Source organism: Takifugu rubripes, chromosome 5 (assembly GCF_901000725.2).
Source record: "Takifugu rubripes chromosome 5, fTakRub1.2, whole genome shotgun sequence".
Taxonomy (NCBI): Eukaryota; Metazoa; Chordata; class Actinopteri; order Tetraodontiformes; family Tetraodontidae; genus Takifugu; species Takifugu rubripes.
The window spans coordinates 5,568,854-5,790,991 of record NC_042289.1 but is presented as its reverse complement, the minus strand read 5'-3'; the positions used below and the strand labels follow the sequence as shown (position 1 = coordinate 5,790,991).

The window sequence follows — 222,138 nt, the reverse complement described above, 5'->3', positions numbered from 1 at the left end:
TTTTTTTTTTTTTTTTTTTTTTACAATTATTTTTTTGTTGATATCATATTATAGCTGTATGGCAACAATAACAGACCGAGTCTCAAAGAGCGCCCTGTGCTCTCTTGGAGTAAACATCATTACACATGTCACAGGCGTCTGGGCCGACTCGCCTCATATGGCGTTTCAAAGGTATTCTGGAGAGACTAGAGCTCGGGTTGCTGTTTGAGACTCCATTAGAGATACAGATGGATATGGCATGCATGGTTGGAAAGGTTAATGCTGACATGGCTTATGGAAGCTGTTTTGAACTCTGACCCTCGCACAGACCCTCAGGATCCTAGGGGCCTCTGATGTGCTGAGCTACATGGCTACTTCTGCTGATTCAGTATACTGCAAAGAATCCTACAGCAAAACGGAGCAGTAATTCTACGATCTAAAGCTAACCTGGAGGCCTTAATATACAGGAAACATTTTTGAGTAATATTTGGCACCAAGTATGTTTGCTAGTATATGTTTGATCCTTAAGATAACTCACGTAAATCTTTAATAATCCTACCTCTGCTTAAGGCAATAATAGTCTGCTCTACATATAAGGTCACCGCTCTAACCTTAAGTTGGTAAATAAAAATAAATAAATAAAGGCTAACCTGTAGTAACATGAGTAGAGGAGTACAGTCTTTGCTCTTTTTTTGGCTTTTCCTTTTGCAAGAAGCTTGTTATATCATTAGTTAGCTATTCAGCTGGTTTTGCTGTGCAAACGCACTTTCCTTCCAATACAACACCCTTAAACCGCGGCAGCGCTGAGCGTGAAAAGCCCTTGTGTGCTCCTGTCCTTTAAAAATTAAACAGCCCTTGCTTCGAGAAAAGTGTTTTCCCTTTCACAGCCCATGACAACTGCTTATGTTGTAGTTAACTTGCAAAATTAATATTTACATGTGGAGGACAGCAGGAGTGAGTCCTCGCTGATGCATGCTTGTCCCTTTTTAGCTCCCTTTGCGGCGAAAAACCCGCGGCGGATGAAGCAGCAGCGTCATAAATTAAACAGCGTGACTGAGGTTTAAAACGTTTTTATTATCAGGGTTTATTAATAAATCGCTAAGTGGCGGCGTGACTGCTATCAGCTCGGCGATGCTTCATATTTAGCTGGGATGGAACAGTGCATCGGTGGCTTACAGAGGTAAAGACGAATAGAAATGTCGCCACCATTTACGGTGTATTTGTTGCCCTTATGGCTCTTTTGCCTCCATTCAAACTCTGAACTTCAATGGATGTGTGTAATCGGGTGTTTTACAGCAACGCGCTGACGGTGTGAACACAAATCTTCTGCGCTATTTGAGCTGAAAGTACGCGAGTGAGACAAGAGTCGACTTTCCTCGTTGCCCGTCTTTACATTGGACAGAGGTAGCAAAGGATCACTGACTGATCTTGAGGATAAAACATTGAGTTTAACAGTTTCAGATGTTTAGCATTTAATGCATAACTGCTTTTAGATTTGTCATAAACAGTCACGGACGCCTCGTAACGCCCTGATCCTTCCAGTTTACGCATAGATACGCTGTGTAAACGAGCCCTTTCTGCATCTCCTGGTGTCGTCCTGGCCACAGCCGAGACGCAACCTCACACCGTAAATGGAGCACACCTCGCGGTCGAGTATGGCGGAGGATGGAGAGTGCACCAAAGCTTTCGGAAAAATACAGAATCGTGAGCGCATCTCAGCTCACACCTGCCGAGCACACACGTGGCATCGCTCTGATTAGTTGTTCTCAACGAGTGGGAGTTTCGAAGGGACAGGAGTGATATGTCAAAGCCACGAAGCCACGGTTCCACTGAGCACTTGTTCGTGATAGTTGTGTGGGATTAGATAAGATGCAGCTAAAGCCGAAAGATGCCGGTAAAAATGGTCTCAGTGTTTATTTTCTGCAGGTTTTCACAATTTGGCAAGAAAAGACAAACTTCATGTTGTGTCATAGAGGTAGTGGGCAAATAAAAAATGACGTCTGTCTGCCTGGCTGTTCTGCTGGGCCCGGCCTCACAGCTCGGCGGTCTTCTCCCCGTCCCTCTTTCTAATCTACATGAGAGTTACCGGCGGAAGACAGGACATCAAAAAGAGAGAGAGGAGGAGTGCAAAAGGTGGCAGTGACGTGAGTTATGGCGCTACATAGAAAAAGTGTGGAAGGCGAATGTCGATGAGCTGATGTGGACACCAAATTACAAACATCTGATCGTCTCTACTAAGGTTTAGGTGAAAACGTAAAACGTGAAATGCTTTGTGAGCGTGAACACGATTAACAGGAAGCACCAGTGATCATCTAATGTCGTCATTTAAAACCAACGGATCAGTTCCGTCGATTCACTTTCAATCCAGTCAATGATGAAGGCAGCTGGTCCATGATTGGGTCAGTGAGTATATGTACAATATGTTGGGAGAACTATAAAGAGGGTTAGAAATGTGCTGCCTGAACTCAAAGTGAATCGATTCTGAGGCGTTAATTTATGCACTTTTGATTAGGAAGGCGGCTCGATGGCCGCTCCTGGAACTAATCCTACTCTGCTACTGCTCGAAAAGGTCGGCAGGACCTTTTTCGCCTCTCATCCCCCAGAAAAAAAAAATTCCTTAGGAGGAGTTGCCATGGCAAACCAACTATCGTAGGCTTTCAAATCTGATTCCCCCACCCTTAAAAAAAGCCAGGAAGTCAATTCAGGAACATAAATTGAAAGCGCCTTCGTGTGTAAGGATTTATGGGTGCAACTACAGTGATATGCGGTACAGTTGGGAACAACTTTTTTCCGTCTAACCCGACCCTGCTACGCCGCTGAAACCGTCCCAGGGCTCAGGATTCACAGTTCAAAGGCTATAAGTTCACAGTCAGAGTTTATCAAATGCCCTGTTCCCACCCATTCACCCTGTGAGCCCCCCTGTATTCTCAGCATCCTTTTTGGATGCTGTGATTGGGCGATATCAGCCGGCACCTCTCAGACAGGCGTGGTTCTGCGGTTGGGGTCTTTGTTGTAGTCTTTAGTGAGGGTGCTGCTCTGCAGAAAATCCCTCTCGGAGTTGAGCAGCCCACCCATGCCCATGCCAGGTTTGGTGGCGTTGCCTGGCTCACGAGGGTTCAGGGTGTACAATGGCATCTCGGAGGCGGCGGGTCCTGTGTAGCCGCCTTTCCCCAGTGGTGAGGCGTCTCGGCTGGGAGCCTCGGAGGATCGCACGCTGGAGCGACGGCGGAAGCGGTAGCGATAAGAGGGTATGCGGCTGAAGGCGGATTTCTTAATCAGCTCGGTGCGGGACTTGGCGCGTAACTTGCGGTGCTTCTCGATGAACATGTGAACGGCCAGTACACCCACCATTTCTGCCATGATGAAGGAGAGAGCGCCGAAGTAGAAGGACCAGCCGTAGGAGTAGGACTTTTTGCTGTCACTTTGGCCCGGGTCACCGGAGTTGGCTGAGATGTAGACAATAATTCCTATGATGTTACTGAGCCCTGAAAGATCAAGACAGAAAGATAATAGATAAAAGCGATGGGGAATTATAATAGCCATTATAATAATAGTGGTGGAGTGAACAACAACTAAAACCCAGAACCATCAAGGAAAGCCGTGGCACACATCAGTCCAATATACAGTTCTCCTGCAGACTGGAGGAACATGTAGAGTGGGGACAATTAGCCGGCTGTAATTAAGCAGAAGGAGCCCTATACTATTGCAGTAAATAATTACCAATTTGGCTCCGTGAATTGACTACAAAACCCAAAGAGACCCTACACATCACACTAAACAGCAATTACAAGCCTTTTGTGTTTAAGAGGCAAGAGTGCCAGTGTGTGTTTACGAGGGACTGTCAGCGTTTATGTGAATGTGAATTTGTTTACGTTCTTACACCCCCAAAATGAATCGATCTTTTCACTTTGTAGGCATGTGGACACGTCTCTGTGCATGATGATCACCATCATGGAACTGGAGGCTCGTAGACCTGATTAAATCAGCATCAAAGTTCAAGCTGATTTTTATTTCTAATTGATACCACAATCAGCTTAAACCCAAATACAGCAGATCAAATTCTCCAGAGCTGCAGCAAAACCTCTGAAGCTCATGTTCTGAGCCGTTCTTTCCCTTTGACACTGAAACTCTGCTTGCAGTTCTCCATCTCGAGCCGATGATGACAAATAACGCCGAAGAAGGAGCAACAACTATCCAGGGACAACGAATGTCCTGCGGCTGCTCTCTCCTTAAAATGGAGATCTGACGTTCATTACTTCTAATAAGAAGACAGTGAACAAACCTGCCGAGACGAAGAAGATTCCCGCACTGAGGATGACGTTGTGTCTGCTCCGGTAAAACTCACTGGCAGCTACACAGAGCCCCCCCAGGAAAAGCAGCCCCACACTCATGATGGGGAAGATACTGGAGGCACGAACAGCACCTGCACACAAGCACAGGCAGAGCTTCATTTAGCTACGGTCATCCATTAATATATCTGTCAATATGGGCTTATACAGCAGAGTTGGTTCTGTAATTCCTAGAATTACTCAAATATAAAGATGAAAGAAATCATTTGGGAGACAGAGTGACACTGATGCACACACACAGCAGCGATAGTAAATGGAACGTAAATCAAAATGGCTGAACCTTTGTTGGAAATTCATATGATGTAATACCAGGATGAAGTCTGTAAAGTCTGTGCTCCTTGTGCTGTTTCTGATTTATTCTATGGCCAAACATTTGCAGTGTGACTGACAGCTGCACTGACCACTCACATGGCAGGATTGAGCCCGCAAGCTCCGCCCCTCTGACCCATACCTTTGGGCTACATGAAATGCCGGTCACTAGGTCCCTGCTCTCCATTGGATGGCCATTTCTGAGACCTCTAATCTGATTGGCTGCCTGTGGGGCTGGTCCTCCGTGTTCGATGAAGCAATGAAAAAGGACATTTCCATGTTTCTGGTTTTGTTGCTGTTTTTGTTCTCCACCCATCTTTACTCTGTGTTTATGGCTGGAGAAAAGTACACACACCCTCTTTTCTCTGTGTTTCTGTATCCGTCCCCTCTCTTATCCAAGGATCTGTGACCTTCATGTGAACAACATCCTGGAGCATACATTCATTTAAATGGGAAAAAAACCCTGAAATGGGCAATTTTGTGATTCTTCGTAGATGATAATTAGACTAAAAAGTTTAAATCTTAAAGCAAGTTTATTTTGGTTTTAAATGATGCAAATGTTGATGCCCGTGTAGCTGGTTTGGGGCGTCTTGGCTATTTACACCAGGACGTCCTCAAAATGCAGTTAGGCACCAGTGATCGCAACAGCTTTTGTGAACATGTCTAACTAATTGTGTGCATGAGCACGTGCGTCACGCTTGTGCATGCAACAGACTTACGGAGAAGATATTCTGCAGCATCTGCCTCATAGTCAGCATCTTCTGGGAAGTGGTCAATCTTCTTACATACACCTCTAAATGTCCCTGCAGCAGAAGAGAAACAGGGTTGAGGACAGAAAGTTCGCTGTTATATATTATAGACGAAACAAACACATTTCACATCTATATTTTAGTCGTCTCTGCCTTTCACATTCTTGTCGAGGATTGTGTGTCGATATTTGATAAGTAAGTCTTCCCACAAGAGAGAGAGAGAGAGCGAGAGAGAGAGAGAGAGAGAGAGAGAGAGAGAGAGAGAGAGAGATGGCTAATGTGATAGGAGACAGCCATATCCCTTAGGGTGCAGAAAGTGTGACAAACGCTACTGAAACACTACATCTTACATTCCCCACACACCACCTGACGCACTGGTAGAAAGGCTTTTACTTACATGCATGATTTTTGCATGTAGCCATTTAAAATGCTGTTTGAAATGTGTCTTAATTTGATTTATTCCACTATATGGTTTTGCATTCAAAACGGTATATACCTTGTGTGTTTGTGTGTGGGCGTGTGTGTGCGTGTGTGTGCGTTTGTGTGTTTTGTATTCAGGAGGATGAGTCACTCTCAGCCTGACACACGATGCTCTTGTAGGAGACTGCAGCCTTGTCAATACACACAGATTGTCGATACACTTGCTGATGCACAGAGCATCCGTGTGTGTATTAATGTGTGTAATGTGTGTGTGCGTTTATTATGTGAAGCTGAATTCCCACTCTTCATTTCATCCCACTTGCACATGGCACATGGTTGTCACCACAGGGGATGTGGAGGGTGGGGGTGTGGGGGATGATAGAAGAAAGTCAGATGGAGGATGAGGGGAAACTGTGCTTGAAAGGAGATTTCATGGTAAAAACAAGGAGGAAATTTGAAGACAAGTGGAAGGATGGAGGCATTGATGAACAACAAATGGTGCGACCTAATTGCCGCTGTGCACAGGAAGGGCCTCTTTCCAGCAAACACAGTGCAAAACTCTTTTCTGAATAGATTAATCAAGCGATTGTGGTCAGCTGGACCTCTGAGGGAACCACCATGAAAAATAAAGGCGAGGAATGGAAATCTGCTCTGCACTCATTTCCAAGTTCACATTTCCACGAGTCTGTTCGCGCTGATTGAGGCAATTACAAAGGAGTGATTTAGCACAAGCCTCGGTGGGATTTCAATTTGGACCCAGAAGCTGCCATTGTTTACACTAAATATTTCTGTTGTCTGCTGCTCCTCTCTAGCTGGAGAGTTTATGTGTTTGACCAAAACCAAATCAAGTAAAACCAGTCAAGGATAATGGATTCGTTATTGCTGGAGTGCTGTGCATGCGGCTTGTTCCTGCTACTGCAGATTAAGACGGGGTTGCTGCATTATCCTCTGGCATCTTCTCCACAACCATCAATCATCACAAACAACACATTCTCTCCCAGCCACATGTCAGTGAGGTATGTTTAAAAACACGGTAGGACAAACAGCTCGTGGGCCTTAAAGTTTGATTCAAGCTAATTACTTGGAGAATAACCTAATCACACACACACACACCCACACACACACACACACCCCTCCTGGGAAGCTGCACTGCTTGCACTTATCTGCACCTCTGTCTCTGGTTTCCCTCCTTTTGTCAGTCTCCTCTTTGCAGTCTGCTCTGCTTCTGCCTCTTCCTTCTTCTGCTCTCTCGGTTTCCCACCCAGTGCATCGTGGGAAAGAACCTTAATCAGATTGATTTTTACTAAGAACCTCAACTTCAATGATACTGGTCCTCCAGGTTGGGTGCATTTGGAATATAATTGAGCTTTTCCTGGGTCTACGAGGGAGGTAGAGGTGCTACGACAGACACTAAAACAGAGTTTTGTTATTGTGGCATGGGAGGTTGAATCCCTTCTACTCACAACTGTCGTCCAGAAACAATGAGCAGGACAGTTTATTCTTTGATTGGAGCGTTCATCTGGACAGGAGATGCTTCAGATGTTTCAGTCCAGTTTCATATCTGAATCTGAATGCAGTGTGAATACTTCAAAAAGTCCAGAGTGCCTGCGTCTGCTTTTTGGATTAGATTCTTGGGTTGTTTCTGTAACTAGGTGCAACTTCAAGGTCACACAAGCTGATTAATTAATTCAATTTGATTAACAGCAAAACAAAATAATGAACACATACCAAACACAGAATTGGAACATCTCTTAGGAGACATTTGCCTCACAAAGGCCTGTTTTGCCCGAGGGAAGCTGCAGCCACAGCTGTAGAGTGGCATTATGGGATGGAGGAAATTGGGATGAAGGCATGTGAAGTATGTATGTTCATGAGTTGCCTCTATGAATCATGTGATTTAGCTTTTCCAATTCTCTCTAGTATACTCATGGTAACACACACACACACACGCGCACGCACACACCCATCCACACACATCCACACACTGGGTTGTGCGCTATCATCTTGGTATTTGGCATGAAATCACAAATGTGACATGATGAAAGACCGCAGTGAAAACGCACAGAGAGGAAAATGGCTGCTCGTGTTTGAACACAGGCAAAACGTTTCTGCGATGAAGACCTCCGTCTCCCTGAAGCCATCCCTAATAGACATAAGAAGTCAGCACAGTCACAGCTTCCATAGCTGAAAGGACTCGCTTAAACATTATGATATTTAAATTAGCATTCAGCAAATCCAAGGGCTAAAAGAGGGGGGATAAAAGCACTTTTTCATATCACCGTTGTGATTCAGCGGTAAGGGACATGTTATTTGCTGCATTGTTCATGTCCACCTCTACAAGAACTATATTATATTACAAAGGTTATCCATTTTTAAGATATATAAATGCATGGAAGGCACAAAGCTTAAACAAGTGAAAACATCCCCGTAGTGCCTGGACTCAAGGTTAAAAAAACAGAAAAAACACTGTGTACAGATTCCCCCACAACTGTATCAGGGTGGCAGTGAGCTGCCAGATCTTTGCCCTTGTTTTAACTCTCAACACATAAACAGCTTTCAGCAGACCAACTGTGACAGATGTCGACATAAAAATAAAAAGTCCATGTATTGTAGTACAGTTTCCTTTGGTGACGCACCACAGAAGCTGGAGAAAAGCCTAGAGAGATCCCCGGCTGGGTCTGCAGCTTTTTAAACCACCAGTCCAGTATTTGATTTAACAATCCCAAATAAAGAGGAGGCAACTATGCTGTTATTTTCATGGATGTGAGAATAACTAACTGTGACATCAGGCTAGAGGCTAGCCTAATGTTAGCATGGGTCAAGCCTGATCCACTGCACAAAGAATCCCCGTAACACAAAAACATATTCCTTATATAATGGTAATGAGCTGTATAGAGCTGCGAGGGGGTCACTGGTTCGACTCCCGGGGAGTTTTTCTCTGTGGAGTCTGCATGCTGTCTCCCTGTCTGCACGGGTTCTCTGCGGGGACTCCGGCGTCCTCCCACCATCCAAAGACATGCATTTGGGGGATAAGTGACTCACCACTGAACTTGGTGGTGATTATGAGTGTTTGTCTATATGTTAGACCTGTGATGAGCTGACGACTTGTCCTTGGTATACCCGCCTCTTGCCTGAAGGCAGCCAGGCATCTCTGTGGTGCTGAAAACAATTTGGTGCTTTGTCCTTAATCTTGCACATTCTTGTATCATTATTCTTCTCCAGACAGGAACTGGAATCTGAAGGAATTTGGGAGGTCTGATTTACATTCAGGATAATCAATGTCATGACATAATATTGTTGCGTTGCCAAATGCTTTGTCCAGCCTCGATAAGCCATCAGTCGCCATATGTCCCAGCATCAAACATCAGCATAAATGAAGAGCGTTCCTCAGCAGCGCAGTGCTGTAACGACAGATGAGTGCAGTTACTGCAGGCACAGCGTCACTCCCAGGGGAGTTGTCCCTGATCACTTAGCAGTGTGACTGTCTCAGCAACGGCACACACTCGGATTATAAAGTGTTTTGTCAACTAGCAGAGGGAGAGGAAGAGGAGGGCGCGAGGAAGAGCATGGAAAGGAAGCTGAAAAGCAGAGCAAATTGCGGTGCTTGTTCCCTCAGTATGCCTTTGACAGCTCAGTGTAGTTGACTGTGCCCCTCTCTCTCTCTTTCTCTCTGTCCTTACCTCTCTCGCTCGCTCTGATTGCCTCTTTCTAAGTGGAGAAGAGAGAAGATGAGAGAGGGGGAAACAAAGAAGTGGAAGAGGCTAGTTTTCACAGTGATGGCTGATGAAAGAGAACCCGACAGGTTCTGCTTGGTTGTGCACCTCTCTTCTTTCTCCCCAGTCTCTGGGTTTTTCAGAGATGCCCCCATTTTCGTTCTCTCTTTTTCTGGACACAACCCTCCGTTTCTAAATCTGCACTTGATTGCTCCTCACCTGCACTTGATTCCCACAACATCTGTTGGAGGCTTTCCAGTCCTCCTCTCTGAATTTTTGTTAATTATACACTGGTTTGCCTCACACGTTTAGTAAGAAAAGTACATGGACACCCCGTTCAAGGAGGAGAAACAAATGGACAAAAGCAAAACTGGTAAACAGCAGCAGACATCACCGTCCACTCTGGTCTTTTTTCCCTCCAAATTGGCCCTAGTGCCCTTCTCTCTATCTCTGATCCCCCCACTCCCTTACCCGCCTCCCACATTCTCCACTCTGCCCCACTCCCACAGCCACCTGGGTGATCATTTTTCCTCCCCATCCCTCTTTAAAACCCTGTTCCCCCTCTCTATTACCTGGCGATCGTTTAGATCCGTGGCGTGGTCAAACGCTCCCCAGAGATCCACCTGAAACAGAGGCCATGCACAGCTCATCCATCACTTTCCACCCACCAACTCCTCCCCGCTCCCCCAATCCCACCCCCACTGTAGTTCATTCATGCACGCTCCGGTCTCTTTCCATTCATGCTCTGTCTCTCTCCTCTATCGCTCCCCCTCTACCACTCCTTCCTCATTTCCTGGCTTTCTTGCGCTCATTTATCACAGAGGGAATCTACACCCCCCCCACCACCACCACCACCACCTTTCCTCCCCCTGCTCCACCTGCAGCCTCACAACACAATCGGTGCTACAAAACACCACCTGACCACGCACACATATAAATTATGCAACTGCAATAAACGTCTTCTGAGCATCCGTTTCCAAAACAGGCATGGCTGACATGGATGAATGTTAGTTTTGAAACAATTACAAGTGGATTATTATTATTTTATCATGCTCAACCTTCATTTTTAATACGCTGGTCTTTGGCGCGCCGCTGAAGTTTTTCGGTCATGCATGACCGCTCTACACACCCATGATGTTATTTAGCTCTCACTTCCGGCTGCTGGTTTGTCTGGTGTCAGGCAGAGTGCAAGCCAGTCAGAAACATCAGTTTCATATGAAGCAAATGCAGTGACCTGCGATGAGTGTGTGTGTGTGTGTGTGTGTGTGGGGGGGGGGGGGTTAGTCGTTATGATGTATTTAGATGCATGTGCTGAAATTGTAGTGACATTATATTAACAAATCTGCTCCATAGGTGTGCTATAAGGTGACTTGGGTATGGTGGGGGCGACTGACATTCTAAAATTTGGCAATTTATTCATTTACTTGCATGTGTGTGTGTGTGTGTGTGATTTATATTCACGCCATCTGGCTCAGTAATATATTTGAATGAGATGGTTGTGTTTGGCTGCAACATATGCATGCACGCGCGTGCGCACACACACACACACCAGAGGGAATGTACAGCATGCATCCAATGACAACCGAAGTTTCTCTGCAGTGATTTTTCCCCCAGATGATCAAAGTCAAATCATTGTGTAACACAGGTGTGAAGCGGTCATGATGAATGCAAAGCTAAATATACCTACAGTTAGTAAACTCCCGCTTTATACGAAATATATTTATCTTGAAAGGATAACACTGCATGTTCAGCCAACAGAGCCAAAACGAGGAGTTTAAAATAAACAGCAGGAAATAATTGACTTTTCTTCCAACACCAAGATGGCTACATGTTAATAAACAATGAGCTCAGTCATGTTTCCACATTTGTGATGAATGATTTGATAATCTTGTGCATGGCTGCAGGGAAAGAAGAAGAAAAAAAAGGCTAATACTTGAATGACATGATTACACTGTACAGCTGATTAGTAGAAATAAGCAGCGAGTTGGCAGCTGCTGATCTTGTGCAGCTACACTTCCACCCCTGTCTGGATAAAATGACTGTGTGGGTCTTAAGTCCAATCCGCTAAGGTGGCAGGGACATGCAACAATCAAGGCACCTGATGAATATGGGAGTGCCTGGAGATGAGGACCTGGGCTCCAGGAATTACAAGATTGAAAAAAAGTCTCTGTGAGTGCAGTTTGAAACGCGGAAACACGCGTTAAAACATACCAAGATGGCTTCAAATATATATATTCTGCTCAAGTCCTGATGCACGAGGTCCAGGTATGTTGCTGAGTCGCTGTCATGAACTGTACATGTATGGAAACAACACACACACACGCACACACAGGCACGCACGCACGCACGCAGCTGAGACAGCTAGTCAGTCAGACTGATCACGTACCTTCCAGACAGCAGGTTCGCCAGAGGCCGGAGTGCGTCATCACCTCCTCGTTCTTGCGGCTCGTGTCGTTGTCGCCGCTGCTCTTCACGCGGCAGACCCCGCGCGAGTACAGCCAGTAGTCCGTGCCCACGGCGATTGTCATGAGGCTAAAGGCGGCGAACGCGCCCACCGTCGTCACGAGCATCTGGATGCCGCGGTCACACATCAGCATCTTCATAAAGGCGGCTCCTGTTTGTCTTAATCTCCCCCCCCCCTTCTCGCCCTTTTATTTCGGATTAACCCTCTTATTTCCCGTGAGACTCAAAGAGTCAACGCCAGGGAAATTCACCCAGGCACTCGAAAGGAGCCGAATTATCTGTAAAAACGAAGTTAAATAAAGTACATGGCTCTCTTGTCCGTTGAGTTGAAAAAGGGGGCTCGAGGCAAAGGGCGGCACGTCACTTTCTCGCGCATCAAAAACCGGTTTTCACCACCACCGCTCGCGCACACAGGCGCGCGCCCAGGCTTACTTACACCGAGGGCTTTAACAGCCACCGGCTGTCTCCTGTCCGACTCTGCCTTTACAGCAACAACCCCCCACAAAACACCCCCGTATCGGTCTGTTAACAGCTGAGGTCTGCGTGCGGCGCCTCCATCTTTAAAATAACAAAAAAGGGAGGATTGTATTCTTCATCAGTGATGTCACTGACACGGCAATAAGTCATTGGGATAATTTCTAATCACCGAAACAGCAGCGGTGGTTTGCCTTCACTCACCGCGGGATTCCTTGACTTGCTCCCCGGATAGCACCAAAAGAACCGGCCGTGCGGTGTTTAGGGTGCACTTTTCGCTTTCCGGTTGAGTTAATGGGTGAATGGACGAAGGAGTAAAGCCCAGACGTCTGCTACCAAGAGGGAGTGCACCCACATCCGTTGTGTGTTTTCCACCAGCTGTTGACTCTCTGGCATGTTTTCCTTCCTCCTCCGTGTCCGCGGTGTGGGCTAAGGAAACACGACCAAATGCGCAATTTCTATCAAAAATAACATTTTTGCGAAGCCTATATAAGTTACATAATGGAAGGACGCCTACAAAATGCGTATAAAAGTATATGAGGAACGGACATTACATAGAGGCACCAAAACTGGATGGAAATATAAAATTCTTCTCCTACACCGCTGTCTCCGCTTTCCCTCACCGAAGTTCAGACACATCCGGGACGGACCGTCCGCCCTCCGATGGAGACTGAAGTACAGTTACACCCGCCTGGGTTTGCTCTGGAGAAACGTGCCCGTCAGTACGAATGAAAAAAAATGACAACCTCCCCTCCTGCTCCTCCTCTTCGTCGTCCTCCTCCTCTTCGTCCAACCAACACAAACTAAAACTAACCGCGCGTCTCCTCAAACCGCGCCAGAGGCCGCACCGCTTGGCTCCGATTGGTTTTGTCAGCGGCAGCGCCCGACAGGAGCCAATCACGTTCGGTCGCTGCTGTAAGCCCCGCCCACCGCTGCCAGTATATAACCAGGAGGCTAAGGGGAGAGGCGGTTTGAATGCCACGTTAAAAAAAAAAAGGAATTTATAAAAAATGACATTGAAGGCAGCAGGGGTGGACCACGGCACTGGTGGGATGTGTGAGGGTTATTTTAGACAAATATAACGTAATCAACAGCAGGTTTGGTACACGAGGAGCTCCCGATGAGCTGTCCCTGGTGCTGGACAGCCGCTCCGGGCCGCTGTCCGAGGTTCTGAATTTATTCATTTCACCGAATGCTTCCCTCCGCCCGCAGCAGTGATTATAGGAGGGAGTAAAGACGAACAGGACCGTATAAAGAGCCAGAGAGAGAGAGGGAGATTGGCAAGCGATGCATGAAGAATCGCGCCCGGGAGAGAAGCAAAGATGCAACTTAAAGAGCCACCGACCGTTTTTAATGATTCCACTCCAGCGAGGCTTCCACACAAGGCGGTCTAAGCATTATAGTTCACTTAACACACTGGAGGGCGCAGGGTGTGCGTGTTCACGTGGATGAACGTGTGTGTATGCATGCCTGTGCGCCTATACGTGCCTATAGGATGAGTCGTATATGCTTGTCATGTCTGTTTTCACGTGAAGAGGTTGGGCCTGGCTACATGAGCGTGCATGTGTGTTTCTGCAAATTCTGTTTTTGACCATGACCACACAGGCTGACGTTCATTAATCAGCAGCTGAGGAATCGATGGGTCTCTGCTTGTGTGTGAAAAAGCAGAGCTGCACTCGCATTTTTCTTCCTCCCGTTACTGTCAGTCCAATGAATGAACCATAATAGTTAAACCATCCGGTTCAATGTTAAACGACCTATTCAGTTAATGAAGGTGCGGGTACTTTGACGGTGAGCTGCAGTTTTTTATGGCGGAAAAGAAACTAAATACCATTAAATATGGCCACCCTTACCAATGAAAAGACTGTAGAAAATAAAACAATGTGAGGTGGTGTGTGTGTGTGTGTGTGTGTGTGTGTGGGAGGGAGGGGGTTCGTGCGTTATCTCAAAAGGAGACTCATTACCATAGAAATGACTTGAGTAAGAGAAGTACAGCATTTCACCTCCGCTGAGAGACAGGAGGGAGCTGGAACGGAAGAGTGGCAGCAAGAAGAAGATGAAAAAAGGAGAAGAAAGAGACAAGACAAGACAATCAGAGTCCAGTTTGAACATCAGGTATCTGATCCAAACTCTATAATTTTATTTAGCAGTCACACAGCTGACACTAAAATACCCAGAATGCACTGCATTGTTTTGACACGAGTGAACTTGTTTTGGGGAAATGAAGGCAAAAGTACATGTAGTTTTCTCTGAAGGCTGATCTGCAACAATGGACTCGCAAATTTGGAGTCAAATTCTGTGCGAGTGCTTGATTGACTCTCACGTTCTGGCTGTGAATATTTAATTGATCTTCTTGTGTTTTTGGCCATTTTTACCTCAGGAAATTGTATCCTTCTGTGCAAACATTTCATTTCCACTCTTTCAGTGGATGTGCCTCATCATCAAAAAAAAAATTGTTTTTTTTTTTTCCTGTCGCTGAAAGATGAGCCAAAACTTTCATGAAAAAAACTGTAAGCCGTACTATATTGCTACAAACTCGGGTTTGTCAAATAGTTTCTCCCCTTATTACCGCTCTCCTCTCCTCTCCTCTCCTCTCCTTCTTTGTCCCCGAGTTCTTGGCTTTGCCACAGCAGCACGATGAGACGAAGACAGGGTGTTTCTTGGAGAGAGGAGGGGGAAGAGAAGGAGGAGGAGGAGGACTGCAGGGTTTGTGCTCAGTGAGCCGGAACCTTCTCACGCCTTTGGCCAGTGCTGAGAGTCTGAGAGGAGGAGGAGGTGAGGAAGAGTGCAGACAAGAGGAAGATGAAGAGGAGCACAGTGAAGGAAAGCAAAAAGCCCCAGCGAAATTGGGAGCGAAAGGATGGGGGGGCTGTCAGCAGGCTGATACATTGGGAGGGTTTTACAGTAAAATGAGTTCACATTCACTTTTAGGTGGGGTGTTCGTTCTTTATGTGCTGTAACACAGTTCAATCCATGTGTGTTTAACAGTCTTTTCCTAGGCTCGCTCTGCATCTGTATCCAAGGATTGTTTAGGCGACCATGTTGAGCTTTCCAATAAGACTTTAAGTGTTGGCATCATACATATAAATGTTTGGAGCAAATTCCTGGAGTGTGAAAATTAATATATTCATACAGCTCTTCCTTAATGTTCAAAGACAAATCCATATATTTTTCCCACATCATCACCATGTCGGGGGGTATTATAAATTCTGTCTCTGTTTGGGGGCATCCCTGTTTGTATTTACGCATGTTTTACCAGATGGGCGTGACTCCAGGGCAGAGAGATGACATATGGTGATTATGGCATGAATCTGGCATCATACTAAGATGTCAAAACTATGATTTATGGCTTAGATATCTGCACACACACACACACACACACACACACACACACACGTCCCGGGGCATTTGCTAAAACACAGAACGCTAATGGTGCCTCATCTGTGAGGAGAGATGTTATGTTCTGAGAGCTTCAAACATTAGATTTTTTTGTTTATTTGTTTTGGTGGGTTTCTTTAATAAACAGCTTCCGCAGTGGGCTGTTAATGAGAGTGTAATGCAAAGGAAAGGACACTTTGGAAAGCATGAGGTCAACCATCACGTTGGAGCGTTTCTAATTTGCGTGCGTGATGGAAATGTGTGTGTTTGTGTGTGTGGGCTGAGGGAGAGAAGGATTGATCGGGAGGGGAAGTAGAGTGAATAAAAGGGCGACGGAGAGAAATAAATGTAACTTAATTGTAAAGGCACATGTCTGAGGGTGCAAACATGGCTCTAATATGGAAAATGAAAAATGTGTGCACGGCCAGGCGTGAGAGAGGGAGAACAGAGGAGAGGGAAGAGTGAGAAAGAGAGATAGTGTGAAATAAATCCAATAAGCTCCTCAGTCATGCTGCTCTCTTGAGCGTTTTTAAGATCCACTGAATGAAATAAATAAGAGATTTTTTTTTTTTGCTTTTGTCACTTTCCCCTTTTCATCTCACCCTCCAGTGTGCTGCAGTGCTGTCCTGTTGTCCTTCAGTTTAGCCCTCATCTGCCCGTTACCTCCTCCATCCCCGACAACATCTGGCTGCTACATTTGCATGCTAGTTAGGAGAAATACTTCAGTGACCTCCACCCTGCTTCCGATTGCGGTTTAGTAGCCAAATGTCCCAAACCTGTTCAACTCTGGATTTTAAAGAAGCAGATTAAGAACAAACCTGACGAAAAAAGAGGGAAAAGGACAGAAATTTGAGAGAAAAATGTGTAATTTTTGTTGTCTGACACAGAAAGCTGAACAGACTGGGCTCCTGACTGCATTAAAAAGGTCAGTGCTTTGCAGAACACGCCACAGCACTGCTGCGTCTCTGTCTGTCCTCCACATTTTTTATCCACAGTGTCTGTTTTTCATCCTCATTTCAGATTTCACTTCACTTCCAGTACCCTGATGCCCTCTGAATGAGGAGATCACACTGCGGCTAAGGAAGGTCGGTGTGTGTGTTAGTACAAGATACATAGTGAGCACCATGCAAGGAATGAGGGCACCTGGTCCTCACGTCTTCAGCGGTCTGTTAGGAGGGTTGAAACCCAAGTTAAAGATAAACGGTACCGTTGGGGTTAAGATAGATTTGGGATAAGGGTCAGGGTGGGGGAGTTGAGATTGTTATATGAAAGTCCTTATAAAGATAGAAGTTCAAGGGTGCTTAGCGATGGACAACTTCCCATTAAAATGCATTCATAATAATTAATATTTACTCTATTTCCCTCCCACAAGAGCATAATTCAACATTAGTCTCTGGAAATGTACCACATGCCAGATTAACCGTGAAACTGTGAAATGAGCTGAATATGGAAGGTGAATTTGTCTGCTGTTGGAGGAAGATTTACTCATTTGTGCAAAATAATCTCCAAAGTGAACCAGGATATGACCTGTTACCACCAGCTATTGAAGACACCTTAATTAGAAAAACTAAACCAAGCCCATGTTTGAATTTTAAGCATAGTTTATTTGGCTCATTATTACAGTAGGTAGTCTACTTATTTAACATGATTTAATTAGTTATATCAAAAACATCACAATACACATTTTCTAACAAATATCACGTGACACATTCTTATTGTTTCTTTTTTAAGCATCTTCACCTTTTTACACATGTAAAAACTGCAGATTACCGCTTCGGTTTTGATCAGTTATTCAAGGATCAACCATCAAATTTCACCAACGGCCCGACGAATTTCATCTTTAACGTCGACTCGCCTCGGCGGGACTGAGACAGCAAAATGGCCAGGTGCAAACAGAGGCACCCCGAATGTAGAGGGGGGAGGATTAGAGAGTGGGGGGGGGGGGGGGGGTGAAACGGAGAGGAGAAGAAAGGAAGACAACCCTCTGCGGAGGGGTAAAGGTCGAGAGGAAGGAAAATGAGGTAGGAGGGGAGACAATGAGAAGGAAGAGAAAAAAGGTCGGGGGGGAGAAAATGACAGACGTGATGGAGGGAAAGGTCGGAAGGATTGAAGAAAGGTGAGCGATGTTTAAGAGTTGGTGCTGCTCCGATACGCAGGGCAGGCAGGTAAAATCTAAATGGGTAACATTTTGGTCGTTTTGGGGAATTCTAGATCCATTTACAAATTAACGTGTGTTGACAAATGAAGTCAAGGAAATGGAAGACTCTTAAAAATATTTATATATGTACAAATCAAACCAAACACTTGTATATCTCATCGATAAGCATTTGACACACATTTATCATAAATTACCATAAACCCTACTCATATTCAATAAATTAATATCAACCATCACTCCATCACCACTTAACAGTTAACGGACTATATCATCATTATATGGAATAAGATAACGCACGTGCATGCATAGTATCAGTCCTTAGCCGTGGTTTCTGATCAAGTGGCTGCGACACGGGTGGGGGGGGGGGCACTACAGCACTGGCGAATATTCAAGGGCCCCTCCCGACTTAACAAAAGATGAGAGTTACGCCACAGTAATTACAGCTCCTTCTTCAACAAGAGCAAACACGCATGTTTAATTTTACAATAAAACCTGGTGTTAACATTATTATCGCGTATGTGTTTCTGCATGTCTAAAGCGATGCAGTAAATATAGGTACAATATATGCACATGGGGGGGGGGGGGGGGGGGGGGGGGGGGGGGGTAAAATCTACATGCAATGCTGCTTGTGCTGATTGACGAAAGGGGGGGCGGGGGCACACCACCCAGGCCTGCGTAATGGAGCTACAGTATATGTCTTGTGTGCCTCCAGGAGCGAACATTTCACAGTCATTGTCCGCCTTGTTACGCTTCAGCTAATAATTTCAACCCTTAGTCATGGATTGGACTGTATGGCTGTGGCGTGTGTGCGTACGTGCATGCCTGTGTGTGAATGCAGACGCGGAGCTCAAAGTGCTAGCTGGCGTTAAAGCCGCCGTGATGGAGTGATGGAGCCGAAGCTGAAAGGCAGTGTCACCAAATTTGAGACAAATTTGATATAATAGGCTTCTGAGCACACACACACACACGCACGCACACACACTTGTGCGCATACACACGCACACACACTTGTGCGCATACATCCATAATAACACATGTATTGAAGCATATGGGCATTTGCTAACAAATAACACTGTATACGCGTCCAGATTAATATGACAGATGGGTTGGGTGGAATTATGGAGAAAAGCAGCAACATTCGCTTGTTGTTCTCAGAGTGTCTGTGTTTGTGTCTTCCTCTCTGTTGGCAACATGTCACATGGGCTCCCCGTTAGGTCTCATCACAAAAGTGCATAATGTGGGAGAAGATGGAGGGAAAAAAAGGATCAAAAGGCTGTGAAGTTCTTATTAAGCAAATTCCTCTTGGATGACCTTGTCTGAGGATGTCAGCACTTCCACAGTGCAACAGAAGGCAGTGTATAGCTGGCTAAAACAGGCAACAATGGTTATCACGTGCAACTCAGACAGGTACCCAGCGCTCCGCACAAACTACGAACATCATGGAGATCCGATCTGCTGCGTTAAATCTTTTTTCCTGCAGCCGTCGTATGTTTATGTAAGATCAGACCTCCATGTATAAGCTGGCTTGAGTTGCAGTGTGATTTTGTGCTTTCATGAAACGTCAGCTGGAATAGAGTTCCGATTGCACGTATGCACACACGAAATCATCGGGAGCAAGTCCGAAATTCCCTTTTTCAGAAAGGAGAGTGACTGGCCGGCGAGACCGGGGCACGGGCATCTCCAAACCTTCTTTTACTGAGATTCCTAAATAAATCCATCATGACATGCACGTTGTCGCTCCTCAGAAAAACAGATTTTGTTGCTTGAGTTCTTTGGTCTCCAGTCTGCTGCGCACATTTGCTGATGACACGTTTCTTTTCATGAAATATTGGACAGATGGTGTCAAACAATGGCGGATATTTACTGAACAAACGCAAAAGAAGTTTCGCTCTAAGTTCCTTCCTGTCTGCTCTGCAGCTGGAATTTTCCAACAGTCCGCCAGTCTGGGTCGGGCGGACGTTAATTTGCAGGAGCAGCGTATTCAGGGTTGGTGTAGGAGAAGCCGAGGAAGTCGTCCTGGTCCAGGTTCATGATGACCAGCTTGTCGGTCGGAGTCAGGTCCACTGGCATCTTGGTGAACTCCTTGTCAAAGTTACAAGTGTCACGACGGCTCCGCTGCAGGTTTGGAGGGTGATGTAGGTGGGAGAGACAGGATGACAAAGATCGGAGGAGAGTGGAATGAACCGGATGGGAAAAGAAGAGAACACAGCAGGTAAGCAAAATGGTTGGAAGGAAAACTGTTTCCATTCAACAGGAATACACTGTTCACAGCCTTAAAACCCATCAGAACCACCAGAAGGCAGCAGTCGTCGTGCCGCCTGATGACACAGGCCGCTAAACAGAGGTGGAATGTAAAGAAGAATAAATTTCTGGATACTCAAAGTACCACCTGAAGGAATTATGTCTCTGATAAATCTATAGTAACAGAGGGACGATGGATCTTCTGAAGTCCCGGACGTAGGTGAGAAAGTGATTAAATCAATATCTCAAAATAGAGGAATTAAGCTCAGAGCAAGAGCAAGTTTGACTTTGTGTAGGCGTTGAGGGAAACCTCTCCTGACTCACTGCCGCACAGAGACCGGGGGCTACGCAGACAGACTCTCAGGCTGGGGCTTTTTATTGGGGCTCCCCGTTTGCTCGCGGCTTTGCGAGCGTCTGCATGTTTCAGCGAGATCACGTGACGCCTGTAAGCTGGGTTAGAGTGCGTCCGCTGTCGTGTGATTTGTGGCGAATCAATTTCCTACGTGTCAAGGCAACAAACAAACATATTTTATCCGGAGTGGATTCTGCTGAGGCTTCAAATCTTCCCATCAGTTTAGCATAGCAAGCGGTATTTAAGTGTCTCTGGCACGTAGCTTCTTTAACGGCACGGTCAACACGGAGTTCTTGTAAAAATGACCTTGAAGATCACGTTCAAATCCTAATTAGGACTGGGAACAGTGGGACGCCAGTACAGCCAGTCAGACATAGCAAATCTGACTAAAAGTTAATGGTCGACTAAAAGATGCTGTTTTTGATGTTCCTCTGTCGTGTCACTGTCTCGAGATGTCTGATTAGATGGGGTGAGGTTCTGCGAAAAGGTGGAAATTAAAATTCCTTTGCATTAGTTATTCAAAATGAAATGTTTTAGCAATATATAAGTAGAATTCGGAGAAAATCGACAACAATAAATGGATCGAAATGAATCCTAAACGGTATTTGTACATAAATGCAGAAACATTAGCAATAATTGGTTTTAATTTGTGCTTCTGAAACTTAGAGAGGAAACTTGAGGTCACAAAGATGGGATGTTTCATTTTCTAACAAGTCCAGTCCTGCTCACCTCTCTGGCAACAGAAAAGAGATTAAACGGGACACTTGTCTTACATGAATATACATAAACAGAGACATGAACTGCACCATCATTTAATTATTTGTGTTCCATGTTCCGTCTCCAGCATGCAACTGTTACTGTATGCACAACTGTAGTGAATATATACTGTCCAAAATTTGACCCTGGAGAGTATTCAAGCTTAACGTCTCCACTGTTTTCAGCTATGACGTTGGTGTATTTTCAGAGAGAAGGAAAAATAAAGACAAGATGAAGACAAAAGTTGACTCCACACACATTTCTAACATGTACGACAAGCAAGAGACACATATTGACAGAGATCACAATCCAGTGTTGTGTCTCCTACCTTTGTCTTCAACCATCCCATCACCTCAGAGGAACTGCCTCCGTCCACCAGGACATCCCTGTCCCTGCCGGCCCAGCTCCACCTCAAGCATCTGGGCTTGATGTCCACGGGAGCACAGCGACGACCGCGAATCCAAGTGGAACTCAAACATTCGGATTGCTGAACATTACTATTCACCCTATGGCTGAATCCAACCAAAGGATGGAAGAAACGAATGATTTTGCTCCTTGGTCCGACCAAATCAGATCAGCCCAGGCAGAGGCGTCAGCTGGAGACGAAGGAGCACAACTCCAGCTACGTCAACATCAATGTCAGCCTTGTTTATTTCACACCAGAACCAGAAGTTTGACAGAAGCTAACCGAGGTTAGCATTGTCGCTAACAGGCTGAAACCTCTGACTCCCTGACCCTGCTATGGATTATGACACAGATGGAAGGGGCAGATTGAAACATCTCATAATAAGCTTTAATTTTAAGCACTGCATAAAAGGCACACTAAAATTATATCTGATTCGTGTTGCTCTCAGGTCTCTTTCATTGAATCAAATGGAGCAGTTCATGAAAAGATCTGCACAGTAACAGATTAAAATGGCTGACAAATCCTTCCAACCGCTTTCGGGGTTGTAATTCCTGCTTCGCAAACGTGGGCGCCCACACGCGGCGTCTGCACCAGCAGGACAACCAGCCACAGGACGAGTGGTCAACAAGGATGATGAAGCAAGGAGGTGACAGGGACATGTGCTGAGGAGCCAGCTCCAGGATGACCTGCTTACAGTGGCCACTGAGGAGGGCCTCCTGCAGAAACCTTTTCATGGGACGTAGCATCAGGTTCGCTGAAGCAGGCAAGCTGACAGCAAAGGCGAGCGAGTCAAGAAGTAGAGCAGAATACACTGAAACACATGATTAAGTTGCTCTGGTTATGTTCCCAGAGTGCAGCTGGGTTTAGCTTAGACGTCCCTGCTGCCCACTGCTGAAAACAGTTAAGAATACACAGTGTTAATACACTGTAGGACTGGCAAACCAACCAGACAGACAAACCCCAGCACTGGTTACTATGGTAAAACTGGCATCCCAGAGGTCACAGGAGCACACAGAGGTGAGTGCAACTGGGAAATAGGCAGATTTCAGGGACACAAACCATCACCAAAGATCAGAGGGTAAACGCGTGTAATATGTGCTCTCGCTCATTCCCCCATCTCTCTCTCTCTTTCACACATACGCTCATGAACACACACACACACACACACACACACACACACACACACACACACACACACACACACACAGCTGCCAGCTTGTAATGTGTTCCATCTCAACTGCAGCCAACGCTGTGAGGCAGAGCGAAGACATCTGAGAGAGATTGAGATGCGGCAAAGGACAGAGAGTGAGATAAATATCAGGGGCCCTTCAGATGTATAGATAGGAATCTTGGAGGGGGCAGAAACATCAGGGCAAACGCACATTTGTTTTCCGACTCACTGCGTTCCGGAGGCAGTGGTTTTAATAGAGAAACATGTCTTTAATTTAGACCTGCCCTCTCTGCAGACCCCCCTCCCTTCACCTCTCATTCCTCTTCTGCTTTTCTGCCTCGCCACCTTCCGCCCCTCCGCCTTCCCACCTCGCTCCTTCCCTTCTCAGTAACGAGAGGATTAGCGGGAGACGAACCGATGTCAGCCGAGGATGAGGAAAAGAGTGGGAGGCACGGAGGAAAGGGGCGGCGACGGCGGAAGGGGGGGGGGTGAATGAAAAGCGGTATCGAACGCTGACCTGTTTTGGGCTGATAAGCGCAGAATGCTTTGTGCTGAAGCCACTGGCTTTAATTTATAGGCTGCAACATTTGGAATTAATTATCAGACATACTCCAGCAGCGCTGCAGCCTGCCCTGTACACGGCTATTACATCCACTCCAATTCAAACTTTATACAGCTTATGTGCCGGAACTTACACAGGAGTTCTCCCTGCTGCTGATTAAAAGTCCGGCTGTCAATGAAATTTCATGGAATGTGGGCCGATTAAGTAGCAGCTGTACTGAACCGTTTAGGTGATCCACCGTGAGATACAAAATAACACACTATTTACTCATTCATTTACAGTTCCGTTCCTCGACCAAAACGAGCTCTGCGGCTCAACAGTTGTAGGCTCGGCGTTGAGCCGTTACAGGTCATTCTGAACTACAGGTGGCGACGAGGAGCTCGTAATCCGCTTCCCTGCCACCGTTAAAGACAGGAAAAGCACCGGGCCCAATGCCACCTGATGCTGAGTTCCCTTTACAATGATATCATGGCCGACCTTTTAGCGTTCCAGATATGGTGTCGGAACACAAGATGGCGACCTCCACGGAAGCGATGTTCGACTACAAACAACCCCTGGGAAAACAGGCGGAGATTCTGCCGCTTTCAAACAATGTGGTCGAAGAGGAAGCACAAAACGCAGGGCGTAGCCTATTTTTACCTCTCGGCCAGCGCTTTGTTTACCGTTTACATTTGGGTTAACATCTTTGAACGCCAACTTTCCAACTTTCCGAGTAGGAAATCTGACATCGGGAGCGTGTTCCAGCTGAAACTTCCGACTTGGAAATGGGAAAATCTGACTTCACGTGCAACGGAATGCTGCATGTGTGCTGCTGGAACACATCATTACTGCGTTCCTGCAAATGAGCCTGTCAAGCTAACGCAGGTAAATGAATACCTTGGTTAGTTTTATTTCCGATACCTGCAACTGTGGCACGTGGCCAACAGGAGATACCCGTTGGGGAAAAGCAAGAGGAACTTAGCAGAGGTTGGACATTTAAGGATCTCCTTAATCCTACTAGAAAAGGTTGTTCTTCTGTCTATGACCTGCAGAACCCACATGTAGCAGAGCTCTCCTGTACACACAAAGCGCTGTTTTACAACACAGAGAAGGTGTTGCCCGTGTACAACACGATGCTGGATTGTGGAGGGGGACGGCAACCGTGTGCAGAAGCTCAGTGGCAGTGGACGGCGAGCAGCTTTAGAGGAATGAGCGAAGCGGCTGAGTGGCTCAGCAGGGCTGTGTGTATGTAGGCCGCGTTCTGCATGTTATTTCCTTGAAGTCATCAGACCTACTCTCCCCCATCAGGGAAAGGCTCTTATGATAAGTGGCAGCCATGAAATATGCACAGCCCGTCGCAGCCTCGCTTCGCGGAGCCTCGATTCTGCTCCCTCGTCCCCTCCCTTCGCTCCTCTCCGCTGTCCTTTCTCGCTACCTCATCAGCTCTTTCCTCGCCTCTTTTCATTGTGGAATTGCTTTCCTTGCCCATTTCCCAGAAACCCCCACCATGTCTGTCACCTTCCATTGGCCTAAATCTCTTTGTCCTCACACACTTTAGCTGTCCTTTTAAAAAAAAAAAAATCTATTTTGGGCACGACATAAACGTGACAATCACCCCTGAGGCATTTTGGATCTGTTATTCCAGTCTGGCTTTCCTGAAAAGTGAAACAGCGACAATAATGTCGCCAAAGTGCAGTGAACACATTGAGTTTAGCATGTGTGAAAATGTTTGGATCAGGGGAATAGAAGAAATCTACAGTGCTGTGCTTCCCTGTGTGAAATGTTGGTATTCCCATTGGGGTCAGGCCTTCACGCTTCCTCATCTGTCCGCTAACGCATCACCATCTGTTCCACTGGTCAGAGACGAGCACAGAACTGACTTTCTTAGGCTGCTACCTGGAATTTTATGGCTCTGTTTCAGGAATGTCGATCCATTCCCTCCTTTTAACACACAGAGCAGATATTCCAGACTTGTAGTCCTCGTGATGCCCACCATGTCGCAGATCACCCGAAAATGCAAATCAGAACCGTTCTGTTTCCGTTCAGAACACTCTTAAATCTAGTCATCCAGGTCTCGCAGTCATTACCTTTGGCTACATTTACAGATGCTCTGTGGGGATCGATCATATTCAGGGCGTGTCCAGAGTGTTCTGGATATCAAATAAGACGGCAGCAAGACTCCCACCCCGGCTCACGGAGGAGACTATAAAATGGAGTTCAAAGTTTTCCAGAAGAGCCCTGCTGCTGCTTCCATAACCAGCGAAGGTGTAGCCCACAGGAGATGGGAGGTGAGATGCTGTTGTGAAGCTCCATGCAGCTGTGTGGAGCGCTCTTGTTCGCAGCGCATTGAGAGTAATTTAATCTTGTAGTTTGCGTTATCCATATTGCTTCCGGAAGCTCCAGTTAACTCTGGACTGATGTCGGAGGCTGCACAGACACGGTGTAACGTCATTTCAACGTTAAAGGGAAACACGGGGGAGAACAGGGACGGGGCTTGGATGCTTTGCGAGGATTTCTCAAACCATCACATATTTGGCAGAAAACACCTTAAATAAAAGGTGTCTCCAGACCCGGATCGGATCGGCGGATCATCCTTTTCCTTAAAATCAACCTGCTCGGGGAAGAGACGTGCCATGGTAACGAGTAATCCAGCCACACCCGCTCAATTTTAGTGGCACTCAAATGTATTAGGTGCATCCTCCTCGTTGGCCGTGATAAATATACCTCTCAAGAAGCCTTGTCGTATTCATATTTAAATTAATCACGCGGCTAACGGTGGCTTCTGAAGGTCGGCTCACCAGCAGCACCGCCTTTCTGTCACAACATTATTGCTAGCTAGGGAAAACAAAAGAGAAATCAAGCCGTCTCCCAGTTTCGGGAAACCGGAATTCACCCTGCGCTTTGCTGTTAATTGTGCGAGAATTTCTTTTTTGGTTTCAAGCGTGGCTAGTTTTGAAAAACAATACAATACAGCTTCCGTCGGGACGCCGAGTAAGCAGTAATTTGCTGCAACGTCATGTCATTTTTCTTATTGCTTTAATTTCAACATCATGCATTCCTACAGGAGAGCAGCGAGTAGGAAGGAGGAACAAATGAATACTGCTTGATATTGTACGCGGCAAAAACACCACACAAACGGGAAACAAGGTCAAGGCCAGGCCGGGCGGGTGAGGACGCCGTCGCAAAATACAAACGGGCGCGTGCATTTTCGCACACTAACATACTCACGTGCACACAAACATATGCTGTAAACACTCAGATATCTGAATCATGCTTCTGTAAAACACAAAGGACGGAACCGCTAGTCTCATCTATTGCTTAAATATTCCATAAAAGAGAAATCGGAGCATTAAAAAGTACTTTTGTCTATTAAAACTACATTTCCCAGCAGCATTTTAACCTCACGCTCTGAGCGCCGAGCAAGACAAATCGACCACATTTAATGTTCTCCGTCAACTCTGATAGTCCGTAAAGGCGATATTGGATTTTTTTTAGGGGCGGATGACTTTTTTTTTTTTAGAATAATCACAGGATGGCAGCAGATGTGTGCAGAGGAATGATGTTAAAACGCTGCTGGGAGACAAAGTCAGAGGATATTATGATTAAAAACTCATGCACAAGTATGAGAAGCATTCCAGTTTTAGATAGAGAGAAGGAGAAACATGGAGACACTGTCATTATACACTCAACCAAAAAGCACACCAGTACTGCATCGGCTGGAATTGGCTGGAAATGAGTAAAAGGAGAGTTAACTTGAAATTTCTACTGATCGTGCTGGAGTCTGGTTGTAGATTTATCCTTTTTCTATCAGTTTATTATCAAGGATACAAAGCTATGAGCAAGGGAAGGTGTGGATTTGTGAAGGTTTTAGTCCTCTCTGCTAATTAATCCCCCTAATTTGATGATGTGCGATTAAATGAACACGTCGTTTCTTCACACTGTGCAACATGAGTTGAATGGGTTTTCTTCTATAATGAGAAGTGGCGTGCCTCTTTCTTGAAAATCTCAGTTAATGCACAGCTTTTATTTTGAAAATCAACCAGATTCAGGGCATCGCTTGAACAGGAAGTTCCAGTATGCCAACCAGCTCCAGACTGGCTGCCCGCATCTTCCTGGGACACTCCCACTGTACGATTCCCAGAGTTTTGTGCTTCTCAAACACAAAAAACTGGGGGGCAGACGTGTCACGGTGATAAAAAAGGAATTTGAATTTGGAGTTGCGCTAAAAAGCTACGTGAAGTTTTCCGCTCCAAAGATGTTGCAACAGTGTGAACAAACGTTGTGTATTCATGTCAGTTTAAAGCAGGATTCACCCAGGATACGTCAGCCCACATGAGTGGTGTGTAGAAAATGCATGGGGGGTGGGGTGGGGGGGGGGGGGGGGGCATCTGTGTGTCTGTGCTTGAGCTGGAGTCAAGCCTGCTCTGTGGCAGCGCTGGAGGCCTCATTCCCGGGGTACTGTGGGTTGATAAAGGAGAATCCCTGGAACTCGTCCTGGTCCAGGTTCTGAATCACTTCCTCGTCAGGAGGGGTCAGCACCGGCGGGTGGCGTGTGAAAAAACGGTCAAAGTTCTCCGCATCCCGTCCACACTGTTGAGGAGGGTGGGGAGGGATGAAATACAGGGGTGGGGGGAGGGGAGGAGTGGGGATGGACAGAAGTGGATGGAGTGCAGGGGGTGGGACAAGGGGAGGAAAACAAAAAGAGGGGGAGTGGTGGGGTGAACCAGGGTGTGAGATGACATCACTTGAACATGGCTTCAAATACCAGAAAAAGGTGCCGATACGCAGTCCGCGAGCATCGCTCCCCTTTTCCCGATATTCGAAACATATTCAACAATTTACTCAACAAGGTCAGCGGAGTCTCGAGCGGCCTGTGGCGGTGCACGACGGTCACGTGACCAGAGGAAATACGGCGATTTTTAAGAGTAGTGGTGAAGAAAACCAGAGTTTTTGCTTTGGCGCGATGTAAGTGGAATTCCTAAAAGATCGGACACAAACAACTCAAAAGCCGTGAGATAATTATGGAATAATTGTGGGTTAATTGAGGGTTAATTACTTGCTGCTGCAGTGGAGACCTGCTGAGATCTGATAAACCAAATTAGACAAACAGATTGTGCGGTTAAGTCTAACGGGAATAAGGCCGTTTGATGCCTGTTAGAGATACGCTAGCTAGGATGCCCAACCGAAGTCACACCTGCTTTATTAAATACAGGTGTGATGACTCCTGTCCTACGTCACGATTCTTGTCAGTTGCTCTTATCGAACACCGACTGCCAGATTATATCGTGGTCGTGTATGTGTCGACATTCTGGGTCTGGCGGCTGCTAGCATAATTGCATGGGGACGTAGCAGTTGACAAAAATGACTAAAATCTGGATTTGATAAGATAAGGTGGATAAAAACAATTCAAAGCTTCCCGCGCAGCCTAAAACTGCATCTGTGTCAACCAGTAGGGGGCAGTAATATAAGAAAACTTCTCTTCTGGCGACCTATTTGCTGGCATCGGTTTGAGGTCTTTTCAGCAATAAAATTGCCAAAACACGTCAAATTCAAGGATTCCGATGGCTGTAACTTGATAAATCCCCTAAACAACTTATCACATCCTGAGAGAACCAAATCCTCGTACCTGCTTCTTTCTGCTTTTGTTTACTAAGAGAGCGCACAAAAATCTATGCCATGAAAATCTCCCGCTCCGTCTTGTGAGCTTAAAAAAAGCCACCTGAATGAATTTTGTCTTATCTTAAAGAGTATTTTGTGTAGCTTGTATGGGCTTAAGACAGGAAATTTTTTTTGGTTCATTTAAGTCTGCTTCATTCCCTCATTCTGACCGCCAGGAAGCTCCAGAAGAGCTGAGATACCCGTGAGATATGCGTCCACCTAAGTACATAAAACAAGTTATTAACTTGAAAAGTATATTTTTCCCTACAGTGTGCCTGGTGGGGACTTTGAGACGAGCCATTCCATTTTATTTCCATCCCTGCCGCTGCACCGAGCTTTAATTAACACAACAAGGATTCACCGTCCTCTGACAACATCACCCGGAGGAAAACCACAAACTCATTAAGTCTCCGTAAGTCAGAGGAAACACGTGAAATTAAGCCTGACTCTTTATAGTTTGCGGAAATGTGAAAGCGAGGAATACAGCAGGTTCAAAACCCTGTTCGCAGATAATTACTCGCATTTGATTTAACCTGTTTTTGGAGCCAGATGGGAAGATTTTGCAACAATTGCGGGGATTAATTAATAAATTTGGAAGTCTCCCCATGCAACAAATGACAGCTAGCGCCTTAAGTACCTCTAATTACTCGCCCAGGGTTTAATGTAAAATCATTTCCTGATAGCAGGTGGCTAACGGGGTTTGCGTGAAAGGCCTCTTTTACGCTGCAGTTGTTCAAATTCCAGGTGAAATGTATCCATTGATCCATCAAAATCCTATTTTCTTTCAAGAAATGCGCCGACGCTGTGAGGAAAGTGTCGTGCACCCCGCGACAGGCCGCCACTGAGACCGAGCCTCGGAGCATGCAAATAAACAGAAAACAGACATGAGAGAACCCAACACAGAAAACTGGACAAATAAAAATACATGAGGACAGATGAGCCGGTGCATGAACAGCTGACCCACGTGTGCACGGAGGAGTCGGCTGACGGACACGAGAACATAAATAAATAAAGGCGGAGATGAGGTTCGGATGTGCTGACGCGGCCATTTTTCACACGTCAGAAACCAGTCAGTCAGTCGGGTCAGTTGGTTGTTCTTAAACAGCCTCCTCAGTGTGAGACCTGAAGCAACAGGGGCGGGACGAAGGGCAACTACACAGGTGCTCCTTTAATGTACACCGACTCTGGTTTACATGAGTATTTCTGTCCTCTGCTGCGTCCAAATTTAAGCTAAATATTGTATTTTATCAGCATTATATTAAAGTATTTTTAGCTGTACAAATATAAATAATAGAGGGAATACAGAATTAGAGCTGCACATGGAAAACAGCCTCAAACATGAACAGAAATTTGGGAAATATGGCAATTTAACTGACTGTATTACTGATAACAATTCTCTTGCTTTTTTTTAAAAGCTAACACAGGTTAGCTTAATCAAGGCAGAACTTTCAAAGCCCATGCTCACTTTAACTACCGTAATCTGATGAAATGAGTTTTTCACCAGTTAAAGGTGAGTTTGGGGTAATTTCTTTTCACGGCACTGCAACTGGTCCTGCAATCAAAGGTATTGATTTTGGGACTCCAACATGATTTATGGGCAGTCATCAGGAAAGAAACGGTCGTGACACATGAGCCCCATGGCAACGTGGAGATGTTGAGATACAGTTCAGCACCAGAACAGCTCGGAGCACCAGTGTTCTCACGATGGACATGAACGACGTGTATTTGAAAATTCCAAACCTTCGGTTCCAGTGGGAAATACAGAGACAGAGGGAGGAAGAGAAGAGGTGAAAGACGAGAGACAGAGACAAGATCAGACAGAAAGAACAGGCTGACAGAGAGAAGAAGGGATCAGAAAACACGTTAGCGTTTGAACTGTCAGAAACAGACGTTGCACGTCCTCGCCACGCGTGTGTGCGTGTGTGTGTGTGTGGTGACATCATTCAAGGTGGAGCTGAGTCCAAACTGCAGCCCTGCTGGAGACAAATGTAACCAACCAACCAACCGAACTCCCAATATAAATTTAATCACAAGCAAACGTCTTCAGGGTCTGAAAGTCATCACACATTTTTTCTGTGCATAACCAACTTTTTCTTCTCCAGTTTGCCCCGTTTCTCATAACATCCCCAGCAGTTCTTATTTCCTGACTTACCTCTGTGTGCTGTCCCATACTGGAGGGTGTGGACTTGTGGGGGCGGGGGGTTGGAAAGTGAGGAAGATAACAGAAACAGTGGACAGACACACAGGTCTCCAGTGACCACGAGGACGGACGCTTCAGCGCGGCTTCACCGAGAGTTTAACCACGAGCAGAATCTGCTGCTCTCTGCCGCGCTGCAATGCTAATTAGCCCCCCGAGTTTTCCTCCTGTGGGGTGAAGTCGAGTTAAGTGGGATCAGACTTACAGCTCGCGGTTTGAACGGTGGCTGCATCTCCTTGCTTTCCAGTTTCTCCCAGTCGATGTAGCGGAAGAAGCTGTGGTCTCTGATGTCTCTCTCCCCCTCCGGACCGCAGCCCAGCCGCTTCGCAGGATGCTTTGTCATCAGCTGCACAGAGAGCAGGAAGATCACGGAGGTGGCCAGGTAAATGAAACCCTGGTTGTTCCCTTTCAAAAACACTATTTCTGTCACTTTGTGTCCCTTCCCTCCATTTCAACACAAGTTCAAGGCAACTAAGAAACCTTCCGTGGACACTGCTGGCATCCACGGCAACAGTAAACAGTAGTTTATTGCGCTAAAGGCTAAAATCAACATATCGCTTGTTCGACTCGTGTAGAAACTGGTGTCGTCACGTAACATGAGACAGAACATCTTAGGTTAGCGCAGCGTGATGGTCCAACAGTCAACAGATCGACTTTATTAAAAGGTAAGTTGCTCTGGTCAAACCTTTGGGCCTCTGGATCAACTGAGATCCTCAGAAAACCCTCAGAACTTCTTTACATGCGCGGCTACATTATATCGTATAGCGTCGTTTTCCCCTTAGCATTGTGCTGAAAATGAGTCTGGAATAAAGGGGTGTGTGATGATGCCCCCAACCCGACTTGTGAGTGAGACTTTGAGTCTTGTCATAATAAGAATAAACTTCCTCCGATCCGCAATCGAAGGCATTGCTGCCGCAAGGCCCCCAAAATCCCCCCCCGGCATCATTAAAGCTTCATCTCATTTATTCCTGTCCCTCTCGCTCACCGTTGAGTTTAAATCTTCCATCCATTCATCTCCGCTTATAAATAAATGTCAACTATTATAATGATTTCCCCACTTCTTCGCCATTTCACCCTTCCTTCCAACCATCTATCACGGCGTACGCGTCCCCCCCGGGGACCCAAATATACCGCCAGTCACCGAACCACTGTCTGAAGATAAATGGAAATCCTGCTCGTTGTTGTTATTGTTGTTTTTCCCGCTGCCATTTTTCTTCGGGCATAATTAAGGAGCCTTTACAATGAGTGTCCGCGTAAGAACCTTCAGAGCAGCATCGGGACCGGTGACGTCAGTCAGAGCGAGTGTGGAGGCGGCGTGAGCGCCTTCCCCTGGAGCACAAGTCAGAACTCGTTACAATAGAACCAGGCCCAAAGTAGGTGGGACCAGAGTTTATGGCATCACCTTAATAGTCCCGTGTCACTGAGGCCCATAGGAGAAGCTTGCTAGTCTATTATCCAACACCCTTCGGACGTGTACTGTAGAATGTAGAGGATCAAACAAACTAGCTTCACTCCGCAAAGACATCTTTCTAAATTACAATCACAGGGGACGCTGTCCCTGAGGAGGACAGGGGCAGTAAAGCACCCTGGATAGGTCACCAGCAACACACACGCACCTTGAACTCCACACAAACCTGCCCAGAAATGGCCATTAAACCTGGAACTGGTGACAAACCGCTGCACCGAGTGTGCACGTATTAACTGAAGCAAAAGAGTAGAAATGCCTCGGATTACTTTGTCTCCACAGCTCCTCTCTCTCTCTCTCTCTCACACACACAGTACTTCTATCTTTGCAAGGACTTTTACTGGCTTGATATACCTCCCAACTCCATACCATAACTCTGACCTTCAGCCTAACCCTGAATCCTTTGAAATTATGAGCCAACACATCCTCACTGTGTGAAATATGTATTCCAGCGCTCATTATGTAGCATATAAGAGAACACACACACAACTGTGATACTAACATTACACTGCAGCAAAAAAAGGGGGACGCCATTCTGATCAGCAACCCCCCCCCCCCCCCCCACACACACACACACAGTCAAACACAGCCTCATCACATCCTGCCGACGGGATTTACACACAGCCGTGACAACAACTCCATCAGATTACCAAACTCATCTGCGACAACTTTGAATTCGTGGGACTTAATAAGAACGAGCGGCGTCGATTCAAATGGACGAGCGTCTGTCTGCAGGACAAGTCGCTATCATTTAAATGTCCCAGGCAGGAAAAACACAGAAATGAACTTTTCACATTTTATTAAATGGAAATGTCTTGTAACAATGACATGAAAAATGCTCTCTCTCTCCCTCTCACACACACACACACACACACACACACACACACACACACACACACACAAAACACGCACGCACGCATGTGGCGAGTTAACCCAGAGCTGGCAGGGAGCACTGGGAGCTGTGGGGGTGGACCAAGGCGAGCTTTCATGCTCCACTGAAGATACACTGTTACAACCCGGTAATCATCACTAATACATAACACAGCGTGTGCACACGTGTGTGCGTGTGTGCGTGTGTGTGTCTCACATACTGTACGTGTCATCAATTTATCATTAAATTTAGAAGGACGTTTCACAATGTCACAGAAACCATGTCGACATATCTGGAGACGTATATTCAGCTACACTGCAAACGAGCGAAAGCCTTTTTTATAAGTCTGTCTAAAATGACTAATTCATGTCTTTTCTTTCATGCTTTAGTATATGTGATATTCGGGTGGGGGGGGGGAGTGTGTGTCTACGTACAGCACATGAGGTGATGTAAAATAAAAATGAAAAATAAAGGCAAAACAGCATCCTGCCAATAAACACTGCAGAAAGAGGACAGGAAAAGAAGAACATTGTGACAGAGAGAGAGACTAAGAAAGAGAGAGAGAGAGAGAGAGAGAGAGAGAGAGAGAGAGAGAGAGAGAGAGAGAGAGAGTACCGTACTCTTACTAGAGAGAGAGTTGGAAGCAGGACAGGTAAGAGCAGATGTGGCTTCAATCTAAGTAAATGTTTGAATACTGATGATCATTGGTCTTCCTCTCCTCATCCTTTACCCCCCAAAACAACTAAAAAAAACCCCAGACATAACCTCCTCCTGCAATGTGAAAGAGAGAAACAGGTGAAAATAAGAAGGAGACAAACATTTTACTGCAAGGAACGAGCAAGGTTGAGCCTTGGACAGGACATGCTGCACTTTCTGTCCCTCTCTGTCTTTATCTCATTCCCTGTGTGCACACGCGCGAATGTGTGTGTGTGTGTGTGTGTGTGTCACTCACCCCTTTACAGATGGCTACAGCCTCCTTGGACATTGACTTTGGGTAAGAGACATGATGCTCCATGATGGACTGGAATAATTCATCCTCATCTTCCCCATCAAATGGAGGCTGTGCGGAGGAGGAGAGGATGTTTAAATTAAATCATTCAGCTCTCAGAAAGCTCCACTCTAAGTAAGATTTCAAAACGCTGCACTCCAAAAAACCTCCATCTAATTGTCTTTCATTCCGAGGTGTCAAACGTTAAAGTCGTGACGACAAATGAGTGGTTTCTAATTATTTTGATTAAAAAAATGAATGTTTCACCAAAACGCTGACACACCTGTCCGGCCAGCATCTCATACAGCAGCACTCCGAAGGCCCACCAGTCCACCGACTTCCCATACGGTTGGTAGGCAATAATCTGTATTGGAAGACCCAAAACATCTGGATTTGAGAGGTCCTTGAAAGAGACGTTGTCCTTGGTGGCTTCCAGAGCAGCAGGACGGATGGAAACTGACTAAACGCAACATCATCGGCTGTTCAGAGCTACTTAAGGGAAGCAGTTCTCATGATCTCTCCAGCTGGAGCCATCGTGTTTCCTAAACCAGCTTTCTACCTCCCAAAGAATTCCAGGTGATCTGGTTGGTTTGGATTTTCATTGTCTGAGGGAATCAAAGATCTCAGAGAGATCTTATGATCTTAAATCAAAGATCCCTCCCGGCCTACCTCGGGAGCGATGTAATCCGGGGTTCCACAGAAGGTCTTGGTGGTGATGCCGTCCAGCATGTTTTCTTTACACATGCCGAAATCCGCGATCTTAATGTGGCCCTCGCAGTCCAACATCACGTTATCCAGCTTCAGATCCCTGCAGGAGGAAAAAAAGAACAAAAAAGATCATCTAATTCATCCGTCCACCTTAAATCACTGATCAATAAACCAATAGTGCTTTGTCTGAATGCGTGCAAATGTGGTTTTATTTAGAAAACAATAAAAACGCTGCCATGAATTAATGGGAAGGGTGCCTCATCTGACTTTCTCTGGGACGCGGACGACACGTTCAGGGCCGTGTCCAGAGTTTACCTGTAGATGATGCCCTTTTGATGGAGAAAGAAGAGGCCGATGGCGATCTCGGCGGCGTAGAATCTGGATGGACACGGACGGAAACACAAGCAGTCATTACAGAGGAGCAGGGAGAAAGGAAGGGAAGGAGATGGAGGCATAATACACTCGTATGTGTGTGTGTGTGTGTAAAGGTCAGCGCTGTCTCTTCGAGGCCAGAGAGCAGCTGATAAGATCAACAGGAGGAGTCAGGACGTGCTGACCAGGCCTGCCTGCCTGCCGCGCGTTAGACTTTTAACCGATATTGCCGCGGTAACAGCGGCCGGTCCTCCCGGAGTTTGCTCCCTTTAATATCAACGAGCTGCCTGTTAGCCCAGGAGAGGAGTGTAATTTTTGTTCCGTTTCGCCTCAATCTTTGACGCTCATTTACCCACACAGGAGGAGTTGTTTTCAGAATGAAGCCCCGCCGCCTCTTGGGGCGCTCCCGTCCTCAAGCAGAGCCACCGCGATTTAGCTGTCAAGTACAGCACCCCGCGGAAATTAGCCCTCAGGCGGGAATGAGCGGGGCAGAACATACAGAAGGTGTTTCATCTGTGATCAGAATGACAAACCGGCGGGGTTCTAAGACAGCGGCTGGTGTGAATTCTTAGTATCAGATGCAAAGGAGAGTAGAATCAAAGCACCTGAACGCAGCATCCAGGCTTCCTGGCTGTGTGCGTCTGGTCCTTCAGGAGTCTAAACCCCCTGTCAGAGCGAGGAGACTGATTCCCTAGGAAGCGGATGAAGGGCAACACCTCTCGGCGGCTCTCGCTTCCCCCCACAGATCGCAAGTCAAATATGTCAGCCCGCTAGTTTGAGCTGACGCCGGTGATCTGGCCAGCCACCCCAATTATACTCTGGAGTTTTGGAGATCAACCCAAAAACTCCAGGAAAAGCAATAACACTTCCCTCCCCGAGGCTGTGCGAGAATTCAAGAGTTTAGTGTGATGATGCAGTGTTGAACATGAGGGTGTGTGTGTGTGTGTGTGTGTGTGTGTGTACTCACACAGCGTGGGGCTCTTTAAACTTGCCGACCTGCTGGATCTGGTACATGAGATCTCCGCCATTTATGTACTCCATGACGAAATACAGGCGGTCCTGTGGACAGACGCACGCACGCGGGGGAGAGGCAGGGGGGAGGTCAGCGAAAGTCAGGAGGGAGGTTACAGATAAACGCGATGGCGGCAAGATTTCAGGACAGAGCGGGGGCGGAGGGGGTGGGGGTGTGTGTGTTCAGGCGCAGGTGGGCAGTGATGGACGACGTGTGATTGGCTCTTGCCCCCCGAGTCCAATCAGCCCTCGGCGGAGGGGACACAGACGTCAATTTAAGGCCTCGCTCTTGTCCATTATCTACAAAAATTGCCAAGATGGTGCAGCATGCGGGGGGATTTAGAGAGAGAGAGGTAGAGAGAGAGAGAGAGAGGCAGAGAGAGAGAGACTATGCTTTTCCACACTGAGGATGTTCAGTGGACGTAATGTGTAATTAAAATGCACATGTGTGTGTGTGTGTGTGTGTGTGTGTGTGCTGGCCTGTGTGTTTGTATGTTTTTCTTAATTCCCATGTATATGAATCCTTTGCTCTGGGAATTGCTGCAGGGGATTAACTTATTTTTGCTTCAAGTTTGTGTGTGTGTGTGTGTGTGTGTGTGTGTGTATATGTGTGTGTGTGTGTGTGCAAGGTCAGCTCTATTTGTTCACCTTTTCACCACTTTGTCAAATAGATCCAGTTATTAATGAATGAAAAGTGGCCCAAACCCCCTCACCAGCTCGCTAACAGCGCCATCGGGATGATGTCACATCACATCTACGACCTTTGACCCATCGTTGGAACCATTTGGTTTATTGGTCAAAGGATGAGGCTGAATTCAGCGGCTGTTTAGACTACGGCACTCGGCCGCGGCGCAGCTCTGCCCTTCCGCTCGACTCGCCACGGTTACCTTCTTGTCAAAAACCAGGTTTGGAAGACTGTAGTTTTCCAGTCACGCTGTCTTTATCACGTGCTGGTTATCCAGTCTGAAGACGCTGTCACCCCAAATTTATCCAAACAGGTTAAAAAAAAACGGCACACTTCAGAACGCCCGGCGGTATGATTGTGACCCTCACCATGGTTTGGAAGGTGGAGTGAAGCTGAGTCAGGAAGGGCGGTTTCCCGGCCAGCGCCAGCACCCTCTTCTCCACCATGGTGCACTCCACGTCGTCATCCTGGATCACGACGTCCTTCTTCAGAATCTTGACGGCGTACAGCTCCTCCGTGCCTTTGCGCTCGGCGAGCATCACCTACGGGGAGACGGAAGGTAAACCTCTGCCCTCCTGAGGGAAAACAGTCGGAGATCTGACGAGGGAATCGAGCCTAAACGACTTTTAATTTGTTAAACGGTCGGTCCAAACTGGTCGGTTTCCAGACAGGGAAGAGAGGAAGAAGGGATTAGAGCGCACGTCTTTCTCTTGGGTGAATGGGTGAAAGAGGGATTTATCAAGCAGGCGGTGCAGATTGAAGGAGGTGGCAAAGGGCAGAAGGACTGAGGAAATGACAGAGAGAGAGTGGCAGCCATCAAAAACCCATAAATCCTGGAAGCACGTAGGCTCCATGATACTTAAACACACCGTGCCGATGTCAGACTCACACGCCGTCCCGCAGACTTTTAATCATCACTTCTTCCTCTATCTGTCTCAATTTCCTCTGCCTCTGCCCTTGCCCGTCATCATATTTTATTTCCAAGGAATCCGGCAGTTTCAAACAGGAGCAGACACGCAGCCGGCGAGGGGGGGGGTTCATTTCTCCAGAGTGAACCTGTCGCCGAGTGAAGAATGGACAAATGCGACTTTTGTTTAGCAAAGGATTTTCTGTTCATTCGTCCTCACGCTGCAACTCCATCGTTTAAATGGCGGAGACCCTTCTTCTCTAATGGCCACCCGGAAACTTGGTTCAGACGATAAATGGCTGTTATGTAAGAGGAGGAATTAACTCGATCCATTCTATATTTTAAGAGTAATTTTGTAGCTAAGGAACGAATGAATGGAAGGGTCATGGAGCACAAAATGTCTGCATCTCTAAACGAATGGATAAAAATGGGTAAAAGCTCGACGCCGGAAAGGTGCTAACCGTCAAGTGAGCACGCAAACTAGCGTTGGATTAAGGTCATTTCTGACTCCAGGAAATGCGAGACAACTCTCAGAAAGTTAGCAAGGTTATTTAGTTGCATGCTAGCAAGCAAAAGAAGAACACTTATTGTAGTTTCCTTGAGTCTAATTGTTCTTTTGGGATGAAGGCTGTTTCGTCCACAGCTTTTCTAAAATCCCTTAAAACAATTTCCGTAAAACACAGCGGGACTGCAAACGTTTGCAACAGCTGAAATGCTCAAGTTGCGCCGTTTGATCGAGTAATTGACGTTTAATGCGCCGTTCCTCTAGGCAAGCAGGAGAGGCCAACCCATCCCGAGGGGGGGGGGGGGCTGCTGAGGGAATAAAAAAGCCAAACCCGGCCCACCTCCTCCCGTGTTTCTGAAGATCAACATCAGCTTAATTAGGCAAAAGGAAACACATCGCACTGATTATTCCTGCCAAAAATTTCCATGAAATTAAGAAAAAGTGACCTTATGTCCACGTTATATATTCTTTTTTAGCAGTAAGCGTTTAAAAACTCAGCAGATTTGCTGTTTATGCCTTATAAATATTCACAAATGCTAATAGGGAGAGGTTATCAAGTTCGGGATACTACAGAGGATGAAGCACAGATGGGAGCAAGTTTTGGAGGTGCGTGTGTGTGTGTGCGTGTGTGTGTGTGTGTGTTTCTCTACATGCCACATAGTAGGATCAGATTATGCAATTTACCAGCAGAGCGAGGACATTTTTGTAAATGTAAAGGACTGTTTGAGGGTTCATTCTAAGACTGCATTTAGGCTAAGGTTAGCATTAACGTGGGGACTCATCACAGGCAGTGACCGCATGTACATTTAATCAGAGACGAAGGGCGCCATCTGGCCGGTCTAACGACACCACAAGGACAAACTCAGTGGACGTAAACGGTAGGGCATCAACCAAAGTCCACAGCAACAGAGGCTGTGGCGTAAAAAACAGCGTGTTGACACGAGTCAACGCTGTCCTCTGCGACTGATTCGGTTTTTACGAGGCCTGGTAACGGTGATCAGGTCGCATCGTTCACAGCGAACCGGCCGCTCTGTCGGACGCTGGGACATTCGTCATTATCAGCATCACCCCAGAAACGTTCACGGTCATTCGAGGGGATGACGTTCCTCAGGATAATAACCAAGGGGCGAATATACGGCTTTGTTTCTCATGGGTGCATACTGGCATGCTGCATATTAAATCCTCCCTTATAGTGCCACTACTCTGTAAACTGTGTGCTTAAACTGAATTATCTCGTGTACAACGAGCACAGATTACATGCAAATTGCTGTGCACGGTCACTGGGATGAGTATGTGTGTGTGCGTGGGAGCCACTCCTTATAATGTGCAGAAGAAGAACCGGGCGTCTCTGCATTAAATATTTCATTTCACCAACCCAGAATAACAATGGGAATAACTGCTGAACAAATGCAACGCCGTACGACTGTCTTCTGCTCCGTTTTGTGCTCGCACGCACGTGTGGCGTGTGCGCATGGAGTCTCGGCTTTAGAGATCAGGCTGAGGCATGCTCATTCAGCTGTGTGTGTGTGTGTGTGTGTGTGTGTGTTGGAGGCAGTATTGTGATGCAGATGTCCTCAGACAGAGAACGCAGCTCTGAAGGTCTCAGGCTGCCACACACACACAAACACACACACACACACACACAGGAAGCACTGAAATGACAACCACATCACACAAATGCCGTAATTTTGTGATTGTGTGTGTGCAGCGAGACACGTGCGCCTGCAGAGGGTGTGTACTCATGTGGATGCGTTATTTATTTATTTTTTTGGTCTTCCAGTAATGATCGACCCTCGGCTCACTCGCTCCACGTTGACGCATCAGTGTAGCTTTAAATGCCTGTTACCATGGAAACAGGCTGCCGATATAAAGGTCTGCCACACAGACAATGGTCTCTCTCCTTCCACCCCTGCTGCTATACCCGTCGTTTACCTAATTTTCCTTCCCTCCACCCCCTCCCCATCTTTCTATTCTGTTTCATCCGTCCCTGTCCTGCTCCTCCTCCTCGCTGGCGCTCCCTCTTTTCATTCAACCTGACGTTTTTACCCCTCTCATTCATCGGGTTGACCCCTCCGTCACGCTCTCACATCTCTGTCTCTGCCTCTCCCTTTCATCATTATTTCCACTTGTCACATCATTCTCCTCTTCCCTCTCTTTCGGTCGTCCACATGTCTACCTGAGTGTCCTTTAATCCCCCCATCTCTGTTATCTCGTGGCCCCCATCTGTTCTGTTCTGTTTGTAGTCTGGACACAAGCACGCAGAGATTCCTACAGGCGTTGAACACAGCACTTAATTAGAGCATCACTAAGCAGGTTTAAGTATGTGCCTGCCTCCATTTTTCTGTTGCCATGTGTGCATCCGTCAAAATTAATGCTGCTCGTCTTCCGTTAAAGCAGTAAATGGGAATAGCGGTCATCTCGGAACAAGGTGCTAGCTTCCAGGACGGCACGTGCATTCGCGGGAAAGCCACACACACACACACGCACACACACACACACACACACACACACACACACACCCAGCCTGGGAGCTCACCTTGCCAAAACTGCCCTTGCCGAGCACCATCAGGAAGTTGAAGTCAGCCAACTTCATGCGATCTTGGTTGCCGTTGGAGTCGAACCGGGACGCGGCGTTGGCCGATTTACCGTCGGCGTTCTTGCCTGGGCCGATCTTGGCCCTCTGGGTGAGGAGGAGAAAACAGGCGAGCGTGTTACAGACAAACGTCAAACACACGAACGGCTCAGGTGAAAACAGGGAAACAGTAATAAATTCAAGCGTGCCAGTGTGAACAGCAACGACAATGAAGATAAAGTTGTTGGGTCTTTTGTGACCCTCAGGGGGATTTGGGATGATCAAAGTTTGGGAAAATTGCAAAAAAGCCCAGAAAACACACCTGGAAACATCCATTTAAGCCAACTGTAGTCAGTCAGTGACTGTGACGACAGACAAACAGCAAATCTTATGTGCTTCTCCCTTATTGTGAAAGCACAAAGATCAAAGGAAAAAACAAAGAACCCTGCATTTTAAAACAAGCCCCATTAAACCAATAACACGGCGTCACCAGATGTCATTCATGCCGAGAGCTTCCACAGAGATAGAGATTCTTAAAATGTGGGGAATTGGATGAATCAAGAAAGGACACGTCCAGCTTTCTGGGCCCCTTTTATTTCATTTCCTGGCACTTTATACGTGACGCCTTCCTGTAACAAGCATGTTCTCCGCATGAACCTGTTCAATCAAGACCTTCGCTTCCTCTGCTTCTGCCCTTCAACCACTCTAACGCTCACTTTATTCGCCGCCGCCACTTCGGCTTCCCCACTGACGCCTCGCCCTTCGGTCTGCAGTCCTTTCCCAACTTTCTGGTTCAGCCCTCTCGCCTGTGCTCCGCCTCACCTCGCCGTCCCGTCCCCCCTCGTGCGAAACTAATCTCAAAATCTAATTATAATCTCACTCCGCTTTGTTCAATCGGGCTTTAATTTGAAGCTTGTTCTTAAGACGCGCCTAATGTCTGTGCTCTCCCAGAGAGGCGTCTTATCTCAAACCGCTGATCCGTGTGGCGGCTCGCTGCTCTCTCACGTCATTTCTCTGCCACCGTGTCCCCGAAATTGTCAGAATGAAACATCGGAGCGCTCCGCTGCTCACTGCATGTTCTGTCCCCCCCCCCGCAAGTGCTGCAACCTGCACTCTCCCCGGCTCATCAATGGATAAAAGGCTCTATCTGTCTCCATCTGTTGTCTCTCTCTGTCTCCATGTCTCTGACTCACACACACACACACACACACACACACACAGAGCAGAAATAGGTATTTGAGAGCAACTCTGGAGACTTCAGTAATTAATGTTGCTGTCTGCAAACCAAAATTTGACACATCAGCATAAATGCATCTTAATTGTCTAACTCCTCCTAAAAGGAACCTTTTGAGAGCGATTTGTAATTGAAAATGAGTCGTCCGATGTTCCGACGCCGCTTCTTCTGATTAGCCCGTTACTATGAGTTTGTTCATGTAAGATAAGTGGAGGTGGCGAATCGTAGATGGCGCTGGGGAGGCAGCGGCGTGAATAATGCAAAGCAGAGGGTTCCAGCAGCAGAAGCTGTGGAACGTTTCATACAAATGAATGTGTTCCCAAGCGTTAAAGGTTTGGACCCAAAGAGCTGTTTGGCCCCACCTGTGAGGACAGGTTTATCATATCAGGATTCTACTCTTATAAACCAGCCTAAAGTACACGTAAAAAGCATTTTTCAAGATGTCGTGTGTTTTCGAAAATTCCCAGTAAATGTTCCCAAGCTTTGAGCAGATGTGTGACGTGCATTATTTATTACTGGGACTTCCGACATGTATGTTTGCCTGGCGTCTGGGCTATTTCTCTTTTCCCCACGACTCTGACAGGTTCATGATTGGAGTCAGATCAAGGTGTGTGTGTGTGTGCGTGTGTGTGTGTGTGCATTCCCATACTAGCTACATATTGAGTACCAAAGTACTTATCCTAGTAGCAAAGTGAGGACATTTTTAGGAATTGAAGACATGGCTGGTCCTCACAACTACAAAGAACTGTTGGAGGGTTAATAAGTCGTTTTAAAGTTGAGGTTAGACTTGGGTGTTGGTTAGTGTCAGGGTTAGCAGGTTAGTTGGGATGGTTAGGGTTAGGTGGAGGAGCTGGGGAATATGATATGGTCATAAAAGCCCTCACAAAGCTAGCAGTGCCAAAATGTGCTGTCTGTGTGTATGTGCGTGTGTGTGTGTGTGTGTGTGTGTTTGTGTGTGTGTGTGCTCCCCCCTCGAGACAGCGTCTCAGTAATCATCTGAAGACCATGACCTTGATGAGAAGAAGAGAAGGGAAAAACAGACACAGAGGCAGGACTGAAGGTGACTGCAGGCAAAAACAGAGGGAGTGAGGGAGCAGTGAAGGAGGGGAAGTAATGAAAGAAAGAAAATATTGTTATTTAGATCATTTAGGGAGCAAGTTCACCTGGGGCAGGGATGATGGCTGATCATTAAAATAAGGACAAATGGGCAAAGTCACCATAGAGGGTTCAGGTATCAGCCGTCAGTCATGTTTTGCTGGGTTTAATGGGATGAATTAAGCTCTGAAAAACAAACTGATGTGGGGGGCTAGACTTGTGTCAGGAGGAGGAGGTTCAGTCAAGATATTTGGGACAAAAGCTGAAATCAGGAGAAAGGTTTTCATGATTGAGGAGAGGGAGGCCGTCATATTCTAGATGGTTTTAACATGTGTTTTAGGAGTTAGTAATGCTAACTTTATCCATTAGTCTGTAAAATAACTGATATAAGGGTTGCTTGTGGCCCACACAAAGGATCGGCTTTGCGTGGAAGGAATTGCAAAATGGTGCAAACTAACCAGCCAAGAAATGTAATCATCATTTTATCTCTTTCAATAGAAACTCTCTCGCTTGGAACTCATTGGAAAGCAAACATTTTCAAATATTAGCTTATACCATCGCTGACCTGAACCTCCTGGAAAACGATATGCGGCTTTTATATATGAGGGAACAAACAAAATGAAATATTGCTGAGAGTTATCGGTCCTGGGTGGTGCATTTATTGTTAATCTGCGGACCGAGCTGTGGTTTTCTCTTCCTCCACTACGGCTAAAGTAAGCTAACCCAAAACAGGGGTGGATGGGAGGTGAAAACCCAGATGCTAATCAAGTTCCCGGGTTGGTTTTATAGCTTAATGTTGGCAGCACAAAAGGAGAAGTTGGGGGGGGGGGAAAGAGGAAATGCACAAATTAGGGTTACCCTTTCTACTGCCAAATGTGCTAATGAGTGGGCCTGCTGGTCAGCCACATACACACACACACACACACACACACACACACAGGTCTGGACCTGCAGTATGCCAGAGCGGATGGTAGTATAAGTGTGCCTGCCAACAGCTAACAGCTCTCCCAGAGAGCCTCTCATTCAGGACCACACACAGACGCAGTGTGCACATTCACGAGCACGCCGACACATCTGAGAACACATGCAAGGACACACGGGCCGCGCACGAACCTCAAACTTCTGCCGTAGCTCCTCGTTGCCCTCCTCCCCCTCCGGAGGAACGGGGACGTTGAAGTACTCGCCTTCTTCCTGGGAGAGCAGTTTAAACCTGGAGACAAAGAATATTTCCAGTCAAATCAATTTCCAATTAGTTTATGCAATTTAGGGCTTTACCACGGGCCGTTAGCCGACGCCGCTTAAACTTCAGGCATCGATTTCGAGTCACCAAGAAAATAAACGGCTGATTATTTAGTAATTCGGTCTCCTTCACAGCGATCCAGCAAAGCCAGACTGAGGCGGCCAATGAAACACAGCCGAGACGCTTATCATTTAATAGAATCGATACTATATATGTTTCACATTGACCTTATTACAACTGATGCCACGACCTCATACTTCCAGCGTCGTCATTATATTCCCGATAAACAGCATTATGACGGGTGTTTATGCTTCCACGGCGCAGATCTCAGGTTTTACTTTGACACTCTTGATCCTACTTTATTATTTAGCTGTAATCTTGCCGGATTTTTGTGGCTTCTGCAGTTCAGAACGTTTATCTCAAAGGTTCTGCTAGAAAAACCCATTTTAATCGCGACAGTGTGCGCGTGCAGAGATGGGGGGGGGTCCTTCTAACTATATTTTGTTGCCGTTTCATTCTCATGGCTCTTCTAAAAGCTTGCAGCTGAGGGGGTAATGTTGCCGTAGCACCAGATTTTGACGGGCGGCGGTGTTGGCTGATTTTAAATAAGGCTAACAGGTCAATGCTGGGGTCATTGGCCCAGTCTAACAAGGCCGACAATCCAGATGGTTTCCTGTCCTTCCCAGTATTTATGAAGGAAACTGGGATCTTGGACACAGCTGGGCCGTGATGTTAAAAACTCTCCCTATCAACCATGATCCTGGAGGTTGGAGGTGGCACTGGAAGTGTGATGTCATGCTTCTGCCATTGGGGGCGCTGTGATGGCAAAACCTCACCCCTGAGAAGTATCATACGGTGGAAGAAAAGGATTTTTCATGTTGAATAAGCTGCCAACCGGATTCGTTATGACAGACACGTGCTATGCTGCCCCTACTCTGTCCAGGGTGATCAATAGTAATAAACAGAAGTTTAAAGAACACCAGGATCCTGCAGCAGTTCTGGATGTTAAGGCGGCTTATTTGGATATTAACAGGGTTCCACCTCATCGAGGAACATTTAACTTTATATCAAATTAGCAACAGAACCAAATGAGGACTTTAGGGCACCTTTTCCCACAGAGGACCATAAATGTAAGGGAAGCTTTAAACCTCCGTGCTCATGTGGCTGGTTCTCTCTGTTCCTCCCTCTGGCCGCTGCTGCCTGCAGCGCTGAAGCTGTGGAGCCGCTCACAGAAAACACACTCGTGCAGGATCGCTCGGCTTTGAACACCAGTCTTTTTTTTTTGGCATCTTTCTCTCTCTCTCTGTTTCCGTCTGTCTCTCTCTCTCTCTTGCACCTCCACCATTCCACCTCAAATGCTGGCATCTCATTAAAAACCCTGACAGAGCACCATCAGCAAAAAGAGAGGGGAAGATAGAGAGATATAAGTGCCGAACAAGAGGAACGAAGGGAGGGAGGGCGGAGAGATAAAGGAGAGACGTTTTGGCACTCGCTAAAGTATTTCTCCAGCAGTTCAGTAATGAACAAGGTCACCTTCACCGCCTCTCTTCCTCTACCTGGGCTGCCTCGCACATCACCCATCCATCCATCCACCCACCCACCCACCCATCCACCCATCCATCCATCCATCCACCCATCCATCCATCCCTCCATCCATCCACCCACCCACCCACCCATCCACCCATCCATCCATCCATCCACCCATCCATCCATCCATCCATCCATCCATCCATCCACCCATCCATCCATCCATCCACCCATCCATCCATCCATCCATCCATCCATCCATCCATCCATCCATCCATCCATCCATCCATCCATCCACCCACCCACCCACCCATCCATCCACCCATCCATCCATCCATCCATCCATCCATCCATCCATCCATCCATCCACCCACCCATCCATCCATCCATCCACCCATCCATCCATCCATCCATCCATCCATCCACCTGTCCGTCCGTCCGTCCGTCCGTCCGTCCATCCACCCGTCCGTCCATCCATCCATCCACCCACCTACCCACCCACCAACCCATCCATTCATCCATCCATCCATCATCCATCCATCCACCCACCCACCCACCCATCCATCATCCATCCATCCATCCATCCATCCACCTACCCACCCATCATCCATCCATCCATCCACCCACCCACCCATCCATCCATCCATCCGTCCATCCATCCATCCATCATCCATCCATCCACCCACCCACCCATCCATCATCCATCCATCCATCCATCCATCCATCCATCCATCCATCCACCTACCCACCCATCCATCATCCATCCATCCATCCATCCATCCATCCATCCACCTACCCACCCATCATCCATCCATCCATCCATCCATCCATCCATCCATCCATCCACCTACCCACCCATCATCCATCCATCCATCCACCCACCCACCCACCCATCATCCATCCATCCATCTCACCATCCGTCTACGCCTTGCTTCTGCAGCTCCGAGATCCCAAATGACAGCGACCCCATGAAGTCATTGCGACTGGTCAGGTCCCAGTCCCACACCTCCACAGACAGACGGCGATCCTTGTCGTACTCCTTCAGGTGGCTGACGGAGACACAAAGGTGTGTAAACACGATGCTCACCGGTATCTAAGCCTTTTGTCCTGTTTTCAAGGTATACCAGAGAGAGATCTGTGTTTTTGTGCTTTCGATTGAACGTTGGGAACGTGGCCTTATGATGCCACAGCTGCGTGCAAACTACAAAAGGGGGTCTTTTCAAAGTGAACATCTGCATCCAGATGCTTGGAAATGCAAATCTGCCTCCCTGCAAACAAACTGCGAGGAAGCTCATTAAGAATGTAATTGGAGGCGAATGCAGAAAACCACCAAAAGCAAGGTTTTATTCATCAAATGAGCCAGATGTTTTTATCGGAGCGCCAGAGGTCTGGAAAGGCAGCGGTAAATTAATTCCCCTTAAAACACAGAGTGGCAGATCAAAAACACAGATACACAGATATACCAGGAAGACCTACGGTGGGAACCCAGACTGGGAGATAAATTGATTAAATAATCGAAAAAACACTGAATTTGGTCTCACAATTTAAAGGTCTCGTTCCAGGTCGGGTTGAGGCAGCACTTGATGGTCTTTGTCTTCTGTTTGCTCTCACTCCGGGGGTCTGGGATCAGCTTCAGCTTCACATAAGGGTCAGATAGACCATTGGGGTCCATAGGAACCAGATTCCGGCCCTCTTTAACTGCAGGGAAAGACAGAGATCACGAGAGGGAAACATCAGGCAGCAGCAACATGGACTCTCTGATCCTCCGGGAGTGAAAACTTAATACGATCCCAACCTATTTTAATCATATGCATGAGGAAAAAAGATCGATTCGATTTCTGTCTGTGTGTGAGCAGATTACGTGATCCTACAGGCAACATTACAGGTGAGTCCTGACATCAACTTGGTCATGGAGCCCAAAAAACCGTCCCCACTTATTCACACAATGAGTTTAATACTCAAGCTGGGACCCCGTGTCTGCATAAACACACACACACATAAAGACAAATACCCAATACTGAGGTTGCCAGATCTGTCTATAATGGCCATTTAGACAGACGAAGGTTGCCATTTCCAACACTAATCCTTCTTTTGTAACTGCCTGTAGTCGGGGCTGTAATTGTATTCCACTGGTGTAAAGCCCCCTCTGTGTGTGTGCGTGTGTGTGTGTGTGTGCAATTACTGTTGCTGGTGAAGTTGGGAGGTCACACTCAATTACCAGAGTATGGTGCTCCCTGACACACACACAGACACACACACACAGACACACACACACAGACACACACACAGACACACACATACACACATACACACACGTACACACAAACACACACACACAGTGTCTTTGTATAGCCTAACCTACAACCTTAACCTTGACTTAAAGCTTAACAAATTTACACTCAGTCGAAACACTCTTAAATATTTGCCTCACTGTGACATTTATGGGGCTTCAAATTTGCTCAAACAATTGGATTGAATTGTCAAATCAGGACCACACACACACACACACACACACACACACACACACACAGGCGCACATGCACACCCAGCCCAGTGTGATTCATGAGCCAGTGTGGCAGTTGTTGCCCATCGGCACACACCGGTTCAGCCCTCCCTCCGCCACTGAGGTGAGATTAATTATTCATCACCTTTTAGGAACACTTAAAACCTGATCTGACCTTCCCCTCTGCACAAAAATCCACCCCCAAGCACAGAAGCCTAAAAGTGCATGAATTCATCTGAACTCAGCGGGTCAGTGACACACAGGAAATGAGCTCACTTGTAGCAGGACGAGCTTCCTAGAAAGACCCCCAAACACCAGGCTCTGCCGCGTTTTGCTAAATTATGGAAGGTCCCTGTTTTCGCCGCAGCCCATAAACGTGACACAGATGCATATGTGACACACGTAAATGCCGCTCTAAACTGCCAGAGGTTAACCACAGCGCAGGCGTGCAGCCGGCATCCAACTCTCGGCGGGGCAGGTCCATAAATATTAGATGATTCTAGTTTAGGTGAAGCTGTTGGGGGGGCTGCGAGGAGGCTTAGCTCCTTTCCCGTGTGTAAAAGATGGGCCTGCGTGTTGATGTGTGCACGTGCGTTGGGGTCGTTGCAGTGATGCCAAAGACATTTCCTTGAGATCGGCGTTCGTGCCAGAGGCGATAAACGCTGTTTTAACATGTACAGATGTTTTGACGCTGTAATGGAACCTGGCACGGTTACACCTCCAAAGGTGAAACACTGTATCTGAGGGGACCGGACCGCGTTTGTTGCTGCAGTCGGCCAACCGGTTCCTGCTGACTGGATTTTATTTCAAAACGCACCAGATGGAAACATGAAAGCGCCTCGAAGGAGCATCCGATCAATTTTCAGATCATGTATAATATAAATTTGTATTCTAATACACGGGGAGCGAAATTAATTCGAAAGAGTATCTCATTACCAATAAAGCTGTAGAGACTATTATGGCTCATTGAAATGCACCAAGCCGTTGTTTCCCTTCTTTGGGAACAAGCATTTATGAGATTTTAATGGGTCATGCAGAATTGTTTTTACATGTTTCTGCTTCTCCTTGGAGCCAAAACACAAAGAGCCAGAGTCATCTACAGTGTAACCCAAGCCTGAGGTACCTGCAATGTCTACATGGCTCATTCAAACCACCTCAGAACACAAGTGGAATTTAGAAATGTCTCCCAGGTCCTGTTGCCACTATTCAGAATGAATTATCTGCTGCAGAGTGTGACCTTCCATGAGAGTCCATCTGATGGTTAATGAGCAGTTATCCACTTATTTAAACCGCGGCCGCCAGTGCAGGACCGGTCCATTACCTCACTGCATTTTCCCTGCTGCTGCATCTCTGACTTACAGCAGATGGTGATCCTCCGCGTTCTCGGGCACCGCTCTGCCACTGACCCTGAGCACCGTTCTGTCAATGAAGGTGACCCCCTCAGAGATCAATAAGGATCCCTTTACACCCATGTCAATTGCAGTTATTAAATCCTCAGCACAGATGCACCGATTTGTTAGTGAGGCAGACATTTTCAAAAGCTCTGGCTACATTTATTCTGAGGAATATTTCCGAATGGAAACTTGCTGTATTAAATGTTGGAACCACACTGACCCCTGTGGACAACACGGAGTACTACAGCTTCCGTCCTCCATAAACTTTAATTCTCTGAAATAAATGATTGGAAGATGGAAGAAGCGCGGCCTTTTGAGAGCTATTGTGTTTGTGCAAACTGTCATCACCCACCACTATTCAAACCTGCTTTCACATTGACATAAATAACACACTCTGGCAAATGACAGAAGCCAGCATTGGTTTTACAAGTTTGTAATACGAATATGGCAACATAATATGTTCCGTACATTCTGTATGTGTTGCATTGCTATCACTTTCAATCCTAAATTTAATTACATTTCATCACAGACTGCAGAGTTAATGATGAGTAAGTTTCTGTCATTCAGCTGTTTTATTTGAATTACATGTTAATCCTGCAGTAGCACTCTTGCAGTGGTATCACTGTGGTGTAACACTGCTCACTTATTGTTTCTGGCAGTAAATCTTGTGATCAGTGTGGAATCTTGTGAACCACAGAGAAAGACCAGTCAATGGGAAATTTACCTTAACATGTAGAAATATCATCCACCAGGAATGGTCTCTGCTACCATCTAGCGACACTAACGAGAATTGCAAGTATTAACAATTTATTCGGTTAAACTAAATTTGCAGTTTCAGGAAAGAAATGTGAGCTGCAAATGTATATAATCCAGCAGTTAAGATGGTAACTAATGGTCAAGATGACTTTATTTAAGTTATAAGATATATTTGGAGAGATTAGAGAAAGGGAATGAATGAATACTCAAGAATGAATATTGTTACGAGTTGAGCTTCTAATTGAGTTCTAATTGATGTTTTTCCACTATGGTAATCTACCAATGTATATATGTATTGTAATACATATGTAATGTATGTATTGTAATAAATAAAAAAACAACATTTTTTAAAAATAGGGCTATAAAGTTAAAAAGATTTTCACAGAACTTTTCAACAAATTTTGCGATGAATTGTTAGACCATTATTCTTGCGCGTAGGTTTGTTTTTAGTGGCAATAGAGGCTGTTTTTCAATTAAAAACTTCTCCTTTACGAGTAAGCAAATATCAAAACTTAATTTTCAGGGATTTTGGAGTGACATCTTGAGTGACCAGAAAGAAAGACAACCAGAGAAGGTTAAACAAACAAACAAACAAACAAACAAACATGGCGAAATTGTATTTAAACTAATAATCCAATTACAAATGAGTCCGAAGAGTTCCACCAAGATTTTCACCAGCAGGGGGAGACATTTGACTGGTATTCTGACCCAGGAGCGTGTTTGCAGCGTTGGGCTGAAAGCTGCGTGGGTTGGATGGAGTGTTTGTGACCAAAAAAACCTCAACTTACTGGTAACAGTGAGGACGTTAGTCTTGACCTCAGCGGTGATGTACATGCGACCTCTCCTCTCTGTGTGGTCTGTCCCACACAGGCTGGGCACGTTGGCCACGCAGCGCTTATGGATGTTCATCATACAGTCTGGAGAGGCACGTAGAGAGAGAGAGAGAGAGAGAGAGAGAGAGAGAGAGAGAGAGAGAGAGAGAGAGAGAGAGAGAGAGAGAGAGAGAGAGAGAGAGAGAGAGAGAGAGAGAGAGAGAGAGAGAGAGAGAGAGAGAGAGAGAGAGAGAGATATGGTGGGTCTCATCAAACTTTCTCCGTTATATCATTCAGTGCCAGAGTGACGAGGCTCATACGTTCACATCTCATGCCCTGGTGTATGAGGCCGTAGAGCAGAGAGCCACAGTGGTCGCAGAAGGTCGGGCTGGAGTAGGTGTGAATCTTAAACTTGTGCTTCGCCCTCGGGTCCTGAAAGGAAACAAGACAAGGATTCTTGGTTGATCGTCGCCATGACTGCATGACATCACTGCACGCCTCATGTATACAGCGTTATTAACGCATTAATCCATGTGTGGATCTGGAGCAGGCGGAGACACACATCAGCATCTGGATCCTCGTTAATGGAGCCTGTATAAACCAGGAACTCTGGTTCAGCCTCATGACCTGTTATCTCATATCATGGGCGATTTATAACCTCATCTCATTAAATGAAACCACCCAAAACACACAAAAGGACGGAGGCCTGCAACATTTACCAGTCATTTTCTAAAGAGGACCCCGACCCTTTCTCTGAGCACCATTAGGAAGTCGTCTGTTTGCTTTTCACACTCCAAACGTTATTTTTCATACTCTGCCCGCTCATTTCTGACCCTCTTGTGAACCAGATGGTTCAGCGCTGTGGTGTCCTGGGAAGAACCGAACGCAGTGTGTGGCATATGTTGTGTTACTGGTCACAGATCTGCTGGTATCTGCCAAAAAGATGACTCTCCATTCCTCACCCCACACACACACACACACACACACACACACACACACATGCAGTCGTTCTGTCCTTCCATTAATTCTCCATCTTTTGTTTGACTTTAACACACTGATGTCCATTATTGTCTCTGCCAGCAGCATCACTCAGCAAACAAAGACGTCCATCATGTGCATCCGCTCATGTCGCTCTTGACGCCGCCTGATTGACAGGCTGACCGGCAGGAGTGCGCCGGTCCGCTCTGACTGTTTTGATTGGCTGTCTTTGCTCCGCGCGTGCTTTAGTGAATCTTTATGACTTATTTATCAATTATATTACTTGTTGCTCGTTGTTACAAATAACACTTTTTTTTCTCCGGCTTAACTGGCAGTAAAGTTTTTATTTAAAGTGACAGGAACAGCCCTGCTGATTAACAAATAAATACTGTACTGTTGAATCTTTGGTACCTTATCCAAAAAACAAGGATTAAAAAAATAAATACTAATGGCAAAACTGCGTCCCAGAGGTGATTTAGTGTCTTGGTCAATGACACAAACGTGCTGGTTTTCTCCTGTCGTCCCTCAGGCTCATAACGCTCTTAAACCCGTTGGGGTTTATCGGGCAAAATCCCCAACGCAAACGGGTATTAATAGTAAAGAACGAGTGATTAACGCAAAGAAAGTGAGAGAATGATGCGTGCAAATCACAACCTGTGTCACTTTGTCGATATTAATTAGTTCCCTCGAAGGAAAGTCGGAATTTTGTCAAATAGTCAAATAAATTTACAAATCTGTCACTAAAACAATTGAAGATTCCCAAACTTTTCTGGGAATCAACTGTGATCGTGTCTTACTGAGAGGTTTACATGGCTTATTTTAATTTCTTGGACTAGAAGCACACACACACACACACACACACACACAGACGATACCATTAGTGGATCGTGGGAAATGTGGGCTTCATTAGAAGATCTCATCCCTCGACCTCCCCCGCTGGGAACCCATTCTATTAACCCAGATCTATAATTGACTTCTTCTTTTAAACATATTGAGTGGACACACAGCGAGGAAGAGACGGAGGTGAGCTGGGAGCTGCGGGATGCAGACCGTGACGGCACACTATTGATGATACAGCGTCGCTCCGAATCGCAAAGGATCAGCTGCCGTGAATCGGGATCAGGTGATCCGCGGAATCATCTCAAAAGGCCCGATGTTCCTCCCTGATGTGGAGGTGTCCCAGTAGCCTTAGAAACATTCCCAACAGAGGGATAATCTGGGCGTGTGCAGCGCTTGGAACGTCCTGAGCTCACCCTTATCCTTAAGTCCCTGAGCACCATAAACGAAACATTCTGGCGTGGTGATCAGGTGACAATCATGTGACCGGGACAGGAAGCTGCAGTTGTGACACCAAAAGTAACTGGATACATATTTAAGATTTCTACAGCTCTAATAATGAACCTGTTCTGCTCATAGTTCATTAAATGAAGATAAAACTCTTGAAATTAAAAGGGAAAATTCAGGTAATCCAGGAAATTCTGGGTTAATGTGAGGTGTTCAGCACACGGGCGTCATTCATTTGCCTGTTTTATGCGGAGAATATTCCCGAAGTCACGCCTTGATCGTCAAAGCCCTGCCTCCTCCGTAATCATTCCAGCATTCAGCCTTTTCTTAGAGAAGAAGGGAAGCAAGAAAGCTTTCCATAATCCTGAGGAACAGCAGACCAGAGGGCGGCCTTATTTTCCTCTGGCAGAGGAGCGCGGCTGAATCTTAAACAGGATGCCCACACACTCGTTTGCTGTTGTGATTAAACTGTTTGACAAATGGATCCCCTGAAAGAGGCGCAGTTAAGCTCAAACCGGCTGAAAACGCCGATCTGCCCTGATTTCCCTTGAGGATCGATCGCGCGAGGCGACTAATTACGCTCGCCAAGTTACACTTGCGCCTCTGCGTAGCGTCGACTTTGGGACGGAAATACCTGGGTTCCTCCCCGCCGTGCGGGTCAGAAGAGCGTGAACCCATTAAGGAAATGACACGGCGTAGGTGGCGAGGGCCCCGTAATTAAGAGCAGGGCCCCCCCGGGTGGAGTGGCATTTAAATAGAGGATGTACAGAATAGATAAAGGAGAGAGACGGCAGCAGAAGAGTTCAGGTGAAGCCGAGTTAAACGTGTGCCAAATATAGAAACGTGCTGCTCCTGCGCAAGCTAGGACGAGGCGGAGCGACGTTGGGGTTTGTTCTAGTAAAAAGGGTCCAGATATAGAAACGATCTCGAACTGGGAACATTTCCCAGTAACCCGCGGCTCCAGCACGCATTAACGTCTCTCTGCCTCAGAACACGGAAGCTTCTGAGGCGTGAGCGCTCAACCTCAACATGCTGATTTCTGAACCGATCGGCCAATAAGACCTGGTGTATTTTTTAGGTTTACATCACGTCCGTCCACATGTTTGGAAGCAGCGGCCATGTTTACGCGACTAGGCCAGCGTTTCACAGTAGGATGAACGTCTCCTGGAGGCCGCAGCAGCCTTGAGAGCTCGAAAACCACATTTAATTAAGCAACTATTTCCAGCCAAAATGACGAGTACTGTTAAAATGAAAGGAAACCCCGTGGGCGGTTCCTGTTGCGGCAGTTTACACTCATTTCTAAAGAAAGTGCTAAACTAACCCCAAACGTACCACCGAGGTGGAGACCTGGTTACCATTAGTATGAACCGTGGCAGTAAAAAGGTCCTAACTTCCCTAAAATTCTGACAGAAGCCAGGTTGTTGTGGAAGCCGTGAGGAAAGGCTGTGGGGGGTTAAACTATAGCTAAAGCTATGGAAAGCACACCACAGGAAGTCAAGCGGCGCTTCCTCCGGAGGCGGCTCACTGAGTGCACTTTGAAATCCCACTCCAGAAGACGAGGAACCCAGAGAAACCCCTCTTTTTGAGAGGGGGAAGAAAAAGAGAACAAGAAGAGAACCGGGCTCATCGGGCCCAAGTAGAGAATCAACTTATTTCTTTGCGCCGGCTTGAGATGGGGGTGATGAGATGAGGGTAAAAGCACCCCTCCGAGGCACTTCCTGTTACGGCACACAGCTGTTCACCCGCAAAGCAGCGGTGCTGGGAGTAAGAGTGAAGAGCAGGGAGCCCTCAAACACTGAAACTCCACAAGTCATTTTTTTTCCCATAATGCTTTGCTTCATGGGAATTCAGTCACCGGGCAGAAGGATTCGGTCGTTCATCGAGCGCTCAATGTTCAAATTCTGCAGCCAGTCAAGCGCATCCGAGAGAGAAACGTCGCCGCATGACGAGGGTGGCGGCGACTCGACTGTGACCCAGATGTCGACGCCCCCTCCACCACCACCGTCTCCATGTGCGTTAACCCCTCGTGCGCACCCCTGTAGGCCTTAGCTTCTGTTACTGATGCTGCTAGTTTTACTCACGTCTGAGGCGGGTCCTTTATCGGCACCGGGACAGGAGAAGGTGACGAACTCATGGCAACGTTTGTGGACCACAAAGCAGCAGACTGGAGAGACAGAGAGAGGGGGGGGTTACTGTCATCACTCGCATCGTCGGCACATACAGGGCGTTAAACTTCCACATTAAAGCGAACCTGGGAGCAACTTTGAAAATGACTTTTACACAGGAGCTCTCACTGATGATGGAGGGACGGAGGACCAACGTATGGAAGGACGCTGCCGCCCTGCCTTTAACGCCCACGCACTCATTGCTGCTGACTCATTGTCAGCTACTCTGAATAAAGTGACTTTCTCCATCATGTACCTTCGTGCCTGTACCGCCTCGACAACGGCAACCGGGAATCGTTCGTCCTCGACATGAAGGCAGGAAACATTTGGGACTTTTCAGGTTTGTGACCATCCGCTGTGCAGAAACATGTGAACGCCGACGCGCGCCAGCGTGTCATCTCCTCCCCTATCGGTGTCAGCTCCGCCGACAGGCGAGACGCGGGGGGGAGAGGGGGCTAAATATATCCCGTAATCAAACACACGTGCACGCGCATGAGCGCGGAGTATTTACATGCAGGGGAAGGCACGCAGAAAACTAACAAGGATACAAGTGAGAGACAGGTGAAAGAGAATGAGACACAGGTAAAGGAGACACAGGTGAGAGACAGAAAAAAACACAGGTAAGAGACAGGGATACAAAAGACACAGGGGGAGAGACAAGGAGGCAGGTGACAGAGAGTGAGACACGGGTTAGAGACAGAAAAAGACGCAGTTGAGACAGAAAAAGGCAAGAGAGAGAGTGGGAGAAAAAGACAGGGTGAGACAAAAGAGGACACATGTGAGAACGAATGAGACACATGAAGACAGACCAACATACAAGACTTGGACACCGAGACAATCTAGCAGATTTGGACAAAACTAAACAAAAGCGACCGTAAAAATGTCTTCACTGAACCGGATGAGGACAAGCTGAACATTAAGACTGAGGAACCTGACAGGACACAAGCAGAGACAAGCTAACGGGGACGATCAAAACCGTCGGGGATCACCAAGAGGAAAAACTTCAAATCAGCTGCCACCAAACAGAGCAGATCCAGATCCCGGGACCGTCCCCGCGCAGGGTTTCAACTGGGCCCGTGCTGGTTGGCCTGCGGGGTGCTGCTGCCTGTTGCGTCGGCCTCACACAACAAGCAGACAGCAGAATTATTCCATCTAACACCGTCCTGCTCTCGGCCAAGACGCTCGGCTTCTTCAGGGAATCCGGCCAGCAGACTTTCTCCGTGGAGACTCATTGAGAAACAAAAGAGCAGAATGTTGGTTTAACACCCCCACCAGGCCAGCCCGGACCGGCATAAACACCGACTAGAGCTGCGATCTTTCCCCGTAAGGTGGCAGAAACCATTTTTCAAGGCTAATTTATTCCATTTGTCCTTTAAAGAAACGTGTCTCTGCCAAACGAGCGTTGCATCTGAGCCGCATTCCCACGAGTCGCTACAGTTCAGCTCAGTAATTTGGTAATTATCATTTATTTGTTCTGTTGAAGGCAGGAAAGGGCATCCAAAGGCCGCTCCCACTTTTTGGGGCATTGCTTTGGTCCAACGCTAATGAGCCTCTGCGAGAAAACCGACACAAATAGACGCCGCGCGCGCCAGAATTTGTCATCTTCTGAGTGGCGGCGTGGCCAGGCAGGATCCACTGTCTCATTTGCATGTTTGGAGACCTGCTGCTCTGACATAAATTATCTAATTCCATTGTATTGTCAAACTGGCAGTGATTAGAGGGTTTAATAATTAATACAAAGTGTCTCTCTCTACCACACACACACACACACACACATGCACACACATGCACACCAATATGCACCTCAAAGGTGCTTCACTCCCACTCAATATCCTCTTCTTGGTCACACCACCCACTCACTGAGATGATACCACACACACACACACACACAAACACACACACACCAAGCCACCCACTCTATTCCAGTGATAGTGCAGAATACAGTCAGGGTGGAGGGACGGAGGTAGAGATGGAACCAGCGGCGCTGCGTGCACATGCTGCTTTGAGGCAACTGCTCTAGTACGGCAACTGCCAAATGTCTAAACAAAACACACGTGCACGCACGCACACGCGCTGAAATAGAGGTGTATGGATTCCAATAAAAGTGACCTTTGTGCCAAAAAGGAAATGCCTCGGAACAAAAATACATCCTGCAAAAACAAAGGAGTGGGTCCTGGGTGAGAGATGCTGCTAAAAATGTATCTGAATCAACGCTACGTTCAACGGCTACGTTCCCCCGACGGCGTTTTGATCGTGTGGTAAAAATGGATGAAAATTCACCGAAATTCATCCGTCATCAGTAACTTTGACACCTCCTCGGAGCTCAGTCAAGGGCGGATATATGTTTGCGTGTTGTCGACTTTTGCATTTTCCTTTCCTTGGAATTATTCCACGAACGCGTGGGTCATGTTAGCTGCTCCTGTAATTGCCTATTTGACCTTCTAGGCTAAATTCCCTCCATGTGAAACTGCAGCGTGCCTGCAGCATTTAAACGGTCTTCATAATCTCATAATCGGAGGCATTTTGTTCGTCTTTTTCTTTTTTATTGAATTTTAAATTCACAGCCACCAAAAGTAAAGATTCAGGGGACAAAATCAAAGCAGTAAATGAAACCACCGTGCACGTGGGGATTTTTCAGTTACCCCTCCCGTTAAATATTCGGAAATAATAGTAAAAGTACGCTCAATTGTGCATTTTTGTTTCCACTTTTCTCTCTTTTTTACTGTATTCTCTCAGTTTCTACCTATTTTTCTATTTGCTGTGTGTTCTTTCTGTTCTTGTGTGTTTTGCTCATGAGATGTTGGCAGATGCTGTTTCCTCTAATGAGCTGTCAGTGTGTGTGTGTGTGTGTGTGTGTGTGTGTGTGTGTGTGTGTGTGTGTGTGTTCTACTGAATAACAGTGTTTAGATGATTAGTAATGCAACAACAATATTGACAAATCTATAGTAAAATGTCACTACAACAAATGTGTTATTGATCCATCTGATCATCCCATCAGATTCTGATCCGTGGTATCTCCGAACAAACTACTTGAGTCCTGTTTTCTGTAGTTTCTTTACCATTATGCCCAGCAGCAACAATTAGCATGCTGGGCAGGTGGTTCCTTAAGAGGAAAAAGAACCGTTCAAAGGATTCTCATCAACTTAACGGCTCCGCGTTCTCTCGGTCTCTAGGCAGCGAAAACAGAATCTGTTATTGCCAAAGCTGATTTTGACCTTTTCTGAACTTTTCTGTTTGTAAGTTTGCTAATCCCCTCGGCTGAAAGCAATTAATTCACCGCAGCCCAAATAACCGGGATGGTGTAAATAACAATAATAAAGAAAACAAATCCCGCGTCGGGGCCCGGTGATGTGGGGACTTGCATTAGTTTGCGTTTTAATGGGCCTCACGTCGATGAAGTCGTTTGTCAGTGTCTCAGCACCTCTCTGCTGCCAATTAAAACAACATGAAAGCAGGAAAATGTTCCCTTCGGTGGGCTCAGACTGGCGAGGCCCATCGCCACGGTGACGCTGTAGCTCCAGAGGCATCATTTGGTATTTGGATTTGACTCAGAGTGACAACATGCTGTCAGAAATGAGCTAATTTGCCCAGTTTAGCTTGAATACTGACACCAGCTCTCAGCGTGACCCACTTGTTGATGTTTTATTTTTTTATTTTTTTTATCACTTACAGCCAAAGAGGGATCCAGATAATGTGGGAGGCTCTTCATGACCCGCTGGTCAATCAGTACAGTGACACCCTCTCCATTCAAACTGAATTTACTGGCTTTGCTGGCTGTTGCATCCGATCGTCCTGGCGACCGCGGCCGGGCAGAACCAGCTCAAAGCTTAAGTCGTGGTGGAGACGGGCCAGTCAGGAGCCAGACGGCTGCTCCTAATTCTGTATCTTGCTCTTCCTACAGTCTCAGTCAGGAGGAAACATCCTGATCGGTGTGGGTGAACGTCTTAAAGCCGATGCAACAAGAAGAAAGAAGGGGAGAAAGAAGCCAAAATGAACAAAACACAGCGATCATGGCAGGCCCCTCCCTTTGAGTGTGTACACATGTGCGCACAAGGGCTTATATAAGGGGGCTACGCAGCCTACGCCAAAGTATAAATACCCACGATGCTACTGGTGAAGCAGGGAGAAGGGTCAGAGTGAGTCAGCGCATCACTCCTCCTCTATCCCTCCATCTCTCCCCCTTCGTCAATCCAGCATCTCTCCGTTTCTCCTCCTCCAGCTCTACATCTGTAATTGTTCCCGTAGTTACGCTGTGTCTTTTCTCCGAGAAAAAACCCAGAGGAGTTCACTTGGCAGGAAAATCTCTGACCTCAAGTTGGCGTGAGACGCGTTTCTAAAAAATGGGGAAGTGTAAACAAAACCAAGCGGCCAGTTACACCTTCACAACACGCTGCCTGGTGGTCAGGTGACTCCGAGCTGTTCTGAAGAGCCGGATAATTCAGAAGCTGGGCAATTATGTTGCCGATATTTCGGCCGTATCGTCTTAATTCACCGATCCGATTAATGACATCAATGTCGTGGGACATTTCACTGGCGATGTTCCTGTTGCAGAGATCGCTGATGTCTTGTGTTTTATTTCTTCCATTTACTTAAAAAGTTCCACTTTACCGACGTGTTCGCTAGTGATTCACGTTTCACGCTTTGTGCCTTGTGCATTTAGGCTTTGAGTTCTTATTTTAAATCTTCAAAATGGCGGATGCAAACAAACATGCCGTGGAAAGCAGAATTTGCAGTACACTTGTTTCAGAAAAGGTCATTTAATTACATTAAAGTAGGTCAATAAATTAGTCCCGGCCATTGTTATTGTCTCTAGTTGTTTTGTCCTGATCTCTGTCAGTTTGGGGCAGAAGTTGTCAACGGACTCTCTACGTGTGATTGATCGTGATCAGTTGTGGGATTATTTAAACTCACTTATCGGTAACTGGGCTCAGAAGTCCTGTTGTTTAGCTTGTACACTGCCCCACACAGACCACTAAGCTGATGAGGTTCCGCAGCTTTTTAATTGATCACCTGCCTTTCACGTGTAGATGGAGCTTTACATCCTCTTTTAGGGTCTTAAAATAGCTACTATGTAGCATCAAAAATACCCCTTTATTTTCACATTGACAGCTGATTGACCTCAGGATGACCTCAGTGATGCCTGAAATGGCCCAGGGACACGTTAGCCATCGTGCGTTGAAGTGGAGAAGATAAAAGCTGCTACCGTCTGGCTGCTCGGAACTCCATTCGATTTCAGTTTCAACTTCTGTGCCAGCGCTGTAAAAGATTTCTGGCACCAGACGGTTTGATGTGGTCCAGCTTACACCTCCATCCTTCCACCCTCTGTCTCATTCAATCCCTCTCTCATTCAACGTTTCCTTCTAGACATCTTTCATTCATTCCCTGTCTGGTGCCCACCGGCCGCAGATCTTTACCTTCTGTTCCTCTGTTGTGTGATTTCTATCACCTTCCCTTTTGTCAGCAGCTTCCAGGACATTGACTTTGTTCCTGAATCGTTGCGTGAATTCCCGTGTTCAAACAGCGAATTATTTCTTCTTCAGAGAATTTCTACCGAGCAGATGATTTAGAAGACACCCAAAGTGGGGCCACTGGTTAGATATACTGGTCCAAAAGTATACTGTATGTTGTTTGTTATTTATTTGTTATTTATCAGTTCTTATATCACAGGAAATAATGTCCATACATCTGCACAGTCTCCAATGTCTTTGACACATTATTCGGCTTTCCAGCTTCTTCAGGAAAGACTCAGTCTAATACAATGGTTTTGGACAGACTGAAGGTCGGACTGGAATTAAATCAAATTAAAAAATAAAAGTAACATTTTGGTGGTGGAACCTAGTAGGGCTCAAAGAGGAGAGGAAGTGTTGGAGAGGTAACACATTTATAATTAATGCTGCCACTAAACACATGCAGCAATTTCCTGTATTGTGCATCGACTTTTCCCTCTGCCCGCCCTCCGCCTGCACTCTCTCGCCTTTCGCTGCCACTTTTTCACTCTTAACTCCCCCGCAAACATTACCTGCTGTTTTCGTCCAGACGCCAAGAAAAAGAACTCAGAATAGGAAAGAAAACATTGAGGAGCATTTTTTAAAAATACATATTGCTTACGCACAAGACGGGGTTGATGCGGGCTTAAACCGTGCTGATGTGTCCTTTCTGACGTGCTCGGTGTGTTTGTTATAATTTACCTGTCCGATTTATTCATTCTGATGGAGGAAAAAGAGAGAAAACTCAGTGTGACGGGGACGAGAGAGAGAACGAGTGGGAGAGAGAGGATGGAGGGGTGAGATCGAAGAGCTGCAGATAGTAACAGGCAGGCTGATGAGACAAACCTGACTGAAGCCTCCCTACACTCGGGTTGTAACACCACACTAATAACATCATTTAATAACAACATCTTTAAAGTCCGCGTTGCATCTCTGAGCCCTGGATGTGTGGCAAATTTGAGCACAGCCGTGCATGTGGTGTACTGTAAGAAGTGAAACTAACATACCCGACAGCACGTTGCTGGTTTCTCTGAACCAACCCCGAGCGTTCTGCTGGTTGGTGAACTTGTGACGTCCAAAAAAAGTCCAACATGAACGTCGAGAACAAACTGGTCTGAAGTGAGCAGCGGCAGGCGAGAGTGAGGAGAAATGTCAGAACTCAAGAACTCCAGGGGTCTTTATTCAGAAGGTTTTAGTCGAAACATGACCCTCAACAAACCGGCCCAGCAGATTCTGCCTTAAAATTAATAAAATTTGGGGAGTTATTTGAATGCTTGGAAGCATTTAGAATAACTTTAACATTGAGGGAAGCGCTCTGTGGCAAATGTGGGCAGGAGTTTATACAGTCAAAGCGAATGAGAGAGGCCACACACACTTGATGGCACATGCACGTTGCCGGAGTTGGGCTGCAGCATTCCGATAGTGGCGTGCATGCCTAAGACAGCTCGCCCCTCTTATGAGCAAAAGAAAAAACAGTAATCAAAGTGCTTTCAAGAAATGCTTCTACCTGTCTTTCTACAGCAGCGGAGAAACACAGGATGAGGTTTATTAAGGGTAAAAAATCAAAGGTAATGATTGTATCCCATTAAAAGCACCATGGGTGGGCGAGATTTAAATATTACATCCGCCTACTCAGTCTCAAACTTTCATTCTTGAGTTTGGCACCATTTAAATTTCATAAATGGACAAGAAAAGGAATATAATGGGGGTGAGCGAGGTTGAGACGCGGGGATGAGTGACGGCGTAAACGGCTGGAGAAGGGAGGGATGTGGAGGGAGAGACAGAAAAAAGAGGTCTGGGATCACTGCACTTGAGTCTCTGTTGCTAGGTTACCACGGAGCAACTGGTTAAAGTATCTGAGGAGCAACAGCGATAAAGTTAGCCGATCTCAGACCATCTCACACGCAAACACATAAACACACTCAAGCTGTCCAAAATGTTTTTGTGGATTCTATAACCCGACGACGGTGAGATTTGCCAGATTGCTTTTAATTACCATTATCTAATAACTCGCGATGATATCTTAGCACACAATCGAGCGCATCCCAGCAGCTTCACTCCCCCAGCAGTTAGCGATCCAGGTGGGCCGACGCACCTACGCAACATGATTCACATTGAGGACGTTTAGCGTAGCATAGCATGGAGTCAAACTGGAGGGGTTCTATTTGAGATCAGTCACACTTTAAAGGAGGAAAGCAGCAGCGCGAGGGGTCGTGTGACGGCGCCGACGTCGGGCGACGAGAGGCCCGACAGGAAAGGTTGAAAGCAGAGAGGCACAACCGGAGTGTTTATCATGAACAACGCTGACTTGCTAAATTAATTTCTGTTGTTCCTTCATGTCTGCTGTGTAAATATAATAATTTTAATTGTTTGCTGTTTATGGCGGTTGAGACCCTTATCAGCGTGGACGGGGCGATCACATGATTGGTCTTTAATATGTTTCATATGAGTTGCAATATGTTTGTAACCAACGTCTGTTGGGAAGCGTTTAGAAAAATCCATTAAAATGCAAAAGTATTCTTTTAAGAACATAAATTTAAGAGCTAAATTTCAAAATCAGCTAGAAGAGCGTGTGGCGACAGCCGATGCCTCCTCTGCATGTTTGCCCCAAGCAAACAAACCAAACAGCTCCGAGCGATGAGGCAGTGATTGGAGGGGAATTTGGAAACGCTTTTATGATATTTAACGTCCACAAGAAAGAGCTCGTTTGAGGCGCCGATTGCTGCCGCAGATCCTCCTCCTGCCGGGGGTCAGCGGGTCACGCGCTCTGATGTTCTGCTCTGAGAGGATTTAACGCCCGCTTGCTGGTCAGCGCAGCAACTGGAGCAGGAACCCGACACATTTACCATCCGCAGCTACTGACACAGTTGAGTCGAGAAACTGTTGCTCGCTGGGACTGACACACATTCACAGTGAACAAGCAACTACACATGCGGTCCAACCTTGGGAAATGTCAACAGCCTCTTTTTGTCCTTCCCTACTGGCTCTCTTTTCTCCTCCTCTGTTACCCAGCCAGCCATCAGCAGGAGGGTCTGTGGCCGTGCTAAAAGGTTTCATCCTGTTAAAAGGGAGCGTTTTTTTGCCACCGTTGCTGTGTTTAATTGAGAACAAAGGTAAATTTAATTAATATTTATTAATTGGCTGTAATGTCTGCACTGGGGCTGGTTATACTCGAGAATACAGTTGTGGGGGGAAAGCATTTTGTTCCCTGACAGCCACCGTAGGTTCCCTGACACTCTTGAAGTGGGAGGGGCTTGATGACAGGCTGGACAGTCCAGTTTAGTCTCCGCTCGACCTTCAGCAAATGACGATAATGACTGAAGTTTTGTATTGGTTATTCATTATTTAGCGAGTGTGTACGCATCTATAATTGCAACTCCAGGGAATTCTGTGGCCCCATTTGGTCACCTCCGTGTGTGAATGACCCACATTGGAAGTCTGAGCCGTCTTTAGACGTAACCAAGGTGTCACCCTGGCAACCGTTCTACTACTGCCACACATGTTGGTAGGGAGAACAACAGAGCCCTGAAGGAGATAGGCTGCCAATCTGTAACTGAGAGAACCAGTGTGCACACACACACACACACACACACAAACACACACTCAGAGAGAGAGGGAGAGAGAGAGGGGGCTTCAAAACTGCAAAAGTAGATCAGAGCAAAAGAAAGTGGCCCTCAGTGACGGGTAAAATTAGAATCACTCTCACACACACACACACACACACACACACACACACACACACACACACACACACACACACACACACACACACACAAACGTTGAATCACTATGACAGTGAGGCGCATCAGGAAGCGAAACCGCAGGTAAAGCGCAACCTTCTTTACCCGCGTCCATTTACGCTGTGATCCTACGGTATGCAAAATCCAACTTCAACAGCAGAGCACAGCTGTTTCACACAGCGAGAAGAGGAAGCAGAAATGGGAAGAAACGTACCGAGTGTCACTGTTGAGTGAGTTCTGAGTGAGTGAGCTTTATTAAACAAAGTCAGCATTAGCATTTTAAAAAGCTGAAGTAGGGCAACATTCGCAGCTCCTCCTCCAGCAACATAAAACTCATGATTCATATTCTGTGTGCATGTGTGTGTGTGTGTGTGTCTTTGTGTGATGAGCGCAGGCTATTTAGGAGGCGAGTTTGTTGTGTCTGAAGAGCGCCGAGGGAATGGAGGAAAATCAATACACTATACTGCTGCTATATTTTGGGCCCTATCAATAAGCTGACGGCTGGAAGACAGCGGCGCTCTTACACAACGGCTTCCTGACAATCCCCAAAATAGCGCTCTTGGATGAGGTCGGTGCTCGTCTGATGGCAGGGGGAGCGCTTAAAGACTTCCCCTCTCACCCTCGGCTGCAACAGCGGGTTGCCTTAATGGCCATTAATGTTATTTCTGGAGATCGGGAATTCTGTCTCGTGCCATCCTGATGAATTCTCGATTTCCTAACTCCCCGATTCCAACAGACGCGGCCTGAGGTTTAAGGACCAGACGCTTAGCATACAGGAGAATCTGACAGGGGAAGTGTCTTCATCGTCATGGATACAAATGAGGCAACGCGGGTAGTTTGTGCTCAAAGTTAAAAACAGAAGCAGGAAAAAGGGTTTCTAAGGACCAAATGGAGCCGGTCCAGGAGCAGTGGCGAACCTGCGACAGATTCGAGGCTCACTGATGGAGGTGGGGGGGGGGGGGGGGGGGGGGGGGGTTGCCCCGGTGGTCCGATCCAACAGATGAGCCACTGTAGCTCAAACAGGTTCTGATGGAAAGATCAGTCAGGGTGGACACTGGACCCTGTCCACCACTGAAAGCCCCAGCAATGGGCACCTGGATGATGGAGCACCTGGTCTGGGGACTTAAACACCTTCATCCATCCATCATCCATCCATCCATCCATCATCCATCTACCCATCTACCCATCCATCCATCCATCATCCATCCATCCATCATCCATCCATCCATCCATCCCTCCATCCATCCATCCATCATCCATCCATCCATCCCTCCATCCATCCATCATCCATCATCCATCCATCCATCATCCATCCATCCCTCCATCCATCCATCATCCATCCATTCATCCATCATCCATCCATCCATCATCCATCCATCCATCATCCATCCATCCATCCATCCATCATCCATCCATCCCTCCATCCATCCATCCATCCATCCATCCATCATCCATCCATCCATCCATCCATCATCCATCCATCCATCCATCCATCATCCATCCATCCCTCCATCCATCCATCCATCATCCATCCATCCATCCATCCATCATCCATCCATCCATCCCTCCATCCATCATCCATCCATCCATCATCATCCATCCATTCATCCATCATCCATCCATCATCCATCCATCCATCCATCCATCCATCCATCCATCCATCCATCCATCCATCATCCATCCATCCATCATCCATCCATCCATCCATCCATCCATCATCCATCCATCCCTCCATCCATCATCCATCCATCCCTCCATCCATCCATCCCTCCATCCATCCATCCATCATCCATCATCCATCCATCCATCCCTCCATCCCTCCATCCATCCATCATCCATCCATCCATCCATCATCCATCCATTCATCCATCATCCATCCATCCATCCATCCATCATCCATCATCCATCATCCCTCCATCCATCCATCCACCCACCATCCACCCATCCATCCATCATCCATCATCCCTCCATCCATCCATCCATCCATCCATCCCTCCATCCATCCATCCCTCCATCCATCCATCCATCCATCCATCCATCCATCCATCTACCCATCCAGCCCATTTGGTTGTACTCTCAGTGGAACACTTGAGCTATTTATAAAAGCATCAAAGCCTACAGCTTCCAACACATGGCCACTAGAGAGAGGGGGGGGGGGGGGGGGGGGGGGGGGGCTATGGAGAGAAGTACAACATGCAGGAATGGGGAAGGGGGGGCATCAGCAATGGAGAATCTTCAAAAGAAGTTGAAATTAATAAGCTATTTCCTTTGCTTCAGGATCTCAGTGGTGCACCTTTGCAGCAGCGCTGTCTGTGTTTTTATTCCATCTATCGATTGCACCGACACCCGCTCCCTTTTTCACGTCTGCGTGCGTGTCTGTGTGCGCGTGCGCGTGCCCGCGTTCGTGTGCGTGCCATCTCCGTGCGTACAGGCTCGTGTATGTGTGCGTGGGAGGCGGGTTTTGAATCCGAAGCCCTCCCGCCCGCGCAGGTCGGGGTTGTTGAAGCACCTGAGCCGCGCTCGCGCTCGCTTGCGAATGCTCGCCGAAACGTTTGAACTCCGATGAGCTCATGAAACTGCAGAATAAACAAATAAATAAAAAGGCTGCATCATCCGAATCCACATGAACCGCGGGCCGCCAACGGCGGCTTGATCACTTCCAGCGCCAGCGATTCAACGCGCACACAAAAGATGCCGTCAGTCACGGAGAAGCTGGAACAGAGCTCTTCAACAGAGCTCTTCAATAGAGCTCTTCAATAGAGCTCTTCAATAGCGCGTCTCATAAACACTGACATCTATCTCCGAGCAGAGGGCTAACAGCTGTACAGAACAATGGCGCCATCACCTCTCTTTTCTCCCTCCCTTTCACCTCTGTGACTCTGCACATGTTGAGAGTGCAGATAAAAAAGACGTCAGCCTCCTGTTTCCACTGTTTCCTGTTTCCACTCTCTCTTTGTGTCTGAAAGTCGTTTCCTTCATGGAGAACGAATCTTCTTCAGAGGAGGACCTCGTAGCTGATCGACTGAAGCGCAGTTTTCTGCCGTCGCTCTGAGTTTTGTTTGCTGAAGAACCGTTGCTCTTGCAGACTTCCTGCTCCTCCGGGGCTTCACATTAGTCACAGGTGTCTTGGTGGTCTCTCTCTTTTGGTTTCTTTCGCTCTTTGAGGACGACCTGCTCTGAAGAGCTTCTGACATCACACGCTCCTGAAGGAGGGATTTTGGGTTTTATCTTTATTTGTCGAGGTTCTGATTTCGCTCTCAAAAGACAGGTGGCGCGTCTTTCATCCCTCTGTTCTTCCCACACGTCAGATAAATTCATTGGAACTTTCAGGGAAAACACATCTAATCCTCCTCTCCTTCCCACGCCTTTCCCACTCATTCTCTCCCCGCCTTTGTCTCTCTACAAGTCCACCCCCGCTTTTGTCTCTCTCCCTTCTGCTCACCCAATCTACCTTTCATTTCGCACTTTGCCCATTGTTATTTTAGTTTTTTAATTGTCTTTCCCTCTTCATAGCCATATTCATACCACTTCCTGCACCCCCCCCCCCCCTCACACACACACACACACACAACTGTAAAGCTCTACAAAGGGATCATTGCTCCATTAAGTGTTGAGGCATGTAAAAGTTGAGGACACTCTAACTTTGTTACAGTCACCCAAATCATCGCTACTCCTGCATAAACACACATGCACACACACACACACACACACACACACACACACACACCCTCTCATGTAAAATTAGAGCACGCACAACCACTTAGGAAATAAGCGCTCATCACCTTTTTTGATGGAACATGCACCCAAGTGCAAAAACACACTCTGCCATCTTACACCCGCTGCTGAAACCCCACTACGCATCAGAGAGGTGCTGCTAGCCTTCGCGCGCTAAACTTTTTTAGTGCATGGTAATGCAAAGTGCAGACGGCCGCAGAGGCGTGACAGGTTACAGGTTTACAGGTACAACAATGACGAGGCCTTGCTGCTGGCGTGAATGTGGGCACAGAATATCAGTGTCTCCTCAGCAGAGTATAAGGAGAACCAGAACGGCACAAGGAAAGGTGAGTGTGCTAACCACCAGCACGCCGTCGGGCCTGCATATGTAGGACGTCTTTAAATCAATGACACTTCCTTTTCATATAGTGCACACAGTAGGCATGTGTTCATCAGCCTGTGGGTGCACAGCGGCCTTTGGCAATAATCATGCACGCTCATTCCCAGTATAGAGGCGTGCACATTGTTCTTAGGGAAGATAAAGCAGGTATGACAGTTAGAAACTAGAACAAACAGCAAGAACGGGATAAATAAAAGCATAGATCCTGGATGGATGGATGGATGGATGGATGGATGGATGGATGGATGGATGGATGATGGGTGGATGGATGGATGGGTGGATGGATGGATGGATGGATGGATGGTGGATGGATGGATGGACGGGCGGATGGATAGATGGATGGATGATGGATGTGTGCTGACCGTGATACAAACAGCCACCCACAAGCATGCACTAATGCACATGCATGCAAATTGGAACTGGTTTTAGGGTTAAGTCCCAGCCATTAATCCATCGGTGGTCCAGGACCAGCAAACACACCTCCAGTTCCAGGGGCGCCTGCAGGGCAGCGACTCTGACTGAAGCCTGTTATTAACTCTTTAGTGTACGCACGCTGGCTAATTAGCAGCTAGCTTGCTGTTGCCCTGAACGGCATCTTTTCATTTCCCGTATAGAAGCATGTGTCTGAATCTTTCACTGTTGCTAGGAGACATGAAAATCCTTGACCATATCCAGCTGGCTTTTCAAACAAGCCGAGAAAACACAGACTTTATGCAAATGGCTTTTTAAAAACCCATAAAATCCAGAGCATTATGGCATTTTCCTCAGCTGGGTATGTTTCTCTTATGTAATCAGTGCAGAATCTGGCGTGCACGTGGAGGTATCGGGTGAGGGACACGCTTCTCAATTAGCCACAGGAGCCGAGAGCAGCGTTGCCGCTGACGACCCGATACTAAGTTAGCAAACTCTAAAGTTGTGAAAAGGCTTTGGTGCGAATATTACATTTTTCCCCCCGTTTTCTTTTACGCGTCGCGTTCGTGAATCCTCAAATGTCGTCTTTCTCTTAAAAACCAGCCCAGCTTTTTTTTTAAAAAAAAAGTAAATATTTCATCGGCATTTTGAATTTCATGTGGAATCACTTCTTTCCCTTTTGAATTTAGAACGCTAAAGTCTTGCAAGCAGCTCCAGAATGAAACGTTTTCCACCATTAAAGTGTATTATCGTGGTTGTTAAGGTCAACGTCTATGTCTATGTCTGATGGAACCGTTCGATATACTTCACATTCTTCTTGAAATCCCAAAAACAGAACAGAGGTGTAAAATACATAATTAACAGCTTGACTGCACCTCGAGACATAAATAATTACAGGTCTAAAACCACCTCTAAGATGAGATCTGTGTCTGTCAGTGTTGCTATCCTGGGCTCATCCTCCACAGAAAGACACACAGGAAGTGCTTTATTAAAGAAGAAGAGAGGAAAGAGAGGCAAAAGAGGCCAGACGGGGGACATTAAAGAGGATGAGCAGCCTATAGGAGAGCTTAAGACAGAAGAAAGGGTGCAGTGAGAGTGACAGGCTGTCGGAGTGTGTTTGATACACCTACCCTGACACTGGAATCCCTGCTTGCCAAAACCCCTGTGGGAGAACATACAGAGAGAACAGGTTAAACACTGCACAGGTACAGACCTGTGCATGAGCCCCGCACACACACACACACACACACACACACACACTGCTCATTTTCATATTGGAGCTACAAATAGATAATCTCCATGGGTGTAAAAATCACTCACTGTTCTCATTGTTCTTTTTCATTATGCTTATTGACCCAAATAGATAGATAGATAGATAGATAGATAGATAGATAGATAGATAGATAGATAGATAGATAGATAGATAGATAGATAGATAGATAGATAGATAGAGCTATTTGATCCATTTAATATTACACAGGGTGCACTTTGTTTCATTATTTGGAAGTATTTACAACCATTCCATCTCCCTCCCTCTCTCTCTCTCTCTCTCTCTCTCTCTCTCTTCTAGGTCAACTCATTTAGCCATTCACAAATTAAAAAGCCCATCACAGGACTTCAATAACGCTCGTTTGGGGAATAGCGCCCAGGACAGATAATAATAAAAGGGGCAAATTAGGGCGAGAGTCATCTCATCATCCAGCTGCCTGCACAGGTGACTCTCAGCTTGACCCGCGTCAGGTGGCTCTTTCACCTGTTTTTATTGTTGTTTTTGAAAGAACAAACTCCCTTTATTCCTCAGCCTACTGCACCTCCTCTGCTTTCTCAAAGCGCCCAACAACCCGCTCCTTCTTTCCCAGCCCACATCATGACCCACAACTAGAACCAACTGAACGCTGAGGGAACTCACACCCTTCATGCGCAGAATTGACATTTCTAACGCCCCCCCCCTCCCCCCTCCCCCCAAACATGACCCTGGTCCGGAACCTCTACAACATTCCCCCCCCTGGCGGCAGCACCTGTCGCCCCACGGAACCAGTCAGACCGGCTCGGTGGCCCTGCATCCTCACCAGATGAAGTCGGTGCAGTGGCTGCAGAAGGTGGGCTGCTTGAAGAAGCGCGCGATGAATTTGTGGTCCTTCACCTCGTGCACGTTCTTCTGACGCAGGGCTCCCTGGCGCGCGAAGCCCCGCATGGGCTCGCGGGGTCCGTCCTCCCCGTCGCTGTTGGCCGCCGCCGAATCAGCCATCCTGTCTCCCACTCTCAGCGGACACTTTCTCCAACGGACTCGGGCGGGCTGGAGAGCCGGGGCGCGTCGGTTCCGAGGCGGGGGGAGAGTCGGAAAAGTTTGTTTCTGCGGGCTTTTTAAAAATTGTTTCTTCTCTGGTCCTCGTCGGCGGCGCTCCGTCGATTGCTTCCTCTTTTTCTTCGGTGAGTGAGTGAGAGAGAGAGAGAGAGAGGGAGGAGTGAGAGAGGGAGGAGTGAGAGAGAGTGAGAGAGAGAGGGGTGAGAGAGGGAGGGAGTGAGAGAGAGGGAGAGAGAGAGGGAGGCAGAGATGCTTCGACTTCCTTTTTTCATGAGCGATCTATTTTATCAGATAATAATAGAAGGTGTTCGAGGCCTGTCATGCTTTATGACATTTTGCCATTTATTTTGTGTATTTACTCGAATGAAAATCACGTTTCGACCCTTTGGACGTGTTTCTGCACCGACACGCATGGGAAAGAAAGATGAGACCGAAGTGCTTGGTGATGGAAAATTGTTTAAAAGTTGTTGGGGTTTTTTTTTTTTTTTTTTTTTTTTAAGCAATCGGACCAAACGGAATGTCACATTTTAGGAAAACTGGCCAGGTCGTCTCAGAAGTTGGGCGTGGAACCTTTAACACTCTGCACCATTCAGAGTAAATCTGAGCGTGGCATTTAATCCGATGGACTGTGCTGCAGGTACGAGATGTTCCAGCAGCAGGAACCATTAACACAAACTCAAGGACAAAAACCTGATGGCTTCATTATTCCTCTGCAAAACTGATGAATTACCCAAACTCCACTAAAGTCGAGGCACGCTACTCTGACCTGGCCAATTAGGATCCTCGCCGAGCGTGGCATTTAATCCGATGGACTGTGCTGCAGGTACGAGATGTTCCAGCAGCAGGAACCATTAACACAAACTCAAGGACAAAAACCTGATGGCTTCATTATTCCTCTGCAAAACTGATGAATTACCCAAACTCCACTAAAGTCGAGGCACGCTACTCTGACCTGCGTCCACACCAGCCGCGCTAATGTTAGCGTTGGTGGTAAACCCACGGGGGCTCCTCTGAAAACATCTGCGTGTGTGTTACTGAGAACTGGTGGGACCACTGGTGGGAACAAGTCGCTGCAGCCACGTTCAAGTCTGAACCTGAGAATAACAAGAGGAACGTCCGCACCTCCCGAAACATCCGCTGAAGCATCAGAGCGGCACAAAGCTAGCAGAAGTGTCCCAGAATGTGACGACTCAGAGATGAGCGCTAACTCGTCAGGGTCAGGGTATTGATCGCACCTGTGTAAAGGCCATGGAGACTCATGACAGGTTCTTCAGATACGCACACACACACACACACACACTCAGAGATGTCATCATCCACATGTGGCAGAGGACGACCTAGATGAGACTGATTGGGCTTTTCTTCAGGTTTTGCAAACCTGTCTACCAGCATGGCCGCGCAGACCTCCACCACAGCAAAGTGATGAGGCCCGATTACCTCTCAGGGGTGACGGCAGCCGCCGGGAACCGCGGCGGTGGAGGCGGGGACACGCCGCCGTCCATAGTGAAGGAATGACTGCCGTCACCTCGCGCATAAGCTGCTGGTCTCTTTCAATTTAATCAATACACCGAGTGTGATGCAACCGTTCCCCTGGGATACCAAACTAGGGCAGGTTTCTAAACCAGCGCTGATGTCCAACGGTGTGCACGGGCGGCGTGTCGCGGAGATTTATGCCTTACGTTGCTTCTCATCTCCTAGAGAGCGAGGGATAATTCTGTGACATAAATTTGCAGTAAACGAGGACAACACCTGAAAGGAAGAGATGCAAAAGCACCACTCGTAATGCTAATACTAGCATGCTAACAGGCATTGATCATCAACAGCTGAAGTGAAATCAGTCCGTGCAGCCTCGGTTTAGCATGTCTGCAAGCAAAACTATTTATTTTTAAATTTCATTTACAGGTGAGACCTCTAAATATCTGGAAGAACGTTGCACTTCCATCTAGGCCAGAGAGGCCAGAACAAAGCAGAAAGGAACTTTTGAGACATCCTGTCAAATAAACTGTCGTACACAAAGACACCTGGAGGTCGACTCGGGCTTATATTTGCATCAGATTTCCCTGAAGTCACCAGACCAAGGATTTAAGAATGGCACTAGCTTTTTTTTTTACTCTTCTTGTTTGTTGTCACTCTTCTTTTCTCCTCAGCTTGCCTCAAACACCACGTGACGACTGCATCTCCTCCACTTTCCATCCTCTAAACATCTTTGGTGAATCTCCCCCCCCCCCTTCGTTACATAAACCTGTTGTTTCTTCCCCCCGCAGCCGCACCGTGACGCACAGACTCAGGTACGGACGCGCACGCACGCACGCACGCACGCTCGCGCGCTGCCCCGGGCACGGTGGCGCGAGTGTTAACAGGTTCGCTTCATCTGTGGACCTAAATGACGCTTTTATATCCGCATAAACATTGTCAGTCGGCGGCGCTTTTAAGCTGTGACCTCCGCGCATTACGGAGGTGCGCGCTGAACACGTCCGGATCTGCTCCCACACACACAGACACGCACGCGCGCACACCCGTAAGTCGCGCGTCCGTCGGTTCTGACTGTTTCCGTAAGTTGCGACTCATTACGAAACGTCTTCTTACGTAATCTGCGCCTCCCGACGTTGGGACGGTCTCGGTGTGAAAGTGAAACAGCGTCGAGTCGTTTTTGAATGTGTGCGCGCCGCTTCTCAGCACGCAAGCTGAGGTTAAACGCACGGGGCGGCGGGCCGGCTGCTGTTGCTACAGTAACGGGGAAGGAAATGCCACCTGCAGACCACCGAGCTACTGGATCTTAACCTTTAATCAGCGGGGCGGAAATATGAGGCTCCAAAATATGAGGCTCTTTTGTGTAGCCACTATTCTGGAAACCTAACGACACTCTTAACGCGTCGACTGGAAGCTTCTGGAGAAGGTTACGGTGAAGAAATTCGGCGTGTCGTGCGCCCCGAGGAAGAGAGTAAGAGAAAGTGCGCTGCAGATGCAGAGGAACGATAAGAGCGGACTGTTGCAGCAGCCTGATGATGATCTCTCATCACTCATCTAAAGCTCACCCACACAGCATGTTCCTGTGACCTCGCTGTCTCTCCCCCACCCCCTCTTTCACTTCTACGCCCCCCCTCCCCCCCCCCCCCCCCCCCACATGCGCCCTCCCGCGGCAGGCTGTTTTAAAATAACACAATGGCGCCCTCTAGAGGCCAGCATTTATAACGCTGTTTCCGAGCCACTGGGTTCCGATGGGAAAAATTCTTGTGCGTTTTCCTAATTTCTTTTGCATTGCTCCACGTTTTCCGAGTCAGGTTTTTCAAAGCTTGTTGCATTTGAGGAAATGTAAGGATGCGTCCAAAACAGTACGTGTTGTGATCTCACTTTAAAAATGATCAGCAAACGTCTAACTGCATTTATCAGCGATTGGAAAGACTGAAGCAGACACAAAACCTGTATTTGGTGACATCTGCTGGTAAGAATACAGATTGCAGGACTCAAATACCGTCAAAATACAAGTTTGTCTGCAAATAAAGTAAGTTTTTTTTTTTTTAGTTTTCAGAAACTAAACATACAGAGTGGAAGGATTACTATGCTAACGTATACTGTAAAACACATGAATTTGTTGATATTTGATCATCAAAACAAGCCTCACTGGAACTTTAACACACACTTTTACACTGACCAAACTAGTCAGGTGGCTTCACTTCCATTAAAGATAATGACAGCTACTTTGTCAGCGTTCATACTGTTCCTGTGCTATCTATCTACCTACTGTTGCTCACGGTCATCCTGAGATGTCCTTGACATTGAAAAAGCCCAGGGTGTTCTACCGAGTAAACGGCAACACTGATGTCAGGCTGATCCTTGTGAAAAGGCCACTGCTGACATCAGCTGAAATTCTCCCTGTTCAACAAATGACATGACAGGGGAAGAACACCGCACCAGCAACAATGACGGTGCTTGTTTTATTGTCAACAGCGAACAATCCTCAGTGTGACAACAAACGAAAGGTCAGCGGACCACAATTCTGCATGAAGGCTGCGACGGAAAGGCTGATCCAGAGTTTTGATGAAGATGAAGGAAGACATATTGATATATTGGACAGGACATTCTGTCAGGACATTTTAAAACAGGCCTGCTTGGAGACACCTTTTGGAGAGGTCCTCACATGTGTCCTTTATTGGCTAGTATAGCATTTGGCACGAAGGTGCGTGGAGACGGAAGATCACCTGGGCGACGGCGTCAGAGCCAGAGGATGGGAACGGTTTGACTCACAGGAGAGGAGAAAAACGGCGTTCAAACTTTAAACTTCAGGGTTTCTGAAGGGCTGCAGGAGGGGACAGAAGCGAGAACAGCGGCTCAGATTTAGCATCACAATGTCAACAATCATTGTTATATTCCAGCCATGTTTTCTAATGCTTGTGTGTGTTTGTGTGTGTGGCACAAGCCCTTCGCCTGTACTTACTGTAAACGGTTTAGATCCTTCTTCAGAAATCCAAAATCGTCATTTCCCTTTTCCACGCTTCAGACACACACACACACACACACACAGAGTAATTAATCAGAGCACCATGACAGCATAAGATAAACAGTCTAAGAATCTCTTCCCTTTTCCTGTTCAATGACCTTCAGCTCGGTGATGTCACTCTCACATTGACATCGGAGTTTCTGTTTGACGTTTTTAAATGAAGCCAGTTGCGGTGCGCCCACGTGGGCCTAAAGGGGCCTTAAGGGTCGCTGCCGTTCCAGCCAGAGGGAAGCTAGAGGGTGCCAGGAAATGAAAGGAAAGCAAAGGATGGTTGACATGGAGGAGTGCACGAGTGTGTCTGCAGCATCCGTCAGTCTAACAGCTGGACTCGTCTCCCTTTACACCCAGTGATCATCTACCCCGGCCTCTAATTGAGACACCCACACAATAAGCTCCAAACCCCCCCCCCCCCTTGCCACCTCACAGCATTCAGAGCAGAGCCAAGTACCTTTTTTGGTTACATTTGGGGGGAGTTCATGCATCTATGCATCAAGTTCTCCTTTTCTCTTTTCCTGTCTGCAGCAGATGTCTAATCAAATGTCATAACAGTCCACCACTGAGTCACGCAACAGTCTATATTAGCCTGGGCTGGATAAATATAGTCCTGCTTTAATTCAGATAGCGAAACTACATGTGGAATTTTTTTTTTCACCGTAATGCATCATGAGCTTAGTACTTCTGTTCCTTTTTTTTTTTTGGTTACAGAAAAGTTTAGATTTTATCTGATTTATAGCACAACTCTTTTCCAATGACACGCAGAGGGGGGTGTTATGACATCATGGGGCAGCGCTGATACAAAGAGAGCTCATTCCAAGAACAGTTCTGCCTCAGCGTTCTTGAACGGTGACCGAATACGGATCAGAAGATACACCCTGATCCCTGGACACAAAGTAACAGAAAGTCCTACAGAAAGAAACAAAAACACTACACACAGCCTTTGAAGGGGGGGGGGGGGGCAGTTTCCGAGAGCCAATCGGCATCTTATAAGCCTGAGGCCCCGCCTCTGTTTACTTTCACTTTCATTTTCCTGCAAACTGACAGTTTTCTGCTAAATAGATGGAACTAGCTGATTACTATTTAGAGCCATCATGGTGACAGGACGCTACATGCAGAAACACATCAAGCTTTGTGTTACTCGGGCTACAAATCCACCATTTGGATTGTTGTTGCACCAATGCTGCAGGTTTATATTGATTTCGAGCTGTTTAGGGCTTATTTACTTGCATAATTTGTTAAATGTGGGTAACAATGAAATAATGAGCTTCGAAGTTATGGCTCCTGTAAACTTTACACTCGTCTATTGTCAATAATCAAAGTGGAAGATTGAGGAATATTGATGCGGGTCCCCCTCCAGGGGCGCAACAGTGATGTGTTTGCCATCGTTCTACTGTAGCCCTGAATGGACAAAGTTGAGAGACACTTTAAGTATCATGGAAAATCATATATTATATATATATATATATATATTTAAAATCTCTGCTTTAAGTTCGGATGACAACAGCGGTTCTTTTAGGGACTTTTCACCCATCGCCTCCAGCTGAGGATGATCTTGAAGGTGGGGGTGACAGCATTGCAATGACTTCACACAAAAGGGTGAGCTATAATTAGCCAAGCGTTTGCCGCCTTCAGTCTGACGACGCATGTTAGCACAGGTAACTTTATGATATCCTGATATCTTCTGGAATGGGAAGCTTTTGCTTTCACATGAGTTCAATGTAGCGTCAGCCAGTCTGGATGTGTGTGTGGGGGGGAGGGGGGGGGGGGGGGGGGGGGGGGTTGTAAAGTATGGAATTCAAGTGAAATGGAGCTGACCAGCTGACTTTTGCCTTTCAAGAGAAATGCTGCTTGGCAAAACTCTCAGGAACAATGTCCCTGAAAAACAAAACAAAGAAGAAAAAAAAAGAAGTGATGTGACAATACACCATTGTGTTAATATCTAAACAGAAAAAAGCCCCAGATCATCGCCTCGAAGTGTTAAATGTTAAATTAAATGTGGGGATAAGACCACAACCAAGCATTTATTGACAACTGTCTGGGCTAAACTGGGAGAACTGGAGAGCAACCGGCATTCCAGCGTCCTGGTGGGCAGATGCGGATGGAGGCAACTGTGGGATTAACAACACAGCAACAGCTAGCAGAAAGTTTGCAGAAGGAGAATGTTTGAGCGTCTGGTCTGCAGGATCTGTACCTACTCTCTCTTTGACCTCCAAGGAGTTGTGCCACACTGGGAGGATTCTGTCATTACAGGCCTGCGGCCGTGTAGTCGCGCAGCCTCCCCGACTCATTTGCCTAATATTGAAGTCACCCCAGCAGCAGCTCGCTCAGAACACTGGCACTTCCACATTTGTGGGGCAGGTGATGCGTAATCATGCGGAATGTTTTCTATTACATTTCAAGAGCCTCTTTATAATAATCAGGAAGGTTCCTCAAAGTCCTGCTTCTCTTTAGCCGCAGCTGCATTCGCGTGTTTACAAGCAAACACGGCGGGAATTTGGCATTCCAAAGAACTTTAAAGTTTCGCTTTCTTTTTCTTGCTCGTAATCAGGTTGGCCATTGGGTTTATCGCAGTGGTGAGCGAATAAGGAAAAATGAAAGTCCAGGCTGGTTGGAAGAAATGATCAAATTACCAACGACAATAAAAGCATAAACACGTTGATGGGAAGGCTGGGCGACAGGGAGGCGCATCCTCTAACCCTCACACATGCTTTAGGGAACGCCCAATAGCTCCTGCCTCCAGGCCTTGGAAGCACATTTGTCGGAGCTTTAATTAGCCTGAAACGCAGATATCCACTGATGTGGCATATGCCAAGATTTTGCCCTGCCAGACTGGAGCAAAATGAAGCCCCTCGTGCTGCTATCGCTCACGAGGGAATGCCAGCATGGCCTCTGCAACAGGCGACTCCTTCACCAGCTAAAACTCACGGCAGATCCTCTGGAAAGAAAAAAAAGCCGTTTGTCTGCGGTGCACGAATGCTCACATCGGCCTGTTGGATGCTAATACGCTGCAAATCTCCATGAATCGAAACCTACGCAGCATGCAAGCATGTGGGTATACACAGCTAGCTAGGCTTAAACACAGTTTGCAAGGACAAACAAAGCCCTTTACTGCCGCAGCGCTTTGCTTCCCTCCCTGTTTCAGAGAAATGAAACCCATGGAGAACACAGGTAGCGCAACGCTGCAGAGCCCAGCACATGTGTGCGAAATCTGTGGAGTCAAAATAACCCTGAATCTGCTGCTGATTAAGTCCCAATTTTAACCCGTGTGTGTCTGGATCTCTTCAGTTACCACTGTGAAGGGTTAGCGAGGATGATGGTGGCCAGTCTGTAGAGGAGTCAGGACCCCCCTCCCCCTCCCATGTGTCCCTCTAACTATCACTTCATCTGGGTTTCATATTTAGACCGGCGAGTAACTTTCACTCTGATGCTGGAGACTTTGCCTAATCTTCAGGGAAGGATGCCAGCAGCAGAGTTGGGGACCTAAATGGGGAAATGGATGAAGACAAGCGAGGAGACTCCTCCAGCTGCTCCTCCGCGTCTCACTCTTTTGTTCACCGTCGTTCTGCAAGTCCTTAAACCAAATTCCTGGTTGGAGGAACTAATATGAGCAGTTTCAGTGGCTGCTCGGGGTTTGCTGGAGTCTCCGATTGAGTTTATTAATATGATCAAGTGGGTTGATGCTAATGATCCAGTTTCTTTGAAAACATCTGAGCGAAGGCTGTGGTGTCACTGGATGGAAGAAAAGGTGATGTTTTGAGCACAAACAGCCAGCTTCAATCAGCAGCATCTTATTTTGCTAGGTCCCTCCCTGTTCTGCCTCACGACGCCACAATGACTGAAAAATCTTAATAAAGAACGAATTTAAACCGCAACAGCGGCATTTACCAGCAGCACTGAACCCTTGTGAAATACTGCAGTGCCTCCTGCACATCAAACCATGTTTATTGGAGTTTTGTCCGGAGTTTTGTCCGGGAACCAGAACTTTAGCGCCTGGGTTACTGCGCGCGATTCACTCCTCCGACGCGATTCGTTTCCCATTAAGAAAAAAAAAAAATTCAAAGCAAACAAAACAGTTAAAGACTTCCACACGAACCCCTCAGACAAGCGGGACCCAAAAGCCAGAGACGAAAGCGGAACGTTCGACCCGGTTGCCGAACCGTGACTTTAAAATAAACGCGGTCATTACATGAACTACTCCGCGGTCACGTGACCTGTGGTTACGCCGAAATTTCAAAAGAAGCGTTCGGAGTTTCACTTTCGATGGCTTCCATGAAAACAGGGGCGGGACGACGGCGAGGCGAGTATAAAAGCAGGCGCGGCGAGAAGCGTTGAGACGCAGCTGAATCCGAGGGCTGCGAGGACAGCCGAGACCGGGTTCTGGATCCAAGCGTTGGGGACGCCCGGACCGGGAGACGACCTTCGACCCGCCGCAGCACTTAAAGACAAAACGGTACGAGTTTTCCTCTTTTTCTTAGCACCTCCATTAGTTTTCGCACCGCCACTGCTGTTGCTCTTCGGGAGCGGGCAGGCGGGTTTAATCACAAGGGTCGAGGAACCGCAGGAATACAAACACCCCCCCCCCCCATTCCAATAAATAAATAAACCCAGGAAAAAAGAAGAAACACTCAACAGTCCTGTTTCCTGGAAACCTCTTGTCTGTTGTACCAGTTTCAACTTCTGGGACTGAACTGTTTTTGCAAACATCTTGTGCAAGCAACCCCCCCCCCCCCCCCCCCACGCCCGGTTTTCCTGTTTTGGACCTTCTCAGCAGCTCAGACCAGCAGATTAGGGACGTAAGCTGAAAAAGTCCTCCATCCCTGACTTTCTTCTCCTCTCTTCCAGGATGTCATTGTTGTGGGTAGAGATGGGAGAGGGTCTGAGGCCGCTCTCCTTTCTAGGATGGTAGCCAACGGCGCCGTGACAGATCAAGACAAGCTCAGAGACCAACAGCCCCAAGACACCCCTCAGTCCAGCCAGCTCCAGAACTGGGCCACCGCAGGCGCGAAGCCCACATCAGCGGCCATCTCCCTGTATCGGACCCACTTCCCGACCTTCTCCTGCCAGGAGGACTGCAACATCATCACAGACACAGCGTCCAAGCTCGAGCGCTGTGGTTTCTACTGGGGCCCCCTGGGAGTGGAGGACGCCCATCGTATGTTGAGGGACGCTCCTCTGGGGAGTTACCTCATTCGCGACAGCCGGCAGAAGGACGTCTTCTTCACGCTCTCCTATCACGCCAAGGGTGGACCCGTCAGCGTGCGCCTCACATACAGCCGGCAGAAGTTCTCTCTGGCGGGGAATGAGCGCTCGTTCCCGACGCTCTTTGCACTTTTGGAGTATTACGTCAGTTCTCCCAAGAAAAGCCTGAGCGTGCCGTACAGGAAATGGCAGCCGACGCTTCAGGAGCTGTGCAGGAAGCGCATCATGAGCATCACCGGAGGAGGGAGCCAGATCTCGGACCTGCCCATCACTCGGGTTGCTCAGGGTTTCTTACTGGAATTCCCTTACAAACTTTAAGAAACTTCCCATTACGACTTTCGATTCCAGTTTTACTGAAGTCCAGCCCCCAGGAGCGGACGGAGGCTCGGATCTTAAGACCTCATCGGCATGGTTACAAACAAACGCGGGCTTCAAGAGACGCCATCATCACGGAAGGGAGCCAACGGACTCCATTTGTCCGGCGTCCATTGTTGGCGCTCGTTACTTCCACGCACACCGATCAACTCCAGCGCCGGAGGACTCGCCAGAGGTTCCGAAATGCTGCATTAAACAAAAATCACAGACGCAACCGAGCGATTTCAGAGATTGTAGATCCGCTGGGATCGACTTTGAATGTCTCACCCGACGCTCATCTTTGGACATTTGAGGTCTGGGAATATTTAAACATCATCCAGAAGCGCGTCGGGCCGAAGGTCGGAGGCTCTTCGGACCCGGAGAGAGGACCCTTGTTGGCGATATGAGGCTATTAGCAGATTCAATACTCTAATGTAGAATGTTTACCTGAATGTATTGCAGCAGTGACGGCAGCTCAGATTGTGAGGCCGCCACGGCTCCGGCGGAGCCACGAGGTCCGGCGGAACCCCGAGGTCCGGCCCGTCCATGTACTGTAAACATTTTTGTGTGTGAATGCATATTTATAATTATATTTGCTTTTAGATTTGTAATAAAGTCTTCAAACTGACTTCTATTATGATTTATTTGTTCTATTTACCTTTTGGCCAAGGGGAAACAGCTCCTCGCTTATCTATATTTATGAGGACTCATTCCGCCTGGCCCTACCCATCTCAGCTAACAGATTTAATAGTGTTGCCCTCACCTAAACTAACCTCAGCACCATCTCTTAACCCTGACAGGAACCTCTGAAGTTGTGAGGACCAGCTAAAAGGCTTCACTTCCCAAAAATGGCCTCACCTTGCTAGTAAACGGATACTCGATATGTCGAGAAGACTTTCCTTTCTCATCATCGTGCATCAAAGACAGGAGTACAGTAACCCCACAGTGATTCATCTCACGACAAACATGGGTGGGCGGGGCTGGTTTGGTCCTAAATGGTCTATTATCCGACACTTACCAGAAACGGGGACAGAGGTGACACATTATAAAGCGTATGCTAATTCCATTTGAAGCAAAGGTAGTGTGACTTTTTTTTAAAACGAGGAAGTGGGGCAGGTTTTTCTCCCTTAATGTCAAAGTCATGCTTTGAATGGCGGGGTCTTGATTACAGGTTACAGAGTGACAATTGAGACGGGTTTGCACGAAGGCGCAGCGCCACCGGTGGGCGGACCCGCCACCTACTGGCTTTTCCGAAGACCGCCGTTTTCAGTAAAGCCATATTTAAAGAAGGGGGGGGCGAGGACGCCAAAGACAAGTCAGAAACCTTCAAAGTTTCTTTCGGTGAACTTCAAATCCGGCACGATCGAACGGTTAAAAAAAAAAAAATTAAAGCGAGTTTGTGATACTCGGAAAAACCAAATAACTATTTTTGCCCAATTACGCCTTTCCATGAACTTTGCTGTCAGACAAAAAAAGTTTTCATCACAACCTACAACGGCTTCCTCGTAACCAAGCACACTGTTGCTTAAATTAAACCAGAAAGCTTCGTGATGCTTCTGGGGAAATTTTCATCAAGTCTCCGGTCACCACTCACCCAAACAATGAGTCACTGAAACTTAGGTTAACAATTTTGACTCAAACTTGACAATTTGCTTACTTCATCCTGCTGGAGAGCTACGGGAGGGGCGGAACTCAACGTTTGCTTACCTAGAAACCCACTGTGCACACACGCACACACACGCACACACACGCACACACACACACACACACACACACACACACACACGCACACGCACACGCACAGACCGCCGCTGAATCATACCCGTAGCGGTTCCATTCAGAGCTTCTCGATTTTCAGGACATTTCTGAATTTTTTTTTAAGAAGCGAGAAAGGCAGTGAGTGAGGTCTGTGATTTTTTTTGGCCCTTGAAATACACGGGCAGCAACGGGGAACAATGCTTTCTCATTTTTGACAACTCCCGGACATGACTTAGTCACCACGGTCACTTTTAGCGTCGACCGACCGCAGAAGTCTGCTAAAAATGTTCTTAAGGACGATGAGGTCTGTAGGTATATTATAGGCTGAGGATGCTAGCGGCTAATTCACTATTTCCTGAGACCAGTGCTTCTCTTTGTACTCTAGCAATTTGGCCCTAATTGAATAGAATACGCATCTGAAACACAAGCAGCTCCTTCAGCGAAGATCAGTTCAGTCAATATTTTGGTCAGAGCAGTCTCTAGTTCAGGACACACGCGCGCGCGCGCGCACATCTCATCACGTGACTATGGTTGCAGTACCAGGAACACATTCACATGTTTGCACACACCGAACCAGGCTTCCCTGAAGAGAAGTACTGAGAGAAACACAGCGCAACCACAAGATGACTGTGGTTGCGCACACCTCCGCCCCCTTCCCCAACACACAGGCAACTTTTCTGTCTTAACACTCTATGAAGCGCGCTTTTTAAGTTGATGTGCTGATATATTGTCAGACCCAGACCTGGGGGCAAGCACATTTCCTACGTGTACCGTTGTGACAAAGCCTTCCGTCTCACATCTACGTCTAGACAGACAGACAGACAGACGGGGTGTGGGACAGAGAAAGAATGACATTTTTCAGTATCCAGGTTTGTTAAGTAGAATAATTTATTGCAGCTTAATCTTTTTCATTTCTTCAACAGTAATTACAGGTTTAAAAGTCAAGAGCATTTACAGAGCTTAAACACACGCGCACGGACACGCGCGCACACCCTAACTGGCGTCAGGTCACTGGGGGTTTCGTCCATCAGTGAAGTTTCCTGAGGCCTCTCCAGCATCAGCGATCATCATCCTCTGCACTAAATCTCAATTTTCTGCTATTTACAAGATGAAAATACTGACGCCTGAAAAACGACTATTGCTCCGAGTTTCTGTCCCTTACCCCTCCCCCCCTTCTCGGTTGTACAGATCCTCAACAGACCCAGCAAAATTAAGACTTCAGCAGTGAAATGGCACAGAGAGCTGAGCTGGAAAACAAGAGTGTGACCAAAAACAAACAAAAACATGTGAGAAAAGAGTTAAAGAGGTACCAAAGGATCCAGGACTGCTCCCAAGTTAAGCAGCTTCACCACAACTTGTGTGTGGTGATGGTGATAAACTAATCCATCAGCCTGCGTTACATTCAGCTCTTGGTGTAGCTGTAAAAGTTATTGCAGCAGTAAAGCTAGAACTAGCTGATTAGAGCACTTCAGGCTCCCCTGGAGCGTTTTCATGAAGAGATGGCACCAGTTTAATGTTTTATCTAATCAGAGAGAACACTCCAACAGTCACCTGGGCGATTACAGATTATTTGGCTGAGTGTAAACCAGCAGATTCATCCGTCCACTTGTATTATTGTCTCTATGTTTCTGTCCTCCTGCACATACGGCAGCGTCCACTCTCCATTTTACTGCATCTACCAGGCTAGTTTATTATTTCTACCGACTAAACAGAGCTTTTTAAACCTGTGCTGCTACAGGTTTAGATGAAAGCTCTGAACAAGGTTCCAGCTTGTTGGGATTGTTGCATAACTATAAAGGATCTTATCTGATGACACAATGACAGACTAAATTAAATCTCCTGATGACCGATTGCATCTGATTAATGAAGTGAGTATAGCTGGATTCTGAAAGAATAAGCTCAAAACAAGCGAAAGCGTGTGTTGCCCGTCCTGTCCGCTGACATTCTGAGCTCTGGGTCTGACAGAAGGCAAGTGCAGCTGACGGACGAATGGGTCCTGTCAGAGAGACCCTCTTGAGAAGCGCACGAGTCTCCGAGTTTACAAACGATCTGTCATGAGTAAAAAAAAAAAAAAGGATGCTGGTTGCGAGCCCGTCACACACGCGTGCTAAAAACCAGTGAGCGCCCGCCCGGGTGCACACGAGCTGGGATGTCTCTTAGCCACTCCACCGAGTGCAACGTCCTGCATTCTCTTCCCACACGAGTACAAAGAGTCTGTTGTCATGTGCAAAGACAAACAGTGACATGCCAGTCACACGTCCTGGAGCTCCCCGCACCTAAGTGGTTCAACCTCATTTTGCCGTCCTCTGTGTGAGGTGCGTTTAGTTTCGTTTGCTTGTGCCGATCAATCCAATTCAGGTGAGTCTATTGTTTCATTGTGCATCTCTGTCTGCTCTGCAGGTAAAGACTGATCCTTTGTCTGCTCTTTCACTGCTGGGATTTCTTGGCCTCCTGGCTCCTCTTCAGTGGGTGTGACCAACTCTGTCGTTACCTCTTTGACGGTTGTCTCTGTCTCATCCAGCCACCCTCCTTCCCCACCCTCTTCTCTTTCATCGGCCATTATGTCCTCCTCCTCCTCCTCCGGGATGAAACCCTCTGCTGTCAGTAAACTCTGGCTTATAGAGCTGTGGCGGGCGCAGGGATGCAGGTGTGGGGAGTCGGCGGGGGGCAGCAGGGTCAGAGACTCCACGCTGAGGGAGTCCGAGCCGCTCTCAGTGAGGAGGGAGATGGTGGGCTGGGACGCTGGGGTCAGGCTTGGGGCCAGGGCTGGCCCAGAGGAGCCTGGCATTGTGTCTGCAGCTCCGCCTTCCGCCTCTGCACCCGAGGAGGACGGTGGGGTGTGGTCTAAAAACGCGCCTTCATCTAGAGGAGTGGAGAGACGAGAGCGGTGAGAAGAGTGAGCAGACGTTAATGTGGACACGCCCCGATCACCAGCTTCGCATGCACAGTGATGCACACAAATTAAGAATCAGATAATTATCCTCTGCCTAAATGATCTTCTCTGAAACATTAGACTTGCAGCATTTAAAGATTTAGATGAGACCGATGGAATTTAACAAGCGGCTCCCTCTTTCTCATGGTTTACTGGGATGATTGATCTAAAGTTCTCACGTGGCTCCTGTCTGACTACTGTCTAGATACGCCACAGCAGGAATGTACTCAATGTATGAAGAACTTGTCTGTAGGTGGTTTAACAGGTTCTCTGGCAGGGACACAACATGTTTTTATATGTTCCTGTGAAAGAGCAATTTCAACACATGCTCATCTAATACCTTAACACCTCAAGTGATGATTACAAGAGAATCTGTTCTTTGTGACTTACGTATGTTCTGTTTCTCAATAATGGATAGGGGGTGTGTAGTGCAGATATACACAGCTCCATACAGGGCCCGTCTCGTCTGCATTGATTAATGTCTGTGTGGGTTTATAAAAATGCTAGATGCGAGCTACCTGCGGGGCTCTGAGCTGATATCGTGCTGGCAGTAACAGAGTCACATCTTCCCGTACTGCCACTTCCACTGGAGGGAGGTGAGGGGGAGGAGAGGGGTGAGGGGCTGTGCTGCGACACACAGTGAGCCACTGCAAAACCTGAGTGTGACATATGTGCACGTGTTAGCAAGGCTCGGGACTTGTTTCAAGTATTTTGTACAATTCCAGGCTCAAGAGTTTCAGTCATGGCGGGTGGTTTTTGTGACTGCATCCCGAATTTGAAACCACGCTTACCTGGTACTTTATCGACGGAGGCAAAGACCGATCGACTGGCGGTCGGGTCGTTGGACGCGCGCCTCGACTGTTCGTAGAACCGGAAAGGAAGGGCGCTGGGTGACGCGTTGGCCGTTTGGCCGAAACCCAACACCTCTGTTGCACTGGGCTGCACGGGAAGGTCCAAGAGAGCTGCAGAGAGAGGACGAACTTTGATGTCTTTGTCTGAAAACCGCCTGAGGTTAAATTGATACGTGTAACTCTCCCAGATACGACAGGAATAATCCACAGCTGTGTGAGTGTGTTGCAACAGTAACTGTGGAAATACGGCTGACAGCTGGCCGACAGAAGATAAGCCAAACAGCTCCACTTTATCAAGTTTGCCATATTATTGAAGATTTTCCTGTGTAATTCCAAAGAATCAAAACAGAGGAAGTAAGATGCAGTTATGTTATTTTCTCAGCCGTAGTAAAAGAAAAAAGGACTGAGACTGAGGCCAGCAATGACAATTATCTATTAAACCTTAAACTGAATTGAACAAAGGGAGCTGTCAAACAGGACATGGATGTGTTGACCAGAAAGCAGATGGTTGCGGCAGCGCGTCAGGCGGTGAAAGCAGGCGGAGGACAGTGAAAACCAGGTGATTTTACCAACCTGTGATTCTCTGCATCTTCATGTGCCGCGCCTGGATGCGTCCCTTTGCCAACCTCTGCTTTGCAATGATGCAGCGGATGTGGTCGGCAAAGATGAAGTTGGCCTGCAGGATGGGCAAAGGCTTGGCGTGTGGGTTGGAGCTGGGCTTGTGGATGATGATGTTCAGGGCCCTGCTGTCGTCCTCCACACCTGACACCTGCATGTCCTGTTGAGGCAAGTCGACGGGGGCTTCACCATGAGGTCGCTAGGTCCACCACCACGCATGCGGTTTATTCTGCTTACCTGCAGAAGGCCGGCGAACTTAACCACACCCCATCCGAGGCGTTTAGTTTCTGGTTCCACCAGGCTCATCTGATAAACATCGACAGCAAGGAACCTTTGGGCCTGGCAGCCATCTTTGCTCACCACCATACAAGCTATGAGGTCACTGTTATCTGAAAAAGTCAGTGGTGTGCGTCAGCCTATGGTTACACACTTCAAAACCAATGAAACATTCTCTGTGGATACAATACATCTTGTGTCACGTGGTCAGAGACAACTATAGAGAAAAGAGACTGTAAGAATATAACTGTAAGCAAAGACCCAGAAAGAATTTCCTTTCTCATGTGTCTGTGGGACAATGACGGAAGAAAAAGTAAAGCAACATTGAAACTAATAATTTAACAGTATTGGTTTTGGATTTGAACAGACATAGCCCATGCTATAAGTGAAATCAACTCATACCACAATGACAGAGTCTGGCTGCACTTCTCTTTCCTTTAAACAGTATTACTCACATCCGTTTCTCTGTGGAGTACTGGTTTCCTGGTTTCTCCCCCAAACATATTTTCTTACAGGGATTTCTAAACTGGAAATTCCTTACTTGGAGTAATGACCAATGTGTGTAACCAGTTGATTAATATCCTTGAGTGTTATCATTTGTATTGTCTTAAATTGCGTTTCGACTGTGCTAAAGCTCTTTATCAGAGCATATACAGTAAATAGACCCCCTAGCTAATGGATTTCTTTGGAAGCGGCATGAATCAAAGGAACTCAGCAGCTTAGTAAAAAGGGAGTTGCCAAGAACTTGACTTAACCCACATAAATAGTGAACTGAGAAATTACCAGCAGCTGCCGAGGTTAAAGTTTACCAAAGCAGCTCAAAACTCAAAACAGAAATTCTCAAAGAAATTAGGGGAAGTTCTGACTTTCCAGACGAATTGGGAAAAAAAACCCACCCACCTCGAGTTTCTGATTACCTTCTGACTACAGAAAGTGATGTGCATCAAGATAACTGATTGAAACAAATGACATTTCAAACTTCAAATCCAAACAATGGGCCTCCATAAAATAGTCATTTCATTGCAAAGTTGAGCAAAACTGAGCAATACACAATCTTCTCCTCCTAACAAAACCATCAGAATCTATAGGCACACTATCTTGGGAATAAAAAGAGACTTTAAACTAAAGGAAACGGCAATCGTTTCCTTTAGTTTACGTTGACGTGAAAGCAGTACCAGGTTTGGCTCCAGCACGTTTCACACTACAACTGAAGTGCTGTTCATGGAAACACAGCATGTAACCACGGCTGCTCAGGAAACTTGCCATGTGTAACCACAAGAGTACTCCACTCACAGAGCATAACAAGGACTCTGCTCTTCAGTTACGACAAACTGTGGCACAAATGTGGTGGTGGCAGCACGGGGGGCTGAAAAGAGAGTTTGCAGGTTTGCTGGCTTCACCCATGAGGAAAAACCCTCAGGCTCCCCACAATCTCAGTTATCAGTGTATGCTGTGCTAGCTAGCGCTAAATGAAAACAATGTGACGAAATATGGAAGCGGTGGGAAAATGACCTGCTTCCAAACCCCATTAAGTGTGTTTTTATTGTCATTTTGATGTTGGAGAAAAGTGTTGGTGGATGTCAAACCCTGATTTAATGACAGCTCTTAAAAGCAAACTATTCTAAATTGGACACAACCCCTTCACTCAAGCATTTGGAATCATGACAAGACTCTAAAAGGCTGAGGTCGAGTTCAAAAGAAAGGATCAGCTAAACATTTGGATTCAACGCATAAGATTCCAAAAAACTGCGACGACTTGAGTAGTGGAGACACGGCTGTATTTTCACTAAACCTAAAAAACTGGAACTATTCTTGAAAAGCCATTTGTCGGGAAAGCTCAAAACAAGGATAATATTTGGATGAATGCAGCCTCGTCCTCCTGGGTGACTTCAATGCTCACGTTGGCAGCGACAGTGTGACCTGGAGAGGTGTGATTGGGAAGAACGGCCCCCCTGATCTGAACCCGAGTGGTGTTTTGTTATTGGACTCCTGTGCTCGTCTCATAACAAACACCTTGTTCAGGCATAAAGGCGTCCACATGTGCACTTGGCACCAGGACGCCTTAGGCTGCAGATTGATGATCGACTTTGTGGTTTAGTCATTGGATTTGCGGCGGCATGTTCTGGACACCCGGGTGAAGAGAGGGGCGGAGCTGTCAACTGATCACCACCTGGTGGTGAGTTGGCTCCGATGGTGGGGAAGGATGCCGGACAGACCTGGCAGGCCCAAACGTGTTGTGAGGGTCTGCTGGGAACGCCTGGCAGAGTCTCCCGTCAGAAGGAGCTTCAACTCACGCCTCTGGGAGAGCTTTGACCATGTCCCGGGGGAGGTGGGGGACATTGAGTCCCAGTGGACCATGTTCCGTGCCTCCATTGTTGAGGCGGCTGACCGGCGCTGTGGCCGCAAGGTGGTTGGTGCCTGTCATGGCGGCAATGCCCGAACATGCTGTTGGACACCAGCGGTGAGGGATGCCGTCAGGCTGAAGAAGGAGTCGTATCGGGCCTTATTGGTCTGTGGGACTCCTGAGGCAGCAGATGGGTACCGGCAGGCCAGGCATAGTGCAGCTACGGCTGTTGCCGAGCCAAAGACCCGGGCATGGGAAGAGTTCGGTGAGGCCATGGAGAGCGACTTTTGGACGGCCTCAAAAAGGTTCTGGACCACCATCCGGCGTCTGAGGAAGGGGAAGCAGTGCACTGTCAACACTGTGTATAGTGGTGATGGTGTGCTGCTGACCTCAACTCGGGATGTTGTGGATCGGTGGAAGGAATACTTCGAAGACCTCCTCAATCCCACCAACGCGCCTTCCAGTGAGGAAGTAGGGCCTGGGGACCTGGAGATGGGCTCTCATATCTCCGGGGCTGAAGTTGCCGAGGTAGTCAAAAAACTCCTCGGTGGCAAGGCCCCGGGGGTGGATGAGATCCGCCCGGAGTTCCTTAAGGCTCTGGATGTTGTAGGGCTGTCGTGGTTGACTCGACTCTGCAACATTGCGTGGACATCGGGGGCAGTGCTGCTGGATTGGGAGACCAGGGTGGTAGTCCCTCTTAAGGAGGGGGACCGGAGGGTGTGTTCCAACTATAGGGGGATCACACTCCTCGGCCTCCCTGGTAAGGTCTATTCAGGGGTACTGGAGAGGAGGGTCCGCCGGACAGTCGAACCTCGGATTCAGGAGGAGCAATGTGGTTTTCGTCCTGGGCGTGGAACAGTGGACCAGCTCTACACCCTCAGCAGGGTCTTCGAGGGTGCATGGGAGTTTGCCCAACCAGTCCACATGTGTTTTGTGGACTTGGAGAAGGCATTCGACCGTGTCCCTCAGGGGGTCCTGTGGGGGGTTCTCCGAGAGTATGGGGTGTCAGGCCCGCTGATACGGGCTGTCCGCTCCCTGTACGATCGGTGCCAGAGTTTGGTCCGAATTGCTGGCAGTAAGTCGAACTCGTTTCCGGTGAGGGTTGGCCTCCGCCAGGGCTGCCCTCTGTCACCGATTCTGTTCATAATTTTTATGGACAGAATTTCTAGGTGCAGTCATGGTGTTGAGGGGGTCCGATTTGGTGACCTCAGGATCGGGTCTCTGCTTTTTGCAGATGATGTGGTCCTGTTGGCGTCATCGGCCCGTGACCTCCAACTATCACTGGATCGGTTCGCCGCCGCATGTGAAGCGGCTGGGATGAAAATCAGCACCTCCAAATCCGAGGCCATGGTTCTCGACCGGAAAAAGGTGGAGTGCCTTCTCCGGGTCAAGGAGGAGATCCTGCCCCAAGTGGAGGAGTTCAAGTACCTTGGGGTCTTGTTCACAAGTGAGGGAAGAATGGAGCAGGAGATCGACAGGCGGATCGGTGCGGCGTCCACAGTAATGCGGACTCTGCACCGGTCGATCTTCGTTCCTACCCTCACCTATGGTCATGAGCTTTGGGTCATGACCGAAAGAACAAGATCACGGGTACAAGCGGCTGAAATGAGCTTCCTCCGTAGGGTGGCTGGGCTCTCCCTTAGAGATAGGGTGAGAAGCTCTGCCATCCGGGAGGAGCTCGGAGTAGAGCCGCTGCTCCTCCGCGTTGAGAGGAGCCAGATGAGGTGGCTTGGGCATCTAGTTAGGATGCCCCCTGGACGCCTCCCTGGTGAGGTGTTCAGGGCATGTCCCTCCGGTAGGAGACCCCCAGGAAGACCCAGGACACGTTGGAGAGACTATGTCTCTTGACTGGCCTGGGAACGCCTGGGGGTCCCCCCGGATGAGCTGGAAGAAGTAGCTGGGGAGAGGGAAGTCTGGGCTTCTCTTCTTAGGCTGCTGCCCCCGTGACCCGACCCCGGATAAGCGGTAGAGGGAGGATGGATGGATGGATTGCAGCCTTTTCCTGCAGTGTTGGGGCAACAAAATGACTGGCATTGCCAGTGTATTACATTGGCTCCTCTCCATAAGAATCAGTGCTGTGTCTTTACATGTTTTGTTGTTGAAATGCTCATCAAAGAGCTATGCGAATTGACAGGCTGATTCTTGCAGACAACAAAAGACTGCTCAGTATGTTGTCTGCAGTCTCACTTCTGCATCGCTCTGCTGGTAACTGCTTACCTGCACATATTTCTAGGTATTACAGGAGACCTGCTAACTTTCATATTTGTGATGTAGACCACAGAGACCGTGTTAGACAGGAAGAGAGAATCAGTGATGTTTCTGCTGCGGACGTACAGTATAAAATCATTTACTGTAAGGGAACAGCTCTTTTTTCAAAGGTTATTGTTCTGTAATTTTCTTTTGTACCACCCAACATGTACCTCCCACGGCTAAAGCTGACATGCTACACCGTCCATCAAGTCTTCTGTTCAAACACAAGACAGCGCAGCAATAAATGAACAGATCAGCTCTCTTCGTCTGCATTTTTTTCCTGTATATTTTTATACTGCGTGCTGCAGGTTGGGTCTTACTGAGATCTAAGACATCATCTGTCTTGATGAGATCTTCAGATCTGGTAAGGGGCAGCTGAGTCTCGGGTTCTCCCTGGAGCTGGAGGGACAGCGACCGCAACATGAAGAAAACACGGATCGCCTAAAAACAGAGAGGAAATGTTAAAAAAAAACAACAACAATGAGGTTCCCCTGAAGTTCCAACCCAAAGCTCTAATCACTAGAATATTAACAATCTTCCCTCCCAAACTCAAATACCACCTCCTCAGATAAAGGACGTTATTATTGGAAGCATTTGATACAGTTTGCAAATAAAGGAAGGGCGATAAATATCGGATGTGAACATGCAAAGGACCATCAGGTACCATCAAGGTGAAGCTGTGCACATCCACCTAGCTCTGAGGTGCAGAGCAACTGTCACCTGCATGTGTCGCTGCAGAGGAAGTGAATTCACAGCACTCCTAATGATCTCGTCAGACAGAGCTGTGACTGAGACGCGGCACGTTTTCCTACCCTGCGTGTCTTCTCCACATCTCCACAAGGGAGCCTCTTCACAAAGTCAATGCCGGTTAGAGGGGTCCCAGTGGGTGGCAACAGCACCGAGGCGTCCATCATCAGGTACTCCACATTCAAGGGTTTACTCTGTAACAGACGGGTGCACGGACAAGCCGACGTGCAGCTCCGGTCAGAGGAATTCACGTCACCAGAAGGAAAACAAGCGAGTGCAAATGAGGACCCACTGACCGTCATGCTCCTGTATTCATCCTCAAACATGTCCAGAAAGATCTCCTCGCCCTGGGATGAATTTAAAAGGAGAAGCAGAAAGTCACTGACAGACCATACAGTGATTTTGGAACTGAGACAACATTTATTCATATAGTTAACCCCCTTTTTTGATAGTGACAAATATCAAAACAACAGAAGACAGAACTCATGACAATAATACCAACACAATAGTCAAAATACACAGTTAGTATTAAACACTGAAATCAAGTCATTTCATATTAGCAACATAAATTATTCTACTTTGTTTCTGTATATTTTACAATTACGGTATATAATTACATTGTCTTTTTTTTGTCATTTCCTGTTTCTAAGGTTTAAGAGTCGATGCAACATCTCCACTTGTGGCCTGTAGCTTGATATATCACACTTTTCAGTCTTCAAAGTTTATCAAACGTACAGAACACAAGATTAAAAATAATGAGATAATTTTCTGTAATTTCACTTCCAGGAAACCTTGTGACTGACAGATATTGAAATGCTAGGCTTTATTACATATTAGATAAGTAAATGCTGTGATAAACTTTATGGAAGGCAGGGATGTTTAAAGAGAAAGGTGTTTCCCACAAACCTCATTTACAGGAAAGCAGGTTTCCGGAAAACGGTACCATTAAACGGCTCAGCTGATCATAAACTTCACTTTTTAACGATTTTTAAATTTCATTGAATTTATTTAAACAATAAATGCTGTTGGAATCAAGGTTGCACCAGAACAGCTTTAGCAAATAAAGAAAATATCCCAGAAAAATTCTTCATACATATTTTCCCAAAAAGAAGATGCTGGATAAAAGCGGAGACATGTTTGGACATAAAGAGTCAAATGTCTCAAGTAAACAGGATTATAGTTGGATTAAGCACTTGCAGGTCACACAAAAAGCTGTGAGGAAGAGGTTCATCATAATTGTAGCTGCTTGAGTGACACAACTGGATGTGTGGTGGTGTTATTAATTAGAACTTACAATTATGTTATGAAAAACTAGTTTAACCTGAGACCGGTGATCACTGCAATACTTGACTCAAAATGGAGTACCAGTAAATAAATAACTGTCTTAAACCGTCCTTTATCGAGGAAGTAAACAAGAGAAGGGCTGAAAGTGGACAGCTGCAGCCGCTCTGACCCAAAGGCCCACTACTATGTTGGGCCTAGAGTTACTGATCAAGTGTAATAAAGATTTCTGAAACAAATCTGCTTTATTGATTGCTGACATAGCGAATGTAGGCAATGAAGAGGCTCAAAGAGAAACAGAAAGAATGGATTCCACTGATAACGGTTGGTTAAGTGTTTTATGGCCTTGAAAAAAAAAATCAGAAAGCAGTTTCACTTTAACCAAATACAATTTCAGGGAAATTATCAGCAGTGCACAATGTGGCACATGCATCAATTGTGTTGTAAAGTACCGAATTGGCAGTTATGTGTATTTCTTATTTGTCACTGTTTCAAAGTTTTAGTTGTGGCATCTATCTTTATTGACTAAGTTTGGTTAAGTCAAATTATTTATTGAAGCCTTTAAAATTCAGTACAGTCTGTACATTTGGTGATAAAGTATATAAAGTATATAAAGTTGGGATGTTTGAAACCACTTTTGTGTGTGAGTATATGTTATTACCCATGTACATGTAGATATACACTACGTGTGTGTGTATATGTCTTTCTGGAGTTTATGTTTTGACTTGTCAATATGTGATGGAGAAAAAAGTTTGAAAATTGAATCATGAACTAGCAACTTGGACACTAGCAAACAAACATGTTGGCGAGTAAAACTTTGGAGTAAAGATGAAACAAGCCAACCTCTCTCGATGCAACAGGAGCATCTGGGAAAACGACAGTGACGTCAATTATTGGATCGGTGAAAGAAGAAAAAAGCGTAAAAAGCTAAATATTGGCAGACCCGATACAGCCGAAAGCCTAAAACGAAACATTCTCTTGCAACTTTTATTTTTTCTGACGTTTCGTAATGGAAGCAGTCAAGTTTGTGCTATGTTTGTCCAAACAGGATGTGAGGCGATGCTTCACTGTGGTGTCACACACCACCATCTTCTGATAAGGAGCTCAATGCCGAGACCTGGCCCGATACCGAGACCTGGTAACGGTGCTTGCCCATTGCCAATAAAAAGCATACGGGTGCACGAGTGACATGTAATTATTTTCCCAGGACGGACAGAGGAGTGTGTAGTTTCTGTGTGCTCTTACTTTGTAGAATCTTCTCAGTAGGTGTAAACTCTCTTCTCTTGCACCCTGCAAAGAATGCAAATGTGGACACAAATAATTAAAAACTGTTTGAAATAAGAGTTTTTAAATCTCCACATAATGTTGAAGTCTTAATAAGGGGTTTTAATTTTATCAATGAAGCTACAATGCTACAATGAAGCACCTGCGGCCTCTTGAAAAGGTGCTCATGCTATAAAATAACTCCCATTTTTGAGGTCAATGTGAAAATAATTAGTCACAGTTAATAGCAGTCGGATACAACACAATTACTGGCAATTGCTGGAAGCTCAGCTGTGACATGTAATAATAATTTGGAATTTCCTGGTTTACTTATTCAAGTCAGGGAGGATAATCTTGTGCAACCAATGTTCTTCTATGGTGACATTGCTAGTAAGTGAGTTTGATATGCTGTAATCTAAAAATAAAGTGAAGCCAGAGCAGGGACAAGATCATTTTAACCCGACATTGACCGAATAACAGTTTTTTTCTGAGGTCAATTTTACATTTTGATAAGAGACTAATGGAGCAATGACATTTAACTCGATGACAGAAAATAACAAATTCCTTTTTTCTATTTCACTAAAAGGACAAAACTGAAACTATTTTAGTGTCTGACAAATGGTTAGTGTTTATCAAAGAGGAAATTGTCATTACAACAAATGAGTCAACCTTTAACATATTGAGTGGCTTCAGGTAACTCCGGAAGTACCATGAAATTAGAGGGAAGTGCAAAATTCCCAGGAAAGCAGTGTATGACACAGACTCAGAGCAGCATGGAGTCATAATTCTAGCAAAGGGACAATTTTTAAACCACTGACCACCCATTTTCTGAGGAAAATCAACCAAGGCTGACATGATTGGACAGTGACTGTTCAAGTATGTTTATGAGTGAAGCCTCCATGTTTGTGTGGACTTGTACCTCCAGGCATGCTAGGTGGACGTCTTTGATTATACAGTGGTCTCCCGACAGCACAGACTGCTTCAATAAAAGACAGCTTAGCTCCAGGGTGGCCAGACGTACTTTGCTTTCTACGCAAACACACAATGTTTGTGCAGTAAGGATATATACTGTACTTCATATCATTAATAAATGGATTACAAAGATGTGTGTGTTAGTTACCCGGCTGTGCTGCCTGGCTCATAACCCTGATCAGTCTCTCTACCAGCACCAGGCTGTAGGAGCTCCTCTCCTGGTCAGGAACTGGCAGCTGCAGTCGTTCTAGAAGATCTTTGTTTACACCTTCAGACAGATGGATGCAGTGACAAACAGGCAGACCAAATTAAGGATTCTTGGAGACCATGAAAGACGAGGATGGACGTTTGGTGGAACACAACCTTAAAACAGTTTTTCAAAAGTTTTACGTTCTTGATCTTAGATGCTGTCCCCACAGCATTAATTTGGCACCTACATCAATCCACTGTAAAACATAGGTGCGGTATGAATGCGCGGAAGGATTAGGCACATCACATGCTAACCTTTGCTGTGTGAGACAGCGTAGAGCAGGCAGAGGACAAACAGGGCATGGTAGTCATCATTGGTGCAGTCCAGAGCGCTGTACACCATGTCTAAGAACGGCCTGTGGACAATGAGACAGACAGGGTCCAGTCAGTAAGTAGATCCGCTGAAGTGTTTTGATCATTCTTTCCGACTCAACTGTCTACCTGCTCCTCTGTGCGTGTGAGCGGGTTGCTGCAGCTGTTTTCTCTTCATCTGTTATGTTCTGCTCCGTCAGCTCCGACACCTTACACTTCTCCATCACCACCATCTCTATCTCTGCACGTGCACATACGTAGTGATAAATGACAATACTGGAAGAAAATATGGATTTTAATTTGAGGTGAATTCTCCATATTGACACACACACCCACATCAAGAGTAATCATTAATAGTCCAAAATGCTTCCTTCTCACTTTGTGGAGACTTTGAGACCCAGAAAAGACAACACCATTGCACATGTAGCATTAATAATTAATTTCGTTTCTTTCCATGATACAAAATGTCCTACTTTAAATCGGAGCTTTATATAAAATAATAATATAAAATATAAAATAAAATTGCTTATCAATTAGTAGTTTAATTCCAAATGTATTCAGTTGTCTTTCGAAAACTATTATATCCAAAAAAACCCAAAACATTCCTCCATCTGGACCCTGAGGAATGTTGGGTCTGGCATAAAGAAAATTTAAGCAAGCCAAGAAGGAAACATTCCAGACAAGAGAAATTTTCAGTTTTTTACTTTTTTTTTTTAACTCACACACACAAACATACACAGAGCAGGAGTGAGAGGCGAGGAACGAAGGATGGATGGTGTGTCACCGTGGAAATGGATAGTTGGAGATGTGGACACCGTGGTATCCACCAAAAAATAAAAGGTGCCAAACAGAGGGGAAAAAACAGCAGGAGAAAGGCCTCATCTCAAAACTAGCCAAAGAGCCATTATTCATGATATCTGGAGTTCCTCTGGGTATTTGTTATTCCACATCTTCCTCAAACCAGAACTCATCCCCCTCTTTGAATCGTTTGGGTCCATATCTGAGCTACTGTTACTTTGCTCTGAGTTAATTCTCTTTTTCTGTTTGGAGACGAGGGCTGCTGCTGTGGTGATGGTTGGGTAACCAAGGTGCATCATGGCTGACTGTGTTTGATTGATGGGAGTGAAGGAAAACAAAACACAGTCCTGTATTGCTGGATCCAACGAGACACACACTCACCTTCCGCCGTCTCCCCACTCGCTCTGCTTCCCTTAGAACTCCCACCTCCTCCTCCCTCTATACCTTTTCCCTTCTCCCTCTCTCTGAGCCTGCTGTTGTCATCCCAGTTCTCCTCTCCTCCCGGTTCAACACTGCCACCTCCTCCTCCTGCAGCCCTTTCGTCATCTTCCTCCTCTCCCAGGTTCTTGTAGTTTGGCCTCTTCTGGGTTCTCTTGCGACATCGGTGGCGCGACATTTCTAGGGAGCGTTCTAGAGACTCTGGAGGTTTGATGAAACGGCGTAATCCTCCCACACTGGCCTAGTGTGGTTTGAGAAGAACAGAGAAAAGAATCAGAGACAAAGGTGCATGATGAAAAAACAATATAAGCATAAAAGTGACAGGATTCTTTAGGTTTCTGAGATGATTCTGGTTCAAATAAAGTCTGTGACTCTGACCGTGGTGCAGCAATGTGTTAACACTGTACCCAGAACACAGTAAGATGAAAATAATCTAAAACCAAAAACCTTGATGCAAACCAAGCTGCAATACGGTGGCTTTTCTGAAGTAAACACAGTGACATGACTGTGGCCCTTTCCTGGAAGCCCTTACACACATTTATATAAATGCATGCAAACCTGACACCGTTCACAGGTGCATGCTCACACAGACTTCTAGCCAGACCTGAAGCTCAGAAACGACTTCCTCACCTCTAACCTCTACCCAGGGAAAATGACCTCATACACAAACACACACTTGATCAGTGGCTTGAGGCAACTCCGATCAACTTGTACTGGAAAAATCAACTAACCAGAAGTGAAATGCAAAAAACTATGGCGCATCAGCACTATCTTAATCTATAATTAAATGACAACACAAATAATGATGAGTAACAAACAAACACATGTTGTTTGAAAAATTCAAGTTAGTCTCCCCATTATCTTTAAACCATTACACTGAAGGACGATACATCTGAAAGGGTTGTCTTCTAGTTTCTTCTACACATCAGAGAAAAAGTTATCTATATCATCTATGTGCTGCCATGGGTATGGCAAAGCTTTGGGTGCTCCAGTTTAGTTTCTGCTAAAGCAAAATATGCACGTACTGTATCCGTAAACCACACATGACACAATCTCTTCTATCACCTGCCAACTGACTTCGTTCTGGTAAAACACTCTCACTTTTAACCTATGCTGAGAAATGAATGAAGGTCATAGAAAATGCAAGGAATACACACACACACACACACCCGCACACACACAATGCATCAAACTTCAACAACCACATGCGCTTTGGGGAAGAAAACTCGTGTGGGTATGCAAATGTTGACCTGATGTATCTAACTAGTGCACTTGCAAGTAAACCCATGTTAAAAAAAAGTGAGAAGGAAAAAAAGCTCTTCCAGGAAAAGAGATTTGGGTTAGGTGAACAAGCTGTTACAGGTCTTTCATGTGACCTCATTTCCTGCCACATCATACACAAACAGGAAATACCATGTGACCACCTGCACAGGAGCAGAACCCCATGTCTGATCTTTCAGTCATCAGATGAAACAACAAATACACTTTTTTTGCAAGGTGGAAGCCACAAGATCAGAAAATATCACTGATATTGACGTTTATCATAACAAATCAGAAGAAAACTCCCCTTAACTGCACGACGGGTACTAAAATGTGCTTTTTATCATTGTGATAACACCCACATTAAAACCAGAAATGTCATCATAACCTACGGTAATACTCTAATCTAATAAAGTCTGCAGCGACCTACAAGAATATTGAGATAATCAAAGACCATGGATTTTTTTGCATACATTTTTTAAATGTGCTTGTGTAGCATTGTCAAAGTGTGTTTGTAGACAGAAATAAGCATTGCTGAATGAGTCTGCCCCATTTGTGACCAACACTGTGGAGACGCCACATAAGATCACGCCGCATTCAGCGAAAAGGTAGGCCGCTTCTTACAACAGTCTCAGGTCTAACACTTACAGACGCACACATGCACGCACGCATGCATGCACAGACAGCCAGAGAATAACCACACGAGTTCTGAGAAACGCTCACTATCTCAGAACACCCACCTGGCTACACAAACAGATGGCCAAAAAGGAAGAATACAGAAAAGAGGCGAGTTGATGTGACACAAAGATGAGAGGCGATAACCAGAAAATTCAGTCGTAGAGATGTAAATTAAGATACAGAAAAGATGGGGGGGTAGGGGGTGGAGCTGTGTGTAATGCTGAAGCATTAATAAGAAAGCTGAAGACAGTTTGTATGTTACCGCCTAGATGTTGATGAATCATGGAGAAAACCATGAACCTACAATCTCATTACTACCCACACAAACATCAACTTGAGTCAATATTATGCTGCTTTTGTGCATGTGTGTGTTACCATATTCTTGTGTGTGCTGTGTCCATCTGTCTGGGGAGTACAGACAGACAAGTCTCCATTGAGTATAACGTCAGCCAGGGCATTTACCAACGGCTGATAGTGGATGATCAGAAAAACCTATGATAAATGCAAAGAAAAGATTTTAGATTTAAAAAAAGACCGTAACATCTTTTGAAAAATGCCCTTTTCATAATTTCAAGCATCCCAGCATGTTCCTACAGAAAAGTAACAGGATTATGTGTGATGATGCGTGACGCTTACTTGAGACAGGAGGTAAAGGGACACCTGAGGGTTGATGTTCCTCTCTTCAGACTAAAGAAAAATGAAGTTAAAAAGGTCATTCTGGGCCACATATACACAGCTAAGCCACATCCGTGCCATTACAGATATGAGACACGAGTAAAGACAATGACTATACTGGTCCACTCTAGGTCTGGGTTGACAATCCAATATTCCTTCGATACATCTTTTACCAGCACTATAAACGGAATCCCATTTGCCAATGAGGTGAACATACCGTCTCCGGGCTAACCAGAGAGTAGACGTAGAGGGGCAGGAACAGGCGGTTGAGAAGGTGATCAGTCAAAACATCATTAAGGAATTCACAGTTAATGATGAGGATGTCATTCAAATAGTGGAGATGGTCAAGGTGTTCTGCTACCAGGTCACTTAATTTGCCTCTGTTCTTGTGTCTAGAAACAAACACAGACAAGGCAGAGAAATAGATATTGAGGTCTCATTTAAGTAGTGGAAGTGGTCAACAATGACTGCATTATACTACCATATCCACACAAACATGAGGAGATACTGAGTAGACATAATCATTACTACCGATACATAATTATCATTACAGTGTTAGCTATTTATAATCATGGATTGTTTGTATTATTTCCTAAAGCAAAAGCGCAAATTTAAAATCAATTGTATAAATTCTCACTTCATTAGCATGTTGTTATTTAGAACTAATAAAAATATTTTTGTTTATTAACCATGAATGAACACATGTAAAACGCAAGCAAGTCTGACCCCGTGTGGTCAAAGACAGAATGACAGCGATAAACACAACGTGAGTACTTACTCTTCATCGGTCTGAACACACTTGTCCAATTCGATGACATGACTGCCAATAAACCAGACCAAGTTGCTAAAATACGGGACCGCTGTCTTATCTCGGATGTAGTGCAGCATGTGCTGGTTGTCCACTGGAAAGAGCACAACCAGCGTCAATGTGTGAAAATGTATTTGGGCCATGTGAGTTTAGGACAAGAAATTCCTAATTGAACTTTAAGAATCACAGCTGTCAATGCTCCTATAAAACAGCTTTCAGCTATTAGAATAAAAAAAATGTCTTGGGAAACCTGAACAATTTCCATTGGTGAAAATATCATCACATATAATCAACCCCCCCTCCACACTAGCATCACCACTTTGCACAACTTTATACCATTTTAGGTTTTTATTGAACACGACATGTAACCACTCAAGAGCGGGGGGAGGAGAGCAGATGAAACTGGATTTAGTAACTGGTTAACCCTCCTTTGGCAGCAATAACCTCAAACAAACATTTCCTGTAGTTGCAGATCAGAGCTGCATAAAGGTCAGGCGTCATTTTGGACCATGCCTCTTTCCAAAACTGTTCTGGTTGGAGCAATAATCTTGTAATGCCTGGCATGAACCCCTTTCTTGAGATCAGTCAAACTTGCTGCAATGTGTTTTTTGGACAGCAGTGGCTTCTTGTTTATTGTTTTCCTTATTGTAGATTTGTCACCACAAATGTTGCCATGTGACAGAGAGCTGACACTCCAGGATTCTTATGCTCTGCTCTCTTCCAGTCTTCTTTACCACGTCCGGTGAGCAGCTTTAGCCAAGACCTCTTGGTGACCTCTTAGTTCTTGGAGAAACCATTAGACTACGGGTTCATGTACGTTTTCCACCCTGCACTTGAATGGTTACATGTTGTGTTCAGTTAAAGCACAAATATTTTGTGCGGGAATAGTTAGGCAGACTATACTTATCTATGCTTGTGACTTGGATGAAGATCAGAGTATATTTTAAAACCAATTAATGCAGAAACTGAAGCAATCTAAAAGGTTTCAACACATGTTTTCTTGCAACTGTACATGGGGCTGATGGCTCAAGGCTGCTAAAGCACACTTTAGATTTTTAAGCCTCAAGATTCATTTATGATTTAAAAAATGCTTCTACATCCTCTTTCTGTCAAAAGAGCTTAGATCTCAAACAGCCCTGGTGTATTTTATGTTCTCCCAGCCATCTAAATCCAAACATATGACTCTCTTTTATAATCATTCACACTGGTCAGCCTGGGACAGGTAGAGAATGTGCAGCCAAATCTGACAAATATTGTAACAGCAGGAGGAAATCAGCCCTGGAAACCATCACCCGAGCAATAACCACCACCAAAACATGTGTCCCAAATGAAATCACATCTGAAGACCAGCTAAGTACATCGGATGCATATTCTTCTCCGTGCATGTTGGTATGTAATACAAAATGGTTGATGAGCAGAAACATGGCAGGATTGTTCATACTTGTACAATCATAGCAAATACCAATAGGAACAAATAGGGCTGGGTATCACCAAACATACATAGGGTAACCCCACTAGACAAAATGCTAATCTAAAGCTAATATTGGGGGGGGGGGGTTACTATAAATCTATTTATGCAATACAACAAACAACTGAACAAGCTTAAAAGGTTTTTCTGTGATACCCAGCCCTGATATAAAGACTGAATGAATGGAGCCAACTTACATGAAACTGGAGTTAGGCAGATGGGGCGCGCAGAGAGAGGGAGAAGAGACGACGGGGGGGGGGGGGGAGGAGGAGTTGAAGAAGAGGAGGGAGAGGGGGAAACAGACACAGGGTTAATGTGAGTTACAGGGTGGCTGTGAACTGTGAAGTGGTGGATGTTGGGAAGGAATCGACAGGTATCGTCACAATTCAACTGCAAAAAATGGCACACCTTGCAAAACTCCTAGTCTATATTTCAAAATCCCATTTCCATTGTGTCACATCGGGCGAGGAAACATAAAATAACATGAATTGAATGAAACTTCTTGATATACGCAAGTTTAATCACTAAGGATGCCAGCCAAAGACTTTTCCAGGTTGTCATTGTTTGCAGTGTAAGACCCAGAGAATCTGCGAGAAGCATCAAACATGGATTCTGCAACATTTACATGCATATGGACCCATTTTAATGGATGATTGTCCAAAGTTTGAAGCAATTTACTGACTACAGTAATCAAGTGTTCCATGGAAAAGATTATCATGCATTTCCTTCTTTACTGACAGGTCAACATTTCTGCTGTTGAATAAAATTCCCCTTTGTTCAAAAAGAAAAGTCACATTTTGACGCTTCTCACTTGAAATGATTCCATAATTGATTAGGAATGTAAAACAACCTACACACTAAATGATTGTAATGCTACTTTTTTAAACTCCATGGTGATAATTATGATATGTCATGTGGGAAGTTACAGACTCAAGACAAGGTTGAGTTCTGCAGCACGTACCAGCAGGAATAGACGGAGATGTTTGTGAGAAGTTACAATAATGCAATGTTCTATAATGAGGCATGACAGTAAATGGGAAGCCTGCTAAACGCAGAGATAAATAAAAATCAAATACAAACTCAGAGCACCCTGTGTTTGTCGAGGTAAATTCAGATTGAATCTGGGCATTTGTTCCTTTACCCAGCTCTGTAGGTGGATATTTCCAAGGAAAGAGATCATAAGGGGTGTAAAAGAACTACCCCCGTGAATCACTGCCCTGTTCTCTCAAGTTTTGATTTATTTTCTGTCAAAACTCTCTCGCTCTGTTCATATACCATTTCAACATCTTCAATAACTGATCAAAATGATCTGATTACCTTTGGTCCTGTTATTTCCCCCTGGATGATAACCTACATTCTGGTCATCTTTCCAAGTAAAAATAACATTTTGCTAACTTATCATCACAATCGTGACGGACTAATTATTGCATATGAACATTATCATGGAAACTCTGGGTTGATTTCCCAAAATGATAACTGGCTTTTTGTGACTGATTACTGTCAAGAAAAAACAGATACAGAAAGATATTGTGAATGTTGAAATCAATACACAGTGAATGTCACTGAAGAGCTCACAGCAATGGGACACACTCAGGTCATTTTTATTTGAAAATCTTCACTGTTATTATTGATAGTTGGGAAGGCTCAGATACTTATATAAATAATAAATCAGTGAGGTAATGACATTGTTTGCCTAATTTCCCTGCTCTAAAACCAAAGATAGCTTCTTCAACGATTGTCGACAACAACAGTACCCACAAACCCCCCCTTCACCGCACACGGATGTTAGTGTAAAACATTACTCCGTCTTTCACATCTCTTTCTTGACAGTCAAGAGAAACGTGTCTTCATGTCAGGATCAGGGAAAGAATGTGTTTATGAGGTCCATAAACTTGTTGAAACAAAGTGTTCCTTAGTCTGGTTAATTAGCAACCATCCCTAGATTATGTTACAGGTATGAAGACTGTTAAAACAATTATAATAAAAAGCCTATTAAAATTAAATTATAGGCTACTGTATCACATTACTCTGATGATGATACATGAAAAACATTTTATGAATAAAGAAGAGAGCATTACAAATATTAAAAGACCAATATCTGAGTATATTTAATGGCATGTCACCCTGCCGGGTTTTCTATCCCACTGAATGCATTTTCAGCCTGGTAGGACAGAAACCTGGCAGGATCGTGGCCCTCGAGGGCTGAGTTTGACACATGTGTAGCCACCCTCATATACCAGAAGCAGCAGAAAGGAGAAATTAATCCAAAAGAAGGTCCCATCAGAGCAAGTCTGCCTGTCTGTGTATGTACAGCTTGTATGTTACAGGCGTGTACATGCGTGTTCCTTGACCACTCACCTTTGTAGACGTTGAGCGTTATGGTGCGGACAGCTATCCGCACCATGCTTTCAGGATGGTTGAAAAACTTAATGGCCTCAGTGTACAGGGCAAAATCATTAGTGTGCTGTGTGGGAGACAGAGAGAGAGCAGGTGAGAAAAGTGCAACAGTGTCCCACTGCACTCAGGCCAGAACTGCTCGTGGAGAAAGAGAGGAGGTGATACAACTATTGGAAAAATTCTGTCTCTACCTCTTCATTCAAGTAAAAAAAGACAAAGAAACACAGCCTTTGCTGTTCAAATGTATTTAGGCAGCGTGACACCTGACAGAGCTCGCTCTGTACTGAACCTCTGCTCTTATGTTCCTCAGTCGCTGTAACCTCCAGTCAGAGTTGGAGGAGCCCCAGGAGGTCACAGCAAATACAGAAAACTGCAACCAGACTAAACCCAATCACTATTATTTTGTTTGTAGCTCTCGCAGGGCATCAGTTATGCACTAGCACCCCCTGGTGGTATATAATCAATGATTACTAACCAAAGTGAGATGAATTGTGAATTAATTGCATTACTTCATCCTTTCTTGGTCATTAATGTAGACATTCACAGTAAGTGGATGGCCACTTGTTCTACTTAGCTGGGTCAGGAGAGGGATGTACACTCAGGTATCATTGTAGTTGCTATCAGATATGCAAATTAGGTGTTTTCAGGATTAACACGACTGCCAACAGTACACCAGGCATTTTCCTTGGTTCACACAGGCCAAAAGAAACCCTGCAGATGATGTCAACTAAAATATCACAACAGGTTGGGTCGCAATTCTTGTTGTCACTTACACTAGACTATTGGAGAAAGAATGACATTGCAAAAGTAAAATTAAAGCCTTAAAAAAAAATAAACACATTGTGTTTTTTCAAAGGGTTTGTCCCAGCCAAATCGGCCCAGAGTTGAAGTTAAGAGCAAGCTTAATAACATTGTTAATGGAGCAAGACCAAAAAAATATTGAACAAGGTTCTGGACTAAAAGCACAGCGTGGCCTCACCTCATTGTAGAAGAAGTGCACTGTGTGGTTGTTGAGTTTCAGGGACAGGGTCTTGAGGAAGGAGATATAGTACGCCATGATCTCCTCATCTGAGAAATCAAACTTGTGCACGATTATTGAGTTGACGTGGTTGTTGGACAAAAGGTAATCTGAGAAGGAAAAATGGATGAATCTTGGTTATTTTCAATAAACTCTGTTATAAATGAGAACGATGCTTCCCACCATTCTTATAACAAGCATATCATTAGAATATCTTTAGTTCCCTTGCATTGTGTAAAATATATAGATTTATTTTGCATTTAAATACTTACACAGAGAGGTTTCATGGCTGATGTTCTCAAACAATATATTGAGTGTCTGGAGGAGCTGTACACACACGTAGCGTCCCGACTTCTGACGGAGAATGTTCAAGAAAAAGGCAAACATGTTCTTCTCCAGGAAGAAGCTAAACACAAACAGGTTCAGTCAGTTTATTTAAATAAATGACAATTTCTTAAAAAATCCATAACACAAACACAAAATACATAACACAAACACAAACACAAAACTGAGCAAATACACATCTCAATATAATAATGACATGATTTCAAAAACACTTAAAAAAAGCCAATTTAGGGTTTCAATTTTAAGTTTAGTTTAAAATTGAGACAATTAGTCAACGGCAGTCATCTTTGGTTTTATAAAGTGAGCAGCAACAGCTCAGCTCACTGTCCTGTTTGAATGTCATTAGAATAATATTGGACGGACAGGTTTTTAAACTGGTAAAATTACTGAATCGCATTTCTAACAACAGTACTCAGTATGATGATCAAGCGCAAATTCCAAATGAAATGAAATTAAAATATTGTTTTGTTGAGGGGGCAAGATATGATTAAATATCATAATGTTCAGATATAACATAGTAGCGCATGTAATAAAACTGGTGAGTTACACCCGTAGTGCACAAGAGAAAAACGATAAATAGTTTTTAACGAGAACCCGCATCCACATGTTATTACTTATACAGCTGAGACTTACTCAAATACAGAGCTGTCATTCTGGTCTCCCCAGATTAGAATCTCTGTGATAGAGCGGATCGTCTCCACGAGAAGATTGCGGTTGTGGTCGGTCACAGTGGTGTTTTTTGTCAAGACATGATACATGTACCTGTTGGAACATGCGTGGAAATACATGTGAAGTGGAGAATTGCACATTTTGATTTCCTAAGTATATAAAACCTCTTCAAATGTAATGACACAGTCTATCGATTGTGGAATATTTTCTGGAACCTGCAACAGTTACACCTCCACAGCTTCAGGTTATCCACAGCTCACATTTGGAATCAAACTGCTAGACAAACAATAAAACTGGTCTGTCATTTGACAATTCTGCAAAAGGAACAATATTTCTTAGTCAAAATATTTTTGAATCCTCCAAGCTGCTTGAACTGCAGGAGTTTTCGCCCATTGTTGCAGACCAGGGCGCCCTCTTATAATCAGTTTAATGGGGGTGGAGAAACTGGTTTTGCCCTTGTGACCGGTACGTTTGGGATTTCAGGTAAAAAAACAAAACAAAACAAAAAAACCCTTAAAAAACAATATAAAATCCTCAGGTTTGTGCAGAGCTGTTGACACCGCACATGCAAGCAGGATATATAGACAGCTACAATTTGACAATAGAAAATGGTCATATTTGCCAACAATCCAAACTCGTGTTCGTGGTGCATATCAGAGTTAAGGAGCTAGCTCGCAGGGAAATCAACATGGCTAGAAGAGAAAGACCGATACAGCTATTTTATTAAGTCATAGAACACCTTATGGACATCAGCAAAAGTTTGACGTTGTTATTTTAGCAGTGGAGTGATCAGTGACAACATGACAGTAGTTCTGAACCGGCTGTCCCAGGCGCTAACGTTAGCGCATTTAACGCTAGCTACTCACTTTAAGTGGTCCAAGGAGTGAATATTTTTTGTTCTCCCCTGTCCTCCAACCCAGCTCCGCGAACGCCCAAACATTGTTGCTGTTTTACAGGGGGTTAGTATTGTGCCAGGTGCGTTAGTTATGTGAGGTTAGAGTTGGTATTTCTCCATTTCACTTCCCAATTTCGATAGACACTTAGCCAACAGAAGGCGATCGGCAGCGATAGCTGCGCTGTTGGTTCCGGTGGGTCCGCCGAATGGTTTACTGGGAATTGGTGTTGTTTTCTCACAGCCTACAGTCAATGAGTCATTCAAAGGTGAATAGTATGAAACTACAATACGTACTTCCTGTTATTGCAGCAACGTCACAACTGCGCGACTTGGCGGAACAAGGGGGGCCCGTTAACCAGTCAACAAGCTAAGGACCAATCACATCAGAGCCCGTAAAACGATGAGCCAATCAGCGGCCGCGGCTTCCGATGTCATTTTGTGGTCGGGACTGTTTTGATGCGGCGGACGAAAATGTTACATGGGACTCCTAACCCGTAAAAACGTCGACAGAAGTGCATTTTTGTGAGTACGTTCTAATATTGACGTGGGAGCAATCAAGATTGCTTTTGCTTTGCTGCGTATAGGTGCCCAGGCTTATTTAGCGACTGCATTATCTGTTTTTAGCCTCAGCGAGCTGGCATGAATTCCGCAGTCGAACCAATGTGAAGAATGCGTCAAGCTCACTAACGTGATATTTTGATACAAGCCGATTGTTATTTTTAGGTACGAATGTTACACGGCTGATTCTGTGCTGTTTTCCCCCCACTGTGATTTGATAACGTGGCAACTCTTATTCAATGTTTTCAGGTCGGGACGAGCCGAAATGGAAACCCCAGACCTTCCACTCCAGACAGATCTGTAGCCGTGTCTAATCCTGGCCACGCATTGACCCAGAAAAACCCCAGGCTTTTCTAAGATTTCTATGCCAGATCCGATTTATGCCCAGATAGATTCGGTAGAATCGCTTTTGGACGATCTCCCATATATGTTTTATTTGGGCCTGTTCTTTGTGAATGTCCTGATCCTCTACTATGCCTTTTTGATGGAGTACATTGTTTTGAATGTGGGGATAGTATTTCTTCCCGAGGACATGGACCAGGCTTTGGTGGACCTCGGGGTGCTGTCTGACCCGGCTTCAGTCCCCTATGACACAGACTCAGAGGTGGATGTGTTTGAAGGGTATCTCGAGTGACCGAGCTGTCGGAGCATGCAAATGAATGCAAAGTGATTGGTGGCAATAATGCGGATGTCCGGAGCAGATTGGACCGGTGTGCCCGCTTTCTGCTCAGTGATGAGGTTTACTGGCCCAAAGTGGTTGCTGATGCTGCTTGGCACGGATGCGCCACTGAAAAAGTAGGTGGAGCAAACCAGATGATCCCCTTTTTGGGGGTCGCTGCTCGTGCTCTTTTTTTTTTTAGTCTTGCTATCTCGGATCGGTAACGTTTCTGTCACATCTATAGGTTGCCACGGCTCAGAAGAAGGTAGCAGGAAGAGTTTTGTCTCCGCCTGGCTTACGATCGGTCGATGACGTGGGCAGCCCGCTGCACTGGGCCGGTCACTTGGACTCTTCTCAAAACTGTTGAATCCATAGACACGGTGGATTTCTCCCTCACAGCTGTCTTCCTCACTGAATACAGAAAGAAGAAAAGGATGGAACTCCAAACCATAACTGTGATTCAGGTTGCTCACCTTGTAAGTAGTTTAGATACACGTTCGGTGGATCTGAAGTGAGCATAGGTGATCTGTCATTGTCACTTACACCACAATGTTATTGCTTTTACTTTTTTCCGAATAACTTGCTAGTTTGCAGATCCATGCATCCTTCAGTCATCCTTTAAACTTTTCGGGTCACACATACTGTAGGTCTGCTTCAGGGACACTCTGGAGCGTAGGTCAGAGAGCATGCACAGGCGGGACACGTTATCACTGGACACAGGCTGCGAACAAGAGGTTCAAGAGCCACGATATCGAGAAGCTCTCAGTGATGCTTTAGCATTACCAATGTTGCAAAAAAGGTATTCAATCTTCTGACTATCTCATTAGTTTAAATCTTATTCAACCCTCTGTTGCGATGAGTTCAGTGACAGCTATGAATACTGAGGTATCTTAAAGGCTGTAACTTCACAAAGAGTCTCAGGAGATAGTTTAACTACTTACTTTCCATAAGCCTGAGGGGATGCTGGTTTGCTTTTTTAAAGATATATTAAAATGTGTATCAGTTGTATATTTTTCAAAGAAATCAGGAAATAAGTCATCAGAATTCTGTTTTATGGCACTTTCTTCTGCTTATGAATTCAGTTTTGATCTTGGCAGCAATAAAAAAAAGTGGATGAAATGAGCAGTTGTGTATTTAATGAGTGAGAACGTGCGTGTAAGTTCACCTTTATGTTTGATCTGGCTGCAGAAGATCTCAGTGCCCAAAAGTGTTGATTTGAACTTCTACACATTTATTTACCCGACAAATATTATACAGAACAAGGACTTCTTGCATCATTGCAATAAAGGGGCTAACTGGTGTTATTATTATATTAAAATATTATTGTGGACTAAAGTGTAACTACTCAGAACATATATTTGCACATTTGATATTAACAACGGTAATTACATGACTGGCAAGTAAAAATAATCTACTCTTCGTGCTCAGGACATGTGTGTTATAATTTAAAGAAAAGACTAACCTACATCAGAGAATCATAAAGGGCAAAATATGATCTGTAAAGGATGAAGGTCTCTCTCTTTTGCGTACAATAATGTATCATTGCAGTTTTATTTTATAATAAATAATGACTAGAAACCCCTGTGTTACACTGCAGCTGTTGCTTGGGATGTTTATTGATATGCGTTTAGCCTTTTGTCGTCCTGAGTTCCTATTGTGACCACAAGATGGCAGTAGCGCACAGCAAAAGCTGCTCCCAACGTTTATAGCGGTAATAAGGTTTTGCAGAATACGGAAGCACGTTAAATTTTCCATATTAAAAGACCTTCATATACGTATTTACCATTGTTCATTGTATATTATCAGTTGGATGAACTGATGCATTTAAATCTACAATAAAACAAAATCATACAGCAGTGGTTGGGATTTATGTATTTTCACAGCCTTGTGTTTCACAACCACTTCATATGAAACACATGACCCACTAACTGTTGACCTGGTATTGTGGGGCTTCTTCCACCAGGTTAGAGGAAGTGGGCCTCAGTTATATCTAGTTAGCAAAAATTAGAAAAAAAATTAAATACCACCTTAATGCTGTGCCAATAAAAAAAAAAAAAGGTTTACAGATGTTGAAGTCAAAAATGTGAACAGAAACCTCAAGTTGAAGTGCTTTATTTAAAAAATGGTTTGGAGAAATGAAAAGTGGAAAAAGAAAATCTAAAAAGTAAACACACACGGTAGTATGTTTCATTTGTTCTGAAGTGCTCAATGATTGCCCAGCAATCTAAAATGTAGACTCATCCATCCATCCATCCATCCATCCATCCATCCATCCATCAACATACATGGGGAGAACATGCAAACCAGAACAGGAATCAGTTTCAGGAGCATGGCAGCTAAACCCAAACACTATTGTGTTAAAAATAAATAAATAAATAAATAAATGCATGTCAGACCCTTTAGGATGCATTGTCATCAGTAGCACATTCATCCTCATTTAGGACTTTAACAAAGCAGCAGCTGTACAGCCTTGACAGTTTTAGCATCCATTTTTGTGCGAGCTCTCACTTTCTCTTCATAGACCTATCGTGGCAAAGGCATCCTGTAGTGCACGTGCATGCACAACCATGGTTGAACATCACCGTCAGGGTTCTCCTAATGCCAAAGGATCCTGTTGTCCTGCGTCCGTAGCCTCTCAAACACTCTGCATGGAATGAGCTGGTTCCACATCCTGTCACACGTGTTTAAGTATCAATTAGCTGTTGAATGTTGAATCCAGTCGAGCCGCCGACCTGCTCAGATGCACAAGTGGCAATTCCTCACCTCAGGGTCTTTATGTTCTTACACTTTTTCAGACTGGCTCCCAGGCTCTCTGCTCCAACATCGGTTAGCTCGTTGTACTTTACACTGTGGAACAGAAGCGAGATTCAAGCAAAGATGGCCACAGAGCAACTGAACCCATCCCCCAATGCCTTCATGATGACACATCACACTGAACAACACATCGCTACATGAATATACAAAGAGAACCATCTTACTCAAGGTCAGTGAGGGATGCCATGTAGGGCAGAACAGCTGCTAAACTCTTTGCCCCTTCATCAGAAATCATGTTGCTGTAGAGACTGAAAAAAGAAAAAGGGGGGGTTTATTATTTTATTATCTTTATCAAGCCAGACACTCTGCAGTCACAACTCTTCCTGTGGGTCACTGGAAATACAGTCTGTGCGTTTCCTACCTCAGACAGTGCAGCTTGGGGAGGTCTCGTAGTGTGATGGCCAGTTTCTTCATCCCCTTATCTCCAATGCAATTCTGAGACAAACTATCAAACAAGATATTTGAGGTCAGCACAAACGACTACAGGCAGTTAAAAGCTCTCTTGTTCCTAACCTAACAAGATATGAGAAGAGAAGACTACATATGTTGTACCCACTTGAGTACCTCCAGTAAACGAAGTGATACCAGAGCATCGGCCAGATTCTCCGCTCCTCTGTCCCCTATTTTGCTGTTCTCTAAACTAAAGGGAGCGAAAGTTAGCATCACGCTACAAACAAAGCAGAGACAGCGATCGGTTCGTTGACGGAGACATATTTACTCTAAGTGCTCTAGATTATGTAGACCTGGCAGGAGCTCCCACAGCTTAGGAAGAGCCTTTGAACCTTTATCTGGACCAAGCCTAGAGGAAGATGGTAGTATTACGGTCATTATAATCATCAACATGTATGTAGGGGGCTCGGATATGTGAAAATGTAGAAAATGACCCACTCTAACTCCAGCCTGTGCAGGCCTGTCACGGCTGGAACCCCCTCAGCCAGGATTGGATCTGACTGGCTGCTGCTGAAAGACAGCCACTCGCACATGACCAACGAGGCGAATATAAAGTCTTTCGCGTGTTCAAGCACGTGCTGCGTTACCTGTTTGGGAACCTCTTCTGCATGTGCACGTTCACCAGCTTTGCCAGGTGCTCTATGTGACAAACCTGGGAGGCCTTCAGAGGGTGAATCTTGAATTTGGACACTGCTCTTTGTAGGAGGCTCTCCTCACCGCTCTGCTTCAGCTGCTCCCACAGGGTGACGACGTCGGCAATGCAGGCCCTGAAGGGTTGGAACGGTATCGGTCGTTAACATCACAGTTAGCATCCAAACAACGCAAGCTCAATTTATTAAGAAGTGATTGCTCTTGTAGGAAGGTGGACTTACAGGGCTTGCACTTAACGGTGGGACCAGTGATTTTTTTTTGCAAAAAAATAAAAATCACTCACTTACAGGAGATCTTTGACTCACACACTGTTAGCATCTCTGTGAACACCCCCCCCCACCCCCACTGTAGGTCAACTGCTGTCCAAAAGCTCCAAGAAACATCCATAAACTGTTGTGAACAGTGTTCCAACCAATCAGAGGCCAGGATTGGGGTAAAGGGGCAGGGCCAGATGGGTTTTATTATATTTATTTACAAAGCTCTAAAAACATAAAAATGATGGCTCCTTTATCTAGCATACGCAGCAGAATCATAAAATGGAAACAAGACTTTGTCATCACAAATGAGATAGCTGCAGCATTAGCACAACCCGATAACTCAGTCCCATGGACAAATAGTTCCCTAGTTAGTCTCCATGTATGTCCTAACTGAGTTCCTACAATTTCTTGTTTTTACCAATGTAAATAAATTCCTGGTAGTAAAGATTCCTAGAAAGGGTGGTGAAAAAGGGGCTAAGGACACATATTTTGGGACATCAATCAGAGGTGGAGAAGTATTGAGGCTAATGGTACCTGTAGGTGTTGATGTTGCTGAGGCCCACGAGGGCTCTGAGTCCTGAAATCTGTATCCCAGAATCCTCCAGATCCAAACTGAAACTGTGACCTTCCTGGCCTGCTCTTTCTAGAACATGCCACACAACAAAGGCATCCAAAGGGTCGATGGGAACGCCACGAAACGCCAGGACCTCCGGTAGCTTTGACTGACGCTTTAATTCTGTGTCACTCCCATCCGTGCTCGGACTGCCACGTATCAAACTCACTTCATAAACATAGTGGCAAGCCTGCAGAAGCTGAGCCGGACTCAGGCCGCCGTGTGAGAGATCCTCAAGGTGTTTGGTCAATAAAGTCTGTTTGGCGACGAGCGCGTCTCTGAGACTGGCCTCAGCGTCGAGTGTCTCTAGCTTTTCCATCAAAATTCCAAAAGCGAACCGCTGAGTGAGCTCCAGCACTTCCCGTTGGCAGCGCCGGCAGGACTTTGGGCCCGACAGGAGAGGGAGGCTCTTGAAGAAAGTGCGATGTGAAACCACCCTGGAGAAACGGAGAGAAAAGAGCGATCGAAAGAGAGCGATGAGGCGTTTATTCGGTAGTTCCATGGAAAGCCCCAGAAACGTCACTGAGGGTCAGACTCACCTTGACAGGCACAAATGGAGCGCCGCCAGGTAGCTCTGCAGGTAAGGATTGGCCCACAGCAGAATGTGTTCTTTGGCTGGTTCTCTTCCTGTTGCGTTTTCTTCACAAACTTTCTTCCTGGTCTTCTTCTGTCCTTTGGCCTTCCCACCTCCTCCCTTTATCTCCCCGCTTGAGATGAGGTGTGTCGTCCTCAGATCATGACAATCCAGCAGCCCAGTCCTCAGGCCAAATGCCTTGAGTCTAGGAGATACATATTTCCCGTCTGGAATGACGGAGGTGTGCGATTTGACTCCGTCCCAGGCCAAGCAGCTCAGCTGGGACAGTAACTCTTGAGGTTCTTCACCTTCTTCAACACCTGTTGCCTCCTCTGCCTTCTCTTCTTCCCCCTCTTTTGCTGCACTTTCTGAGCTTTGGGGCTGAACGTCTACAGGTTGCACCCGCCCTTCAGAGCTGCTTGAGCCTTCTTTAGCTTCCACAGTGTTTTCAGGTTTAACACTCGACGGTGTGAAGGTGAAAGCCGGCGAACATCCTTTCACTCTCAGGTCCAGCACTTGGCGGCAGAGCTCAGTCAAGGTTCTGGGCAATTCTCTTATGTTCTTCGACCCTTCCAAAACAGAGCACACCAGACGACAAAGTCCGGGGTTCCAGCAGAGGAGATGCAGGTACCTGTGGCTTTTCAAGTGCTCCAAGGCAGATTCCCTGAGGGTCGGATCGGTGAAGTACCGAGACACGTACGTCTCCACGTCAGGGACGGAGAAACCGCACACCTCCAAATAGCTGTCTGTGCGTCGTAGAACCTGGCTAGCAGCACCTCTGGGTCGCGTGGAGAGCACAAGAGTGCAACCCCGAAGCACCGCCCTCTGGAGGATGCCTGCAAACAGCTGTTTTATCGTGTATGTCTGCGCTTTGCTGTCTTTCTGCAGCGACGCGCTCAGATCTTTTTCCTGTGTCTGGAGCAGCGTCTCAAAGTCCCGCACCTCGGCAAAGCCGTCGAAAATAATGAGCACCCGCTTTGGCGCCGCCATAACCTGAGCAAAAACCGCATCTGGGTCAAAGCAGGCGGTAGCAAAGGAGGAGAAGTTCAACAGGAGGGTCTGGAGGCTGAAGATGGGCTTTGTTAAAGCCAGCATTTTCCCGTCCAGCAGGAAGACAAAATCGAACTGCGGGAAATGATCCTTAGACCAGTTGAGGCACAGCTTCTTGATCAGGGTGCTTTTTCCCATACCGGCATCGCCCATTAGCAATATGTAGCGCTTGGGATTGTCTCCGAGTGAGCCGTCGAAGATCTGGATAAATGCAGGCACCGGTGAGTTGAAGTTAACATTAAGCTCTTCTGGGTAAAAAGCTTAAAGTTAAAAAAAACAAACCTACCTGACTCTGATCCAACAAGCTTTTCTGCCGGTGGGCATCGCCGTTAAAAATAAGCTCCTTATCCTGAACTTTATTGGTGTTTTTCCCACATCGGTAGACGATCTCTCTCTGGCTGACTTGCACATCGACGTAATGCGAACTCAGGGTAAGGCCTCCCTTGATAACCTCACAGCTCTGACTCATGTGCGCCTTTGCTTCAAGAATGTAGACCCTTACACCCTCTGAAAAATGAGCACAAATAGGATTCCAGATGGGATTTTGGGGGGGAAATCGGAGTGAAACACGAAGAGCAGAAGTCCCTCACATGAAAGCATAGCTGCCGCAAAGTATACACAGACGGACAGGCAGCGGGATATAGCGACACTCACCGTTTATGGGGGAGGGGGGTGAAGCGTGTGGGGGGGACACAGCTCTGCTAGCAGTGTCTGACAGAGATCCTGGTGGGGACGAACTCATTTGGACCGGTGCTACTGTACCGTCCGCTACAAGAGCAAGAAATGCAGTGACCGGGAGCATGAATTTCCTGAGGAACAGCCGCGCTCGTTTTGTTCTGAGTGACTGGTTCAATTGGAAACAGAGCTAGCTAGAGAGGCTGTAAAGGCAGTGTGTCAGTGTGCCAGCTTCAGATCAAGCAGGGAGAAAACCTATGACAATGGCGATGTGGGATTTTTGCCGTGGATTCATTATCTCCTTTATTATTCGGTGCATTTGTGCGGCCCCCATTTTACCCGTGCGCATCATTCACTCACCTGGTGAGAGTGGTGAAGGGTGAAGGGATTTCGGTGGCGAGGAGGCAGGAACTGTCGGAAGAACACGGATGCCGTCTGGTTAACGTCTTGTAAGTGGGATGAGCCGCAAAAGACTTCACATTTAAAAACACCAACTCAACAACCAACTTACCAAGTATGAAAGTCGAAGTCAAAGGGGAGCATGGGATTGTAATAACTGGAGAGGAGATACTCAGGGCATGCACCACCTGATACAGAGGAGGGTCTGGGATGGTGATCAGGTGCATGGGAGGATGCAGCTGAAGGACTCTGGGAGGCGTGGTGAGGCAGTCTGATAGACCCAGCTCCAATTCCTGGTCGGTGTCTGAAAATATCGGTATTGTTATCTCACCCTAGGTGTTGTCGGCCCATGGGGAATTCCTTTGGTTCCCTCTAGAGCTGGCTGAGCAGCGCTACAGCGAGAGACGCGTACTTTCATGTCAACAATCGAACACTAATCATCTATCAAAACTGCAGAAAAGTTACCTACAGGAAGTCCTGCGGAATCATACTTCTCCTTTTGGCACATTGTCTCTGCAATCTTTGAAATGACACTTTCTGTTTCTGGGCCTGTATATCATCAGTATCGGAACCAAGTCAGTCTGTCAACAAGCTCTTCCCTCCAGTTACTTCAATAATCCGTTTTCACTTATGCAACCATGTTTATTTTACCACTGACAGGACTTTGACTGGCAGACGGCTTACCAGTCCCTCTTTTCGGTGTGGTCACATGGCAAGAGCTGACACAAAGGTCATGTGATTGTGGTTAAACCCAAACTTGGGCTTGAGCTGGGCCATATCAGTTTGATTAAAGTCCAATCTTGTTATTCCAAACAACCAAACTAGGCTGTGATGGCGATTTAAATTTCTCATCGATAGCTCTTTTACGATGGCAAAATCCCACCTATGAGGAAGCTACGGTGAAGACGATCAAGCAAGTCAATTTGGGGCTTATGAAAATTCAAGTGGACTGTTTTCCCAACAGCCGAATCAATTCATGTTTATTTTATTTTCTTCTTTCAGTTAAGTTAATTTAAGTTGTTCATTAAGCTGGAAGGCAGATAGGAATTGGCCAAACTGCCCAAACCGGTGGACTATAGACCGAAACGTCAAAAGACGCCATAATGTTACCAGTGATGGTTCATTTAGCACTAACAGTGTCAGGAGGTCTCACCTGTTACCCTTTGCCTTTTACATGGAGTGTTGTCATCAGAGGGGGGCTGCGGCTCTGGCCCTGAAGCAGAGAAATGCGAATAAAGACTGTCAACCGGCCACTCAAGGATCAATCTATTTACATAGTTGAGAAAGCAGACTTGACTGATGAGAACAGCTGAGCTTGTGCGTGCGTGTGTGTGTGTGTGTGCTCATTTACCATTGAGTGGTTTGGCCCTTTTCTCAGTCTTGTGTGCTTGTTTAGCTTCCTGGTTCTCCCGGAGGCTACCAGAGTCGTGCGGCTCCGACGAGGCACCTGACGCGCCAGAAAAGAGGAAGTAAGCCACGTACAGAGCCCAAAAGTTAAAGTGCAGATAAAGAATTGTAGAATTGTAAGAATGTTTCTAAAGAATTGTAGACCTTTAATGAATGTTTCTAAATAGGGAACAGAAAGGGGAACAAACTCACGTGTTACAAGAAAAAAAAGGTATAACTGAGGCTTGAATCACATTTTTATGTCACCCATTTGGGATCGGTTTATCTGTTTTTCGTCGCTGAGCCAATGGTAACTTTTTCCCTTTTCTGCCATTTAGAGTGAAATTGAAGCGCTCTTACCGGGCTTGCTGGGGCCCTCTTCGTAGTTCCACAGTGGATCGCCTAACAGCACTTCTGGATCTACGTCAGAAAAAGCAGAGAACTCATCACACGAGAGGTGTAGCAGGTGTAGGCTGCATTGGGATTCAAATAGATGAGAGTTTATTTCGTTATTGACCATGGCCGTGGCCCATTCCCGTCCCCTTTCAAAACCAGGTGATCCGAAACAGATCTGCTCATGGGGAAAGTTCAAGGCAGTGAATCGATATCACAAACTTGATGTCAGTGTTTGTTTTCGGAATTAATATGCGCCATTGTTGCATCCTGATAACAGCGCAGCCATTAATGCTCTTTATTGAACACCAGCCTGACATGATTGGCTCACGGTCACATGCTTACAAACCCAATTCAACATAATAAAGGTGTTATTCACCACAGGAGGGTTCAAACTGGCACAGAGGGGTTATTAAAATGTTTATACAACTGTTAGGACGTTGGTGGCGGACCCAACAGCAGACGTCTTACCCGTCTTATCGGAAACTTACCGACAATGTATTGTTCATTCAAGAATTCGGACAAATCTTCTGTAACAGAGAACAAGTGGGTTTTCAGGGGTTGGTTGCTTTAGTCATGCAGATAACACAACAACACTCTGCTAGTTAGCCACTTACATGATGTGGTAACAGACATATTGCACAGACGGACTTTAGTTCAGGCCCAAACCCGCATAACTCAATTTACAGATAGAAGGCGCTGTATTAGATCAATTCAAATGCTCTGTTTGGTTCCTCTACCCTTTGCACAGGGTCCACCCAGCAACACTCCCTGCCATGCAAATTCTTCCAACACTGGTGCCAGCTCTGATATAGGCCCTGACTGTATTTGCTGCCTTTTCCACATCAATGGTGGAAAAGCAGGAAGAGATTCTCTCACCATTTTCAGTTAAGACTAAGGCAGGAAATCCCCTAATTATGCGTTACTTCCTAAAAATGAAATGAAATCGATGTTACGGTTGTGTAATTCTGACCTGGTAAATCTCCAAATTCGAGAGACATGTTTGGCACTTCATCCACATCCTGCATCCTGGTTCCTGATCAATAGGAAAGAATGGATGCATGAGCCCCCCGGAGCATCGTCACATGCTAGCTAAAGAAAATACTAACCTGGATCTGCAAGGTCAGGGCAGGTGGGCAGGTTTTCTTGCTCATCCTGCATTTTGGCACCTGACACCAAGCAGGTGAAAAGAAAAGTAGAAAGCCAAGTGAAGAAAGCCAAGAAACCCCAACAGTAACAGACAAAGAGTTTCCATTAATAGTTTGGTCATTTCATCATTGCTCGATCACACACACGGACACACACACGCACATTAGACCTTAATTGTTGCCAGTGCTTACTTTAGTCGTTTTATGGTCAAATTATTTTTTAAATTAGTTTCATTTTCCCTCTCTTGTGTAAACGCACCTCTTGTGTTCCTTAAAGAGCGAAAATCATTCGAAATTCGTTTAAAATGCAATATTTCCAACTATTAATGATAATTATTATTATTATATATATGACTACTGCAACAAAGTGGTTCGAAAGGCTTTGTTGTACCCCCGAAATTGGACGAAACCAGAATAGGACAATTTGCAAAGGCAATAAGAAATTAAGAACTTGAAGAACTTTTTTGAATGTGTAAAAGTCTGTTGACACACGTTCATACACGCGCCCATCTTTGCCAGGATCACGAGTCAGGATCACTGTCGCTTTTGTTCTGCGTGTCCGGCGTCGCTGCGACATACGCGCACAACCGAGAACGTTAAACCGACATCCACAACAAAGTATCGAGAGGAAAAAAGAAAAGAAAAGGTTTCATTCATCTACGACATGCTGCAATGAAAACACAGCAATGTGTGCGTGCCGGAACTTAGTCGCACTGTACTGCGGCGAGGGACAAAGGGAAACGAAGCGATGATTAAAATACGACGCGTGCACGTTAAAAACGCACCTAACAGCTTTGCGCACTATAAACAGACGCGCACACATTTCAACGCTACCTGTTAGTGGACGATGGTCCCCAAACCTCCCGTTGGTGCTTCAGCGACCAGCAGCGAACGCAGATAACCGCTCTGTTCCTCTGTAACTTTTGCTTTCACTTTGCCCACCAAACACGCCAGACCGCCGTGCACGCTGGTTTTGCCGCGCACTCCGATTTTGGCGCAGCGTCAATAGAGAACTGGCCGAGGGCTTATGCGTGCGTGCTGCTTCACACAGGAGTCAACATTTCACTTTTCCTGCCGCTGGCCCTCGCCAGTCATATCTGTCATTCATTTTCGGTCACTTCATTTGTAGGCGAGACTTCTGTACCCGATGTGAAAAAAGTACCCAAACTTTTTGTGCAAAAACGAAAAACGTGCTCTTGTCAAAGTGAAACCACTCAAGCAAGCAAGCAAATTGTCCGTAGAGCTGATATCGCAGGCGATTACTGGGAAAAAATGAACAATTTGATGATGTTTAACCAGAATGTGACGAGTTCGCTGTGGACACTCGTCCTTTACTGGCACCTGACTTGGTGTAATTCAAAACCAAATCAAAACTAAGCCGCACCTTTTGCAGATGGCCAAAACAATGAATGACTAACTGGCTCTGCCGGTAACGACGGGGATTCCGGCGTTGCTCTTAATCACAAAAAGCCCCAACGGCTTCTCAACCAAAAGGAAAACCACAAGTGTGACACCTGTGCAGCCACTCTCTTTTTTACCTGGTGATCCCTCAGCACTTCCAAAACTTCCCAGGCCAGAGCTCATCCAGCCCAGGTTGTCTGGCGTCATGCTGAAATGGGTCTCCAACACTTCTGTATCCGGCCCGCCCTCTTCACCATGCAAGACGCGACCCAGTCCAGGCATTTTCGGGTTTTCAGAGGATTCGGGCCCTTTTGCGATGCCGCCTTGATCCGGGGGGAAGCCCTCCATGTTCACCCCAAATGGCGCGAGAGCAAACGCAAGCTCTGTTTCAGCATCGACGCTCCAAACGGTGTCGGTAGCCGCTGCTCTGCTTTGGCTGGTGGTCCCGACTGGTTCCACAGGAGCTATCAGGGGCAGCAGGAGTTTGTGTCCTCTGTCCCAGTTCTGCCACAGAGGGATGGTTAGTCTTCCAGCCACATGCTCCAAATTCCCCTCATTCAACCCCCCACAATCGGTGCGAGACGGCGCCAAACTTCTTGGCAGCTCTTTTGTTTTGTCGTGGAACCAACTGTAGCAACAGTCATGCCTGGAGCTGTCCATCGCTGCCGGGGCGTGTTCCACTCTGATCTGGCTGCACCGGTTGATGGCACAGTCTGGACACACCTTGCAGAGGGGCCAAGTGCAGTTTTGGCTGAGCGGCTCCATCAGTCGAAGGCTGACGTGATGATTGGCTGATCCGTCGAAGCCCAAAGCTGTTGCTGTAGGCTTCCGAGATGATCCGTTCCTTCACCAAACCCTCCTGGAGGTCTCCACAGGGGGGGCCCGGTTCAGAGCGGAGCGCACTCTGTCCAGAAGCTCCTGGAGGTCAGCCTGAAAGGGACGATTTCTATAACTGAGACTCTGAACTGGCTGAAGAGGCGTTTTCATGTAGAGGGAGGTGTTTGGTGGCCGGACGGGAGGGAGGATCCTGCTCCTTTTACTGCCATGTGGACCATGGATAGGCTTTAGTTCATTAACCAGGTCATAATGACTGTGACCAAGATTAAAAGTATCTAAACAGCTCGTTACCTGTTTGAAACCTGCAGTTCTCCTTGCAGTCCTTTCTTGTCGACTTGTCAGTTGAGTAGATCCATCATGTAAACCTCAGCAGCTTCTGGCGTTCGATGAAAAGCCCAAGAATTCTGCACTCACTTTCACTTTATTCCAGCCAATAAAAGGACACAAGAGTTTTCTTTAAATCTGAAAGCAAAAGCAGGTTCACAACAGGCGGCATTGTTCTAAATTTGCACGCGAACCCGCAGACATTAAATAGTGTTTTTGCTACGGTTTAACAGTAACTCAGAAACACTGCAGGTTATATTTGGAAACTGGTTAAAGAAATTATGCTGGGTCTCAAGAGAACTCAGGAAACACCATAAACATGCAGGTTCCTGTTCAACTGTTAGACGGAGAGTGCCAAAACTCAGATGACCCTTGTTTTCAAATGGCTGGCACAGAAGCGGGGAGGTATCATGGAACGTATTTAAAAAAATGCTTCCTTTCTGATTTTTACTGGATAATCATCTCTGGGGTGCCAGACATGATCTGTTTTCCAACTTTGAAGCGAAAACAAAAGTCCTGCTCCAGGTTCTGAGACAGATCCATCTCCAGTAGTTCTACTACTGTTACACTGGCAAGACAAAAGAATACTCTGAGCAACTCTGATGGATACACATAATACAGAGAGGGAGGGAGGTCAGAACACAATGACAGTAGTCAGGTTCTTACCTCAGGAGGGTGACAAAGACATGAACATCATCTTTTTTGGTCTGATGAGATTAAAAGGAACTTTCAAGACAGCCGTTCATGAAAGACTATCATTTGACAGGTTTTCTTTGCAACAGATTGTGTATTTTTTACTTTTATGACCTTTTAAATTGATAAAACAGAGGACAAAATGTGCTTATAATGCTTGGCATAAAATAAATGGGGGAGGGGTTTGTTGGAGTACCAAGCATGACAGGGCGGGTGATTCTGGTTGGCGTTGTTTTGTCTGTGAGCAGGATGCAGAAAGAGTTTCACATGTATTTTCTAGCTAACCCTGGAGGAACTATGATTATTGTGTGCAAGAAAAAGGGCAAACACGCAGGCACAAATGAACTACAGTGGGAGTACAGGCTGATCACACTTCCTGTACCCTGCCTATCAACAAAGCTTAAAAAACCACAGGGCCTAAACTGAATTCGTGCTTGGTGATGCTTAATTTTTTCTTAAATGAAATGAAGTAAGACATGGCGTAATAATGATGAAATAATTTTATTAATACTCTCAATTAGACTTTTGTTAGTAAAAAAAGAACCCGACTGAGCAAATCTGGATAAATTTAGCCTATACTGTAGGTCTTTAAATAAACTCATATTCAGATGTGAAACCTCACACAATCTTGTGCACGTCTCTGCATTTGTAATGGGAACAAAGGTAACAAGTAGAAACCCACCTCTGTGATAGTGAGGAGCTGTGCTGAGGCACCTTTCTACAAGCTAACCTGGTCTGCTTGTTGTCTTTCAACCTAGTTTTAACCTCGTCTCTTAAATCTAGTTTTTGAACCCCACGGATTGCTGTCCATAAAAATCTGTGTCTGCACTTGCAGGACGAGACAGTCCAGCATATCTGACACCATCCCATCAGTTTGAACTTCAGCAGACCAGCTTGACATAATTTATTTGCGTTTGGAAAGTTAATAAAAACCAAAAGACCACATATCTGTTAAACAGTTAGAAAACAAATAGGAAAAATTTGGGCAGAAAATTTATTAACAATTAGGAGCAGAACTGACAGCCTGTACTATTGTTTCTTCAGTTTTGTGATGACTTCCTGACAACCATCATGATTCGGTTGATGATTTCTGTCTGGTCCACTCAGTGCAAGTGTAAACGTGCTCTAAAAAGCAAACGTTGATCTTCAAACTTAGCCTACAAACATCTGGTCAGTTTCTTTGAATGATGCTCTGGTGTACAACATCTGCCACACTGATGGTCACCGTGACCTTCAGGTGGCGCTGTGTTCTTCTATCACTCGGTTGGAACAGTAGTCCTGAATACCTGGGGTGGGAGAAACACACGCAAATGTGTGGAATTAGACAAATCTGAATTTGCTTTGGCAGGGTTCTCTACTTTAAATCAAGAGCGCAAGTATGTTCCGTTCAACTGGATGTTGCTTTATTCCTCTTTAAATGACTGCTTCCCATTTGTAATGCTATACTTCTCCTTTCCGAATATTTAATTTGCTCATGTAACCAAACAACTCATCATCAAAAACACCAGACTTCCCTTGACATTTACGTATTCTTGGAATTTGTCTGGCAACCTCAATAAAAAGGCTTCAGAAAAAGCTTGTGTGTGCACTTTGAGTAGAGGTGAAAAAAAACAAAAAAAACTTACTTTGCACAATATTCTGGTAGACTTTGGCAGCAGGAGATTCGGGTACTTCTTGGAGGAAGGACTTTCCCTCGTCGCAGCTCCGCGCTATCCTCGGGTCCAGAGGAACTTTCCCCAGCAGAGGTAGATTTAAGTCTGAACACATGCGCTCAGCACCTCCGCTGGTTGGAGGGAAGATCTGCGAGGTATTCTACAAAAGAGCAAAGAGGCCATCAAGACCTCATCTAGTGCAGTACCAAGAAGGTTCTCTGATGTCGTCATGGCTGAGATCCTTATTAAAATAGTAAAAACTATGTAATAGGGTTATATGGTTTTTACTATTTCTATAGCAATTACTGACCCAGTGGGTGGTGGGTGCAAGTTTGTACTTGACCGAGGGATAATCAGAGCAGAGAAGATGCCTGTGGGTCCTGCTTAGCTGCACGCCTTTAGTTTAAACATTTTCAACCCCCCAAAGACACAAATCAATAAAATCCAACCCTTAAAACTCCCCTTCATTTCTCTGTAAACCGAACGCACCAGACCCACCTACGATGGACCCGCTACGCGCCGAATGAATCATTAACCTTGCATGAAGGACAGACAAAGCCGCTCATGTTCTCCACCACTCCAATGATTGGCACCTTGACCTTCTGACAAAAACGGATCTCCTTTCTCACATCCTGCAATGACACCTCCTGTAACAAAAAAGAAATAAAAGCATCAGTGAGTGAGCGAGACTGTGATTGGCCCAGGTGTTCTCCCCCAGTCCCACTGGTGTCATGGCAGAGGAAGAGGAAAGGAAGAGTGGTGCATAACTAATTTTCCTTGACTAGAAATGAGTCTCTTGCTGAGACACAAATTAAGATGAACTCTCACTTTGTTAGAAGGTAGTCAAAACTGAAGAAATGAGGAAATGAGCCAAGCTAAGTTAAGATCCAGGAAGTGTTTATCCAAATTAAAGTTCTCACAGGGTAAAACAGCAGAAAAATATCTGCAGCATGACTCTGTGGTTCCATTGTAATGTGCAACTGCTGCCAACAGATTAGTAAATGTGGCTCTGTTTTTGTGCCTGGTGAGAACATACCAATTCACCTGTGAGGTTATCAGCAGATCACCTGGCAGCATCTGGCCATTCTGTTGCTATCATGTCATGCATTCTGTTGCCTGCTTTTCCAGTTTGACTGTACTGTGTAATGATTCACACGGAGTAATCCATAAAGCCAGGCAGGTGTCATTATCACAGCAGAGACCTGGCACTCACCATGACAACCACCATGGTGATTAAAAACATGGCACTGGTTACATGGCCTGTAAAGTTTAATTATCTCAGTTACAATCCATGTCTACACTTCACAGAACTTTTTAATTCAGCAACCATTAATGTCAAAATATATTTTCCAAGTGCAAGTTGTTCAATATTGTTATAGCATGATGAGCAACTCAGAGCTACAATAATTTGCACCTCTACCATTTGTAGCGGTGCATGAAGAGTTTGGACTGAGTGCGATCGGTTGTTGGTCAAAAGACACAAGTTTAATTCTAAAGCTTAAATAAGAGGTATAACCTGCTCACAGGATTTAACAGAGCAGCAGAAAATGTTGGCCACCTTTGCCTCTGTGTTTGCCTCCTCTGAGACAGTTTAAATGTGAGGATGTGTCATGACTAGGCATCAGTCGACAGAGAAAAAGTACCCAGAGGTGGAAATTCCCACCAACGCCTTTGCTATTGATTTGATGCTTCAAATTGAAGTTACCGTCAGAGAACGGGGGTGTACCTGTGGCGTGGTGATGATGACGGCGCCGTCCACATGGGTGGAGCTCAGGTACTGTACAATTGATAAATGCTCATCTGATGTGCCAGGGGGCGTGTCCACGATGAGGTAATCCAGTTCTCCCCAGTCGACGTCCCTCAAGAACTGCTTGATCATCCCTGCCGATGCGCGCGCGCACACAATTACAAAATAGCTACATCAGAAGGAATATTTTGGATCCTGACCTTGTGACTGTGCGAGCTAAAACACAGGAGCTCTCACTGTCCAAACACAGATTTGTTAATACGCACCGTTCTTCTTTGGGCCTCTCCAGATCACAGCATCATCAGGGCTGCTAAGCAGGAAGCCAATAGACATGACTGCCAGGTTGTCTTCCACGTACTTAAACACACACAGGCACACGTCCCTCAAAAATACAGTATGTTTCGCTCACTGACTAAATAAAATTTAAAACTTGTAGCGCTTACCACAGGAGACCAGCCGGAGCCGCTCTGGTGCACCTGTGCATAAGAAAGAGGATCATTTCACAGTGCTGGAGAGCACAATGTCCTTCAAACTACACCGAGCAGCAGCTGCTGCGGCAGGAGAGAGAGAGCCTGGCATCTCTCACCAGAATTGTATATACTTACCTCAACTCTGGTTTTTAGAATGAGGTAAAACCCAGTAATTCTTTTTGTAAAATTTAACAATCTCAAGAAAAATACTTATCACTTTGTCACAACCCACCTGTTCACCCTCCAAGCCCATCATTCTGGGAATGGATGGACCACAGATATCTACATCCAACAGTGCCACCTGAGAAATAATAAAGAGTTTCAATCCCTCATACATGTCACCAAACACTGTCTTGAGATTTTTAAACAATACACTTGGAATTTCCTAGCCGTGTCAGCCACAATGTGAGACTTTACTGCTGGCAGCCTGGCGACTTTACAATTATGAGGTCAACACTGAACTCTAGTGGTGCTTTGCTCATAACAGGGCAGAACTTTCATCTCACTAAAAATAACGTTTGTTCCCTCCATATTATTTTGCATTGACTGCTGCAGCTTTATATTACCTCCTTTGTGCTGTCACTTGCCAGAGCATGTGCCAGATGGGCACTGAATGTGCTCTTTCCTACTCCGCCTTTTCCAGACAATACGAGGATCTTGTGTTTGACTGTCGACAGCTTTGCTCCGATCTCTGCTATAGCTGGAGGTTACAAATAAGAAAATTAAAAATGCACGGCCATGGCAAATGACTGATTTATGGCTACAGAGCGATCATTTTAACTTCTCATGTTTAGTGAAGGAGCTAGTTTGGAGTAACTGAAAGTTACAACTGTTCAACCTGTAGCATGTATGAAATAGCTGTAATATTCAGTAATTTATTACCAGGGTCAGGGGTCTTGGTAGCTCCAGAAGAACACAGCTTTTGGTTGGGACATCCTGCACATGATGAAGCTTTTCCTGCTTGATCACTGGTGGTACCAGGACAGTCTACGAGGTTTAAAGAGATTTTTTTAAATTTGGTTTTTCTTTCCCCTATATTTAATATGGTGTAAATATGGAGATGAGGTCATATAATGATGAGAAGACATTTCCTGAAGTGATAAAGTTAAAGTTGTCATTTTAAACGGTAATCCTAATTGAACCGTCACAATGACGCAGCAACCACCCGTTGCCGCTCTCTTTACTGCGTCACATCACGCATTTACACTGTGTTCGGAGCCTTGGAATATACAAAGATATCATTTAATGAACTAAAAATGACAAGCTTTATCTGGTAATTTCATCAAGGCAAAAGGGTAGAAAAATTAAAACTAAGACATCGTCATTTACTTGTTTGCATTGAGTGTAGAATAAGACGAAATGAAAATTTTCTTTAATAGATTTAGTTATGTGCTAAAATACATATTACACAAGACAAAAAATTAGCATAAGGTATATATGTATAGGCATCAAGAGTTTTCCTCTACTAGAAGTTGATAAAATTGTTTTGTTGTTTTTTCAAAAGCCCAGTGCAGATTTAGATAAAAGACAAAAGAAGATGATTATTTTCTCAACACTGTTGTCTATTAAATAAAATAAAAATTACAATCCCAGTAATTTTATTTAAACACTCACGCTCTGGTGCGTTATCCGGTACGTCTGCCATTTTTGGATTGAGTCCGTTTACAAAATGATTCCCCTTAGTCAAAGGTTCCGGTAACGTACAAAAATGTTGACTGATCAAAACAGGAAAGGGAAAATTCTTTATACAATAATATATCCTGACTAATTTGTATTTTTTTTATTTGTAAAAAAAAAAAGAAAAAAATAATCGAGTCGATTTCTTATAGATATCTATTGTGTTTTTATTTAAAACAATTTCTGACGACTTTGGATCTTACAATGTTCGTGTACTAGAGGGTGCTGTTTTTTGATTTATGATAATGTCAGCAAAACCAACTGTCTATTGTCAAAGCACACATGGCTATCGTAGTGTTGGGGGGAAAAAGTGTAGTGTTGGAAAAACGAAAACAAGATATGTATTTTTATAAATAATTTTTTGGCTTGTTTTTTTTTTTTTTTTTAAATGCCTTTATCTTTAAAGGTCTAAACATGTGTACAATTTTCATATTATATGCGTGGTGAATACAATAAGCTCAAACACAAATGACATGCTCTACATCACGTTGTGCTCTTTATGTTATGGATTTCGGAAGTTTATTTCACAAGTATATTAAGCTTCTCCAATTTTTTTGTGTCGGATGGAACATCTTGTGAGGAGGTTTTAAAAAAATATGTAGGATTTTAAATGCCAATAAGCATGATGGGAGTGTATAATAAGTATGAAAAATTGCACCTGTTTGCAAAAAGTACTCCTGGTCTGATATAGTTTAAATCAGAAAAAAAGTAGCTTTGGAAAAAAAAAGTATGGCAACAACAAAAAGCTATAGCAACAAGAAAACCACAAGATATGAACAACCACTGCAGAACAGGACCTATTTCCTTCAGGCTGGACAGTGACTAACAATAGGGCAACAGGAAATAGTTACCCAACAGCTATGACATCTTTATATCTTTCTGTTACTGGTGGTTCCTCTATCTCTCAGCACTTTTTCATGAAAAATTTTTGCTGTGGAAGGTTATGATGCGCTGCTGTAACGACCCCGCTGATCCCCTCCCGTATACTAGGGGTCTCTGTGACTTTGCCTCTCACATCCTGATTGGACTGATGGGCTAAATGGGTGCTGCCTATTAACTGGCACAGTACCAGTCCGTTTCTCTGGCTGGATGTCCTATCTGCTTAACAAGCTGACAGCATACACTTCTATTCTGCCATTTCTGGCTGCTCCTCCAAGCCACTTTATCATGTGCAATTGATAATTGTTTTATTAGTATTAGTTCCTTAGTTTGTAAATTAAAATCACATTTCTTTTGGATCTACACCCATCTGGTCTTGAAAATTGTTGCAGTTATCTGAGCCGAACTGTGACACTGCAGAATCTCCACAAATAAAATTACGGCATAGATACTCGCTATGCATGTGCTGCAGCCTCTGCACATTTGCAGGACACAGCATGTTTGCAACTAAATGCATTACTAAACTCTAGGAAAACAGGATTGTTTTTCCTGTAAACACATGAATATCCTGAAGGTAAAGGCTAAGTGTTGACACTGCAGTTAACCAGAAACCATAACGTATGACTTCACGTTCAGTTTTCTGGTGGAAGAGAAGCAGAAAATCAGGTTAGGATATGCATATTTATTATTTAAGTATTTCACAGCGTAGGAAAAAAAAACATTTTCAGACCAACCTGTTACTCTGGTAATCTATGTTTAGCTTGTCAATAAAGACACACCCACCCACACATACACATATAAATTATTTATAGCAAATGGAATAAAATCCATCCAGTCTGTCTAAACAGTGGATCAGTGCAATTTTATACATACATCCATACTAAGGAAAACAAATGACATTGCGTGTGAAATCTATAATAAGCCTCAAAAACGTGCAGAAGTATCAGTCCACTCATCCGTCATGGTGTCAGACACATTCTGTCCATTCAGCAAGTGTTAGGTCAGATTCTGGTCACAGAGTTGCTCAGCACAAAAGTTAAGCCTTCTATACACAAACTGTCATCACGCTGACAGTGACCATCTCATCCTTATGAAGATAAACTGAGGTGTCTGTGTGTGTGTGTGTGTGTGTGTGCGCGCGCATGTGTGCGTGTGTGTGTGCGTGCATGTGTGTGTGCGTGCCTGTGTGCGTGTGTAATCACAGACATCACAATATCACACACCAAGTAGGAAAAGGTTATTTATAGGGAAAAAGGATAAGGTGTGACATGTCGGTGCTGTTAACAGCCCATATGTGAATATAATGATGGGTGTCCTGAATGTTTAAACCTTTAACAAAGGGAAGTTTTCATTTCTCCTCCTTTTTTCCAAGGTTGTAACACAACACGTGAATTATATATTTGCAAATAATATATACTTAAACTCATAAATTAAGAGAACTTGTTTGAGTCTCGTGCCTCATTTGAATTCTCCAGAACATCCTGAGCCTTTGGAAAAACAGTGCCAAAGGATTACCTTGGTGTTGGTTTGCACACTGCAAAGGAACACGAACATGCAGTTAGACATATTTGCAGTATAAGTTGATAGAGTCAACATTTTTTGCTCGATTAGATCTATTTATCTATTTATCTGTGTGTCCAGTCTGCTCATTAACAAGCACTCTCCTCCTTCCATCTCTTTGAAATTCTCAGCTGCTATGGGGACGTAGGGGTCGTCCCCTCTGAGACTATTTTCGGTTTTAAATGCGCTTTGTTGGACACTGTTGTCTGACCAGCTGATCTGCATCACAGAATTCGGAGACTGTCTAAAATGTCACCTGTTTTGAGACCAACTTTGAAAGTTTCTCTTAAACCCAGATGCTGCATCTAAGAGACATTGTGCACATTGTGTGTTTGTTCGCTCAGTAACACCACAAAAATATGGATTTTCCATCAGTCACAGAAAAACAAACCTTCAGCGCTGTATCGTGGACATAGCCCAGGCCCTGAGGACAAACAAAATAGTAGCTGTTTCTCTTCACACTCACTTTAAGGGAATATGAGACTTTTGTGGAATTATTTGGATGCTTTTTGGATGATAGAGACAAAATGTCACCTACAATTAACAAAAGACTGCAGCTCGTAGGCAGTTAGCTTAGAGTAAACACCAATTTTTAAAGAATGAAGGAATAAAAATACTGGATCTCCACCTGTGCACATTTTTCCTCGATCAACCAACTCTGATTGGGAGGTGGATGTATGGCCTCCCAAACGCTGATCACCCACAGTGAACTGTTTAATTTTCCGGTGGTAACTGGGAAGTTGCGACTCAATTTCTTTAACAACAAAAAAAAAAATTGATTTCGTAATTCTGTCATGTATGTAGGATATTGTGCAATGTATCTGTGCGAAAGGCTCAATCTGATGACCGGAAAGAGTAATTTCAGACTTTTTCTTTGCCAGGCCGCTCCAGAACGAATCATGGACATGAGCCCCTCAACACGATAGCTAATGCGAATAGTAAGCTATGTTTGTTGATTATTGACCTATAGTCCAATGGCTAGCCTGATTGTTCAAACCAAGTCGCTCTTTCAAAACTCCAAAAAAAGCACTCACCCTCAAGATTCAGAGGTCAGTGATGGGCGGCGTCTTTGGATGTTGCAGTAGATCCCGTGAACAGAATAACCATTGTTATCTGCCCGTCAGGGATTATTATCTGTTTACGCGTCGGACATCGGAGGTTGAGAGTGCAGTTGTGGTGACAATGAAAATATGTTAGCGCCAAGGAAGGAAAGTTGCTTGTGTGTGTGGGAGCGTGCGACCTTGTGTGTCATAGTGTTTCTGTCAAGGAAGGAAGATTAGCTGGCTTGTAGGCTATTTCTGGCTACATAGCTATACTGACAGACAGCTGGAAACCATTCAGTCAACACTGTAAACATTTAGATGTCTAGAGGAATTTCACTAATAATTATGATCAATTTTTAAAAAACATTGTCTACCCACCTCCTATTATGAACACACACACACTTGGATGATGGAGGAGGGAGAAATGATTGTATGTGATGCCCGCGTCTCTAACGGCTAAATAATGGCGGTCGTCTTATCATTGTACACTGCCGCTGGTCGTTTCCTTGTTGACTTGAGTGCAACTTCAGCCTGTGTTTGTTTGTGTATGTGGGTGTGTTTGTGTGCATGTGGGCACATGTGTTTTCAAGAGATAAACCTACGATAACTGCTTGAATGCTGGGTCATATCCCTACTTTCAATTAAAAGGTACAGTGAGTTTTAGCAGCATCTAGTGGTGAGAATTAAATCTGCACACTCCCTCGCCACCTTGTGGGCAGGTGTTTAAACAAATGAATGTAAATCTGACCATGCAAATTCCATGTAAAGTAATATGTGTTTACGTGCCATCTTTTATTCTTTACCAGATGTGGTCATGTCACACGGGCTGGCGCACCCTGGGCTGGGTCAGGTGGGGGGAGAATTGGAAAAGAGAGAAAAGCAAAAGCAGGTAAAGAGAAACAGAAGTGCAAGAGCTGTAGTTGCCTCTTTTCTGTTTGTTTTCTTGTTAAAAGCTGCTCCACAGGCTGTTGATGGAGGCGCCGCGTCGGTGTGTTCAGTCAAATTAGGCAGCGATCCTCACGGGTGTAAAAAGATCCCCCTTTACATTTATGAGGACATGTCCTCATCGCGATATTTCATATCCTCACCTACTTCTGTGACGTCACCCTGGTGGGAGCAAACCCCACAGGCTGTACGTTTATGGCTGGGAAGACCTTCGGGAAATATCCGGAACATTCTAAGTATTCGTGTGTGCTGTCTGGGCCAGCTCTCACACCAGCTGATGAGGGGAGAGGTCTGCAGAAAGCGGTTTAATGCCAGCATTGTTCCACTTTCTGACTGTCTTCTATCTCTTTCCTCTCTGGATGTTGTGCAGCGTGCGTTCGGCAGTAATATCACTGTTGTCCTGCACTATCCTTCACTTCTTTATGCAGAGTTTTTCCTGCCTCCTTCAATCTGCCTCCTGCTGATTGCTGTACAGTAGCAGTCCCCCCATCCACACACACACACAGACACACATTTGTGTACTTCTAGCTTTGTGATGACGTTCATCGACATAATGCAGCCCCAAACGGTTTTTTCAAAATTTTTAGCCCCTTTTGGAAACAATGTACTCCCTTTGCTAGTAGAGTGAATATTTTGATACTCCACACACACACACACACACACACACGCACACATGGTCCTGGATGGCTAAAGCCAGACAGGAAGTAACCCCCCACTTCCCCTGTTCCTGTTTCTCACAGCATTTGAGTGTGTGTGTGTGTGTGTGTGTGTGTGTGTGAGCGTGAGCGTGTGTGTGGGGTCATGCAGAAGGCCCCACATTACATGAAATAAGCTTCAGCTCGAGGCAACAAATGTCTGCACTTACTGCTGGAATGAAGTTTCATTAAAGTGCCTGGAAACCTTTGGAAATTCTGAACTGGATGCACAAATCGTGGGCAATAGAAGCTGAAGTTTGTCTCTCCTCGGTCACAGAACTCAGAATAATCAGGTACACTTTACCTACGGAACACCCAACGGGAGCCACCTGATGGAGCCTTCTCCCCCTGGCCTGGTTCCTGGGAGGGGGCACTGATCCTTGAGCCTGGTCCTGGGCCTGGTCCTGGGCCTGGCTCCCTGCCCAACGGTGGCAGCACACAGAGGAGTTTGTTGCAACTGCAACATAATCTATTAATTATGTGTGACACTTTTACCAAACCCTTTTTTTTACATGGGTCCTCTCTGATCTGAACACACACCACCACTGCTTCCATCTCAGGGATCCTCACACAGGAACTCTGAAGATTCTATAAGGAGCAGCCGTGATCTAGTTCTGCCTCGGGTGGGAGATGATCCGAAGGTCTCAGCGTAAGGTTTCAGGGTGGAGATGTGTGTATTATCTCCTCCTATAGGAACATAATAATAGCATGTGGCTAAAATGTGACATTAGACGTGATGGGCAGGAACTCTCACCTGTGAGGCGGACACTCGACACCCAGCAGAGAGGTCTTACCTGTTCGCACTGCTGGACGAGGTGGAAGGAGAGGGAGGGCGGGCCTGCCGCTGCCTCGGGAGCTGAGGATGATACGAGGGCGAGCGTTTTGTTGTTTCAACAGCAACACGCCCTGAAGACGACGCTGACACCGACACGAAGGCTCACCGCCGGCAGAACAACCCAGAACAAGAACCAGAACACACAGATTCCAGCCATTCTTCTCCGCTCTGCATCGCGTGTGCTTTCCTGGCGTGTATCTCAGGGTGTATATGAGCAGATGTGAGCACGTGCAAACAATCAGGGGACAATTTATGGTCTGGAGAAACAAAGCACATCCTCACTAACTTGCTAATCGAGCGATCACGCTGAGGCGTTCAAGGACCAGACTGTAGATTTCTGGGCTTTGGCGTGAAAGTGTAATTTTTGCCAGTCGGCCTATTTCGGTCGGCCATCTGGAAAAGACATTTGGAGCTCCTGATGACCTCAGGGGACGTTGCCGTGCAGCCGTGATGGCAGTCTCGTGTTGTGGCTGCCTGGAGAATGCGGAGAATTACGTGCCATATTAACAAGGCAGGACAATGACTGCTTCATTCTCTCTCCGGCAGACAGTCCTGAATGTCTCTGAATGACCCCACAAAAGAATCCCATCCTGTCGCCGTGGCAACATCCGTGACGGACGTCGCCGCATCCTGAGTAGTGATATAAAAACCATCCGATGCACCTTCGTTTGCGGTTTAAACTGCGAGCTCAGCTACAGATGTGCTCTTTGTGGTTTTTGATAAAGGGACATTTCACACAAAATTGAGAGCAGTGGACGGGAGAGGGCCCGAGAGAGCGCCGAATATATCCAGAGGTGGGGTTTGGGGCATTAAACGTCCCAAAAGAAACGAGACTCACTCTTTAAGCTCACTTTAAACAACCTGTTCGAAAGAGGATGACACGGAGCGCCGACTGAGGAGTCACCAGCTGTCGGAGCCACACAACATAAATAATGAGGGAAAGAACAGACGAGCGTGCGTTTTGGTGTTTTCCAAAGCAGCAGGGTGCACTTTAATGACCCTCAATTAGCAGATAATCCAACTCACGCTGCTCGCCCAAAATACTGCGGCGGGAAAACTGGAGATGGAGGGACGAGGAAAAGGGAGTGGATGGCCCCTCTGCCCTGGTGCTGGTCACCCGTCCCCTCTGCAGCTCCAGCGACTTTGATCCTTTTCATTTCCTCTTTGCCTACTTTTGTGTCTGCCCTCCGTTTCCCTCCCTCCTGCTTTTCACACACACACACACACACACACACACACACACCCACACACACACACACACACATACACACACACACACACACACCATTAACAGTTACCGCCAAACTGAGTTCAGACTAATTTCAGGCCCCTTGAAGTGAGTCACACACACTCACACATCGTATGTGGTCCTCTACCTTTGTGAGGACTTAGGACGAGTCTAACCCCTCAAACACATCCTTAGGTTTGTGAGGACCAATCTCATGTCCTCCCTTTCCTAAATGTGCCCACTTTTCAGGTCAAATGCGCGATCTGGTCCGCACTATGTGCAAGAAAACGCACACGCACGCCCGCACGCACGCCCAGGCCACGCCCAGAGGTGACCACCAAGTCCCTCCCACACGCGTCCGAGACACTCGGCTGTCGGAGAACTTGCGTTCTTTTCTAACTTTCGTTTGAAAAGTAGCGGATCAGCTCTCGCAGCTGCGGTTTGGGCGCAGTTTTCCCTCCCTGACACCGCAGTTTCTGATCCAGGTTTCCGCTCCTCGGACCTTCGCTCAGCACCTCTTTTCACTTCCAACTCGGTGAGTAAACACATTTTAATTGGCTCGTTGGTTCAGGCAAATATCGTGTTCTTTACAGGATTCGTGACCCTGTCGGAAGGAGTTGCGTTGCCCTTTTTTGCCCTTTTTTAGAGGAGCGAGAAGGTTTTGCATTTTTCTAAACGTACAAGTTACTTTTTGGCGTGGTTTGACTTTTTTCCCCCCACTTTTTGTTTTTGCCAATTTTATTTTTTTCAGCTTTAAAGCCGAAAAATAAAAGGGGCGTTTCCCAGGGTGCGTAAAATGTGTCTGTTGATGGCGTTTGCGAGTGGAAAAGTGTCCATTTTTAGCGCACACAGAAAATTAATGCATGTTTATCTGGGGACGGAATGTAAAAGTGTTGCTATGGATACTGGAGACCTTCCTCCGCGTCGAGCATACCAACCTGCCCATATGGCAACGCTGCGTTCAGTGCCTAACCTTTTTTTGGAGCGGTGGGTGGACATTAGTGAGCTAAACTAAATCTGACTGGTTGTTCTTCGATGACAATGACGCAGATTTCATAGCCCCCGTGACGAAAGCGCGTCATTTTTTTTTTTTTACTAGTTAATGAATATTTCCTGTGTGTTTGGAGAAGGGAGAATTCTCTGAGGACTTTTGGTTCGAGTCCCACAGACTGGGCGAATGCAGGAAACCAACTGTAGCTCTTTCCAGCGGGTGGAAAGGGGGAAAACCACCCTCTTTTTATACCTGTGTGTGTGTGTGTGTGTGTCACTCTGTCCTGCCACTTTAGTTAAATCCACCCCCCTGGAACATCCCTCCATCTGTTGCATCATGATTTGCATGTCGTATGTTTGACGACATCATGGGAATACTTGTACTTATTAGTGTGTTTCCTGCTTGTATTATGCGGATGTCAATATTTTCCCCTTGATCTTATGACACGAATTACAAAAAATGGCACGTTTGCGTCCAGGACGGCTCAGTCTTGTCGGAGTTCTTGCTGTTAAATGAGTCATTTCAAGCCGGTGGATCCGCGGCCCGGCTCCTCGACTGCAGCGCCCTGGGTCTGGCTCTGCCTCCCGTCACGCCCTCGGGTCAAACTGCCTCATGAATGATAAACGTGTGCAAATATCTTGACGTCTTTTGTCCCCCCCTCCCGCGGGAGGGTGCCAGCCTGCTTTACAGAGAGGCCTCGGGTCTGTGGAAGCCCTGCGAAAACGCTTGTGTGGCATTGATCGCATCCAGCCGCATCTACCCAACTGTGAGAACGCACGTCCGTGCCTGCGAGAGTGCACGTGTGCCCCCGCCCGCCCCTGCTCTCTGTAAATAAAACAGTGTTTGGTCACAGGCATCGCTCCAGGGAAGATGGGCCTTTTGTGTTTTCTGTAAAAATAAAGCATAGCTTGGTTATTGGTGTTATGTACACACACACACACACACATCACACACACGCACACACAGAGTTACCACAGAATACTGCAATTTGAATCCCAAGGCCATGTTTATGGGTAATGGCGAGCCAAAACATGCAGATATGAAGGGGATTAAAAGGTGTTGAGTCTTTTTGGTGGTTTTCCTGCAGATGTTTGACTGCTGGGGGGGCTTGAACACAACTGCGAAAGAGTTTTTATTCTGAGGGGGTTTGAGTTTTGTGAGTCGGGGGGGGGGGGGGGGGGGGGGGGGTTATGCTGCATCGACAGTAAACTGCAGTGCACGGTGAGCAGCCAGAGGGCTCCACTGGATCTGTCATGCGTCTCTCTTCCTGGGTGCTGTTTCCATGACCAAAGAGAAGACGAGAGGGATCCGGACGGGGGGGTGGGATGTGGGAGAGACGGGGGTGTGAGATTCAGAGGCCCAGTTAAGTCTGTGGCTTTGTCTTTTATGAAAAGAGTCAAAAAGGGACATTAAAAGTCAGCATTTTCCACTCGGCAATGCTCTCTCTCCTTTCCACACACACACACACGCACACACACACACACACACACACACACACACCCTTGTGCTGAGCCTAGTCCCCAGCCTCCCATTATGAGGCTGAGTGGAGAGCAGGAATGACATCGCTTGTGTCCGTGTGTGTCCATGTGCGTGATTGTGTTGGAGGGTATTTCAGCACAAAACAACGTGAGTCCGACCCGCGTTTGTGTCCAGCGCGTCAGAACCCCGACGCAGGCCTGACCGGACGTCCAACCGAAATCTTGAGGCCCGCCGGCTGCGTGCTCCGTTGTTCCTGTGTGTGTGTGTGTGTGTGTGGGCTACAGCAGTGGGACATTTTGGAGTCATGCATTCCAGACTACTGGAGCTAATGTTTAGTATCTGCTCTGTGTGTCCACCTGTTGTCGGGTGTCAGAGGTGACCATCAATGCTCCCTCGTCCAGGCTGCATATTTGACTCCTCCTGGGAATTCCGTACATCTAAAAGGATCCTCATCCTGATCCCGTGCCTCCATTATCCACTCACTGGTTCCTCCTCACGTCACCGTGAGATTAGAGTATCAGGGGAAGCCTTTGATAGCGACACCACAGCCGGTTTATGTTTAACCCATCTTACGTGGGAAATCCTTGTGACTTGACTGGCGTGCAAAGATTTTTTGGGATGGGGGGGGAGTTTTTCCTCCTATAGAAATTTTAAGTTGATTGGAACCGCAGTGGGCCGTGTTGATGACACGGTTGTTGCCTCTGTGGCCGTGTCTAAAAATACCCCAGAGTCTCACGTTTCTGCACACGCTGACCTGACTCCGGCAGGTCACATGACGACTGGGATGTCCCGGCGTGATTCCTTGACAATACGCGAGTGGATCAATGTTGGGAAAATGCTGCTTTGCCCCAAAGTCCAGGGAAGACAGGCGCTAGGTGGCGCGCAGAGGGTCAACGAAGTTTAATGGCGGTTGATAATGTCAGGTGGGTTTTTGCATAGCAAATGTGGGATGCTGGACGACTGGTGTCCGCCCAGTTGGAATCCTGTTGGTCTTTCCTTAGATTTTGAGTTTAACAACAGCATTTTTTTTTTTTGTGCTCCAGTGTGATCCCCTTGTGTTTTATGAATGAGCGTGCACCCTTCACTTTTGAAGTTTGCCCATTCTTCTTTGTTCCTCTGCACCCTTTCTTCCGCTCTTGCCCTCTGGCACACCCCCACCACAACAAAAAAGCAAAACAAAGCAAAACTGTGACCCGCTTCCTCTCGGGGTGGGTAACCGGTTTTCATTGTGACTGCGATGGCAGAGACTGCTAAATCCTGCTGCTTTGTGGATTGTGTGTGTATCTGTGTGCGTGTGTGCCTCGATACCCTCGTGTGTGCTTTTAAACACGTGTGTGTCACTGCCTGCTCAGCCTCAGAACACGCTGTGGTGCTAAACTAATTGTGAACAACCAATTTGCTACTGTGACTCGAGCAATGTGAAGGCTAATAGGGTCATGCTAGCATTTCTGAGTAAGCATTTTCATTATAAATTGGTGGGCGGTGGTATCTCCTTCTGTTGGGGACCGAGCTGAGAAGAAGCAGAGGGTTCTCAGTTCAAGCCCCAGTGCAGAGAAAGTAGGTAGTAGGGGAAAGGTGCCAGAACACACTCAGAGCACTGCCGAGGTACCCTCGAGCAAGGTACCGAGCCCACCAATATAACATAGGACCCTGCAACATGGAGATGAGGTCAGGAAGAGGAGATTATAAATTGGTAGTTGTGATGAAACATCACATCACATTAAGGGAATTCTTGGTAGAAATAGATTAGGCACACAAACTAGGAAACAATGAATTTGTTACATTTTTAGATGGGATGGTCTGCTAATGCTGCTATGCTAATCATGCTATGTGAGGTCTGTTGTGACTGAGCAGTGAACAACCCGCCCACCTTGAGGTGTAAACAGACAAAGCCTTGTCAGTACTATCAACGCGACCTGGAATAAGACCCTTAAATCAGCGTAAAGTAAACGCCACACGGCCACATTCCATCGGCTCCAGCAGACGCGTGACGCTACGAATCGCTAACGCATAGATAAACATGCTGTATACTTGCCTTTTCCCAGCTTTCTCAGCACGGACAGTTGGCCGGTGACCGTCACAAACAAGCCGAGAGCCCTTGGACAGCCCCGCCCGATAACCAGCCAACGAGTTAACCCCACGGAAGGATAGCCATGTTGATCATCCTACTCTCCATCATCCTCTTCCACCTGGCCGCGGTCATCCTCCTCTTAGTCGCCACCATCTACAACGTGAGTACCGAAGGAGTAAACGCCAGAGTTTAAAAGTGCGTTCGCTAACGGCGACGTTTCTGCGTGATTTAGGCGTGGTGGGTGGTGTCGGCAGGCAAGCAGGAGTTGATCTTCACCGACCTGTGGTACTCGTGTAACTCCACATGCTTTCCTGTGGAGAACAGCCATACTGCCAGCGCAGGTACGTGTCACCCTAAGTTTGTCAAACGTCTTCGTTCGGTTGTGAGATGACCGTCTTCTATGACATCACCAACTTCTGCCAGAGGGAACCGTCCACAATGGCCTTGGCTGACGCTCCCCCGTCTCTGTCTGTCACTCTCTCAGCCTACCTGCAGGCCGTCCAGGCCACCATGATCCTGGCCACCATTTTGTGCTGCGTCAGCTTCTTTGTCTTCATCCTTCAGCTGTTTAAGCTCCAGCAAGGAGAGCGATTCCTTTTCACCGCCATCATTCAGCTCCTGGCCTGTGAGTGACACACACACACACACACACCCACACACACACATGCAAACTCTGCTACTTACCTTTAGACGGTACAGCCGGTTGTCTTTAAGGAGTTGAAGTTCTTGTATGTGTTCTACATTTCATTTATATCCTCATTAATTGTTGTAAATAGAATGCATTAAAATGTTATTTAATGTCCCCCGTGGCAAACTTTACCTTTAAAATGACAACTCAAAGGACCACCACTGTGGGACCCTCTGACCAGGCTCTATTTTCTCTGTTAGAGTCCTGTAGAGGTAAAGAGCAGTTTTTGCTTTTTGCATTTTTTTCCCAACGTTGTGTTAGAGCTTCTAAATCTTTAAGAGGGTAAGTGCTGCTGTGCTTCTTGGGTTTTTCCTCCATTTGCTGCTTAAAGTTCTGCAACAGTGGAGTATTAGTATTAGCTAATGATGCTAAATGCCGCTACTTTACCGTACTCTTGATGATAACCTGACCCGCTGGCCTCGACGCTAAGCTAACACGCTGACGCCAGTCATTTTCCTCTTTCCTCCAGCCGTGTGTGTGATGATCGGAGTGTCCATCTACACGCAGCAGAAGGACAGCTTTCACGCTGTGAGCCTCCGGGAGGGCTCCTACGGCGCCTCCTACATCCTGGCCTGGATCAGCTTCCCCATGACTCTCATCAGCGGCTTCCTGTATCTGGTGCTCAGGAAACGCAAATAGGCCGAACGTCCCCACAGCCACACGCCCCTGTGCCGTTTAAATTTGTCCTCACTGAAGGTGGCAGACGTGCGTGAGGATTCGCTAAACTCTCAGGCGTCGCGTGCGCAGGCCCGTTCTTGTCTGAGTTCTTATTTGCTTTTTGAGAAAGTTAAAGGTGGAGAGTTCCATTGATTCATGTCCCGCATTGATTATTTTCCCTCCTGTCCTGTTGTCGTCTTCTGCTTCCAAACATCCCCCGTTAGCACACTGGCTCCAGCTGAAGGCGTCCCCTATTTTTCTTTCATTCGGTTTATTTGTACATTTTGGGTAGCGTCAAGACAAGCTGCGATTTCAACTAAAACACGCCGTGATCTTGGCGAGCAGCAGTAGGCGTGGTCTACGATGGATTTTAACCCCGTCTGTGTTCCTGTTTTACTGACCAACAATGACGTGCTGTGATTTTATTTTATTTTTTTAACTTCAGTCATCGAAGTAGAGGCAAACTTGAACTATGAATGAACGTTTCTCTGTTATTTTGATGCTTTCGTTAAGCTTTACTGAACAGGTTAAGGCTATTTATTGCTTCAATGCACTGGTGTCATCACTCGACCGCGGTCCTATGAAGGCAGTTTTGCCACGTCCCTCCCCCCCCCCCCCCCCCTCTGGCCGTTCACTTTTCCTGTCATTTCATCACGTTTCCGGATTTGCTCGGATCTCCAGCGTCCGTAAAGCTAATTTTGGATCCCTGGGAAAGTGCGTTGGGTTGAGGGGGATCGGCTGGGTGTTACCTCCGCAGCTGCCCCGTGCAGCTGCTCGGTGCTCTTGGGGCTCGTCTCAGACTGCTTGGTGCTGTCAGAGGTGCACCCGTTTTTGTTTGGTCACAAGAGTGTGTCCTTCACCTATAAAAGGACGTGCACGATGCAGAAAAAACGCCTTCTTGATCAAGATGTCGATGCTTGTTGTGTCATCTAAGCCTTTTTGACCAAATACAATCAACTTCCGTGATATGTTTTTTTTTGTGCGTGTGAAATACTTTTAAATATAGTATAAAAAAGCAATTCAAACTTTTAAACATGGAGAGACTCTTGATTTGGAACTCATAGTTTGTGTATTATTTTACACTGTAACAATTAAGTACAGCAACGGCTCAAATTGTTGAAGTATAACATGGTATTTATTCACTTTTCTCCCCTACAAGTGCTTTATGAAGTATTAATTTGACAGTCTCATGTGACTAAATGAAGACTTGTTCAACGGTGCATGAAGAATTGGTGTTTGTAAATGTCACAGGTTCTGCCATGCAGGCTAACCAGACCAGACAGCATATTTATTTTGACCTCTGTTGAATCATCGGCTTCTGCGATCTGTAAAATAAAACTGTTTTTGTTTCACTAAATGTTTGTTTGATTGACATTATCAAAAAAAGGTTCTCTTGACCTTCAGGACACAGAAAAAACGTCAAGCATTCCTGGAAAGAACAAACGTGCTGCTAATAGGGCAGGATTTAAACTGATATCTGATGCTGACCCCCCCAGCAACAAATAGGTGCCTTTCCCCCCTTTATACTCCCCAGAGATGTGCTTTGCAATGAATATATTGTGTAGTAAAATGCTCAAGCATCTTCTTTACCCTTTGTGACATGCATGACCTTTCACAAATAATCCAATAAAACTCATAGTTTACCAGTTATGCAACAATAAAAGTTCTAACATCAAAAGTTCTAGTGTAACTTTCAAATTATAAATGTTTCTCAAAGTGATTAAACATCTCAGAAGATAGCTCGGCTTGTACTTAAGTCATTCTACAAAGCTGGCATTCAACTTGAAATGAAAATTCATGAATGGAGGCAACAACAGCTATAATTCCTCTTCAGGGAGATATTAACGTTACAATATAAAGACGAAAACTGAAATGTAGGAATCCTTCATAATAACAATGGGTTCACATCAAAGCTCCTTTTCTGTAATTTTTATGTTTAGACATATAAAAGTACGTTTAATTTGCCTTCCAAGTTCGGTTAAAATATAATCTACATGCAGCTCGGAGTAAGATCCACCAGGTGGCGCCAATCCTCCCAGAACTGGTTGTCAACCCCCAGAAATTGAAAAAGGGGAACGAAGAAGAAAACGGAGCCACAAACATCTGCTCGAACCCAGCTGTGCCAAGATCATTGTTTTACAGGTATGTGCCTGGCGGTTCTGCACTGGTTTTATACTTTCCGAGAATCATGAAGTTGATTTGAATGTGACCCACAGTTGACGGAGACAATATGCAATGAGATTAATTCTCAGATTATTACCTTTGCAGAAGAGCCTCGTACAATAGAGCGCGGAGTAGGTTTGGGTTGATATTAAATTACTTATCTGATCGACAAGTCATAAAAATGAGACGGACAGATGAGATGACGCATTCGTTGATTTATATGACTGATTGTCAGACTGGAGTTCTTTTCTGAGGAAGCTTGACTTTATTAGTAAAGTGCCCCCTTAAGGTCCTATACGGTCTATACATCATTCGCCCTTCAGCAGTTTTTAAATGTGACATTTATAGTTTGGATTAATGAGCTATGAAATGAAGTCATTCTTAATTTTGTGTCTGTCTGTGTTAAGAATGGAGCGCTTCTCCTCGCCGCCTTCACCCGGAACCAACAATAAAAAGTTTAAATTCTCTCAGTTTGATGTAAGTACTGACATTTTAAAAAAACAACAACCCCCAAAAACATATTACTTTTGTCGTCCGTGCATTTGTACACGCAGTTATATGACAATCTTCCCCTGGAGGTTAAAAACCCCGCACTGCCGTGTCCTTGGAGATTCATTTTCTCTGAATGTTGCCATTGTTGTCTGCAGGTGCAGAGTCTGGTCGAGCAGGAGGTTCGGAGTGCAATGGAGCGGCATGAAACCAAGCTGAAGGGTCTAATAGAAACTATAGAGCACCTCGATCGGAAAATCAACTACGAAAGCACCATCCAAAAACTGGAGGTTGGTGGCAGTGGCTGACACAGGAGGCCTTTAAATCACCTCTTTTCCATCACGTCCAGCTGAATAATATCCTGTAGCTTCTTCTGCCCCGCCTGCATTTACAAGACAATTCTGTTTCATCTGTTTAATAATTCCTTCTGACTATTAGCCCATATGTTTGGGAATCGTCTCCTAAAGACAAGTACTCAACAGGAAAAGTGCCTCAAAGTTCAGGTGAGTGATAAAAACTCTCGTCATTCCCACCCTCAGGTGAGGATTAACATGGTGTCCCAGAAGGCCGAGGCTGCTCTGGCCCAGATGGCGAAGAGAAGGGCAAAGGTACAACACACACACACACACGCACACACACACACACCCAGTTACGGAACATCTTAACTGTGTTGGTGCACTTTTCTGTCGCATTTACTTACTGTGATTACTGTGTCATCTGCTTGGTTTGCAGGCTCGGGCATTTCTGAGGTATGGATGCACGTGGAATTTTGGGACTTGGACCTTTAAATGTGACATAAACAAACACAGCAGAGATGTTGCATGCACTGGCAATGGGTTAGAGGATCTCACCATCTGTAAACAATAAAAAGATGGAGAAATTGCCGCATGAAACGCAAAGGAATTCGCACCTCACATGAAATGCGAGGTTAACAAGATTAATGAGGTCCAAATTTACCGCAGAGATCTTTTCTCTGCGCTCATTTATTTATCCCATCCCTCTCTCTTTCTCTGGACCGTAATGCGATGCCCTTAATTTGCAGCTCAGACTCGGAGGAAAATTCCCCAGAAACCTCGCCACAGCGTAAGAGCCTGGCAAGTGTGTTTGTGCTAACAGTATTAGTTTGTGTGTCTTATGTATGTCTCTTTTTGTGTGTGTCAGGTGACAAAAATGACGAAGAGGCCATGGAAATGGATGAAGAAATCTTCAAAATCATGGTGATTTATCCTTTAAATCAAGCCAGTTTATTACATTTTGGCAGCATTCTTGATTTCTTCCTATTCAATTTCCCTACGGGGATGAATAAAGTACATCTTAATCTTAATATAATTGGAGCGATCTGCCAAATATGCGTTCTTTTCTCTTAAGGAAACCACTAAAAGTGCCATAAAGAAGATGCAGCACGACAAGCTAGGTAAGATATCTTGTTTTTCCTGTGCTTGTAAAAGCTGGTAACACTTCTGCATCCATTTCAAAATAAAACCTGACGCGTAAGCTGGGCAAAAAGGCTTAAATGAATAACACGAGTCAGTAAGTCCACGCAGAAGTGACGCCTTCATTCTCTTCCTCTGGGACGTCTCATTGCACCTAATCTGCGTTAAGCTCTGACGGCTGCCGCGGCAGATTTGAGCGAGGAGCGCTGTCTTCCGGCTCCCGAGTGCAAGGCGGGACCCTTTTTAGGGGGCAACGCGTGTGAGCTTCAGGAGCAAACCAAGGACCCTAAAAACCGGCCAAAACCAGAGAACCATCCCGAGGCGACGGCAAACGCAGGCGAGGAGAAAGGTCGTCCGTCTCCTCCGAGGAACGGTCTGAAATGCTCACGCTCGGGGCAGGTAGCGTCGCCTCGCGCTCTCATCCCCTCTTAGGACACTTCCGTCCTCCTGAACCACCTCTGTGTTTTCCAGTGCGAGCACACGTACCCTCCTCTACCGCCCATCGCCTTCCCTTCGGTGCTCTCCATCGAGGCGGCCTCCTACAGCATCCCCCCGAAGCCCTCGGTGCGGCTGGTTCTCATCAGGAAACCAGCCAGGCTGTCAGTGCTGTGGAACATCGTGGAGAAGGACCCGTTTGCTCCACCCATGGACAACTACACGTAAGTAAAGCACCGCGATTTGGGTGCGCCAGTGATGAGCGTGGTGAGTTGTGGACGGTAGATGTTTGGCTATAAATCCAGACGGCGGGGGCGTTTAGCTGGATGTGGTGAGGGATTTGGCCATGTCTGCTGCCAGACACGTCCTGGTGCTTGATAAAAACAGATGGCGGCGTTTAAAAATGAGACGCAAGCGAGTTTGTCTCGAGTCAAATGTTCAATCTGTACGAGACGCAACGCGTCGCTTTCTGGAAACCAGTGACATCACCGCCAAATCATACCCCCCCCCCCCTCTCTGTTTCTGCAGGATTTACATGTCAGTGGAAAAGGACAGGGGCAGCAGGGTGTTCTCCAGCTGGACTCAGATCGGTCTGGTCCAGGACAGACCCCTCCCCATATGCGCCATGATCAGCAAATACAAGCCTGGGCACAAAGTGGGCGTGGCCGTGGTGGGCAAAGACAGGTTCGGCCGGTACGGGCCGTACAGCGACATCGTCACCGCGACCATACCCGACTAGAGCGGCGCTGTCGGGCCCCTTCGTTCGCCCTCTATTTCTATATTTTGCGGTTGTCTCGAGCATCTGGAACTGATGAATCAGGCGGCGCTGATAAAAGGGAGGAGCCGACGGGATAACGGTGGCACTTATGAACAGAAGAGCGGGCGAGGAAGCAAAGCGTTGGGCTCCGCGCTCCCACACCAGCCGATCGAGTCGAGCCTTCGTCGACCATCTCGTTTTTCTGTCCACGCCATCACTTTGGAGTGATGTTTTCCCGCTGTGGCGAAAACCTTCCCAGCATCCAAAACGGCTCCAGGCCCGAGAACATTCCCCGCGTTCGGGTGCATGTAGCTGCTGGTCGAGGGCTGTCATGAAAGCCAGCAGCAGATTGAGTGTCTGTGTGTGAACCCGTGACCAGTGGGGAAGGCGCACAGTGATGAGCCTCCCGAGACCACTTGCCTGCTGAAGTTTGTCTTAGAATTGTGTTGTGTCAGCAAACCTGCAGCAACAATTCTGGTCTAGTGTTCAGGTTCAGTTTTGATTGATGAGCAATATGAAGGTTGTGGGGTCCATCCCATGATGGGTTTCCTTCACAGTCCAGAAACATGCAAATTAGGTTGATTGGAGACTTTAAATCCGCTCTAGTGACTGGGATAGACACTAATAACCCCAGTGGCACCAATTAGATGTAAAAATTAATGGATTTAGAAGCGTAAAGACATGAAAAATAGAATATTCTATCACACAGAAGCTATTTTTTTTTCTCTGGATGATGTGTGAATAAAATGGCAGTTTTCTCTCAGAGTTTGACCTCTGGAAACTTCAATGAGAATGAGAAATCTCTCAAATCCTGTACCGAGCTAAAAGCCTCTGGGTGCATTCTAATATCTAACCGCTAGATGGGGCTGTTTAACAGGATATAGACAACAGCGGATAAACCGACGTTGCAGGAATGTTGATTTAGCTTTGGCTAAAAAGTTTTCATCCCATATCCTCAGGAAATGCCTATGAATGTCAAACTCAGATACAGTTTCTGGTGAGTGAATGAACTATGGAATATGATAAAACAGATCCCCATCTCCACGTGATGCAATAGCATAAAGATGTGTGGTTATTTGATCAGGATTCTGCACACAGCAACACATCATAACGTGACCTTGGGCTTTTACTGCCTGAACCCGATGCATCATTAGTAGAGTGGATGTCATCAGCTGATCCCAACCTTTGATTTACCAGCCTGACTGTGTTAGGAACAAAGACGAGGAGAAGAAGAACAAAGGCTGTTAGAAAATCCCCCATCAGAGCTCAACCTTTCTGGTCAAAGTGTGACAGTTCTAGTTCAACGATTTTCTCTACGGTGCTTGTTGTCAGAGCAGGATTACAAATGCCACACACACACACACACACACACACACACACACACGCCCTATACTGTGTGTACATCACACTGTGTGGGGAAATAAGCAACTCCGTGGAGGTCTGTGCTAGCTCTAGTCCCTTTATTATCACACATGCCACTACCTTGGTCCTTTTTGACCTTTTTTTCTGCTTCTTTTCCTCCATTTTGCTTTGGATGCCAATTTTCACACTGCAATGATCCAAATGATATTTTAGTTGCAATCAAAGCACAGAGATCGAAAGCAACAAAAGCAGTGCCATCAAAGGACGACAGTACAAAGCAATGATCAAAGACTGAAATTCAACTTACCGTAATTAAAAAGGTGGGTATAAAGTTAATCAGTCTCTTCCAAACCAAGCAAGCACATTTTGTTTCACTGCAAACATACAAGGTCTGTAATGCTGCTTCATTCTATTGTTGCTAATGCCCCTTCTTTAGTGTTTGCTATATTCTTTACAATTAAATCCTCTTTTTTTCTAATATAAAACATTTGATTACCTTAATGTCCTGCTAGTTATTATCAAAAGAGAATTAAACCTAAGATATAAAATGGCTATGCCAGCAATCCATTCTACAACAGAATAAATCTGAAGGACCATTCAGGCCAAAGTTTGGTCATCACTTCTCCTGCTTGCCTTGCTGCACCAGATCCTCCGAAGAAAACACCCTGTTGGAAAAAGTTAATCTCCTCTAAACGCAAAATGTTTCAGGAAGATTCCACAATAAACTCAAAAAAGAGGTAAGAGAAGAATGTGTCGTAATAAGTCACCGCTATTAAACTCAAAGACAAGCTTTTGTTTACACTTTTTTTGTAAAGTGTTGGTCTGACCTGCAAAAACCTTTGCATGTGTGACGCCTTTTTACAGTTTGTATCCAAGAATGCAGCCCCCTAAGAATGCTGCTAGCAATGCAGCCAAATCCAAAACCCAAAAGCCCAATTGTATGAAGAAGGCTCTCCGGTGCCTTCTGTCATGTTTTTGTACGACTGTGGAGGACTCAGACGGAGAAGACGATGCACCTTTGGACCAACCGCTGCGGTACAACCAAACTTTCTTCAAACTTAAACGTATTGCCCTGATTTGTGAGTGAAACATTCACGTCACAAATGGAGGAGGGTTCTTCATCATGCAGATCTTCTGTTTTCTTGGGTTTTGCATTGTTTTTGACAGCATCATCAGATGGAGCGACGGCACGGAGGAGCAGGCTGAGGAGCCCCCGGCAAGAGTCGGCCAGCCCGGCTCACCTTTAGCTGTCGCAGGTCACCAGGTACATTTTTCCCTCTAGATAGAGAAAAATTACACTAAGCTGTAAAAATGCTCCTTCTAAACTTAACATTGATGTATTTTTGACTGTGTTTTACGAGACTGAGCTGATGTCGCTTTGCCTTTAACTAACAGAGCCTGGAGAACAAGCATGAGGAGGACTCACAAACGCTGTCTTCACAGCAAAGAGCTTCATTTCTGAGATCCTTAGAACCTGCAGAAGCTGCAGCTGAGCAACCTGTAAGAGGAAGGCACAGTGAAATTATGGACATTAATGTGCTGTAATGACCACTTTACTGCTATTTTTGTTTTACAACAGATTGCAACAAGTTCTAGTGATGAGGAAGAAGAGAACTCTTCCCCATTAAGCGACAGCATTTCAGACATCCTGGCTGTAAGAATCAGCAAAATTCTGACTGATGCACTGTTATGAAGGACTACCCATCAGGCTTATTTGACTGGACAGTCTTTCCTTTAATGCTTGTTTTATATTTTCCCTTTACTTTCACCTAACAGATCTTCTTCGATGATCAGTCAGAGATATCTTCACGTGTAAGTCTTTTATTTTGTAACGCCTTTTCCTGCAGAAGCTACGGCTGAAGAACCTCAGCACAATATGGATGTTACATGCAAATAAGAACATTCGTTTGCTGTAATGACCAGTTTTTCCCCTATTTCCAACAGAGCACAACGTGCACTAGTAAGGAGGAAGAGGAGAACTTATCTGCATCAAATAAAACTGTTTCAGACGTCCTGATTGTAAGAATCATCAAGCACATTTTTACTGTTACATTGTTATAAGGACCATATTTCTAGCACTGGGTTATTTTTCCTCCAATGGTGGCTGTCTTCCCAGATTGAGCTGATGTTGCTTTATTCTTAACAGAGCCCGGGGTCCACAGATGATGAAGACCCAGAAATATACTTTTCCTGTGTCAGTGACACCCAACAGGAGGAGCAGGCTGAAGAGCCCCTGGCGATAGTCGGCCGGCCAGGCTCACCTTTAGGTGTCGCAGGTCACCAGGTACATCTTTCTCTTTTGAAAGAGGAAAAATTACCACCAGTTCCTGATGTTTCACATGGACCCTGTCTCCTCTTCCAACTAACAGAGCCCAGCGTGTCCTGCAGGGGTGGGAGGAGAGGACATGTGTCCACTCGACAGCCCCTCTTCCCCTAAGACCAGCATTGATGTCGAGCAAGCTGTAAAAATGCTCCTTCTGAACTTAACATTGATGTATTTTTGACTTTGTTTTACTTGATTGATCTGACGTTGCTTTATTCCTGGGGTCCACAGATAAAAAAGTCCCAGAGATATATTGTTCCTATGTGGTCTCCAGAAGCAGATTAGAAAGTGCGAGAACCCTTACGCCTGAGGAACTGGCCTGTTATGGGTAAAGATTTTAGCATATCATCATCACCATCCTCCTCCTCCTCCTCATCATCATCGCTTTGCTCTGTTTTTCTTGTGTTTCAGGCTCCCCAACCTGTCCCAGACCTGCTATATGACCTCTGTTCCCCAGAGCCTCCTGACCCTCGTGCCTTTTGTGAAGGAGCTCAACAAACAGAGTCAACAGTGGCTTTCGCACCCAAACGCTCTGCTTTCCAAGTACAGCACAAGCTCACGTGCCCCTGTTATTCTATGGCATTAATGCAATGAATGAAAGACATCTGCTTTCTCCAGGTTGCTCACTGACATGAACAACAGCTTCACAACAAGAAAAGGAAGCAGAAGAAATCCACCCTCTTCACGTTCCTGCGCACCATTGCTCTGCAACACCCAGACTCTAGACTTCATTTCTATCAAATTATGGAGACTGTAATTTTTTTTTTTTAACTAATTTTTATCAGGAAAGATATTCAAGATCATTCCCCTCCCTGCCCTGTTTGGATCTTATGTGTTTCTCTAATTTTTTTGAGCAGTGTATATACTGTATATACAAGGTCAGAGCACAACAACTTCTTAAAAAAGTTAAAGAACGTCATAAAAAGTTGAAATGCGTGGCCACTGCCAATGAGAAATAGAGGTAAACTCAACAGCAAACAACAGATGTTTTGTTCCCTTTTTCCTTTAATTCTCTGCTGCGTCAATAATCTGCACCCAGAGACGTGCAGAGATTCCTCAGGTTCTGCATGTAATACATTTCCTACTTCAGTGGGGCTTCAGTGCCAATATTTACAGCTCCCTAGTCAACCATAAGAGCCACGGGTACTAAAACGCTTATATCCGGTGCTACAATTAAATCTGCTAGCATTGAGGGTGATACATACCATAAAACATTTATGCCATAAGTCGGTGGCATCGTGTGCACATGGCGTTCACTACCGCTGTTCTCAAACATTCCCATGTGACTGAGATCACGCAGCATCATTTATGCAAAAGGTAAAAATCAACCTCCCTCCATGTTTTCACATGTTTGACATTTTTCTTAATCCCTGAACGCATTTCCCCCTCAGTTAAAAGTTTTGTTTAGGCTTCAACTTTAGATTTAAAACTTAGAACACCATATCAGACATTAGTTCGGCTCAGAATGTGGAGGGGAGGTATCAGGCTGCGCCGGCAGCCGATAAGAATGTTAATGCAACATTCATGTTTGACAAGATTTTGCATGAATATTTTAAGAAAGTGTTTAATAGTTAAATGTTTCACTCTAAAACTAGAATAAAATTTAAAAAAAAAACCTTTCTCAGAGCAAAGAGCCTGAAAACAAAAGGTCAGGATGGTCTTCCTTCGAGGGGATTCCAGCTTGCTATCGCTACCTTCAGCTGCTGGCAATAGTAGCAAAAAGAGTTCTTCGACCTTTTCCCCATGAGGAGCAAGTCCACTGTACTCAGGAACCACTTAATTGCCATGATGGTATCACAGGAACTAGATTTGCTCACTTTTTGGTACCTAAGTTGCTCCTGCTACACCAGGAACTTCTAAAGCCTATGTTGGTTAGGGAGCACGCTCAAAATGTCACTTAATATTTTTAAATGCATGTGAGGACACCAAAGTCACAGCAAAAATGTAAGTACACAGGACAAAAATATCTCCCTGATGCCGTTGCTAGCATCGCCTAGACATTGAGATTAAGATGCAAAATCAGCTTTGCAAGATGCTTCTGTGAAACTAGCTTACAGCGCTTTGTGAAAACCGATTAGTTCCTCTTAAATGTAACTAATTTAGCAATATAACGGTCTTCTGATTAGTGGTGCAAAGACAGCCAGGAAATATTTTCCAGTTCCCCAAACTGTACTTCTAACTATCTGGAGTGGTCAGTGCAGGTTATCATTGAGCAAGAGGGACCGTATTGAACCCCATCAATGGTTTTGTTGAATCCATTTTAATTTTTTACCTCTATAAAATCAAAGGTTGTGTGTGGCAGAATGTGAAAAAAAAGAAGCAAAGCAGGTCTTTGCCTGGGTTTAGAAGAATGTTTGCATTCTAATCTCTATAAAACTGTTACAGTGTCACGGACACTCTCTGAAAGTACTCAAACACACACACACAGACACACAAACACACACACACCCTCCAGTAGGTTAAAATCAAGGCTCCCGCATAAAAAAGCACCGTGTAAGTGCATTTCACTTTTCGCCTTCCCTTTTCTAGAGACCACAAACCGGAGCGTGCGTGTCTTGCGGAGCTCTGAAGGAGCCTCCTGCAGCTTGATGTTTCCATTCTTTGCTGTCATGAATATTTGATTCAGCGCACCGTCCCCAGAAGGTTCCATCCGAACGAAAGCTAAAATTACAGCATCGACAACAAACTACAGGAGCAGCAGCGACGAAGGCGGCGGCAGCAGCAGAAGAAGGAGGCTGTGGGGGTGTAGAGGAGCTCAGCTGCAGCCTAAAGATAATGATGTGTGGCTGATGTTTGGAAGCATCTGTTGATTCCCCTCACAGCTCACACCTACTGATGCCACTGAGGAGAGGCGCAAAGGAGTCTAAAATGGGCGAAGACACATCTTGACCCAGAAGAATATTTGTGATGAAAAACAAACCCACAGGAATAGAACAGCTATCCTTGGGAGGACCTGACCTTGACCAAGTCCAACACTTAAAGGTTAGGTTCAAAATGTCCTCATATAGCCACTGAAATGTGTATTCTGGTCCCTAATATGTAGCTTGTTCAAGAACACACACACACACATACACAAAATATAGGCAATATAAAGCAAAGAGAAGAAAAGCAGAAACTGGATAAAAACATACATTTGGTGAAAAATCCACATGCAGATCATAAATGTTTTTAATGTGTGCGTTTGTGTGTGTGTGTGTGCATGTGTGCGCACACTCCATATAATTCTGATTAATCTGTGGGCTTTATTGTCCTTGAAGGAGATCACTTGAGTGGAGCTCCTGGAATACAAACGCGTCGGCACAAACGTTTGAGCATCGAGGAAGACTTCAGGATGAAGAAAAAAATATGAATGACTGTTTCCCCCCAAGCATGTTTCTAAAGCTTTAAAAGGGCTCGTTAAATGACCCCCCCACCCCCATAGTTGGAAATAAAGTTTGGAATGACATTCGGAGTGACAGCTCATCATAATGGTGACTTTAGTGGAAAACTCAATGCTGCCTTCAGTGCATCAACACTTTTATCGTATTCATTTAAGCCCTTACCAACTGCTCTGGTCTCATCCTCACCGATGCGATGAGCTCCAGGCTTTTTCCGGAGTCCGGAACCAGAGGAATGAGGAGACAGCCTCTCTGCAGCGTCCACCGTTAGCATTAGCCTGTGCAGAGACGGTGGAGGTGGCGGCACATGGCCCGAGCGGAGTCATTACCGGTGGCGATGCCCGGAAACAGCAAACATTTCCCGTCACTTTACATTTCAGCATGGGACACGGAGCCGAATCACCCAAGAATATTTTCCTGTGTGTTGGAGGGGAGCGACTGTGGTGTCCTAGTTTTCCTGCTACAGACTTTGAGATCAAATGCAGCGCGTGTGCGCCGGCTCGCTCTGGCACGCTGTCAGGTTTCATCTTTCGCAGATGCGTTTAATGAATCAAGGCGACATCCTCGTGCGTGATCGCTCACAAACCTCCCCATAAAAGATGCTGCTGGGGCCGCGCAGGCCGAATAAACAAACGGCGATGCTAATACTAATCTGCATCGCTGTTACGTACTTTAGCATCTTTTTTCAGTTTACGAGCTCAGCGTTAAGGTTACGCACGCTTGCCGACGCACACTAATTCAGATTTTAGATTTCAGCCCTGAAGCTTTAACATATCGTTGGCACAAACAAAACACAAAACACTTAAAGGGGGGGTTACGCACCCCCCAATGCATTACCTCTCTCTCCTGCTTCCCGTTTCCTCATTGTGTTGAATGTTGAAATCGACCTCCGATCCCACCTGAGTTCCCAGACCGATTTTCTTGGTTTTGGCAGCATCCTCCGGAGGATCCGATCGAGAGTTTTGATGCGAGGTTAATCCGGAGCCTTATGTCTTCACGTTAAACTGATTTCTCTCCTCATCCCACCTGCCAAACAACCACACATCTTGAGGATGAATATTTTCATCTTGAGTATGAAGCACGTCCCTGGGTGTTGAGCTGAACGGCAGGATCCTTGGAGAAAACTCAAGGGATTTGGTAAACGTAGAACTAAGAGAGGAGTTCTAAAAGTCTAAACGACAACGCCGGTGAGTGATGCGGCCTTTAGGTCCTCCGTGTAATCCTCCGCTTGTCTTTGTGTCAACCCTAGAGAATATGAAGACCTCGCAGCCCTCCTTCGAACCCCTTTTTTGACACGTTTTGTTGAATTGGAACCTGTCCAGCATCATCCTTTTCCCTCAGCACGTCAACGTTTCTCTGGGCGTCGCCTCTGCCGGAGACAAAAAGCTCCCACTGAATTAATCTGCTCACTTGTTTGTCCATCAAAACCTGGCGGAAAAGTTGTCCTGATGCCCCCCCGGAGAACGAATCGCTCTATTACTGATGGCAAATGCCTTCTATCACTTTCTGTGTGCATTTCCTTACCTCATCCTTTTCCGTTTTGCTGAAAATAGTCCCATTAAGAAGCGATTCTGCTGCCTCAGTATGTGATTCTGCAGCATGGATAATGAAGCCGCAAGAGACACACTTTCAAAGTGGAGGTAAATCATTTCCTGCTCTCTGTTTTCCTCACGCAGACACGCTGGAGTCATACGGTCTGCAGTTACACTTAAATCGCTTGACCTCTGACCTCTCGCCGGACCAATGAGAGAATCCTCAACACCCCGACGACAGCCTATAAATAGAAGGCAATTTAGCGCGTGAGTGAGAGGGATATCTCAAAGATTAATGAGTCCACTCCACATGCGTTTTACCAGTTTTTGTTCTATCAGTCTTATCTCGTTCCTCCCACCTGCTCCGCTCTGCTATCTCCCTCCATTTGTGTTCTCCCAGCACTCTCTCTGCCTCTGTTCTTCTATTGTCTTTGCGCGCATTAGCAAACTTGTGTGCATGCGGGTGCAATTCAAAGACTCCTTCCTTACGCAACCCGAGTTTCTGAGAACCAGCTGGAAACTCTACAACTTTTTAGGTGTGAGAAAACTGAAGAAAAGACCTGCTGAGACGTGCAACACCGTGTGTTTTGCTAAATAGCTACGTGCTATTAGCTCATAGTCCCTCAGTTTGAGGCTAACTCCTTTAGCAAAAGAATGGTACACAACGTTTGTAGTGGTCTTCGTCCTGGTCTAACCAGATCTGCTTCCGACAGGTCAAAGGTGTCGAGGGAGCATCGGGCCGATCCAGGCCACACATACCAGATTAGAACCTACGCTAAACAGAGCGAAAACAAGGACCGTGTTTCTCCAGGCGTGCACGTGATCACAGTCGGTACTCTCGTTCCTCCATCCAGTCACATTCAAATATGCACTCGGCTCAAAAAATCTGTCCTTTTCAGCTGCCTATATATGAAATAAAAGGTAAATAATAATAATTGTCTTTTCTCTCATCGTCGCCAGACTCTCCCGATTGTACTATGGGACGAGTCAGCTTTGATTAGTGTGACGGAAACCTTTTATCACGATTTGGCGTGTACATGCGCATCCATGTGTCCTTCATGCGTGCAGCTTTGCGTGTGCGTTGATGTGGTGTCCAGCACCTGGCCCCTGGCTGTAGCTCCATTAAACATTTTATTATTGTCAAACATCATCGGCATCACCAGATCATATTTAGAGACCCTCAGGTGGACGCACGACATCGGCAAACATGGCGAGACAACGGTGGATGGGTGGGGGGGGGGGTAGAATTTGCACACACGCACACAGAGTTGGCTGCACACGTAGACTGCACGCTGTTTGAAAAGGAAGTGGAGGTTTGAGGAGTGTCCACAGAAAACTGAAACAATAAACCTTTGACGTAGTCCAGGAGCAGGTTCCTGCTGTGGCGTTCTCTCCTCAGGTGTGAAGCGTCAGCAGGGAGGGTCACTGTCAGGTGCGTGCAAAGGAACTTGGAATTCCCCAGGAGGATGTTGAGCAGCACCTGAAGAGCAAATAAACTAATATTACATCCCATAAATGATATTGCGGTCAGTTCCACTGACATTCATTGACCAGTTAATGAACAGTGAGTCACCTGTATCCCTTTACGAGCTTGTCACTCCAGTACCTTCCCATTAATGGTAACGGCGCCGGCTTCCAGCGTGTAGGCAGAAATAGAAAAGGCTGACTTGTTAAACTTGGGAATAAGAATCGCAGCCATGTGTCTTGTGGTGGTGACATGAGTGCTGAGATACGGCGAAACGCAAAGTTCTTTCAAGGTACTTTTGAAAACAAGAAATAAGCAGGAAATGGAGTCAAAGCCTTGAACATTTTATGATCAGAAGTTGGGGGAAAAAAAGGCTCAAAATTGTCAGGTTTTTCCAAGACTTGGAAAAATCTGGCTAACGCAGTGGTTAGCCTTAAAGCTGCCGGGTTCTGGGTTTGAATCCAATGTTCCCCCACAGGATGTGATTAGGTGTGTATAACTGTATGTTAGCCTTGTCGTAAACTGGTGGATCATCCAGGGCTTCCCCCATCTCCCCTCACCTGCTCCAGGACCCTGGAAAACCAGATTCAGGTCCTCCAGTAGTTGGAAGTCCAAAGGAGGCTGCCAAGCGCAGGTTTGTGGTTAATTAAAAGAGAAAGATTTTGCACTAAAGGGCCTGTTTCACAACATTTCATCAGCCAGGACTCAGCGCTCAGACCCAACTCACACGTGACAAGTCACTTTTCCACCTTGAAAACCCTCCTGACGACCCTATTTTGGCTTCCTTTCATAACCAAAAGCTGTCTATGCCTTCGTGCAACTTCAACGTGGACCCGCCTGGATTTGCGCCAGGCACCATTGGGGAACCTGCTGGATGGGCTGCAGATACAAAGATGGCACCTGATCAAGTTGGGTGTGAGCGAACCTGTTATACGGGGAGGCAAAGCCGACGATCCAAAGTCTTGACAAACCTCATTTTGTCTTGTGAAGTTCCTCAAGGGAACAGCCACTTTAGCAGCAGATACTGAAGAATGTTCCCCGTACCGATGCCACAAGATGTCGGCTGACCGGGAAAATGGTTCATTAAGTGTCTTTTCATTGGACGGAGGAGCGAGAAAGAGAGGATGAAAGAGAGAGAGAGAGAGTCAAAGAGTATAAGAGGCTTAGTGGTGGAAAACATTCACAAATATGACTTTTTAATAACGAAAAAAAAAGAACTCAAGCTGGTGGTTCATTATCGTAACAGTGCAAATGTCATCGTGTATGGTACCACTGGTGTCTACATCAGCATCTGCCTCTCATTCAGTCCTTCCATCCCGTGTCAGGTGTTTATGACGGGGTTAATTTTCCACTCGGCTCACACGCTCCGCTGATGACAGACCATCTCTGGAGGATTTTCTCGCCTCCTCCTGTCCTCCAGGCTGCCTTTAATATTTAGCATTAGAGAAAAGTGCTGTGATTAAAGGAAAGTTGGGGCGGATTTGATTAAAGGGGACATGAAGTGAACCTTTCTGCGGGGTATATTTTTAGTTTATTTATTTTCCACAATAATGATTAATTGGGATGTGAGACTGCGGTGGAATGTGGCTTCAGTTTTCTCCCCCCTTCTCTTGAAGAGCAGCAGCCCACAGAATCGAGCCTTCTGGATCATTGAGGTGCCTTAAACGCGCCCTAAACGCAACACCAAGGACATGAAAGAATCAATAAGAAAGGGAAATGGGAGAGGTCCAGAATGTACAAGCAAAACTACCACAACGTTTTAAGTTCTTTGTGGCATTTACCGGCTGACGTCCTAAACTACAGACCAAAGTCGCGAGCTTTCGATTTGTGCCTTTTTATTCTGAAAAGAAAATAGGAAATGATGTTGTGTAATGATGCAGCACAGGCAACGGCGCATGCAATTAACATGGCAGGCTGCAGCAAGTCAACTCAAAGAGAAAGGAAAACAAGGACGTCCAGAGATTGTAGACACACCGTGAGCTGCCGTCTAATAAGGGGTGGAGGGGGTGGGGGTGGGGGCTGATAATCCAAAATCTCACAAACGTTGTGCGAGCGAAAGGTCTCCACAAATGACGCCCCACAAAGGGGAACGTCTCAGTACGGCTGCATCTCTCCGTGTGAATGACAGTTTCATGGAAAAATAAGTGGACAGGATAAACAAAGGGAGAAGGATGTATAATAGCTTTTGAAGAACATCCGAACGTGTAGATTGTCCTTTTATATCCGTGGTATTTCGGAAAAATTTCAGGAAAAAGTGAGTGAAGGTCATGAAGGCAAATGAACTCAGTAGAAACCCCATCAGGTAGAGTGTTCCATCAATGGGTCTCTTACTCGTATTACTGAAGCTTTTCAAGAATACGGAATCGGCATTAAAAAAAAACAGAGAAGCGAGAGACAGGGGCAAAAAAAAGATTAAAGAAAGGGAAACACAATGTAGTCTCTCTGCAAGGTCCAGTATTAAATGGTCTACGTTCCTCTCCTGGTCAGCGACTCGCTGGTTGAAGACCCCTGAGTTGGTGGATGTTAATAACTTCTGCTTAATTATATATAAAACAGCGTCCGGTCAGATCCTACTTTAATTAATATCACTGTGAGGAGAAGCAGGGTAAATAAGAAGTGAAAACGAAATTCTGACCATTGGACTCTGAAGTAAACAGTAGATTTCCATATAGTGACCCTAGTAACCACGACAACCAATTAGTGGAAACCACTGGAGAGTGCAGGGAGTGGAAAAAAGAGCATCGGAGGGAGAAAGAGGAGCTAAATGTTGAATCTCTAATTGGTGTGAAGCCGGGAGATACGTGTGTGTGGTCATGTGTGTGTGTGTGTGTGTGTGTGTGTGTGTGTGTGTGTGCTGGCATGTGCAGCAGTAAAGCTAAGTAATTAGGTTGAGAAAGAGACCCTCAGAGTAAAAAAGGGAGGCTCTTGGCGCCCTGCTCAATCAAAAGACACATTCAACAGGCAAAGACAGACTGTCAGGACATGTCCCCCATCATCAAATGTCAGCCAGTATTAGTGAGCGAGCACGTCCTGACAACATATCGAGAACAGTGTGAATGGCAGGAGCCAGCAATAATCATTCTCATGGTTCTTGGTGGTCCTTTCATCGAGGCTCCGCTTTCTAACACTGAAAGCTACTTTAGTGACGTGAGAATTCCCTCCTAAAAATCAGTTTAGCTTTGATTGTCTGCCATCCTGCAGCTCATCCTCCTGTCGTCATGAGACAAAATATTCTTAGGTGTTCGGCGCGGAGTAAACAAATCTAAGGGTCGAGATCAGTGATTTGAGAACTGAGAACTTCATAAACAGACAACCACAAGAATGTGAAGAAGACAATATGCTATCAGGGGCGCTGGCTTCTTCCACTTTGGTTACCTTATTTGGCAATATTCCAGCTTTGTGGAGCTTTTCACACCAAGAACACGACCATATATGGTTATCTGCAGGTCACAACTTCTCTCTTAGGTCATGCGTTTCTGTTCCACCCCTCTACATTCCACTCTCTTAATGAATCATATCAAAAGACACATGTCAAAAGATAGAAATAAAGAGAATAAACAATAAACATTCATTACTTTCCACGCTCCCTTTTGGGATCCTGATACCAAACAGCTGCAAAATGCAGCGAGGGCAGCTGGATATGCTGGAGAATGCTCACATAGTGCTGCAACCTAGTTACGAGGGGAATTCTGGCGTCAGCTTTTTTGCCCGACTGTATGATACAAATGCCTTCAAGCAAAAGTTCCAGTTACACCGGACTTACTAATGCACGAGAAGTCAGTCCGAAGAGACCCGGCAACACTCAGAGCGGACAGGAAGCTCCTAGTACAGATCCTGTACCCTAAAGGCCACAACATACAGTTGTGTTCAAAAAAATAGCAGTGTGTTGAAAAGAGTGAATAACATTTAAGATATATATATATATAAAACAACAACCTTAAACTCATAAATGAAAAGACTTTCGAAACATTGCACATTCTTTTCCAAATAAAAAAAGAATCATAAAATGTAATCTTTTGCAGTAAAGAGAGACATAGGGGATATTTGGTTGTGTCAAGGGAGTATTTGGCGGTTTTAAGGAGATATTTGGCTGTTTTCAGAGAGTATTTGGCGGTTTTAAGGGGATATTTGGCTGTTTTCAGAGAGTATTTGGTTGTTTTAAGGGAGTATTTGGTTGTTTTAAGGGAGTATTTGGCTGTTTCAAGGGAGTATTTGGCTGTTATCAGAGAGCATTTGGTTGTTTTAAGGGAGTATTTGACATAGGGGATATTTGGTTGTGTCAAGGGAGTATTTGGCGGTTTTAAGGAGATATTTGGCTGTTTTCAGAGAGTATTTTGTTGTTTTAAGGGAGTATTTGGTTGTTTTAAGGGAGTATTTGGCTGTTTCAAGGGAGTATTTGGCTGTTTTCAGAGAGTATTTGGCGGTTTTAAGGGGATATTTGGCTGTTTTCAGAGAGTATTTGGTTGTTTTAAGGGAGTATTTGGTTGTTTTAAGGGAGTATTTGGCTGTTTCAAGGGAGTATTTGGCTGTTATCAGAGAGCATTTGGTTGTTTTAAGGGAGTATTTGGTTGTTTTAAGGGAGTATTTGGCTGTTTCAAGGGAGTATTTGGCTGTTTTCAGAGAGTATTTGGTTGTTTTAAGGGAGTATTTGGTTGTTTTAAGGGAGTATTTGGCTGTTTCAAGGTTGTATTTGGCTGTTTTCAGAGAGTATTTGGCAGCTTTAAGGGGATATTTGACTGTTTTCAGAGAGTATTTGGCAGTTTAAAGAGGATATTTGGTTGTTTTAAGGGAGTATTTGGTTGTTTTAAGGGAGTATTTGGCTGTTTTAGGGGAATATTTGGTGGTTTTAAAATGTCCATTTTTCATTGCAAACAAATAATTACTGTATGGACTGAGAAATGCTTAAAAATGTGGCTTAAGAAGGTGGTCAACCCCCTGCAACACAAATGGGGGAACAAGTCTCAGAAACTGGTTAGAGAACCAGACATTAGCCCAGTGACCCATGGCATTCCAGCATTCCATGGCATTTGATAAGGCATTCCATAATTCATCTTAGCTCGTCTCAGAAGCAGAATTTCGGATGTCACCCCCCCACGTGTTTTCTATTGGTTCAACCTTGAAACACCCATTACGATGTCATTTGCTCTTTGCAACAATGCAATGTGACCCCTCCGAGTATTTTGATGTCTTAAAATTGATGTAAAACGTGTGCGTTTGGCGCCCTGCTCCAGGGTCTTCAGTGCACGATGGCTTGAATTCTGTGTTTGATTGTCACCTGAGGCTGCTAGACCCCTCCCCCAGAATATACAATTTTGTTTATTCAGTCCTCAAAATGTTTCCCTCTAGTTTTCGGTGTGTTTTCTGTCCAGCACACATCATTTTTTTCAACAATGGGCTTTTGCAGAGGTGTTTTACTGATAGCTTATCTGCACATTGGGGTTTGTTGGAGGACATTTAGTCCTTCTTTGATTACTCAGGAGCAGCTCATTGACTCGGGCTTTGCTATTTGGGCTATTCTTCGATCCATTTGAACGATAGTTTTCCAATTTCTTCCATGTCTTTCTGGTTTTGGACACCGTTTTGAAGAATTTTCGATCATTTAAACTGAGCAACCATCATTTTCTGCACTTTCTTTTCTGTTCTCCCCTCTCTCCAGTCCACGGACTCACTCACTGAACCCCTCACAGCCATGAACGGTTATCTGATTTCTCTACTTTCCTGTGAAATAACGACAAAAGCTAATATTTCTTTTTCGTACTTTCTTCAGTTGGAAAAGAATATGCAGTATCCCTGATGCATGTTCATATATGAATTATGAGGATTTTGCGCTTTATGTCTATTTTTGTTTAAAAAAAGCACTGCTATTATTTTGAACGCAACTCTACATATAATACATATATATATGTATTTATATGTATATGTACATATATTTAGTTGGTGCATTTATGGGCGCAGACGTCCTGCATAAGCTGTGATGCACTGACGGGCTCTGTCTGCAGTCCCGGCTTTAGGTTGACACATTGGACAGAGAACTCAACCCTGAGTGTGTGTCAGACTGTGAGTTGTCCCAACAACAGGCCACAAGGGTGTGTTAAATATTAGATGAGGAGATGGCTATGGGAACATTCTGTTTATTGATCGCTCTGTCTCTCAGCCAACTGTGTCAACAACAGCCTGTTCATTCCATATCACCTGTACTCCACAGATGCACTCGCATTTGGCACCAATGCAGCATAAACGCCATCATATTCCATGTAGCGGCCAGTTCCACCGACGCATTTAATTGTATTCTGGAAAAAAGGGCAGGAAATTGAAGCATTTCCAGCAATGACGACGACGGTCCGTTTGAGTGCTTGTGATGGGCACTATTTTTAAAGGAAAGCACGCGGCCATGACAGCAGGCCTTCGACAGGCTTCTGCTTTTATGGCGCAGTGATGTCTGATGGGACAGAGAAGAGAACCGTGGTCAGTCGACGGAGTCCGTTTCACGTTCGCCGAGTTGCTGACAGTCAGCCAGCGAGGAGAAACAATCAATTTAGCAAATTACGTGCGGAGAATTCCCTCATCGGAAATGAGCGCTGGCTTTATGTTTTAATCTGCAAATGCGCGCGATGGGGAGTAAGTCAACATCTCTAGCTAAAGGCTTAGATGGAATCTGATGGATGTGGGGGTGGTGGTGGTAGAATGCTAATCATCTCCGCTGCCTTCCTTATCCTTGCCTGACTCCCTCTTCTTCTATCGCACCGCTTTCTCCACCTCGCATCCCCTTCCGTCTCTCGCTGCCTTCATTCATTTCCATCGCTCCTTATCTCTTCATCTCCTCCTCCGTCCCAGCGCTTCTTTAACCCTCTGCGGAAACAAACAAATTAGCAAAGATCAAAGCAGACCTCGCCTCGCCTCTAAGTTCTGCAGCCCTCGCCATCACCCCGGTGATATTAACGCACCCTTTTTTTGGGTGTGTGAACGCACCATTTAGTGCATATTCCTGGGATAACCTGTGGGAGTCACTGGTGTGTCCGGGCGTCGCGCAGATGCACGAGTGTCTGCCCTGAGAGGAGGCTGTACAGTGCCACCTCGTGCCGCAGGCACTGAGCAGAGAGTGAGGGAATGTGCTTGCCACTGCAGTAAAGAGGGGTGGGGGGTGGGGAAAGAAGAAGCAAAAGTTGCTGAGGCACACAAGAAAGGAAACAGGGACTCTTATCCTTAATTACAGTGTCCGCCTCTTCGTCTTCTGGTGGAAAACTCCGAGCGTCGACTTGTTTCGTCTTTGCATGTCCTCGCCTTTAAAACCAAACAAAAGACGGTTTCCTTCAAGACAGATTTACACGATTATTTGTTGTTTAGGTGCAATGCAGCACAATCTTTCTTCCCTCATAAAGGGTGTGACTGCACCTTGAATGTTACATCTGTGGCTTTGTTATCTGAAAAAGCACTTTCACACACACACACACACACACACACACACACACACACACACACACACACACACACACACGCACACACACACACACACACACACACACACACAGATCATGCTTCTGGTGTCTGCAGCATGTTAGCTGATGGCTCATTATGGTGGAGATATATAGGATCCAACAACCCAGAGAGGTTAACCTTGAAGGAGCGACCGCGCACACTGATTTATACAAACTGTACACCTGCGCACGTGGATACTAAACAGGAGAAGGCTGTGTTGGATGGATGCACAAACACATTTACGTCTTAAAACAGTAACATATTGGTGCTGAGATACTTTCAGATGGTTGTGTGGTTCGTCAACACCCGTTAGGATGGGTCCATCGCGCGGGTCAATGAAATCTGGATCGCTTTTCACAGCATGTAACAAGTTTACAGAAAATATTCCAGAGCAATATTGATAAAATAATGGCCATTATGTGGCAAAAATGTAAAACACATCATTAGATTATTTATCTCGAAATGGAGAGACTCTTACCAACGTGGCGAGATCCATCAGTGGTGTCCCGACCGTCACTGGAAAATGGAAGAGTTCAACCATGCTCCAGCTGTTTTTTCTCCTAGTTGAGCAGAAATTTGTAAAACTCTGAAACAGTATATGCTTTAGGCCACTGTCCGCATCTCATGATCTCTCTCCATGAATGCTTTTTGAGTTGGACTCTATTTGTTGGGCTGTGTTTTTACAGTAAAAGGCCACTTCATCGAAATTAACAAACTTGGGAATTTGGAAAAAAAATAAACACTACTTAAAGGACAAACAACCTAGAATGAAAAGCCTACTCGTGAGTTTCTCTCACCAGTGGAGAGAAAGTCACCCTAAATGGTTCTATAGATTGACCCTTACTCTCAGGCCGCTCTCTTTTAGTCCTGATGTTAGCTTCAGAGCTCTCGGTGACCATATCGTGTTTTCCATTTTTTCCTTAGACAAAGCATTGCTAAAGGGACAAACAAACTTCTGTTGATGATTCTGTTGTATCCAAGGTTAACATTCTCTGTTTGGGATAGCTTAGGGCAGACTGGCTGGCGCCGTGCATGGTTGCAGCCAGTCACTGACCTCCCACCGCTCTTACGCCTTATATACCTCTGGGTTTGAACGTCTGGTCAGAATTGGTGCTGGCTCTGCAAGCATAAACTGTTGCTGTGCTAGCACCACTTCTCCTGGTCAGTAAACTCCATTTACCTAAGTCATCTGAGTCTTCAGTATGTCAGCTCCACAACCTCCTTCCAGAATTTCCACAACAAGAATTCAGGCAAAGCTAAACCTTACAGGTGCTGTGGGTAAGTCACAAACAAAAATGTTATAATTTACTGATGCTAATAACATTTTTATGTATCCTCTACACCTCTTTACAGTTTTGAAGGCTGATCATCATCTGCAGTCATGTTTAAACTGGTAAAGTATTGCATTATATTTGCATTATATTTCAAATTCAATAAGATATTGAAAAAAAAGAAACTGACTGCTCTGTTGTCTGCGTATTCTACCGTCTTCCTTTTTAGTGTCTCTACCTGTTGAGCATTACCATTGTTGCAGGGATGGATCTTGGTAGGTTCAGCTGAAGTGTATCCACAAAGGCAGATCAACTTTAGTGGCGTAAAAACGATGACAGATCATCTTCAGCCGAGAGTCATTTGAACAAACTTCAGTTTAAAACTAACATTCCTTTTATTTAAACTTTGTTGTCCTCTGGTATACTAATCCTGCTAATGCTTTACTTTGGATAGACAATCTTGTGGCGCCCTGTTTCCATCCCATCCACACAAGTGAGCTGTTCCCATCTGCATTACACATCAGACAGCAATGCAGACCTGCGTAACAACACGAGCAGATCACACTGAGTTCTAATTTGTTCCTTCTTCAGGGTGCTGGACACAGTGGTTTGACAGGGACGATCCCACCGGAACCGGTGACTACGAGATGCTCAATCTTCTTCGGAATGCTCATCCAGGGAAGATTTGCGCTAACCCAGTAGATATTGAGGCCAGGACTCTGTCTGGGATCAGTGCGGCTGACACAGAAATATCATTTTCAGGTAGGTACTGTGCAGAGCAGGTGTTCAATGAAAGAAAATGTAGAAATTTCAGTCAGATTAGCATGGGCTAGCATGCTAAAGTGATGCTAAACTGCTACAATAGGAACTGCCAGTATCTTGCCAGACCTTTAAACAATAAACAAGAAAAACATCGATTCATGGTTCAGGCGACAGGGAACGGTGGAATTTTTCTTGTCCTCAAACTGCATTTCTGGTTACTGACAGAGGCATGTAATGCTAAAATGTTTGACAATATAGGAGGGATAAGATGAACACAGATAAAGTTTGGCTCGATTCCAGCACGCGCCGCCCAGCAATCAACCCAATTCACATGTCAAAATAGTCAGGTTAATAAACTAATGAGACCATTTGAAAGTGGGTTTCATCTCCTGACAGGAAGTAGCAGCTCGGTCAGTTTGGAGGGTCCAGTACTACTGATCAAACTCTGTTCTTTATAGAAATGGCGCAACCACTGGATTCATCTGTAGAACCAAAGACCAGTGCAAGAACAAGCCATGCAAAGACTATCGCGTCCGTTTCAGCTGCCATCCGCCTTTCTGCAGCTCAAGTAAACCAGCATTGCTGCTAGCACGAAGTCGAGCTTAATCTCCCATCTGAACCGCTCCCTTGTCTTCTTCTGCAGTCTGCTGGACAAAATGGTTCGACCTGGACAATCCTAGTGGAACTGGAGACTGGGAGCTGTTGATTAACCTGCACGCAGCATTTCCAGGACAGATCCCCAACTCACCAAACTACATACAAGCTGTGACCACAAACAACAATGTCCCAGCCCTGAGCACAGGCCAGGTGATCCACGTGTAAGTATATAGACCGATGCAAATCACATTTTATTCAAGGAAAAATGTGTGAATCTGAACTAAAGTTGAGCATCACACATTTATCCATCCTTGATATCTCATGGGGTAGATCATTTAACAGTTTTATTTTCCCCTTCTCTTTTAGTTTTAATCCCACTTTTGGGTTCGCTTGCCGCAAAAAGGATCAGCCCAATGGCATTTGTAAGGATTACAAGGTCCGCTTTGGCACCAAATGTAGCGATCAACAATCAGATTTCCTGATAACTAAGGGTAATTAAGGGTAATAATTTCATATCCAAATCTGTAGCTAGACATAAATAAGTGATTTATACCCATGATCCTTTGGCCTCATTTAAATCAAGCTGACTTTTCTTCTAAACTCTTCTAATTAGATTTTTTTTAAGCCTTCTGGTATGTAAACTTGTCACTGTATCTGTTATTTCTTTTGAACGACTGTATCCTGTTTCAATCAAAATCTGCTTTTGCTATTTCTTATTTTATTACTTGTTATTTGTTATCTGTTTATGAAAATGATCGTGTTCATCCTTATATAACTCATTAAAAATGCCCCTTTGACTTCGTTCCTATGGATGTATTGTGGTGTCGAGGTTTGTCGCTTTATAGCAAGATGGGTTTAATTCCAGCTCATATGCACGTGTGCACGCTCTCCACATGCGCTTGTGTTCCTGCCCGCTCTCATCTCACCAGGATTTCAGGAACCGACTAAAAAAAACGCAAAACATGTTTCCCTGCTCTTCAAACACACACTTGTTTTAGTTTTGTGGACAATAATAATGAGTAATAATAAAAATAAATAATAAGTGACTTTTTTTGTAAAGGGATGAGCTCACATTTACCAGCCCTAAAGCCATGCGTTGGATTTGAATCATCCACGATGGCGCGTTTGTCTCCTCGTCTGTTGGCGCCATGCTTCTCCCCACACAACAGCGAGCGGAGGGGATAACGGCTCGCTCTGGAAATTAAATCAGTTTACTGTAGCAGCTGAAAGCTGATCTTATTTTGCATAATATCCCAGAAACAGTTCACTGTGAGAAATTTCAGTTAGGGTCGGGAGTGCGGCAGGTCGACAATAAGCGCTCAGTCTGCGACACAGCCGTGGTGTATCCCGCCGCGAAAATGGGGAGTTAATGGAAGCACTCGTGCACCAACAGCAGGAGAGTGATGCGCACACTCCCGGTAAATGTAATTGTGGGGAGGAGAGTTCAATTGGTGCCTGTAAAATATGCGATTTTGACAAAAGCCTTCAACACTGGTGGGTGTATTACACTTGACATCTTATTACAACCCACTCTTTTCCTCTCTGGCAGATTTTCCCTCCAACACTGGTTCTCATTTAGCTGCACTCCTGTTGACATCCTCACTTTTAATCTGCTTTTATATGATGTGCCCTTCATTTGCTTCCCGTTTGTGATCCAGAAGCCGCGAGCTAACGATAACTTGCATGAAGTGCCTTCTACCTGCCCCTGGCCATAATTTGTTCTACCAAATACAACCTAGTTCTGGAGGTCAAAAGGGGATCTCCTTACTCAGTCTTTTACTGCACCGTGTCGCTCATCCTCTCCGTCATTTGTCCAAGTAAGTAATATAGACCTGAAGTCCAGAGTTGCCCCAAGAAGCTGTGATCAGTGCAGCGGCCGCTCAAGTGTGGGTCCAGATGAACGTCAAGGTTTATGTCAGAATAAAGTCTCGTACAGACAGAGTACTCTGATCTGGTGTTGGCGAAGGCACCACTATCAAAACAAGCTTTTAACACAACTCCCAAACTCATCTTTTAGCCTAAAGAAGAGCAAAATCAAGCGGTCATGTGACAGGACAGGTAAAAAGGGCAGTTTTCCAGTGCTGCCTGACAGTCTTAGGGAAAATGGACTCTACGTAAGTTTCTGGGGACCTTTTCTTTACTCAGGGCTCAAAACAGAGAACTGCGTCTTACTTTGAGCGTGTCTATCGTTGGGGGAGGAATTTAATAAAGTTCTTTGAGTCTTGAGGGCAAAACCTTTCTTGGGAGAAATAATTCACCCCGATGCTGATGTCTCTGATTGATTATAAAACACACAAATCTAGATAGTGATGGAGATACTGTGGAGCAGCATCACAACACCAAAACAAGCCTACTTTGAAAACAAGGTCAGTTAAGGTGAGAGTGCTCTGAGGAGCTCCATCCGTCCCCCAGTATCTCTGTCACACACACACACACACACACACACACACACGCACACACACACACACACACACACACACACACACACACACACACACACACACACACACACACACACACACAGAGCCTTGCCCCTTGGGTGGGTGTGGGGGGTGTTGGAGATGGCGATCCGCTGCCGACAGCGCCCAGAATGATGGATTTGTCACCGCAGACGTGAAGTAATGCCTGGCCACCCGTCCGCACCACGAAACAAACTGCTGGAGTTTATGTTGTCAGTCTTCTGCAGATGATGATGAGCCAGCTGCCGTGAAGGGGAAAAAAAACCCTCAACATCTGGTCCAACCTTTAACATGAACTTTGCATGAACCAAGCTGACAGTCTGTAAGTCAATCTGATATAACTAATTAGTCAAACAATAAATACAGTTGTGTGTAACATAGTCTAATGCAGCAGCATGGATGCTAAATGTTTGAAATGTAATAGTTTGGGGTGTCTAACATCCGTATTAGAGTCTCAGCAGGCTGTGGGGGCACTAATGAGAGCCAGACACATTATACATCAAAGAATATCCCATAAATGTGGAAGAGAAAGACTGACCAAAATATTTCTTTTCCTTCAATGTGTGACATCCCCTGATTTAGCTGCTTTGAGTCTTCACTGATGAAATCAGTATTTAATGTTGCAGTTAGCTGTTAAACAAAAGGTGGGTTTAATTTCATGGTGATTAAAAGATGTGACGCACAACTTCATTGTTGCGGTTGTGGGGTAAAAACTCACAGATGAGACACCACACACACGCCGGGGCAGAAGATGTTTGGGTTGTAGGAGGATTTTTACCATGTTAGCATGATTGCAGAGCTCGTCAGGGTCCTCGGAAGGGCCGAGGATCATCGCTCTGAGGGCTTCGCATTGCTCTGCCAAGCAGTTGTTTCATTGTGTTGCAGAAGAATGATTTAAATTTAAATAACTTTCTGTGTCTCTTGCCTTGCTCGCACATAAAGAAGCAGGCTATCCATCAAAACCGCGACAGGTTTCTAATCGTTCATAAATCATCTGTTAGAGAAGGTGGTCATCGGGCACTTCTATTTTCTGAACAAGACCAATACATTAAAGCACAGAGGGAGCAGACAGATTAATGGATTTCCTTGGGGCTGTCTACCGTGCTGTCAGAAACACGGCAAAATCATCTTTTTCCGTCAAAGAAAAATCGTTCAAGGATTTTCACTGTCGTGACGGCGATCCCAACCCAACCCACCAACACAAACTTAATCACCGTACAAGAAACAGACATCTAGGTGGACAAAGTACACAGGAACAGTTTGAAATTTGTAAAAATTATAAGACAAATGTGATGTTTTGAGAGCATGGATGTCCCACTGGAGGTGATGGTGACGATATCCCATACACTGCAAATTGGTAAAGTCAGTACGGCGTGTCACTTGAAGTAGTAGTCTATGAATCTTGATGATTTGTGATGGTTTCCTGAAGTGAAAAAAATCTGTTCTAGGGTCAGAACTGGTGATTAATCCACAACTTCTCAGTATTTGCTCTTTTTGGTCCTTTGGATTAGTTCTGCCACACGCATGTCATCACTCAACGCCTCAGAACAGTTCTGATTCAGTTCTGACAGAGTGTACTGCCCATTTTCTTTTCTATCAACTTTGCATTAGATGAGACTTACTGGACTTGGGGCAGCTAAATATCCCACATTTCGTTTTACCACAGCCAGCAGGAGCAGTCGCGATTGCAGAAAGTGTGCACTTTAAAGTACAGACGCCCAGGTCTGTACTGCAGTATTTCACAAGACTGTGTCTGCAAACTGTGATTTGAGAAGCGTCCTCAAGTGTGCTCAAAACAAACAGCCTTTCTGATCCTCAGGTCACATGACTGCATATAACAGAACACTATTGGAAAACTTATTGAGGAGTGATTACTTAATCACCACCAAAATGTCCCTTTGACCCAGAGGTTCTCACTGGGACCCCCCAAGATGAAAATGGATCTTTACCTGCAGCTGGTGGGTTCACCTCCTTTCTCGCGTTTTCACTGATTGCTCCAGAAAGTGAGAGAAGGTAATCTGCCATCCGAGCGCACTCATGTCATCTGGAGCATTTATTAAAAGATTTATGATCCATTCATCAATATTTATTGATCATCAAGGACACTGTGGATGGGCTAATAAAAGTTTAATCGTCCAATCAAAAAGTGAGACTTGCTAGGAAGGAGATTGACCCATTATCTCCTCTGTGTGTGGGCAAACACACACAGGCACACACACACACACACACACACGCACACACACACACACACACACACACACACACACACACATCTTTGAACAAACATTTGTGTTTTTTTTACTCAATGCTAAAATTTTTAGTGTGAAAAAAGCTACATCACATTTAGTTTAGGACTAATGCAGCATCTGCCCAAAACAACATTTCGTTAAGCAAGCAATCGTGAATATTGACATTCAGCTTCTTTTCCACCATCTATACAACTTCAGTGTTTAACTTGCAGACTTAATTGAACTCCTGTCAGTCACAACTCTAAATCTTCTCTATAATATTTGTCTCAATGTCGGTCATCTTTAAGATAGCAACCAGGAGAAACTTTTAGGAGTATGTTGAGTTCCCACTCTGCACAGTTTTAAGAGGATAAAATCAAAATACGGTGAAATTCCTGGCCCAACATAAAGCTACCATGCCTCTAAGGAGGGATCCTACATTACAAATAAGCTCTGCCTGAGAGATTATTGAGGTTGTGATATCTGTAATATTTATACTCAATTCAGCCGTGAGTGTTCAACTGTGGGTTGAAACTCTGGCTGTCCGATGTCAGTTCTCTGTTTTGTGAAGTTTTAACCTCCATAGAAGTTGCCTCCATCACAACTGTCATCCTCAAAGTCACTGAGATTATGAGAACAGCCTCCAGACTGATGATGGACTTTTCTTTTTAAATCAGTAACAGCACAATGTAATAAAGATTTCCTCTGAGTTATCTGGAGTCTTCTTTTGTCTTCTAGGCACACTGTAGCTATCATTTTAAAGGGACTGGATATATATACATATATACACAAGGCATCTATATATATATATATATATATATAGATGCCTTGTTCCAGTAGCCAATTTGACATCAGGCAGCCCTGGTTCCCTGACGCGGACCTTGTTGACCCGGGCGACATCCGAGCCGGTATGACTCTATCAGTTAATGTTCCGCTCATACCGAGGTGTAGGCATATATGCGTAAGGAGCCTTGCCAAAGGGCTCGCCTGGATTCGAACTGACAACCTTCCGCACCAAAGTCAGCGGCGTAAACCAAATCCTATGCATTTGTGAAATAAAGACCGCGATATTACAGTAGTTGAACAAAAGGGCTTTGGCGGCTATCCATGCTGTGCAGGCATGTGGGGCCACTATTGTAATATCGCGGTCTTTATTTCACAAATGCATTTCTTTATGTCCGATCATTAAATTTCAGTTTTTATGTGTTACAGGGAGTTTTGTCATGCCACGTTGTGAAATATTTCATTGTTTAATTGAGGCAACATTTGTGTGTTTCTCACTGAGCTTCATTATTCGATAAATTGGGGGCAAGAATAGGTGGCCAAGATATTTATGTTTAGGCGAGGTCGCCTTTTAAAGTCCGCACAAAGTCTGTTTTTCTTTGGATTTATTCCCTCTGAGTTGGCGTAAAAAGTCATCGGGGTGTAAAATTAAAAAACCCCTAAGATGATCTTAATGTGGTCGATTACCCCGAAACCCATCATGCGCGGCAGCACTGTGTCACGTGCGGGTGTGTTAATTTCATAAAAATGCCGTGCCGCAACACAAACAGGACATATCTCGCCACCTCTGGTATTATTTTAGATTAAATTTGCATATGCCCTTGAGACCGCCTCAAGGCCCTGGTAATATTCTTCCCGCCATTAAGAGCGTTATTGCGTTTGCTCTCCCTCCATCCTTTTCAATCTTCCCACCGTTCCCTAACCCTTGTTTAAACAAGTCTTTCAGGTAATAACTCTGTGTTCTGCATGGCTTAGCGTTTTCAGTCCCTGGAGTGAATTCACTTGATTCCGGTTGCATGTTTTGTTGTATAAGAACCTATACCCATAAACATTTGTCATCCCTGTTTTTAATTACTTAAATCTGTGCTAACACGATTAGCTTAAACACAGTCAGCTCCCACACTTGCTTATCAGCCCATTTGGGTTAAAAGTATCTGACAGATGCAGCAAACGGCGTCGATGAGGTAGAGATGACGACAGTGCGAGAGGCTGACCTCTGCTGCTCTGCGTCTACTCAATTTGCTCTCCGTTCTCGTGGTTCTCCACTCGTTACTTCATGTCACAACAATGAAAGCAGCGCTTCAAGATGGAGAATCTAAAATGGGGGCGTGCATTTACAACTAGAAAAAGCTCTCCTTTTTTGACTCCCTTCTTCTCCATTGAGGTTGACCTCTGGGAACAGGCAGAACAAGACTCGAGTCAAATCCTCACTTAGTGGGAAGTGCACTTCAGCAAAATCGTCTCCATCTCCAACAGAGGTACAAGAAGAGGGTGGCAGACACACTAAAGGGTGAAAGCTGAGTGTCTTAATGTCTTGTTGAAAAAAACATTTAAAGAATTTAGATGGTTTAATTTAAAAAGGTTTTTGATGACTATAAGATATTCCAACACTGCAGTATAAGATTCAAAAATAAATATCACAATTCTAGTATATTTTAGCCCTCGACTGACTTTATGAGTGAGTTGTCACCTGTTGGGACAGGTGGGTGGGCTAAGACGCAATTTAGAAAGATAAAATGGGACCTATTCTAGACTGAGTCGAGGGACTGATGGTCAAGGTGCTTATGGAGAAAGGTTCAGATGGACAAGGCTGATGGAATCCAGGATGAGCTACTGGTCAATACGAATAAATGACAGCGATTGGTTTGGCTCAATCCACACCGTCCACCATTCCCTCAGGGACCTGGGTTTGATCTGATTGTTGCATCAGGTGGCCTCCATTCCAGATATCCGGGATGATGGCTTTAGTCCTGGTCATGAAGTGAACAGTGAAGTCCATTGGATCATAGAGGCACTGTCTGAAATCGAAATCCCCCTCCAGGAGTAACCGCAGATTGTCAAGGGCCTTGGCGGCTATCCATGCTGTGCAGGCATGTGGGGCAAATGGCAGCACTTGCCATTCATAAATGGTTGACCTCTTCCTCTTCATGTCCTCACAGATGAATCTTACTATCATTATCAACAGTATCAATTGTTACTGTTGTCGCCCTTGAAGCGACCAGCCCAGACGAGAACAGACTAGGCAGACTCAACACCGGGTGGTGCATCGGTCCTCGGCATGGTGGTGACCACACCTCTGGCACCGTTTGCCATCCTTGAGCCACTTTTGAGATTTGAGCGATGCTCAGCTTCCTGAACCTCCTGCAGGTGAGGTAATGGTAATCACTGTCACAATAAGGATAGTGGAGTTTAGGTTTGACCTTTGCCTGAGTGGTCGTTAGCTCCTCCTTGGATCTGGTACTTCGTTGATCTCTCTTGACCGACTGATGAGAGTCATCCTGTGCAGTTCAGCTATCTGAAGCTAACTAGCTGAGGGTGAGACCAATCACTGACTCTGTCTGTAAGTCCTATAGGTGCTGGCTGACATAATGCCATCTTGCAGGCAATGCCTCATACATTGAGCACAGTATCTTGGGCATCTTGCTAAGTAGACAATCAACACTGGATATGAGCCTTTTGAGCCCTCAAGGGTATGCACCAAAGACTGGATGTGGTGAGCATCTCAATTGTGTCTGCATCACCCATCACGAGCGCAGGACAATTGTGTATTGCACCCAGCTCTCACTGGACCAGCTGTCTTGGCTCACCTGTAGTACCTGCATAGCTTTAGTTTATGGTACAGAGTCATGCATGAATGATTTGGCAAGCCTTAGTGCTCTCTGACATCAGGGTTGCTTTCCAGCAGATTCTTCAGCGTGATTCTTCAGATCTCCATCGCACACTAGTAGTTTGGGTTGGGGCACCTCACGGGTTCTTTGATCATCGGGTTACCTTCTATCCTACGCATGGGCGTGTGCTGACGATTTGTGGGATGCTGTTGGGCCGTAACTTGTGGGACTTTCGTACAGGACCCAAAGTGTCCAGTTTAACCAGATCAGTTGTAGGTTTGCTGGCAGCACAACATGGGGAAAAAAAACGTGTCGCTCACTATCTGCCTCAGTCCCTAGTGCTCTTGTCTCTTCCTCTCAGCCTCACCACGACGCACTGCTGACAGAGTATGAGCCGACAGACGATGGATGAAGTGAAAATCGGCTGTGACAAAAGCCGAGGGCTAAGTTTTTTTTGCTGAGCTGGTCTCCGAGCACAACCAGAATGGCAATATTTCCATGGAAAGGGAAACATTTGTTTTGATATTCACGCATCTTACTGTAAATTTAAACGAGCTTAAAAGCCAATTTGTCGGGACCCTTGGGTAAATATTGATCTAACCTGCAACTTTCTAAATGTCAGGTCCACATTTGCAGCCTAACCCTGTGTCCACTGGTCATCGCTCAGCCTCTTTCGGGGACAGTTTGCTTTCAACAAGCAGAATCTCGCACGTTGATTTCCAGATGTGCAGAAGGCTTTTCCAACTCTTCTCTCTACCCACCTCTGCACGGTGTTTGCTCTCAGCTGTTTCTTTTGCCTGTGCTTTGTTTGACTGGCCCTGTGTGAATGGAGTTGTCTTTCTGAACGCTACCTGTATCTTAGATGGCCTCCTGTATGTGCCATCTCCCCCTCAGGTAATTACAGTCATGCTTCAACTATAAACCAACTTCACGTGTTTTTCCACTTTCAACAAAAGTGACAGTTTCCCTTTAGGTGCTACAGGAAAGAACACTACCAGCTGCATTTAAGGTGTGTGTTAGCAGTGTAAGTTTTGGCTGACTGGGTGTCGCTGAGTGTGTGGGGGGTCCGAGTTGCTTGGTCAGTGCCTCTCAGGCCTCCTGCTTGTCCAATTGGTACAGCAGATCAGATCCTAAGCTTGTGAATGCAACCTGGATGCTTCCCTGCAGTAGAAGTGGCTGCTTTGGCTCCTCAGGAAAAACACACATTTGAATGCATCTGTATGATTTTTGATGTCAGTCATACTTGCAGACTTGAGACCAGAAGATTTAGGGCATCATATGAACAAATAGACAGAAGAAAGTTTCTGTTAAATAATAATAATAAATGAATAATATTTATATCTTTAAATAGGTACTAGTGTTTACTGCTTCTGGGTTGTTAAGGAGGACTTCATTTTTGTCCTTCAAGAATTCCTGCTGGCTTCTTTTCAAAACCAGAATCAAGAAGTTTAAAGTGTTTCTGTTCTCCAAGGCCATGTTCAAGTGAAAAGGAAAAGGCGCAGAATCATTTATTTTCACTTTGCTCACAAAAGCCTACACACGGAATATAGTTGATTTAAAAAGATTGTCCAACTTGTAGCCACAATCCTCTTTGAAATCAGAATTCTAGACATGTGTTTATAACTAATGGAATAAGGTATATTTGCAGATCAGCAGAACTGATGCTGCTGTAATCTGCACTGTAACAAATGTTGTTAAAAGTCTAAAAAACTACATTTACATCCTGGATTGATCATTTAAAGAAGTAGGAAGTTATTCAGGAGCATATTCATCCAAACAGTAGCTGCATAGTATAAGATCACATGTTGAATTTGTGATGATGCCAGGCTCCGATGCATCCATCCATCCATCCATTCTCTACCGCTTATCCGGGGTCGGGTCGCGGGGGCAGCAGCCTAAGGAGAGAAGCCCAGACTTCCCTCTCCCCAGCCACCTCCTCCAGCTCATCCGGAGGGATCCCCAGGCGTTCCCAGGCCAGCCGAGAGACATAGTCTCTCCAACGTGTCCTGGGTCTCCCCGGGGGTCTCCTACCGGAGGGACATGCCCTGAACACCTCACCAGGGAGGCGTCCAGGAGGCATCCTGACTAGATGCCCAAGCCACCCCATCTGGCTCCTCTCAACGCGGAGGAGCAGCGACTCTACTCCGAGCTCCTCCCGGATGGCAGAGCTTCTCACCCTATCTCTAAGGGAGAGCCCAGCCACCCTACGGAGGAAGCTCATTTCGGCCGCTTGTACCCGTGATCTTGTTCTTTCGGTCATTACCCAAAGCTCATGACCATAGGTGAGGGTAGGAACGAAGATCGACCGGTAAATCGAGAGCTTCGCCTTTCGGCTCAGCTCTCTCTTCACCACAACGGACCGGTGCAGAGTCCGCATTACTGCGGACGCCGCACCGATCCGCCTGTCGATCTCCCGCTCCATTCTTCCCTCACTCGTGAACAAGACCCCGAGGTACTTAAACTCCTCCACTTGGGGCAGGCTCCGATGCAGCTTTTTAAAATCAGTAGTACCTCTGAGCTTTTCCTCTGAGCTGATCTAACCGCCTGCACCTGCGTCTGTCAAACTTATCAGTAGACTTTTCAAGGACTAATGAAACCCAAGCATTTGTTGTGCCCTCCCCAGATTCAATTAGCTAATGGGTGAAACATTGGAATCTTCATTTTCAACTCAAACCCTGATAAGAGTGGTAGAAGATGGATGGATGAAAGTGTGGATGCAGAAAAGGTAAGGTGAACTTCGTTAGTGGTGTACATGGGATGCAGAGATCTGGGTTGGGAATCCTTTGGCTGACAGTCGCTACTTTAGCTGAACAGAGAGGACTTTATAAAAGTCCAACTCATTAAGTTTAGAGTGTTAAATGTTGCGCTGTTGCTTTGGTTACCAGGCACTGCACACAGACACAGACACAGACACGCACGCACACATGGAGACAGGCGTTTCTGCACCGCTGGGTGATGATGGTGAACAGAGACATGATGTGAGCGTAATGTGTTTGTTCTGTTAAGCAGAACTAAATTTGAGAGCGCCTGCGAGCGTGTGCTACCTGCATTTTGAGGCTGGGTGCGCATGCGGGGGTGAAGGTGGGGGGTGGGGGCAGGGAGGTGTTGCAGATTGAGCGAGAGGGAATTAAAGCAAGTTCTTGTCCCAACACGTTGAAAATTTTAACAGTGGTTGCTTTTTCCATCCTCTGGTGTTCAGCCCTTTATATAGTCTCCCCAGCTCTCATGGCCCATCCTGGCTCCTCTCAGTCTTTTTTTTTTATCTCTCGCAGATGAAGAGTAAAGGAGGGATTTTGTTCTCATTTCATGAAGGTTTTGCACCATTCTTTGACATCAATGACTGCAAATCCTTTAAACGGGCTCATTATGGTTTTTAATTAGATGGACTCCAAAGGCTGGTACAAAGTTTGCTTGTCTGAAAATGTTACATTTAAATGAAGTGATCGCACATTCTCTTTAGTTTTCTTCCCTTGCGGTTGAGATTGAAACTATTCTATTACTGCCACTGATGCACCCCCTTCTGTCTCTTCTCTCTGCAAACTTCAGAAGACAGCAGGATTTCAGCGAGCGAGTAACCACTGAAGCTTTTGCTCTGCTTGAATGTTAGCCCTCCAGATAAACAAGCCAAAACAGCTGAAATATTAATTGAGGATTGAAAGGCAAACGGGAAGTGGGAAATGTTAGTATTTTACGTCCAAGGTGAAGTCGGCAGGGAGAAGTTTACTTGGACGGTCGATGCGTGGCACATCGGATCTGTCCAGCAGACATGATCTCAATGTTAAGCGGCTGAATTAACAACTGCAGTGGTATGAGATTGGGGTTATTCCATTCCCAATGTTTTATTTAATTAGTCTCACGCCTCATCCAAAAGCCCCCCACCAAAACGTAGCTGATCCACCACATTTGCACTGCTGCTGGTTTGGCAGGCCAGGACCCAGGCGCACAGTGCAAACAAAAGGTTCTTTATCGGCACAATATCCAAGAAGATCAAACAAAGTAACAACAAAGCTCAGGAAAAGTATCAACTGAAAGAGCGAACGAAAAATCACCATTCAAAATGGGAAAAAAACGAATTGAAAAAGGTGACAAGGCACAGGAAAAAACTCACAAAGCTAGAGAACAACGAGGCGAAGGACGAGCGATCTCGGGGAGCTGGAGCTAGATGCGCGAACAAAAGCAACAATCTGGCACCGGAGGCAAAGAGGGGAGAGCTTAAGTTAGCTCTGATTAGGACGTACCCAGCTGCAGGTGCGCTGGAGGCTCAGCGCTCTGTGGAGTTTGGCCTGTTCATGGATGCCGTCCAGAAACCGAACCACGACAGTTCCTGCCTTATGGAACGCAACAGAAATGTGCCAAATGTGGCTTTTTATCTTTGTAATGCAGTGCTACTCTTAATTAGGTTTGAACAAATGCCAATGTGTTCACTCCCGAGGTGGGGCGGCGACACTCAGCAATGCAAAATAGCCCTAAAATTCCACTTAATAAAGTGGTGAGAGCCCACATCAACCACACGTAGCCATGTAGAGGAAATACTGAGAAATGCACATGTAAACCCTTTTACCCACAACCTAGTGGGGCTGTTGTTCCCCAGTGTTCCTCCATGTCCTCTCCGTCTGCCCCACTTCTGCTGCGGAGACCCTTCGTTATTGTGTTTGCTGCCACTGACAGTTGCTGTGCTCTGTACTCAGTGTTGACAACAGCTCGCTGCGTCACGGTCAGCGCAATAAAAGCCTTTAGCACGAGCAACTGATGAATGGAGTCGTTGAAGAAATTAATGTAGGTGTTTTTGATCCAAAGATCCATTTCCAGTCAAATCTGTCCTTCTCTGACATCACCTGATTCTGTTCGGTTCCCATGACAGCAAAGATCTGCTCTGCCGATGTGTCCTTGGGCAACACCCGTGGACTAGCTTGGTCTGCATTATGATCAATACTGTATTGCAAACGCTCATTATTATTCAGGGAAAGTTAATGCCCAAGATGCCACGGCGGCCTCTGCCATGACAGTAGATGAACAAAGCTTTACACTTAACAGCAGCGGTGCATGAAATGCAGCTGTTCTCTGCTGCAGCGGGACTTTACGTAACTCTGTTCCAAAAACATCAGCGCTGTCTGCTCTCAGATGCCTGGAGCACAGGAAAACATTTGGTTATTAAAAGAGAAGAGAGAAAATGTTTCCTTAATGTTACTATGTGTAGTTTGATTGCAGGGATGTTTGGTTGTTGTTCCAGAGCAGGACCGTTTCACAGAGGTAAGCAGAAAATCAAGGTGACGCAGGCAGGTTGCCAAAACCTGCCGGGTTGAGAGCGTGCAATACTTCGGTTTGAGCAGCAGGGGGCAGTTTGTTTCACTGTTTATTGGAAGTGAAAGGAAGCATTAGCAGCGTGGAGGACAAGAGTGAGAGACAAAACATGAAAGATAAAATGCTAAAAAGACTTACCAAGCAAAACGCTGGCAAGTTGCATAGATGAGATGAGGACCAGGTAACAGCATCTAACTTGCAATCTAAAGCATCATTTTATGCATATATAAATATTCGTGATAATCTTTCCAAAAATCAGGAATATGAGGATTCTATCCCTTCACATTCTGTACATAAAGTCACAGAGGAAACCCACGGCTGGGTTCTCTTCACAGCCTAGTTTCTACTATCTATGTCACATACCCCCGCCCCCGCCCTTTTTTTACCCCCTTTTACTCCCCCACTATACACTAAATATTTTTCATAATTCAGAGGCAAATTCCATTTTCAGCCTCTTTAGCCACTGATTCAGTGTTTCCATTCAGAACTACACTTGGGTACAAATGTATTTATCTGCATTTCAAGAGCATGTTTGCTCTTTACTTTGAATGGAACATGTCAAAAAAGAAAAAAAAATCTTTACTGACCTGATTAAATACATTTATAAGAAAGTATTCATGGCTTTTGAATATTTAGAAAAATTTTGCTCTAGCAAGGCTGGTTTGGGAGTTCTTGCAGCTTGTTCTCTGGACCTCGGAACACATGCCCCCTTTCTGACACAGATACTTTCTGTCAAAGTGATATGGAGCCAGTGTCTGGGTCGGAGAGGAGGTCCGAAGACGCGTAAAGGGGTAATGATTCATGGAAACAAGTTCAGACGGGTAAAAGAATAAAATAAACCCTGCTTCTTGCAGAGTATGGAACAGCTTTAAGAACACAGGCGGGCCTCCCGAACGGGGTCTCTTACAGGCTGTCTGCATTTGCTGGACTTCACTTTGCATCGTACTTCCAAGATAGGAAATGCGATGAACAACGCAGACAATTCCGCCCTCAAAAGAGGTTTGCTATCATGCAGATATCTGTGCTGGGGTCTGATATATGATGCTAACTACACGCCTGGCATTCTGCCAGCGGTAATATCCTCTTCATCTCGGGGCGCTCCTTTCTTCCTGCTGATGCGCGGCTTCTGCTACCTCATCCTTTCCCCTTTGTGAGCCAGCAACAAATCATGGCTCGGGCACTTGGGTGCTGGGAAATCAATCCCCAACCCACAGCCGGAGCTGTAACACAGATTTTATTGGCCAACGCTGCAGTACCAGAAACTCTGTTTGAGGGAGATCCAGGGGGGGCGGCTGTGGTTTAAGTCAGCCTAACATAACCCAACGTTCCAACGTTTGCTGCCACCTCCAGCTGCGTGTCGAGCTATATGCCTTATCAGGGTATCAGTGGGAGCGCCTCGCTGCAGAGGAAGAGGCTTTTCCCCGGTTAAAAATACACACGACCGCGTGGGTCTGAGGGGTGCGAGAGCACCATCGACAGGCAGCATGTGGAGGATGTTTCTATGCCCTCATGAATCGCTGCTGGATGACCGACACAGATGGTGCTTGCTGGGGTTTTTATGGCCCATGAAACCTCTCAGGGGGCGGTTAACTGGCTTTGGGGGTCAGCGGGCGTAGAACATGATCTGATGCGTCCTTCAGCAGTGGGAATTGTTGAAAGAGTTTTATTGCCGTCTTCTGTCTAACCTGATGTGATTGTGGAACTGATATAAAGCGGTGGGCACTTCCAGGCCAATGGCCTTGCCAGTTCCATTTTTCACATTCTTCCACTCTCGGATTGACTGGGGACTTGGAGCATTTCTGCGTGGCTTCCCCACCCTCTGCCCAGGTTCTCTAGTTTCATCCCACAGTCGGAAACATGCACATCAGGCTGAATGGAGATGCTTAAGAGACTTGAGTGACTATTGAGTCACAGGCTGAGGTGAGATAAGCCTGCGTGTAACTATGTTGATTACTCTTATTTTGAAAGGCAGAAAAATGACGTGGGTGAAAACAACACATCCCAGTTTGTATTTGTGTTCGAGGACGACGCACATTTCAGTGGTGGCACGTCAAAATACCCTCTCTCTAAAAATGAGTGTGACAGAAGTTTGTGTGCGCACGGCCCCGTGAGAGACAAAGGTTGTGTCTACGCACGAGGACCCAGAGGACTCACCGTCACGGCCCATACAGAGACGATTCTTCTCCGCTGCTGTCGATAACATCAACTACATGGGAAAATAACTCACTGCAATCTGTGACCTTGAGTGCTGAGGTGGAAAACCTGGGAGTTCTATATCTGTCAGAAGCATTCGAGCATGCAGTTTGTGCAGATGACTCAAATTATTTTCACCTTCTGTGATTTTAACTGTTATGTTCAAAAGCTCTAGAATCACGTACGAAGCACCTGCTTTACTATGTGACCCCTCCACCATAGTGGGTCAGTTTAAGGTCATCGACCTGAGGAAGTGAAGCTAGTAATATCATGTGACAATCTTTTCCCTTTGAAATTCACATAATTCCTGATGTTTCTGCTAAACTACATGCATTGTAATGTTATCTGTTAGCTGTCCTGTCAGTAGCCACCAACAAGCCACCCCAGCAATCGACAACAAATTCACACGGTGGAGGACAGAAATGACTGACAAGTTGGACCGCAACAGATGTCGGCAGCTTTTCCTTTCAAACGGTGACTTTCACAAGTCCAATTTAAGAGTCAGAAACTGTTCTGAACTCAACTGAAGGTTATTATTTGAGGTTCTAGGCTCTGAAATGCTGCATTGAATGTGTTGTAATTTAATGCTCTATCTACAAAATAAATTGACCAGTGTGAACTAAAAAAACTGTGATTGATTAGAAATAAAACCCCACTCTTATCTCAGTCTATATGGGTGCTTACTCATGCTCCTGTTGGATGATTTTAATTTGCAACTTCTGTGCCTGTCAGTGTTTATTGTGTCCCAGAAGGCTTTTTGTGCTACAGGCGGGACTGGAAACAGTTCCTTACTATGATAGTCTTAGCAAGTTCAACATGATGTAAATATATTTAAGGCTCAAAAGCAAGAATACTTGGAGCCATATAATAAAAAATGCTTTAATGCGGGAGAAATCTTTTACATTAATGATAAATGTGTTTAATACAGCCAGCCATGTAGAATACAGAGATGTGTTTGTTGATTCATCCCTATATGCTCTTCAGGTTTCCCTGATTGGAGCGAAAGCTTCACAACAATGACCATCTCTCTAAAGCTCCTCCGTTGTCTTATCAGCAGATTTGTCCTTCTCCGCCCATTTCCATCTAATTTCCTCCACCTGATAAGGCCAGATGACTTGATTCCACTCTTGGTTGTTCAGAGATATCGTCGTATCTGCACCGCTCTGTCTCTCTCTCCATCACACGCAGAATTAATTGCCTGTGCGAGATGAATATTTGCGAAACCCTCCCGTATTTCGTAAACAGCAAGCGATGCCTACCCTGACATTCAGTCAGGTTTGAAAGTCGAAGGTTTCACAAAATTTGCCACAGTTGTCGTCTGAAATAAAGATATCCAGGAAGTAACTTCCTGATCCAGATGTGTCCCCGCGTCGCCAAACTCATTAAAACTGACGTAGGTCAACCTGGGACAGAATAAACGTAAACCTCTGTCCCAGCTGTGCTAAAAATACAGAGGGAAAATCTCATTTTGAGGAGATGTAATGATATTGGCGGGGTGGGGGGGCGCGGGGGTGTCAGGAACAAATGTATTATTGTTGCAGACTGACTGAATGTGTGACAAATCTGTGTGCCTGTGTGATGAAACACGTGATCTTCATGGCTGTGAGTTTTAAGACTCGACTGTAATCATGATGTAATGTCTGTAACAGTAGTTCACTCATCTTTTTTATCTCTTTCTGATCACTCCATTAAACATGGGGTCACTTTTCCAGCCAGTTAGCTTAGGGCCAGATTTCCATCATCTTGTTGACATCTTGTGCGTGCATGTGTGTGTGTGTGTGTGTATGTGTGTGATAGATAGATAGATAAATAGATAGAGTAGAGAGAGAGAGAGAGAGAGAGCACACATGAGTGAGGTACATTTGTCAGTTTTACTCCAGTTTTTTGCTCAGATGTGACGTTGTAATGAACTAAGAAGTGCCAATGAGATTTACCACCCACACATAAACACCCCCCCCCCCCCCCACACACACACACACACACTAAGTATAGAAGGTGTTGTGACTGAGCAGGCCTTCAGGTAACTGTTGCCATGGCCCAGGTGTGAATGTGTGAACTGTGATAAATGTGGCCACCTCATGACAAATCAGCCTAAACACACATGGGCAGCAGTTTAAACATGAAGCTGTGGGCGGTTGTGCTTGCCGGCTAATGAAAATATCCCAGAACTTTGTGTGGCCTCTTGAATTTGCTGCACTGAAGGCACGTTGCAGCCCAGTCTTTGGTGCCTGTGCACAGGCAAACGAGAGGCAGCCGAGTCCCTGCTGTGTTGTTATTCTTTTGGATGTCAGTGCTGTTTCTTAGGAGGTTTTTCCAGGTAAAAGCACAGATTTCTTGGTTTAATGGGACTCATGCCTGATCCTCTGTTAACACCTAGAATTAAAATTTGTATTTTGCTGTCAGATTGTAGTTGGACAACTAATTTGTGTTATCTGCATAATATTGCTTAATTGATCATAAATATCACAGGTATTTTAAAAAGCTGTAGCTCCATAAGAAGACTTTTAGTTGGCAGTGAGCAAGCGCACATTTGCTAAAATGCAGCTGTTTTTATTGCTAAAATAATATTCAGTTCACATTTTCAATCAAACACATAATGGTAATGGTCTTTTCATCATAACAAACAGGGATTTTCATCAAATGGAAGCACCCCATAAAGATCAATGTGACTCCCCAGGAAAGACAATTATTCAATTTAATGTTCACATCATTTTTATGGGCTAAGAAAATTACATCAGCATCTTCCACTATAACAAAGCTGGACAATGCCATTTTTTTCTTCAAACCACCACTTCAAGGTGACACTCACTCAACACATCCAAAAGAAGAAAGAAAGGAGTTTGTTGGTTGTAAATCCAGTAATTGTTGTAGTCTTAGGAAAGGGAAAAAGACTACAATACCCAGATACCCAGATCACATCCATGGGTTAGGATCTGGCTTTGAAAAGGCAAAAATAAAATCAGAAATCAGAGGTTTTAAGGGTGAAGCAAAGGAGTAAACCTCTCTTATAAAGTACCAGACTCAGTGTAGTGGGCTTGGGCTGTGGTATTTATGTTTATAAGTATTATAAATATTTTTCCTGTAGTGAAGTCATCTGACATTTAAGAATCATACAGCCATGGCTGATTATGTGTGTGTGTGTTGGGTGTGTGTGTGCCTTTGTGTGTACTAGTGTGTTTTCAGGGGCAAACGGAGAACCCCACAGGGCTGGCAGCTCAGACAGAGTCATTATTTACTGACACACAATTGAAAGGGGGGCCTTAACAGGGTTACACTTGCGCACGCACACACACACACACACACACACACACACACACACACACACACACACACACACACACACACACACACACGTACAGGTGATTAAGCACCATTGTGGTCAGAACGTGCAAATAAGAAACTTCAAATGTTAAACACACAGAGCTACCTATTTGTACAACAGAGTACTATTTATACCTAATTTTAACTGTAATCTATTCACATACAGTACAGTGCCTCACCACAAAACCCCTGAAAGTTTGACCCAAATCATCTGTAAAATTCATTGTGTGTGACCCCGTAAACATATAAAGACACGCACGCACGCATGCACGCACGCACGCAGACAGACAGACAGACAGACAGACAGACAGACAGACAGACAGACAGACAGACAGACAGACAGAGATGAGGTTGAACAACAGCTACATTTCTCATGTGCATCAGGACACATCAACAAGCTTTTTTAATCTCCAGATTCATGCAGACTGTTTTATAGTAGTGCAAAATTGTAAAAAAAAGTGCACATTTATCCAAAGGATCTAACGGAAGCCTACCAGATCGACTCATTTGTCAAACTATAAAAAGCTTCCTTCTCTCTCTCTCTTGCAGTCAGCTTTATTAAATTACAATTGTCCTCAAGCACAGTTTAGTTTGCTATCACTCTTCTATGTTTTGGTTGAAATTAAGCCTTCTCTCTGTGCAGTAGATGCATTTATATAAAGAGGAAGAAGAAAAGTTGGAATCATTTTACTATCATAATGAGAACCACCACTCATTATCTTTCTAGAGTCAAAGCAAAGTTCACATTCATTCAAAACAGAACTGTCGAGGAGGGTATATTTTGAGACGCTAGCTGTTCAGAGAGCATTTCTGTTGCTAATACATTACAAAAATCTCCTCTGTGTGCGTTTGGGAGCCATTCTGAAATGTTATTGGTTAATGAGTCTTATCCTTAGTTTGACTCGCTGACCAAACCCCCGAGAGCAACTTGCATGCTAAAACTGCAAACACACACGCACACACAAACAAACAGATGCCGCTGGAGGCGGTGGTTGATGTACACCATTCTGTGATCGCAAGCCAAAGGGGTACGATGGAGAAAACAGAGAGAGAAAGAAGCCCAGAGAGTCAGCAGGGCTGAAATTACAGCCCTGTCACAGCATATCAGCGCCAATGGTTTGTGTGCATGTGTGTGTGTGTGCGTGTGTTTGTGTCGTACGCTGTACACATGTGGAAAAAGAAGTGTTGTGTTTGGCCCTGCCTCAAGACATCAACTGAAAATAAACAAACCATACACGCATGAATACCGTACACACACTGGTATGGAAGAGTTTGCATGATGAGGAACACACACACACACACACACACACACACCCACACACACACACACACACACACACACACACACACACACCCAGCCACACAACAGGGTTACCTCATATAAACAATCCCTCTATCATTACAAGTCATTGGACAGTGTTAACAGGAAGCTGAGCTGGATTCCTTCATGGATCCTATTCCCGGGCTCGCGGAGCAATAATGCAAATTCTGGGTCTCCATCCCTTCTGCTGGGTCTTTTTCTACTCAGAGGTCCAGTGAAGTCGTCGAAAGAGGCTCGAACAGCTCCTTTTCAGGCGTATGCAATTAGTTTATCAGTTTCACGCAATTAACCCATCTGCACCGCAGAATGACTCTGAACGTCTCTGGAAAACCATTTCGGGTCCCAGTAGTGGTACGTCCCACATGCGCAAATAGGCAGTCGACCCGGTGGGGTCAGGCAGCAAACGATAACGATGGAAGATGCTGAACGGCACGCCGGCCCTCTTGATGCACAAGAACCCCCAACATGGAATCACCTGCCCTTCTTCCTTCAGCCTGTTTGCTCGTGCAAAGCGAAACATGATTAATATAGATTAAAACTGAATTGCATTTAATCGGGATTCATCAAAATGAATCCACAGAACTCTTGTGATTAATCTGAAATCGATTTCTCAATCGCTTGACGGCACCAGTATAAACCCAAACGGTGACATAGCAGCCGTCCTCCTGAACACAGCTGCTGTTTCACTGAACTGTTGAATGAACACATCGTTCATGAGGCTTCACTAAATGCTAACAGCTTGTGAAGGAATCCAAGAAGGCCCTATTGCAGATCATCATTACTATTAGGTTTTTAATACAATAAGATACATCAGCAAAGAGATATAGCATATTGTATATAAAAAAACCTAATAGTAATGGTAATCTTTAAGACGGAACTGAATTGGACCCTTGGTGTAACAACACAGCAGGGACTCGGCTGCCCCATGTGTGTGCACACCTTCACGTTTGGAGCTATTGTGTTTATGGAGCAGCATATGTGTGAACAGGTGGGTGATGTCGAACACTATCAGCTCGTCAAGCGTGCCCTAGTTTGGCATTAGACAAAGGATCTTCTCTCGTGGTCTCTGTCCATGATTTGCCCGATTTCCTCTCACAATCCTAGGGTCTAAGCCTCACTGCTGGGCCCGCTGCCCAGGCCTGGAGATATTAACCTGGTACACTGATCTCTGGTCCTCTTTGCCTGCAGCCCCTCACACCCTGCAGCAGAAATGGAGGGCTGAGCACCGTAGTGTTGAATGCTGACCTTAACTGTTTTGTCAAGGTGCTAATTCATGCAGAAAAGGATGCCAGAATCTGCCGTACTACCTCCATGATGGATCTTTTGTGATCTGGTTGGGCCACATTTTGGTCATCTCTCTCTCTCAAGAGGACACACACAAAAAACAGTTAGTGAGTGTCTGCTAGTTACCTCTATTTCAGCATCATGTGCGACCTACGTGAAAATGAAACTCCTGTTGTGATGTGGAGAGGACTTTGATTGAATATAGATCGCTAAATGGTTCAGTCAGCTGAGCCTCCAAAAAGACCACACACAAGGAACAACCTTCAAGGTTCGGTGTCAATGTGAGTATGCAAAGGATTAAGGGGATTTTGGGGGGGGGGGGCAGGTGCGTCTCTCAAGGCCACTTCACAGTGCTTTGGACATGTCCTTGTAACTTGGACTCAATGTGGAATTTGTCAAGCTGTCGGTACCCCAAAACAAATCAGGCAGAAGTGGGATTTGAACCCATGCCTCCAGGAGGAGACTGCGACCTGAACACAGGGCCTTGGAACACTCGACCATCCTGACACATGGTGACATGGTTTTCCTGATTTTTTTTTTCCTTTTGGACCTTTACAATCAGCTGTTCCTCAGCCTTTGTCAATACTTTGGATTGCCCGTTTTCTGATTCTTCAAAGAGCAATTTACCTCCCTGCAAGATAAAAAAAAAAGTGAGATGATACCTGATTCTTCATTAGCTGATAAACCTTTTGAAAACAGGTCCCGGACCTGCCCCGACATCATTCAAGATGCGTTCATTTTGGACTTTGCAAATGTCAACATTCTTTATCTGGAATATTAAGAACTGTTTTAGAATCAGCTCTGCTCAAATACATTTCCTTTAAAACATTGTGAAATGTGATATCGTGACCTCGAACACAACAGTGATGGGAGCCAAAGTAAAAAAAAAAGCTCAATGGGAATTCAAAATATAGGCTGCTGTCTGTCCTGTGTGACTTGCGTGTATGTGTGTTGTGGTGTGTGAGCGAGCGCATGAGAGCGAGAGTGTTTGTTGACAATGATGAATGAGCTCTACATCAGAGCAATCTGCTTCTGCGGCTCCACAAAGGAACCACAAATCACTTCAGGAAACATGTTTGTGAAGAGGGCTCGCTCAAGATGTCTTGAGCGAGCGTTTCGTTTTTGGTGCTGGCGAACGCTGCACAATTTTCCCATATTGCATCAGCGGAGGCCCGTGCATCCCTGTTTGTGGCTGACGTTTACAAGCTCTAACACGTTTTCTCCATTCAACAAAGGGCGATTTAACACTTTTTAAATCTCAACATACTGTCTTAGGGTTCAAATGTTTTGCTCGCGTTTGCAGCTGTGAAAGCAGTCAGGCTCCTTCCTGGCGTGCAACTAACCGCGCTCTCAAGCCCCGACAGTAGTTTTACCCCAGCTACTGTAAATGTCTTCCTCAACATATTCACACACGAAATCTTAGCCACGGGAGTCGCAGCTCAGCAGGAGCAACACGTGAGTTCATTCTTATTTAAAACGTATTATTAAATTCTATTAACACGGGTGGGTTCGGTGTGTATTTCTGGTAAATAAAATCCAGACTGACAGTTACCTCTGCTCTGCGTAGAAGGGCAAAAGCCTGGCATGTCTTATCCCTGTGGGAAATATTCTCTCTCCAACCCTGGAAAGGGAGCGGACGCTCTTCCTTTCATCTCCCCTCTTCTCTGTCCTTCTTCATTTCCGATCTCTCCCCCTCCACTCGCCTCTCTCCCGCGCTCTCCAGTAGTACCTGTAATTTGCGCTAATCAGATCCTAATAGGGAAAAGCTTGCAGATGTCAGCATTGGTTAATTAATTCTCTCTTCTCATTTACTGTGCGGTTCTCTCTCTTTCTCTCATGAAAAGACAGAAAGAGTCATCATTTCAGCAGGTAATAAAAGTCTCCCACAGAGGATTATTATGCAGCCTGTGAGGCAGAGACAATTAACAAATATTCATTAATATGGTTGCATATTGAAGATTCTCTAGTATGAGCTTGTATCTGATATCACCTTAAATATGTCTTATATTTCAGTCACCTGCGAGGAGAGATGAGTGCAGGCAGATAATCATTGATCCAGTTTGGTGAGGTTCCATGCATCAGACAGCGATGCCTTGGGGCTTTCTGACAGGGTTTCACAGCGATTGCAACCTTTATTCAGCACATCCATGGCTGAACTGTGGAATAAAATGGCCAGAGTGCATTATGGTAAATCAGAACAATAGAATTGTGATGCTCGCTTTAGAATTACCACCTGATGACGCAGTGTGGTAATCAATTACCACCATCTATTAGACTGTCCCTAAGCTGGAAAGTGCTGCTGCATGCCTGCATCATTGTCCAGACATGAAGGCAAGACAGCAACAACTAACCATTTTTAATGAGTAGGAAAGCATGTTGAATGAAACATTTGTGAAAATCGACAGAAAACTTACAGACAACAATATCCACAATAGTGAAACCAGCCAGCAAGATAATCTGCTTAGGGTGGCAAAACAGTGAATATCAGGATTTACTGCTCAGATCTCTGAAAGGTATTGTTCACTATGTAGATCTCCCCTTGTCTGTCCCACCGTTTGGCCGTTTATAGAGAATTCATCCCTCAGGCGTCTGGATGAGACAGCCACCTGACCTGGCTCAATTCAAGCGAGGAATCAGTGACACTCCCCTGACCTCCCTCCACATGTTGAAGCTCTTGATCTTTAGACTGATGCGGCAAAGTGGAAAGTATGCAGTTCGCTTTAGCCTGTGGTGGCTGAGCTTGCATCATTATTTCATGAGAGCTCATCATTTATGAAGATCCTTCCCTCCGATTCTACGTTTTTCAGGTGCATTTAGAGCTCTGCAGCTCAAGAAAACAAACACAATCTGACAAAGCACCAGAGCGAACATATCCAGAGACTGAGTGAGCCCTTTAAAGCAGCGGGTTACACATTAGCATTGTCGTCAACTGCAGAATGCCACCGAGCAACAGCTCACAACACCCTTCCTTCTAACTGACGGGGTCGAGCTGGTGCACAGATGGAAATGAAATTCATAAAAAAGACAATTAAATTAAAATGACTGCATGGCTGTGCTATCCAGCCAGTCACTTCGGGCTGAATGCTAATGCTCGCTATGACTTGAAATGTTAATGAGATGGTGTGATGCTTTTGCTCCAACCCCTTCAGTCCAGCCGTATAATTGCCCACACAGGATTCCCTCCTAGTCGTGGGTATGCATGAAACAAATGCAGTGGAGTTCAAATATAGAAAAAAGAAATCCAAGCAGTTTTAGAAGGTTCTGCTGCCAAGCAGGAGAAACCAGTTCCATTGTCAGACAACAGCAAACAGGTGCATGATGGGAAACTGGGTCTCTGAAAGACAAATGAAGGATCATGATCATTCCCCACTGATCTTCCTCTGGTGCTTCATGGTTTTTAGAAGTGCTTCAAGTGTGACGGTGCCTGACGTCTCATGTCAGCTTTATATATCTGGTCCATCCGTTTCCATTAACCTCCACTTATTCCTAATCTTGGACATGCAGGGTGCAGGTCACCAGTCCTCAGGAGGCTTTTAGGGAGATACAATCACCAATAACACTCACTGTCATTAATAAATAGAAAACAGCTCAGGTGGAATGATTTGAAGGGCTAAAGATCACTCAAACGCTGCTATACACTCTTATCTCCACAGTTTATCCTTGAGAACCAAGCTGGTCAAAAATGGATCCGGGCTGCAAGTTCCCCGTGTTTCCAATCGCTTCGGCTTCATGCCGCGACCTCGCAGGACCAGCAATCGAAAAACCATTTTCGGGTCCGCTGAGGGCGGCGTGCACTCAGTTTCCTCCGGAACAGAAGCTTGGCGGTCATATATTGTGTGTGCAACGGCGGGTTTGTGAGGACTGCTGCTAAGTCTAAGTGACAACTGTGTCCAGAATGTCAAATAAAGTGTGGCAGGGAAAAAATAAACCTCAGGGTCAATCAGCCATCTGCTGTTCCTCTCATGTATATGTATGTATGCGTGGGTGTGTGTGTGTCTTTGGGTGTGTGTGGCAAGGTTGCATTCACTTTATCTAAATTTATGAGGTTATTGGTTATTGTTAGAGTGTGTGTGTGTCATAGATGTGTCTGAGTAAATAATTCTGACAGTTTTATTCCTTAACTGTTGCAGTATAATCTGCTATTACAGCATAATAGCCAATCATTCTGAATGGGATCTTAATGACTGTGTGTGTTTATGCCTGCTACAATAAAGCTAAATGGGATAAAAGAGTCTAAAGTGCTCTCGCAGTATGAGCTCAGTTGTTCATGCAGGTCATGAAAATCATTCTGATGTTTCTCAGGATGCAGAGCTCCACACTGGTTCCACATTCATACTGGTTTACATGTGTTTCCTGGGCTTGATGCACTATATGGCATATTACTGTTGTTCTTCTTATAATTATTATTATTCTAGGCTATGGGCTGGTAATCACTTGGCCTTTGTTTGGATGAATATAATTATTGCTGGCTTTCATGAGCCCCCTCAACCCCAGTTGTATGGCTTTAACTATACAGGCCAACAGAGTTTTGTACTAAATAAAGACGTAAGCGTCCATTTCCTCACTGACCTTTAGTTTTCTTCTCAGAGTTAACGATAATGCTGGGTGAGTAAAAATGAGAAGAGGCCACAAGAAAAGCATGCCAATGAGTTCTGGGGCATCCTTCATCTTTGCTAGAGTTCCCACTCCGTGTCTGCTTTTGTCTTCTTCGAGTACAGAGACCCGCCGATTCAGGGTCTTCAAACGGCTCGGCAACCGTTAAGATCATCCAATTCGGAGTCTTGTGTTCGTACGATTGCTCAAAAGAACGGGGAAGGATAGAAAGGAGTCAAGAGAAACAAAGGAGGAGGAGAACCCCCCCCCCCAGCCCGCCTGCTGTTACTGTCTGTTTGAGATGCTCCAGGAGATAACAGGGTCAGGGATGAAGGGATGCTCAGTTAGAGGACATGAAAAAAGAAAGAGAGGTGGGGAGAAAAAAGGAGAGACAAACAAGGTTGCCTCAACAAAGAGAGGTGCTCTGCAGTCGTTCACGTGTGAGGACGGCGGACGCCTGTTTGCATTCATCTGTGTCCCTGATGCATGATTTTGTGCACTGGAGTAAAGGTTGGTCTGTGTGTGTGTGTGTGGAGGGGGGGCGGGGGGGGGGGGGGACCTTCAGCATGAATTTCCGTTTACTGCAAGTTTATTTTTGGATTTCAGGATGCATTAGTTTTTCCCCATCTCTCTCTCTCCCTCTGTGTGTGTATGTGTGTTTTGTGTGTGTGTGTAAGAAAGAGAGAGAGAGATTTAGAGTTTTTGACTGCACATCACAACAGGAGTTTCATTTTCAAGTAGGTCGCACATGATGTTGAAATAGAGGTAACTAGCAGACACTAACCCAATGATGGTATTTGGACTGCAGGTGACCACAGTACATCTATGCTGTCATTTTGAAGCGTCACATGTTGGACTTCCTGTCAGCTGGCTGATTTCAGGATGTTTCCTGCTTCTTCTGACCTGATCATTCCACCTACAGATGCTACACATGCTCCAGCAACAGCCTCAGAGTGGGTCTGCCATGATGGAAATCACGTCAGTGAAAATGGTTATAACACAGTAACAACATGCCACTATGCACTGCCCCACAAGTGAACTCAAAAACAAAGTTTAATACCTTCACTCCAACAACCCACCAGCGACCTACTTCTCAACAACTGTGCAGAGGAAAGAGCAGAATCAGCAGCAGGTTTTAAATATATAAATAGCTGCAGGACAGCCAGTGTGTATACATCTTATTCTTCCCTAAAATGCCAGTTTCAGGAAAAAAATATACCTGGGAACATGTGTTACTGAGTGAGACTCTACACGTTAAACTAAAAGGCACATAGTTACCCTTGTTGTTATTGCTTTCTATTCCCAAGTTAATAGAATCCCAGTTTTGACATTAAAGCTCCTGGACAATGGACTCCCAGTTACCACCTGTAAATGCTCAGTAAATGTGGACCCAGGAGCAAAAGAGAAAGCCAGGCGGAGGTACAAAGTTCTGAATGCAGAAATCTTTCATCCAGAAGTGGGCAGAAGGTCATACAGCAAACGGATCGTGGATATAGGCAACCGAACCGACAAGGAGTGGGCAGGAATCCAGAAACAAAGAACAAACCAGGATGCGGGGAAGCAATGTGGCAGGAAGATGATCCTGAGAGGACGACAGAGCAGTGGGCATGTGTACTCAGGAGGACAAGACACGGGTGACGCAGTGTGGTAATCAATTACGGTGGGAAAAAGGAACGAAAAGGGGAACTAACTACAAGAATTCCAAAACACAACAGGAAGTCTACAAGAAACCATCCAGTGCAGATTGTGACAACCACCTGTTGCTGGGTCAGAGACATTCTCTCTGATGACGTACAGAGAGTGAGGGTTGGTCCTCAGCTGTCCACAGGGGCGTGTAGTGAGTCCTCCGCACCCACCCACGTAACAACATCATTAGATTCATGCAGGACACCTTAGTGGGCCTCATCTCTGGAGGTGTCACGATAGCTTACATGGAAAGGAGCCAGATGTTGGTGGGGAGCTGTGGGGACAACACCTCCAAGACAAAAGAGATGATTGTGGACTTCATCTCGGAGAAGGAACACAGCAGCAGCCAATCTGGGGAGTAGTTGGGAAGGGTACCTAAGTTCCTGGTTGCACACACAGACCTCAAATGGACCTTAGTGGTAGTGAAAAGGGCCCAACAGCACCTCCACTTTCTGAAGATCCTCAGGAGGATCAATGAGAAGAGGGAACTGCTGCCCGTCTTCTGGCGGTTCTCTAGCTGCACTGTGGCACCCAAAGAGGCACTATAATGGATAAAAACAGAGCCATAGCCATGATAAATGCAAACAGCTGACACAATTATGACTATTATCTATTCTATTCTATTAAGTTTAAAAATGTATTCCTTTGGTATTTCATTTCACGACATTACGCTGAGGAGAACTTTTGCTCCCAAAATGGAAAAACTAACCTGCGGTGCCATTTCCAGAGGGGTGCATTTCGACGGTCGCAGTTCATTAGGATTAAAGAAAATAGGCCCTGCTCGGCAAATGAATCATCTAAGATTGTTTTGGAAAAGTCCATCTCGCCCCACAACTATAATGAACATAATTTAGAGTAATTTCTATGATAAATCTAGTGCCTATTTCCACCTAATGTCTGCTGTCACGGCATCCTGGATGCAGGTTATGGAGAGGACAGGGCGGCAGAATGGACATAAATAGGTACAGTGGAACAATGAAACAGGTTTGATGAAAATTGACCCTGTTTGTCATCAACTGACATGCGAGCATGCGTGAGCGGAATGGCCGACATCGGCTTGTCGTCTCTTTCCATGTGTGATCCAGGCAGCAAATATCCTCTGATGACATTTGGGGTCCACTATCACAGAAGCATCTGCTCTTCAAGTCCTAATGGTCCATGGTTGTGTGTGTGTGTGTGTGTGTGTGTGTGTGTGTGTGTGTGTGTGTTGGGGGTGAGTCCTTTCCTTCTCTGGCAACATTACCTTGGAAATGGGACACGTGGAACATTTACCAGAAATTTATGTACCCGGTTAAAATCAGTGAAGATCTCCAAGGAATCTAAAAACTCTTGCCCCCCCAACAAGGTGCTTTTTTATAGAAAGTCTGGGGTTTCAGTGTGTTTTTAAAACACCCAAATAAATTATTAAAACATTCTTATAATGGAAAAGAAGGCTCCTGACGCAGAAGGCATGTGCGTGGGTGTTTGTGTTGATGTGTGTGCGTATGTGTGTGAGACAGACATGGAAGGAGACACATCCTGACAGTTTGTAAAAACAGCCATTTTATCACCTTCCTTGTCTTTCCTTGCTACCCTGACAGGGCAATTTGACTGCTTACCAAAGGCTCCTCCTGGGACTTTGTGTGTGTTTAAGATTTAAAGTGTGCTTCTGAAGCTGCTGATGGATTGTTTATGTGAACATCAGCTGGCTCTGATCACTAGTTTGCATCCTTCCTTCTCCTCTGGACAGAGGAAACGCAGCCCCTCAGGCTTCGAATGCCTAATGCAAATCTCTCAAATGTAACCTGAAATATCAGTGATTGACGGCAGGAATGACAGAAGAAGACAATGAGTATGACAGATGGAGGAAGAGGTGGGGGGAGGCAGAGGAGGAGAGAAGCAGAGCTTGTTGGATCCCAAAACAAAATTTATTCATCAGCGTGGAGTGTGAGCTGGGATGCTACTGCTGAATATGCCTTCAAAATGCAACGACACTATTGACCTGAGCGGCCTGATGACCTGCTGTGCACCTCTGTTGTGGTGGTGCACAGCAACAGCAGCAGCAGCAGGAGCAGCAGCTGCAGCAGTAACAACAGTAGCAGTAACAGCAACAGTAACAACAGCAGCAACAGCAGCAGCAGCAGCAGCAGCAGCAGCAGCAGCAGCAGCAGCACAGCAGCAGCAACAGCAGCAGCAGCAGCAGCAGCACAGCAGCAGCAGCAGCACAGCAGCAGCAACATCAGCAGCAACATCAGCAGCAGCAACATCAGCAGCAGCAGCAGCACAGCAGCAGCAACAGCAGCAGCAGCAGCAGCACAGCAGCAGCAGCAGCAGCAGCAGCAACATCAGCAGCAGCAGCAGCAGCAGCAGCAACATCAGCAGCAGCAGCAGCTGCAGCAGCAGCAGCAGCAGCAACATCATCAGCAGCAGCAGCAGCAGCAGCAACATCAGCAGCACAGCAGCAGCAACATCAGCAGCAGCAGCAGCAGCAGCACAGCAGCAGCAGCAGCAGCAGCAGCAACAGCAGCAGCAGCAACATCAGCAGCAGCAGCAGCAGCAGCAGCAGCAGCAGCAGCAGCAGCAACAACAGCAGCAACAGCAGCAGCAGCAGCAGCAGCAAGCACAGCAGCAGCAGCAACACAGCAGCAGCAGCAGCAGCAGCAGCACAGCAGCAGCACAGCAGCAGCAGCAGCAGCAGCAGCAGCAGCAGCAGCAGCAGCAGCAGCAGCAGCAGCAGCAGCAGCAGCAGCAGAGGCATCTGCCCTGGGCTCTGGAGCCAACATGCTTCTCCAGAAAAGAAAGTTGTATCGGAGCTGTGGACCAGTGTCCTGCTGCTGTTATTCACACAGACCGGTCAGGGTTTTCCCCCCGAAAAGGTGCACACGTCTTTTTCCCGATGACAGCTGAGATTAGAAGACACCTTTTCATGGATAATTCATGAATGCCTGCAGTCAACGCCTGGGCCTTCTGTGCTGCCATTGCTAGTTTTTGACATCATCCTTTGATGCAGTACAACAATATGTTTAAATGACAGAAGTAAACGTCAAAGACACGACGTATACGCGAGGTGTCCGTGTCTTGTTGCTGTTTGCCTCCGTCAGCCTTTGTTATTGTCAGAACACCTCTTAAAATCAGTCTGTCCTGACTTTATCATCCTTGTTTACCTCCACTCCCCCGCCCCCCGGCATTGTTTCCACCGTTTCTCTCCCTCTTCCCTCCTCATTTTTCAGCCTCGTATCTTTTCATCTCTGTTGTTCCCAGCTCACTGCCCGTACCCCCCCCCCCCCCCCATTGCCCCTCCCCTGTGACACGCTGCTGCTCAAACCATGTTTCTGTTCAAAGTTGAGAAAAGTTGAACTGATTGGTCAAGCCCCCCCAACACACACACACACACACACACACACACACACACACACACACACACACACACACACACACACACACACACACACACACACACACACAGACACACGTGCACAAAGGCAACGGGCTCTGCTGTGTTCGGCTTTACTTACCTAAAAACAAAAACCGTAGCCGGAGGCAAGAAGCTGAGCCTCGTGTTATTATGGTCGGATGAAGAGAAAACAGGGAAAACAGATTAAGAAAAAAAGAAATGACTCTTTTTGTCCACAGATTGGGGCAGAATTGAAGGGACTCCAAATCGTGTCCTCTACTTTATAGTCCTTTTCCTACGATAAGTGCAGAACGTGGGGGGTTTCAGGGAGGAAGAACTGGGTGAGAGAGGAAGAGGATGCTGTTCGCTCCACCCTACAAACACCTTCTTCATCCTCTCACCCTGTTTTCTCCTCCTCCGCCCTCTTGTTATTCTGGCCCATTGTTGATGAGATGACATGTGACACCGCCACTGGGGCTGCAGGTTTCCTCAGCCGTCTGCAGAATCACACACACACACACACACACACACACACACACACACACACTGGATATGTGCTGTATATCTCGCTCTCTTCCTTCATGCTTGTTGATGCCCCCATCTTGGCTAAGCTAGCCACTAAAGCTAAGGCTTCTTCTCTGATCCCTAGACACCAGGCTCACAGCCCTGAGCAGGACACGTCCGTTTGTCTGTCTGCTGCCTCCCTCATCACGCTCACAATAATAAACACCTCCCCGGAATTTGGTGCTGCCTCCTCCTTTGAACTGGTCCAAATCACCCCCATCTTGGAGAGGCCGTGATTCGTTTCCAGCAGAGCCCCAGACGGGCTGCAGAACTTTGCTGCTCGAGTTTTCACTTGCACACGTCTACAGTAGCTCTCCGCCCCAACCCCCACCCCCACCCCCTTCCACTTTCACTGACTTCCTGTCAAGTCCCAGATCCTCCCCTCTTCTTCTTGGTGTCCGGAGGCAGAGCTTTCAGTGTCACATGCAGCCGAGTCCTCAGGAACGTCCTCCCTGCAGACACCTGCAGACACCGGCTCTCCTTAAGCGGTGGACATGTTTTGAAGACGCCTCAAACACCATCTGTTTTCCTGAGCCTGCAACCTTTGCTGACTTTGCTCACTTCTGCTCCCTGACTGCTCGTCCCTGTGCATGTTAAGTGTTCTAGTCTTACTTGAAAGACACAATATAAATGTAAACTATATTTATGCAACTTGTGTACTTAGTAAGTACACATTACAATAAAAGAGCATAAACTTTTTTTAAAAAGGAAAAAAGGCAGAAAATTCTTTTTACCTTCACAAATCAAAATCGGATTCTTTGGACCTCGTCCTGTCTTTCGCTTCTCTGTTGCCTGCTCATCATTTCCTGTTGTCACTGCAGATCTCAGCTGTTCTTTATCAGCAGGTCCCGTCTCTGCAATAACGACATACGCTCAGTTAGCCTGAAATCTAATTTCAAATCCAGACAGATGGCATCCCGCATTAAACCAGGTCTTAGTCCTCCCGTCGAAAATCTGACAAAGTGGTTTTGGAAATGACAATATGAATTGCTCCGTTTGCCAGAGCAGGACACAGGGACTACAGGGAGTGAGAGGAAATAAAGACGTGAGAAATCACAGGAGCAAGCATCAGTGTGTGACAGGTCCATATATTTTATGTATCAGCTGTTAAGACATCAGCTCTCCATTGCTCTTAATGTCTGCTGCTCTTAAGCAAGGAGTTGTTTCCTTTAATTAGGTTAACCCGTTCAGACGTGCAGGTAGACACACCCACAAGCACGAATGTCTTAAAATGGACATGATTATGTATGACCTCTCCAAATACCAGCAAAATGCCAACAAGGAGCACAGAGGAGTCTGTGCAGCGCAAATGGACACAGTATAGTCGGACGGTGAGGGTTCTTCAAGTTCTCCTTCACTATAGGCGCACCACAAATGCACGTGCATGTTGGGAAATGATGGGAAGTCAAGGTGAAAGCCCTTCATGCACACTGACTTTACCTTTCACTGAAGACACAGGGAACAGATGCTAAACACGGAGAATCGTCCTGCAACCATCTGACCATCACTGCTTTCAGCCCTTTGCCTCCTGTCTATTCGCTGCATTTCCATCACAATGAGCGGAGCCGCCCTCTGACACTGTCACTGAACCCTAATGTCTCCAGCCCGCACTCATGCACGCGCACATGCTTTATGTAACTCGAATTTATGCCTCGGAGTGCTCCCCGGCGTCTTTGCAACTCTTCCGTGTGTTTGTAGAGAGAGCCGTGTTTGTGTGCGAGGCTGTCAGACTGTGTCCTCTGACGCTGTAATCCTGGCGCCTCGTGCATTTTCCTACCTCTGGCTTGTGTTTGTGTGATCCACGCTAACGCTGGACTCTGTCGCTACGTGAGCAGGTTGATTAGAAGATCTAAATGTGGCCTGTCCAGGCGCGGCACTTCCCGGAATACTGGTGGACATAAATCGTATGAAGCAAACATTTTTCGCGTTTTTGTAAAGTGGAGCTGAGCCACGGTCAAGCCAGAAGTGACCCCCCCCCCCCTTTCCCGCCATGTCAGTGCTTCTGCATATGTCCCATGATGCACTGGTCCCTGCGGGCGACAACTGATGCCGTCCAGCTCACAAAGCTGCATCAGCACAGCTGCGTCAACCCCCCCCCCAAAAAAATACCCCAAAAAATTATTTTCTTTTTCTTTTAAAAACAAAAACAAACAGCCAGCATAACGTGCTCAACGTGAGCTCTGTGACTGTTATTTATACAGAGTAAAACACATCAGAAGCCCAGATTACGCTCTGATCGTCACCACAGGGTAAAGCTGCAGCTATCAGTCGCGACCCACGAAGTTCTGCTTTGCGGTGAAAGTGTTGTGAACAAACAACAATCAATATTACAGCGGTGGCTTACCCCCCACCCCCCAACTTCATGCTTAAAATCTAATTTCTAGAAACATTTTAAGAAAAAAAAAATGGAGGCAAAGGCAAAATAGAAATATTCCACACACGAGTCGCTGTGACAGCGAAAATCTGAGCAAAAACAGTCAATTTCCTGCAGATGCAAGCAGACTAGTAAAGCCTCGGTAGAGTTCATCGATCCATCGGACACATCAGAGCAGACAGTGGATGCAATTGATTAGCAATGAGGAATAAAAGCAGCAATGAGGAATAAAAGCAGCAATGAGGAATAAAAGCAGCAATGAGGAATAAAAACAGGACAACGCCCGAGTGTCATTTAGGAAAACAAACTCTCCAAAGTCTCGAGAGAAGGTGGAACTCGGGGAGTGATGAAGAGGGCGTTCAGGTTGTAGCTTCCTGTTCCTGCAGGACAGGACCGTGTCCAGGGGGGGCTCTCCCAGCTGTGCTCCACATGTAAACTCCCCCGGAACAAGTAAACCCGGCTATAAATAATAAAATCTGCTCCCATTTTTCCCCAGGTTGTTCCTGAGCTCCCCGTTCCGCTCCGCGGATCTCGACATCATTAGAGACGCTCTGTGTTTTACATCTTTGAGTTACATCTGATGATGCCGTTTCTGATTGTTGCACAACCGAGCGTCACTTCAGCTCGACCGGAGCGACAGGAGACAGCGAGGAACACCTGACACAAATCATCTCAGGTGCGCTGGCAATGCTGCACATACGCTCCCATGCACAGGCACATATATGTTAACAAGTTGGAACACAATCATACACACAGTAGGCAACTTATAGCAGTCTGTGTCCTTGATGCAGGCCCAAAGAGCTATTTTGAGTGTCCCACTTAGGCAGCGAGGCAGCTAACGTCCATACATCCTTCTGTGGCACTGAGGTACATGTGCACTAATTTTACAAGCTGCACGCACATCATAGGATCACACGCTCAGGAAGTGTTGATTCTGCCCCTTTCTGTCCTGTGGACAATCACACTCATCAAATGATGGGGAGATATATGACTGTAACCCGATTAAAGCGAGTCGACCTTGAGCAGAACCTTAAAACCGCGTCTTTAATCTCAAACGGTCCTTTGAAGTTATGAGGACCAGCCAACATGTCCTGACTGGGATAGCAGGATGAATTCTGCTGAGGGTATGTGTACAATAGCACACACACATGAATAGGAAGTAATTAGTGATGGGATAAGAGGATGATTTACATGGACGAGGCAAGTTTGTGTTAATACAATTATCATTGAGGGGTGTCGTGGATGGCCGTGCTGTATTAAATCAGCCTTGTTAATCTGCCAATAGTGTCTTTTTTCTTTAGTATATTAGGGTCAATACAATCCACAGCATGGCTAAGGAGTCATTTAACCAAAGCGATGATGTCCAGTCATCGCAGCAGGTTGTAACACCATTCTTCCCGTCTCTGCTTGCCTTTTCACAAGTGTACACTCATTAGCTAGTGCACAGCTACAAATGTACAGTGAGAAATGAGACGCACGTAACTCCCGAAGGAGCTGCGGGCCGCACCGTTGAACCTTTTATTAAGAGTTCAATCAGGCTGAACACTGATGAAAATTAGAAAATGGGAGCAGACAGCGTCTCTGAGGGCAGAAGGCCACAGCGGAGAGAAGCTTTGACAAGTGCTTAAACAGCTGAAATGATCATTTCTGCTTGGCTTATTTCTTCTAAAGATGCTCCATCACCAAGAAAACACACTTAATATACAAACACACAATATTGTGCAGCACATCCCCACGGGGGCTGAACTTAATTTGAACTTAAAACACCAAAGTGACCTTTGCAGGAGTAAAAAAGACAACAGAATCTATGAACAAAAGACCCCAAAAAGGGAGAAAATACCCCACGATGAGAGATTCTGAGGGAATTAATGGAAAAAGGCAGGCAGGAAGGCAATCATGTGGATAAGCAGCGGTCAGGTGCATGAGCGTGTGAATTATTTAGGGCTGATGTGGTGAATGAGTGAGGGGGGAGAAAACATTGAGGGAAAGGGAGGACAAGGAGGGCAACTGTGCCTTCTTTATGAAGAGAAAAGAATGATGAGGATGGCAGGAGACAGCTTAGGTCGGTAAATGAGGAGAGGACGCGTCGCGTGCAGGAGGGAACCAACGGAGGAGGAGATTAAAGGGAAGCAGATGAGCTCTGAAAGAGAGAGAGAGATAGAGAAAAGAGAGAGAGAGAGGGGGAGAGAAGGTGACAGGAGAGGAGCAAACAAATGTGTGAGGAGATACACTAGACAAAAAACATGATGTTTTGTGGATATGTGAACACGGCTGTTAAAACATCTGCCAGCACTCGTGTGCACGGTCCCTCGTGCGCAGGCGCGTGCGATAGAGACACATGGCAGCGCCGTGTGGCTTCTACCCGGCTTGATCTCATTGTGTCAAATGTGATGCTTTGACTAATCACTCCCAAATGAGACGACTCAGCAAAGGCACACGCCGACCGTACGTGCACAGCGCGGGCTGCACGTGAGCGCCTGGTCTCCAGAAGACGCGGCTCAAGCTCCTCGAGAGTCGCAGCAGGCGAGTCGCTCAACCCTGGAGAGCCTGGTGCAGAAAGGCCACGTGTCAGGTCAGGGCTCCGCTCCCGACCTGTCGCCATGGCGCCACCGCCGTCCCCACGCTGAGGTGGCCCGCTGCAGCTGGTTCTGCTGTGCTTCCTCTCCTGGGGTCGCGTTGCTTCCTGCATGCGGAGCAGCCCTGAGATTCATTGATTCCACAGGCTTCGATTGTTTATCACCGAGTTCATGAAATGCCGCAGTCCAACGTTCAACCGCACGTCCTGCTCCGAGCTGGGGGGGTTTCAACCTCCCGACGTGCAAAGGACGAATCAAAAACTTTCTATTGCTTGATTCCTGATTCCAGACCAGATGAGCCACATTGTGTGGTGGGATCTGGATGGGGGTGCCAGGTGAAGATCTGTGTGTAGTTGTGATGTAAACAGGATCACATTTATCACATTTACCTTTCTGACGCAGTGGATGCCTGTAATAATGTCAGCTGCACGTGTGTGTGTGTGGTATGAGTGATTGCAGTATGACCTTTTACTTCTGGCAACCTCTACTGGATTGCACTCTGATCAAGATGGCAAGTGCTTGAAGTGGGTGTGTGCACGTGCACGCGCGTTTGTGTGTTAAATTGTCATTTGATGGATGCCACAGATCATGGTTGCTGGATTGCATTGTGGTGAGCCAGCCAAGGCAACACACACACACCACACACACACCACACACACACACACACACACACACACACACACACACACACACACACACACACACACACAGTTCTGCAGTCACAAGAAGCAAAGAAACAGCTCTTCTAAATCAGGTTTTGCTGGCTTACAGACTCACCAACACATCATCCTATATTTCCCAGCAGAGCCCACGGAGTAGCAGCCCTTTCCATTATTTATGGAGCGTTGTTGTATGTTATATGCTAATCTGTCGTCTAGTCTCACATTACATCATCTCGCAGCAGGAAAGTCACGAGTGCTGCTGATGATGCAGCTGCAGCTGGCTTTTTCAGGTTGATGTGCGCTGCACGCTGCTGCCTACAGGGGGCAGTACAAGCCACGCGTTTCTGCGGCTGGAGCCGAAGCGCGTGTAGAGGAACGTCTGCGCACTGTAACGGAATGATGTCAAACCATCTGCGTGACGTCAGAGGAATCCGAGTGCTCGTGCATCACGGCAGTTCTGTCAAGAACGTCTGTGGGAAAAAAAAGAAAGAAAAACAGCTCAGTGAAAAGGGAAAAAAAGGACGGCACAGATGCAATAATCCCGCGCTCAGCAAAGCATCCATGGAGGAACGTCCCCCAGGCAGGATCTGTGCTAAGATGCTGAACCGAGACAAAATTGGTCTCCAGGTGTTTAAGGGTGTTTTCCTCTTGTGCACAGACCCCATCTTTGCGGCTCCTCCGTCACCCACACAGGGAAAGGTCACGCCAGCGTGCCTAAAAATGGCACAAAATGCATAAAGAGAGAGGGTGTAAACACGTCATCCGCACTTCCTCAACGTGCTGCAGTAACCGGGGCTGTCAGCGCTGCAGGAATGTTAGGGACTACAGAGGAACACCAAGGAACAGGCGTTCCGAACACTACCACACGCCCACTCCTCCCCTTTCCTGATGTCCCATTCCGCCTGTCTTTTCCCCTCACTTTGCTCGGCGCCATTTAGCCTCATTCACAACAACCACGTGGCTGAGCGTCAAGAACAGTTTGTCACTTCGGTTTAGCCACGCTGCACAAAAGGAGAAGTGGGGGGAGGGTGGGGAGGGTTGACCTTCTGGAAGTCGAAAGCCTCCTGCATCTTAAACAGCGTGTGTTTCCAGAAAGCAGAGGGGGACGGATGATTCCGTTTCGCACCGTTTCGGTTGCTGCGTGTTCCTTTAACGCGACTGTAATCACTGACACCACCGGCGAGAAAAAAAATAAAACAACAAAACTTTGTGTCTTCAAAGTGGACAGAAAAGTCCATTTTTCAAGTGCAGCCGAAGTAAAGGTGAGTTTCTTTTCCAAAACAGTGAGCACTGCGGCCGTTAAGTGCAGCCACGGAGCACAACCTGACGTCAGACACTCAGAATTTTATAGGCGGCTCCATAATTTATAAATGCTGTGAGGGAAAAGGTTGTAAACATAGCCTGCATGTCGATTGGACCTGCACCTTTAGCCATAAATACAGATGTAAATTGCCAAGTGTTGGCCAAATGTTTAGCATGAAAGGGTCCCGAATGCTCAACAGCACTTCAGCCGCGGATCACGGTCTCATCTGCACTAAAACTGCAATCAGTCACACTTCGACATCCTTGATCATCACCCGAATTGACTCGTTATCGACCAGCGCTGATTAACGAGTTGTAACTTTTGGTCCGCCTCGTGTTTCAGATGAGCTCAAGCTAGCTGTGCAACCGGTGATTCTTGAATCACAGCTATCAGAAACTGCAACAAGTCCAAACATAGCGGTTTATCCCTCATTACAACCGGATCCCCAGTTCATGGAGGAGAGGTGCTCTTCCTGTAAACAGCACTTCAGACGCCAACCACACAACAAGCAGAGCATTCCAACGTCGTTGAGGGCAGGTAAACGCGGAAACTGCCGTCGGGCTAACATTTAGCCAAGAGATAATGCAGTTTTCTTTTAAATAATCCAACCGCAGAACCTTTTTCTCTGTCTCTGTTGAATGAGCGCTACACGGTGCTATGGGTTTAATATCATGGTGTTTATGTAGCCGACACAACTCTAGTGTCAGTGGAAACACGAGCGGGGTCACACTACATTAAACTGGAAACAAATTCAACTGCATTGCTTCGTTAAAATGCAGCTCAGTTGCAAGGCTAATTAGTAATCCCCTACCCTCTGTTCTTATGAGTGATATTTATCATGACACACACTCTTCCTGGGTCATTTCTGATGCCTCTTATTAAGGGCCGTTAAAACCCGTGTCCTTTTTACATTCATCGTGACCGACCCGCGCGTTCCCTTTGTGCTTTTCCAACACCCCCCCCCGTCTTTGCGACTATGCTGTGAGTAATACGTTCGCTCCAGACAACATCCGACACCCTGAAGGTCAATCAGAGTCCAGTGGGCCTCGTTTGACGTCCGCGGACTTGACAGAGACGAAGCCTCAATTGAATTTCTCAGCAATTTTCGCCCAACTGCATCGCTCATTACACTCAACCTAATGCCACCATCTGTCTCCCGCATGGGTGTTACGTGGAGGTTAAACGTGCACGGAAAAACAAAAAAATACAACATGCTAAACCAAGGAGTTCGACATTAATTCAATGCCAATCTGTGTAGATTTTGAATTGTTCCTATTATTATTACTATCTTTAATTACAGGGCTGCTGTGGGTTAATCTCAATTAATTGTGATGTAAAAATGATCTAATACATCGTGTGTATTTTACATGAGTCTACTGACGCAGGAAAGAAGGAAAGTGGGTTTGAAACAAGCTGGCTGATGCGGTCGCCCAAGAATTAACCTGTGTTGATGTGGGAGTTTAAGCTGGAAGTGCTTCAGTGGAAATCGTGCTGCTTATTGTAAAATAAGTGAAAAAAATGATGACATAATGTCAGTATCAAGGTCTCTGATTGGCTGAGCTTAAAGCTGGGTTTTCAGCACACCTGGTTTTTTGGTGGTGCCTTTATAGTTTTCTCCAAACTGAGGTTGATGTTACATGAAAGTGGCACAACGCTACGTTTACCGCGGACTGTGGTGAGAAACCCAGACTTTACGTTGGAAAATCGCCTCATTCAATTCCACCACATCTGTCCCCAGCACATCTGTATCCCCCCAAACATGCAACCGTGCCCTCCTTGATGTTCTGTTTGAGATTTGTGTGCAGATCGGAGTGCTGGAGGGGGCCTGGCAGCCCCGATTGAACCACAAGCAGACAATGAATACCAATGGGCGCATCCCTAAATGATCCTGCTTCCTTTCACCTTCTCCGTCCTTGCGTGGTGTTCCAGCAGCAGCTGCACACCTCAGAAACCTGTCAGTGTAAAGCATGTCTTGAACTCCTCACCCTTTCCCAGTCCCGAAATGGGATCTGCAAGGTGACCTGCGCAAATGCAAAGTTTATTCAACACTTTTCCAGAACTGCTCAAAGTGTTACTGACGCATCTGTTCCGCACCCGTGAGCTTGAAGCCGGAGCCAAGCTAACGGGTGCAGAAAGCTCTGCACCATTCAGCTCATCAGCAACACTCCCATCACCAAAGCATCCCCGCTAATCAGCATTAGCATTAAAAGAATAACAGACTGTGAGAAATGTTTGAACCAGGCACCCTTAGTTGATGACCTGGCATGCAAAGGGGTCGCGGAATGGACCCGGACCTCCGAGGGGCCAGGTGATACCTTTAGTGTGGTTGCGCTACACCGATGTATCGCTGTTAGCAGTACTGAAGTCTGCTGCATGATGTCAGCGCATATTTAACCTCGGTCGCCATCGAAATGTTCACCTCAAGCTCCACTTCTGGCTCCGTCCATCCCATCAGACATGGATGAGAAATGCTGTGGGAGGAAGAATCAGTGTATGGGAACAAAGCGTGGGGAGCCGGCGGGAAGGGGGGGGGGGGGGTCAGGCGGATGTGAGCAGAGTTCAATCCGCTTTTCCCTCCTTTCATTTATCTTAGTTTCCTTCCTCCTCTTTTATTGTTTCAGAGAACGCAACGCTTACGCTGCTGTTCGGAGGAACAGGCTCGACGTTCTGCCCTGCAGGAGAAATGCAGATGGCGAGATGCTCCACTCCTCCCTCATCCCTCACTTCACCATCCTTCCCCTCCTCCATCCCTAATTAATCAAGAGACTGATTTAGAAAATACATGAAATTAGAACAGCTAGATGAGAAGGGTGAAGAGTAAATAACAAGGTCTGAATATACATTTTAAACACTTCTCTTTGTTGGATACGAACCGCCCCCGGAGACTCACGAAGGAATCAAGTGACCGAGACTCCGTCTGGATACAAAGAGCTGCAGAACCATCACAGCTACGTAGCTGTGATGGTTTCATGTTAGAACCTCCAGTATGTTCTGGCGTTTTTCCGTCTGCTGTTCTATATATATCTACATTTTTTTGCCTCTTCTGAAGCTAAGGTGAGCTTTAGCCTTCAGCAGCTGCGTCCATCTGTTAGCATGCAGATTACACCACAATGTTTGATAAAGCTAACGAAGAAACTGTGACTGACTGTTGGGGACCTTTCTGATTCCCCAAAATCCTTGAGGGGCGGGGCCGCGTGGTTAAACGCACTAATTTGAGGAACAGACTCAACCACCAACATACATCCACCATTTTAGCTAAATATAGGACACGTGTGGGAATGAATTCATGAAAGGAAAGAGTAGAGATAAACCGCTCAGATTACCAGGATGTACGCAGGTAAAAAGATTCCTGGAAAATGTGTAGAAAGTGTGTGAAAAAGAAAAAAAAATGCATCTGTTAACGCTGACAATTTAATTGCCATAGTTCCTTTCGGACCACTTTATTTTTACAGGCTGCAATTTCATCAACAATAATATCTTCAGAAAAATAGAACATGTGGCAGGAAACAGTCGTTTCGAGTGTGGGCGGCGATCAAAAACACCATTATTATCAGAAGTAGGAAGACAAAAGAGAAATAATGCAAACACCAGGAGCGGGTGATTGGTGTGTCAGAGGAGAAGCGCCTGGGAAACCGACAAACACTGGAAGAAGAATCTCTTTAAAACAAGGAAGACTGTAAACCACAAAGAAATAATAAAATTAAACGCACAACAACAACAGCAATCTAGTGAATTATTAAGAATGTATAGCCAATATGTAATAGCCAATAGCTAAAGAATCTGTTTTAGCTAAAAATCCATAGTATCACCCACCAGGTAGCCTATCGTTTTACATATAAAAGGCACAAAAATCAATCACCTTCATCAAGAGTTTCATTTCATTACCCACACACAATTGGTACAAGCTTCAAAATATGGCAAAATACCCATAAATAAATAAAAATACCCATAAACAAAGGCTGCTCAGTGACAGCATATAGACGATGCACCCAGGCATAGATTAGCTAATGATGGGCTGGGCTCCAACTGGGGGTCAAGGTTACAATAGGAGGGCATGAAAAATTCATCATGATCTGAAACCAATGCTGCAGGGGTACCTGCCTGAAACGTCAGGGTCCATGAAAGCTTCATTATTTATCACTCGAGAGGGGATCAGATTGCAATCGCACACCGTATTCTCACTCCCACTGACTTCGCATGGAATGACGCAGGCGTGTGTGGCGGTCACGCCGTGTACGGGAATAATGGGAAATTCTCACTCAGGCATTAGCGCGAGACGGACGGACGAGCTCATTAACTGCCGCGAGGTCACGGCCATCACTGCGGCAGAGACGAAGCAGTTCCCTTTAAGCACTCCTTTTTACCTGCGCTGTGTGTGTGTGTGTGTGTGTGTGTGTGCGTGTGTGTGTGAGTGTGTGTGTGTGTGTGCCACTGCAAACGTGCCGCCCATCAGCAGCAACATCATCTGCTGTCACCTCTTCACCCCGACTTTCTCTCCTCCGTGTTGCCTCAGTAACCTCTCCTCTCCTCTGTCATCAGGTTTTCTTCTCTCTTATTTACCTCCAACGCCTCACACGTCCCCCCACCCTTGTTTTCAGACAGCAACTGTCCTCTCGCCACTTTACATGCATCGCGCTGCCCCCTCCTGTTTTCACCTCCTTCTTCTCTCCCTCTCTCCCTGTCTTCCTCTCTCTCTGCCAGTCTGCTCTCCACCCAGCTCCCCGTGGGGCTACAGTACAAGTGTTTTTGATTTGGAGCCAGGGTGAAGATGCATCAGACATTGACAGCTGGGTGTCACAACACCCACTCACACGCACACTCTCTCCCTCTCTCTCTCTCGCTCGCTCACGCCCACCTTGATTATCGCGATTGGAAGTGTGTCGCACATGTGACAAAGACGTGTCGCTGTTCGCGTGTCAAAGGTCATTAGCCGTTAAGTGTCTATTGATCTCTCTAAATACAGTGATCGTGTGGTCACAATGGCGCCGCTTGATTGCGTTCATTGACCAGAAAATAGATCAGGCTGCAAGATAAGTCAGTGAAAGTCTTGAAAGGCGGTGGAGTTAACACAGCACCAGCAGCTCTTGCATATAGTGATGAGTTCATTTAGGCGGCCCCCTCCCCCTGGATGGTTGTGTTGTGCCTGTGTTTGGAGGACACGTGATATCGATATCGCGACATCCACTTTCCCAAAGCCGCAAACAATTGCCCCCTCCGCTTTGAGATGGAGCTCTCGTGCTGCATTTGAGTTCCGAGTGTAAAAGTTCGAAGGATTACAGTCTCCAGGTAGGATGGATACAGGCAACAAAAGGAAAGATGTGCAAAGAAAGGGAAGAGATTGTGTCCTTGAGGTGGAATAAACACCAGATCGGAGTGCGTTCTGAAAAGGGAGCCGAGCGCACATGTGCGCGACTGCTGCAGTCATTCAGCCTTTTCTGCACAGGTTTAATGACAAATGGCTGCTGCGATCTTCTTTCAGCACACAGAAACACTGCCAACTAGTGGCCTGGCGTGGGAACTACAGTGCAGTCAGCGTTTCGGGGGACTGTCAAAGTGTTACGCAATGATTGGAAAGGAACACATGGGAAGATGATGCTGTTTGGAGCTGGTGGTTCTCATGTAAACAGAGCTTTAGAGTTCTCCAGTAGTGTCATGCTCACTTTATTACCGTGTCTTGCATCTCATCTATCCATCAGCTCAAACACACACACCCACCCACACACACTTGCATTATTTTAATGGCTGTGAAAGTGTGAAAACAGCAGGAATGATTGACCAGGCTTACCTGTTCGTTGAGGTCTTGTTAGGAGACTCTGATTGGTTCTGAATTGCGAGCCTCAAGGTCAACTGACACAAGCCAGGGTGGACACGGTGGGACAGCTCTGAGGACAATCCTTCGTTCGGATCAGAAAACACTTCAAAACCAAACTGAGCCTTAACTTACAGTTTTGCTCTTTGGCATTTGAGTAAGTCAGGTTTTAAAGTTCAAGCATGATGTCAGTGGCTTTAAATACACTCACAGTGTGTTTGACCCAGGCTTGACTTTCTTACTGACGACACACACACACACACACACACACACACATGGGGGCACGCACAAAGAACAAATTCAGAACTGTAGGCAGCAGGACACGTGCCATGACTTGACTAAAAAAAAAACCCTCCAAACTTTTTTCTCTCCATTTTATCACCTCTCACTTTGATGTAGCACACTTTCTGCACCCTCTAACACCATGTATTATCAATGCACTCCAAGAAGAAAGTTGTGTGAGCCGCCCTGCCCTGTGCCGAGAATGTGAATGAGTCATAGAGTGTCGAGGGAAGCTTTAACAGCACAAAACCAAAGTTTCCAGCATGAGCGTGAAGAACTGACCTTTAACATTTGACGTTTCTTCTTCTGACCACAATAGTGCTAAACCACCTGTGTGTGTGTGTGTGTGTGTGTGTGTGTGTGTGTGTGTTTGTGATGTAATTACCCATGACACATTAAGCTGTGGGGAACTGGCAGAGTCATGATGTGCAATCTCATATGTTATGAAGGTGATGTGACAGATCTCACATGACACACACACACACACACACACACAAACATTATCCTGCTGAGATGCGCATCTCCTATATTTAGATTCTTCGTCACACACACACAAACGTAACAGGGACACGTGCTGTAATTCAATCATTTTCAGCTACGAACCAATAAAGAAATCCATCGAAACAGGCAGTTCCAGCTGTATAAACAGGATGATTTGAATCCAAACCAACTCCCTCCGCTCAGGCCGTATGACTGCTGGTTTATTTTGCAAAGCTGTCCTGTCGACTCTCCCCTGATGCCAACTATAACGCTGCCAGTTCGCTTGCAGGGCTCAGCTCGATCTGCTGCCTAGTGTTAAAGTCTTTTTTAATCTGTGGGAGTGGAGAAGAAAACTAATTGGAAACAACTGAGAGTTTAGCAGTGGAGACGGAAGCGAGTCATAGAAATTATAGCCATGCAGACGGTGTTATAATGTAAACAGGCACAGAAAAGGCACTAGGGAATGTTCTTGGTCATCCATCTCATCTGTTTCTCTGTAGGCCAAAAAGGGAACCATAATCCTCCCCCCAATATGATGGGCAGAAACCACAAACCACAAAAGACTAGCGCTGGCCACTAATGCAGTCAGTGGGAATCCTGTGCTCTGCAGACTCGACTTCTACCTCATTGTTAGCGCCGGTTTTAGGTAGCCTGACCGATTCGTGTCATGTGACTAAAACACGAATGCGTCAAATCTCTGAACGGGCTGTTTTTAATATGCGTTTCGGTCGTGTCCCGTGTACCACCGCGTGCTTCACCCCTCAATCTTTCAGGTTGCGTTTCAGTGCAACGGGCTGTGCGTAACAATGAGGTTTACCAAATGAAAACATCTGCCAGGGTGATTGCCAATACGATGAAAATGAACACTGTAATCCCACATCAGCGACACCAGCACATGCTGCTCATGATTCTCCTGAAGGTCTCCAGGACTGTCAGATATCAAGCGCTAACCATTCTGTTTAATTATCTCACTTTTCATGTTTTAGTTGGGGTGTTTTTGATCACGGTTGGACTGAGAAGGAATGAAAATGTCAGATTAAAGTTAAAGTAAAGAAGAACACTAATACGGCTTTTGATATTTTCCCAGACAAAAGGAGACAAACGTCCCGCTGGCAGCCTAACAAGACCAGATACTTTTATTCGCTCTCAGCGCTCACGCGCACGTGATGCAGATTAAGTGTGACAAACATATGCTGACACCAGCGCCAAATACAGACCACAAAAAAAGCACAAACAGGATAAAGAAGAATCCATCTGATTCAGACCACACACTCACCGCACCAACCCCAGTCGACCCTTCTGTTTCAGGTTAAATATTTATGCTTTAACATGTGGAAACTGCGTTTCTGGCTTTACATTGAATATAACAGGATAAAATAGGGATGATATGCTTGTGTGCGCATGTGTCTTTGTCAGGATCTTTACACCCCCCCCCCCCCCCGAAAAAAGAAACGGGGAAAGAATAAAGGGACAAGTCACAGGGGGTCGTGGTGGTTAGGGTCAGGGGTCGGGGATGGGGGGGTATCTCAGTAACAGTGCAATGCCAAAATCTGTACTGACCTTAAATCCTGTTGTAAAAACAACACATGTGAAAAATCCTTTAGTATTTTTTTATGCTTCCCCCTAAATATTCATTGATCGAAGGGGTTTGAAACCCGTAGAAAAGGTTCTGAGGATTTGCACTGTGGTGGGCACTCATGTATGAGGAAAAAATGCCGACAATGAGTCAGAATACAATAAAAAATGGATTGCCCCTGAGGCTGCAGATGGAAACCGAACTGAAACAGCAACTTGTTGAGCAAAATGTGTGAAATCCAGTGTCAGTTAGGCATAGGAGAGTTTTTACTCCCGACATTTTTACATGTAACCTTTAACCTCAGTCAATCTAACCTGACACACAATTGTATATTTACATCTTCTATGTGGTTTTTCTCCAGAGTCCAAAAACGTGCATATCGGAGTGACTGGAGAGGCTAAATTGCCTCTGGGTGAGTGTGTGAGTAGACAGTGTATGTGTGTTCTGTAATAACCTGGTGACCTGCCCAGGGTGTGTTCCTGCCTCTCACCCAATGACTATGGGATAGACGTGCACCCCATTATGTTGATTAGGAATTCCATGGATGGATGGATGATGGATGGATGGATGAATGGAGCAGCAGGTACACAAAAATAATGGCATCAGGTGCTTCACAGTGATGATGATGATGATGATGATGATGATGATGATGATGATGATGATGATGATGAAGCCCTGCCTAAAGCGTCTGCGGAGGTGAAGAACACAGCGGTAATAAAGCAGATAATGAAAGTCACGCAGCCAAGCGCTTTCCTTGCAGCGCCGCGCTGCTAATGTGCAATCCTAAATAATAGATTTGGAGTGTTTCCTTTATTCTTTTCAGGGCTGCGCACGGTCAAGACGGAGCGCGCCGCCGCTCTTTATCCCCTCTCACTTTCATAAAACTTTTAAACCTGTTCTTGTCTAAGCTGGGGGAAAACAAGTACAGTGCATCTCTTTAATGGAACACGGAGCACAATATGCACTGGTGGAGCCTTCGTGTCCGCTCCCATTTTTGGGATCAGCTTGAATGGGTTTGGGTGCACGTGCCCACATGCGCAGTCGAAAGGTTATTGCGCCACCGTAGCCTTTGATATGTTAAGCAGCTGCTGGCCAGAAAAGCTTTGTCAGGTGAAGCACGCCGTTAGTGTTAAAACAGGTGGAGGGGAGAGCAGCACGGAGAGGGGGATGGGGGGGGGAGAAGGAGCGAGTGAAGTCAAAATGAGTCTGGTTATCATATAGGTGCAGACCTTCCAGGGTTGTTATCTCCCCTGGCACCTGGTGGGAGTGTGTGGAGCAAGAGGAGTGAAACAAGACACATGGGAGCTCCATGAGCTTCAGATCATTTCATTTGCACTGTTTCTTTTTTTAAACAATTAAAAACTATATGAACAAACAGAAAATTTCGGAGTCATGTGTGCGCACCGAATACTAGCCCCCTCTGGATTTTTAGGAATCCTCACACACACACACACACACACACTGACTGACTGACTGGGTCAGCAGCTCGTCACACCCATCAAGACAAAGCAGCGAGGAAAGAAAAAAATGCAAAGACGCGGCAGGAAGCTGGTCTGTCCAGGAACCATGTTGGCGACCCAGTAGTCCGGGTTCCAGGACAGCAACTGGAGCAGAGCAACCTTGATTAAAGTGCGTTCAGGTGCTGCAGTGGCGTCGTGGAAGCATGATAGTGGCGAGCTCAGACGCTTTACAAAACTGATTATGCAGAGCTCAGTTTTGCATGTCTTGCATATGCAGCTGCTTCGTTACTGCCCGGGCTTTTAATTATGAATGTTCCTGCAAAGATGAAGAACTTCTAAGATTCCGACTCCATCGTGGAGAAGGACGACAGATGCTCCCATCCTTCATGATACAAAATAGATGTTCAAAAGAAATCAAGAATAATCGCTGCAGGTCCTGCTCAGCGGTCTGGAGCAGAACCTAAAGTGTAAAGGAAACCTCAGCTTGTGTCACTGTCGAGGGGAGAAAAATGGCAAAACCAGGCAGGCAGTAGTCGCGGGCGGTTCAGAGGTCTGATGGAGGGAGGAAGCGGACCGAGGAAGAGACGTGACCCTGAGCTCCAACATACAGGGACATGAATATTGTAATGCTGACATGAGGCTCCGAGGGGAGGAAGGATGACGGGGTGTGTTGTGTGTGTTGTGTGTGTACGTCTACGTTTGTTTCTTTATGTTTAAATAAATGATTAAAGTCATGATCTGCAGTGCTTAATGAGGATTTATTGAGGTACAAAACCGCACAGTTGTGCTCTCCATCCAGCCCTAAATTGTCTTCCTGATATAATGATTTCATTAATAATACTCATTGTAATAGTTGGACAGTTTTTCCATTTGTGTTGCCTGTTTATTTAATCTTTTTAAATAATAAAAACAGATTAATTGAACGGCGCAGCTTGTACAGGACGTGCTTGCCTGGTGTGACCCCCCCTTTGACCCCCCCTGGTCCACGTGAGGCACCTCCAGCTGTCGTGGGCGACCAACCTTTGTCTCTACATAATTTCTGAACCCCCCCAAAAAACAACATAGTGCAACCAAATGGATTTTTGATTAGCACCTCTGATTGTTCTTCAGAACAAAATGGAAAATCCTGCAGGGGCAACCTCTCCCGCTCTGGTGCAGCCCCCCAAAACCCCTCTCCTCATTGGCTGAGCGGTGTTTTCCATGACAAGCCACCTGAAGCTGAATCATTTATTGGCGAGCGAAATGAAACTCCTAAACTTGTCAAATCTTGACACCCAGTTAGCAGCGGTTAAACAAAGCACTCTGCGTTCGTTCCTACTGTGTTTTTGCAAGTGAAAAGTAGGGTCCCTGCTGAAAATTTAAGTCCAGCGTGATGAAGGGGGAAACGTGTGAAGCGCTAAGTGCACTGAAATCTATAATGAATCATCAGCTTGCTTAAAAAAAGAAAACCCAAGAGAACGGCACACGTGGGGGGAAAGCAAGAGGCAGACTGAAAAATGCACAGAGGGGAGGTGGAAGGAGGAAAATGTGGCTCAGAGCAAAGGAGAGCGGCGAGGATGGAGGAGGCAGGGATGGAGAGATGAGAAAGTAAAGGAGAAAGAAGGCAGAGGAGGTAAACAGGGGAGTCTTTTGTTTTTGTAAGGAATGAGCAGAGCTGCAGAGTAATTAATCATGGAGCAGTGATTTAGACACATTATCTGTTTCTTAGCTATTATGCACGCACACACACACACACACACACACACACACACACACACACACACACACACACACAGAAGTTTTTGCAGCATTCCTCACAAACCTGAAAACTAACTTGAACATGACGGTTCGCTCTGCAGCGCTATATCAGCCTAGAATTCATCAGACCTGAGATGCTGTTGAGCAGGAATACACACACACACACACACACACAAAGACATTTTGTACAAACAGGTAAAGACAAAATGTGTATATACGGTAGAGCCGTCCCTGTAGCCTCTCTAAAGGGGTGTGTTACTGTTCTACGATAGACATGGCTAATTGAATACAGAATCAGCACTTCTCCGCATTGCTGACACGGTGCACATGCTAAGTAGCTCCAAGTAGTGTGTGAGAGGAGATGCAGCAGACAGGAGACGTAAAGAGGTGTTCGAACATTCACGTATTTTCCATAAATCCATTAGAGCACTGTATTGTGCTAAATGTTAGCTCGTTGCTATGGCATTATTAGTTTAAATTATTATTTTTACTTTAAAAAGCCAGAGAAAACGGTTCTGTTTTCCCTGAACTATAAATGTTACGTTATACAAGAACAAACTCCAAGTAGGGAAATAAAATGTGGCTTCATCATCATCATCATCATCATCATCATCATCATCATCATCATCATCATCATCATCATGTCATTTTGTCACTACTGTAGCAGCACAGCCTATTTTAGCTGCTGTTGTTTTACATCGATGTACAAATTTAACATGTTACCAGTTCCAGAATGAAAATGAAAAGGGTCTCAATGACTTATTTAGACATTTTTTCTCAACTGTTTTAATCTCTGGAGTCTAGTAGAAAGTGGCAGGGGTCAGGGCTGTCAGTTGGTGCCCTTCCTGTTGAGCTAATGGCTCACGCCAAACCACAGCCTCGGTTAAAAACAGCGTTTTTTCACTGCCGGCTGGACTCTAGTGAGTCATTAGGTCATAACTGAAATACTAAACAAGAAGAATAAGAAGACAACAGCCTAATATGAGGGGGTTGGAGCTAAGAGTCAGAGGGGAAGGACCTCCACTGTCTGGAGAGAGTTCAGAAGTCACTGATGTGCCGCAACGGCAGGAGCCGGCCGAGGCGAATCGGCATCTGGTAACGATGCCCCCCGAAGTCTGCCTGGGGGAGTGTTTCAGGCTTATCAAGCTGGGAGGAGACCCCGAGGCAGGCCTAGGACTCGCTAGAGGGATTACATTTTTCATCTGGCCCTAGAATTCCTGAGTATCCTTCCAACCAGCCTGTAGGAGGTAAAATGGGAGGTGGCAACCTGAGCAGCCTGGTCATGACCCAGATAATTGAAAGAGGTTGACACGGAAAAATGAGGGTGGGTAATATCAGCAGAAAAGTTCCTAAACCTAACACAACAAAAATGTGGTGTTGAAATGTGTCCAACCCGAAAGCCGAGGAAATCACGGGCGTCTCTCGAGACTCATTTTAGCCCCAACTGTTCCACTTCCTGTTTAGCCCCCTACATTGTCAACCTGCCAACGCTTTTGAGAAAGCATCTGCTCCTCACGGGGCTACAAGATGTCTGGCTATCATCACCAGCCGCTCCTATGTTGGCTGGTCGCCATCCGGCGCCCGATGGGCCGTCCACATCGCACCTTTCGCAGAGAAGGACAGAGAACAGAGGGGAAACTGTGCGGTTATAGGAAACTGAACAGATGACCTCGTTTAGTCAAAGAGTCGAGAGCTGCACTGCAGAGAAAAGTTGCTTCGCTGTGGGGAAACTGCGAGCAAAAGTCCTTCGTATTACGATCATTGATCGGGGCGATTACACGAGTTACATAATGTTATTAGCGTTTATCCCTAATGTCACCCTTCAAAGAGGTGAACCTGATCACAGGGAAAATCCTCAGTGGTGCCGCCTGTTTATCTCCAGAGTCGAACAGCAGAGCGTAGCCTTTGCTCGACCCTAAAAAATACACAGAATCGATCTCCTCCTGCGTGTTTGGAGGTCAAAAATGCTCAAAGTGCAAATGGAGCATTAGCATGTGTGTCCATGTGTCTGCACAGGGTAGGCGTATGTACATGAGTCAGGAGGGTGCGCGTTCTTCTGAGTGTATGTCAACTCGGAGGGCAGATCCCAGACGGTATTGATCGCCATCTTGAGTAGATAATCATTAAACAGCTCATCATCGATCCCACGCACATAATTGAAAAGTCACAAACACCTTTCTCACCTTGGCGATCAATTTGTTTTCCCTCAAATCTCTTCTCTTCCGTCTCAACAGTACCTCTTTACACCTGAGTTTCCAGTCACCTTTGCTTTGTCACTTTATATTTCCAAGCGTTGAGTCACAGCAGCATGACTTCAGCTCCATTTCAATATGGAAAAGTTAAAAAGTCCTGCCGATGTTTGTATACTCACTTCACTTTTTATATTCATTTCCATTTGTCCTTCAATGTCATGTGGCGCTCTCTTCCCAGTGCGTATCCTCATCTTATCTTTTGGTGATAAACCTGCAGAAAAGCAGAAGAAAAGCTGAACTGGCAGATTTACTGTGCCTTCTATTCTATACAGCCCTATCACAGCATCTTTTTAAACCTAATGGAAACATTCCTAATTTCCACTTCCATACATCTTTCGTTCTTTGGCAGGATCTTTGGATGGTTCCTCCGCACTTTGATGGAAAGCTGGCAGCAGGTCATTGGGCCTAATGTACGTTAGCTTCTAATCAATCGTAAACAGGCAGACGCACCCAACGTTTTGCTTTGTTATTATTTCCGGGATTAATAATGATGTTTACAAAACCAGCGTGAGATTTACGGCAAGTGCTTTCTATACCATCAGTCAGCCCCTAATTACAGGTAAGCAATGATAAGAATGAAACAAAGGGGCTTTATTAATCAAAGTAAAGGATCTCTGGGCAGGAAAAGCTGTGGCCGGTCTGAGAATTGAGCACAGTTGCATTTGCACTAACACACCTATTCAACTGTCTGATGGTTGCTGCAAATCCCTCAATATTATATTTTCTATGTCGTTTATAGTCTGATAACCAAACCTTTAAGAGGCGGCATCAACTGTGGATAAAAGACCAGCCGTTACATAAACCAGCTGCAGTTTATTTAACGGCTGCATTAGAGCAGGTGTCCCATCCCGCCATGATTGATCCACGCGCGTGGCATGACGCCGCCAGCGCGCGTCGCTGCGAAGGAAAAAAGAGGCACGTGAGTGAAAAATGGGACGAGCGGTAAAATTCAGCCGCAGGA

At 45.8% G+C, this 222,138-nt stretch overlaps 11 protein-coding genes and 3 long non-coding RNA genes across 31 annotated transcripts; 6 read left to right on the top strand and 8 right to left on the bottom strand.

The window, feature by feature from the left end:
- Positions 1-2,708: 2,708 nt before the first annotated feature.
- cacng3b (calcium channel, voltage-dependent, gamma subunit 3b) lies at positions 2,709-13,261 on the bottom strand. Of its 4 annotated transcripts, none has more exons than XM_029836731.1 (5): positions 12,661-13,261; positions 11,906-12,089; positions 5,357-5,440; positions 4,262-4,402; positions 2,709-3,464 (listed from the first exon to the last, which is right to left on the bottom strand). In XM_029836731.1, exons 2-5 carry the CDS (start codon positions 12,087-12,089, stop codon positions 2,956-2,958), a joined length of 918 nt encoding a protein of 305 aa, XP_029692591.1. In that variant the 5' UTR covers positions 12,661-13,261; the 3' UTR covers positions 2,709-2,955. The 4 variants fall into 4 exon arrangements, with proteins under 4 accessions (XP_029692591.1, XP_029692590.1, XP_029692589.1 ...); XM_029836730.1 differs by having other exon boundaries at positions 11,906-12,885; positions 13,056-13,261; XM_029836729.1 differs by having other exon boundaries at positions 11,906-12,885; positions 13,080-13,261.
- A 5,332-nt stretch (positions 13,262-18,593) lies between these two features.
- On the bottom strand, positions 18,594-72,595 carry prkcbb (protein kinase C, beta b). Of its 2 annotated transcripts, none has more exons than XM_029836201.1 (17): positions 72,207-72,595; positions 71,268-71,299; positions 56,303-56,385; positions 52,280-52,391; positions 51,936-52,064; positions 48,036-48,192; positions 47,409-47,543; positions 44,841-44,937; positions 41,363-41,506; positions 37,783-37,956; positions 36,686-36,777; positions 35,662-35,724; positions 35,308-35,446; positions 34,922-35,002; positions 34,603-34,710; positions 31,520-31,660; positions 18,594-20,107 (listed from the first exon to the last, which is right to left on the bottom strand). In XM_029836201.1, the coding sequence occupies exons 1-17, from the start codon at positions 72,383-72,385 to the stop codon at positions 19,952-19,954; spliced, it is 2,022 nt and encodes a 673-aa protein (XP_029692061.1). In that variant the 5' UTR covers positions 72,386-72,595; the 3' UTR covers positions 18,594-19,951. The 2 variants fall into 2 exon arrangements, with proteins under 2 accessions (XP_029692061.1, XP_029692060.1); XM_029836200.1 differs by lacking the exon at positions 18,594-20,107 and adding an exon at positions 22,206-28,049.
- Positions 72,596-81,272: 8,677 nt separating this feature from the next.
- On the top strand, positions 81,273-82,480 carry socs1a (suppressor of cytokine signaling 1a). Its single transcript, NM_001098640.1, has 2 exons — positions 81,273-81,387; positions 81,780-82,480. The coding sequence occupies exon 2, from the start codon at positions 81,837-81,839 to the stop codon at positions 82,452-82,454; it is 618 nt and encodes a 205-aa protein (NP_001092110.1). The 5' UTR covers positions 81,273-81,387; positions 81,780-81,836; the 3' UTR covers positions 82,455-82,480.
- Positions 82,481-85,114: 2,634 nt separating this feature from the next.
- clec16a (C-type lectin domain containing 16A) lies at positions 85,115-109,996 on the bottom strand. Of its 5 annotated transcripts, none has more exons than XM_029836300.1 (24): positions 109,764-109,996; positions 108,862-108,990; positions 108,156-108,289; positions 107,845-107,993; positions 106,827-106,932; positions 104,666-104,671; positions 102,971-103,094; positions 102,410-102,584; positions 102,154-102,204; positions 101,893-102,009; positions 99,523-99,820; positions 98,473-98,584; positions 98,287-98,387; positions 97,931-98,050; positions 97,730-97,839; positions 96,793-96,837; positions 94,563-94,613; positions 94,332-94,460; positions 93,840-93,960; positions 88,887-89,038; positions 88,605-88,809; positions 87,972-88,142; positions 87,696-87,836; positions 85,115-87,110 (listed from the first exon to the last, which is right to left on the bottom strand). In XM_029836300.1, the coding sequence occupies exons 1-24, from the start codon at positions 109,835-109,837 to the stop codon at positions 86,593-86,595; spliced, it is 3,339 nt and encodes a 1,112-aa protein (XP_029692160.1). In that variant the 5' UTR covers positions 109,838-109,996; the 3' UTR covers positions 85,115-86,592. The 5 variants fall into 5 exon arrangements, with proteins under 5 accessions (XP_029692160.1, XP_029692161.1, XP_011602126.1 ...); XM_029836301.1 differs by having other exon boundaries at positions 87,699-87,836; positions 109,764-109,995; XM_011603824.2 differs by having other exon boundaries at positions 99,586-99,820; positions 109,764-109,995.
- Positions 109,997-110,171: 175 nt separating this feature from the next.
- On the top strand, positions 110,172-112,123 carry dexi (Dexi homolog (mouse)). 5 transcript variants are annotated; one of them, XM_029836119.1, is made up of 4 exons: positions 110,184-110,314; positions 110,417-110,515; positions 110,600-111,145; positions 111,253-112,123. In XM_029836119.1, the coding sequence occupies exon 3, from the start codon at positions 110,715-110,717 to the stop codon at positions 110,982-110,984; it is 270 nt and encodes an 89-aa protein (XP_029691979.1). In that variant the 5' UTR covers positions 110,184-110,314; positions 110,417-110,515; positions 110,600-110,714; the 3' UTR covers positions 110,985-111,145; positions 111,253-112,123. The 5 variants fall into 5 exon arrangements, with proteins under 5 accessions (XP_029691977.1, XP_029691979.1, XP_029691980.1 ...); XM_029836118.1 differs by having other exon boundaries at positions 110,207-110,318; XM_029836117.1 differs by lacking the exon at positions 110,417-110,515 and having other exon boundaries at positions 110,172-110,314.
- Positions 112,124-113,104: 981 nt separating this feature from the next.
- Positions 113,105-124,078, bottom strand: ciita (class II, major histocompatibility complex, transactivator). Of its 6 annotated transcripts, none has more exons than XM_011603826.2 (22): positions 123,948-124,073; positions 122,957-123,858; positions 121,380-121,439; positions 121,244-121,306; positions 120,762-120,800; positions 120,238-120,297; positions 119,843-119,938; positions 119,645-119,704; positions 118,604-118,795; positions 118,453-118,503; positions 118,072-118,185; positions 117,704-117,924; positions 116,333-117,618; positions 115,715-116,230; positions 114,860-115,039; positions 114,711-114,782; positions 114,541-114,621; positions 114,379-114,462; positions 114,184-114,267; positions 113,987-114,070; positions 113,772-113,855; positions 113,105-113,679 (listed from the first exon to the last, which is right to left on the bottom strand). In XM_011603826.2, exons 2-22 carry the CDS (start codon positions 123,582-123,584, stop codon positions 113,604-113,606), a joined length of 4,131 nt encoding a protein of 1,376 aa, XP_011602128.2. In that variant the 5' UTR covers positions 123,585-123,858; positions 123,948-124,073; the 3' UTR covers positions 113,105-113,603. The 6 variants fall into 6 exon arrangements, 5 of the variants coding, with proteins under 5 accessions (XP_011602128.2, XP_011602129.2, XP_029691974.1 ...); XM_011603827.2 differs by having other exon boundaries at positions 114,711-114,779; XM_029836114.1 differs by having other exon boundaries at positions 122,957-123,749; positions 123,948-123,962.
- Positions 124,079-125,161: 1,083 nt separating this feature from the next.
- On the bottom strand, positions 125,162-130,273 carry nubp1 (nucleotide binding protein 1 (MinD homolog, E. coli)). The gene is made up of 10 exons (XM_003964520.3): positions 130,157-130,273; positions 129,425-129,529; positions 129,109-129,242; positions 128,775-128,843; positions 128,516-128,548; positions 128,339-128,429; positions 128,052-128,206; positions 126,862-126,972; positions 126,299-126,485; positions 125,162-125,959 (listed from the first exon to the last, which is right to left on the bottom strand). Exons 1-10 carry the CDS (start codon positions 130,185-130,187, stop codon positions 125,907-125,909), a joined length of 969 nt encoding a protein of 322 aa, XP_003964569.1. The 5' UTR covers positions 130,188-130,273; the 3' UTR covers positions 125,162-125,906.
- A 5,135-nt stretch (positions 130,274-135,408) lies between these two features.
- Positions 135,409-137,411, bottom strand: LOC115249865 (uncharacterized). Its single transcript, XR_003888493.1, has 3 exons — positions 136,136-137,411; positions 135,882-136,028; positions 135,409-135,798 (listed from the first exon to the last, which is right to left on the bottom strand). It is a non-coding gene; the product is annotated as an uncharacterized lncRNA (long non-coding RNA).
- A 344-nt stretch (positions 137,412-137,755) lies between these two features.
- emp2 (epithelial membrane protein 2) lies at positions 137,756-144,647 on the top strand. Its single transcript, XM_003964491.3, has 5 exons — positions 137,756-137,939; positions 141,920-142,105; positions 142,178-142,286; positions 142,430-142,570; positions 143,103-144,647. The coding sequence occupies exons 2-5, from the start codon at positions 142,028-142,030 to the stop codon at positions 143,270-143,272; spliced, it is 498 nt and encodes a 165-aa protein (XP_003964540.1). The 5' UTR covers positions 137,756-137,939; positions 141,920-142,027; the 3' UTR covers positions 143,273-144,647.
- A 612-nt stretch (positions 144,648-145,259) lies between these two features.
- On the top strand, positions 145,260-149,623 carry atf7ip2 (activating transcription factor 7 interacting protein 2). Its single transcript, XM_011603829.2, has 11 exons — positions 145,260-145,432; positions 145,861-145,930; positions 146,101-146,232; positions 146,482-146,550; positions 146,675-146,691; positions 146,985-147,025; positions 147,104-147,159; positions 147,311-147,356; positions 147,545-147,774; positions 147,847-148,034; positions 148,339-149,623. The coding sequence occupies exons 2-11, from the start codon at positions 145,862-145,864 to the stop codon at positions 148,547-148,549; spliced, it is 1,059 nt and encodes a 352-aa protein (XP_011602131.2). The 5' UTR covers positions 145,260-145,432; position 145,861; the 3' UTR covers positions 148,550-149,623.
- A 75-nt stretch (positions 149,624-149,698) lies between these two features.
- Positions 149,699-152,804, top strand: LOC115249966 (uncharacterized). The gene is made up of 12 exons (XM_029836683.1): positions 149,699-150,249; positions 150,576-150,666; positions 150,794-150,964; positions 151,097-151,193; positions 151,325-151,429; positions 151,509-151,583; positions 151,706-151,741; positions 151,874-151,948; positions 152,076-152,213; positions 152,299-152,391; positions 152,484-152,580; positions 152,664-152,804. Exons 2-11 carry the CDS (start codon positions 150,629-150,631, stop codon positions 152,535-152,537), a joined length of 882 nt encoding a protein of 293 aa, XP_029692543.1. The 5' UTR covers positions 149,699-150,249; positions 150,576-150,628; the 3' UTR covers positions 152,538-152,580; positions 152,664-152,804.
- Positions 152,805-155,805: 3,001 nt separating this feature from the next.
- Positions 155,806-157,568, bottom strand: LOC105416430 (uncharacterized). The gene is made up of 3 exons (XR_003888492.1): positions 157,154-157,568; positions 156,467-156,998; positions 155,806-155,907 (listed from the first exon to the last, which is right to left on the bottom strand). It is a non-coding gene; the product is annotated as an uncharacterized lncRNA (long non-coding RNA).
- A 9,540-nt stretch (positions 157,569-167,108) lies between these two features.
- Positions 167,109-169,516, top strand: LOC101061482 (uncharacterized). Its single transcript, XM_029836682.1, has 8 exons — positions 167,109-167,380; positions 167,456-167,495; positions 167,603-167,648; positions 167,828-167,866; positions 167,965-168,139; positions 168,594-168,703; positions 168,779-168,953; positions 169,099-169,516. The coding sequence occupies exons 2-8, from the start codon at positions 167,484-167,486 to the stop codon at positions 169,229-169,231; spliced, it is 690 nt and encodes a 229-aa protein (XP_029692542.1). The 5' UTR covers positions 167,109-167,380; positions 167,456-167,483; the 3' UTR covers positions 169,232-169,516.
- Positions 169,517-201,022: 31,506 nt separating this feature from the next.
- Positions 201,023-202,601, bottom strand: LOC115249919 (uncharacterized). Its single transcript, XR_003888527.1, has 3 exons — positions 202,444-202,601; positions 201,401-201,520; positions 201,023-201,250 (listed from the first exon to the last, which is right to left on the bottom strand). It is a non-coding gene; the product is annotated as an uncharacterized lncRNA (long non-coding RNA).
- Positions 202,602-222,138: the final 19,537 nt, after the last annotated feature.

What these genes read in the sequence shown, in the direction of transcription:
- atf7ip2 (XM_011603829.2), top strand. Translation starts at nt 145,862, where the DNA reads ATGGAGCGCTTCTCCTCGCCGCCTTCACCCGGAACCAACAATAAAAAG. An exon ending in AAGAAATCTTCAAAATCATG is followed by an intron (nt 147,160 to 147,310) that starts GTGATTTATCCT and finishes TTTTCTCTTAAG; the next exon opens with GAAACCACTAAAAGTGCCAT. An exon ending in GATGCAGCACGACAAGCTAG is followed by an intron (nt 147,357 to 147,544) that starts GTAAGATATCTT and finishes ATCTGCGTTAAG; the next exon opens with CTCTGACGGCTGCCGCGGCA.
- emp2 (XM_003964491.3), top strand. Translation starts at nt 142,028, where the DNA reads ATGTTGATCATCCTACTCTCCATCATCCTCTTCCACCTGGCCGCGGTC. An exon ending in TAGTCGCCACCATCTACAAC is followed by an intron (nt 142,106 to 142,177) that starts GTGAGTACCGAA and finishes TGCGTGATTTAG; the next exon opens with GCGTGGTGGGTGGTGTCGGC. An exon ending in CAGCCATACTGCCAGCGCAG is followed by an intron (nt 142,287 to 142,429) that starts GTACGTGTCACC and finishes TCACTCTCTCAG; the next exon opens with CCTACCTGCAGGCCGTCCAG.
- socs1a (NM_001098640.1), top strand. Translation starts at nt 81,837, where the DNA reads ATGGTAGCCAACGGCGCCGTGACAGATCAAGACAAGCTCAGAGACCAA.
- ciita (XM_011603826.2), bottom strand. Translation starts at nt 123,584, where the DNA reads ATGGAGCCGCTCAGCCAAAACTGCACTTGGCCCCTCTGCAAGGTGTGT. An exon ending in CGAATTTGGAGATTTACCAG is followed by an intron (nt 120,801 to 121,243) that starts GTCAGAATTACA and finishes TCTCTGTTACAG; the next exon opens with AAGATTTGTCCGAATTCTTG. An exon ending in GACTTCGACTTTCATACTTG is followed by an intron (nt 118,504 to 118,603) that starts GTAAGTTGGTTG and finishes TTCTTCCGACAG; the next exon opens with TTCCTGCCTCCTCGCCACCG.
- nubp1 (XM_003964520.3), bottom strand. Translation starts at nt 130,187, where the DNA reads ATGGCAGACGTACCGGATAACGCACCAGAGC. An exon ending in GCTCCGGCTGGTCTCCTGTG is followed by an intron (nt 128,430 to 128,515) that starts GTAAGCGCTACA and finishes TGTGTGTTTAAG; the next exon opens with TACGTGGAAGACAACCTGGC. An exon ending in CTACCAGAATATTGTGCAAA is followed by an intron (nt 125,960 to 126,298) that starts GTAAGTTTTTTT and finishes CTCCCACCCCAG; the next exon opens with GTATTCAGGACTACTGTTCC.
- LOC115249966 (XM_029836683.1), top strand. Translation starts at nt 150,629, where the DNA reads ATGTTTCAGGAAGATTCCACAATAAACTCAAAAAAGAG. An exon ending in AAGCTGCAGCTGAGCAACCT is followed by an intron (nt 151,430 to 151,508) that starts GTAAGAGGAAGG and finishes GTTTTACAACAG; the next exon opens with ATTGCAACAAGTTCTAGTGA. An exon ending in GCATTGATGTCGAGCAAGCT is followed by an intron (nt 152,392 to 152,483) that starts GTAAAAATGCTC and finishes TGGGGTCCACAG; the next exon opens with ATAAAAAAGTCCCAGAGATA.
- cacng3b (XM_003964516.2), bottom strand. Translation starts at nt 12,122, where the DNA reads ATGAAGATGCTGATGTGTGACCGCGGCATCCAGATGCTCGTGACGACG. An exon ending in TGCTGCAGAATATCTTCTCC is followed by an intron (nt 4,403 to 5,356) that starts GTAAGTCTGTTG and finishes GCTTGTGTGCAG; the next exon opens with GTGCTGTTCGTGCCTCCAGT. An exon ending in AATCTTCTTCGTCTCGGCAG is followed by an intron (nt 3,465 to 4,261) that starts GTTTGTTCACTG and finishes TTGATCTTTCAG; the next exon opens with GGCTCAGTAACATCATAGGA.
- clec16a (XM_029836300.1), bottom strand. Translation starts at nt 109,837, where the DNA reads ATGTTTGGGCGTTCGCGGAGCTGGGTTGGAGGACAGGGGAGAACAAAA. An exon ending in CTCTGGTTAGCCCGGAGACG is followed by an intron (nt 102,205 to 102,409) that starts GTATGTTCACCT and finishes ATTTTTCTTTAG; the next exon opens with TCTGAAGAGAGGAACATCAA. An exon ending in GAGCCAGGCAGCACAGCCGG is followed by an intron (nt 97,840 to 97,930) that starts GTAACTAACACA and finishes GTGTTTGCGTAG; the next exon opens with AAAGCAAAGTACGTCTGGCC.
- dexi (XM_029836117.1), top strand. Translation starts at nt 110,715, where the DNA reads ATGCCAGATCCGATTTATGCCCAGATAGATTCGGTAGAATCGCTTTTG.
- prkcbb (XM_029836200.1), bottom strand. Translation starts at nt 72,385, where the DNA reads ATGGCTGATTCGGCGGCGGCCAACAGCGACGGGGAGGACGGACCCCGC. An exon ending in ATAAAGGACCCGCCTCAGAC is followed by an intron (nt 52,392 to 56,302) that starts GTGAGTAAAACT and finishes GTTTCCTTTCAG; the next exon opens with GACCCGAGGGCGAAGCACAA. An exon ending in CTGTAGCCATCTGTAAAGGG is followed by an intron (nt 31,661 to 34,602) that starts GTGAGTGACACA and finishes CTCTCTGTGCAG; the next exon opens with CTGATGACAAAGCATCCTGC.
- LOC101061482 (XM_029836682.1), top strand. An exon ending in TGTTGCAGGGATGGATCTTG is followed by an intron (nt 167,649 to 167,827) that starts GTAGGTTCAGCT and finishes TACTTTGGATAG; the next exon opens with ACAATCTTGTGGCGCCCTGT. An exon ending in TCCGCCTTTCTGCAGCTCAA is followed by an intron (nt 168,704 to 168,778) that starts GTAAACCAGCAT and finishes CTTCTTCTGCAG; the next exon opens with TCTGCTGGACAAAATGGTTC.